The sequence below is a fragment of the Gavia stellata genome, chromosome 7, assembly GCF_030936135.1.
Source record: "Gavia stellata isolate bGavSte3 chromosome 7, bGavSte3.hap2, whole genome shotgun sequence".
NCBI classification, from domain to species: domain Eukaryota; kingdom Metazoa; phylum Chordata; class Aves; order Gaviiformes; family Gaviidae; genus Gavia; species Gavia stellata.
In genome coordinates, this window is record NC_082600.1 from 23,993,616 (window position 1) to 24,281,973 (window position 288,358).

The window sequence follows — 288,358 nt, forward strand, 5'->3', positions numbered from 1 at the left end:
GAACAGATCTTTACACCAAGTAAAAATTCACTCACTGCGAAGTAGATACGCACTAAATGCAGTTAAAAAAAGCACTGAAAATTCAAAAGAGTGATTTTGAAGATCACATGATAAAAGAGAGCAAAATGAAGAGGAGAGTCACATTTTCCACATTATCAGAAAAAATAAAATCCTTTCACCAAAGAAAAAATGGAGAAAATCCTGGACAGGCTGGATCGATGGGCCCAGGCCAATTGTATGAGGGTCAACAAGGCCAAGTGCCGGGTCCTGCACTTGGGTCACAACAACCCCATGCAACGCTACAGGCTTGGGGATGAGTGGCTGGAAAGCTGCCCCACAGAAAAGGACCTGGGGGTGTTGATTGACAACCGGCTGAATATGAGCCAGCAGTGTGCCCAGGTGGCCAAGAAGGCCAACGGCATCCTGGCCTGTATCAGAAATAGTGTGGCCAGCAGGAGCAGGGAGGTGATCATGCCTCTGTACTCGGCGCTGGTGAGGCCGCACCTCGAATATTGTGTTCAGTTTTGGGCCCCTCACTACAAGAAAGACATTGAGGTGCTGGAGCGTGTCCAGAGAAGGGCGATGAAGCTGGTGAGGGGTCTGGAGCACAAGTCTTATGAGGAGCAGCTGAGGGAACTGGGGTTGTTCAGTCTGGAGAAGAGGAGGCTGAGGGGAGACCTTATCGCTCTCTACAACTACCTGAAAGGGGGTTGCAGAGAGGTGGGTGTTGGTCTCTTCTCCCAAGTGACTAGCCACAGGACAAGAGGAAATGGCCTCAAGTTGCGCCAGGGGAGGTTCAGGCTGGATATTAGGAAAAATTTCTTTACTGAGAGAGTGGTGAGACACTGGAACAGGCTGCCCAGGGAGGTGGTGGAGTCGTCATCACTGGAGGTGTTCAAGGAACGTGCGGACGAGGCATTGTGGGACATGGTTTAGTGGGCATGGTGGTGTTGGTTGATGGTTGGACTTGATGATCTTACAGGTCTTTTCCAACCTTAATGATTCTGTGATTCTGTGAAAAAAATCTAACCTTGAGAGAAATAAGGTGGAATTATTGTCACTTGAAGTAACAACCTACTCTGGTCACTGCTAGGGACACAGGTTTACAATGGACATGGCACAGATGTTCCCACACTGAAGCAGTCATATCTGTATCTGACAGACATAACTAAACGCTGAAAAAATCTGGTTAATTCTCATTTAGTTCTGTGTTTCTTCATAAACAAGAGATACTCTTGCTAAAAACAAATATTTAAAAGTAGTGAGAGAAAAAAAGATATTACTGTTTAATTCAATGAGGCAGTAAAGAAAGTTCTTGAATATTTTGCCTCAAGTCCTTTAACTTTTTTTTCCAACTAAATGGCAGTGTTTTCTCCTTCATGCACATTTTGTGCATGTGTAGGTACATGACAAGAAAAATGTCAACAAAATGTCAACAAAAATGTTTGTAACCTTGGGAGGAGGAATCTTGAAAAAGTAACCTACTCACAGCAAAAAATTAGACCACAATCTTCTTGGATAAATAGTTCCCCTCCAGCTAGATCAGAGTTATCCAAAAGTTATGAGTACACCACATCAGATATTATTTTGATATAACTCTTTAAAAGTAATTTTAGTCAGTTCATTAGTATGTGTTTCCTAAATATAATTAATGCCCTCATCATATCTTTTTAAGGTGAGCAAATAATACTATGCCCATAACAAAATACAATAGAAATCCTGACCTTGGAGATATATATTAGTGCTTAGATCTTGTGGAAGTGAGGAATCCCATCAGATACATTTATCCTGTTTAGGATAGGGGTACTCCTAGGGGTGAGGGGACAAGCTGAAGCACCAGCCACAGAGTGCCCTAGACAACTTCACGCTGCATTGCATAGAGTTCCCTTGGGAATGCTGGCTATCCTGTGCCCCACTCAGTCATGTCCTTCTGGCATAGTGCTCATATCTGTAACTCACCCTGCAGCCCTAAGAGCCACCACCCATCACTACCTTTTGGTGTCCGTACCAAACTGACTAAATAAAAATGAAGCCACAGGCAGATCACTGAATTTCAAGGCTGATGAACAAGGGAGCTGCACACTTCACTGAGGCACAGGCAAGGGAAGAGTTGTGACTCAGTGTTGTCAAGTCAGACATGGAACTCTGTAACTGTTCACCACTTTGGTCAGTGCTAAGGAAGACTCTAGTACAGTGTAAGCAAGACCAAGTTGCTGGAGGCTGGTACTTGTGTTCAGGCTTGCCATCTCTCAGTGGTGGGATCATGTTCTTTCCCAGCCGAGGGCTAATGACAAATTTCATTAAAAAGAAAGCCACAAGCTAGTACAGGTTCTGAGGGTGGAAGCAGACCATCCTGTCCTGTGGGCTGCTATCCCATCCTGTCCTGTCCAATCCTATCCTGTCCCCTGTGGATGCTAGCCACACCATACCCTGTGTGGCATAGTAATTCAGGCTCAGCAAGTGCGACATTACCACAGTTGCTACAATCCGCAAAATAGCCTACTGGTTAGTCTACCCCCTCATTGTTGTCATAGAATCATAGAATCATTTAGGTTGGAAAAGACCTTTAAGATCATCAAGTCCAACCGTTAACCTAACACTGCTAAGTCCACCACTAAACCATATCCCTAAGCACCTCATCCACACATCTCTTATATACCTCCAGGGATGGTGACTCAGCCACCTCCCTGGGCAGCCTGTTCCGATGTCTGACAACCCTTTCAGTAAAGAAATTTTTCCTAATATCCAGTCTAAACTTCCCCTGACGCAACTTGAGGCCATTTTCTCTTGTCCTGTCACTTCTCACTTGGGAGAAGAGACCAACACCCACCTCACTACAACCCCCTTTCAGGTAGATGTAGAGAGCGATAATGTCTCCCCTCAGCCTCCTCTTCTCCAGGCTAAACAATCCCAGCTCTCTCAACTGCTCCTCATAAGACTTGTGCTCCAGACCCTTCACCAGCTTTGTCGCCCTTCTCTGGACACACTCCAGCACCTCAATATCCAAGACATCCAGGGTAATATTGCCTGGCATTCATGAGGCATGGCCTGTCTTCCTGTTTTGGGGACCACAAACAAGACACACATTCTCATCCATCCATCATGTCAGCTGTGGGACACAATTGTATCATTTCATAATACTCCAAAATCTAACTAATCTCTGAGGGCAACTCATAAGAATGGGGGCCAAGGTTGTGGTGCAAGCTCAGGGTTCCTTACTGTGTGCTCCGTACAATCCCACTGGTCATTCCCAGATCTGGAAACAACACCTCAGTGCCCACCCATCCTGCAGGGAGGCACTTGCTGGGATCTTCAGGACTTGCCTCCTTATTTCCTCTCATGCTGTTGTGGTTTCCACGATTTATACTGCTGTAGCCACATGGCCATAGTTTTTAAAAATGAAATGCAGGTACATCAGAGACCAAAAAAACTAAAAGCCTAGTAGAGTTAGGCTTGCCTTGGGTCCTCTACTCAGAGGGAGTAATCAGCCACCTAATGAACTTCACCTAATGCGCTACGTGTTACAAAATTCAGACAGTGCTACAGCTGCCTACAGCGTTTTCCCAGGATATCAAAATTCTCTGCTGGTTTTCTTGTTCTTACTGCCAAAGTATCCAGCTTGCTGTGTTAGCAATAGGACATTAAAATCTCAGTTCCTTTTGGCTTTGGCAAAGAAATATTTTGGTTGACACAGGCTGACACAGAAGTGTACAAGGCCATCTAGCAAAACAAATGTATCACCAAAGGAATCTCTGTCTTCTTTGGGATCAAGTCTCTTAGCTGCCATGAGTTAATTCTACACCTGATTTCCAGCCAGTGGGTACAAGCCATAGTTGTTTCGTCCAGCAAACAACATTGCCTGACACTGTCCAGAGGCAGCTTGTCAACTTTGAGCAGCAGCATTAAAATCCTCTTCCAGCTTAATCTCTGTTTTCTCACAACCAGTCTTGATGACCTAATACAGCTTGGAGCACAACAGAGGAGTCCTTATATTTCACGACATGGCCTGGTTAGCAAGAATAGACTAGGGATGTGTATCCCCTCTTTAACGACAGTACTGCTAGGGTGATTCGTTGCAGCCTCTTGCATGTACTCTCTTGCAATCTCCCTCTCCCCCACTTTTATTCCAACTTCCGTGTTACTTTTTAGGTATCACTGTGTGTGGATTAAGCAAAGGAATAATGGTTTTATTGTTGGGCAGATAAGTAGTCCCAAGATTTGAATCATTTCCGTGGGTTTTCATAAACCAAATCATACTCATTCCTTTGGTGTAATAAAGGTATCCTTATGCTACTTACCTTTACTAATAGGCTACTCTGCATTCGCTACTCCATAGTAATTGTGTTTCAGGCTCTTAAACTACAGAAAGGGTAATTAGTTTTATTGTTCTTTCACTGAGGACAAAGTATTTTAAATTACCTTTTATTTAGTAGGAAAAAGCGCATGCATGTAGATATTGGCATTAGAAGCTTTGGCATGTCAACTGCTCTGTGGCAGCAGTAGTAGTCCAGAAAGTGTTAATGGAAGGAATAAATATCTTCCCATCTATTCCTAAGGGATCAAAAATAGCAACTATAAAAGACTGCAGACTGAAGAAATGGCAAGACAGATACTGCCCTGTCTTGCTGACTGGTTTTCCTGGGTAGACTCTGGATCTACGTGGAAGGTAGCATTGTCTCTGGTCTTCTCTCCGGTCCTGTCTCCTTGATAGACCTCGGACCTACATTGTAGACTTGTCTCCAGGTGTCTCGTGCTCTTCCTGTCTGGACCCTGGACTGATTTGATTCCTTGCCTTGCTGGGACTGTCAATATCACCAACCCAATCCTGTTGAGATGCTACAGGACTGTGTCCTGTTGGCAAGGTCACTGTCTGTGCTTGGCTCCCAGCTTGCTGTTCGTCCTAGACCAGTCTCTCAGGGCTGAGGGCACTGGCGGGCCTGACTGCCCCTGCCTGGCCTCCTCTAGGACCTCTCCCCACCCTGCTCACAGCCCAGGACCCCATGTCAGCCCTCAAGGCCACCAGCCCCTGCCTCAGCGCCACCACACTGGGGCTGGTGTCCAGCTCCCCACAGCCTTGCCATGGAGCCTGCTAAGCCAGGTCGGACACCCAGGCTGACATCCTGGCCCAGCCTCAGCCTGTCCCAATCCCCAGGGAGGACCCCAGAGCCCCCCAGCTGCCCAGCTCCCGGCTGGGCTGGTGGGACAGAATGGGCTGCCAGGCCCTGCCTGATGCCGCAGGGGGATCCCCTGTGGCTCCTGGTGCCTGGCCCTGAGGGAGCTGCTAGCCTTGCGGTGCCATGCTCTGGCTTCTCCTAGAAACCTTCTGGTCCTTCTGTTCAACATTTTCCTGAACAGGCAGGCAGATGGTGGAACAAAAAGTACTTTTGTAAAGCTACAGATAACCCCAGGCTAGGGAGGTCTGTGAACTCTAGATCAGAACTCAAATTCAGAAGAGAAAAACACAAGTAGCTACATGCAAAAAGACACACCCTGCACAGCAGAAAAATGGGAATATTTTGCAATTATTCCACTTTACTTTGCATTTATAGAGTTTTCTGGAATACTTTATCTGTCAAGGAAGGAGTGGACAAACTAAGGATTATCCGCAGGACAGTAAGGAAAACAGGAGATTGAGAAACTTGATCTGTATTGAAGGAACGATGGAACACAGTTGCTTAGCTTAGTCAAGATCGCAAGTATTTGGGGTTGTAATAAAGAAAAATAATCAGTAGTGCTGACCACATCAGTTCTGAAAAGTGATGGCATCTAGCAGCTTAGAGTGACTGGCAACTTTCCACCTCGTGTAGAGTATTAATAAATGTTCCTTTTTTATATACCAAAAAATGTTAATGTGTTAAAAGTATCACCAACATGTGTACATCCACAGTTATAAACATAATCCTAAGAACAGACATTCAAAATCCTGTATGCCCTGAGGCTAGAGAAATGAAGCAGTTCTAATCAATTCATATGGCTTATGCTCTGATCCTAATAAGCAAATAGGAAAGAAAAATCACTTCTAAATCTGCAGTATATTGCAGGTTTTTTTTTTTTTTCCTGGTGCTTTTTCAAAGACCCCTGCAGGTTCCTATTAATTTAAACATGGCAAAAATTTACAAGCTTATTGTTCCACTGTTAGAGACACTCCCTCTAGTGACAGCCAAGGTCACTCATTTAGCATCTATTACCTTAAGCACTGCAAGGCTCAGAATTCCATTGTTTTTGAGCTGATTTTTAAAAAAGTAACATTATTCTCATCTGCCGGATTCAATACAGTATCTCGGGTATCTTTGCACTGCTTATATGTTTTACACACAAATCAAATAAACCACAACAGGCTCTAACAAAGAAGCAATTAGCTCTAATTGGTGTTCCACATAAACTCCTCAAGGGATTACTAGCTATCAACAGTTAAATCTTGTAATGTCTGTATGAGGAAGTGTTCAAACTGGGAAAATAATTCAGTAAAGAGCAGAATAAAGACTTGGGGTTTTTTTCTGATTAATCAACATGTTTAGCCATTCTAGACACTTGTGAGATATGCCAGTTCCTACCTGTTTCTATTTCAGTACCTGAAATAATTTCTGGTCTGTCAGAAAAAAATTCATTAGACACACTGCTTTGACACCTCAGACCAAGTGTTCAATTAGCTACATGAAAGAATGTTATTCTAGGTTCTTGAAGATTCATGTCTATATAACCAATTTATTTTAAGACTTCAGGAACAGGTAGTTATGGAATTTTATGGTTATGGGATCTTAAGGAACTCTTGTGCTTCTCCTTTTTCTTTCTTTCATGAAAAAGCCATGAAAAAGCTGTGAAAATTGAAATACTCAGTCGGCTGAAGGCTAAATAGGAGGCACTGCTGCGTAAAGCCTTGTAAAGCCTGAGGTTATCAATTCTAAGAGTGCTCAGAGAGAACAGTAAGATGAAACTATCCCTTGGACTTAAGCAATTAGTTAAGGTAAGAACTATGAAAGCTGTTTTCAGGCAGGTATGTTTGTATCCAGAATGTATTACAGAATCACAGGGTAACAGAATCATTGATATTGGAAGGGACCCCTGGAGGTCATCTGGCCCAAGCCCCTGATCGAGTAAGGTCACCTAGGGCTGGTTGCCCAGGACTGTGTCCAGACAGCTTTTGACTATTTCCAAGGATGGAGACTCCGCAACCTCTTTGTGCAACCTGTGCCAGTGCTTGATCACCCTCACAATTAAAAAGCGTTTCCTTATGTTCAGACAGAAGTTCCTGCTCAGTTTGTGCTCATTGCCTCTTGTCCTGTCACTGGACACCATCTTTTTTACACCCTTCCTTCAGGTATTTATACACATTGGTGAGATCCCCCAAGCCTTCTCTTCTCCAGGCTAGAGAGCCCCAACTGTCTCAGCTTTTCCTCATGGGAGAGATGCGCCAGTCCCTTAATCATCTGGGTGGCCCTCAGCGTGTTAGTAGCTCCGTTAGCATGTGTGGGTGCATCCCACCAGGGCCCACGGACTTACGTATTGAAGCGTTTATTGAAGTATTTTCTAAACTGATCCTCTTCTACCAAGGGTAAGTATTCCTTTCTTCAGACTTTCCCCTGGGTTTTTCTTGCTCCAGACTCTCCCCCTGGTCTCTGAGGCCTTGGATTCCTAAAGGCCACTCTTGCAAGCAAAGACTGAGGAAAAGAAGACATTCAGTACCTCAGCCTTTTGCATGTCCTCTGTCACCCATTTAGCAGTAGGCCCACCTTTTACCCAGTCTTCCTTTTGCTAGTTATGTACTTATAGAAGTCCTTCTCATTGCCATTGACATCCCTTGCCAGACTGGGGCACCGAGTAGAAGATAGCTTCTTTATTTACAATTACAAGACATTTTCTTCCTGTGCACATTTACCCTAAAAAAGCTCTCAGGGTTTTTTTCTCAGGTTTATATTGCCTGTGCCTCTTCATCTAAAGTCAGGTTTCTAGTCATCTTTGTCTGATTTCATTCTGCTCTGCCTGCATCTCTTGCATAGGCATCTATGCTCAGAAATAACACCCAGCAAAAACTTATCTGCCCTGATAATGCAGACTCCAGACAGGTCTTGCACTTTTCTTTGACTTGGGTCATGGCATATACCTGCTTTGATATGGTGACAGCATGTTTAATAGAGGAGCTTGACTGTTTATTACAACAATCATAAACGAAAACTGACTTTTAAGCTCACTGACTTAGGTGACAATTCATTTAGCTCACAGTGTTTCTCCTTCTGCGTCTATGATACCTGTTCATAAAATAACTCATTTTCTGAGCCCAGTAAATGATGAATCTTTAAGCCAGTTACTTACTTATTTAGGGTTGCCTTATCTTTTCTTTTTGATAGCCTTCTGAAAGAAATACCTAAACAATCTCCTGAAAGCCACAAGAATAATGACTTGTCATGGATGACAGTGTAGCATGAAAAGATACCATTAGTGACAAATCCAAGAATGTAAAAATTCCAATTTAAGCCTAAAAAAAAGAAATTATTAAAAATTATTATAGTCCTGGATTTTCCACCCTTAAGGTCTGTGTCCTCAGGCTCCCTATACATTTATTTCTATATATAGTAATGTAATGGCTCATAATAATCTTTTCTTTGTAAAAAAAAATTACCTTTCTTAAGTATATGAGTCAAGGGGCACAACAGCATTAATCAAGCAGCACTAGCCTGAAATAGTAAGACCATGCTGGCCTCTCTAAATGCAAGCAGTGTCAAGTGATTGTCTCAACACAGCAGTTTAGATAACACAATGCTGGGATATATATTTTTGATTTCATATAATAACATGAAAGTGTTCTGTGCTTGTAAAGTTAAACAACTTCTTTAGAAGTATGTCTAGTATAGTAGTTTATTACGCATACTTAAATCATTGATTTCCCATGCATACTCATTCCAAACTGAGGAGATGCTCTGTAGCAATCATATGCACATCCTTATGACAAAAGTAAACAAAACAAAATCATCACAGTACTGTTTAGCTTCAAAAAAGAGCATTACAGAAATATGAAGTTATTTGTTGAAATGCTAAAAGGGGCAGACAAGGGAGTTATCTTGCATGCCTCATGGTGAATCTTTAAGGACACCAAACTGCAAGTGCATACCTAGTAAATAAGGTTTCAGGAAGGGCATAAGAAAGCCAGCATTGTTAACACTAGGATAAGGTCAGTTATTACAAGCAAGAAATCATCCTTCAAAAAGTTAATGTCATGTTTTAGGGTCAAACACAAAGTTTTCTTTCAAATGCTAGCAGACTAAATGTAAAATACAGTAAAACAAGCTTAAAAGCAGTTGAGGAACAACATGTGAAAAACAAAAACTAATAATCCCTTTTCAAGTGTAACAAAACAAGGAATGCTGCCAGAGTCTATAAGATTGGTAGACGAATTAGCATATAAAAGGAGAATGTAGAGGAGATAAAGCCATAACCCAAAACTAAATGATGTTTTGTTTCTATGCTTACTGTAAAAGAGCTCGGAGAGACTCTGAGACTGATATTTCGTTGTGGACAGATAAATTCAACTTGAGAAAAATAACCAGTCAAAATCTTATTTACTTGATGATTGAAATAGCAGAACTACTGACTGTGGTGTACTTCTCAAATAACACCTTTTTGTACCAGACGACTAATTAATATTATGCTAATGTTTAACAGAGATTCTAAGGAAAATAAAGGAATTTCAGATTCAGAGAATACAGATTACAGAATCCAGAGCACAGAATGACAGGATCCAGAATCAAAGAATACAGTTTCAGGTCTGACAACTGTAGTGGGTACATTAGTAGCAACTATAATAAAGAATAAAATTAAGGGATGCATGTACAAATAAGAACTTTGGAGGAAGAGTCGAAACAGCTTTTCTGGAAGACAGATGTTCCTCATATATTTTGGAAGTCTTCTGAAGCCATCAGTAGAACTTTAGATACAGTTTACTTAGATTTTCAATCAGCCTTTAGCACAGCCTTCAGCAAAGGCCCTTAAATTATGAAGCCATAGAGAAGAAAGAAAGCACTTTTCACACATCCAGAAATAAACTTCCAGAAACCATTGCCAGGAGACTGGGGAGGCAAACAGGATTATACCATTTAGGGGCTACAGCCCTGTAAACAGATATAAAAGAAAACAGTCGTCTTACACATGTCCTCTGACATGACAAATGTGGCTGCTGGAGGAAACTACAGAGAGGGTTAGATCAATGAAAGCAGCCAGGTTCATGTGCTCTCTCCAAATAGCACCTCCTGCTGTCACTGTTGAATACAGTATGCTGAGCCAAATGGACCAAGAGGGCATTTTTTATGTTGCTATCTGGACATGGTGACAAATACATGCACACAAATCTTAGCCCTCTCCCCATTCTAAAGACAGGTGCCACAAAAAAACCCTAATGAACCCATCTAGTCTGGAAATCAACATGCACAGGTACCAGGAACAGATTTTACTGAGCTGACAGTTCATCACACTGGTAAATTAGCAACCCTCATCAACAACCCTATCACACTTACCTGTTCCCTCTCTCATTCCTTGAATTTTGAAGGGAAGAGAAGACGCCAGAAGTTTGCACTAAATACGTTGTGCAAAAACCACAGTGAGCTTCAAGCAAGTTGTTACCTTATACTGGTGTTCACTGAATCAGCTGGGTCTGAAAACATCACTGGTCTGCTGCTTTATTCTCTGTTGGGAGTGGTGGGATCTTGATGGTTTGTTATCTTTTTCAGCAAAGATATACACAGTCCAGGAGTCTTGGCATACCTGCCTGCTTACATGTTTTCTGTAACAGTCTTTAGTATTTCACTTTTTATACCCAGCAAGCCTCAGCTTGATGAGGATGGGAAAACTATGCATTAGTCAGTGGCATAAGCCTTATTTCATATGCATATGTGAATGAGTTACAATGTTTGTGGTAATGCTGCAGCTGACAATGTAGCTGTGTGCAAAAATAGCCGAAGCACTGGAGGCATCTGCTTCCTTCTGTTACAACATCAGACCAATATATACATAGATAGCAAGTGCTGTTTGTTGACTAGCTACTTTCACAATTGATATATGCATGGTTAGCATGGTCTTTAGAACCAGTGGTTGTGCCCGGCTTGGCAGTCTCAGGCATTGGCATCAACTTCCACTGGAACACTGTGTTTATAGCAAGCCAGACGCACTCATACTCAGCATAGATGCAAATACACTTCTCATATGTGCACCAGCCACATCCAGGACACACTCTTTACCCCTTCATCCCCTCTGTGATGGCCCAAGACAGGCTACTAGGGCAGGAAAAGGAATCTTCTTATGGATGAATTCTGGGAGTCTATGGAAGAGCAAGCCCACTGCTAGGTTCAAAACTGGGAAGAGAGGAAATTCCTCCGAGAGCTCAGGAAGATTCAGGGCCTGTCTCCCAGAGACCACCATAAGCAGCCTTATGAGATGAGAGACTAAGCAGAAGCCCTGACTCTTACCCTGCATTTAGACCTGCCAGCACAACCTGACCATGCTGCAGTTCACAGAGGAAAGGCCAGGGCAATAGTCATGCATTAGAAGCCAGCAAAGACTTACTTCTTCGCTAATTATTCACTAATGCTTCAGCTCACAGTAAATTGTATCATTACAGTCCCGTTCTGTGTCTCACCTGCCTTCAGCTCAGATGAGGATAATGCCTCTTGAGCATGACCACGAATCAAAGACACAGCAGCAGGGGCCAGCAGCTGTTGCCTGGGCTGTCGGTGGATGCTGTCAGTGTGGGGGCCCTGGCTCTCTCCTGAAGTGTGTTGTAATTATATGGCATGCAGGCTGACCTGTGAGTGCGTAAATGAAACAGTCCTGCAGGACAGGAATGAAGGTAGGCAGTACGGATTGTCAGCCATGCTTTATTACTGTGCTCAAAGGCCAATGGTCACTCCCTGGAGTGGATCCCAGAGACAATACAGACATACCTGTATTAAAAAACCCAACCTACTGCATTTACCTTGGGCTTGAGTGCTCATCTACAGGTGATTTGGAGGCAAATATTCCAGTGATTTTAGGACTATTGCAAGTTCTGCCCAAGTTTGAGCGGCACACGTGATGTTTCCTGTGATCACTCACAGGACTCTACCCTTTTCTCTCTTCAAGGCCAGTCAGCGTTGCAGTCTGTAATACTTGGTCATTTCTACTGCACACAAGGGTAACAGATACAACATTTGTGAATAGGGAGATGCCTGGCTTAAAAAAACCAAGGGAAAGCCAGAAGATAGGAACGACGATGTCTCCCTTGTAAGAAACAACTGTTTTAAGTAGCTCATACGCTCCTTTTCCCAGTGGATCAACCAGGTGCCCACTCTCCTCGTGAGCTGAATATACACACCTGCTTCACCAGCGCAACAGCTTTTGGTTTTGCTCTTCATGTTTATTTAGCTGTAGTGTTTGTAAACACCAATGCGCACTTGGTAAAGGTTTACCTTTTAAAAGCTTCATGAACACCAGTATACGTGAGCGACTTCCCACCCCCGAGCACACCCCACGGCCGCGGCCTCTGAAGGACCACCAGCTTCCCCGCTGGGCGGGGCCTGGCCTCCCGTTACCGCTTCTGCGGGCGCGCGCGACTCGGCTCGCTCGGCGTCGCCGCCGCAAAGTCTCTTGGGAGTTGAAGTCCTCCACTCTTTCTTTCCCATGGCGGTCTTGTCGCTCGTGGACTACCTGTCCCACAGAGCCTTGGGGGGGGGCTGGCGGCCGGAAGGCGGCTCTGGCAGCTGGTGGCAGGGCGGCTAGTTCAAGTTGCCATAGCGGCGAGGTGAGGAGGGAAGGGGGTGTGTGTGTGGGGTTGTTGGGTGTGCCCGGGGAAGGGGTCGGCTTCGCCTCGGGGAGGTGGGGCGTCCTCCCGAAGCTGCTATGCTGTGAGGGCTGGGGGCGCGGGCAGGGCAAAGTCGGGGGCTGCGGCCAGAGCGGCGTGCGGGAAGGGTGTGGAGAGCCGCGGGAGGGCGGGCACTGAAGTGAGCGGCGCCGGGCGGCGCGGTAGCCGGGAGCTGCGGCGGGAGGCGCAGAGTGTGGTGGCCGCAGGGTTACTCGCGAGCCGCGGCGGCAGCCGGGGCAGCCCGCGGGCCTGGCGGAGGCCCGCCCGGCGCCGTTCCCGGGGTGTCCCGCTGCCCCCGGGGCTTTCACGGTCCTGTCCGGGGCAAAAGATCCAGGAGGCCCGGAGGTCCTCAGAGATGGGTCAGGTGTTAGCAAAGTTCGATACGTGCACGGTGGGAGGAGGATTGGCAGAGGGCATTAGTTGAGCTTGCTTGTTGTGAACAGTTTGAAGGAACCGTTTTCTGTGTCGTGGTGCTGAAGAGTGCTGGGAACATGGTGTCACAAGTTGACAATGAAATGTATACTGGTGCATGAAAGCATGATGGTGAGATGGCACCATGTTGTATCACCTTCCTGGCTTTTTGAAAACTTCTGGCTCAATTAGAAGCACTGAAGAAAAGGGCCTTTCAGGTGACATGTTGTCCCTTTCTGGAATGGCTATCAAATTTTTTTGTCATGCTCAGTCTTATCTATAAAGCTTCAAACATGCCTTTAGCACTAAGTTAATTAACTAGTGATAGGTTAGCCTGCGTGGAGCTAAACAAATAAAAACACTTGAAGTAATCAGGTTGTGTATACTGAATTCATCTTCTGCTTACTTGAACTGAAGAACTTGTTGTTGAGACTGTCACCTGTACTTCATGTTTGCTTTACCCTGCAGATCTCTTAACAAGGGAGTCCTCAGTGAAACTGAAATGCCCTGTTTCCTACAGGGAAGGAAAATAGTGAGTATTGATGTATTTCCTCAGTACAAGAAAGGTTATAATCTGTTTGGGTAGACTAAAAACCAGTAGAAGACAAATGATTCTTACTGTCAAGTAGGTTTTATGATCATGCGCTGAAATCAGTCTAGGTTTTTGGAAAGAGTGATAATAGGCTTTTTTGGTTTAAATTAATAGGCAAATGTGCATATGGAATATTTGTACAATTTTCTACTTACGATTTTTTTTTTTAAATCTACAATGAAACTTCTGTAATTCCTTTAAAAATGAGGATGTTGCTTTATATTAAACAAAACTTCTTCAACTTAAAAGTACTTATGGTTCCTCTTAGGTTGCTCATGAGAACAAAGAGGAATGCTACTTAACCATAAATAGAAAGTTTTCTTCAAACAAAAAGTCCTTCGGGGTCTAGCATTTTTCTTTTGTGTTTACCTTGTTTACTAGCCTTTCTTCTGTGCTTTGGCCAGTAAGTATCTTAATGAGCCTATTTTTGGACAGCTGAAAACAAACCCATTAGTCTTTTCTGCTGTAAATCTTCTTTCCCTTTTGTTTTCTCCAGTGTCATAGCTTTTCAGTGGTTGGGGCTCTTATGGTTGAGACACTTCTCAGAAAGATGGTTTCGGCAGATAAGTCAACTGCTGTTTTTCGTTAATTGCTATCAGTGCCTATCTCTTTTCTGACATTACAAGTTGCAATACCTCTCGAACTAGAGGCACGTGTAGGGCCGTGTTCAGAGGCCCACTCGCAAGAGAGTTTGAGAACTTTTTAAGAATTTAGTTCCCATTAGCTGAGATGTGATAACCAACCTTTGGAATTCTGCTGGCTTATGCCATTTCATCTGGAAATGAGTTAAAACACTTTCTATCATTTGAATGTTCTTACATGTCTCGTTGTTCTTAATTTCTCCATCTACTCAGGTATCCTTAAAAAGTTCTCTTTCACTAACGTGAAACTGATAATGTTGTAAGTGATATTATTTTTGGGCTCTCAGCTTCTAGAAAGAAATGTGACGTGGTGGAATTAAGAGTCAAGCCTAATCTTTCACTTGGAGCTGCTTGACTCACAGACAAGCCATATGAATTGCATAATGTAAGGTTAGTTTTCTATCTGTCATGGGATACTTCTGTGCAGTGTTCTACATATGGATTAAATCCAACATATGCTTTTCTGCCCAGTTTGGGAGGAAAGGACAATTTGTTTCCTGTGAAACTGAATAGAGTTCTGAAGAATCTAAGTTGCCAAAACAGCATTTACTATGACTTTGTATTTGAGAAAATATGACAGATACAGACCATCAACCATTTGCTATGATTGTTAAAATTAAATGTGTTGCGACTGTAAGAATGATAAGTCAGGCAAAATATGCTAGTACATAGGTCCATGAGTAGGTGAAGACTAGATTCCTGTGGATTAATGTCTCAGGGTTGAGTTTCTGATCCTTAATAAGGCTGATCTTGTGCTTAATTCTTAATATGGCCATTAATAGGGTCTCCCCTGTATTTGGTGTCTTGAAGATATTTTCACAAAATGCTTTGAAACGGAAAACTTGTGTTAAGCTTGGAGGAAATTGATCACTGAATCAGTTGCTTATTGGGTTTTGAGTGATTGTGCTGCTTGTCATGCTTGGTAAGATCAGAAAGAGATGTTTTACCCCAGAGAACTGACACTGCAGTTATAGAAGGAATTCAAAATTACTCTGGAACAGGTGATGCCAAACTTGTTTGAGAGAAGTCTCATTTCATGCTTATCAGTGATACCTGTGGTCTGTGTGCTGGAATATGGATCTTGCTGATGTCTGTAAGAGGTTCTAGAAAAGATTGAGGGGAAAATACAGCTTGATGTAGTAATGTGCAGGGCAGAGTAAGTTGTTTGGATTTTTTTTTTGTACTGAATTATGGTAAAAATGAATATTACTCCATGTTGTCATTTCTAGCGGTGTTTTATTTCTTTTTTTTTTCTCTGTCTTTGAAAATATCCCATTTTTCCTGTTTCCCAGTGGTCAGTGTTTATGCTTTCTCAGCCTCGTTTAGACTTCATTTCAGCTGACTAGAGTGAGAGGCACTGGAATAGTGAATTCTGATACTGGCAGTAAAAATGTGCTTTAGTGAGATAAGGGGAGGGAAGATGAGAGAAATTCCGTACATTTTCTGAAGTGGTGAATATTGGTGTACTTGAGCACGGACTGAGTACGTTGATTTTACTCTCCTTTCGTGTTTCAAAGGTTTCTATCCAAGTCTGGGGGACACAAATTTACAACCTTTTAAAAATTAAATATAAGGCTCTGGAAAAACATCAAGTCGCCTCTATATAAAATACAATATAAGAATTGAATCCCATCCATGGTTTCTTTGGGAAACTTCAGCTCTAATGACTAGAAGAATGACACCTTTACTGTGTGGGGCTGTTCTATTTCCTCTTCCTCAAAGTAGGCTCAGACTGTCTCTCCCAACATGTGCTGTTAACACAGATCTGGTGATTCTGTGACCTTTAGGCAAACTGCTGCAGTGTGTAATAGTTTAAGAAAAAAATTCTATCTAACCTACCTCTTGAGGATTGTAACTTTAATCAGTTACTATGTGACTTTACTACACTGGTCATAGCTGTCTGTAGCTTTTAATAATTTCTTTTCCTGTGTCTGATGATTGTTATCCTATTTTCCCTCCTCTGCCTTGCCATTCCTAAGACTCAGCAATCCCCATTCTTTCCTCACAAGCTGTATTTCTTCTGTCTCAAGTAATTTTTGAATTCTAGTCAAGTGAGTTGCCCCAGCATCAACGTAGTAATCTGAGTTATGTCAAATTAACATTGGATAAAAGAAATAATATTTCAGAAATTACAAAATTACCCTTTTTTTACATCTTGTATCGTGTTAGCTTTTCCTTTCTAGAACATGACATTGTTGATGCATGTTCAACTTGAAATACTAAAGCTGTTGAATAGCCTTTTTTTCTTCTTTCTCCTATGAACTTCTGTTTTCCTTGGTGTATTTGTCCAGTTGGACAAACAGTGTCAGCTGCACACTTAATAAACATATTATATTACATTATCAGATCATTTAATGAAAATATATAATGGATTCACTCTAGATTCTCACTTGATACCTCTCTCCAATTTGACACTTAATTTCTGTTAACTGCTGTATGAGTTCTGGTACTCACCCAGTTTTGCTTCCGTTTTAGGAAAGCTTAATGTAGTTCGTGTTTCTTCAGCTTACTTTTGTGAATGTCATGTGTGTCCAAGGTTTAAAAAAAACAGTGACCTCTACTGCTTCTTCCCTATTTAAAAAATTTAGTTACTTATTACCAGATTGATTGATTTGATATCAATGGATACATTGCGGGTTTTTTTTTTTTTGAGAACAGATCTTTTGCTGGAAACTTAAAATAGTCTATTTTAATTTTTTCCACACACTTAAATTAAGTTGATTAGTCTATAACTTCTTGGCCACAGTTTTCTTTCCTTTACCTTCTTTTTAAGACACTGCATTTGCCTTCTTCCATAATATCTCCCATTCTCCTTGAGTCATTAAGACCCTGGTTCTCAGACTTGCTTCAGGCAGTTAGTTACTTGGGATATTTATCTTAGTTGGCTCTGGCCAATCTGAATATAGCTTAATAAGTTGCATGAGGCAAAGGGGAATGGTTCTGCAGAGCAGAACAATTGATAAAGCCCTGATGTCTTCACTGTATGTTTTGGGGGGAGAATTTGCCTTGGGCTATGGTCTTATCCTGGGTACTGAACACCTAGTAAGAGTGCATGTTTTGATTTAGTTCTCTCCTAATGGGGTGTGCCTCTTGCATCTTTGCACTGCTTCATGGTGTGAACAAACGTAATAACTGAGGAGCAGTTGGAAGATCTGCTTCAAAAGTACATCCTGCTGACCTGAACCAGAAAGGCTAATGTAAATGTAGTCTGAGTCTATGAAGTTGCTTTGGGAATATTGTGCAAGTCAGAGACTGTTCAGTTACAATCAGTATTTAACATTCATTACTTTTTCTGGTCTTCCTGCCTAGGTTTCAAGATACTGATGGCAGATTCATCCAGTGATTCAGACAACTTTCTTAGGGGTCGAGTAGGAAGGTGGCCACCTTTGAGAGCATCTCACAACAAAGCTTGGAACTACGGTGCTGAAGAAGTTACAGAGAAGATCCATACTTTAGCAAGCACTTTACAGGTTATTTACAAAATATGGTTTTAAAGTATTTATAGAGTCTGCATTTCTGTAACATAGGGTCAAATTTTTGTTTCTGAAGTTGTGGAAAATGCTGTACCGATAGGAAACGTTGCTTTCTGTGCAAGCCAAATTGGTCATATTGCCTTTGAGCTCAGAGTATGTGGCTTGTTACACTTTTATATAGCCATTATTTCAGACAATAATAGAATGTTGTTAGAAACAATGACATGTTTGGTAATACCGTTTATAAAGTTAACAAACTGAATAATGCCAAATAAACTTTCAGATTTTCACAAGAGGCATTAAATTTTGTAGCAGAAAGTTCCAGCCCCATCTTTGTTTTTTTGTACTATGTAGAATTTCCCAGTTCCTAATAACGTAAATATGTAGGCAGTCAATTCCGTCATGATAGAGTTAACAATTCAAATATTTTCTGGATGTGGAACAGCACAGTGAGAAGCAGTATTTGTAAACTTGTAAGAGATACATACCCAAGCAGGAAAAAGTGTTCATCTAATTCCTGCTTCTTCAGTGGAGGCAGCAGAGGAAATCTCTGAATCTGTTTTGCAAGTGGGAGGAGACGTTTAGCTATCTTGACACCATTTATTGCTTGAGAAGTCATTCCTATTCTTCTCTAGCTGACAGTTCTGAATACCTGAATAGAGTGGGTGGGCTTACATATTATCATTTGTGTTGAAGTATTGTTTGGCCAGCAATATTTTTGTTTTCTTTTTAATATGTGAGAAGGGAAAAATGCATATAGAATGCTGCATTTAAACTTCAAAACTTCTTTGCTAGACAATAATTGTCAAGCTAGAAAAGAGATGAGTTAGTAAGAATGTAATCTGACTATTTTTTAAAAGGGACTCTTTGGTATTGTCCTGTCTAACCTCTTTCTAGCTGCTCTCCTGAAATTCTGATTTTAAGCTAATTGCTTTTTGTGGACTGCTTTTCAGCAGATCTGCCATCTGATCCAGCTCTTCATCTGGTCAGAGAATGCTCATGCAGAGACCTTATGCAGAGACCTTACCTAATGTGTTGATCTTCAAAAATTTGTTATTTCTCAGTTAATTTAATTCTGTTTTACAGGCAGGTAATGTTAAGATCATTGAATTAAAAAGGTTTTTCTACAGAGTGGCTGAAACTTGTAGAACTCTTTGTTGGAAGTTGAGGCCTTACTGTTGTACTGTAAATGACAGTGTGTTTTTTTGTTTTCTGGGGTTTTTTTTCCTTCCCTTTAGCTGTGGTGTACATCTTCAGATTCTGGTTACTTGAATAAGATTTTGAATGGTTAGACCCTTTAAAAAAGCACTTGTGTTATCAATTTACTCTTATAAACCAAGAATAATAAAGACAATAGTAATGTTTGATTAGAGGAGGTTTCTGTTTTGACTTTTCTTCCTCAAATTTTTTTTTAAGGATACCAACAGAAATCTAAGACACGTTGACCATTTGCTAGGACAATACAGAGAATACAACAAGGAACAAACCGAAGCAATAGCAACTGTGAGCAACTTTCAGTTTATCTTAACTTCTTAAATATTTTCTGTTAATAGCATTCATAGCTGAAAACTTGGTAGTAATGGACAGAATATATCAAGAGTTAAGTAGATGTAAACAGAAACTGTTCATATTTATTTGAGCAATCTAAATCAAACTATAGTAATATGTCATATAATGAAACACTGGCAGGTTTTGTAGCTTCATTACTTTTCTGGTTTATAAGCACCAAATAGATTGTTATGGTATGATACTATGCCAAGTACAAGGTGCGTAGCTGAAATAGAGTATTAGGGACCATGTTTCTTTTGCATGAATAAGCAATAGGATAAAAGCTGAATTACAGCAGGGAATGAGATTGTGATCATACTGCTATAGGTTTTTTCCTGTCATCCTACAACAGCTTCTGAATCTGTTGACCAGCTTTCTCTAAATTGCAGAAGGGGTGAAATTCTCATAAATATCAAGCTTCTACAAGTTTAAAAACAGTTGTCTAGGCAGAGAAAGTAAAACAAATTAGTGCTGGTAGGGCAAGAGAGGTTTGACTGTTACAAACAAACAGCAGCAGGTGCTGCCTTGAAACAGGTACGTATGAGATGTAGGGATATTTTGCATGTGAGGGTAGAGAGAAAGAGAGAAAAAGCAAATATGTAGAAAAGAAGGCTTCTTTTCTTCAGACAGCTAGCTTTCTAAATCAGTATGCACAAGCTCTGTGTGGAAGTACTTGGGGATATTATATGCCTCATAGTAATTATTTTTCTTCTGTTTGAATGCTGTTTGTGTCTTTATAAGCTCTACTTAGGTATTGAATTTGTGGAATTTCTGGTCGGCATTGGAACCATTTAAGGTTGTCTGTTTTTAACAAATGCTGTTACTAAATGTAGTTCAACATCATTATTCTGGAAAGATTTTCGATTAAGAAATATTAAGGTGAGTGAAACATCACTCAAATTTAGTTTTGACTTAATGTCTATTCTTCTTAGTCATGCTAGGTGACTTTTGATTATGGCTCAAGTGGAGGAGAAATCTAGAGACACTAACCATCTCCTGCTTGAGCTTTAAATAATAGAGTAAAATCAGTCTTAGTAGTAAAGAAAGCATGTTTCTCTGAGTTCCTGTTCCTTTTCTGGAGCAGAAGTTTCCACTTGCATAGAATAGATGTTGTATGTATTTGGTATGTGGGAAGAAGCAGCTGTGATCAGGAAGCAGTGAATCTGTTTTCCTTCTCCAAGAAATATTTAAGAAAAATTTGAATAAATTTTTCATTTGGTTGGTGATGTGTTGGGTTTTTTTCACAATGGTAGTTGGTCAAGTGTTTCTACTGTATTGGACAAGATTGTTTATCTAAGAATATTTTGCTCTGAATGGGATATGTGTTTAGGTTCTGTCAGTTATGCTGAATATTGTAATGTCTGCCTCTTGAATTCTTTATGATCTTTTCCTTAAAGACTTTCTTCAGATCATTGTATAGCATATTTGCATTTATGAATTGGTGACTGTTGGGCTGCTTAGGAGCTTTTTTCCATTCTAATTTATAAATTAGTGTCACTACCCCACTTTGAGGTGCCTGGTGTCTGCCTGTGAATCAATGCAAAACTTGCTATGTAACTTACAGGGTCAGGAAGGTTTGCTGCTCAGAACTTTTATTTCATTGTTGCTATTGTTGAGTCTCTAGTGGTGGGAACATTGTACTCTACATATATGCTCTGTTCTATTGCAATGTTATTCTCCTGCTGACTTCACTGTTATGTCCCTGGAGAGACACAAGAGAAAAGGTTCTGTTCTGCCCTTTGGGGTGGGAAGGAGGGAGAGAGAGGGAGGAGAGAATGTTTTGGGGTGTGGTTTTTTTTTTTTCTCATGTGAGGCTTTGGAGAGGTTTAAAAGTAATTAGCCTTTGAGAGAGATCTGTTGTGTGGTTTTTTTTTTAAATTTTTTTTTTTCTGATGGCACTGATGCTTGTCTCTTTAAAAAAATTATTAAAAAAAAAAAAAGAAATGGGAAAGGACCAAAAGGTTAGGCACTGTTCTGATGGGGTTTAAACAGTTTATCGATGAGATGTTGAGGAATGGAATTTAGAGTATCCTTAATATTCACCAATCTTATAAAATTTGTGGGTTTTAATAACTCTGTTCTACTGTCACTAGCCTCTCTTTGTTCTTTTAATAATTAAGTTGTTTTTTAAGAGAACACAAATACCTTAAAATGTAACAATGTTGATAATGTCAATTACAGCTCAATTTTTTTAAATAATTTTATTGGCCATTTTTCTGTTCTAAAGAAACAGACTGAAGAGTAAGGTTGTTAATTCTGGACACTGTCATGGTTCTTTGTTTAAAAAAAATAATAAAAAACCCCCAACTGTCTGGTTTCACGTAGAAAGGATGAAAATGAGTACTGTAAAGCTAAAGCATGCAAACTGAGCACCTGTAGCTTAATTCAGAGTTTTTATTGCTCTATTAAAGATGCAAGATAAGTTTTTGACAGAGTCAAGTTAGATTTGAAAATTGAGTTATTGCTGTTCTTTCTTTTATCCTCTGGCATTTTCATGAGTATTTTTTAAGGTTTAGGTTTTTGAATACAAAAGTGATCTTGTGTTACATACATGCGTGGTTGTATCTCTTTCCCTCAAGTAGCCTTAGTCTTTTCAGAAAGCATTAGAAAATCCGTAAGGTTTTTGGTTTGAGAGTTTCTTAGTGATAATGAAGTTGCTTTAAAGTATTATGTTTTCATTACACAATATTATTAAAAAGAACCTAAACAAGCATTGAAAGATTCAGAAAAGATTTAAAGTAGTGTTTTATGCTTTGGGGAAAAAAGTGCTGCCCAGAGAGAGATCCAACAGAGTGTGTATAATTCTGCAAGAATAAAGCAGCAATTTAACCATTGTGTACAAGCCTCTGTTAGGGAGAGGAAAGGTGAGCCTTTAGAAATTGATGTTTTGTGAATTGTCAAATAAAGTTGTGAGAAAATCAAGTGGCTAAGAACCAAAGTTAGAAAATGCAATCTTAGAAAAATGAGGAACTTATTTAGGAAAATAGTTAGTTCTGAACTCTTAAGTTGGGAATGACTGCCTTTTTCTGGAAGTGTTACTGCTAAAAGTAGGGCTTGATGTAAAGCTGTTTAGTGAAATTTGATAGCCATATGTCAAATTGATTTCAGGCAGGGCTGGTAGAAAAATTCCAATAAAAATTTTTCTTTGAAGTTGTTTTCTGGATTTTGCAGGGCTGTTATTGAGCATTGCTGGCAAATAGGTCTTATTTTGGTTGTAGGAGACATACTTTTCTTTTGAGTTTTCCTAGTGTTGCACCACTGTTTTAAAAAAACTTGATATTTGAAGCTGCTAATGTTGGAAACATGTTTTGCTATAGTTATGGGAATATGACATACAAGATGTTGAAGAAGAGCTGTTAATAAATCATAGCTATATTTGGCTTAAAAATGGTTTTGATTCTCTTAATGAATTTTTAAAAAATTAATATTTTACGTGCATGGTTTTTTTTAATGTCTGTGTTCGTATTTCAGTAAATTGTGATTTCTCTGCAGTTAAAAGAAACACTGGAGCAGTCTATAGGTCAGTTAAGGAGCCAACGATTAATCCAAAACTCTGGAATGAGAAGTGCTTCTCTCTCAAGCTTGTACCCTAGTGATCTGGATGGAGAAGGAGTGTCAGGTAAAATACTTAATTTAAGTATACTCAAGCACCTTTTATGTCAGCACCTTTTATAGCTGTTGTATGGAAAGAGGAAATTAAGATGAAAAATGTGTAAAGATAGTGGCATGAAAAGTCATCACTGATTACTTCAACGAAATTCAGTTTAGAAATGTGGGACACCTGCATTAAGTTATGCAGTTGTTTTTTTGGTAAATTCTTATAGCTTTCTGTTACGTAGTCTTTTCTGCTGATATCCCGAGAGATCTAAATGAAACATTGATTCTTTCAGTAGAGAAAATTCCTTGTCCACTGCATGAGTTGTAGGTACGTACAAGTTAAAGCTAAATCCAAAAGATACTGCAGCTTCCGAAGCTTGGTTCACAGCAAAAAGGAAAATTAAATTTTAATTGCATAAGATTATGGATGTGTGGATGAAATTATGTAAGGCTCAGTGGAAAAGGAAAAACTGAACCAATGTATAACCTACAGAAAAGTAGTTTTTTCTTGTACGCCTGTCTGAAAATTCATTATGTCTTAGGAAAAGGTGTATTTGGGAGGAGTATTCCTCCCAGAAGTATCATTTAGTATATTTTAGTAGAAAGCTCTAAAATTTTCATTTTTCTAATGTAAAAGGTGTGAAGTACTGTGGTTTGAAGCTATAATAGATCCAGGTGGAGGAAAAGCTGTTGCTTGGGCAAATAAAATTTCAGGAAAAAACCTACCTTTTCCTTGGAGGAACACAGGAAACCTCTTTCTTACCCATCACATACATGTATTCCAGAAATATTTAAATTGAAGAAGAATCCTGGGAAGAGCTAAACAAGAAATATGCCTGTGCATTTTATGTAACTTCAGTAATTGTTTTGTCTGTAATGTGGTCTATAAGGATATTGGCAAGATGAAACACACTTTTTTCATGAAGCAAAATGAAAAATTTCCCGTATGAAATTTTGTCTTCCTACTTATTTTTTTTATCTCTTATCTCATAAAGGGAACCGCCACTTCCTGCCTACTTCTCCTCTCAGGGATTATGGAGACTCACAGGGCAATAAACATCGAAGGTCTAGATCTGCAAGTGTTCGATTTGTCAATGAGGCAGATAATTTGGACCAGGTACAGAGCACTAACGGGAGCTGCTTCTCCGAATAGGCAATATGTGGTCACCAGGCTCTTTGCTTTTACGTCAAATGAGGTTATTCTGTTGATGCAGCTAAGAATGTTTCAGCTATGAAGTGTGCTTTCAATGTTACATGCTATTCTTCATTAGGCAGTCATCTCTTGTATCTGTCAGTGTCATGAAGTTTCATGCAAATCTATCATTGTAGATAAAAAGACGTAGATGGTAATGATATCGAAAGGAATGTATGAAAATAATCTCTGAAACTTTTAGGCCACGCATGACAAATAATCAGAGATGATTTTTCTGTCATTAACATTCACCTACATGCTGAAATTCAGTGGGGATTGTTCTGCTTTAGTTAATGGCATAGGATCTTAGTGCTTTTGCTGTTTACTTCAGTGTAGCCTGGATAGATTTTGAGCCAGCTAGTTTTCCATCGTAATTCTAGGTGTGACCTGTGAGTAGGATAATTTGACCCTGTACTTCAGGCAGATGATGCGAGGAGGAGAGGGTGTTTATGGCACTGGTAATTTTCATACCCCTCAACTTGTGTCTACTTGCAGACTCTTCAGAAAAAATAAATTAATTACTTTAATGGCTAAGACTATAGGCTTTCTATATCCTACAGATAGAGAGGAGATTTCAGTACCTGTTTTCACTCTTTCAGACAGAGTGGCTAGACCTGCTTGAGTGAATCCCTCTGTGTGGACTAATTTGTCCAGGAGAAATCTATTATGACTAATATTAAAGCAGCTGATTGTAAGGTGTTCATGTTGATTTCATTAAATCAGTTTCAACTTCCAAATAATTAATTTTAAACTTAACCAGAACACATTCTCTCAGTTGACTTTTTGGGAAGTCTGAGTGCTATAAAAATTCCTAGACTTCTATTTAACCCTGTTTCATTGTCATTTCAGTCTACTTCTTCCCCCATTCCTTCCTCAGCCAAGGTTAGAATGGAACATAATACTTGGAAGGAAATAATGTTATAGGAGGAAAGGTTTCCATAAGATTCCATAAAGCTTAGGAATATTTTAGACTGCTTCTAAATATTCTATGTATCTTAGAAATTTTATTCAGGGGAGTTCTTGCAATCCATACAAAATTCCTAGTTTATGTTAAGTAACTATGTAAGCAAATAGCTTTTTTCCTGTTTTGATGATAACTGCTGGTTTATTCCTTATTCTTGCTTTTCAGTGAGTGAACATGGCTTTACTCAATCATTAACTATTTTGTAAGAAGAGTATAGCGCTTTGAGGAATGATGAAGTAGAAGTAGTCCTTGATCATGACCAGGTAGAAATTGGTGCAGAGATAAAGCAGTACTACTTAACTAAAGCTGTGGCTTTTTCTTTCTGTAACCACAGTCCCTTTATTCCCATTCGCACTGCTTCTAGCTAAGGTAATTTTCCAGCTGAGTGGGCTTTTAACACATTTGAGTCTCTCTCTTTCTTAGGCTGATACATTCTGAAAATATGCTGTGTTTTTCAAAGTCTCTTGGGTCAGGTTGAAATATCTGGTTAGTCACACAGAGGAGATGGTAGTGCGTGTGTCAGAATGTTGAGGGCAGTCAGCTGGGTTCTGGAAGATCCAGGTTTAAGTCTCGGGCACAGAACAAGGGGGTATTATAAACCAGGGTTTTTCATAATGGTGGTCCCGGCCACTGAGCTGTTGAAAGCAGCAGGATGGATTAACTGTCACTTTGTATTCCATGAAGGATGGATGACCTATTACTTTTTTTATTTCCTCCTTTAATTTTGACCATAAATGGGGGGCCTGGTGAATGGGGGAAATGGGAGGTTTACAGAGGAAAATAGATGTGGATGTTTTGGGGTTTTTTTTCCAAGCTCTGAAAAAAGCATTCTAGTAGAGTATGTAAAGTCTTGGGCAAGGTAAAATACCTCTCCTCAGTGCTTTGGTAGTTCCTGAATACATCATAGCATTCTGCTGGGTCACTTCCAATTTTATATGCCATCTTTTTATAGTAAGGTATGTAGCTGGGCAGAACTTTATTTCACTTATGCTAGCATTTATTAGCAGGAAATGTGTCTCTCCTGACTTCACCTGTTCAGATCTCTCAAGTTGCTTTGCATTAGGTTAAAAAGATGGTGCAGTGTCAGGTAACCGAAATGACCAAACTCTGAACCATATTAAAAAACCATAGTTGGGGAAACTTGGTTTAGTAAATAATATACTGAAAATGAAACTTCAATGAGCAAGTGTTGTGAAGGGTTGATTGAATTAGAAGCGTGCAAGCCTCATCCACTCATCCAGTTTCATGTGCAGTTCATGGAATTTTGTTATTTTGTAGGTTATTTTTATCTGCTTTATTTTAAAAAGTGTGTATATATGTATTTTTTGAGTATCACAGAAAAAAGGGTTCCTAAGCCTTGGCTTAATTTGTGTACTGTAATTTACAGCTGCATTCTTTCCACCAATCTCTTCGAGATCTCAGTAGTGAACAAGTTCGCCTAGGAGATGACATCAGTCGGGAGCTCTCAAGAAGAAATCGGTATAAACAGAATATGACTACATGTGAAGAATAGTGTGGAAAATTGTTGTTATGCTTTTAAATAATTCTTAAAATCCTTTGTTCTTATGTATTTTAAAAAATAATTTTGGGGAGAGTGGGGAATTCCACAACATGTAGATGAAAGCAGTATTATGAACTGCTTGTTCCATGTCATCTTGTGCCGTATTTATAAATGTAATAACACCCATCAGGTCTGATTTGTATAGTATATGTGGCTTTTGCCCCCTTTTTTATATGTGGACAAAACGACAAGGACTTGGGAATTTCTTTTATTACAACTTTGCTCCTTATTTGTTCTTGGTACTGAAGTCTCTTGAGGGCAAGCTCTTGTGCAGGCCATAATGTTTTTTAAAGTACATACTGTCTTAACATATGGTGCTTTGTCTAATAGCAATAACAGGAGTTAGTCCACTAATTCCTAGTAGGAACTAATACTATTCAAAAGGACTGTGTAGACGTATTCATAATTTTGTACTTGTTGACCTGATACCTAGCCTTTCAAACTAGATGCTCCGTTATCTTCACTTGAGGGATGGAAATGCTTTTTATCATGAATTTTCCACTTGAGGATGGTCTCTATGCTAGGAATTTAGAGGCAGTAGAACAAATTGAAGTAGCATAAAAATCCAGGACATTGTTGCTTCTTAAAATTATCATAGTTGATATTTAGTTCTTGCACTGTAGAATATTGTCTTACCTATATTCTTCTATGAAGGACTGATGCTGAATTAAGAAAGACTCTAGAAGAATTGTCTGAAAAGCTCACTGAGTCCCAAAGACAAGAAACGGTGAGTGTGACTAACATGAAAAGATGATTTATATTTAGTATTCTAAGCAGGATATGGGCTTCTAGGTTAATGTGTGTTTTGGTAATCAGTACCACATGTTAGTACATATATCTGAACGTGATCTTATCTAGGGTACTGTAGGTTGTTATATCGTTACCCTACCATAATGAAATCATCAGGACAAGTTTTATATTTCAGGTACTTGTTTAACGTAAAAGTGAGTGCTTTATAAGTGTGTATGTAGTGAATTTTTCTGTTTCAAAATTCATGGTCTTTTTAACTTTGACCATTTTTTATCTGCTTTTTAACTTTGACCATTGGTTTGAATGCTGTCATACTTGTTGAAGATACCTTTTGAAAGATGCAAGTTTTCCCATGTTAATGATGATGAATAATACTGTTTTCTGCTCCTCCCTCCCTGTCCTTTTCAATCCTTATCACATCTGTGCAGCATAATGGGAGGAATCTCTTTGGGCTGCACCCTTCTCTGAAGGCTTTGTGACAAATGTAACAAAGGAGGCAGGACAGCCATGATAGTCTCATCTTTTTTGCTTCCTGTATCTGCTGGAAGCATACTAACTGCAGTCTATATCACTTAAATATGAAAGAGATCTGCTATTGAGATGGAAGTCAGACAGCGTATTGCTGTAGGAACAAAAGAAGTTGAGAATCTCCCCAGTAGTTAGGAGGTGAAAATCCTGTAGGTCATTCTTGACTCATAAGACTTGAGTGTATGCTTTGTGTAAGTATTAATGTGGTATCAGTAGCAATGCTGATTTTTCAGAGCAAGTGTTGTGTGTCCTTATTTTCCCATAGGTGATTCATCTTCCCCTAAAATTGCATGAATTGGTACTAAATGCTCTGTCAAGAGCTTTAGTGATGTGTTTGTCACTGATAACAATATTGTTGGCACAGACCACCTGTTGGCACCTGCAGACTTAATAATTGTACTTGTGTAAGTTCCTGACTCTAGATGAAGTTGGACAGGGATTCAAGAGGTTATAATCTATCAGTAGCAGTTATATGCTTGATATGATAGAATCCATCAGTGGAGGAAGACTTGCCTTGTCAGCCTTCCTAGAAAAATATATCAGGCTGCCTTTATTAGAATGTTAGCTCTGCTTTCTCCTGATAGCCTGGTAGGATAAAATAAGTTTATCTGATAAAGAATTCTTGATACTTGCAAAACTCTGTTTCTTTCTTGTTGTGGCCTACTTCTCGGTAAACTCATTTTTTTCTCTTTCATGTACCAGGAAATTAGCAAACTCAGTAAGTTTTAACTAAGATGGTTCTCAAGAAAATAGCTGCTGCAGCTGGATATGCTACAACTGTTTTATGCCTTTGAATGAGAGAAGCAAACCTTCTTCCTCAATCCTCTGTAATGCTGGCACCCACTGTTTTTTCATTAATGAAAGAAATAACTAGCTCTTTGTGACCTCCTGTAGTAGGATTTCAAGACTTGAAATTGAATGTTATAACTTTTGACCTGAGAGAAGCAAAAATGGGATGTGAAGTACAACAAGGAAGCCTTCTGTAGTTTGTTAATGGTAAGGGGAATACCAGAAGAATAAGTCTCTTAGTTGGGAGAGAACATTGTCATCCAATAAAGCTATGAAAGCTGAAGTGTTTAATGACATTCTTTTAGTGAAGACGCAAACGCTGCAGTAAGCTGCAGTGAGATGGTTTTCATGTGTAGGACTAGTAAGACTTCAGCTGGAATATTCTGCTCATTGCTGCCTGTTATCTTTAGGAAGAACATTGGCCAAATGGAGAGAAGACCAGAAAGAGGAGAGGGAAAAAAGAAAAGGGGGAAAAATAAAAAAGGCCACTCATTCAAAGACTTCCTTAAAAGGTTAAAACAATTGCTGGGGTTCAATTTGCAGAAGAAATATGTAGTTAGGAAGGATCTAGCCATGTACGATGAATGGTCAAAAAGGGAACGTTTAGTGAACAATATCAGAATAGAAAGGCATCTAATGATAATTCTGCACAATACTAGTGTAATCACTTGTGGCTTGGGACCTTCTTGGTCTGGAATTGATCTCTGTACTTTCTGTACTTAGTAATCCCTCCGTGGATGTCTTTTCTGGAACTTGTTCAGTCTTTGTTATAACTTGCATGTCTTTATCGTCTTACTTGTCCTGTAGCAAGGAGTTCTTCAGACAGATTATATTTTGTGAGAGGAGCTGCCACTTTTGTGGTGGTTTGGTTTTTTCAGTTGTTTTGTGTGTATGTGTTTGATATGTTTTGGTTGGTGTGTTTGGTTTGTTTTTTTTGTTGTTGGCTTTTTTTTTGTTATTGTAGTTGTGTTGGTTTTTTAATCTAACTGCTTTTTCATCCCTAATTTTCGTTGGAGGAGGTTGTTCAGTTTCTTCAGAGGCTTTTCAGAGGATTCCTTTTCTCTTCAGGGTGAAGAATTCTGACATGCTTCATCACTCATTGTATCCAGACAATTCCACACCACTGAAAAAGCCAAGCGGTAGCAACATTCTGCACTGCTTCTTTACCTGTGCTCTCTGATACTAGTTGTGGATCCTTTGCCCTTGTTCAAAGCCTAATGATCTACTGTTACACTGATGAGGCTGGCAGAATGGGTGACATGAGGTAAACGCAAAAGAGGGGAATTTAGTATGGATGTTAAGAATAAAAATAACTCTAATGGTGAGCATAGTAAAGCATGAGATTAGAGTGCATGTAGAAACCGTGGTCTGTTACTGTAAATTTTTGAGGTCCTTTAGTATCTGTCTGTGTTTAGGAATTTTTCTAATGAGATTAATTCAGAATTGATTTCTGATTGGTGAAACTGAGTTGGGTTGGAGGAAATACTTTTTTCCTCACAACTTCCTTATGCAAAGTTATGCAGGAACTTTTGTCCTTAGTGCCTTTATCACTTTGCTTTGGAGTGTTTGTTTATCACCTCCAACATTGCTGTCCTTCTATTTATATTCTACTGTATGATTCTTGGCGATAAATTGCCAACTTGAAATCTTGATAATTTGGCAGGATGAGTTAATGGTAGAATCATTCTTTTCAGTTCAGTGTCCTTAAGTCTTCGTTTCTGCAGGGACGTATATCTAAATTCTTACAGCGGTACTGTTCAGTATATTCAGTGCTGTTTGGAAATTGCCTGTATATAGATGTGTGGTGATAAAGGTCTAGTCACTACAGTTGTTCTGAGTCACTAGTTCAGAATTTATTTTTATTACAGGTCATGAGTCTTAGAGCCTTTTTGATGCTGAATCTGAATACTTTAAGAGCCACGCAACACAACCAATGCACATTAGTTTTACCTTTAAAGGGAGCCTTTTCCACCCCAGTATAAAAAATCAGAGGACATCTGAGGTGGTGACACAGGTGTAGTTGGATGCCTGTTTCAAATCAAGCACTCTCCATGGCCTTGTACTTCAGAATCTGTGTCGTTTTGGTATAAAGACTGCAGGTTCTACAACTCTCTCTGTATCAAAATCTCTATCTTATCTAGACATTTTCTGATATTCTTTTTTTCTTGAAAAGAGTTTGGATGTTTGCTAGAGGAATGTCCATACAGACGTATAAATGATTGAAAGAATGTGTACTTACTTTATGGTTATATAATATAGCCCTCTTGGATATTTTGTTGCAATCTCCTGGTATAGAAGCACATCCCAAATAGCACAAGAAGCTGATCCTTATGCATAAAAAGCAACAGCACCGAAGTACAGATTTGTTCAAATTAAGTAGATGCTTAATTGAGATGGTGCAGTTAGAAGGTTAGTGTAGGCTGTGTATGTGGGAATACAGCAATGTCAAGTGAAAGGGGTCTTACGTGGAGTTAATGTGGTTACAATATCTCAGAGCACCAGGATTATTCTCAGATAAGGAACTGTCCTTCAGAAGATCTGATACATAGGGATTTTTGGCACTGCACAGGTGACTTGTAAAATGTGTATCAAACTTTTCCCTCATGGCAAATTATAATGTATAACAATATTTAAAGTGACACCTGTGAAAGAAGTTTGCTATTGTTGTGATTTTAATACTTCTGTTTCAAGCCTGCATTGATGATAAAATAGGTTGTAACAAGAAAGGCGACAAAAATCTGTTGAAATAGATTTCATTTAGCAGGACTTGTGCACTAGAAATAACAGTGGAAAGCTAAAAAACAGGAGAGAAATTCAAGAAGTAGGATGCTGCTTTTTGTAGATTAAGCATCCAGCATCTTCCACAAGATTATATTTAGCTACATGACTTAAATGTCACCCTGGTTTTAAACAGGACATTCTATTCTTTGTGTTTAATTGGTGGTGGTGGAACTTTTTGATAGACTAATCCATTTTCATAGATTTTGCTGCTACCTGAAAGCCTTATGCAGAGACACAACTCTTAGTGAAATGATTATCATTCAGGTAGTCTGTGCTGCTAAAAATGCATCCTTGAAATCACATTCTAATATGTTGTGAATGCAATAATTTAGTGCTACCATTTCATCTCGTTATGTAGAACCTCCATATTCTTTGTACTGTTCTTCAGTGAATCAGTTGTCTATGCTAAGGCTTTTGATAAGATCCAGAGGACAAGATACATAGTCTTACGGTACAATGTTGTCCTGAGTTAGGGTCTTTGGGATAAAGGAAGGGAAGTGAGTTTTAGAGTTTCTTCTGCATGTACTAATTTATGAGTTAACACTTAACTGCTCCTAATTTTTCTTTTTTTTTTAATCCCTATTGTTGTGTGTCAGAGGCTCTGTGACAAACTGAGGAAGGTCAGAGAGGCTACAAAAACAGGGAACATAATTCTTTTGGGAGATAATGTCTACTCCAGTGTAGACTGGGTAAATGTTACATTGGGGGAACTACGTTTTTAGGTGGTGCATTAACTGCTTTGTGGAACAAATAAGGAGAAACGTTCCAGAAGAAAAAAAAAAAAACTAGTTATTTGTTATAAACAAGAGTCTTGTGCATGGCTTTTAATCTGTGAAATATTCTCCTTGTAACAGTGACCAAAACAAACTTACATTTGGCATCCCTACTGGAGCAAAAAAGTTAAATCTCTTAGAATAGTTTTGGTTTCTGAAAGAGAGTTGCACAAAAATAAAGAAACTTCTTAGAAAAATTTTGGGGAATGAAGAGGGTAGAATATTTCCAGACAATGCGGAAGTGATCTTAATACAATACAATAATGACTTTGAATAAATGCATTAAAAGACATGAAGGAAATTAAAAGGTATCTAATGTAACTACACAAGGTAGAAAGGAGTCCTTCCAAAAGTTATAGCCAAATGATGGAGTAGAAAGGTTAGATAAACTTCAGCGGTTAAATATAAAAATGCAGTAAGGCAGGTTTAAAAAAAAAAAAAGTTGTCAAAAACGTTACAAAGTTATATGCACTGATAAACCCTGTTTAATGCCATAGTATCACTAGGTAAAAAGATGATCAAACTAGAAAGAGCGTTCAGGGGAGATAACATCTGTGGAAAGGATGGGAGAAAGAATGTATTAGGGTTTTTTGCATCCATCTTGACCAGGGAGACTGTTCGCAGGTTCCAACATAGAAATACATCAGAAGATTGGCCTCAGATTTGGAGGGACCTGTGTTGGGACTTCTGCTATTCCATAACATAAATGACAAATAATTTGGAAAATGTGGTGATAAGCAACCCACTTTGTGACACTGTGATGATGCTAAATTTTCCAAAATGGAGAAGGTAAGTTTACTGTGTTCCAGGAAGTCTTACTGCTAAACATTGCTAGGATATGACGGTGACATGGCAGCTTTTCCAGAGAATGCAGAGGAAGCCACAAGTGATGGCACTTGGTTCTTTTGCACTGTTGCAAAGTGCAACATAATAAAGCCTAATTTGCTATGGACTTGCGTGCTCTCTGCCTTCTTTTCCCAGTCTCTTGCATTACCACTTGAATGCTTTTGAGTTTGTGTCACCCTACAAAAACTTATATTGTATCCTGGTTGTCTAAATCCTTGTATAGTAACTTCCGTGTTCTTCCCTTATTATGCTTCCTCACCATGATACACCTCCAAAGTCCCATGACACTTTCTGTGCATCATTCTGACTTCATTGCTAGCTTTATTTTATTATACTTCCAACCTGATATTTTTTTAGAATGCTAAATAGGGTGATACGTAATTTGAGACTAAATGCATGTACTTTGCTAACAGCTAACCCCGCACAAAGTCTAAATATATTTGACAGCTCTGTGCCACTGAACGTTTGAATCTGTTGGCCAATTTCAGCTGAATTTGGGGGAGGCTAGGGAATGAGGAGCACAAATGAAAGACCATAATCTCCTAAGTATTGTTACTTATAAAGTAGGCTAAAAGTAGTGTTTATGAGGCTGCCTTTGTTTAGTTCTCTTTTTCAGGATTAATGCTAAATTAATGTTTCATAGTAAGCATTTTGTCTACCAGAAACTACTTTTCCTTCTGAAGAAATGTTAACTAATGTGGTACCTATTCCTTTACCCTAAAACAACTTTCTTTAACTGTCAACCGTTCTGTATGCCAAGCTTTATCTCACAAAAAAAATCATCAAAAAATGATTGCTTTAAGGAATTAACTTGCTCATAGTCTAAGGTTTGTTGTTTGTTTACTATGTCTTTTGTTATTTCGTACATATTTGGAATAGTTTGTGAGGCTGAAAATTTTTTTTATTTATGAAATGACTGATTACATGCAGAAAAAACTTCAGTCTTTGGAGGAAATGAGTTGGGCAAAAATTCTATGCAAATCCTCTTAAAAAAGGAAAAGTTGCAACGAAGTGTAAGAACTATAGCAGTATATCTATTTGGCTGAATTAGAAGCTCTGCATTTACTTCAGACACAAAGAGAAAGCATGCAGAAAGGGGAAACTAAATTAGATTAATGAGAACAGTCATAAAAAACAGTGTGAATGTATGAGAGTGGAAAGGCCACGGTGGTAAGATAACAAGATGCACCAACTAAGACACATCAAGAGCGGTGATGATTCACTTGTAACTACATCACCATTTCTCAGGGAGACCAAAGCAATGGGTCTGTTCCTTGCAAAGCAGCAAAACTGCTTACACAGTGTGCCAAGAGACACCTTTTTAACATTGATGTTTCCCAACAAGTTAAGCTGTAAGCTAGTGACCAACAATGGGGGCGTAAGACCTCAGCTTAAAATACTGGAGGGGGAAGGAAGGCATGTAAAGTATTTTGAAATAACCTGGTGCAAGATCAGCTAAGAAACTTAAATAACTGTCTGAAGTGATCTTAAAACCAGTATCGGCTATTTTGGAGTATTCATGGACAACTGTGGGGGTGAGTTAGAAAAAATGTTCTTCTAATATTGAAAAAGGGCAAATCTTGAAAAAGGAGGAAATAGACTGATTATTTTTCTGGAACTTGATATGTAAACATCCAAGAGTAAACAAACTTAAGTAGCAGACAACACAGCTTTGTCAAGAAAAGTTACACTCATATCATAGAAGGAATTTACAAGGATGAAGCAGTAGTTTTCTATATCTTGATGCAATTTTTTGGAGGTTTTTTAGGCAGAATTTCATACACTGTTCTAATAAGCTTTTCAGTAAAATATGGTAAAACTGAATATAGTCTAGAATAAACGCAACTGTCCAGGTACCTGTGTAGCTAGTAAACTGTTCACTGTTAAAATTAGAGGAGTTAGTGAAGTGAATTTTACATGTTGGTATTCTTGATCTGGTTCTCTCAGAAGTTTTTGTTAATAGTCTAGATGATGCAATATAGAGATGCTTGTTATGTTTGCAGATGGACTTCAGATATGTTGAAAAACAGAACTGAAATCCAGTATCCAGTCTTGGATGTGACTTAGAGGATAGAACAAGGTTAAAAGGTGTAAAATTCAGCAATGAAGACTAGAATTGTATTTTAGGAAAAACAGGTCATTTTAGAGGCAATGGAATGAATTGTCTAGGGAGTCTGTAAAAGCTTTCTGTGAATGTTTTTGAACAGGTAAGATAGACTTGTAGAAAAATGATATAGGTATAAAAGGTCATGTGTTTAGCCAGGCAGTGAGTTTGCTAGCCTTTGAAGTCCCTTCCGGCCTCTTCTTTCTCTGCTCTATGCACAGAGAATATGAGCTAACAATATACTAATAGACTAACTGCAGTTTCTTGATAGAGGTTTTTTCTGATGATTTATAAGTAGCATCAAAATGATTGGTGGTTTGTTTTGGTTGTGTTTTGGGTTTTTTAGAGGATTATGTCTGTAATTCTGAAATTTCTATGCACCTGATAAATATAACGAATGCATCTTTTTCAGTACCTTGTTAGAAATAAGGTAACAGTTGTATTCTGGAGGGAGTTGAAAGAAGTCAGAGGCAAGGCAAATCACTTGGTATCTTGCAGTTAGTAAAAAGTTACTTTCTTACTTATTCTGCATTAGTGATAATTTTCAATGAAATCTGAAGTTTGTAGGAATCTGAAGCTTGCCATGTCACATCATCTGCTGTGCATGTGGTGAACTAGATCCGTGTCAGTGAGGAAGTTACTGACCTCTCCTTTTGAATGTCATCTTTGGGGGTGATGTTACTTTTGGATCTTTTGTCAAGTCTAAATTACACATTTTCTTTCTTAGTAGTTTTAGTGTTCTCTTGTTTAACTTCACTTGAAAAAATGTGTGATAGAGCTGAGAAAGCTTCTGCCTTCAGAAACATATAGCCAAGATTTTTTTTTTTAAATGCAAAAACATGACTTTGTTTCACTTGTGAACTTCAGATATATCTGGAGAAAAGGATGACAGATACTTCCCAGTTTTCAGCAAAGATATAACAAGTTTAATAATGAAGTGTTATTTGCTGTTCCTGCTACATCGTATCATTTCTGTTAGCTGGAGTATTTTCTGAATTATTAGAAGTAACACTAAGTAGTAGTGGTCAAACCAAATACAAATGTTGTGATGTGGTCCTTATTTTTTATACATTAGTTTTTAGTAAGGAATTGTTCTGGATTGTGACTGCAGAGCTTTCATAACTTACATGAAAGAGCGTAGTTTGTTGCAGTATGTTTTTTGAGGATCTCCTGATTGTTTTAAGAGAAAATACAAAATTCCAAATTGTTGACTATTCTTGTGGCTACAAGAAGTGTTTTCAAACTGATGTATTCTGTTGTAAAGAAAAAGACTGTTTCATTCTTTAAACCTGATGTACTCGTGAAGCCCAGAATATAAATGTAACCTTAATTATGTTGCTGTTGCTACACAACATTTTCTGTCCACGCATATGCCTAATGCTAGTAGAAGCATGCTTAATGGTGAAAGTACAGATGAGAATTTCTTCCCCTCTGCGTACATCAGAAACTAGTAGTTGAATGGTGTTTTAAGTCTTTCTCTTTTTATCTAAATACCATTCGATAATAGATATATTCCTTTCTAGTGATTGTTTAAAATAATTAGTTTTAAGGTAGGGGGGAAATGATACTTTCCTTGCTAATCTTCAACTTTAACAATATAGACTTAATTTGCTAGCCACGAGAGGGTGCTGTCTGCTAGCAGCTTGAAATGCAAAATAAAGTAGTTCTGGTATTGTAGTTTAAGGTTGAATTATTGTGTTTATAAACGCAAATTTCTTTAACAAATAACTAGTGTTATTTGTATTAGTTTGTACATGGATTCACAAAATATTGGGAAAAGTCTTAAAGTGATGTCATTATTTTGTGCTATTACAGTCATTCTCATGTACTTGGCTCTTATTTACTACTTTTCACTCACAGATTTCTGAGTATGAAAGAGGCAAACATTGGTCTGGTTTACAGACTGGAGATGTGAAAGAGATGACTCTCTAGAGGTTAATGAGGCCTCTGGCAGAGAAGCTGAGATTTTTGTATTGCAGCTTCAGGTTAGGCTGCACCAGGCTTGATATTGAGATATTTAGCACTTGAGTGGAACCACCACTGTAGAGAAAAATATGCATATACCTAAAGGACCATATTGCTAGCAAGATAGCAGGTCAATTCCCTGCTTGAGTACTTCTGGAGTACTCACTGCTATAACTCTATTTTCTATACCGTTCTAAATTTTATTTAATAAAATAAAAGTTTTGTTCTCTCTTCTTTCTGCCCCATGCTCTTTACCTTTTTTGCCATTGTTATCTTAATCTATGGTAAAAGATGCAGGGTGGTGTTTTTTTTCTTTTGAAGGTATCAGAACGGGTAGAGAGAAGACTTCAGGAGATAGAACAAGAAATGCGTGCTGAAAGACAGCTTGTAGAAAGGCGCCAAGACCAACTGGGACATATGTGTCTACAATTACAAGAGGTATGCAAATGAAAACTTCCAGTGTTTTCAGGATTAAGTTAGGAACATGCTGCATTTGTGAGCCTGTACCTGTCAAACTGGCAAAATTGCTCCGATCTTTGGCCCATTCTTTGAGCTGTATCAGTCCGGCTCCGCTTGTCTTGGTGACCAGATGATAACAAGTACAGTCTCTGTTCTTAGTGATGCTGTGTTGTCTATGTTTAGACCTTTTTGGTAACTAGCGCAAACATTCTTTAAAAGAATCCACCCCCTATAACCTCCCTCAAACCCCAATCAAACACAAGCAAGTTATTAGCTGGGTTGTCTCAAATAAAACATTTTGTTTTCTAAAATATAAACTTTGCTTGCAGTGAGCAGTTTATTTTTAATGTATTTCAACAAGCAATCAAATGCACTGTAGTAGCCAGACAGCTTTTCATTGCTTTTCAAACAGTTTCATTCAACAGAATCTGATGAAGTATAAAATGTTGTTTAGGAGATAAATACAGATGTTTATATTGTGAATTAAAATTGGAGACAGCTAGTAGCTTTTGTCTGCTTGTTTTAGGAAATGTATGCAAAATACATCTGTTTCTGATTTTACTGCTCTTTGGAAAATCTGTATCTTGACATAATGTAACTTTATTTCACTCCCCTTAGAGATAACATTGCAAATCATATCGTAACTATGCAATAGAATACTGTAGTTGAGAATCCCCTGTTTTTCACTTTTAGTATTAGTGACAGTATCCATGGTTTTTTGGAAGGCAGTTGTGTTATACTGTGCAGTGATATTGGGGAACCTTAATTTAGATTGAAGCTTTGTATTTCACATAAGGCTATAGATTCTTCAAAGAGGTCGTATTTAAGAAGATGAGATGCTTTTTTGATATAGATAAAAAGTAATGTTTATCAAAATGCTTGTAGTGCTTCTGCCAATATTTCAGAAAGAGTTACTGTTTCGTTTTTTCCCCCTGTTGATGTCCTAGTCGGTGACAAGAACTAGAGTGCTTTATTACAGTTTTCATTGCTCTTTAATATGCATACATCCATTTCTAGATTCTTCGGTTGTGCCTTCAGTCCAGTAGAGGGATGCTTAATGAAATGAGTTGGTGTCATTTGATACTGTTATCTGCAGATTGGAACAATCTTTTTTATCCTTTTAGAGAGATAATGACTTGTATCTGTAAAGGTATATTGACATTGCCATGGTTTCCTTAGAAGGAGAACTTGAATTCGAGTGAATGAATTCAAGTGTATTTCAAAGACTTTCATGTGACTGGCTATGTGATCATGAGCCCTCAAGCTTGATACCTTTTTTCCTGGTAGCTCATCTTTTGAATTTCATGCAAAATGAATACAAAATACTAAGTACATCCCTGACCTTCCATTCCCCTAAGCTGTCCAGCTGTAGATGAAGACGTTTTAATCTTTTGTCCTGCGAATATTATTTTGTTCTGTGCATATTTTTGTAAATTATTTTTTCTGAGGAGCCCCTTCCTATTTAAAAGATATTTTTTTTTTTTTTTTACGCCACTGTTCAAAACTTCGAGATATATAGTCCTCATTCTCAGTTTACAGGAAAGCTCAACACCTATTAGTTTGCTTGGTAAACTTTTGCTATTAGGAATTTGCCCAAGCCAAGATTCAGAGCCAATCCTAACTGGAACAGGCTTATTCCACATGACATACATTCAGAGCTGCTGCCACTTGAAGGAGAATCATATTCTTGGTGATTATCTTCACTCTCTCAAGCAGGGGCTCATATCTCCAAATTGTCCTTCTGGGTGGCTGATCTCAGTCAGGACTCTGGATTTCTTGGACTGAACTCTTGTCACTGTATTTGGGAATCCTAATAAAATGTAGATTACCCCTGTTGCAATGAGTTATGGATTTTTCAGGACCTTCTAATCTTCAACATACAAAATAGAACCTGGTGGTGTCAGATGACAAGCATAGCAGGGAGCTTCTTTCAGCAGGTATTGGGCAATCTTTGACAGGTTACAGAGGAATATGGAGACAGTATTGCCCTTGAAACACAGACTTCCATTACACTCCCAGTAGCAACAAACAGTATGTCCTCTTCCTGCTGCTGCTACTTTCATAGCTGTCTTAACAGCTTGGAGAACATCTTTGTGGCAGAGTTGCAACTTCCTAATGCCAGATGTCTTTCGACTCCAATATTGCTAAGGTCCTTAGATCTCAGACCCTTATGGCAACCTTCCATCCAGCTGTCCCATCTTCCTTCCCCATTGAACATTTGTCATTCTCTAGGTAAAAATGGTCTCACTTCTGGATTGTGTTTGAATTTATCAGGAATGGTTCAACATCTCTTGAAGAGTTGGCTGAGCTCTTTAGCTCTCACATTGACAAATTGGACCACCTTGTGCCCTACCTTTTGAAAAACGCTTGGTTTTAAGAGCAAAATAGTCTGGATCCTGTACACGTTGACTCTCTGGGTACTCTAGTCCTGAGGTTGCTGTGTGGGAAAGCTTTGTGAAGAAAATTACTTTGTTACGGGATAGAAATTATACAAGAAATAGGAATATGAGAATATCTAAGGAGGCAAAAAGTTTAGAACTGATGTAATCTCAAATTAAAAACAAACAGGAAAAAATGCCAACACCAAAACAGTCTGAGAATAGGGTGTAGCAGGTTTGAGTTTTTGAGCTTCTGGTTTTTGATTTTTCAATTTTTTTCTTTGAATGTGGTGTTACAGGTGAATAGATTCAGTATGGCGAACCAAATAGAATGAATAATGTAACTTATGACTATAAAGTATTTAATACTTATGAATATGAATAGTTTAAAAAGGTTGTTATTTCAACAATGTATTTTCAAGCTGAGTAGTAGTTAGCTTGTTGATTTGTTCATTACTTGTAGCAATGTAATTGTTTGATGTATTTTGCTAAGGTATTTTTTTATTTTTATGTACTATAGACAAAATTTAAATTTGGCTTTAAAGATCTCTGAGCAAAGTTGTTAGAAAAACTCTATATTTACACAATTTTTAATGATTTTTTTAAATATCCTATATTTTAAGTAGGCAATTTCAGCAAAGCCTACAAGGTAATTATTTAAAAAAAAAAAAAAATAAAATTCCTGACAAGACTCATTGGATTTTGTGTAAAATATCTGATGTCATTTAACTTTTTTCTTACTGATCACCCATCACTTGGTGGTAGCATTTGCCACAAAGATTGCTTGATAGGTGAGAGAATTTTCAAGAACAGAGGTTCTCAGACACTCCAGTGTGGAAGCTTACTTATTTCTTGACTGCCTTACAGTTGAAGTGTGACTACATTGTACATTAAGAACAGCAACTTCTTAATACAATATATGACATTGCTGGTGGTTTTCTTCCTTATTGTGAACTATCTTCTTTCATGCCGCTTTGATACTCGGCTATTGCAGATGCTCTTCTCAAGTCTGCAAGAGTCTCATCAGTGCGCTGCTTTGATATCTCATGGGATATACAGAATGATGCTGAGGACCAGCTACTGAAAAAGGTGGATCTCTTCATTCAGTATAACCATACAAATGTGTACTCACTCAGAGATTCTTAGGGGACATTGTAGGTGAAAATTCTCTTAATGAACACAATCAGCATATGGAGAGGCTAGTTGCCTTTTTCTGCAGCTTGGCTTTTTAATCAGCTGTTCCTCTTGTGGTGGCTTATTTGGCCTGAAGTATCAGGAGTATCAGAAGAAGCAGCCAAGTTGCTTTCCAGTAAATGAGATGTCCTCCACTTCTGAAGCATGAACACATTTAGGGGTAAACTCAAGCCAGTAAACTCTAATAAATATTTGTACTGGTTCTCTGCAAGAAGGCTTGGAGATGGCGGTAGCAATTTAGGTTTCATTTTTCTCATGTTCTTTAATGACACTTGTCTGCAATACTAATTCTAACCTGGATAGTGATGGTCTTGGAATTTTTTGGTCCCTACTCTATTTGGTGTGGGGTGCTTGGATTCACCCGTGTAAGTATGCTTGTGGGCAGTCCCTTAAGAACATTGTTCCTTATTACTAACCTGAATTTCTCTGAGGAGCGATAGCCATTTGCCCAGTTGCCCCTTGTCTTCCATTGCCCATCATCTTCTGTTGCCCCTTTCTTTTAATAACTCTGGGGTTGAGGACTGTGAGGACATGGTCCTCCATTTATACAAATACAACACATTGGAGGAGAGGGAAGAGTAGACATGCCTCCTGCAGGTACTGATAAGGAGAGAAAGCTTTGCATCTGAGAGCATAAGTGTGTGTGGACAGTATGAACTGAGCAATATGTCACGAAGTAGTCTTTATAACATATATAAATGTTCCTAAGGCATGGTGTGTATCTCTGTAGCTTAAGTTGCTGTATGTTAGAAAGAATGTACTTGAATTGCGTTGTGTACTTTTGCATACCCTAGTGAGAATAAAGTAAATAACTAAATGTTTTACTGCAATTGTTATTTGGATGAAGCATGTTTCTACATAATTTTTAAGAGCTTTTTATTTTGTTATTCTGTTTCTTGTCCTTTGTAATTTGAATTAGGAGTTAGGTGGACTCTTAGCTCTCTCAGTGGTCTCAGTCTCGTGGTCTTCATTGTGTGGATGTAATGTTCTATTAATGTCTCTTCCTGTGCTCTTTTATTTCTCCAAGATGCTTCCCAAGTAACATTGCTGGAAGGAGGGTAGGGTTTGGACTGCATTCTGAAATCCTGTCATTTAATACAGCCTGAATGATTTACAAAGAAATGCTATTTAAAGCATTTGTGGCTATTTAATGAGTCAATTTTTTCATTAATTTGCCTGTTATACATTTAAAACCAAACAAAATCAAATTTGACTGTTGAATTTGATCAGTAGTTGCTTTAATTAAATCTTGTGAGTTTTAAATGTTAATAGTTTATTATTTTTAAGGAAAGTGCAGTGCCCATAACTGACCACTACTTGTCAGTATTTTACCAACTTAAGAGAATCATCTTCCTAAATCTCAATTACTAAATTATATATTTTCAGGGTCTAACTGAACATGACAATACATTTGTTTGTCTTGTCTGTCTTGTCTTTCTGTCTTTTGTATGATGTGCGAACTTTTTATTTGTATTGCACTATTATGATAATTGGTTATTAACCAAGATGATATCTAGTTGTATACTGACCGTAAAGAAAGTTTGACAAATAAAATTTTTCATCTTCAACGTCTAAATTTGCATTATTATTTTGAATCTGTAGTCTGTATGTGGTCCATGTAGGTAGATAAAAATTATTTTCTCTACATTTTTATGTACCTTTTAACTTAGTGTGTATTGGTGTGTTTAAACACTATCTGTTTAAACAGCAATTACTGCAAATCAAAAATTGCAATGAGCAAACAGAAATTCATGTAAATCATACATTTTCACTTTCTTCTATATTCCTGATACAAATGTGTTTCTGATTAGAAAGGAGAACAAATATGTTGATCTTGCCAATGCTACTGACATATATATGGGTTGCTTTAACAAAACACATTTGTTTGTGTAAACTAAAACTATTTTGAGATTCTTTAGTGCTTTATTTTGAACCTGGAAGACACCATCACCTTGTACTGTTTGTTTGCATTTATGCATCCATTTCCTAAAACAAGATCAAGTACCAGTCTTACAAAAGGGCTTTAAACAGCTTTATATGCATTGGATGTCCTGGATGGCTTTACTAATTCCTGTGCTTGGCTTCCTGGATTTTGGTGAAATGAGTCTGTGTGTTCACACTTTGCATGCTTTGGGTGAACAGAATCATCTTTATACAACATTTTGAACCCACTGACTGTGGTAAGGCAATGACTATAGTTATGTCTTAAGTTAATAACTTGGATAGGCCAGGAAGCATTTTTTTCCTTCGTGCAAGTGGATACTTAGGTTCTGTTTGCCTCCCACTGCACATATTGTGAAGTGCAAGAGGCTGGTGGACTTTCAACAGAGAGTGGGGTAGACTGATGGTCAAAACCATTATTGAAAATTCTCTTTTTGCATGTCTTTGTCTCTGATCTTAGACAAACATAAACTTGATCTCTGCTCTGAGGCATCTGGATGTTTTAGTGCATCGTTGATACTTGCCCCTTGGCTCTGTGCTTTGCCACCTGTGGCTAATGGTTTCTGTTTGGATTGTAGTTTGAATCTGACTCTGTCTTGGAATGTGAGCAAATTTTATACATATCTGTCACTGCAATATCCAGGCAGTCCGTCTTTAAATGCCTGTCTGGTATGTCTAGGTGGCATACTCAGACCCATGCTAGCTGCTAATGTAGCAAGTTAGGGAAAGAATTTTCATTCAGATTAGGATGTGGTACATTTTGGCCTTATTTTAAAATATAGAATGAGGTTGGTCTGCTTGTGTATTTCTGCTAGTATGAATATAATTCACTGATCAGTCTCACTTTGAAAGAGCAAATTTCAGTTTGTGGTCTGCATTACTTTCAAATAATCTGGTTTTATTTAAAAAAACAAAACAAATTCCAAACCCTAAGGAAAGTTGGTAGGCTTAAATGGCAATAAAAGTTATGATTGGCTATTGGAAGATTTTCATAACTTGGAAAGATTAAGAACTGTTGTTACAGAGGCCTTCACCTAGTTTTTCCCATATATAAGAAAAAATACCTGTTTATTGGAGTAAATTATTTTATTTATTTGAAGTTTTGGGGTTAGATATACTGTCTATGGATGAGGTATCCTGAGCTGCGGTATATCAGGTATGTTAATATTCTGATACTGTCTTATGCTAGTGAAGTCTTTAAAAACACTTCTTCTAGGAATTAGGATGTACTACTGATGCAGAGACATTTTTGCCTTCAGTAAGGATATCTTTGAAAGTTTCCTAGTATTTCTAATTCCATCCCAGCTTTACCATTTTCCTTGTGATGCTAACATCTCTAGCAAAATCTGTATGTGAAAACATGCATTTTTGGTCCTATATTAATTATTAATTTAGTGCCAAAGATAAGGTTGGCATACAGTTGACTGTATATAACAGAGCTTCTAATTTTGCTAGTAAAAATGAAGCTCAGTTGCAGTTAGTACACATCATATATCCCTAGCAGACTGTTCTGAACTGGTACTTAACAGTCATTAAAGAAACCCAAACTCATGCAATAATGGCATTAGCTGAAGTGATGATCTTTGATTTTTTTTCATGTAGCTTCTTGGGAGTTCTCCCTAGAGTCTTTTTGAGTGAAATGAGGGTGTGTCACGTCTGTGTGCACTGTTGAGTTTTATAGTTGACTGGAATGATGGATTTGAATTGGTACTGAATACTTAAAGAAACATCCTAAATATGTTACAGTCTTACAGTATCTGATTATGAATCAGTATGATTAAAAGCGTAATTCTTTATGTAACATAATATTTTAAGTGGCATACTTCTGATAAATATCTTCCACAATCTCAGTTTTTAGTGTAAACTGTTCAAGCAGGAGAGTAGTCCAAACCATACTGAAACCCCTATGTTTCCTGAGGTGAGGATGTAAGACTGAGATAATTATATAAATCCATTTATTTTCTCCACAAAGCTCCTTTTAAAAGCAAAACTTCTAAAGCTGAATGCCTGGCATCACTGAGGTTGATTAATATCTTGCATTCTGTTTTCATACAGTGAAATTGTTCCTCAGTATACAGTGAAGAGAAAATGTTCAAAAGCTGAATGAAATTGCACTAGTTATTGGGGCAAATTTCAGGGTTATTTGTTTAAGGAAACGTTCCTTTAAAATGCAAAATAAAGATGCTGCTTGGGAAGAACAGACTGGGAAAAAGACATTTCTTTCAGCGCAGGCTGTTTGTTTCTTTTGTTCTGTTGTAGTTTTAGCAAGTAATGGTGGAAGGAATAGATGTACTTATGCTTCATTATATTGGATGATAGTAACAGGTGTATGCTAAGGTCTCTAATTGATTTGTGGCTAGTGTGAAAACTGCTTGGTCATGTTGTGCAGCAAAGAAACAGATTTATTAACACAGTTACTCAAATTCACAGCAAATGCTATCAGTATGGCTAGTGATATCTCTCAGCTGGTGTTTCTAAGTGGTATTTAAGATGATCCGATGACATTGTTATGGCCTGAGATATCCAAACTTGTGTTGTGTATGTTGCAAATTGCATGTGTCATTAATGTCTGTGATGTCTAATGCATTCCTTTGCCAGTGATTGGCTATGTTCTGCAAATAGTGTTGGCTTGCACAGGGAAAATATTTTGAAATTGATATTCAAGGCAATTTTATTTTTGTAAGATGCTTTAGAAAATGTACGTAATTGTTTTTAGATGCTTCAGTTTTGGGGTGGGGGCGGACAGGAAAAGTCCCCATGGATTTTTTTTTATTTTTTTCAAAGTAGGGCACAATGTTGGTAACTTTTGATCAGGTAAATTTCGGTTAATTCTGTCTTAATACTGGGATCCTAAGCATCTGTCCAGATTCAGATAAAAATAACTTTTTTCCTTTTTGGCTTCCAACACAACCTCATGGTAATATTTTCCTTACTACAGTGCATTGTACTACATATTGTGCATATTTTATATTAGAGAATATATTCTTTTCATCTGATGTGTTCACAGCTTTTCTGGAGGGGATCTCTCAAGCCTCTTGGACCTTCATCTCAAAATGTTTGGGGTCAGCCTTGAGTGTCTGGAGCTCTATATATTGGAAGAATGTTAGTGCTAGTTTTGACCTTGTATTTGACCCTGTTCTTTGAGTGGCTGTGTTTATGTATGTGTGGACTTACATTTTTTTCGTAACGATATACATTGGTTCCACATGAAAATATTAGACATAGAAAGCATTTGTCTAGATCTTCTTTCTTAAATATATCAGCAGATTCTTTCATTTTAACAGACTTACAAAGAAGAGTTCTCTAACTTTTATAATGAAAGTTCGTAATGTATTCTTCACTTTTAAAGGCTTTAAGGAATCAAGATACTAATGCAGATGAAACAGAAGAACTCACAAAAAATAAACTTGTGAAATGTGAAAGTGAAAAGAACCAAGTAAGACTTAATTTTCTCCTTTCTTGTTTGGTTTTAAATAAGTGTATAGTGTCATATGTTACAGTATATGCTTCCTTCTTGGGAGAAACCAGCAGGATAAAACTTACTTTACTCTTTAAGATAACAGGGGTTTTTTTTGCATCAGAGGCACTGTGAATATAGCTATGCTGAACTTCTCTCTTTCCTTCAAAGCTCTTTAGTTATGTATGTTACTTCTAACGACTCTTCCATCCTGCTAGGCGGACAAGTTTATAACTTGGGGGTTATCCTTGATTTCTGTCTCTGATTTGTCTCTGAATTTATACAGAGTCTGCTGTTGCTTATTTGCAGCAGCTCAAAGATGCAGCTTTTCTTCATCCCTGCAACTAACGCATGCTAGTTATTTTGCACCATGGTTGTTATTAATTCCTCTTACTGAACTATCTGTTGCCATATTGTCTCTTCCTGTTCATAGAAAACAAGATTTCTTATATTTCTGTTCTGGCAGGATGCTAGGGCCATATTATACTTTTCTAGCTTTTTTCAATTTCAATTTCTAGCTTTTCATCAATTTCAGACTTTTTGTCAATACTTTCAACGTTATACCCTTTATTCTAAACCATCTATGTAGTGTTTTATGTTATGTTACTCTCTCCATTCCATTAATGCCGGTCCTGTTTACTTTGCCCATTTGCCAGCCTCTCAACATCCTCTTTGAGGTTGCTATCTCTGCAATAACAATTTCAGGTGTCAAAAACTGTATTTCTTTCTATGTAGATCTTTGTGATCTTTGAACTGTTTATGTCAGAGAATATCTAGTAGCTTTTGTTTTCTGTTTTTTTCTAAATGGTCATTGATTTGCTGACTATTTCTGATTAAACGTTTTAAAATTCCCTTAATATTATATTCCTAGGAAAAATTCTAATTGTAAGAAATTCTGTGCACTTCAATTTTTCAGTCCTCTTGTTTCCAAGAGTTGTTGTGTGTTGTTCTTGCACAACACAGACAAAGCACAGAATTTACCAATTACCAGTTCTACCAATGCGTGTTATCTTTAATATTTTTATAAATAAACTATGTAACAAAAGTGACCCAAATGTTAAGTCATTGTTAATTTTAATTAGAGTTTGAAAGTATGTCTCAAATGCAGGGACAATGTTTTTGAAACTTCCTAAAAAAGTTTGTCTTCCTTTCTTTTAACGCAGTAAAAATTTGCTTTAGTGCTTTTTTGTTTTGGATTATATATACCACTTTGTATCTTCATGTGATATAGAATATTTTACAAAATTACAGACTGTAAGTTGAATTATCATTATGTAATTTAAATAAATATAGCAGGGATGTAGTACAACTGAAAGTTTGCTTTAAAATTTTGGACAAATAAGAATATTGTGTATATTATACCTCATTTTTAAATATATGCTTATATCGATTAATTTGTGCCAGAATTAAATAGTTAAAATACACTTTTGTATTATGATGCATACATTGCTCTTTGTTCTTCATCTTCTGTAATGAAAGCTTGAGCGGGAATTGGAGCAGTCCCGGAAAAAGTTGAATGACTCAGAAGGCAGTAGAGAAGCTCTTTTGCATCAGGTAACTGCTTTGGTTGGTGAAAATCCTAAAGTTTTCATATTAGGCTGTGTCTGAGTCTTTTTTTCTTAATCTTCCTATCTCATACTCTGATAACATTGTTTTGGGAAGGGAAGGAGGAGATACAAAAACACAGGTTTAAGAGTCTAAAATATGTTGACTGAGCTTCTCATTATACTTTTTCTGCTTTCCCAACTTTTATGTGTGTATGTTCATATATAATAATTATAGTAGTCGTAGTAGTTATGGTACTGTTTAAGTACATAAACACATTATTTGTAACTGCCTTTCACAGTATGCTTTAGAACAACTTCTGTATTAGTAATTATTGCAATGCAAAGCGCATGCTATAATTGGTGAATTCAGATAAACCAGTGACCTAGAAGTATTTGCTGTATTATATACTAACGTGATAAAAATACATAAAAAACCGAACACCTGAAAACCTATCTAAAGAGTGCTTTAAACAATACCTATTGATGCACATATTAGATCTAGAAGTTGCAGGAACCTGGATTATAGCTTTAGAAAAGTGTCCTTTCTCCTAAACATTTCTAATCCATCCTTCTTTCAGAGGAGCTGGGGAAAAAGATGGAAATAAATAGGGAGGGTGCAATTGGCATACTTATCTGTTAGCATTAGTTGTTTGACTTGTGTATCTAGCAGAAGTTTGGGTTGGCTGTATTACCATTTTGAATTTAATTCACTGTGCATGGAATATAGTACTCTATCACATATGGGTAATATGAATTAGAGCTATTTTCCTTCAACTTTAGCATGTCATTCTTTATTTTCCTGTACACAATGTTATCTTTTAAGTGCTAGACAGTATATGATAGAAAGGAAAAATGTAAAAAGCCCCTATGTTTCCTAAGAATAAGTACATTGCGTTTTTAATGAGTAGAATTTAAATAAAATACTGCTTATTAAATTTGTATTTTCACTAGCAATGTAAAAAGATAATTGCAATATATAAAATGGTAGCATTTTGTTTGGTCTAGAGAAATTAATGCTCAGCCGTGGTCAACATAACAAAATATATCCTTTAATTTTGAATAATCACTTTGTGGCCTATAATTAGGAAATAATTTGTTTACCATCTGCAGTACTCTTGAGATATATTTATAAATATTACTTGTATATAGTCTTTTTTTGTTTTTGTAGTGTTTAATGAAAATACGCTATTTACTCTTTCATTTTTTCCTTGTACATACATTTTAGATTGAGGATCTTCGTTCCCAACTTCTGAGAGCAGAAGACCATGTAGGGTTGCAACATCAAATTTCACATGTTGCTATGCACCACCAGAGCTACCAGAATGTACGAGATGATGACAGGAAAATTAGAACAGGTACAACTCTCAAATTTTGCACTAGAGGTCTGCAAATTAGTTAGCCTGGACATCAGTTCTGTCTTTGAATTTCAGCCTAATTCTTCCACTGTCTCAACAAAAGCAACTGTTTAACTCCTCAGCTTTAAGTTAATAAGTACTGGCACCTGAATATTAACAAATAAATAGCAAGAAGAGTTAAAACTTAGGATAAAATACTATGATTGGCGTGGTTAAAACAAACGAAGATTCATAGAATCAGAGAATCGTTTAGGTTGGAAAAGACCTTTAAGATCATCAGGTCCAGCTGTTAACCTAACACTGCTAAATCCACCACTAAACCATGTCCTTAAGCGCCTCATCCACATGTCTTTTAAATACCTCCAGGGATGGTGACTCAACCACCTTCCTGGGCAGCCTGTTCCAATGCCTGACAACCCTTTCAGTAAAGAAATTTTTCCTAATATCCAATTTAAACCTCCCCTGGCACAACTCAAGGCCATTTCCTCTTGTCCTATTGCTTGTTACTTGGGAGAAGAGACCAACAGCCACCTCTCTGCAATCCCCTTTCAGGTAATTGTAGAGAGCGATGAGGTCTCCCCTCAGCCTCTTCTTCTGCAGACTGAACAACCTCAGTTCCCTCAGCCGCTCCTCATAAGACTTGTGCTCCAGACCCCTCACCAGCTTCATTGCCCTTCTCTGGACACGCTCCAGCACCTCAATGTGCTTCTTGTAGTGAGAGGCCCAAAACTGAACACAGGATTTGAGGTGCGGCCTCACCAGCGCTGAGTATAGGGGCATGATCACCTCCCTACTGCTGCTGGCCACACTATTTCTGATACAGGCCAGGATGCTGTTGGCCTTCTTGGCCACCTGGGCACACTGCTGGCTCATATTAAGCTGGCTGTCAGTCAACACCCCCAGGTCCTTTTCTGCTGAGCAGCTTTCCAGCCACTCGTCCCCAAGCCTGTAGCGTTGCATGGGGTTGTTGTGACCAAAGTGCAGGACCTGGCACTTGGCCTTATTAAAACTCATACAGTTGGCCTCAGCCCATCGATTCAGCCTGTCCAGATCCCTCTGCAGAGCCTTCCTACCCTCAAGCAGATCAACATACTCTCCCAAATTGGTGTCGTCTGCAAACTTGCTGAGGAGTCACTCTATCCCCTCATCCAGACCCTTGATAAAGACATTAAAACAAGACTGGCCCCAGTACTGAGCCCTGGGGAACACCACTCGTGTCCGGTCGCCAACTGGATTTAACTCCATTCACCACAACTCTTTGGACTTGGCCATCCAGCCAGTTTTTTACCCAGCAAAGAGTGTGCCCATCCAAGCCAGTTTCTCCAGCAGCATGCTTTGGGAGATGGTGTCACAGGCTTTACTAAATTCTAGGTAGACTATATCCACAGTCTTTCCCTCATCCACTAAGTGGGTCACTTTGTTGTAGAAGGAGATCAGGTTAGTCAGGCAGGACCTACCTTCATAAACCCACGGTGACTGAGCCTGGTCGCCTGGTTGTCCTGTACAAACCGCGTGATGGCACTCATGATGATCTGCTCCATAATCTTTCCCAGGACCGAGGTCAGGCCTGTAGTTCACCAGATCCTCCTTCCGGCCCTTCTTGAAGATGGGTGTCCCATTTGCTAACCTCCAGTCCACTGGGACCTCCCTGGTTAGCCAGGACTGCTGGTAGATGGTGGAAAGTGGCTTGGTGAACACTTCTTCCAGCACCCTTAGTACCCTGGGGTGGATCCCATCTGGGCCCACAGACTTGTGGGTGTCTTAAGTGGTATAGCAGGTCGCTAACCATTTCCCCTTGTATTGTAGGGGCTTCATTCCGCTCCCCATCCCTACCTTCCAGCTCAGGGGGCTGGGTCCCCGGAGGACAACTGGTCTTACTATTAAAGACTGAGGCAAAGAAAGCATTAAGTACTTCAGCCTTTTCCTCATCCTTTGTCACTATGTTTTCCCCCCATGTCCAGTAAAGAATGAAGATTCTCCTTAGCCCTCCTTTTGTTGCTAATGTATTTATAGAATTATGTATTTATAGAATAGAGATTAAGAAAACTTTCTGGTATGATGCAGTCAGGGCTTCTGTTTGCAGTATGTTAGAATTTTAGAGATGGAACAACTATATTTAAAAGAAAAATATTTTAAACAATTTTAAGATGTAATTGCATATCAAATTACTGCTTTAGCAAGGTTGTCGCTACATTGTTAGTTATCTAGCTGTATTTAAACTTTTCAAACATTATCAAAAAGGCATTAGAGAAAGTCTTTATCTTTCTCATTATTAACATAGAAATGTATTACTCAAGATAATAGAGGAATAGTGACTCCAAGTCCAGTGTCTCTGTGGATGTTTAAATTGGTTTGGTTAATGACTTCTTTTTATATTTTCATACTTCAGCTACTGAATTATCTTAGTTATTAAAATAAGACTTTGACTCCCTGTTTTACAAATCTCCTACAGAGCACTGGAAAATGGCTAGATTTTTTACATGGCTTAGCTTTAGAAATGTAACACAAAATAGTAATTTTAATAGTTTTTCTCCAGTCATGTTAATGTATCTGCTTAAAAGTGAATTTATTTGAAACAATATGCCTTTCATGTTAATGAAAGCATATTTTAATTTTTCCATTTGTTTTATAATTATAAATCAAAACTGTTGTAAAAAAATATGATGAAAATTAAAAAAAAAGTACTGGAGCTGTTAAGATATACACATATATTTATATAATTTATGCAGTTGTGTTTCTCCTTACTGTGTTATTTCTATTTCTTCAAAGATGCATGGGAAGAATAGAAGGGGAGATTTTCTTTGCCTCTAGTAGTTGTTTATGACTAAAGACCTTTGAATTTCTGGTTGAGGAAATTTACAGCTTACTCTCATCAAGAACTTCTATTGTAGTTGTAGGACTGAGGCATAAAATTCACAGATAGTGTGATTTCTAGATCAGGAGTTATTACTCTGGTGGGATAAAATCTTGGACTTGAAGTTTGTGGCCAAGTTGCATTTACACCAGAATTTCCCTATTGTTTCTTCCATCCTATTTGATTTTATTGGGTTTTGCTTTTTTTTTGGGGGGGAGAACCCCCATAAAATGACTGGATAAACAGAAATACTGTCTCATTTAGTAAAAGGTTATGATATGGGTATAGCCATTTTTCACAGATGCTTTGATCAAAATAAGTAGTTGGAGAATAGTCTCAAGTAGAGAAGAAGATTGCCAAAAGAGAAACGAGGAAAAAAATTATTTACTACAAGTCTGTGTTTCTACTGGGCCTATTGTTCTGTTCTCATTATTTTATAGTAGCTGAAAGATATGAGAGAGAGAAGCAAGAACTGGAGAAGTGTATTTTAGAGCTTAAAGCAAAGTTGAGTCATAATGCCGTAATGTCAGAGGTAGAGGAACTGAAGAGATGCATAGAGCATAAGGACAAGGAGAAAGCACAGCTTGTAATGCACATACAGGTAAGCTCTTTTTTTTGCTGGCTTTTTTTTAATAATTTCCCATATGTTTAAGGTAGGTGATGTGCCAGATTAGGGATTAAAACTACAAGTAACTGTTGTGCTATTTGTAGTTTATTCTATAAATAACTTTGAAAGGTGATCCGAGTTTGCAGAGGTTTTTCTCTCCCATCTTGTTAATAAAGCAAAAAAGGTATTTGCTGTTGGCCATGAATTCATGGTTTGGATTACTTCTCTTTCCCATGTGCAAAGAAAAGGTGATCTGATTTTATCAGCAGTTGACATTAATAATGGTTTCTGGAATTACTTTTGTAGGTTAGTATTTACTTCCTTATTCCCCATTCCATCATGCTTCAGAGCTAAAGTTTCACTTTAAATAAACTGGGATACCTTGTTCCATGAGAGTGTACAGTAGAGTAATAAAAATAGATCATAACTGCTTTTTTTAGCAATTAGGTGCAATATAAAAATATAATTATTACATTAGTAAGTATTAGCATTCTTATTTATGGTAAACACATACTATTTAAAGTGATTCTCTGTGAAAAGAGTAACAGCAGTCTCTGACACTGAAGTTTTAGTTAGACTTACCTTAAACACAAAATGAGATATAAGGGCGCAGTAGCCTTTTTATTTAAGATAGGAGATTTCTGTATTTTTGTATCTTGTCTAGATTTGTCATTGGTAGTACAATCCCTGCACAATAACTGTTTTCTGTTGTCTTTCATGACTGTCAGGAGAAATGAGGATATTTTCAAAACCCTATGTGGGATTTCAGTAGTCAAGTACTTAACATTTGTTGTACTTGTATTGGGGCATTCAGTAAGACAGGGGTTTTGTATTTTGTGTTTATTTTTCTAATTTTTCTTTGAAATGGTGTTGTATCACTTTGGAAATTTAAAAGTAGGAATTTTTTTTTTTTGGCCTTTTAATAGATTTACAGGGCTATACTGTTCAGTTTACTACTTCTGCTGTTTTCCCTTGTCAACTTCTGTGCTGATTTAAATCAAACTAATACATCAAATTGCATTTGAAAAAATTGAAGTCTCAGAATAAGTTCTTAGATGCTTTATGAAAATTGGTCATTGAACAGGTTTAAAAAGACCTAGCGTGCTCCCATAGACGATAAGGCAAGCAGAACTCATTTGCTGATGCCCATCAGCATTTGTGTTCTACCTGGTCAATACAACTCCAGACTAACCCGAAACATGCTGTTTTTGTTTTGTGGGGCCTGCGAAATTCCAGTTACTTTGGTGGCAGGAGTTAATGGGATAAAAACCCATAGAGAACCATTTTTTTTAAACTTCTGCTTGTAGAACATGCTTTCTTGAGGGTCAGAATGATGTTCTAACACTAATTTCCTGCTCTGTGAAAATACTGATGGAAGAATGCTCAGCTGGGGTCATTGTCATTGCTCTGAGTTAGAAATCTTTGACTTCCCTGGTTATCCCAACAGAAAATACTTTGTACTTCTTATCTGCTTCCCACTGCTATTCTCCTACAGAGGCAGTAACAGGAAAATAGCTACTGTGTTTTTCTTTTAATGAGACATCAAGGAATGCAAGGACGTAAATTTCTAAACTTATGTACTAACAAAGCATTTTGTCAAGCCTGTTCTAACAGCTGCTATTGTCAGATAGTCTGATTCCCAGTTGGAAGTGACCAGTCATGTTTGACTTGAGTGTAATTTATCTTTGGTTGGTGGGGAGGATGTAACTGCACTTGCCTCTGGTGTACATGTGATATTAGAAATTTCTTTTGATTTATTTAAATGTCATTGTTTTCAACAATGAGTTGTGTGTGTTGTACATTTAGTCCCTGACAGTTGCCATGAACTCACAATATGATGGAAAACGGAGAGGATGGAAAAGATTATAATCACATTCTTGACCTCAGTTCTAAATATGAGTTTAACTTTAAATTAATTTTTAAATTTAATAGAGAAAATCTTTATTTCAGTTGCTGTAGTTTACTTGAGGTTGCTTCTGTAATATCTTGCAAATGTATGCAACTATCTTAAATATATTTTTCTGCATGGAAGTATATAGATACGGGGCTGTTATGGTTGACTATTATGGCTAAGAAATAAACAAAGTATACATATTATAAAGATGCAATAATGTTTTTCCGTAAGCATTTTTAGACTCTCATGCTTGTGAAATTGTTTGGTTTACTAATTATGTCTCATTCTAATTAGGTCAAAGTAATGTTACAGTGTTGTCCAGTAAAGCATAACAGCAGACAGTCAGTTTGTTAAAATATTTCAAATTTTCTGAGGGAAAGTTATTGATTTGTTTATTTAAGATTAGAATTCTTCAGTAATACAAGTCTTTCAGTCTTATGAAGATTGATGTTGTTCTTATCCTCATTAAAATTCATTTTTTGGCTTTTTCATCCTCTAAAGATGAAAATGTTAGCCAATTATTTTCATTATATGAGCCAATTAAGATATCTGAAAATTTATAAGTAACGCTTTTCTAAATTTAAAGAGATATTCTTACAAAATAGAGAAATTCAATACCTTTGCAGACCAAACTGTATCACCATGTCATTGGAGTTCAAATGCTGAAATTGTGCTACAGGTAGATCTAAAATGTACAGATGCTATTCACTTTGATAAAGTTTCTCTCTAAAATCACATATCAATGCGGGGGGAGTGGAAAGGTGTATTAGCTGTAGCTTATATTTACATGAGTAGCAGTTCAAGTTTTGGAAAAATATGGAGAAGGCATCACTTTAAGAAATTGATTTTGTGCAATGTATCTTCTACTGAATGAATATAGTTCTTGACTGACCGAATGCATGCATCTTTGATTATTTAATTCACAGAATTTATGCTTACATGAAAAATCTAAACCTTCTGTGTTAATGGTTCTTGATTGTTAGATACAATGTGATTGGCAAGAGATGCAGATCAGGTTGTGATGAATAAATTAATATTTGAGCTCTGCATTCAGGAAAAAATAGTAAGATAAATAATTAGATGCATGATTTGGATAGCATTGTTGAAAACAGTATCAATGGCAAGCAGTATGATTACATAGCATTAGAATCTGGTGACTGCACTGTTGAGATACAGGGCAGAAACAGGAGAGGAGGGAGAAAAATACATATAGATCTACTTTAGGTGACTAATGTAATTAGTGTGGCGAGATGAAATGTGGCTTTCTGTATTCTTATCAGCATAGAATGTTTGCACGTAACTGTGATACAAGGCATTAGTTCTGTAAATTGTAGCAAATGAGTGATCCTCACTTGCATTTTAAATGTTCATAAAAGTTTTAAGTAATGTTGCACTGAATACACTATGTGTTGTGTTTTCTATACCTAGAATGAATTTTGTTTTGCAGTTTGTGGTGACTTGATTTTTAAATTAGGTGTTGAAAATGCAGGTCAAAAGTATATGTGTAGTCAAGCTAGGGACTAGAAGTCCAAACTACATGAGTTACCAGAATGGTGGCAGAGTTGCATGTTTAGGGCCTGTGGTGAGCAGTTTACACTTCAGATAAATAACTAGGCTCTAACTGTAAAATGTTGGCCTCTTTCTCTGCCTCCAGTTTCTTATGAAAGTTGAAAGCTAGATTGCATATTGGGATGTTGCATATGTAGAAAACTACATGCACAAATGTTTTATTATTTGGGGCAAATGTTGCATCTGGTTTTGAGTTTGTTAATCACCTCTGTTCTGTGTTACCTCTAGGCAGAGCCTGACAATTGAAATGTCTGTGGTGGTGTTGCAGTCTGAGGGTTGATACAAACATTAATCAGTTTTGAAAATAATGCTTGCATTCAGATATCTAGAGCATTAATATGCTGTATGCCAGGATTCAGTAACTAATCTTAATAACGTTTTTAAGTGCTCCACGAACATAATTCTCTTTTTATAAAAATCTTCAGATATTAAAGCCAGGAGGAGAGTATTTGATATTATGTTGGTGGTGAATGAGTTGACATGAGTATTCTAATACCTTCCCCTTGGTTCTATCAGCAGTGGAACTATGAAAATGCAACAATAAAATGAATCGGGTTAGAAAAACTTGGACTCAGAATTGTCTTGTGTAAAGACTGAGAAGAGACAATGTACCACAGTCAGGATTTTCTATAGTAACTGCAATGTAAAACATGCTAACAATTGCTGTACATATATATTATATAAAAAATACATTTTAACAATGAACTGCTCTGAGTATCCTGGGTTGTTTCTGTCAGGAGAACCTCCATACCTTTGTAATGTATGTCACAGAATATTGACATGCATCTATTGCTTCCAGAGCTGCTCACTGAGTTCTCTTGGTGACCGACCTTTGGCCACCAAAGATGCTAGATGCTACTTGGGGTCTGGAGTCTTAATCTGTAAAGGCAGCGTTTCACATCTGCATAGAGGCTTTTTTGAAATCACAGTTGTTTAGTAATTTGCTACTTGGAAGAAACTCAGATGTCGAAGGAAGATGATTTTTTTTCTTTTTTCTAGTAAGTGCAACCTCCTGACGTTGCTTATCGTTTCTCTTATAGAGTGTCTCACTCTTGCTTACTACAGTCACAATTGAGAAGGGGGAAATTGGATGAATATTTAAAAAAAAAACAACAACCCACATCTCTATATTCCTGTCTTGTAGATATCCTTAAAATATTTACATTCTGGATTACCTAGAAGGGTAATTCCAAGATAGGGATGTGAAAATTAGGGTATATTCTGCAAGATCTCAAGTAAGCATTACTCTGCCAAATTCTCCTGCCATAGAAAAAAGAGCAGCCTACAAGGCTCAGGAAACAGCTGTATCTGTTGGAACGCCTGTCAATATGTGCACCGACACCGTTGTGACGTTGAGCTCGTTGTCCAGGCTTCAGTAATGTATTTCTATTGTAGCAGTGTGCTGTATGAGGCTGCTAGGGTAGTACTTAGGCTTCAGTACTGAAGTACAGCCTTCAGTAATACAGAACTGAAGAGGATATCTTCAGGTATGTTCCATTGGACATGGGCCTGCTGACAACTTCAAGCACTAAGTTTAAACATGTTCCCAAAACAAAGATGAAGGCTGACATCTGTGGTAGTTCCAACTTCTCTAGCACTAACAGGGCTGTGGGGACTGTAAATCTAAACAGACCCAAGAGCTGGATTAATTCTCCCTCAACTCTGGAGGCTGACCTTATGTTTGTTGTGTTAGGTTTTTCATTTATTTTTTTTTTAGTAGCACTTTCTTTATCTTTTGTATGCTGTGGCATGCTAATGAAGGGCAACTCCTTTCTCACAGGTGGCACGGTATTTCAGCCTCAATGCTAATGGAAAAAAAAAAAAAACCTCCCAAACAAACCAACAAAAAAATCACAAAAACACTGTGGTGCAACACTTGATTATAATACCAGAATAGGTCCTCACAGGGTCTGATCCAGCCCCTATCTGAGTTTCATCCTGTGCTGAACTTACATTCAGTACTGCTCTGGTCATGGCTGCAGTAGAATGTACGTACAAACAGCTCTGCAAAGGAAACAGTCAAGCTGTGTGCTTTACATTAACGATAACATTTTATGATGTATTGTCTGCACACATATTTAATGCCCTTTGCAACTGAGATTCTGTGGCTAAGAGGAAAATGAGGACTAAAAGGCTGAAAGAAAATTGAGGATTGAGACTCCTACAGATGTCTGTAAACAAACAATATAAAACGTGATGGGGAAATAGGGGTACCTACTTACTCCGGGTGTTACTATTTTAATATTCAAGACTGACCATATGTGCATCCATAGTAGAATGCAGGTATAAACATTCTGTGCAAGATACGTTGTTATTTTAAGAGAAAATAGATGGCTTTCAAGACTGACAAACTTATGAACAATCGGCACATGCTATTTACTTTGTAAAAATTTCTATATTAAATATAATGTTTTTTGAAAATATGCTAAAATTGAAAAATGTGATGCTATGCATCTAGCTTAATAATCAGTTATTTTTAGTTGTAAAGGTTGTTTAGGAAGAAATTAAAAGCTTAAGTTCATAAGGTCGTCATCATGAAATGAAACCACAAGATCATACTTTCAGAGACCACCACTCCCAAGTACAATGTTCTTCCAATGGCAACAGTAATTTGCATAATTATTTCTTACTATCAAAAAAGTCTTCATTCTCATAAAATCAAAATTAGGCATTAAAAATATATAGTAGTGTAACTTGCTTAATGGAGCTTTGTGTTATATAAAATATTTACTATCTGCTGATAGTACGGTTCCACAAAAAAAAGTAATCAGTTATTTTTCTGAGCAGCGTTTGCCTGAAAGGGGTATCATATTTAGCAAGGTTGATAGCTATTTCCAATCATTAAATGAAAACTGTGTCCTTTTAAGATGGTTCTGATGACCTCTAGATGTTCATTGTTGTAAAGGGTTGCTTTAAATCAACCACAATGTTGATGTGTGCAGGCAGGTAATGACAAATGGCAAAGAAATTACTTGCCTGTAAGTGTTCTGTTAGAAATGTTATTTTTAAAATTGCAAACAGTCAATCATCCTACTTTTTTCACAGAATGCCTAGAAATTGGAATTGTGTGTTGGGATTTTCCAAGGAAACAAAAGGCAGGACCATAATCTTTGTTTTTGTAGACACTAAGCTCTGTACGTGGAAAATGAGGTTTGAGGTGTGCTCTTACAGATACTGAAGCAAAAAAAAAACCTGTAACAAATAGTGCTAGTGTATGTCCATTCCCGTTGGGTGAACCTATGTATATGCCATACCTGGAAAGTACCTGGGGAAACCTATCTCTTTGTGTATAAATGATAAATATTGTTTCACACCAGATTTTTTACTTACTTATTTTTATGACAGCCAGTGTCTGAGAAGTAGCTTATTTAATGTTTTAAATACTAGTAGGGCAAGCCCATATAGATCAGACAGAATTTTGACAACTGTATACATGTTAACATACAGATACACGTATGTTTGTCATATGTCAAAATAGGAGTTCAGAAGTACAGGTCAGTGCATTTGGGACCTCTGTTACGATATTATAAAAACAAAGAATATGGAGACCCACTGTTTCTCTGTCCCCTTGCTTTACAGGGAAAGCCTCATTTTCGCAAATTGTAAAAATAAAACATTAAAATTCACATTTATGTTGGTACATCCATGTCAAAGTTCATTTTTCCTCATGCAAATAGTTCGTGTTGACAGATTAGTTGTGCTTCAAGATAAACATCTAAAACAAATGTTCCCATTTCTTTCATTTTACTGTAAATTAATAAATTGGAGATTAAGATTTGCTTCTACACAGTGAAATGAATGTTTGCAATTAATTCAACATTGTTTTCTGTATTTAAGCTTAGACTCATATTTCACTAAAAAGTCTGTGGGAACTGTAGTTGTGTTAATGAAGTGTGTTCTTTGGGGGAATTGTACATAAATAAATATTTTTTAATAATGCAGAGTTGAATAGTACATCAGTTTAGGCTGACATCCTCTATGGTGTCTCCAGAAAGATATGAAATGGGAAGTGATAATAGCATGTATAATCACATGACTCTGAAGAAATGATGACTCATTTTAGAAAATTTGTGGAAGGGTAAATGTAATGTCCAACTGTATTTTATAAGGGTATTTTTAACTTTTGCTACATTCAGAATTTTAATCCTTACCTTTAAAAGAGGTATTGCAATCTCTGTTTTAATTTGAAATTAAGCTTGTTTTGATACAACTTTGCTAGTTGTAGCTTGTGAGGTTTTTTTCCGGTTGGTTCTTTTGTCTTACGAATCAAAACTTTTTACAAGGTTAGGCCTGGTTGTTTTGCCTGATGAGCTTGAAAATGCACGTTTAAATAATAGTGAAGCAGAATATATGTGGGTTTTTTCTAATGTCTAGAACTGTAAATCTAGAAAGACTTTACTGTTTTCATTTTCCCACCTGTGTAAGATTTACTGACTATTCTGTAATGTGTTTACCTATTGTTTTATTGTCTGTATCTTAGTTGTGTCTAGAGCAGGAATATTCATCTTGCGGCTAAGCGACTGATTGTCCAGTGGATAATCCTGCTCCTGTTTTGCATCATAGGTACAAGTAGCAAGCTGGACTGATTGTTCTTGTCTGTAGTGTCAGTCCATTCCTGTCTGTATTTTCTGGCAGTACGATGGTCTGTCACATGCAAGAGTGCACATGCAGTCTTCTTTCAAGGACAGCAAATGCTATCCTGGAAAGACTGGTACAATATATTAACTCTCAGGTTTGGAGGGGGGAAAAACCCAACAAACTCACAAAGAAAAACCCAACCAACAAACCCAAGCCACACACCTCATCCCTCCAACCTTGTGGAAGGACAAAATGGTCATTTTATGTGCATCTGTAAAGTTGCTTATTCTTTCCTAGGCAAAATATTTTTCCCTGTCCCTTCTGAATTGCACCCTGTTTATTTCAGACTACATCTCCAATTTGTTTCAGTTGTTCTGAAATCTAATCCTCTTAAGTATTTCCATCCCTTGAAGCTTGATAATATCTTTGACTGACTATAGAGCAGGCCTATTAAATTAGTCTAAGTTATTAATGAAACTGCTGAATGGTATGAAAGCAGTTCATAGGCCCGAAATACAGAATACTAATGTGAAATTCTACGTGATGTTCTTAATAAAATTCAGTTTTGCTAGTGAAGCTTCAATAACTGGTTTCTGAATATGCCCTTGCAGAAGGTATATGGAAAACATTTTTCCTGACTTGCTTATGAGATTGTCCTGAGAAATGTAATCATATTTGAGATAGGCAGCACTTGTTATTTTTAAAATGTGTGGTTTCAGTTTCATTCAGTATCAAAAGGTCAACCAACGTTGGCTCTAATATGCTTGGTACATTTTCAAACATCTTTGCACTTTGTTCTAGAAACATCTACCAAGCTGGTGTATTCTCTTTGTATTCATCAGTGCTTTCCAAAATACTTTATTCAGCATGTTGCTTCGATAAAGACAACCAGCATATAAAACTGGGTGACAACTAGCTCATATGCTATAGATTACTTTTGTTTTGGTGAATGCTATTCTTTCCTTGCCAGTTTTCTTTATCCTCTTATCTGTTTATGTTCATGTCCTTACATCTTACTATATGCTTTATTCTATATTTGTATAGTGTGTAACATACGAGGATCCCGGTCAATGATTCCTTCTCAAACTTAAAATATAAATAACAAGGACAACCAGAAAAGGAACAAATGCAGAAAGTAAAATACGGGATAGAGTAACCGTGTATTTTATATCTTGTGTTGAAATTCTTTACCATTGCAGAGGGGGAGATTCTGTGGGCAAACAGGGCTTTCCCTGGGAGTCGAGATCTTTTATGCTATTCATGTTTTAGATAGAAATTTAACATCACTGTATGTTGTTTGATAAGGTTTTATATTGTATCTCTTTGAGTTGGAATTTTAATATTTTGCTATGATGATTCCAGGTGTTAACATCTGACCTGGAAAACAGGGAGAAGCAGCAGGAAAAAATGCTGGAGCAGCTAAAGGAGATACAGAGTTGCTACAAGGCTTGTGAGAATGGACGTAGACAAACTGAACTCCAATCTGCTGAGTTAGCTCAACAGGTTGAAGAGAGTAGCAAGGAAGCAGAGCGGTACCTCACTGAATTCAAGCATTCAGAGGCACTCAGGCTGGACATTGAGAAAAGAAGAGAGGATTTGAAGGTGAGAGCACAGGAAACCATCCGGCAGTGGAAGTTGAAATGTAAGAAACTGGGTCATGAGGTGGAAAAACAAAACGAAACTATCAACCAACTGATGGACAAGAACAGTCAGGTAAGATTGACTGGGGGGGGTTGTACCCTTTCCATTTGTTTTAATGAATGAATTTAAAAATGAATGAAATGTTTTTAAAAATGAAGATAAGGAGTTTGTTTATGCAAACTGGACCAAATTTTCTGGTGAACTACAAAATGGCTAATAGGTGGCAATATTTTTTTAGCTATTGTGGAGTTCCACGTTCTCTTCTCCTATCCAGTATTTATTGCAGTCTCTTCACTTAATCAAAGCTTCTTGTAAAGAAGAAGGTTTCTTTATGAATGTTGCTTTTACTTTATCTTTTCAGTTAGCAGTTAACATAACCTAGCTTATTCTTAGTTAATTTCTAAGGAAATAATGTGATGTTATTTTCTGTAAAAAATGTTAATCACATTAAATAATAACACATGTTCACATTATGCATTGTCTCATGTACTGGGCAGTGGTCACATCTTTGAAAGTGGGTGTTTAATTTCACCATGTATGTCAGATAGCTAGCAGACCATAATGCTATACGGACTTTGGCACAACTACCGTATTTTTAATTCCATTCTGTATTTAAGCTTTTCTCAGACGCTAGGCTTAGTAATGACATCTTTTATTGACAGTAAAGACTGCAGGTTCTGAAATATTATAAGGACTGCAACTCAGTTCAGATTTGATGTTTGGAGGCAGAAAAGAAGGTATTCTTTGTTTGAGAATGTGCAGAGATTTTAGCAAAATCTGGAGATTATAGCAAAAAAAGGTTTTCTTACCTGCATTTGGGATGAACGTGCTGCTAACACCTACCATGCAGGTCCTAGGTTTTTCCATTCATCTGGATAGAGAGTCTGTGTTCCTTACGTTTTTCTAACTGCTTTTTTATATGATTTTTATGTATGTTTTGTTTCAGCCTCTTCCTTGTATTTTTCAGAACTTTTTATTTGAAAAAATCAATTTGAAAACTGATCATTTAACATTTCTGGGCTTTTCATTTGCCTTTATTCAGTGTCACAAACCACTTACTCCTCTCTTCCTCCTTCTATAAAGTTTCTCAGGAAAAAAACATTGGGTTTTGGGGGGTTTTTTTTTGACTTAGCAGAATTCCTTGACTTTTTCTAGTCCTGATACTGCTTTAAAGACAAGAACTCACATCAGTGCTTATGCTGATCATCCCATCTTGGAACAGTAGTAGAAACCATCATCCTGTTTGTAATGAGTTTGTGGGTCTTTGTATTTTCCAGTGGCTGGATCAAAAGGTGCTTGCTCCTATAGTGGCTGTTACAGTGCTAAGCTTCATGCTGTGAGCTTTTATCTTAACTTACATGCTGTGCTGGTGCAGTCTATCATTGTATGGCCTACTTTTGTTTTTATAGAGCTTCCCTCACTTATTGTCACTTATTTTCTAGTGACGTGCATATGATTTAGGTTACTAAATCTGATGGGCTTGGGATGGCTTTATGCCATCCTCTAATTTGTCCTGCTCAAAGATTGTAGTTTTCAAGGGGTATGTGGTGTGAATATGGGGTGTCTGTATTCATCCTGTGTTGTTCCTGATCCAGTAATCTGTTTTGAGACTGGTACTTTCATGTATGAGCATGGTCAAAGCACAGGAAAAGCCACAATGGGGCTAATACTGAGTTGAAAGTGATAAACTCTAGCAGATCTAAGCTGTGGTTCCTGGGGTTGCTGTTTCTCTCCTGAACTACCTAGCAGATTCCTTATTATTATTATTATTTGCTCTATCCATGCTCCAACAATTCATTGCATGTAATCTTGTTGTATTGGTTACCCCTAGCAGTTGTCTGAGGAAGTAAGGTGTGGTGGGTTGACCCTGGCTGGACGCCAGGTGCCCACCAAAGCTGCTCTATCACTCCCCTTCCTCAGCTGGACAGGGGAGAGGAAATATAACGCAGGGCTCATGGGTCGAGATAAGGACAGGGAGATCACTCAGCAATTACCATCACAGGCAAAACAGACTCGACTGGGGGAAATTAGTTTAATTTATTACCAATCAAAATCGGAGTGGGATAATGAGAAAGAAAACCAAATCTCAAAAACATCTTCCCCTCACCCCTCCCTTCTTCCCGGGCTCAATTTCACTCCTGATTTCCTCTACCTCCTCCTCCTGAGCAGCACCAGGGGACAGGGAATGGGGGTTGCGGTCAGTTCATCACATGTTGTTTCTGCCACTCCTTCCTCCTCACACTCTTCCCCTGCTCCGCCATGGGGTTCCTCCCACGGGAGACAGTCCTCCATGAACTTCTCCAACATGGGTCTTCCCATGGGCCTACAGTTCTTCACGAACTGCTCCAGCATGGGTCCTTTCCATGGGGTGCAGTCCTTCAGGAACAGACTGCTCCAGCGTGGCCTCCCCCCGCAGGGTCACAAGTCCTGCCAGAAAACCTTCTGCAGTGTGGGCTCCTGTCCATGGGTCCACTGGTCCTGCCAGGAGGCTGCTTCAGCGCAGGCTTCCCACAGGGTCACAGCCTCCTTCAGGCATCCATCTGCTCTAGCATGGGGTCCTCCATGGGCTGCAGGTGGATTATCTGCTCCACCTTGGACCTCCACGGACTGTCTCACCATGGGCTTCAGGGGAATCTCTTCTCCCATGCCTGGAGCACCTCCTTCCCCCTCCTCCTTCACTGACCTGGGTGTCTGCAGAGTTGTTTCACACATTCTCACTCCTCTCTTCTCTGGCTGCCGTTGCGCAGTTGGTTTTCCCCTTTCTTAAATATGTTATCCCAGAGGCACTACCACTGTCACTGATTGGCTCGGCCTTGGCCAGTGGCAGGTCCGGTTTGGAGCTGGCTGGCATTGGCTCTGTTGGATATAGGGGAAGCTTCTAGCAGCTTCTCACAGAAGCCACCCCTGTAGCCCCCCCCGCTACCAAAACCTTGCCATGCAAACCCAATACATTTAAGAAGTTGGTCATCTTTTGCCTAGGTAAATGGAGGTGTTAAAGGAAGAAAACTTGAATCATTTAGAAATCATGTGTGTCTCAGACATATGAGAAGCAAAGAGTAGAGGAGAGAGAGTTGTGAATAACAAGCAGGAGGAGACCCAAAAGACTCAGAAATCACGGTTCATGTAAATGCATGGACAGGTTTTTGTAATGGCAATTGATAGTGCTGTCCACATTGAAATTTTCTTTGTTACATAAGACTCCTTCACATGGATTTTACCTCTTTTTATGTGACACGTGCATCAAAATGCTAAATGCAGTCATTTTGGTTTAAGGTCCGTTTAAGAAATGCTGTCAGTATTCATTCTTATTTTTAAAATCATCAGCATCTTGCCAACGAGTTTGAGTTAAGTGTCACTCCTGAAGGAAAATCTATTTATTGGAGGATGTGTAATATCAAATAAACTGTGTGTCATTGTGGAGGAGAAAAAAATAGCAACAATATTTCATGGTCTCAATACAAAGTTGTAGACAGTTTCCATATGAGGATATAATCAATCTAGATGCAGCATTTGTAATAAGCTTCAAGGAACTAGGTGAACATAATATAACCAGTTTTGAAATGTACAGACAAGTAACATCTGAGACAAAAATCTATGAAAATAAATACTAAAGAAAAAGGAGAAATGGCATTCTGTTGTATTTGCTTTCTGTTACAGGATTTCAAAGGGTTGTTGGCAAATTTTCAAAACTGGATTACAATCATAGCTTACAATTTTGTGAGATGTTCCAAATATTTGGAGACAATGGGTGGGCTATAGAAAAATTGTTTAGGTTTTATTCTTTTGGAGTTATTGGGATAATTTGATTAAAGTCTCGTCTATGTGGTTATCCTTGATATTGGTTGACAGTGGAATATCTAACATCTTGCGTCTTTTGGAATGTATTTTCTTCTGAGTATGGAATGTAGAAAACATACTTACACTCAAAGCAAGTTACTTATGGCGTTTTTCTTAAAATTTTACTGGAGTTTTTTTTTAGACAAATCTTGCAACTAGAATTGCAAGACAGTTTTAAGAAGATTGAAATACTGATATTTTTTCAGAAAAAAAGCATGATGATCGTTACCCCATATCCTTGATTTATTATTTTTGTATTTTGTTTTGCATTGCTTATTCTTGGTGTAATTGCAAATTGTTTTATTATTTTTAAGCTGCACACTGTTAACATTAATTGCCTTTCTGTTCTAGATTATTTCAAGTAATTTTGCTATAAGAAATATGTACTGTTTGTGGAATTAGTGGAAATAGTAGAATTCAGTATAAAATTTATTTAAGCCAGTTTAAAGAATCCAGTAGTTTACGTGATACATCAGGAAAATCTTGTGTTGTCCCTTTATAACTCTTTTTTTCCTGTAGTAGAAGTTGTATGTGACTTATGATAGATGTACTGTAAATTCCTTCTTAGTTTTTTAACATTCTGTTTAAAATAAATTATAACTTGAGATAAGTAAGAATCAGGGATGGTGTGTGTAACATGAGTTGAATGAAATGTAGTATTTAGTGACGCACATGTAGTTGCAGCGCAAACTTTTCCTCTCATTTAGCGCATTTTCTAGGATTTTTTTAACCTGAAATATATCACTGTTAAAAAAAAAACCCAACCCTTGAGCACCTTGGGAAAACAGTGGAATTTTTATTAAATGTGGCTGATTTTTATTTTGAAGATGAAGTCTTCATTTCTTGGCTCTGATGAATGAGTGAAACAGGCTTTTAACTGCTATTCTTTCATCTTCTGTGAGCAGTTTCAAAAATAATTTAAAGTTGATATACTTAATATGTAATATTTTAGAAAATAAGCAAAGCAAGTCAACCTATGAAATGGACCTATAGGTAAGGTGTGTGCAACCAGTAGTCCTCCCTGTATTCTGCTGTGTTACTGTATTGTCTCATTTCCTCCATCTTGCTATTTGGAGGAACCAGTGAAGAAAACCCATCTCAGTCTGCAAAGACGGTGAGAAAAGCAGGGGAACTAAAACTATCCCTACTTAGGAGACTAGATCATTTAAGGACAAGTATACATTTGAGATCACAAATGTACCATGTCTAAATTTAAAGAAACACTGAATAAATTTGAACTGAGTTCATAACAAGCAAAAATTTTGTATTTTCACAGAACAAAGTGTGCTAATTGTTCCTTAGATGTTAGGAATGTCTAAGGACATCCTTCCAACAATTTTCTTTAATTACTTTAGGTCACACTGGATTTCTTTTTCTTCTTTTCTAGGTCCTCAAAGAAAAGGATGACCTCAGAAGTCAGCTTCTCTCTGCTCTACACCAAATAGAAAACCTTCGGAAAGAGCTGAACGATGTGCTTACGAAGAGAGCCCAGCAGGAAGAACTCCTCCACTGCAGAGAGGTAAAACTGAATGAAATGAAATCTCACCAGGTATCTCTTGAAGAAGAGATCAAAGAAGTTCAAGGTACTGTAAATAAATTAGAGAATGAGTTGAAAAAGCAACTCTTTCTACAAAATCAAATGCAAGCTGAAAAGGAACACTTGGAGACAGAACTTGCAACTAGTAACTTGATCCACAAAAAAGACCAAGAAAGGCTCTTAGAAATGCAAGCAGATGTAAAAAACTTAAGCTCTGTACGTGTGGAACTAACAAACAGAATAGCAGAAGAGGAGAAAGTCAAAAAGGAATTACGTAAGAGCCTCTCAGATCTCCAGAAACAGCAGGAATCTAAGCATGAAGAGATGACTTCAGCTAACAGGCAGCTGAAGATGGAAAGAGAAGTTCACCAACAGGAGTTGTCAGATCTTAAATCAGAGTTACAAAATGTTAAAATCAAACATGAACGAAATGTTCAAGAACTCATGAAACTTCTTAAACAAGAAAAGGATGATGCAGAGGATCAAATTAGAATGCTAAAGGTACTTATTCTGAAGAATTCCAATGTCATACTTCCCCCCCCCCCCCGTATTGAGTGATGAAGGTAATAAAGCATGGGCTTTAAAACATTTAACATGCATTTTATTGCAGGTTATCATAAAAGTTTAAACTTCAGGGTAAAAAAAAAAATGTAACAGTAACAGTTTTAGGTCGAAAGCTCTTAGTTCAAAAGTAGCATAATAGGTATGTCTGTAATCAGAAGAGAAGGAGATATATGGGGCTGTAGAGTTTTAATATGATTTGATCCTTTCTTCTACAACTGTTATTTTTATAATTATTGTCACGGCCCTATAAAGAACTTGCAGTATTTCAGGGATGGTGCATTTTTGTAAATGTTTAAATTGCATGATGCAAAATACTGTCATTGTATCTGGAAACACTTTCAGAATGTGAATAGTGAAAATGTATAACACTTGTTAAGGTTAATTTTGATAGTTCTTTCTATTTTGAAGAGTTTTTAGAATTTCTATTTTCTGTACAATTTCTCAGAAAAGTGGCTATGTTCATTTGATGAAATTTGATGAAATACAGCATTTTATTCATGAAGAAACAAGTTAATGTCTTTAGTTTACATCATTTGCTCTTGACTCCAAGCTATTGCATTGGAAAGAAAATGAGCATTTTAGTGGCTTTAAGTGGTCTGAATAAAATTGGAAAGTTAAGTTGAAGTGGTCTAAATGTCACAATTAACTGTCAGCAGTTGTATAAACTATACACTGCACTTTAACTGAAGCAATTTTGATTATATGGTTATATATATGGAAGATAGTATTTCGCATGTCATAACAATAATAATTTGTATATTCATATTAATGAAGGGAGTAGTTTTCCAGATAGGTTGTAAATTACCAACATATTTTGAGTGCACTTCTGAAGCACCATAAATATGCTTTCCACCAGTCCCATCAAATTAAAAATTTGCTTATGTCAAAATTCTACCAATTTAACCATAAAAAGTTATAAAATCCTTAATCAAAGCTTGTGATTCATGATCTACTTCATAAATATAATCATGTTTATTTCCTTTCTCTTCTCACTTTCTCTTCTCACAAATATGCAAATAGTTAAAAAAGCGTGTTTTCCACTTTTTTGCAGTTATGAATTGATGTTACTTAGGAAAGGATGGTTAGTTATTTAACATATCATTTATGACATAATAATTAACAATAACTCTTAAGCACTTGGTAACATAGAAAGCATTTAATGAAGATAGCAATAAAAAAATCTAGATGGTTGTTAGTGGAAGGATCATTAAAATCAAAATATTTTGACAGCAGTGCTTAACATTTGGGACTTAATTTGTGTTGTGTCTGGTGTTATTTAAATGATCTGTCCAAATATGTGTGTTTTCTTTGACAATGACATTGAAATTAAGACTGTACATGTAATATCAAGGGGGAGAAGGAAAGTGTATTCTGGATGGTAGTAATCAAAAAATGAGTTGATTGTGACTATGTGTTCTTATTCTTATGGAAAGGTCAGTCTTACATTAAGGGCCTTGATATTGGTACTGATAGTTGTACCTAAACAGAATATTTAAAAAATTCACTTCCTTCTTTCAGTTGCAGTGCCATGACTTTCCCAGAATCCTTAATCTACATACATTTTTTACAGCTTTGTGTCTCTGAAACAGAGAAGACCAGAGGGCTTAAGGGAGATGAATTTTGTAAGATATTAGGATAGGCAACTTTTTTTAGAAGTACACAAAATTATAATGTACAACATTCTCTTGATTCAAAGACTGTAAATGCAACAAAATATATAATCGTACCCGTCTGTAGGAAGATCTGATGAGAACATGTTAACATGCAGGTGATTTGGTTACTTTTTGTCTGAACTTATCATTACATTGCACTTGGGTTTCACTTTTATGGACATACTTTTCTTCCAAATTAAGGTAAACTTAGCATGCATTTTATCAAATTGTGTTTAAATATTGTGGGTTTAGGGTAGAGTTTAGGGAAATCCAACAGACAGGGTTTTTTTTACCTATTATCCTTTTTTTTCAGGCTGGTGAGTCTTTGTACCCAGTAACCAATTGTCTTTTACTGTTACAGTAATAATCTTGACCTTATTTATGCCTCAGTCTTGTCCAACCTTTGTAACTGCTTTTGGGAAAGAATATACATAACCCTGTCCAAAGGTTGTTAATGTTAAAGCCTTAAAAATAAAGGTCAGTTGGGAGAGACTTGGGGAGTAAAGAGGAATTTAAGATGTTTAAGACCCAAGCCTTAAACTTAACTGGAGGAGGATTTTTGATGAGTTGCTTTCAGGAAATCAAGGGTGCAGAGACGTATGTTTACAGGACTAACTGCTGCATAGATTGTAAAAAGAAGTGACTTTTGATCCTTATTGTTTTTCCCTCTCTGCCTCCTCTGTATGCTACTTTCTACATCACTCTTGTCTGGCTTTCTGTAGTGCAGCACTGGACTGAAAAATTATAAGGACTTTTTGGGGTAGTAGGTGGTAGGTACCATAGGAATATTGTATGTTGCAGTAGAACTGGAGAAGAACATAGAATTTTGTACAAGATGCCAGTGTTGAGAAGGATCTTGCTGTCTCAGTGCTGAGATTCTGGTTAATTAAGCTCTTCATTCTGTTTCTGCTATAACATCCAATGTCTCTATAATTTTTTTTATTATTTAAAATGATAGATAAACTAGGCATATGAAATTAAGTGGTTTGCTTAGTGGTCCCCAATCAGCTATGTGTTCAGAAGTTCTGAATCTGTCCCCTAATTTTACTACGTGCCCTCATTTGATTTAAAAACATCCTTGTTCTCTTAGAATAATGAAATACAAAATGTCCTCATGCCTGACAGCACTTTCAAATATTAATCTTTAAAGTAAGATTTTTAGAGATATGTATCTATACATAAAAAATTGTATATATATGTGTATTTCTTTTTGAATTGTTTTCTATACATACACTAAGTGGGTGTAGTTCTTTTTTTCCTGAAGATTATCAGATGTGTGAAATGGGTTCAATCCAGATCAATTAAATTATGGTCACAGCTGCCTTGTCCAGACTGGAAATTAATAAAAACTGACTTTCTCCATTGTGTCTCAAAGGTAATATAAGTGAGGAATTTGGTTCTTGGATTGTCTCCATCTGCATAGACATTATAATACAACTACCTTTAGTAATAACTTAAAGGTTGATTTTATAAGCATATTCACAGAAAATGTTTTAGGCATTGCAGGCTTTTCTTTGTGTCCATAAGTCTTTGTGGACATAGGACACCAAAGTTCTTTCTCAGAATTGTCCTTCAGAGGAGCATTTGTACTCTCTTAGCTCTGTTGTCTAAATTAACTCATAAAACTTCTCTCCTTACCCTTCTTCCCCATAAAAGTTATATTTATAGTGTAATTGGGAGAATAGAATTTTTGCTTTTCCTCAGGAAGGAATTTACTCTGGAGGCTTATTTTTGTGTGTAACTGCATCCCACAATTTATCTAATATGAAGCTGGTTTTGAGTAATATCTGTGTAATTTCCTTTCTTTCCTTGTTTTGTGTAATTTTTTTTCATTTTCTAGATATTCTAGAGAACTTATCAAATCTGTCAGTTTCAGTCAGTTATCTTTTCTGCTGGAAACCAATATATTTTATTCATTCACCTGTTTAGGGCTTTCAAGGCCCTTAAATGCTTTCTTCATTTTTTTTCTGCAATGTTTCCATGAATAGCATTAAAACCACACAATTCTAGAAATTAAAAATACCAGATCTTTGCAGTTATTTCCTTGCAGATATAAATTTATTATTAGGTCCTGAAATGAAATGATAGTTTTAGACTTTCTGATTCCAAATTATTTCAGTAATGGAAAAGTTACATAAATACTGAGCTTCTTAAGGTGATGTAAGCTGATGAGTGTAGCAGAGTTGAAATGCAGAATCTGAGACTTCTATTTACTGCTTTTAAAACACTATGGTTCTAAAACTCTGTGATACATATTTTCCATGTTCAGATATTATATAAAACTTAAATGTAAAAAATTAAATAGAATTATCCTTCTGTAATAGTGTTCCATGGATTTGAAACTCTACAGTCTGGGAATGTTTTAAAATAACCCATATAGTGACTTGGTAATCTATTTTTCCATTACCATCAGATGGAACTTGTGGAAGAGAAAAACATAGTCAAGACTCAATGTCGACAACTAGAGAAGATAAAAATTGAGTGTGATAAATTGGCAGAAGAATTAACCCAAAATGAAGAAGAAAATATAAAACTCAGGCGGAAATGTGAGTTTGTAAAACAAGAACTGGAGAAAAAGGTAAACTTAACTGGTTTTAACCATGATTCATCAGTCTCTCTGCTGATAAATACCTACAATAAATGATGAATTATAGCAATGTATGGTAAACTTAAAATACAAAAAATACCTGTACATATTAAAGAATATACACGGTCATACTGTAGTACACATTTTCTGTATAAATCAAAGAAGGCAAAAGTACTTTGGCTGAGTCACAAATTGTATCCCTCCAAAGATTTGCTAATACTATTTAGGAGTAGAAATGTAAGTCCTGTTGCTTGCCCTGTTTCTAATATATGTAACGAACAAATGTTTGACCAAATATTTCTGGTTTTCTTCACATTTTCTTAAAGTTGCAGTACAGTTATGAATAATTTAGAGCTAATTTGAAGTAGATAAGCAATGTAAGTATGGTAAAAGAAACTCGATAAAAATTATTCTCTGCTTGAATATTTAAATCATGACAAGTTTTAAAAGAAATTCACATCCCTTTCTTGTACTGGCATGGTATTTCTAGAGATGGATGCTGTCTGCCAGCCATTCTTGTTGCCTAGTATTCTGGTTATTAATATTTACTATCAAATATTAATTTGCACTCTCACAACCTGGAGTTGTCAGCCTTTCTTTTCAAAAATCTAGTGATACAGAGTTGCTGAAGAATTTTATTTTGTAACTCCTCTTTCTGTTTTCTTCAGTTCTACTTTTTTCCATGATTAGTACCACAGTATTGCTTTTGAATGTTTTTCTGTTTTTCCTAACATGAATGTATTTTACATTGTGCTGTTTTTATCTTAAATTTCTCTTCCTGCAACATTGTGATTTCAGATAAGTATTTCTGTACCTGGATGACATTTTATCTTCTCCAATGTAAAGCACATACCTGTCAGTATTTGATTAATTCATATTAAGACAACATTGGAAATGATTGTTTCTAATCTTTGACAAATTTAATTTCCTAGATTAAAATTCAAGAAAACAAACAAAAAAACCTCTTGCGTCCTGCAGGAAATTGCCTATAAATTTTTCATGATATCCTCATTTTTAAAAAATGGATATTTTAGCCTCTGTCAGGAAGGCTCTTGCTCTTCTATGTCAATTTAGTAATTTCTCGTCCTTGTGAAAAGAAATTTTTTGATACAGTCATTTATATTAACATGGTACAAGAGGTTTGTTCATTCATTTCACATGGACCGGTGAATACTTATCAGAATTCTTCATTAGCTCAATAGTTTCAAACTATTTAAATCCGATAAGAGGCCTATGGATATTGTAGGTACTTTGTGGCTTTTCAGGTTTTTCAATTTAATTTTCAACTTGTAGTTTGTTGTTATAAATGAAGTGCGTAACATCACTTAGGCGATGAGCTTAAAATCTAATAAGCTTATTTTGAATGTAGGTAAAGTGAGTTTTTGGAAATGCTATTGGCTCCTTTTGTCATACTGCTTATATTTTCAGCATATGCTGACTGTCCATCAGTCAGTGTGCTGTGACTGCTAGCCCTGAGAGAAAAATGTTGGGGTAGGGTTTTTGGGGGTTTTTTGTTTTCTTTTTTTTGAAAGTATGGAATGAGAGACTCTTAAACCTGGCATTTCTCTTAGCTTGTTAGACTAACAGGAAGTGCTTTAAAAGCTCAACTTGTCAGACTGATAAAAAGTACCTCAAATGAAAATTCAAAATGTGTTTTTTCTAGGTTGGGTTTTTAGCGCTATAATATTTACAAACACATTTCCTTAATAATAGGACTGTACATAGTCTTCAGCAGTCACTTGTAAAGTAGCTCCAACCTTATGTAATATTGGGAAGATACAGTTTTTAGACCAAGATGATCTTTTATCTCTAAGCTGAAAAAGAATGGAGAAGTTTTTAAGCACACAATCCTGTGGTCTCAACCTTTGAAGGTAAAAGCAGATGGAGAGTTCCACTTGATTGTGTTAGTCAGTTAACTTAAGAGAATATTTACTATTGTGGTTTTATTGTGGATTGTCAGAAGGGGTGTTAGAATGGGGGAAATAATATTACCTTTTGAGAAATCTCATACTAGCTGCCACATTGTGGTGTTGCAGAAGTCTATTGTATTACAAAATAATTATCTCTCTTCCTTTTCCACATTTTTTTGTAATTTTAATGTTATTTTGTCCTTAGTGCAAATACAGATTCAAAGAAACTTAGGTATTATAGAGAGCTTGGATTTTAATTTTTTCATGAAAGGTGAAGGGGCAGAGAATAATGGTAAAATTTTCTCTTTTCTTTTCTGTGCACTTCCGAGTTATTAGTGATTTCATTTCTCCTGTGGGCTCTGAAAAGTAGAATGTTGAGGAATGCTGGCACACTCAGAAAATCAAGCAGATGAAAAATAAAGGGAAAAATACTGAGTTATACACTCTCTTTTAGTCATGGTCTTTGGGAGTGAACTTTGCCAGCAGTGTGCCCAGGTGGCCAAGAAGGCCAACAGCATCCTGGCCTGTATCAGGAATAGTGTGGCCAGCAGGAGTAGGGAGGTGATCGTGCCCCTGTACTCGGCACTGGTGAGGCCGCACCTCAAATCCTGTGTTCAGTTTTGGGGCCCCCCGCTACAAGAAGGACATTGAGGTGCTGGAGCGTGTCCAGAGAAGGGTGACGAAGCTGGTGAGGAGTCTGGAGCACAAGTCTTATGAGGAGCAGCTGAGGGAACTGGGGTTGTTCAGTCTGGAGAAGAGGAGGCTGAGGGGAGACCTCATCGCTCTCTACAACTACCTGAAAGGGGGTTGCAGAGTGGTGGGTGTTGGTCTCTTCTCCCAAGTGACTAGCGACAGGACAAGAGGAAATGGCCTCAGGTTGCGCCAGGGGAGGTTCAGGCTGGATATTAGGAAAAATTTCTTTACTGAGAGAGTGGTGAGACACTGGACCAGGCTGCCCAGGGAAGTGGTGGAGTCACCATCACTGGAGGTGTTCAAGGAACGTGTGGACGTGGCATTGTGGGACATGGTTTAGTGGGCATGGTGGTGTTGGTTGATGGTTGGACTTGATGATCTTATAGGTCTTTTCCAACCTTAATGATTCTGTGATGATGGAATGCATTCAGTGAAAAATGAGGTATCATAGAATACTGACACTGGGATCATGTATAATGCAATCTTATTACCTTCAGAATACTGATCTAGATCAGAGCTGCTATTTCAAGTCCCATATGGGTAGTGCAGAAATACTGGAACCTATGCGTATTAAAAATTATTGTGATTCCTTCAGTTTGAAATAGCTACTGTCTAACTCAAGTATTTTTGTATGAATTAAGTGAAAAGATCAGGCTGCTTATCAGGTATGGCTTTTTCACATTTGAAGGTCACCTATATTAAAAAACACTTATTTTGCTAATAGATGTTAACACCTATACCTATATATGTATACAACCTCCTGAAAGGAGGTTGTAGTGAGGTGGGTGTCAGTCTTTTCTCCCAAGTAGCAAGTGATAGGACAAGAGGAAATGGTCTCAAGTTGCACCGGGGGAGGTTTAGATTGGATAATAGGAAAAACCTCTTCATGGAAAGAGTTGTCAGGCATTGGAACAGGCTGTCCAGGCAAGTGGTTGAGTCACCATCCCTGGACGTATTTAAAAGACATGTAAACATGGCACTTGGAGACACAGTTTAGCAGTGGACTTGGCAGTGTTAGGTTTATGGTTAAACTTGATGATCTTAAAGGTCTTTTCCAATATGAATGATTCTATGATTCCATATGTATCTCATTCACAGAACTTGTATGTTAGAAATTACCTAGCTTCATAGTGGTGTCTCATGAGAGCAGTGTATGAAGATTTCCAGTAAATACACTTTAAACAGTTGCATCTTGCCATTGCAGAGGTCCATGACAAATAAATTTTCAAAATTATTATTCTTGCTTTTTTTAAGCATTCTCAGTGCACATGCAGATACTGAAATGTGCCTGTTAAAGTGTTTACCCTTTGCTGCATTACATAGTCTTGATCTCAGTGGCAGACAGGTGTGAACCAATTTCACTTCTTCTCACAAGATAGTTTTTTATATTAATTACAATGCATAATTTAATATATTGTATAACAAAACTGCTGCTTGGTTCAGTTTTATATGGTGTCTCTATAATAGATATAAAGGAAGAGAATCTGAATTTTAAAAAGATACGTAACATATTTAATGATCTTTCTGACACTGGATGATAACATAAAATGCTTTCTTCAGTGCCAGTCACTGTCCAATGAGATATTTTTTTGAATACTTTTCCTTTCAGAACACACTGACTGCCAATACAGGTTTCCTTCAGGGATCTCTCTTTGTGATGACAAAGATTAGATGCCTATAACTGGTTCAGGACAAAAGATAATAAGGGGAGTACTTGTTGCGGACTCTCTTTCTACTCGTGAAAGAGATTTATAATAGAATGTCTGGGTTTGACTCTGAAAATAGGCTCTATGATTCTTGGGTTTGGATTTGGTAGCAGTTTCTTCATAACTGATTTACAGGAGAATAAGGAGAATCAGGAGAGTAACTTATGAGTACTATTAGAAGGTATTGCTTTCCATGGCAAGGAACTAAACTCAGTGCATGAGTGAGTACAGTGTTATTACAAGATTGAAAGATATATTGCTAACGTTGTATGTTATATTATTAATGCAATAATTTATCTTTGTTTTGTTTTTCCTCTTTCACTCCAGGATAAACAGATCAGCAATGAAGAAGATCATTTGAGAAGGATGGATGAGGCCAGACTGCAGTTTAAGGATCAGCTGTGTCACTTAGAAATGGAACAGGAATCCATTCTCACTGTGATAGGAAGTGAAATTGATGCTGCTTGTGAAATTTTTTCTCGGGACTCCATGGAGAAATTCAAAGTAATTCTGATTTTAAGTATGCTACAGATTTTGTTGTTTTCTTAATGAATGTTTGTAGCAGAACTTGTATGCATGGTTGTCACCTATCACTTAACTGGTATAGATAATTTATGGACAATAGGATTATGGATTTTTAGCTGGTACAGATGTACATTGCTAGGTATTAGAATGGGATACTCTTACTGCTTGCTTTTGCCAATTTTTTTTGTGAGAAATAGTTCTCCTTGTGTGAAAGGACCTTACATCAGCCAGAATTTTGAGGCAGGTTTTCCTAGGCCACCTCCTTAGAGGTGGGAGGTCCCCAAGAAAGACCTAAAAGACTTTTAGAATTGGAGAAAAATGAAAGAAAGGTTTTATTAAAAAATCATTTAGATGCTTTGTTTTTTAAGTAGAGAAGTAAATGCTGGAAGTGAAAAGAGTTTATAACCTCCTCTTCTGTGGAGCAGGTCCTTGTATACAGAAAGCTCAGACTCAAAGTTTCGGAAAACTTGTAGTTTGCTGCAACTCTTTTCACTGTTTTACTACTTATTCTGCAACACTAAGACCATCATCATGAAAACACCAAATATTCAAAGCAAGTAATTTGTCTTTTTCATGAAAACACTATGTATAATTTAAAGATTTTGGGAGTTTGTCCTTTTTTACTTTTTGATAAGACATTTGTCATGTTGCACATAGCATTTCTGTAGATATACTGATAACAGTTCAATGACTAACAATTGGTTCTGCTACTTCTGGTTTATGTGCAGCCACTCTTGTTCTGCAGAATGGAGGAAAAAGCAGTTCAATGACTTTGAATTTGGCCTTTTCTTAAGAAATAGTAATTTTAAAGTGAAGTCTGATGGTATTATTTGGAAATATTATGATATTTTCAAAAAAGGACATACATTCAAATGGATAATATACACCTTAATGCAGATGTATGTTCTGGGGATGTTCAAAACACATCATTGTAGTGATTCTTAGGAGAAAACTATACAGATTCAGAATACAACTTACTATCATTGCAACCTGCTGAAGTTGGACCTTCAAACAAAATTTGTATCAGTGAGTTTGCATAATTACCTTTTAAATGTGACTAATTTATGGTTAAATAGTTCTATTAAACCATTTCTAGATATGATTCCCAAGCTGGGTTTTTAGCAAAGAATATTTATTTAATGAATTTCCAGTAAGTGGGAAAGACTTTCTCCTTTCTGTGTCCAATTCCCATCTTTATGCCTATTTCTTTCTCCCCTACTAATCCATAGGCAATATCACTTACACCAACGGTGCTGAATGACCCTCATCGCTGGTTAGCAGAAACAAAGGTAATAGTCAAACTTCCTGAAATTTTACTGAATAAGCTTATATCCAACATCTATAATCATTCAGTTGGAAGTGTGTTTGAAAAGGCACTTAAAGGAAAAATACAAAAACATTCCTTTGGCAATAATTCTGATATTCCCAGACTGTTATTTCAACTGATGGAATAATTTTCCAAATTTTTCTATCAACAAGAAATAGCTGTCTCTATAGCAAAATAAATCGCAATGCTTTTTTTTTTACAAAAAATGCTTTGAAGTAACTGCAGTGATAGCCTTTAGATCTGGTTCAATTATTTTCAGACAAGAAAAACATGAAACATAGTCAGCAGGTTAAGTTTCTCTTATAGGGTTATAACAAGGCAAGAAATTATTTTAAATAAGGCTGTTATTTATTAACTATAAAGGATATTAAACTAGATTCTTGGAAAATGAACTATTTTCCTTCCCCTTTGTTTGAAGCTTTGGAATCCTATAATGTGCGTGCGCACATGGTTGAAAACTTCAAAGTAATGACGGTAACTTATAACCCTTGCCTTTCATTTTGCAGCTTTCCTCCTGCTCCCCCAATTCACACACACAAACAGATTTCTTATCCAATATCTTTTAAAAGGAGTAGGTTTCTCATAATCAAAGTAGATCATGAGAAACTGCAGAAGACATGCTTTTTTTTTGCTTCATCTAAAAAGGTCAAAGCCACAGGAGAATTGACTGAAAGAAAAATTGCAACTGTTTGCATGTGAGAGAATTTAAGGTTGTTAATGATGTATCTATGTAGGACTTGTAGACCAAAAAAGACTGCCACTATAGACAGCAGAGATAAGATCAGAATCAAAGGAGAAATGTTATGCAGGAAGTATTTTCTTCATTTAAAAAAGTGATACTGACATATTATTAAAAAGACCTATCAAAGAGAAGCTAATAATCATTTGCATACATTTCTCACCTAAGTTTCTTTAGCTACTAGCGGGAAGTCTAGAATAAATGTCTACTTAAAATACCCCCTTTTTCATTTCTTTTAAATAGGCACTGTGAAAGTATTCTCTTTTACCGCTTACAGATTTACTATATTGACCATGACCTTGTGAGCTCCCTTTTCTTTTTCCTCTGTGTGAACCTTAAGTATAAATTTTGCTGACCAGAAAGGATTGATGTCACTTGTATTTTAGAATGGATAAATGCTTTAAATTCTGCCAACATAGAATAGAGAGAGAAAGGCATTCTGAAAGGAAGGAGTATCTCTTAATTCAATGTGAATTTCCATACCTCCCCCAGCAAATTCATGCTCCTGATTAAAAAAAAAAAATCTGTATATTGTTTCTTCACATACAATTATAAGCCAAAATATATCTGTCTTTTGAGACTCTTTGAAGGTCAACATATGTCCTCTTAATAGATCTGAATGTCCCTTTTTATTACTATCATCATTCAGCAATAGGTACAAATGAGTAATCTGTGACTCCAAAGATAATTTGATCAGTTAACATTTATGTCCTCTTATTTTCATCAGAATTCTTTACTTTTTATTGTCCCATTTTTTTTTTAACGTAGACTAAGCTTAAGTGGTTGTGCGAGGAGGTAAAGGAGAGAGAAAGCAAGGAAAAAAAGCTGCGATGCTACTTACTGCAGAGCCGAGAACAGCTCAAGCGCTTTACACAGATGAAGGAGGCTGAACATCAGTCTCTCTTTAAACAGATAAAAAAGCAAGAAAAACTTTTGGAAGAAGTTCACAGAGAAAAGAGAGGTATGTTGCTGATTCCATTTTTGTTAATAGAAGGGAGAAATAATTTTAAAATTATACTAATTATAATTCCTATGGCACATTCAGATATATTTTATCAACTAGTTATTACAAACTCTAATTTGGTAATGTGCTAGAGATAACCAACAAAACAGTTTTTTTGTTTTCAGTATAATGGCTGAATAAGACATGAGTTTGCAACATGGGCAGTAGATATAGAAGTTATTTTTCAACTGTACCATCTGAGACATTCCATGACTCAGGCAAAGAGGAATTAGATATAAGTCTGAGGCAGCATTGGCAGTGCTGCTATTATCTGTCAAAAAGAAAGAGCCCAAAGCAGTCCCAAGTCCTGTGCAGTTACTCCCTTTTGCTTAAATTGTATGTGCAAAGAACTTTGGCAAATTTTCTTCTTATCCATTCTTCTGTATTGCAAAATACAGTAAGACAAGCTTTGGTTCTAGTTGAATAACTAAACAGATTTTACTGAGTGGTGTAAAGTTCTGGCAGGGATGGACCTCACTGTCCCCAACCAAGAAGCCATTTTTCAGTCTCAGCTCAGATACTTGTAGTTTAGTATTTTATAGTTTCTTGAAGATTGACTTTGAGCAGAATGCTTCTAGGAGTAGAGAAATCACTTTCATAAGCTTATTATTCTAGAGTCTCAGGAAGACAGGAAGATCTCAGTCTGTCATTCTCTTTTTGTCTGTGTACAAGCTCACTTACACTGTGTTACTTGTAGCTTATTAAACACATTATTTCAATGAAGAGTATTTTTATAGTAAAACCAGAGCATTTGCAGACAACACCAAGCTGGGTGGGAGTGTTGATCTGCTTGAGAGTTGGAAGGCTCTGCAGAGGGATCTGGACAGGCTGGATGGATGGGCCAAGGCCAATTGGATGAGGTTCAACAAGGCCAAGTGCCGGGTCCTGCACTTGGGTCACAACAACCCCATGCAACGCTACAGGCTTGGGGATGAGTGGCTGGAAAGCTGCCCCGCAGAAAAGGACCTGGGGGTGTTGATTGACAACTGGCTGAATATGAGCCAGCAGTGTGCCCAGGTGGCCAAGAAGGCCAATGGCATCCTGGCCTGTATCAGAAATAGTGTGGCCAGCAGGAGTAGGGAGGTGATCGTGCCCCTGTACTTGGCACTGGTGAGGCCACACCTCGAATACTGTGTTCAGTTTTGGGCCCCCCGCTACAAGAAGGACATTGAGGTGCTGGAGTGTGTCCAGAGAAGGGTGACGAAGCTGGTGAGGAGTCTGGAGCACAAGTCTTATGAGGAGCAGCTGAGGGAACTGGGGTTGTTCAGTCTGCAGAAGAGGAGGCTGAGAGGAGACCTCATCGCTCTCTACAACTACCTGAAAGGGGGCTGCAGAGAGGTGGGTGTTGGTCTCTTCTCCCAAGTGACTAGCGACAGGACAAGAGGAAATGGCCTCAGGTTGCGCCAGGGGAGGTTCATGCTGGATATTAGGAAAAATTTCTTTACTGAGAGAGTGGTGAGACACTGGACCAGGCTGCCCAGGGAAGTGGTGGAGTCACCCTCCCTGGAGGTGTTCAAGGAACGTGTGGACGTGGCATTGTGGGACATGGTTTAGTGGGCATGGTGGTGTTGGTTGATGGTTGGACTTGATGATCTTATAGGTCTTTTCCAACCTTAGTGATTCTGTGTGTGATTCTGTGTGTGATTATAGAAAACTTGGAACGCAAACAATTTACAGTACATCTTTATTTTCATCCTTAAAACTAGATTTTTTTTTCTGCTGTCAGAAACCAATACTTTTGTTGTTATAAACAATGTGAGAGTGGATCGTTGTTAAATCCAGACTTAGGTGAAGTGTAAAATTTTGAAGTGTAGGCTTGGTCTTGGTCAGGAAGAATCCATGCATGTTGTTGATTTGAGTCAAGTCACACAAGCTCTTAAAGTCAGTTCATAATTTATTTGAAGTTCTGTCTTCGACGGTGTATCTTATTTACTGTCATTACTGCTTTTGGAAGACAACTCTGCACCTTTACCTTTCTAATGTTTAGAAGCTTTCTTTAATTTCCAGGAGGGTATTTTTATTAAGTGATTGGAAGATTATGCACTGTCTGCTGACCCATACACGATGGATCTGAGCAAAACCAGAATTAACAGTTATCAATGCATGCCTTTGACATAGTCCACCACAACATCCTTCTCTCTAAATTGGAGAGGTACAGATTTGATGGATGGACTATTTGGTGGGTATGAAATTGGCTGGGTAGTTGCATCCAGAGAGTAGTGGTCAATGGCTCGATGTCTGGATGGAGATCAGTGACGAGTGGTGTTGCTCAGGGGTCCGTACTGGGACCAGTACTGTTAAATATCTTCATCAACAACAGAGACAGTGGCATTGAGTGCACCCTCAGCAAGTTTGCAGACGATGCCAAGCTGACTGGTGTGGTTGACATACCTGAGGGACAGGATGCCATTTGGAGGGACCTGGAGGATCTCGAGAAATGGGCCCATGTGAACCTCATGAGGTTCAACAAGGCCAAGTGCAAAGTCCTGTACCTGGGTTGGGGCAACACCTGGTATCAGTACAGGCTGGGGGATGAAGGGATTGAGAGCAGCCCTGCAGAGAAGGACTTGGGGATACTGGTGGATGAAAAGCTGGACATGAGCTGGCAATGTGCACTTGCAGCCTGGAAAGCCAACCGTATCCTGGGCCGCATCAAAAGAAGCGTGGCCAGCAGGTCCGAGGGAGGTGATTCTGCCCCTCTACTCCACGCTGCTGAGACCCCACCTGGACTACTGTCTCCAGCTCTGGAGTTCTTAGTACAAGGAAGACATGGACCTGTTGGAGCGGGTCCAGAGGAGGACCACAAAAATGATCAAAGGGATGGAATACCTCTCCTGTGAGGAAAGGCTGAGAGAGTTGGAGTCGTTTAGCCTGGAGAAGAGAAGGCTCCAGGGAGACCTTATAACAGCCTTCCAATACTTAAAGGGGACTTATAAGAAAGACAGGGACAGACTTTTTAGTAGGGCCTGTACTGACAGGACAAGGGGTAATGGTTTTAAACTAAACGAGGGTAGATTTAGACTAGATATAAGGAAGAATTTTTTTATGATGAGGGTAGTGAAACGCTGGTTGCCCAGAGAGGTGGTAGATGCCCCATCCCTGGAAACATTCAAGGTCAGGCTGGATGGGGCTCTGAGCAACCTGATCTAGTTGAAGATGTCCCTGCTCATTGCAGGGGGGTTGGACTAGATGACCTGTAAAGGTCCCTTCCAATCCAAACTATTCTATGATATTGCCATAATAGTAATAATTGGTGATAACTGTCCATCGCTAGGTATCATTGTCTAAAAGCATAATGGTAGAATAAAAAGCATAATATAGCTAATATTGAGAATTCCATAACCAAAGGAAGTGGAGGCAAAAGTTTTTATATGAAAAGAGAGGAGGGAGGAAATGTTGTATGAGGTTAATTCTTGGTGTTAAGGCTTAACATTATCTCAAGACCTGCACTGATTGTTTTGTGAATATTACTAATATTACTTCTCCAGTGCATGCAGATGGGTGTATGCTTGCTTGCATTCTCCTTCTAAGGCACTGTCTCAGCAGAAGAACAAGTTTCTGAAGACATCAGGAAAATAGTGATAGCTGGGAATCTTACAGGGAGAGCTAAAAGGAATGTGATCAAAGGAAAAAGATGAAGCCAATGCATGAAAATGATCACTGGGAAAACAGGCTAATTGACACAGGGTCCAGGGATCACAATTTCCATATTGAAATAGATTCTTTGGTTCCACCTCCTTCATCTAAAATTTTGTTGGAGGATCTAACTAAGCCTGAAAGAATGGAAGGCTACATGGTGTGTGTAGATTGTGTTTTGACATCTATAAATGGCTGAGACGAACCTGACCTATGGGGGAGAATAAAGTAGTTCTGCTGAAAGCTTGCATGTAGGTAAACCTTAAGAACTATTGGCATACCTTATGGGTTGATATAGTCTATAAATAGGGCTGACTTGTCATCTCATTTGCAGCTTTTTACGTAATATGTTAGACTATTATTTGCGTACCTCACTGTGTCGTGGTATGGCTTTCATTGTATTCTATTACCTCAGTTTCCGAAGGAAGTTGTCACCTCTCAGGGCTTCTTTTTTGTGTTTTCTTTAAAAACTTTGGTCTGGCCTTCATTCAGGACTCAATACTGATAACGATGGGCTAATTTTTTTGTCAGATAGAATAAGTTCTCTCTTTGGTAGTAATTTTGTATTTAGATTTATGTAGACTCAGATTAGATGAGGGTAAACTTTTAAGTGTAGTTATAACTTCTGCTAGCTGACTTAATTATTATTGAAAATGTTTTGTGAAATATTGTAACAAAAATAAAACAATAGCAATAACAAATAAAAGCATTCTTGTAAATATTTTATAGAACAATGCACGTTATTTGCCTAACAAGAATAGTAAGATCCTGTCAAGATTTTCTTCCTCCACTTACAATGAACTTTGAAAGAGAACATGCTTTGATCTTTCAAGCTTGAATGTTTCTATTGTTATCTTTCATTTGTTTAAAATGATAGCATCAAGACCCTGATATAATATTAATAGAGTTTTAGTGTTCTTATATTTGAATAATTATCTGGTAAGATGATCTCCCTGAGGCCTTATTTGCCTTTTTTCATTTAAATGCATAGGAAATAAAGCAAACCTTATTTAGTTTTTAATTCTATTGTACCTAATTTAGTTTAGGCTTTGTGGAAAAATTCACAGCCTGCATTTAAATTTCAAGCTATAGGCAAAGTTATCATGGGAAATTACTTTTTACCACTCTTCAGTTTAATAATGCTATTCACTGAGCACAAAAAATAGTATGTGATCTCATACTGTCTATTTATAAGGGCCATTCCTTTGTTCCCTACAAATAAGCTCAGTTCCATTTGTTACTTGACATATTACAATTTCTGTAATTCAAGTAAATTATGTTCTCTTCTGTTTACTTCTAGAGGCGGATGCTGGTTAAAAGTAGGTAAGAAAAAAGAAATAACAGTTACATAGTTGAAGTTTTCTACGTAACACAAAAAAGTAAACATGCTTTAAAATTCAATGAAATACAGGATGAGAAATAGGACTTAGAAAAAGATGACAGGATGCTGATAATGCAGGGCAGTGTTAAGTTTAAGGCCTGGGGTCAGAATACATGCACATGCTCGGGATCCAGAGCCACATAGGTATGAAGATAGCAGCAGATCAAGATAGGTGACTTTGATTGCTGGTGGATTTTGGTGGATTTTCCCAAAACATCCTCCTTGTTGTCTTCACTCAAAAGTATTCATAAAAGATTAATTTTTTAAAATTTTTATTTCTGATTTAAACAATTAATGGTAATTAAGTTTACTGTTTTATAGGGAAATAGGGAGTTAGGACTGTTTGTAGGTAACTATCAGGCACCTTATTGGCTCTTTCCACTCCACCTTTTTTAATGAGATATAATTTGAAACCTGGTCATGTAAGGTGAAGGCGTTTTTTATTTTGGTTTGTTGTTTTTTTCTTCTTGGTTTTTTTGGACACTGCCGTGAAAACAGTGTTGGAGGTGGGAAGCAGGTACTTGCATTTACAAAGCCAATTAATTATGTATAAAATTAAGAATAGTCTTCATGTATGCAAATTTATGATTCACTTCATCACATTCTAGTTTGATTAGATCTGATAGTCAACAGGTTTTGTGGATATGGATGAAGTTGTTATGATTTGGCCCAGTAACAGTGTATTTATTCAGCTTTAGCTGCTGTGGTGTCACAGCCCTTCCAGCAGTAGGTCCTCTACTCTTAGTAGTATTCAAGACTTTAAAACGAACACTTACTGAATGAATAATTAGAGACTGGGAAATAAAATACAACTGAAATTTACCACAGGTAATCTGAGCGCAACTTCCTGGTATTTCATTCATTTGATAAGATAGCTGGTAGTTACCAAATAACTGATAGATGTAACAGAAGACAAAGTATGGCTGTCATCTGTAGAGCATTCAACATGGGACTATGTAGGAAATTACTAATGTTAACGTGATGATTAAATATAAGAACTATACATTAAAGTAAGGAATGTGCTACTCTGAGTGATAAAGGGGTAGTTATTGAAAGGGATAGTTAGTACTATTTCATAGATGTTGGTCTGTAGACTCACTTTTCTTCATGCGTGAGCTTAGTATGAAGAGTAGGAATATGATAATAAAACTTGGAGCCTTAGAAAATTTGGTGGCATTGTTGGTACACAGAGGAAGTGGAATAGCCTTGGGATCATTTAATTTCATTTACCTGATGCCAAGGAAGGAAATTTTATGTATTATTTACTTATACCACTTTCTATACCAATTTTTAATTTGAAGCAGAAATCAGAAATTTATAGTAATGTTCACAAACATTGAACAGTTTTTTGAGATCTTTTTATTAATGCACTAAGAAATAGGCAGGTTGACTTGGTGTTCAATACCATTTTCTTGTGCCTCTGAATTAAATGACAGTGCATGTGACAGTGTATGCAAGAATAATGGACTTAGTCTACATGTGAATTTAATTGGCTTGTTTCAGTCATGTCAACATAGATTTGGTGTAATGAAGGCCATAGTTTTCAAATTAAAATCCCAATCAGTCACTTTTTGTAAATTGGTAAAAGTAGAGGAATAATTGAACGCATGTCTGTTAATGTGAGTTCTGAATACTCTTATTCATGAAGTGGTTTTTTTTTTTTTGAAAAAAGTTGCAAGGCAAAATATGGCTATTTACATTTCTTGGACAAATACTCTTACATACTGAATGAAAAGCCTGGCTTTAATTATGGTGCAACCAGTAGAATGTAAACATGTAAATAGTTTAATGTATAAATGACTTGGACATGAAAATTGGAAAAGCTACTTTGCCAAACGAAAAAAGAAGACATGGCTAATAGCATAAAAAGGTGTTAAGGAGAAAGCAATGTTATCAAAATTAATGAAAATTTAAATTAAGAAGACAGAATGGTGGTTGGCTTTTGTTACTTCAACATAACAAAATGGAATAAGTACTTACAGAATACTAAGGCGCTCAATAATGAAATTATGGGCAAAACCCAGGTGTAGGAATAAAGCAAATGAAGGCAGAATGAATTTACTCTATTTGATAAAAAGACCCTTCACTCTTTTTTTTGTTTAACACTAAAGTATGCTTGACAGTATTGCTTAATAAAATGGATTTTCAGTCAAATTTCGTGCAAATGGATGAAAATGTTTTCTGCTACATTTGGTATGATGCAGATTTTAGATGGAACATTTTGTCAGAAAGACTGGTTCTGTGAATATCCATGGATATGGTTGACTGTCCCCACCAACACAAGCCGCTTGTCTGAGTACTTAATATAGTCTAAAAATACTCCATTAAGTTTGCATAAATCAGAAATTATAAAAACAAGACAGAATAATTGTATTCTCAAGAAATTAATTTGTTGATTTCCCTTCAATGGATCTGATATTATAGTTTATTCATGTTTTTGGGGGGGGAAAGAATAAAAATAGAGATTTATGGTGGACCTACCAAAAGTAGGTAAGATGAGTATTTAAACTGCTTTATTAACAAACATGTTTCAGCTGTTTTATAAGCTTAAATACGTCTACTAAAACTCTTAACTACGTAGTTTTTTGTCTTTTCCCTTCTTCACCAAAGCATTTGTAAATATCTAGGATATTGTAGGTTTTTGGATCCTCCTTATGAATTTCTGTAGAAGTGTTAACATTATCACAGTCCTACCTGTGGTGGTAAACTGGCTGTCTATCTGGTATAATCCTGAAAAATACAAGTAAGCTAACACGAAGATTCATGAATGAGAAAATAGTGTATGAAGGAAAATACAGTAATGTAGTCTAGAGTTTCAGGATTGTTTACAGAGTAGCAGAAGTTTCATAGCTCTCTGGTGATGTATCAAGACTGGCTGCAGTTGTCTTCCCTTCTTGATAAGCGTACCAACCTGGAGAGTTAAGAAATTCAGAAGTCTAGCAATATTTATAAATACCTAAGAACTGAAGAGGATATGGGTTCTGATTTCAGGTTTGCAGATTTGTACTTTGGATACAGTTCACTACTTAACAATTTATTTATCTAGCATGTCACACAATGGGATATTTCAGTAAGTAACAATTTAGATAAAAATAAAAAAATTCTTGAAGTGATGTTGATCTCCTAGTGAGATTGATTTTAATAGCATTGCACTAAGTATTCAATATTTTAACAAAATTGACAAAGGTCTGAGGAAATAAAAGGCATAAATTCCAGTTTCTTAACTAAGTTTCATTTGCATTCTGGATCACTGAGCATGCCGAGATGTTCTTACGGATCTGTTTCAAAATTAGCTCAGATCACAAGAATATTATTATTATTACAGAGAAATGTTTTAACGTAGGACAAATAAATTCTTCCTGAATTGCATCTAAGACCTGGCCCAAATTTCTTTCATTTATCTAATTTTATATGGTCTAGCCAGATTTGGTAGTCTGAAAAGCTTATCATACAAATCAGTGAAAGTCTGTATTTGATCCTGGGAGCACCCATTGGTCCTACAGACTTAAAATTTGCTTTAGTTGCTGGTTGGTTTAGTCAAAAGAAAGTATCAGCTCTGTCTCTTCATCAAGAGTAGAACATCAGCATTTTTGGAAAACATAGTCAAGATGCTTGCTACAATTTTATTTTTCTTTTCCACAAGGAAAAAATTTCCATTAATACCTTAACTCCTTAAATCGTTTACCGTGCCCATTCCCTCTAAATTTTGTCATCAAACTGTATCTCATGCGTAAATAATTTAGTTTCTCTTCGGTGTATGTCTGAATTCTTAGTTTCTGATCACAAATATTTTCAGCATTCTATTTTGCCAGCCTTAGCTCAGAAGGATAGATTCAACTGCTTGGGAGCTATTTTCTTGGAACATGTCATGTTTATTTCAAAAATATATATTAACTAGGTGAATAGCATTGACTGTTGAGCTCAGGCCCTGATATTATTTACCTGTGTGTTTTCCTTTCTTGATCTTTCCATCTCTGTTTGTGAGACTTCAGTAGCTTTGGCCATGTTTGTCAGTGTGCCAGAGTATTTATAATCTTGAATTTAGTTCTGAAGACAGCTAATCCTGTGTATATATATATAGTGCAGTTAGAGTAGCTGATAAAAAGAAAAAGGAACATTAAGCTGTAGCAATCTTCTTTTGTTTGTTAGTTACTGCTTAAATACCTTTAAAATATTACAGGTATTGTAATTGTGTCATAATTTTTTTAATTGAAGGTGTTAAGAGTATGTGGTTTTAGGTAACAGATATTAAATGCTTTAATATTAACCTTCTATACAAAAGTATATATTTTTCTGTTACATTAAGGCTCACTTATACTCTGGGAATGAGTACAGAGAGGAAGCAGTATAAATAGATTCTGGAACATAGCTCTTCCAAGAAAATCTTTCTTGGAATATATTGAAATGTATAGAAGCTAGACATGGTGTGCTGTAAGAAGTGAGACACGGAATCTGCACAGTTCTTTTGTTTCAGGATAATATACTGCTACTTCAGAGAAGGCATGGATAGTCAACAAAGAAACACTGTTTAGCAAAATAAGACCTGATGTATTTGGCAGGGCCGCATCCATTCTTTTTTTATAAAGAGATGTTAGTGAGGCTATAGTGATGTAAGAAGAGCAGGTGCATTGCTCTATAATCACACTTGAATTATTACATTTTTAGAATTGCTCTGATGTAGATTATACTGCTAAGTAAGGCTTAAGAAGGTAATGATTCTAGTACTGAGTTATGAGAGACTTATGTTAGATGCTTTTGTCACAAGCAGAAACCTGTGCCGGGCAAGTCTGTGGTGTTATGTTTTATGCATTACATTTATCATCCATTCTGCTCTTGTTCTAATTACATTCAGTGTAATCAGGAGTCAGAAGACAATATTTTTTTGTGCCTTGTCTTAGATTTGAGGATAAAAAAATTGAATTTTTGAAGACTTACATTTTTAGCTGATTTTAGTGATGGTGTCATGTCTGTTAATCATACAGTTAGCTACTAGTTTCATCACTTGTGAAGGTAAATCAAGTATATTTTACAAAGATTTTGGTAAGTGATCTCTGAAGCAAGACATCCATTTATTTTAATTCTCGTGGATTTTTTTTTTTGTTAGGTTCAGTCAGGATTATTTGTTATTTAACTGCTGTGGAAAATGTAGATTCAAACAGCCTGTTACATTAAAGTAGATTCAAAATGTAGAAGAAACTTTGCTTTGACAAAATCTTATCTTCCAAATAATATATTCCTTTTTTTTTTAAAGTCAGTAAGTCCAACTTTTGTTTGAGTTAAGAACACTAAAGCAGAAAGTGTAAAAGTTCAAAATACAGAGGCAGTGCAGTGCATTGAGTGCAAATACACTGACACTGAGCAGTGTGTGTTGCTTAAACTGAGGAAAAAAAGTAGAAAATTGGGAGCCAGTGAAAACCAAAATATTGCAAAATCTTTCTATTATTAACTATTATGTTTAATTTAATAATGAAGTACATAAACCGTTTTGAATATAACTTTAAGCCTTGTTCTGCCCTTTCATCTTTGTTTTTTTCCTGTTTGTTTTCTTATTTTTGTATGTTACCTCATATTGTCCTTGTATAATAACACAGTCCTTTCTGTGGCAGCAAGAAACATCAAAAGGTATTTTAAGGTCATCTCTTATTGAACAGTGAACGACAACATCAAGTAGAGAAAATTCTTTTTAAGCATACATAAAGGAAGGAATCTGAAGGGTTTCAGAGAAACTCTCCATAATGCTTGGTTTTTATGAGCTTCAAAATGTGTAAAGTTGAAATATAATTACTATTCAAATAATTAATTTTTTCTTAATAGTGTTCTTGCCCTTTAAATAATGTTTGTGGTTTTTTTAATGTGATGAGGGAAGGAGGAGGGAGGACTTCGAAGTTATTTTAAACTTTGCCAAAATGAACCTGCATTCAGAGTCTTAGAGGAATGGAAATAAGTCCAAATCATTTGGAAATCTTGCCCTGTGTGTTTTTTTGTATTGGAAAACTGGAAATATCAGTCTGGACATGCATTGCTCTAATTGTCTAGTATTTTATGCAACTGTTTTTGTTTGCCATTATCTTTTTATGCACTCATAAAAATATGGCTGTCATTGTGAAAAAGTGAAGGTAAGAGATGGGATCAAACTGTAGCTAAGTTGTTTTTAAGACTTCCTTTTGATTTTTTTCTTTCTTTCTGAATCACATACTTTAAATGTTTTTCTGAAACTTATGTATAGATTTATAGTTTAGAAAGCATGATGTGTCCTTTAAACATTAAATTGCTGAGTTGGTAGTGCACACTAACAGTAAGAGACTAAATTTATTGGTTTTACCTCTTGGTTTACCTACACATACTGGAAACTAAAAATTAACAAAAGTACCCTGGGGGATGGGGATTTAATGTATATTAAACAGTTAGAGTCTATTATTTAATCTTCTTTTCTTCCTGTTGTGAATTATGACTTTTTTCTTTAAACCAAGCTAAAGAGATGGTGTTCTAAGAACTATTGAGTTTTGGGGTTGTTTAACACCTGTTGAAGTGATGGCATAGGAGTGTATATAGTCACAGTTATGCCATAACAGTGCTTTGACACTACATAATAAAGAGAATCTTGTAGCCATCTGTACAACTTTATCAGAACTCTTTGACTTAGCATGGAAGGCATTGTCATGCTTTCAGGTTATATAGTGTTTCCATATAAAATCACTATCACTGATTTACAACTATTTGAAAAAAAAACCAAAACAAAACAAACCCAACAACTAAAAAATCCCACCCTAAACCAAAAAACCAACACAGGCACTTTCAAGCTTTTGTCTTAAATTTAATATTTTCCTGAGAAGTACATAACAGAAACATGCTATCTGTCACTCAGTCTTCATTAGGTAGAAATAACATTCCCAGGAAATTCTTTAATATTTGATAAGATGCCTGTTTTAATTAAATAATATGCTGTCTTACAAGAATGAAACTGAACCACAAGGGCTCTATGGTCCTCCCACCTATTGCCATAGTCAAAGTCAGTTTAGTCTAAAATACAGATGAATCATGTTGGAAATTTGAGCAGAAGTGAAAAGGAACTTAGTATCCAAGATTTTTAATAGAATACAGCTCTTGAAATTAAAAAAGTATTTGAAATCTTACATATCGCTATATTATATATTCAATATATTTTAAAATCAGAGCTAATGTTATGTTTTTGCCTAGGATTTGTCAGGCTGTATTAGAATATGTATTTCAGTGTAGTTCATTGATATGTTAACAGCTTTTATATCCTTTCAGCTGACATGCTATTTAAAACACTTTTTTTCCGCTAAAGTGAGTGCTAATGATACTGTGTATTTGGAGAATTGAAATTTTAGTTCTAGTTCACTACCAAAAAATTTCTCACTTTGAGAAGAGCTTCAGTCACCAGTAAAACCAACTCTTAATGTTGACTGTATACAACAAAATAGTTTCAATTACAGAATAGACATTACAAGTGAATCTTTGAAAAAAGGAAAACAAGCTGTTTTTTTCTGTATAAAAATTACATGAACTAAAAGGTTAGTTAATCTGTTTGCATTGTTTTCCTTCTAGTGGTTTAAATATTAACGATTGCTAGGTTCTAATCAATTCAATGAACATATTACTCTGATTAGCATCTTCAAGGTAACAGCTGGCTGTATCTGACATTCAGCTTTTGTTTCCTTTTGTTTCAGCTTTTGACTGAGTCTCCTTGGTTTTGGTTTTATAAAATAGGAACTGTGATGGGTACTTTTAAATGCTTTACAGATTTTGTAGTAAAAACACTTTTGACGATTTTGCCTTTTGAATCAAGCAAGGCAAGCAAATTAACTATATAATTCATACAGTATCAGTGATTAGAACAATAAGCTATGAAGGTTTTTTCCCAAGTAACAAGTCTCTCACTGTAATTTATTAAAAATCCACTTGTAGTAATGGGCACTTATATTTGAATCTTATTTATTGTGGGCAAATTGTTGCTGTGAAATAATGGTTTTTTGCTGAACAGACACAATATCTGAGTCATAGAGATAATGTGCTTGCTCCTGGTTATGTAAAAAAAAGAAAGAACTAAAAATAAAGCTGGGTCTCCTATTTCTCAGTTCAATTTCTTAATTCTAGACCATCTTTCTACTCTGAGAATTTTTTTTAGACACATTCATATTGCAGTACTTATTTTCCAGTATTTGACCTGCACCTTTGTGTGACATTATATACTGCTAGTATATAAATCTCTGTTTAACAGAAAATACTTAAATCTAAAATCTATTCACCACATTAATTCTTGTTTCACAATTCTAACAAATATGATTTGTTGTGGGTTTTTTGTTTGTTTTTAGTATATCTGGTAAATTGAGATACCTACCAGTAGAGAAAGAAACAAAGTACAAGAAAACACATACATTAAAATATATATATGTACTTCATGCATATGTACATACTGCATCAGTGTATGTTGTACATACTTCAGTTGCCTGGACAAAAAGTTTGGCTTTCTGATTTTAATTACAGCTGATGACTCGGCCATAAAACATTACTTTCTTGATTAGTTTGAAGCTCTAGGAACAGCATTTTCTGAAAAGAATGTTTGAGTGTTGTTTGTATAGGAAACCATTTCCATTTGCAAAGTCAAATGACCAGACAATATGCCATTTCTTGCAAGATACTGTATCAAATGGAAAATCCTAATGAAAGCATTATATTCTAATGCAATGTGCTTAGAATCCATAGAATCCATTTTTATTAAGGAAGAGTTCAAAGGACAGAATTAACTTAGCACAATCTTGAGTATAATGCAAAGATAGTAAAATTGCCAAAATATTGTTTTGTAATTTCAGAATCAGAAACTGAAGAAGTTACTGTTTTAAAGAATATAATAGAAACTTTTTGTCCCTCAGTAGTAATGCATGCTGTGAAGAGCAGCAGCACTTTTTGTAGTTATTGTAGTTATGCCTTTGAAACACATTCTTCAGCACAGTATTTTGGCTCCCACTACCTTGTTAACAAATGCTGTGACTTTCAAGGAGGTTGAGTTTAGAATGTTTCTTTTATCTCCATCTTGAGGTGGGACAATGCCAAGGAGGCAGTATCATGGACAGTCAACCATGTAGTTTGCAAATAACAGAAAAGCTGAATTTTGGTTCACTTCTCGGGGAAGGCCTTGTGGTGGCTTTTAGCTCAAGCAATGACTATTTCCAGCGACTTCAAGTGGAAGCAGCCTCCTGCAAAGTACTCCACTCCTAGGATGTTGTCAGTAAAAGTAATGCTTTATGATTTTTAGCTAATGCTTAGTGGCGAGATGTCTGAAGTAGTATCAAATAAAGGTGAAACCTTAAGATGCAAAGACTGTACTGCTTAGTCTGAATAGAATTCAATAGAATAGAATAATTATTCTGAATTTTGCCATCTTTCTTCTTCTTCTTAGGTTGATTTATCTTTTCCTTTAAACCATGCTGGAAAGTGAGATTATCAATTTAAAGAGTTTGTGCCTGGCTTTTATTACCCCTTCACAATCTCATTCCATGTTAATTTCTTCTGTTAAGAGATTGTTAAGAACTGGAAATAATCCAAAAGAGTAATTATTTTAAAATTTAAAATTTCTGAAGGAAAAAAAATCTAACTTTACTTTTTTGCTTACAGAGTAAAGAAGCAAGCTTAACACTCAGTTTACAGGAAAAAATGTAGGTAATACTTCAGAATATATAGACACCATCAGTCTGATGCTGTCAATCAACACAAGCATTTAATTGCACGAATAACTGTTAAACTGAGTAGTTTCATTCAGACCTCTGTCCTTCTATTTTGAGTTGTTGAACACAGCTAAGGGTACATTAGCAAATGCATATGTAGAATCCAAGGAGAAGTATAGTGGGAATAGCTATACTATTAGTTACTTAAAGGAAGAGATTAGGGATATTTTGAGATAAGTAGGAAAAAATAAAATTTCCTTCAAAAGAAAATCTCATTGCTCTAAAGAAGCTTTTTCATAATTATCAGTGTTCTACAATTTATCAAGAGGAGAAATGTTAAAAAGTCTATATAACTCAAAACTGTCAGAGGCTAAGAAAGTCTTTTGCCTTTCAAGTCCTTGAATACATGCCCAGATCAGGCTAAGGAAGGAAGTGCATTCTCTCATGATCTTACAGCTGTTTCGTGATCCCTAGTTTCCCTATCAAGTTCTTAATGACTATTACAAATTGCTATTTTTACCAGGAGCATATTTAAATTGCCAGAGAACTTAGGTTTTTAGATGCCTTGCTTCTGCCAAGGCACAAGATGTGTGATGGAACTTGGAAGAAGTTTGCATTTTATAGCTTCATATCATCCTTGTTTTTGAGGAAGAGGGGACTTCCTTTTTCAAAGCTGTTGAGCTGATGCTTTTCAAGTGTATTAAAGGGATTATATGTTTGTTGGGTTACGTTTTATTACTAAAGTGGACTCTTAAGTAAGAGTGGAATGTAAGTATTCTACTATATGCATGCTCGTTTTTCTTAAAAGCTGGAGAAATATTAATACTTCATTCTTGGACAGTAAGACTTAAGTACACAGACTGGTTTAATGATGTTGTACTGTGGACTTTTCATGTATTACAGTGAAACACATGCTGCTAGGAAACAAGGAACAGAGTAGGATTAAGATCTGACCTTTAAGGTTGGAATGTTCTAACTTACTGCAAAAATATTTCAAATTTGAAAAGATTAAAATATTCTATCTTTCCCTATTATATACATTTTATGTACAGTATGTATATATCATAGCATCTCCAGGCTGACTTCTGACATTGTGGAAGATTTCATTGTGAGGGGAATAAAAACTGTGGAAGCCTCCTAAGATTTCTTTTTTTGGCTGTTTTTAAAATGACTGCATTTTAAAATCTAATGTATTTACTGCACACTGCAACTGGGAACTCCTGTTTTGATCTGGTCTTAAATCACTTCAGATTCTGATTTCTAAAATAGCTTGATTAAATAAAAATAATTCTTTTGCAGTCTTGCTGTAATCAACAGATTACGCTTGTTATATGGAAGGAAATTTTGATTTCCAAAGAATTATTTACAATAAACACAGTATTATTACTACTAAATGATGAAAATTTTCATCCTTACTGTGATTGAGAATCAGTGGTATGACTGTACAGGTCATTCAGCTATACGATTATGCATTTTTCACGTGCTAACATGTTATTATCGTAAGAATGGGAGTTAACATAAAATATTTGTAGTTAACAAAGTTAGAATTTCTTATTTCCTTAAACAGTACTCTACAGAATAACTATGATTTATTTTGAGCATTTTATTTGTTGCTAGTCATCTTGTACAGTTTTTGAAATTAATTTCTCTTTTTGTTGATTAGGAATTAAATACTGCATGTTGACGATGATTTGCTAGATTGTAATAATCCAACTTACGTGAGTAGTACCATTACAGTATTGGACAGATCCAGGAACCACTCATGCTGCATCTGGGTTTGGAAGAAGTGTTGGTAATCAGTGTCAGTTCACTGATACAGGTACCAGCTGTAATCAGGGCATTTTTACAGAGCTGTATAAGAAGTGTGTGGTCATCAGTAGCTGCTTCGTCCATCTGAATCACCAATATGACTGCACAATTTTATGTCTCCAGATCAAGACAAAGCAGTGTCAGGTCTCTCGTACCTTAAGCTTTGTTGCGTATGTTCTGTTCTCTTCCCATGTAGCGCATGTGTAGACTGGCTGCAAGTTGCACATCTGACATTATTCTTTCCCGAGCCTTGCTCTTAAATCTGGGGCCTGTAAGAGACAACTGTTTTCTTGAATTAAGTAACTTGTTTTAAAGACACTGTTTGCACTGTCTCAGCAGAGCAAACAAGATCCAACAGAAACAGAGTTTATTCCAGAAGTTCTAATACTGTTATCCTTCAACCTAAGTATACCAATTTGCTACTATATAAAATACACATCAAGACAGCAACAGGACAGACATTTACAAGATACAATAGAAGGTCTTACTCAATGGGAAAAAAATCTCAATAATTGATAAAGTTAGTCCTTTGGGAGAAATTAACTTGGAGGATCAAATGTATGTAGGAGAAGCACAATTGTGTTGCACTGTGACATACTATGTGTAAAGAATAGGGCTGGAAAAGATGCTGTCAGAAAGCTTGATATAGTCAGAGACACCTAGCATGATTAATTTCAAAGGTTATTTTGAAACAGAAAGTTTTGTGATTTGTATTTTATTTTCATTGTTAATTCTGTAGATTGTCATACAGAAAAAAAAATCTGGTCCTTATGTAGACTAAAAGACCTTTTGAAGTAAATAGGCTGGCAGCAAAAGTGTAATGTTGTAACAAAGTGAAATTATACTAGATAAGGGGAAAAATTATAGAATCCACAGAAAAGGATACAAACTTTTGGGTAAGAGGCATAAAAAAGTTTCTGAAAAGCAAAACCAACTTTTAATTTAGAACCACATTTTCACAGTGCAAAACATTATTTTAGAGCTAGGGCTTAAACCTTTACTTTTAGTCTCAGGAGCTTTAATTTGCTGTCATTGTGTTTTGTCTTATGCAATATAAAAACACAAGGGATGAGAAATTTAGCCATTTATTAAGATTGCTAAAGAATATAAAAATCTTACATAAATAGTATGAATTTTCAACATTGAGTATACATTCTGAGAGACTACTTTTCTGTAGAGAGTTCTTAAGAAGCATGACCGGATCGATGCATATTTTAACCTATGTCTCATACCCTTCAGGGGCATATCCAGTGAAGCAAATTTACTATTTGCTTGGTACCTCTCCATTCCTGACACTATTCAGAATTCATTCCTAACCTAGGAGATGATGCCCCAGCTATTAAAAGCACTTCCTAGGTTTCTGTTTGTCAATATATTTTATAAAGTCTGCCACAAGAGGGGATTTATCATAAAAATTACATCAAACATTTTATCAGCTTTGCAAACTTCAGTGCTTTCCTAGCGTTTTGTTGAGACTAAACAGACATGCAAATATGATGTAAATAGATACGAGAATTGGGTGTGTAGGATATACAATGTGTTCTCCCATTTACAGTGGCATTTTTGTAGGATTCTGAGAGAGAGTCATTTTGCCACTTATTTGCTAAATGTTAATTGAATGTCTCTACCTGTAGAAATTATGTAGTGTTGGGAGAATGGGATAAGCAATTCTATAATAAACAACTCATTTGCAGCCCTTGTCAACCTCGTAGTAAGATTTACAATGTCTGTGTGTAACAAAATTTTATAATAAGTTTATTATACTGCTCATACTGGATATTAATTTCTCCATGTAGTCTCCATTCTGAGACTAATACCCTCTTACGTTTTTACTTAGTGAAAAGAACAGTGTAAATTTGGTTTTGTTGTGATCAGTCTCTAGGAATTAGATTGATCGGAAATAAAAAGTCATGTGTCAGTTGAAAATGGCATATACTCCACTGCACAAGAGAAAAATAAAGCTCTGGTGTTGCTATTCAGTTTGTTAAATTGGGAAAAAAATTTCAATTTGTTTCTATCCCTTGTGCATGAGAAGCAATGGCTAATTTAAATGTTTCATATCATTCTCCTCTTAATATTATTTTCTCTTTTAAAGTATAGGAGATTTTTTCCCTCAAATCTATATTAAATGTTTTTTCTCTGAAAAATGTACTAGAATTGTTATAATGTAGATTTTTGCACATGGCTACATGGAGGGAATAATAAGTTATTGCATTTAGATACTAGAATTTTCAAAACAGGAATTTAGATATTAAGTGAAATGTTGCCAGTCAGTGAAAGTTAAAATCTTTACCAGCTGAGTTGGTAAGTCCTATTTGTATATCATCAGTTACCATGGGACAGTACAACAACAGGATTGTCTGACCAAGGAAGAAACTCAAAGCCTAACTACAGCTGAGAAAATTAGGAATAAGAGTTCGTGTTATGGCTTTCTTCATAATTGCCAGCATACAGTTTCTTGCCTCTTCCTCCAAAGCACGTGTGGCGAGATGGGGTGTTATATAACTGCTAGTTGCATTATATTGTGGTTTCTAATACCTTTCTAATTACAAAGAAGGAACTGCTGTAAATTTTGGCAATTTTTCTGTTTTGCAACAAGACATGCTGACCTCTGTGTGTGTGTGTGCTTGGTTGAAGTAAATGTTCTCTTAGAAGCTGTTTGGGACTTAGTGATACATAGGGTCACCTAGCAGAATTAAAAGCTTTCTTACAGCATTTATCAAGGACTGAATCCCACAGAGCTATAACTTTTTTGTGTGCTTTACTCTTCTGACAGTTTATTAAAATGCTTAAGCTGCTAAAAGATACCTTTTTTCTGAGATTGGTAGGGAAGCTTAATTTCATGACCAGTATCTTTCAGCTTCCTATGTTATCTGCTGTCCTTTGCTGTGAACGTTGCAAATGGGTTGTATAGCTCTGGTCTTCAAACAGCCCAATTAGGAAATATACTTCTAAGCGCCAAAGAATTACTCATCTCAATTAACAAGTGTCCTCGGCTAAAAAAGCTTTCTGTTTTGCAGCTGATGGCCTCCTTCAGTTTACCTAGTTACTTCAATTCAAATTAGATGTACTAGCTGCTTCAAAACACTCGATACCCTTGATCTTTGACCCTTCCTTAGCTGTTAGGTCCAAGATCAGTTCTGTGTATTTTTGCATTAAGATATGCAGCTGCCTTTCAGATGTAGCCAAAAGGAAATTTGCTGATATGCATAAATATGGTTGGGATGATAAACATCAAAAAAAGAAAAGCCTAGGATATTAAAACAGAGAACTCACTGAAGAAAGTGGCATTCAATTTCCTGTTTTGTCATTTAGATATGCCATACCATAATTTTTATGTAGCCACTATGCCTATAAACATATCAACATAACTTTCTAAAACAAGAAATGACAAATTATCTTTTCAAGCTTGCACTTGGTGAATGAAAACAAATTAAGTTTCAATTTCTTCCTGTCTACTCCTGCAAGATTTTATTCATCATCAGATAGGAAATGTTTCTCCATTCAGGAGAGAATTGTAACAATTATATATCGTATGCAGTGACAGAACAGAATGTTCAATTATATTTTCTGTTTAAAAAGTCAACTATTCTGAAGACCTCACTTTGAGAACATTTCTTACTATACTATGTTTTAGATAATGCTGATCATATTTTTTTTTTTCTTTCCAGGTTATTTAATAGGGTTTCTCGTCAAAATTATGAGAGAATAAGCTATTGGTCAGTTAGCTTGGGTGGATCTGTGCTACACACAGAGGTGTGATTACAGCTCAGACACACGAATCCAAAATAATCATGAGTTAATGGGTCAGACTGCAGTTTCCCATACAACAGAGCCATTTAATGTCACCTCAGACAAAAGGCTAAATTCTGGCTTCTATTTCTCTTACTCACATCTGTGCTACTTGCTCCTTCCTTTGTTTCATGTCTGCTCCTTGCTGGACCCTTCTATAACCATATTTTACTCACTGTTAGCTGTATAGGACTATCTGTAGGTTTTGCCAGTATACTCTGTTCTCATTGTAATGAACTAAATTGACCCTTGTGGAAGTCAACATTTTTGCCAGGACAAAGTAAGAGCAATGCACAACCAGAGGCAGGGAGCAAAGAGACCTCCCTGCCTTTTAGCAAATGCAATCTGCAAATGCAATTTGTGATGTGATCTGACCACATCTGGTGGAACTGGAGCACTTAGTGCTAGCACCATTTCATCTGGGGTTGCACTAGCTTTTGTGGGACATGAAGTAGGAGTAATTACACAGTCATTAGTACCCAAACTAACTTACTTAAAGCTAAATCCTTAAAGAATTTCACTGTAGTATAAATGTACTCTTAGGCTGTTAGGGTAAAAGTTGGTTGGCTTCTCAGCCTCTTGTAAAATTTGAAATGTTTATTCACTAGCATTGTAGGCCAGATTTTTCTAACGAAAAAAAGAAACTTAACATTTATTTATAATAGCAACGTTTTTGCCTGCATTCCGGCATTAGTTGGCAATGTTACTACTGCGTGAGTAATCAACACCTATATACATGATAACAGTTGCATCTCATAGTAGAATCAAGTCATTATTGAAACACTGGCATTTAAGGGCTTAGAAGCATTGGTAACAGTCACAAAATGCTTAGTGGCAATAATTCAGCACGGAAACGGTAGCTGTGCCTGCTTACAATTGAGTAATTCACAGGTCAACAACACATTGCTGAATGGAAAGGCAAAAACTTAACACATGTTTATTCACATTCCCTGGACCTTTATGTGGTGTACGGAAGATCATATGTATCTTGTCACAGATTATAGAATGCTGTACAAACTGTGATTAAATCTATTTAAAAAAGAGTGGCTACACCTACCCAAAGAGAAGCTTGGAATCCTTGTGATTGATGCTCTTGAAGATAGTACCCAACCCAAGTATAAGACATGGACATACTTTGGAGTGCTGTTGTTTATCTTGACTGATATTTTTCATCTAGAGGAGATTCTGCTTCTCACATGCAGTCAAATTCACATTCATGCAAACTTGTAGAAGAAAAAACAGTTATTTATCAAACTATTTTAGAGATGATGTCAGTATGGTTCCTAACAACTATTTGCTAACTGAATTTACAGCATCTTCAGCTAGCACAGTTTTGAAACAATAACAATATCCTTTTTAAACCTTTGCAGGGGCAGAAATCATGAGTGAGATCAGACTTACATGAAGCAAATGTGTGCTGACCCAAAAATGTTATCTTTTAAAAAAGTTGAAAAAGCTACAGAACCCAAAATGACCAGTTACTGCTGGTTACTGTTGCAAGTTACTATTCTTCTTTACTATACTGTAAACCTGATAGACCAGGCTCTTTTTTAGCACAATGTATTCTTTTGGCCTTTTGTTCACTTACTCCAGCCAATGACTTATTTGTGTATTTCAGTTGCTAACTGCAACTAACTGAGTAGGTAGTTGCAAAAAGCCAGTGAAGCAGGTTGTTTCCCATTCACATCAAAATTTTCATTGTGACTTGTTTTTTCAGTTTTTTCTTTGAGTTTCTTGAGTGTCAAAATAACTTCTAAATTCAGTGGATCTCAGTGATCCCCTCAATTTTCTTTACTTTTAGGGTTTTTAATCTCATTTTTTCGTCATAAGAAACTCTGCATAATTATAACTGAAAAGAGACTTCTGTGATTGTAGTCAAGTCGTGCCAATCTAATGATAGTATAAAAGAAGAGTTGGAGTCTTTATATTTTGATAGCTATTTCAGTAAACAGTAGCCAAAAGAAAAGCATTGCAATACACTCCAAATCAAGTGTTTCTTTTCAAATACTAAATGTATGTGTGTTAATGAGTTCTCTTTGGGATATGTATCTTTGATAATAAGTAAGGTGAAGTTTGAAACGCCTTCCTCTGGTACTGAAATTCAGATAATACTTTAATTACTACAGTTAATGGTACTAAGAATTTTGTTTGCCATGAAGAAAGTTCATCTTGCACTTTGAAAGAAATTCTGCCTTTTTACCTGCAAGTAGAAGACATAGCCCAGAAGCTACAATGACTAGAATAATTTCACAGTTATTGTTTGAGGTTTGGATTTTGTGTTGATTGGAAGTGTTGAAGTGCAGTTACAGGGCAATGATAACTCACATAAGAGGAGGGCATAGACAGTAACAACGCTGGGTTTTCCTGCTGTATTCTATTCGTTTTTCATCCTTAACTTGAGCATGTTAAATGGAAAAAAATGTGGTATTGACACTTCAAACAAAGCAGAAGGCTAATCATTGGCATTTTTATTAAGATTGCTATGATGATTGTTGACAGATATAATTTTACACAGAACATAAAGAATGTTACAAGATGGGAGTGGCTCACAATTACTAGGGTTTTTTTGTATTGTTTAAATCATTGATTTGAGGATAGATTCAACCAAGGACTGTATGACTTGCTTTTAGTCTTCACAGCAACCTTCTCATTACTGCAGATTTATGGATGTAGTTTTTATAAGTAGATATTGAATTCGTAATCAGGAAATGACAGCGTCCTGGAATTCCAATCTGTTTTCAAAACAGCGAACCAGGATATTAGTTAAAAAGACTTCAAAAAAATGAAGTTTTGGCAACTGCATTCTTGGTATCTGGTGGGTCCCATTTTAATTTTCATGACAGAAGCCATGCCTTTCAGATGAACTTTTGCTTTACTGGATCAATTTTTCATGTTTTTGTTCAGGTGTTTTTCCTTGTACCATTCTTGACATCTGTAGTTCTTGTTGTCAGACAAAGTTCTTCTTTCTGTTTAAATTATTAATTTATTGTGAAATATATATATAAATATAAAATTTTAAGAAATCATTGAATAGAGGCATAAAGAGAACTTTAGCCCATAGTGGTTTTCTCTGTCAGTAGGATCATGGTTTAGTAAAGGCTTCAAATAAGAAAAGCTGTGGTGGTGTCATCCTACGGCAGATTAAGCAGGTTAAAGTCCATAGTGCAAGGACACACCCTTACATAGGAGGCTTAATACTTCCTGCCAAGGAAAAGTGGCTGCTTAGGATCGAGACAAGTTGGTTGATTAATGAGGCTGCCAAAAACTGAAATACAGGTGGTCTGACTTTATATGCTTTTACATCTCTTTAGGGAAGAGTTGAGGAAATAATGTTTTGCAAACAGGTTTTCTATAGCTCTGCAGTTGTGGCTCACCAATTTCTCAATGCTTCTGTGAGTTAACAGCTATATGCTGCTGTCCCAGCTGTGTTGATTTTGGTGTACCATCTCACTAGATTCTAGAGAAGACCCTTGATTCTGTTCTGGCTGGAATTCAGCTTACTTACTTGGACACTACTTCAGAGAACAAACAATACCTGGGACACCACCTCTGAATTTTTGATAGTGGCAGCTGTTTAGAGAAGACATTCATAGCTCTAGATGACAAATCTCCATAAAGATTTGTATTGCCGTACAGACAGTTCCTTTTCCAGGTACAAAGATGTGTTTGGCACTCCTTATAAAGATTAGTTAATATGCATCACTAATGACTCGAGCCACAGTGATGTCTCTAGATATGATCCACTGCTCCTAGGAGAGCCTCTCTTTGAATAATATGCCACACATACTTGTTCTATCCCCCTACTGTAAATTCATCTAGCCCTTTCTCCTCTTCCTCATTCTTCCCACCCTGTTTCTCTTCTTATAGACTCCTCATTAGACCTTGCTTTTACTTGAACTTTGGTTGGTTTTTTTTGTCTCGATTCATGTGCCATGAAGTATGCAGCTCTACATAAAAGAAGAAAGAATTTTGGAGTAACAGAGGCTAAGAAAACATTTCAGATTTAAGGAAATTCAATGCCTGTATAGAAAAAATTCAAATTCTGAATGCTGACTGTCAGCCATAGTCTGCTCACTCCACAGTGAGATTGTTCTGTGGTTCTTAATACAGCGCACTAGTCTCCAAACTTCTTTGATCCCATAACCCATCAGTAAAAAATTCTTGAGCATGCACCCCTAATATATGTATATTTACTTATTGATAATAAATACACGTATAATAAATATACATATATATAGATAATAAGTATACACACCTTGAGCTAGAAGACCTTTATTTTGTGCCTTGATTGCATTTTCATAATGGAACCATCTTTGATTCATAATAAGACATCATTTTTATTTTCTCACTTCAAGATTAGCCTTCTGATATGTCCGTGTCACTAAGTGTTTCTTACTGAAACTTACTGGAACTTACTAAAGCATCTAGGAAGTGATGCTTCCTTTGCGAAGTTTTTCTTCAGTCATTATTTAACTAGAAACCCTAGGGTACCTCAGGAGCTTTTTGGAATCCTCTACAGCATGTCTGCTGGTACACAAGAGTCATTCAAAGGAAAACAATGGATTGATTACTTGTAGCTGTTCTTCAAGATATGTTAACTACATATGTATTCACAACCCTCCCTCTTACTCCTCCTACAGTAGCTTTCAACTGAGAATCAGTATGGTCCAAAATAAAACGGTAGACATAGTTTAAGATCTCTCTCCCAGCTAAGTTAGGCAGTTGCTAAGACATAATGAAATTTTGTGCTGTTATTACCTTTTGCATTCATAAGAATGTCTTTTGTGTGGATTTCAGTGCACTTTAAGCCTCACATCAGCTCTGTGAAGACAGGGAAGTATTTTCTTCAGCCATTTTTAAATGAAGCACAGAAAATTTCCCAGGAAGATACTAACGTGAGTGGCAGAGCCAGGAATAGAACTAAAAAGTCTTATGTAAGCATTAGGGAAAAAAAAAAAAATCCTCATTCTTTTGATAAAGGCTTCTTAAAAATGCATAAGCAGCACACTGGAACCTAAAATTTTTTGTTTGGTAATTTTGTAGTATAGTTTTCTGAATGTATTTAATCTCATATTCAGACAAACTATTCCAACACAAGCGTATTTGGACTGTAGAAGGGTTTATAACAACTCAGCATAGTTATCTTGTATACTTAAACTGTATATGTGAAATATACATGCATCCACTCTTGTACTTTTGAATTCAGTGTAAGGCAGACACTGTAATAGTTCAAGTAATGGTAGGTACAGAGGGGTTATAGAACTGATGGGGAGAATTTAGGACAGCTTCTTGGGACAAATGAAAAGTTGGAAGAGGTTTTCTAAATGAAGTGTGGAGGAGAGTTCACTTTTGAGTATCAGCATCAAATACAAATAAAAGTGAGAAAGAAATAATAAAGAGAAATAATGGTGTGAAACATAAGGAAGAATTATTGAAGGAAGTAAATTTGAAGCAAGTTTTATACATGTAAAGAAGTCTTTGACAGTTCAGACATCATGTTTAAAACAAAGGCAGCATTTTTTTACACAGTCCATGCTTCAATTATAGAAAGTCATTGTTGCAAAATGTTCTGGCATCCAAAACAACAAATAGGTTCAATGAAGAAATAGTCAAGTTCACGGAAGTCAGATAGATCATGGATGGTCCAGATGCAGTCCTTTTTCTTAGGAGTTCTCTCAGCTGCTCATTGCTGGAACCTGCGATTAGAGTAAATAACATTAGCTTTTTTTATCTTCCGGTCTTTAATATCCACTTGTACTTACTGTCTGAAATGGGATGTAGACTGTGTGATTTTAGGCCTGACCCAGTAAGATACCACTAATTCCTAAAAGTCTCGTAGAAGTCATGAGCACGAGTATGACTTGAACAGAAACTTAAGTTGCACTTCTCTGTTGTCCCTCACACCCCCCAAATGATTACATTTGCCTTCTATATGTTATCCTTTTCTTTTCTCAAAAGCGATTAGCTTCTTTGCAGATAAGGAAATATAGACCAGGCCAGCACTGGAGATGTGAACATTTGAAAGTTGTGCTAAAAAATATCAAACCCGCCTAAGCCTCAGGGAATAGAAAGAAAACACAGAATGTTCTGATTCCTGCATAGCAATAAGTCTCTTAGGGAATCTGAACATGAACTGTTTCCTTCTCTCTTAGCTTCAGATGCCTTTTTTCTATTCTGTTATGATTGTGGGTGCTGCTTCAGGTTGATGCAGACAAACGCACCACTGTAAGTTTAAGGATCTGCTTTGAAGTTCCACAGCAAAAATAAAAGTGTATACTTAAAAGGTATCAAAAGAATGAATTCATTAAAAAAACTTCATAGTTTTGTGTAAAGTATATTCTTTTGAAATATTGACTATGTTTCTAAAGGTTACAGTAGCTAATGAATCGCTAAAATTTATAAAGGCAAAGAATATGGCAAAAGGGAATCCTTTTTTTTAAATAGTATTCCTTTGAGTTTGGAGGTCTTTTTACATGTGGATGAGAAAACTATTGACTTAGATACAAATAAACAGCTGTTTCATTCTTGGTGGTGATGAGCACTGCATTGATTGCAGTGGTGGTAACTGAATTATAATCTTTAAAGATAGTGGAATGTGCTAAATGATAGTATAACAGTTTGCTAACGGACTGGAAAGCTTTAATCAGTATTAAAAAAATCACCTGAGACTTCTTATGTTTAGCAGAAGCTACAAATAAATAAAAAAAATGCAGTGACCATTGAGTTTGGCTGTGAAAACTATTAAATGAAAACTATTAACCATGTGAATACAATTCCAGAAAAACTAATGACTTTTGAGATTTCTCCCTGCTCTATCTTCATTCACTAAACCTATGAATGCAGTGGGGAATGAAACTATCAGATAGAAATATTCTGGATCTTAGAGATGCTGTACATTGTATTCAAGTCAATTGGTATCACCTTTAACTTCAGAGATTTATTTATTTTTAAAATCTTGCTTGGGATTACATAAACACATTCTGAAATGCTCGTAATTTATGGGTCTTGTTCTACACTAGCAAAAATTAAGGTTCTAGGAAATACCTATTTCTCTAGAGCTCTTTTAAGATAACAACATGTTTATGTAGAAATTCCCGTAATGGCTTACATGCATGGCAAGTACTGTTTCAATTAGAGTAGTTTGAAGCATGTCCGGGTACTGTTTTACATCTTAGTTGTTTTAGTGCCAGGGTGATTTGTGGTGTCTGGCCTGACTGTACAAAGGTCCAGCCTCATTGAAACATCTTTTAGTATTGAGTGTTTCTGGACCGTGACTGTTATCACAGTACTGTGAGGCCATTCACCAGAATCGTACTAACAAAGGTACAGGGTGAAATTGCAGTTGTTCTGTCTCTACTAGCCATGAATATATCTATTCTGAAACATTTTGCTTAAACTGGTTCAGTTAGAAACAGCTTAATTCACCCCCCAAAATAGGGCCTTCATGTCACATTCATTGTGTGAAGGGAAAAACTTGTAAGTGGTATAATATGCCTACACAGCAAAGTTTAATCACATATGTGCAAGACAAGTAATTTCTAGCTGAGAGAAACTGATTTATTCAGTTGCTTGAAAATTCCTTCACACTTTATGAAAACTTGCTTGGCTGCCTTGTGCACCTACAGGAATGCTGCAATATCTGTTCAGCAGCTTTGTGAGAAACATATCCAAATGATGATTGAAAGCCATGGGATGTGTATTTGAACTGTGAATGATAGGAAAGACTTGAAATAAATATGCTGCAATATTTGATCAAAGCAAATTTTAAGGTAACATTATCAGGGTGTCTAATTAAGTGATTTCTCAATAGTTTGCCACATGCTTGTGTAACATAAAACCTAAATTTCTAGGGTTGCCAACTCTGGGAAATCAAAAATAATTTTACTAATGTATAACCAAAAGCACCGACTTGTGTTTTGCAGAAGAACTGGTCTTAGCTTGATGATGCAAAAAAGATATTGACACTTTACTCCAAACTGCTATTTTTTTTCTGGTAATAACCTGGATTTCTTGTTGTAATGCCACATAGAAGAAGTATTTTGTGTGCTATATGAGTTGCTATATAGTTTCCTGTGTGCAGTTGTCTCAGAGGGGTGAGAGTGTTGAGTCAGATCTGCTGGCAGCTTGCAGATACCTTGGATAGTTTACAGTATATTAGCTATGTATGCAGAACTGAGTTGAAGTGCAAATGACAACTTGAGAGTAATCTGTATCACATTTTAGTGTTTATGACTATATAAATAGCTATCTGTGACAATAACAACTGATTTTGTGTACAGTTCTGTATTTGTGCATTCCCCTTTGCTAGAACAAGTTGTGAATTAGCAGATACCAAATTTAAATTTTTAGTGGTGAACATACAAATCTGGTATTGATCCAATTTGTTGACTTTTCTCTGGCACTTAATCTTCACAGAGAATGTGAAGCAGAATGTGGTCTATCGCTATCTTCAGTTTTTTAAAATGGAAGGCCATGAAGTGTTTAAAATCCAGTTCCTACTTAATAATGGATGAAAGTTGTTCAGTGTTCTTTCTGAAATAAATCTGTGATTTTTTTAATGCAAGTTCTCAGGAATTTGCTTGCTCCAGTTAATATAAAGTCAATGTACTGTTTCCCAGCTTTTTTACCCCCAGCACAGAGGTAAAGGAATTGAACTGCTTTTTAACATTCTGGAGTTAGTTATTGGCACATTTATGGATCAGCTAGGATAAATAAGATAGTACAGTTGTATTTTACTCATTTCAATCAATAAATATCTGCTCCTAAATCTATTTACTGATACTTTCCACCAGCAATGAAAATCACAACTGGGGAGTGTGTGTGTGAAAAAAGTCTATCTGAATAACTGCATACCTTTTTTCCTCACTTACCTGGGAGTTATGATGGAATAGAAAAGCTTCATTTCCAGGTTAATATTTGCACTATTTTGCAATATACTATGTTGTTTGTGTCATGCAAACTGCAAAAGACAGTGATTCTTATGGAATGTTTTAAATCATAACCTGTATATTTTCTGGAATTTTGATCAGATAACTCTAAGCCACTGTGGTATAACTGCAAGGACACTCTGTGTTCACTGACACGTAGCTAAATGAGGTATAAACCTTAGATGGTTTGGAGTTTAACCACTGTAAATAAATTATTTTTTTTAAACTACACAGAAGTATGATCCCTAATTTTGCAGACAATATCCTGAACTTGATGTTAATTTTGAACAGTATTAAACAACTGAAACATGTTTGATTTTTTGAATAGTTTTAGCTTATCACTCACTACAGGCTTGCGAGCTTCATATTGAGCTAAAAATAAAAAAAGGAAATATGTTAATATCTTTATTTCTAAAAGTAATTTCTCTTGTTGTCTCTTTCCATGTATTATTCATCTTTTGGGAAGAACCACCAATGCCTGAAGGTGCCTTTGTAATGCTTTTTCATTAATGCTGATTCTTCTAGACAATCTATAAATTGATGTGTTCTGCACCCCATGAGAATAATGATAATTGCTTTGAAAAAAAACCAAGAACCCTGTGGTTACATTAGGCCTTGAAAGATGATCATAGCAGGATTGTTCACAAATGTAGAAACTCATGCCACTTTGCAACTTCCTTCAGGAAGGAAAGTTCTAGTTAGAGAAACTCAGAGGCTGTTCACAGGATGAACGAAAGGAGCATCCACTAGGGCTAGTGACCATCTTTGCTATATTACAGACACAGTGCATTCTCTATCTCAAATTTATTGTAACATTATTTTCTGGCACTGAATATATAAAACATGTTTGCACAAGAACTTAAATATGGGAAGTGTTTTACAAATTATAAACCAAACAGAACTTTTCAGATCAAGTAAGCAAAGATATTCTGTCATTATAAATAGCATCTTTAAAAGAATGATACAATATGCTGTATTTTTGTGGGACTTCTTGTGTAGCTGTTTAACATGTATTGCTTTAATATTAATTTTTTTCTTTAGCTTTGGAGAAAAGAAACTGTTAGAAGAAATTAGCTCAATTTACCTTACATTTATAAAAGGCCTTTGAAAAGAAACTTATGATATCATCCTTTTCACTTAGAACAATCATGTCTGTACAATAGAATCTCAAATATTGCATTAGAATGAAAATAAAGCAAAGTGAAGTGTAAGAATCTTTTTTTGGTCAGATGAAGCACGGGGAAGAATCTTTCATTTCCCATCCCTTTATCATAGACTTATTCCTCCCTCCTCATTTTTTTTTTTTAAAGCTAGTGTTACAATACACTTTTTTACCAACTCGGTTACAATACTGGAGTATACCCAAAGAAAACATACAGGGCAGCCACTTTCCAAACCCAAATTCTCCCACTAACTAATGTTGATGGCAGCACATTTAGCTACAGTAATTTATGTGGCAGTTGAGTCACTGTACTGGAAAGCACACCAAAGAATAATCCAGAAGAACATGAATGTGCCAAAAGAAAGTAAAGAAACAGTAATTTTATTAATTTTAAGAAAGGATTTGAAAAAACTGCATAGAAGCTGGGAAGAAAGAACAGCAAGTCAATCTCTCTGCTTGTGAAAGAAATGACTAAAATTTTGTACATTATCTACATTGCTTTTAAAGCACTGGTGCTTGAAAATAAGTCTCAATCTGCATGCAGTCAGAAATGGATAATGAACTATGAGAAAAGAGGTAACAGGTTAGGGTGCTCACAAGGAGGCTTCATAACGAGAGAAAGGAGAAAGAAAAGTAAAAGATTAGAGAAATAAAGGAAAGAATGCAAATTCATGTCAGTAGAATATTTTAAGTAGTTTCTATTGTAAATCATTGAAGCTAATCTTTAGTAATTGAACTATGCATTTATCAGTAATCTTTATTTCTTAAGGAAGTATGCACAGCTACTTTCAGTTAGCTGTTCAGTACTTTGATGCTGAGGGAATTCACAGTCAGAATTCAGTCCTATGAGGTTGTCAAGGAATTTTCATAATCTCATAAATCCTAATTGCTAGCAAACTGGAGCATATCTTGATTCAAAGTCGGTCTCTGGCTTAGTTAAAGCAGTGCTCTTCTCATGCAAAACTCATGAGTGAAGTGATAGTTAAAATAGTAATAAGCCTGCAGCATGCTTTTTGTTTTTCTTGCTCTCCATAAGGTTATAACTTTAAGATTTCCCAGAATTCTAAATATCATCCAATTGATTAAAACCATAATTTTAATCATAAAAATATATGAATGAAGTAAAATAGAAAAGCAACTCCTGACATATCCCACAGAACTCAAACAAATTAATTTCTAACATGAAATTTTACGTATGTGCATGTATATGCCAATGTATATAATTGTCACACAAGTAAATACAAGATATTAGATTTTATGGTGTAAAGACTATAAAAACCTTTTCTAATATGTTTGTTACAGGGAACTCGCTATTTCCAGTATCAAAATGGTTCCATTTTAGTGAGAGAATGCAATTATTGTGATAATAGTCAAAATTGTCTGCACTTGTTTTCCCCAGGGGATGTAACCTAGAGTAACTGTTCATATAGAATTGCATAGATTTGATGATCTACTTCTGTTTCAATCAATTTTCACAGTGAATCTCTTTGATCTTTTTCATTCAGTTCTAAAAATACACCAAAAAATTGATTTAAGCATAGGCAAGTTTTTCTGTGAATTTGAATACTTTTTTCTCCCCAGTCAAATTGTCATCTTGTGGCTGTTTTTTAGTCACCTCAACAACCCATGCTTGGAAACAACCATATCACTGGCACATTTCATCTATTAGTTTAATCAGATGAAAAGGAATGTTGTGAAAGCTGTAAAACAAAAAACTCACTGACTCTTTTACACAGTAGTTTTTCTGTCAGGCCATGAGACAGGAAGTTGAGTTCACAAGTTCCATTTTTCATTTTACAGAGCTACTAGAGAAGACCCTCAGAAGAGAGGAAGAAATGGGAGCTCTCCAGGTATACTTTCTATTTAATTAACTAGCTAAGCTTTTTGGCACCCTTAAAATTACTAAATTGTGTTACAACATTATGATTTTCTGAACTCCCTTGTATCTTAAATTCAGCTTTGGAAATACATGCAGCCAAATATAGACTTGATAGCTAGTAATACTCACTGCTGAGTTTCTGCCCACCAATTAAGTTGTTCATTAGAGAAGATTAAAGTAGTCAGCATTCTCCTATGAGTCAATAAATTTAGTCTATCAGTGAAAAGAATGCTGCTTTGAAGTCACACTACATACTGAAGTTGTTCTGTTATACTGCTGGCTTCACTGAAAGTGTATGTGAATAGGGGCAGTGCAAATCTGCGTTCAGAACTGCAAAAATTCTTTATATTCTACTTCATTGGTTGGGTTAGATTTTCTGGGCTGTCTTGCTTTCTTCTGTATCTCTGAATAAAAGGGAAAGTAAAAGATTTTAAGTAAGTATTTTAAATCTCTGAAACATTAAATGTCCATAATATATGCTAGGACTTGGTACAATACAGTAAATCCTCATTGTATGGCATCTAGCAGTAAAGCTGCTTGTGCTAAGTGCTTTAAATTTGCTCTTAGAAAGTAAGATTTACCCTAGGCTCAGCTTTGGAATAGTATTTAAACATTACAGGCAAAGAAAACATACACCTTTGAAATGAAAATGGCTAGGAAAGCAAAACCAAGTTGGAATGTCTAAATTGTGAGGCTTGGGTGGGTAGTGTATGTGTTCTTCACAATACAGAAGGGAAAAAAAGAAATTTTTAACAACAAATTACAGCAAACAATACCCAACATGAGTATAAAAATGTTTAGATACAATATGAAGAGTGTATCAATGAAGCAGCATTCTGTAAGTGTACTGGAAGCAGGACATTTATGAGGGAATTAATGGAAATAAGGCTGTTAAGGAAAATGAAATTATATATTGACCTGAGTTTTGACTGTAGGATTTTGTTTGAAGATAAGCCTTCTCTTCTCATATAATAAATAGAAGGCATTTCAAGGGCTAGAGGTATCAAAGAGTTGGTGTAGAAACAGTTTGATCCAGTAAGAAGGGACAAGTTGCAAGACCCAGAAGTTACACAACACACCAATCCAGCTGTTTCCTGTTCAAACAAAAATCTTGGCCTAGCTTTCTGGCAGCTCAAGTTCAACAAGGCTGAGAGCTTGTCTGCGCAAGCAGTTTACACAGGTGCATATCTAGTTACATCAACGTAAAAAGATCTCCTTTCATGTGGAACAGCTCTGCATCTGCTTTCATGTGAAGCTCTATAGTTGACAAATTGTTCTAGTGATGTTACTTCTGATTGAATGAGGAGTAATTTTATACCGCAGAAAGTTGCATCATAATAGTGTCTTGTGTGCATCTATGTGCTTGCCTGTATTTCTGATGGTCTGTCAAGTTCCTGATCAAATTGCTTTATGCTCTTCCCTAACTGACAGTTCTGGTTAAGTGTGTGACTTACACTGCTCTGACTACTATTTTTGTATTCAAATACGTGATAGCAGTATTTTACTCCTTCAGATGCCCATGCTTTCACAGTCAAAGTACTCAGCAAAAACATCTATTATTTTTCTAGATAGTATTATGTCCAGCTTAGTCAATATGTTTCAAAATGTTCCCAGTCTGGGATCCTCTGTTCTTGTAATGTTTTATTCTAAACTTGCAGTGGCTGAATATGTACAACTTTGCTAGCAAATATTTTTAAAATCCAGCTCATGTCATCATGACTGAACCTCCTCAAGCTGTTACATCTCAATATATAAAGCATAGGAAGTAAGAGGGAAGTGAGAGTTTCTTTTAAATATGGCATTTCCCGCAGCTGAAACTGGCAGTCTTATCCTTTTGTTAACCAGGTGGTATGGAATATTTGTTTCTTCTGAGCCCCAGTTCAGCAAAGCATGTGTATAGTTGGTTAATGTATGAAAGCCTTCATTAAAGCAGATTGCTAGAAGGTAGTTGTTAGTCAAATTAAAGACCACTAGCAAATAAAATAGTACTCTTTGCCCCCAAGGCCTACAGTCCTTGAATAGTATTTCCCTGGTATTAGGTCTTACTCAGTTAGTCCTTGGTTCAGTAGACGATAGGTCATGTTGATTGTTGTTATTTTTTTGTCTACAATTCCTAGGGTCCTGTTTTGATAAGTATCTTACTACATATAATTCTCTGTATATATAAGTCAATCCTTGATGCATTTTGTTTGCAGTCTAAACAGACCATATGTGTAAAGCATGTTCAGGAAACAGGCAGACAGAAAGATTGTACGTTTTGGCCTATGGACAGACAATTGAAAGCAGTCAGGTTATCATGGCTGAAGGAGTTATTTCTTGTTACTTGAGCCATGAACGCTGACCATACTCTTAGAAAAGCTAGAGACATAAGGAAATCTTCTGTCAGAAATCAGTGTATTGCTGCGGGCAAATGATGACTGGGAATACTGTGAGGTTCTTTGCCATGTCTCTGTATCAAGTAACGAGAATATTCTCCAGAGCTAAGGATGTATGTATATTTTATTATGCTTTTAGTTTGCTCATTTTTTGAAGGGAGACAAAGAGCACCTTTTGTTAAAAATAATTGGAATAAAGTACAGTTAGTGCTTCTACAGCGCCATCAGCTGAAAACCACAAAGGACAGAAAGAAAAAAGCAGCTTTATGACAACTGTTCCTGGAAATATCGTCTAGTAGTTTTCACGTGTTCCTCTAGTGTCATGTTAAAGGGCAAGACAATTTGGCAGAAAATAAACCCCCTTGCATTTCAGCTTGTCCTTGCATATCAGAGGGGCTGAGGGCGGCTAGGCTTAGATTCTGAGTGATGCCCAATTCTCTGTGTCACAAGTCCGGTCATGTTCAATGTATTGAACTCTCACGATTACAGATGCATTTGTAACACCATACACTTTCAGTCTCGTCGCGTTCCATGAACTAGCATGGCCACACTTAAGGGATTTGGTGGCATTCAATGAGAACTCTCACAGCTAGGTTAGTGAATATTGCAGTTTATTGAAGCAACAGATACACAAGTTCTTTTGGATTGCCGGTGATGAAATTACTGCCTGCAAAGCATGTGCAAATACCAAGAATGTGAGTAATACAGCCTGGCCACAAACGCGTTAAGTTATAAAGCAGCTCTATAGAGATTTCTAAGTTTCCCGGGGAAGCACCCGGTATAACCAAGTGTTTGAATTGTACCCAAAGGCGTCCCTGTGAGGGGGAAGAGAGGCTCAGCCCGTCGACTGATCCCAGGTGTCAGAGGTGGTTTGCAATGCTATCTTCCCTGGCATCCCTCCTCTCTTAAGCCATTTTTATACTATTTGTCTTTTCAGGTGGAGCTTGAGTTACTCTAGTCATACATACCTCTATTGTAACTGGTGTAAAAGTTTCTTGTTCTACTTTTAAAGGTATAGACTAAGAAAAATCCAGAGCACAAGCTCAGTGAGGGGTGGTCGCACCTTGGAGGTGGGTAGCTTTGGGATGGAGGTGTGTTTTTTGGTATTATAATGAGATTATAATGAGCAAAGTTCACCCAAAGGATAGTATTTTGCCAAAAAATGACAGACTGTTGGCCCAGGGTGGTAAATATGCAGCTCAGGGTAGTAAATATGCAGCTTGTCAGTTCCATAGTACCTTCCAGTTCCCATCTTATCACAGAGCCTGTCCACGGTGTCTTCACTCTGCTCCACCCTCCGTGCAGTTTCTCTTAGTCAGCACACCAAGCTCCCCTGGTGTTGTCAACATCTAAGGTTGCCTAGGGAACTTGTGCGGGATGGATTCCTTGCATATCCACCACACTCCACCCTGAAGATTTCTTCAATGCTGTACCTTTCCTTAAAATGCGAATATAAATTTAATTCCTAAGTTACCTCCAGCAATTATTCCACATCTAGTCAGGGAATATGTTGGACTGCAACTAGCACGACAAAGACAAAATAATACTTTCTTAAGTAGACAGTGGGAATCTTTATAGCTACATCTTTCTACGTGAACCTGACTCTTGTTTTATATTATGTGTCAAGATGGAAATTATATGTAATATATGTGGTTCTTTGATACAGGGTGTTTTGGGAGCTAGGAGCCTGACGCTTTGGGTGACATCACTGTACTCTTGGTTTTTCATTTTGAACTTGTTGCATACTTTTGACCAGAGTTTCTGTGTTATATATAAATTTATATTTATATATGAGTTTAGATAGTTGTATATGAGAATTTATATATGTTCTGGATAATAGCTATGTTCTCATTACACATATGCTTGCTCTCTGTTGTTACATGTGCACTCATACTCATCATAATACAATTTTTATCTTGTGAGAAGTCTAGATTACTTTCTACATTCTCTCTGATAGGCACTCCAAGAATATAACCTCACTTCTTTTCTTACTTCGTTGGAAGAAAAAAGGCTCTGATTATAAGGTTTTCACCTTCCTTTTTGTGAAAACTGTTCCATGGTACAGAAGATTACATTCATTAAAATAATATGCTATGCATGATAATTGCAATATTCAACTGTATGGATGTTCTCAGGGAAAACATTTGCAAGCGATTTTCATTTGCTTTGGATTTAGTAACATGCTAATATAAATTAAAAAATTAAATAAGAAATACAGAATCTTAATTTGAAAATATAAACATATTGGTAACGTATAAATTTTCCGTGGTAAATTTCCTAATACATTACATGCTAGTCTTCAGAGAATTATCCGCTGAGATTGTAAGAGTTTATTCAGTTTGTAGAATTTGGCAGCTAAATCATGCACCTTATTTAATACATGAGGTATTTTGAAAACACTATTCTACCATTGGAATCGTCCTACTAATACACTCACTTTTTTTCTTTCAAAGTAGTCCTTTTTAACTGAAGAAATTTGTATCTGAATTAGTGTTTACTATCACTACAAATTTGAGATCTGTAAATACCATCTTTTTTTTTATAGTAATGAGTTTGGGTTTTGTTGCAGAATCTTTAGATACAAGTGTTTGTAACAGCCACTGCAATTTTTGTGGCGGAACAAGCATCTTAAATATTATTGAGTTTTTGACATAATATTTTTTGTCATAAGTTTGTTCTGATGTACTGAAATACTCAGTCTGTATCTCAGACCTGCTTCCAAGAAAAAGTCACGACTTCAGTATTTACTACAGTACCTTTTCTGAGAAAAAATTTTAGTGAAATTCAGTAAACTTTTGCTTATGCAACATTGTGGTTGGAATCCCCAACTACCATGCATTGTGATGGGCACTGAGCAAACGTTTCTTAATAGACAAGTCAAAGCTAAGTATTCTAGAACCTCATATTATCCTAGTTTTACTGATAAGAAACTAAAACATAGGTGAAATAAATCTGTAGGAAATCTGAGACATGTATCTCAGTTTTTTGATTCCCAGCTCTTAGGGATAAGATCATCCTCCATTTTGTTTAAAAAACAACTAAAAAAAAAAGTTTACATATTGTCTAATTTTTTTTAAAACCACGACTTTGAAAGAGTCCTGTAACTGAAAGTGATGAGGAGTGCATTTTTTTCCTCTCTGTATGTTTGTTTTATTATTTATCAGTTTATGCACAGGGAGTTTTGAACCACTGTATATGCAGTTTCAACATCAGCCAGTTTAGTGGCATCCACTACTGGCAAAATGTTAGTATTTTTTTTAAACAGTTGTATTTTGATAGTGTACTAGGTTTTCATCAAACTTGTTTATGTGTGCATTCCTGTTTTTCCTTTTAGATATTTCCTTGTACATACTTTTCTGAACAGTCTTGCTTGGTTTTTAGTATCTTCAAAATCAATTAGTCTTTACCAGGTGCTATTTTATTTATTTTTTTTCAACTTCACTTGATGCAGTTATTTTTCCTACAGTATATTGTCTTACTTTCTGCCTATGGCTTAGAATTGTAATCAAATGTGCAACTATTGTAAGGGGCTGCTGAAAACTAACATCATTTACACCCCAAACATCACTCAGTGAACGAGCTTTAAACATTTCCCTAGGATGAACTGTGTCTTTTCTTCAAAAGATTATAAAAGTTAGCCCTTTAGTAATCCAAGGGACACTGGTTTTACAGAAATACGTAAATATACAATATGTAAATACTGATTTTACACAAATACGTACACCTGGTCAGTTAGTAAATATAACTATTATTTTAAAGTTTTTTTAAGACAGTAATAACTCTAGAAGAGTCTTTGTAACTCATTTCCACCTAGTCTTAAAAAAAATAAAAATACTTTCTCATTCTTGCAAATGGCAAGAACTGTTTCTGGCTCCCAAATTCTTCCATTGGTCTAAGAAATTTTTGTTGTAGCTGTTGCATCCAAAATAGTGAAGTCAGTTCAGACTTATCTAACTGTCTTTGGATGGTTCAGGAATAAATCCAGATTATTACAATAATTTTTGCCTATTGGGGGGGATAGAACAAGAAAAAGTCTAAGGATTCTTAGCCTAATCCACCCAGAAAGGAAAAAAAAAATCCTCTCCCATACTTTTTCAAAAGGTAATATTTGAGCAAGGTAAGAGTTCCTGTAATATCTTAATACTCAGGTACTCTAAATGTGGGCTCACCTAAACACTTGAATGTGTGTTTTCTCACATTACTTAAAATATCCTACCTAGTCAGGACATAGTGCCAGAGTACATGATCTTGATTTGACTAGCTTAATATTTTTGTTAAAGATACTTTTAAATGGAAACAGAATGTTAAAATATATACAGTAAACTTATAAACTCTGGGTTCTCTGTATTTTGCGCTGGATTAAAACTGACATAAACTTATTTTATTTGCATTTTATTTTTGTCTGACATTAGACTTTGACTAATGTAATCTTGTTATTAATAAAACATTCTTCAGAGCTATTTCTGTGTAACAGAATAATGATTTGGAATTTACTTCTTAGTTTTCTTAGGAAATGCCTAAAAGAAAACTAAACCAGATGCTAACATGACATGAACTCCAAAACATGCTAGATTTACAGTCACAGATGATCAAAAAAAGAAATAAAACTTTGGGATACATAAGAGTAAAATCAACAGTATTGAAAATCTAATGGTACTATTTGAAAAAAATATAATGGAGTAAATGTTTTCAAATTCTTTCTTACTTTGTTTCTGGGGAGTTTCTTTGGAACAAATTTCTAAATGAAATAGTATGATAAATGGGTCAGAGGTCCAGTTAAGTACAGCAGTTCCTTTGCATGAGATTTTTACAAAATACCATACATATGACCAGCAAAAAACCAAGATGAATCCTTTTCCTCATTGTTCAACTTACGTTGTATTTATATTCTTCACTTTCTAATGGCATCTTGTACTTTATTTTTAGGAACGTATTATGGCCCTAGAAGTGGTAAGTTTCTTAAATTCATTTCCAAACAAATCACAATAACATTTTTGATGATCTTACAGGTCTTTTCCAACCTTAGTGATTCTGTGTGATTCTGTGATTCTGCTGATAATTTTTCTGAATTATTATATTGCTATTTTTGTGTATTTAAAAAAAAGGTTGCGGTTCTGGGTTTTTAACTGTCATTTTACTTTTAAGAGAGGATGCCATAATTTTACACTGCACCTTTCTGCGTAGGTTTTTGCTGCAGTATTTGAGCACTGGTTATATGAAATACAGTATAATGTTGTGTTTTTCTGTACAGTTCTCTCCTTATCCAGTCCCTGGGAAGAGAAATGTCATAGATTTGAGCCATACAAAGGATGTTATTTTTCTGCTGCTAACAATTCTAATGGTCGAGGTCCATGTGATAGATCTAATCATTTCAGTGACTGTTACATGTGCTTTTTACGTGTTTATGCTGGGAGGTGCAGACAGAATCAGTTTATCTGCCCACATCAACACTGCAACTATAGAAGTGTCATGGAATACCATTTTAATGATTAATTAATATCATTTAATAAGATACTAAGCTGGAAGGACAAAAGCATTCATGGCATGTACATGCCATGAATGCAGATGGATTATCCAGATGTCCCAAGCTAGGAAGTCTATCAGGTGGAATAGCTGGGATGGGCCTCGACTTGTCCTAGCATTTCTGAACCATGCTTCTTTCCTCTTATGTAGGAATGTCCAATGAGACCACGCAATAGTATGTATCAGGCCCGTAGTTTCTTTTCATTGGAAATCCAGAAAATTTCATCTAAAGAAACCGATACTGAGACAATATCAAGGCTGCAAATATAAACTTTTTAAATTTGCTTGTGCAAATTATTATTTTATCCTTCCTGATTGTCTGTGCATCTCTGAAAACAGCTTTTGATTTCCAATATATATTTAAAATATATTCAATATGTTAAAAAAAGGTTGCATTCACACATAAAAGGCCCTTTGTAAATCAGAGTGTGGTGTTGGAACTCCTGCCTTGTGGGAGCAGGGAGCTAATGCTCAAATTCAGTGTCCTGGCACTTCACATAGTGTGGTATGAGTGTAATGTGTTGCCGGGACATTAGTTCTGTTCAGGAGCATCCCTTATTCATGGTTTGCTTACATGACATGTTTTGTGACAATGTTTTTTTTCTATTTTTTCTGGAGCCTTTCTACTTTTTACACTTTTAATCTCTTCTACTTTAAGAAGGAAGATTTGTAAGTTATTGTTCAGATAGAAGAGGATTATTATAATCAGTAACATATAATTTTCTTTCTTAATGCAAGTTGGGAGGTAACACCTGAATGCAAATTTGTGATGCTAAATCCAAGAGCTTGAAATCAGTCACCGCTTTCGTTATTGCAGACACCGGAAGATGTGTAATGTGAGATTGCAGGCAAGAAAAGTATGGTCATCACTAAGGCTGTCGAATGCTCCCAAGGCACTAATTTGACTTTTGCCATGAAGTTCCTCTATGATGTCAGGCAAATCACTTAAACTAAATTTTTCACAGACTGTTAATCACTTTGTGTTCCTCATTTTCTGGGTATCTGACTTTGTGACTTTTGAGGCCTGATTTTCAGAAATGCAAAGTTTTAGTAATAGCTAAATTCAGTGGCAACTCCAGCTATATATATTGCTAAGTATACTCAAAAGTCGGATGTTAGATAGCTGATAGTGAATACTTTAAAATAAGTGGTTTTGACCTTTATGTCTCTGTTTCAGTTCTGAGGATGATAGCATTCTCTTTCTCTCTCCTCCCCCCCTTCACTGATCTTAAAAAGAAAATCCACACAGAGTAATACTTACACGGTCTGAATGTGTCAGGATGAGCTACAATAGAAAAGCCCTTGAGCAAAAGAATGAGTAAGGCTTGCCATTTAAGGGATCCTTAAGAATCCTTACATTTATAATGTCTATGTCTACATAGTTGTGTATATCTATGCAGCATTTTTAACAATGAGTACATAATAGTTGTGGTACTCATATATTTGTATAATTTCCTTATCTTCTGTTGTTTGAGTGCTCCGAGCATGACATCGAAAAAGTACAACCAGTCACATATTTTGTGATTTGATTCAGGTTATAGAGAATGGAAATGGAAGAGACATAAGGTATTAAATTCAAATTAAAACAAAATCCTTAGAGGAAAAAAATGTTGTGTAGAAAAAGTATTTTCTTAGGAGAATTTTGACAGAAAGGTGGTAGTTCATGAGACTCATGAAATGCAAGATACAAAAAGGGGCAAGAGAGGGAAAAGCCAGAACATACACATATACAAACTATACAAAATGCATAGGAAAGCATCAGCTCTCTAGAGCTGTTTTTGAACTGAGACCATGGGATGGCTGCATTAGGAATCTCATCTGCATTTTCTTCCACAGCATTCTCATTCTGCCTAATACTGGGAAGAAATTGCTCTGCACAGGAGTAGATGAAGTTTAGTGCAGAACTGTCTGAGATTTACCATAAGTGTGAAGCCTCTTGCAGCCACTTTTTAAATTGTTTGTACCCTGCATTGCATGTACCTTTTAAAGCAACAGAAAAGACATGTACATCTAACAGTAAATGCATTTTTTAGATCTTCAGATTAAGATTTTAACGTAAAAAAACTGTCCGTTTTACACAATGACCTGAAAACTGTGTACGTGTACATATTTTGAGAGGTATATTTGGCAGCCTACTCTCCTCCCTTTCTCTACAATCTACTCATTTCTGCCTCCTGCACTAGCCAGTAAATTGTTGTAGTAGCCATGTGATGAACTTGGCAACTTAGGCCAAAAAAAAATTGGGAAAGAAATGTGACGGGAACCTAGCAGACTCTTTTCAGAGCTCTGGGGGATTAAACCTTCCAGGCCTAGCTTAATCTAACTCAGTGGTTTTGTGAGTTACAGAAAACTAGGAGGGTCCTTTGCATCATCTCTGAGCCCTGTCAGCTTCTTCTCCTCTCAGCAGTCTGTTTGAGCTGGAAGCTCCATCTCCTACCCATGACTCATCCTGTCTGCTGTACCCGACAGTTTCTTGGATCTTCTTTTTCCTTGGGCAACGCACTTGGTTCCCAAGGAAAGTGCTGTATTACCATCCTCCTTCAGGACATGACACCTGACCTGGTCACTCCCTTAAAGAACCTGAGAACAAATAGTAGCCATCACAAGAAGTTTTGGGATTTTTTGGCTCTTTTTCTTCAATCAGATCAGTTCTACAGTATGATTCAGCAGATAGATACACTGCTTCTTGCTCCAGCAGCGTGCACAGGACAAGAGCAGAAGCTGGAAGGTAAGAAGGAAGAACAGGGGTACTTAGACAGACTCACTAGTGTATGTAAAAGGAGCTGAAGAACCAAGGTGTATTCTGGAATAATCCTTCAACTCGTGAGAAGTGCCAGGGGAGTAACAAGTACGGGCAAAACTGAGGTTTTAAGTACGTAGGGATTATGTGGGATTTTGGGGTCTCTTTTTGGTTTAATACTGTTTAATAAAATGAATTTAATTATTACATAGCTATTAACAAGTCATTTTCTTGATTACTTTCGTAATCAATTATGTAGTCTGATGTTTTGCCAGAATGAATACTATTTATCTTTAAAGTGATTTAGTTTATTCTTGAGTGTAGCTTAGTTCTTACATACAGGATTTGGCACTATAATAATATTTATAAACAAAGTTGTATGATTTTCTTGGGGAAAAGTCTGTATTGTATTCTCAGATGTAGCTACAATGTGAAGTGTATCTAACTGTCATAGAGAGGTCAGGGCACATTTTGTAGGTGCACACTGCTACTGTGCCATGCTTGTAACTTTAGTGGGTTTCTGTAAACCATATCGTGCTTTCTGAGCATAAACTGCAAGTCAGATTCCTCTTCTTTAGTAGTACTAGTCTGACATAAGACTGGGAAATTTAATTTGAAATCAGCAATATCCTGAAGCTATTCCAGTGAACATAAATATTCTATATCCTTTGATCAATAAGACAGCTTGCTGCTTTCAGTAGAGAACCCAGAAGTGAGGCTACCACTTGCTTAGAATACTTGGATCAGACTTTTCTGGACATTATTCAAGTTTTTGTTACAGTGTCATAAATCTAGGTTAACTCCAGTAATGCTCTAAGTATTCTGCAAAATTGTTATTTAATATGAATTTCCTTTTCAGTATGAACATTTATGTATTTTGTTGTAACTCATGTTTTATGTTTGTGAAAGTAAGGTTTTGAATACCAGTAAACCAGGTTTCTGTCTGCACACACTCAGCAATGTAACAGCTATTAGATTCTTCTTCTGTAGTAGTATCAAATTCGCATAATTTTTCTGATTTATCACCCATTTTAAAAGAAGAATTAGAAGGGTGACAATGCCCAATGCATTTCACAGATTATGCAACTGTCTGACAGCATCCATTTTTGGGTGCTCTCTACCTCTCCCCATGTCTCTCAATGTGCCTTCCATCAATAAGTAAAACTTGCTGTTAGGTCTTGAGATTATTTCATGTTTGTCATACTTTATATGTATGAATGTTTAGGAAATCTTGAATCTAAGGGTTAATACTTTCTTGTCTCCTTGGTTTGCTTCTGTAGTGTGTTGCCAAAACTACCATTACATCAAAGGCCTTCTGGTCCTCCCAGAACACAGCCATTCTTTGATCTTGTAAAAATGACCGGGAGAGGAGCAGCAGTCTGAGATCCTCTGTCCTGCCTGCCTTGCCCTTTCCTTTCCTTTCATCGGCGAGCCAGTGTGTCACTTCCCTTCGCTGGGGGTGGAGAACTTTCCCAAGGTTCCCCGAGTCCTTCCTCTGCTCACTCCCACCAAGGAACTTCTGCAGCCTGACTGTGCTTGCAGCCAGCTGTTTCTTTTCTCCTGATGCTCACCTTCCTCTTGCCTCCTTCCTTGATGTTGTCTTCTTCCCCTACATATCTGTTGCTCTTATTGAATACCCTGCTACTTATCCATCCTCTGCCTCCTACTATTTGGTGCTTTACTTGTTCTTTTAGTTTTTTGCTAATACAGCCACCTCTAGTTCTCTTCGGCCAACATTTTGATATTTTTTTGCTGTAAAAGGATTTATTTTGCTGGTAACAAGTATGCTTTTCTTTTTTAACAATTGCCTTTCTCTCCCATTCGTACTTATTTCTCACTTTCTGGCTATTTCTGGGATTTAAAGTGGGAACCAAAATGCTGAAATAAAGAGATTTCCAAGATTCTGCACAACTTTTCTAATTTATGGATTTCATTTAAGGCAGTATACTTGCACAAAGTCCACAAACTAAACATATATGTGTATATTTCTAATGTCACCTCTCTAATCTCTCTTCCCTCAACACTGATATATAGCATTATTTTTAAATTACTCTCTATTAAAAATTTTCTTCACTATTTTGTAAAAATGAATTACTAGATTAATGTAAAAATATAATAACGTATTGTTGCAAAAATATATATACTTGCGTCGAGACTTTGAATACTAAATTTGCAGATAAGCGCAATCAAGAATATCTTATTGTGCATTTGTTAAAGAATATTTACAATATTGGCCTAAGAATTTATTGCTAAATTGCCTGTCAGAGCCAGGTTGCAAAATGTAGGTAACTCTGTAAACTTTATTAAACTGCTCTTGTTTGGTGGTTAGGATGACAACTTTATATTTGTTTATTGACAAATAATCATTGTGCATGTCTAACAATTTGGTCTAGTAACTTCATAGTTTCTCCAGTGGTGATATCAGTAATATAATACATTAGAATCACAAAATGGTTGAGGTTGGAAGGGACGTCTACATGTCACCTGGTCCAAGCCCCCTGCTCAAGCAGGGTCACCCAGACTCAGTTGCCCAGGACTGTGTCCGGATGGCTTTTGAATATTTCCAAGGATGGAGATTCCACAACCTCCCTGGGCAACCCGTGCCAGTGCCTAGTCACCCTCACAGTGGAAAAAGTGTTTCCTATGTTCAGATGAAACCTCCTGTATTTCAGTTTGTGCATTGCCTCTTGCCCTGGCACTGGGCACCACTGAAAAGAGCCTGGCTCCCTCTCCTTTACACCCTCCCTTCAGATATTTGTAGGCATTGATGAGATCTCCCTGACCCTTCTCTTCTCCAGGCTAAACAATCCCAGCTCTCTCAGCCTTTTCTCGTGGGAGAGATGCTCCAGTCCCTTAAAGAATGTTAGTTGCCCTTTGCTGGATTGTCTCCAGTATGTCTCTTGTACTGGGGAGCCCAGAATTGGACCCAGCACTCCAGATGTGTCTCACCAGGGCTGACTATAAAAGGATCACCTTCCTTGACCTACTGGCAACACTTCTCCTAATGCAACCCTTACATTCTCTAAGCAGAAAGCTCCTTTCAATATTGTGAAGATGTGTTCCACATGTTGCAAATACTGAACATTTTTGCCAGATTTTAATAAACAAAAATCCTCTCAGTTTTCCGTTAGAGAAAGTAAAAATCTCAGGATAAATCTTTATTACAAAAGACTGTGTAATTCTTTAGCTATCTTAAGTTAGTTCTCTTAGTTTAACTAGTAGTAGTAATATACGGTGGTCTTCACTTTCAGTTTTTCAAACATAGTATGTATAAGTATGTAAATATAATTTTAAAGAGCGATCCTATGTGTTCCATCCACAGGATTCTCTTTAGAAATGTTGGTCTTTCATCTGTGGAATGTGTATCTATGAGTTCTTCCGCAGAATATAGGATGCTTATAACTTGATAAGCAAGACATATATCTATATGGTATAGCATGCTTTTTTTTGTTCGTTTAATATATATCATGAAACAAGTTAAAATTTTGTTTGACAGCAGACTGTTGACTAAAATGTTTCTGCTAGGTTCTTCATTTTAGATTTGAATGTTTTATATTTGATCAAATTATAACCTTAGGAACACAGACATCAGTTACACCTATTGATGCTACCATAGATTTTTTTTTTTTATTCTCTCGTGCATCTTTTGATTAAAATGGGGAAATCTATAAGCCAAATTCCTAATTTTTTTCCTACTCTGACACTGATTTGCTGTGAATCCTTGGTTAAATCACTTCCCTTTGTATTTCAATTTTTCTCAGCTATGAAACTGAATTATATTTCTTCTTTCCCATGAAGGCTGTGTTTAATTGAATTTTTGTAATGCTTTCTGGAAGGCTTGATGAAATACTGTTAGCATACAAAACATTAACATAAATTGCATGTAAAGATTTTTAGCCTGCAAAGCTCCAGAAAGTTGAAGGTAGCATTCACGAATGAATGACAAGGAAGTCTTTATACCTTTTAAGAGTGTGTGCCCACTAACATTGCTTTACTTTACACACTCTGCCTCTTGTGTTATATTTATTTTAATTTCTGGTAATTATGTCTGGATGTCTTTGATCAAAATCTTAATAAATGATAGAGAATAGATTCTCAAAAACTAGTTCTGTGGACCTCCAGTAGTACTTGGAGCACTTGATGATTCACAGAGAGCTGGCTTGCCAAAAGACTGCACTGTCTCCTCCACATTTCCAGCTGCTAGTATGCATCAAACAACTACAAATTCATGAAATACTTTCCTAATATTTTTCCATGTAAACTATTCCTGTAGTTACCAGAGGGATGTTAGTGCTCATGAATGAGAGAAGACATGGTCCATGTCATTGCAAACAGGAAAGGAAGCATCCATGAAGCTCTCTTAATTAAAATGTGGTCCACCCCATGCAAAAACATCTGGAGTCTAAATTAAAAGTTCAGTTCGTTTGACATTTGCAATGCTTTGTTAACAAAGGTCTTTTGTTTTTCATTAGTGTAAGTGTAGTTTTTGCTTAAAAAAAAAAATCTTACTAGTTAAAACTTGGATGAAACAATGTATAGAAAGAAAAAGCCAATTGAACTTGCATGTTGTGTAACTTGATAAATTTATATGTTGCCTGTCTTTGCAAACGTAAATTGATTTTGTGATGTGCTGAAATCATCAAAACAATTGTATAATTGGAGAAATGGTATATGTGGAATATAAAGATACAAAATACATTTTTTGTTTTCTTTTAAAGTTCCCTCTATACATATGATGTACTATGTCACAGAATGTCCCAGCTATCGTGGAATTTGCCTGGCATATGAAAGTCAACAGAGAACCTCAGGCCTCTTAAGTAGAACCACACCCTGTGTAAAAGAAGAATGTATGAGGTATCAGTGTAGTGCTGGAGATAGAAACTGGCAATGCATAGTTTTACAGATGTTAACAGGGGAAAGCAAGGGATACCTTTGTACATGCTGGGTGCATTCTCTTCTTGCTATTTAAGTATTCAACATGCTAAGGCCATTTAAATAAGTCATCGTAGGTCACCGTTAACGTTACATCTTTCATCTGAATTGTGAGTAACTGCCTGCTGATATGCATTGCAGTCAGTTAAAATTACAGTCGCATTTAATCTTTTTATGGGTATTCTTTGGGGATTAGCTAACTGGTACTTAAGTCAGCTCTAATTTTCAAAAATATCTGTGTAATACAGATAGCCATTTGTTTTTACCTACCTCAGAAAAGAAAGGAGCACTGTACTTGAAAGTCAATGAAGTTTGGTTTCTGGTTTATGTGTTTTCAATATATCAACTATAAAGGCAAACATTAGGAGGACTATACACAAACCTGCTTTGATTTATTTGCATTTAGCATTGTAGCTTTGAGACTAAAAATAAAATGTGCATCTGACTTTGATTTAGATCTGTCCCTTGAGACAGAGAGAAACTGTCTATCACCAAGAATACATCAATATAGGGGGATTAACTGTTCACATGCAGTTTAAACATCAAAGTGTTTGTATGAAGTCATGGAAAATGAGTAATTTGTTTTATCATTCTCTGTGAAAACATAGAACGCCCCTTTTCAAAGTAAATAATCTTTATTTTAAAAACAAAAAGATTAATAGCACTCACTTTATGGAAGAGACATCTGTTAAGTAAAATACCATTAATACTGCTCCAGTCAGTACAATTGGTGTTTCTTCCTTTTATCGGTACCATCAGTGCACTGTATCAGTACGTTCTGTTCCCCGTTAAACAATGAGCAGACAGATGTGATGGCTCACTTTAGGATTATTTGTATTCATTACGGCATACAGCTTTCCGATTTCTGGGAAAAAAGTTAACAGTACTTAATTGCCCTCTATGTCAGGTGCTTTTAACATCCTTCTTTGCATTTTATCTGTGTGGCTAAATCCATCTCTTTTAATAGAGTAGACTGTAGTCATTAATGATACAAGTATGGCATTTGATCCACTTTGAGGAGGTTGCTGTGCATTTCATTAAATTATCAGACCAATTCTGTGGGCCAGCTAAAAGCTCTTTCATCACCTTTCCCTTCCAGTCTTCAACATAGTCTTTTGTTGCTGCCTTCTTTATTAAATTTCCCCTAGCAAACGTGGCTTTTCTCTTTTTCTGTTTTTATTTGCACATCACTACCATTCTTTTCATTGATTTTATGAAAAAGGCATGCATTTCTTGCCCTGAACATGTTAGTGTGTGAGTTACCCTATTCAAACCACTTCACAAACTGCTCATGAGACTGTGAGAATTTTAGAATATAAAAGGAACCGTTCTGGTTAAGACCAAAGGTCAATCTAGCCCAGCTATAGATGTCGCAACAATGGCCAAAATAAAATACTCAGAGAAGAGTGTATGAACAGGACTGATGTATATTTTGTTTCCCACTCATTCATTCTGATTCCAGCCATTCAAAGCTCAGACTTCCAGACTTAGATGTAGTTTCTATGAATTTGGAACCCTTCCATGGTCTTTCTCATTCATGAACTTGCCCAGTTTTCTGCTTAAACCCATATAAAATTTTCTATGTTTTCCTGGCTGAAGAGTCCTGTTTTTTCGAGTCATTGTATTTAATAATTTCTCACATGGAAACAGTACTCCATGGCTTTGATCACTCTTGTTGCTCTTCTCTAACCTTTCCCTATTTCTGTTCTGAAATAGAGGTCCACAGCTGCACTCAGCAGTCAAGATGCAAGAACACTGTGGATTCATACTTGGGAATAATTATGTTCTCTGGCATTTTTTTCCTTTCCTGATTATATCCAGTGTTGATTTTGCTTTTCTGATTGATATCGAGCACTGAGTTAGCAAGTTCTTGGAAATATGTATCATTACCCCATGGTCTACTTTCCTAAGCAGTAATGGTTAGCTTAGAGCCCATTATTTTGTGTGTGACGTTAGGTATAAATTTTAGGAATCTGAAAAACTTTTCAAAAATCCAAGTAGCCTATATCATCCTTTATCCACGTGATTCTTCATGTATGCATATAACCCAAAGGCTGGTCTTCTGCTTTCAAGATTACGTTTAATAATGTAAGTAATGAGGACTAGCTGAGGCACAGCTAATTTATTTTTTTTTCCACACAAAAAGTATGTGAAATAGAGGGGATATATTTAGGAGGCACTTGGGGAGAACAGATGATGAGCATCTTCCTTAACTCCATTTACAGACAGTGTTGACATGAGGTCTTGGCATTGGAATTCAGAGAAAGAATTGAAAAATGGGATGGCTTGAGGCATGGGCTTACACTTAGGGCCTGAGTTCCTTTTATGCTGAGAACAGGTCACAGGTCTTTATTAAAACAGCGGGGGAAAAAAAGCAAAAATCTTTCTAGTTGGAAAAAAAAATTGCTGTAAATTGAATATACTTTATAGCATGCTGAGAAGCCACTGCATTAAATGTGTCCGATGTCCCAGGCAACTTTATTTCAACTCTGTGTGGCATCTCAAATGTATATTTTTCTGCAGTTCATGAGTAAAGTGCTTCAGTAAAATGTGTTAGGTAATATATACCATAAGCTGAAAATATTTCTGGTTTAATTTGGTGCTGGACCAAGAAGAGAGATTGAGGGGTGTTACAATTTTGGGGTTATTTCCTGTGAGGAAGGATTTTATTTCTGGAGGGGTAGAGGAGTTGTTGGTGTTCAAACTAAAAACTTTGTGGGCATGTGTCCATCAGATCTCTGTGACACTAGAATGACTGCTGAACATTAGGGTTTAGTATTTTGTTTCACATGTAGTTAAGTTTGGATTGCTTAGGGTCTGTTGTCTCTCATATTTTTTCCAGCCTTAGAAACACACAGGCAGACCAGTACCAGGGGCTACTCTGGGAAGAAGCAGCAAACATTGCATCTCATCATAAATTAATGGAGTGGAAAATCAATGCTTTGATGAACATAAGGCCGTTGTAAATGAAGCATAAAATATGAATGAATACTGCTTTACTGTGGTAAAAGTGAAATGGTTGATTCTTATAGGAGGGAAACATTAGAGATTGATAGATACCTCTAGCCAATTTTACTTTCAAGAGGAGATGTACAGTAGCATTTGAAAAATATTTTATAGCTACATTTTATAGCTGTAAAAACATTTCTGCACTATAATCTGTGAAAAACACTTTAAATGCAATATGTAGGCCTCCTGCCTGATTGCATCCTGAAAATATGAGGAAGAATCCGTTTTACACATTCATTATTAATATAGAACTGCAGGTTCTGTATTTTTTTTTCTGGTAAGGAACCAGATATGTTACAGGAAAAGTAATTGCAAGTAAAAAAACCTGATTGCAAATTAAGTTACACATTAAAATACAAGACTTCTTATGAAGATAATACAATAAATTTTAGTTTTGGTCCAAACATGGCTCACTAAGTGTGAAATCTACTTAACTTCCTTTCTCATGCAGCAGGTGAGAAAGAAGAAAGTACTGTTTTCTTGTTAGAAGAAATAACCTTTAATTCTGACTTTGAGTTTTGCGAAACTGATTTGCCCTACTTTATTCACTGAAAGTCGGCACAAGAATGCACCTTTCTGTCCTTCCAGGCTTTTTCCAGCATGTGCCATGGTCAGTTGTCAACATTGCAATTAAGGACTTTTTCGTACTGGGTGTCCTCATGCTGCCCATTTCAGGAACTGATTTAGCTATCTTTCAGGCATAACTTCATCTATTTAGTCTTGTATTATTCCTGTACATTTTTTTAAAATCTAACAAAATTAATGTGTTAGTATAAAAGAAAAACAAAAATACTAATTTTGGTTTGGGTTCTTACCTAAATTATCTCCACCTTATTTTCCCTGTCTCATTTCTATTTTCTTGTTCTCGCTAAATGACTAAAGAATCTTTGTTTTACTCTTGTTTCACTTTTGACAGTTCTTCTTGTACTTTTTGAAATCTAAAATATCCTTCCTTGCTGGTCAATCCTTTTACCCCATTTTGTAGGCTTCTTACTCTTCCTATTCTTGAAGCAAAAATTCATCCAACCCTCTAGTAAAATTCCTTCCCCTTACCTATGATAATGGAGTTGTTATTGTTCTAGTACCTTTGACCGCAATGTGTTCTTGTTCTACTCTTCACATAATGCAGAAGAAAAATTATCCTGGAAAAAAGGGCCAGATTTGGAAATTCCTGTATACTTTTCTCCTACTGCATCTTGCATTCCTACTGTAGAATGTAACAGTGGGATAAGACGGCCCTTTTTTAGCTAAGCATACAATCTAAGGGTAAAAGTTTATTCCTAGAAGGTGGGAGATATTGTTTGAACCTCATTAGTCTCAGAAGGAAAAAGAATCCAAATATCTGGAAAACTGATTTAACCAGGTGGTTGTTTTATAGGAATAGGTCCTAATATCATTAGCATATTAACTGTCAGTACAATTTTTTCCCAGTTACAGAAAATTAGAGAAATACTTGTACATACATAATATTTTTGCATACATATAATTACAGAAATAGAAAAACCAGTCTCATGTCCACTACCTAATTTAGTTTATTGGGACTGAGTATTGGTTACAAGTTCAGTCCTGTGAGATGCAAATGGATCCCATTGTTCATGAAACTTGACCTTCATTTGTTATGGAAAGCATATTTCTTACAATCTTAAAAACTGAGCATTTGGAACTGTTAGGAAATAAGCAGACAACAAGACAGACATCATTGCTTCTAAATTGATGGTATGCCTGCACTTAGGTTACTCTGTTCAGTTCTGGATCTCCACTCCTCGTTCCCCCTCTCCATCTTAAAAAACACAGAACTAGAGAGGCTATACAAGACAGAAGAACAATGAAAGGCATGAATCTTCTTCCATGTGAGGAACAACTAAGTACACTAGGACTCCTCAACCTGAGAAAGATATGAATGGGAAAGATTGCAAGAGGTCTGTAAAATGAGAAGTTGTGGAGAGAAGATGAACAGATTGATTGTACACTCTCTCTTATAGTATAAGAATGAGAGAGCATGAAATTAAGCTAGCAAGTGGTTGGTTCAAAGCAAAATGTGATGGCTTTTCATATATTATGTTACTGTAATCTTTTCATATGTTATTGTAATTTGCAATATTGCTTATAAATCATAGGAGCAATGGCTTGTTTTGTTCATTGTGCAGGTAACTGCTTGTCTCTATAATTAATAGCAGCATGTAGGAAAAAAGATCTGTGGTTACTAGACAGTTATGGTAGCAGTATAAATAGTAATTTTAATACTGCTATTAAAGTATGATAATATACAAATATATAGTACTTGTATGTTGCTTTATATATGTACAATATATATGGTATCTAATGCTATTTAATATATTACTAAATTATTAATGTACCTATTACATTGATATACAACATATAATATCCATTATACTTGTGATTAAGATTATTAATAAAATATTAACATTATCAATATTTTTACATTATCTAAGCTGCCTGCTCACATAAGTGTTCATTTCATTGCTGTTTCTCCCATTTCAGTTTTTTAATAAATATTTATGTGATTGATTTTTAACTAAAGAAATGTACTTATGAGCTATGCTTTTAAGGAATCACATACTTCTCTAAGTAATTAGCTTACATGGGTATATGCTTTTTTTATAACAATGAAACCTGTAGACAGTTCCTTCAGTATTAATCATCAGTAAAGTATTTTTGTTGTTTGATAATGCTACTGATGTTTCATGTTTTGTTATACCCAGCATAGTACACTATCACAGTCTTGACTCATTGGGTTGCTTTTGAAGATTGTCAGGGAGCTTTATGTGGTAAAAACCACAGCTTTCTGGAGTAGACTGCACTTGTGTTGAGAGGTTCCCACTGATTTTTCTTATCCTGGTGTGATTGAAAGTTTTAGTCTTTTCAGGTCTTAAGTCTGGGATCTAAATGGGATGTTTTTCATATTGGTCAGGTTGAGACTTTTGAAGATTAGCAACAGAGCTTTTGTAGTTAAGGGCAAGTTAAGTCAGTTTGCACAGACATTACAGCATAACAATATTTGACTTCAGGATTGACAAATTTTATTTGTTGTATATATTTTTGCTTTAAAGTGCCGGGGCAGTAATATGGTTCATGAAGCCCATTGTTGGTAGATTGCATACCAGGTTAACAGAACCTTATCCAAAGCAGCGTGACTTACAGAATTGTGGAAGAAATACTAACTGTTGTTCAGAAAGTATAAACAGTATTGTTTCTACTTGCTTTTCAGCAAATAATAGAAGGGCAGCCTTTGAGAAGCTCCAGAGGCATCTGGCTTATGGGGCATGATTACTCTTTATGCATGACCAACCAACTTCACCTGTGCACAAACCCCAAAACATAATACTAATTTTCTTCAGTTCTTTGCATCTTTCTATAGACTAGACTTTTTGTGTCACAGGCGTGGATGTGAAATCATCTTGTTGAGTCCAACCCTGACTCTCCCTAGAGTGGTAATTAATCTTTCAGCGATACATACCTTATGTCTAAACCAAAAATATGAAATTTGATTATTCTATATTTAGCTAAGTGCTACCTACACATAATTGTATTTTGCAAAAAAACCCACCAACCCAGGACGTTTCTACTATGTGTTTAACTACAAAGGTCTAAACATTCTGAGTATAGATTTATATTTTTGTTATATGTACTTTACTCCCTGAAGTGCAATAAAAGAAAATTTCATTCTGAAGGCTACATGAACTCCAAAATTGTAAATAAGTATTGTTCTGCTCAATAAACTGGTAACTACTCATGGAGATTCAAATTAAGGAAATTGTGCTTTGTGTTTTATTTTGTCCTTCTTTTTCCTTAACAGCCTGTTTACTGTTGACCTGTTTAATTTACAGACACATATATACCTATAAACCTGTTTCCATAGATGTAATAGGTTTTTAATGTTTGACGTGGCTGAAAGAATTGATTAATTTTTTATGTTTTATCTTGTGTTCTGTTCTTTAGAGTACTCGAGTAGCTTTAGACCATCTGGAGTCTGTTCCTGAGAAACTGAGCCTGTTAGAAGATTTCAAAGATGTTGGAGTGAGAAATATTTCATTTGACTCTTTCAGTAGTTCTAAAATATTTTGGTTAATTAATGTTCTCTCCATTTGTGTAGTTAAGTTGATTAATAAGATTTAAAATTACATATGTACATATTATTAAGACAAAAACATACAGCAACATATTTTCATGTTTATACAGATTTTTTGGGGTTATAAATGTAGTCCTAATTAATAACACTGCTGAGGTGCTCCATAATGTAAGCAAACGTTGATAACTGGGCATGGTAGGTCAAGTCCTAATTACTGGTTCAGAATATTTGTATTGAATGGTAAGTCCTGATGTTACTTGTTAAAAAATGAAGATTTTGTAATTAAATAAATTATGCCAGTTATTTAAATATTTAAAGTAATGAGTGAAAATAGGTGCGCTTTACAGCTTTTTCTGTTTGTTTGTTTTGACATAATGCCAATAATTGTCACTTATTTTCCCAGTATCACTATCAAATCAAGGTTGGTTTGTTTGGACACAGAGGGACATATTGACAGTAGTGGTGGAGTACTGTCAAGAGTGATAAGCCTCAAATTAGATCTTCAGTGGCTAAGTAGCTATTAATACTTAGTAGTATTATTACTTAGTAGTATTATTACTTTCCATATGTGAAGTTGGTGGTTTACTAAAAAAGAATTTGGAACCTTATTGCACAATATAAATTTTAAATCAGTATTAAGTCACAGATCAACAAATGCATAATGATTTGCATTTTATTTGCTATATAGAATTTCTCATTCTGAAGTAGTCATAAACATTTCAAAACATCCTTGTTTGGAACATTGTTTATTCTCAGTGTTCTTGCATGAGGACATATGTTAATAATTGTACACTATTTATTGCTATCACCATCAACAGAGTTAGGAACACAAATGCTGATTGAAATGTTTGGGGGTTTTTAAGAAAAATATTGTTGAGATGTATAGTTTTAATTTCATGTTCCAGGTATCCCCAAAAAGAGCTTTTTGCTCTGACAGAGGTGGACATTTGCCTTCTGTTTCTGAAAGTTCCGCACTGCTAAAGGAAAAATTCTGCTCTCAGCTAGGCGAAGAGAAGCTTGAATGCGGGTTTTCTACAATCTCCTTCACTCTTGCTTAACATTACTATGAAATTACATTGTCATTTTCTGGTTTGCTGTAGTTATTACTTATCCAGCATTCGTGAGATTGGAAACGAAATTCTTTGGTTTAATTTGCGCTCTATCCTTCTCCCTGACGCTTAGTTTTTTACAGACTGTTTTCTTAAGATGAATCCCTACCAACATCTATGTATTGTTTAATAAATAGTTTATTGCTAAAGAGAGCTAAGCTTTATACCTCAGCTGTGAGAATGATGTCAGTTTGCAGTTTCATTAGTTCTAATACATTGGAATTTTTTTTGTACAATAGCATATTTTTACGCTCAAGTGGTATGCATGAATGAAGTATTTCAAAGCCATTCATTGCTTTCCACTGCTAGGAAGTTCTTCCCTTAATGTTGTCATAGGAAGGCAGAAGGAAAGAGAAAGTAAATCTTTGATAATGCCTCACAAGTTGTCTGGTAGTTGTATTCATTCAAGTGAATCATTAGCTAGTTCAGTGAGAAGCATTAAGTTTTCTTATTTGAAAATACTGTTTAGTCCATATCCTTAGAACGCTTTTTTTCTTCAAGTGCTTGTTTCTACAGTATTGTAATTAATTTTTCACCACTGCAGAATTTCTTCGTTAGAAGGTATGATATTACCGAATTTTGCAAAGAATTACAATAAATCATTTATCAGTTAAGGATGAGACTGTTCACATTTTAACCTGTTTTCATTTTAACATTACTTCTCTGTATAGAACGTTATGGTTTCGTATGGCCCCTGTATTTCAACCTCTGGAAGTTAGTAATTAATTCATTCTTGCTGTATTGAAAATCCTTGGTGATACCTGTGTTTACAATAGTCAGCCAACATTTATTAAATGCTTTTCGCATTAAGAAATCATTTAGATCTTTCAATGCATTTCTAGGAGTCCCATTGCCGAAGGGAGATGATTGAGGAAAGGTATACGAAGTATAAAGAAATAGTGAGTTCTCTGCAGCAACAGCTGGAAGATTCAAAACAAAGAGTTCAACAGTTCAAGGTATGTGTGTGTACTCCACTTTTGTTTCCCAATTACTTTCAATCAGCAGCGTAAGCTTATTTGATGTATATTAACTCCTAGTACAAACACAGACTAAAATCACACGTGAATGTTTCTGGTTTATGTAGCTGCCATGGCTGATGTAAAATTCGATGACAGAAGTGTTGTCTTCATTGTAAAGTGCCATGGATACTTTCCAAAAATATTTAAAATTTCACAGAAAAGTGTCTTACTGTGTCTTACTACTCTGAAGTGTTTACCTGCTTTGTCAAATCGCTGTCTACAGCAATTTTTTGATTGGTTTGTGCAATTTCCCCTTGTCTTTTCATGTAAAAGATAAATATAGAAACCTGATTCCTCCATTAAAAGGATGATTAATTTGTAGATCTTGTATAGTGATTTCTCAGTAGTTGATCTTTGCATTCTTTACAAAATTTGCATTCTTTACAAAAGATACTGTGTGATGTCTATTTCATACCTAAATGAAATCCAGGCAGAGGGGAAGCGATTTGATAAAGGTCACTCAGGGGACTGATAGCAGGGCTAAGCATAATTTCCTAACTCCCTGCAATACAAATCCAGTGCTCTTGTTTAGAAACATTGCCTGGGGTGAGTTCACCTTTCCAATTGTTAACACACTTTCTTTCTCTTCATATTAGCTTGTTCATTGTCATATCACTTCTCAGTGAGCATCTCGCTTTGGCAGAACTACAATTTCTTATGGACGTGGTTGAAATAAGTGATCAAAACTGAAGAATCATGCTAGTATTTCTGCTACTTATCACAATCAAATCAAGATTGTTTGGCAATGAATCTTACCAGTGTCTCTAAGCAGTTGAGCTCAAAATCTAGGATCACATACCATGTATCAAAAAAATTTAAGCTGTTTGTATTCCCCACCTCCTCCATAGCGGTCTTCCTTCTGTAAAATGAGGGCATACTTACCAGTAGGTCTTTTAAAAAGTGGAAAAAGTAAAATAAATACAGAGTATTTTAACTTAGTAAGTTGTTGTTGTAAGAAGGAGGTATTAAGGTACTTGAAAAAGCCATCTTGCTCTTCTGTAAGAAAGAATTGAAAGGAAGAAACAGGACAGATTCACTTTCAGTCTGTTACTAATGATAATCTTCAGTTTCTTGAATTTCTCTTGCGTTCACACAAGAGTTGCTAATTCAGTAGCCATTAAAATTTGGAAAACATTGAAAAGCTAAGTGGAATGCAATCAGCTGACGATAGAATATATTACACTAAGCTGACTGAACTTACTGAGCTCGCATGATTTGAACTCTAAATTCAGAATCCAGTATAAAGCTGATTCCAAAACAATATTTTCTCTTTCTTTAGACAACAGAGAGCATTTAATGGAGAGCTTCCATTTAGTCAGGCCTAATTGGATTTTTGCATGACATGCAGTATTCTTTGCTGTCACGGCTGTTACAAATAGAACAGAATGTTCAAAAACAAGTAACAGACGGGTGCTAATCTGATTTCAGTGATCAGGCTAGCTTAGTCTAAAAAAACCCTTTTTAATGCTTGCCTTTCTTACCCTCCCTTGGAACGAACTCAAATACATTGGGTTTTTTTTTATGTTACTGTTTGTCAATTGAGAGTCTCTAAAATTGATTGGTGGCAGAGTGTAGGCTTGAGGACATCAAAGTTCATTCTTTCTGATAGTTTGATTCATGCTCTGTACACAACGTAGTGCTTCTGCTATACAAAGTAGACAATTGGTAGGTGATAAGAAAATGCATGTTTTAAAAAAGGGAGTCTTGTAAAATTTTAACATTGACCATTTTAGTTACAATTACTTGTAGAATTAATCTTTCTCCTCTGTTATGATCTTCTTTCTAGCCTTTCTTGTAATACACTTCTTTCAGCTTGCTTGCCAACATAAATCTCAGACAGGCATTATCTAGTCCTGTGTCTTAGCCTTTTTTCATTTTAAGGAGCAAAAATGAAACCAAAGTTGAATGTTCCCCTAAAAGCAGTTATTTTTCTTCCTGTCTTATGATTTCATTTGTCCCCACTCAATCTTCCTACTCTGTAGTCTTATCAGATGGCTGTAAAATACCTGTTGCTTAGAAGCCCAGGATAATCATACTTGCTATTTGTGTATATTAAAATGTAAGATTTCGAGTAATAAAGGAGGCCAGAGGCTGGCAGAATACCATCAAGTACAACAATCATGATTTTTCAACCGAGAAAGGGCTGAGTAATAGTAGATAAAGAAGAAATTGGGGAAAAAGAAAGTAAATATAATATATAAAAACAAAAGAAATAATAGAGAATACCAACTGAAGCAAAATAAAAAGAGACAGCTAGCAGAAAACTAAAGATAAATGTTATGATGGATAGATGAAAATATTTTAGGACAGTTTCCCTGCCACAAACAACTGACCATCTAGTCAAACACAGCATACAGATGTAATTGTAAATGAAGCACATGAGAACGGGCACATTCTGTACGTTAAAATTTCTGTAAAGAAAAAGCCATCTTGTATTGCAGATGCTGGCAGAAGCACCTTGCTTGTTTAAAAGCTCTGTTCTAAGATAGCATTTCTGGAAGCAGAATGAAAAGACAAAACCTTTTTTTATTCTTTAAAAGTTGTTATTGTTCTATGTACACTTTAGATATTAAGTCTCTCATCAGCACATAAGGGGATTAATATGTATAATTCCCATTAGCCTTAATAGGAGTAAGTCCCTCTTCAGTGATGGGACAAAAGCTCATTGTATCTCTAAATTAATATTGGATTTTATTTTGTTTTCTGTTTAGTTTTCAAATCTTAATATCAGCATGAATGATAAATTGCAAGATGTTTTAACAAAATTCCCTAAGGCTGTTTATGATAAGAATTCAGTAGCAAAATTGAGTATTATGAACGGATGCATTTGTGCATTATTATCGCTTCTCATTTCAAGAAACTGAGTAATTTGGATACCAAGCCAAGCTTTTAATCTTATTTTGGAAGGTATTGCAACTCGGGACTACTTGCTACAGTGCTAATAAAGATTTACAGAGATTTTTGTTTAAATGGCCTTTTTAAAATTATGATCTTTTTTCAGCTTATAGACCAAATGACTTTACTCACCAAAAAGCTATGCTGTATGGGTCTAGCCATAAATAGTAACATTGTACTTCAGACTTTATTAAATGGTTTCAAAAAAAAATGGAAAAGCATCTTCAGGTATTTTGATTCGAGAAATCAATGAAGTTTGAGTTTCCCCAGTGGCAGGGAAAATTATTATTACTACTTACTTGTGGAACTTCAGTGAGTTAATGTGGACCATTCATTGATGAGGAATTCATCATTCACTGATGTCTGCCCTGCCGCTATGCTTTGTCCTGAACTGTGGATGTGATGTAAACAGGAAAGAGAGCATTGTTACAACTTAGTGTAGTGACAAAAACTTGCAGTGCTCCCAATGCTTTTCTCAAGGCAAAGCATTTTTTTGCAGAGATTTTGTAGTGATGAAATGGACATGAAATTCATAAGCAAATTAATCTGAACCTAACTGCAATACTGAGCATTCTGAGACGTCAAAGCAGTATTGTTCAGCATGTGTGAAATCACAGCATATACCTGTATGTGTGCTACTGTACATTTTTGTTAAAGTTTACAGCTGCTTGATATTAAAAGATAAATATTATTTTTATTTGGCTGCCATAGGATGTGAAAATGGATGCTGAAATTTCTGATATAGAAGTGGCTTCTCCCTCTTCTAGTTGGCGAACTCAAAACAGGTTTTTGTCCAGCTCACTGCTCTCAGATTCAGGTTGTAAGTATTGTTTTACAGAAAAAAAAATCTGCAAGTAATGTATGTTCCTCTTTTAAAGCTGTTTTACTTGAGAGAGTAGGACACTCTACTTTTCGACTAAAAAATTCTAGAACCATCTTAAGAGTCCTCCTGTGTTTTAGCTTCAGGTACTGGATGGATGCCTTTGTCTAGGACATACTTAATTACATCCCACTGATAGCTGTTTGGTTTTTGTAACGGGGACATACAATATATTCTGTCTGTCATCCAAACCTATGCCAAGAAAAAAGGCTACATTTGGATTCTGAATCTTTGCATGAAGAATTGTATCTGTGTAAACTGTGTATCTCTACAGAGACCAGAGAGACATCCTCAGCCAAGGATTCTTTCCCAGATCTTTCATTTGTGGCAGTTTAACAGTGAAAGTTGAATTCACTAATTCTGCTTCTACTTTAATAGCTGTTTTTTAACTATTCTTTCTATCCCCTGGTGCATATACAACTTGTGGTCATGCAAGGTCACAGGATCTGTGATATAGCTAGGAACTGCTCAGTAAAAGATAGGACATATTAGATCTTTATCTGATAAAGGCACACCTTTGCATGAGTGTCAAAACTAACTTTAAAAAATGGTTTTTAAGGTTTTTTTTGAGCATATCAGCACATGGATATCAGAATACTTTTATTCAGAAGGTTATCACCTTCTATTTGTTTTCAATGTAGCCAGTTTGTGTACTGGGAACCTATTCAGTAAGTTGCGTTCTGTGTAATGGGAAGTTCTATTTCAGGCTTCATTGCACTCTCAAACCTTTGCATCTTAGAACAAGTGCTGCAGTACATTACTGCTCACCAGTAAGCCCTGAGTTGATCTGATGAGGTTAAAGGTAATTGCTTTCTTTTCCTTTCAGAATCTGTGGGTTGTGATTAACATCTTTTTGCAGAGCATACGGCATACCAATACTGGGAATAAAGCGTAAGAGCAAATGCCTCCATCTCATCTGTACTTCAGGAACAGTTTCCCCTGACTCAGAGTTGTTTTTCCATTTTTCCTAACCTCATCCCTGTCAAAGTCTTGCAAGTCAAAATACAGCTCAGCCTGGTTGGGGTATAGAAAAGAAATAACCCATACCTTGCGGGCATGTTGGACTAGATAACCTCCAGCAGTCCCTTCCAACCTCAACAACTCTGTGATTCCGTGCAAAAACTTGCTGAAATTTAAAGATGCAGCATAAATGTTCCTAAAATATTACAATATCTTTATATTGCTTAACCTGAATGGAACTTGCTAGCACTTTGTTACTTTATTTAGTCATTTTTAGGCAGTTGTCAGAGAAATAGGATCCATGTGATCTGAATACCAATCTGATGAACCAGTTCTGTGTATTTATTCTCTGATCTAACTGGTTTTTACCAGCACTAAGCTTTCTGGAGGTTAAAAAATAAGTGATGAATGAAAGACAGTAGTGATTCAATGTTGATCATTATGAAATACTTGCAAAGTCTTCAGTAATTGAGGAAGGCTCCTTTTGCAACCATGTTCAGGCATGGCTGAGAGACTTTTTTTTTTTTCCTTGCTTAAAACTTTTAGGAAGGTATTTCCCACATCATAAATGAAGCTGCTCTTCATATTTCATATTTTCCAAATCCCAAAATGGTGCTGAGAGTGTTTTTTGTTTTGTTCTTTTACCCAGATGGTAAAGAGCTATTTTTAAAAATAATTTTTTTTAAAAAAGCAAAAAAGTAAGAAAACAGTGACTGTGTTTCACTTTTTCCCATTTGTTTTTAAGGGAAAGGAACTGCATACAAAAATCTTTAGCATTTTAGTTTCTTACTTGTATTCTATAAAAATCCATTAGTCAAGTTGTATGAGTCTAAAACAGAGAAGTAAGCATAGAATATTTTCCTATCCCTGATTTGATTTGACTCTGATAGAATGAAGGTGGTGTTCTTAATTTCTCACTTTGCTGATACTTTTCTCCTAAGGGTTAGTGCTATTATATGTTCTTTATTCTTATTTTACGTTCTTCATGCTCATATGTAAGTATGAGAGCAAGTTAGGTGCCCATTGAACTGTCATTCCAGGAAGGCATAGGTTTCCCATATGTGACGGAGAGAAAGAGACTTCACTGTAAGGTTCAAATTAACAATTTATTTGAACTTCACTCACAGGTCCAGTACACCACTATTGCAGGTTTTTATGGATACAATGGAGGAATGCACTATTGCCATTAAATACACTATTACAACCTCAAGTGATTTCGAGAATGTACTAACACAAACCACAAGTGCGCTAGATATTAATACCTTAAGAGTGCACTAATCACGATCTTAAAGCATGCCAAATACCATACGTATGTTTCTTAATCACTTACCTGCTCTCTCAGGCAAGGCCTCTTAATCCCTGGGAAGTTACCTTGTACAGCATCCTGGACAAGGGGGAAAGAATCTCCTACAGGCCAGTGTATCCTTGGAAAAAAGACTCCCCACTTTTCTGCCCAAACCTTACAGGTTTTATTCCCTGATTTGATGGGTGGGGGCAGGATTATGCACGAATGTTTATCCCTGGTGCCTTGATGATTCCTTAGTCTGTATGGCTAATTTTGTCATGTCTAGCACACAAAGTTACTGCATAGTGGTGGAACGGCACTGAGGGCGACATTTTGTTTGTCGAGGGATCATTCACAGCTCCATTCATGTTTGGGTTGTTCAGGCAACCCCGGGCTGAGCCCTTTCCACAGCTCCCCCCAAGTCATCTCTGCATAGATAAGGACTTGTCAAGGTGAGACAAAGCTGAGTCGCATCTCAACTCCCTGCATCTCGCCTTTGTGCTCCGAACCGGTTTAGCCACGTGATCCCATACACCATAGGTCCCATCACATCTTTCGCAGCCGTTTGTGGATGGATGTCTGTGGTAGCTTATGGCACTAAGGTATGTGAATTACTCCGTAGACTTTGGTTAGTGACTGAATGTTTTAACTTTATGCCAATCTCCACCAGTCAAATGTGTATTTTGAAGTTGTTGCTATAGTTCTTGAGGACAGTGAAAATTCTGCAGTGGTAGTAACATTAAGGAGCTTTTCTTGTAATTGCCAGTGAGTGGCAAATGATAAAATCAGCTACTTCAGTCATATTAGTTACATAAACACCATGAACTTTTAATTTCAGTAATGATATTATTTAGTTATTATTTGAGACTTTGACAGCGAAATATAATTTGAGGTCTTTTGCTCCCAAACCTCCTGTAGCTTTTAATATGTCTACCTATAAATGTCATCACCTATTTTCTGTGATTAATTTATCTCCTTACTTCTTCAGAAACAGAAGAATGGACGACTACTTTTTTTTTTTCATTTACCTTTTGGAGCAGTTTGCAAACCTTTGTGATTTAATGTTTCCCCACTCCATCTCTCTTAAATTCATGAAACTGTACAGATTATAGAGTCAATAAGTAGTACTAGAAGCTCCCTTCTCAATGTGGGTCTCTTATGACTTGTAGAGGGCATCAGACATGTTTGATATAATTTAATTTATCTGTGAGGGAGATCCTGGTATTTAAGTTTAAAATTGGTTGAAGAAAGAGGGACAAAAAATAAAAAAGGAAAAAATAAATAAGGAAACAACAATCTGCTTCCATATATATATTTCGTAAAAAGTTGCCAATACAGCAGGCAGTTAAAAGGAAAAGTAACACTAACATTCTGTTTTATTTCTAGTCTTCATGTTTCTGGTATAATTTCTACAATTATAACAGCTTTTCTGTAAGAAACTATTTTAAAGATGCTGTGGGAATGAGCTTTTATTTCTATACCCATTTTCTTAGAAAGGAAGAAGTTTAACTGAGAAAATAATTTATACAAGGAAGCATTCATTAGACATGGTTTGCAGTCTGTATGATTATCAGACCAAAATGGTTGATCTAAAAAGTCACTGCTAGTTGTTATCTAAAGAATAATCCTCAGAAATTGTTTTTCATGGTCACTGTATTTTTCTTAAATTTTGTATTATAAAGGTCCCTAGAGTTACACATGCTTTGCGTTAGCTTTCTCTTTGTATAGTTCATCACTTCAAGGTTTTAACCTGGATGGTTTCCCAGAAACCGTATGGCTTTCAGGCTTCCTATTGTTGTTGGGAATTTATGTGCCAGGGCTTCATAAGCTGTGACTTTAGGGAGATGAAAATAGCCACCAGTTCTCCCAACTTCTGTAGCTGGGATCACAGTCTTCTCTGACCCTTTGGCTCGATGATACACAACACTCTTCTGTTGACATGATATATAGTAGAAATGATATTATGGTTGAATAAAAACAAGTTGTCCTGAATGTTGATTTTTATTATCATAAAAATGTAACTCCTGCAGTGTATGCTGATGTCTGTCTTTATCCTTCTATGTATACTTTTTCATAAGTTCTTAAGACTGTTTGTATTAACATTTATAAGTAAGTAACTTAAAAGTAAAAAGACATTGTAACATCATGATGCTGTGGGACACCATTCTAGAACAAAACCTTCTAAGGCTGCTCAAACATAAGAACCTGGAATGATTGGAACCTTGACATCATCACTTTGAAAAATGCGAATTGATTTAGTTTAGCAATGAATTTTCTTTATGATTTTTCACTTTACTTTGAATACTGCCCACAGGAGGTACCACTGAAATAGCATACAGTAGCATAGTTTTGGACCAGTACTGAAAACTTTATACTGAAAAATGATAACTCACTGTTTTACTAATGTCCCAAACACAATTATTTCATTCTCCTTCTGAAGGTGAAAACCTCTCACTCCTCCTAATCAAACTGTGAAGGCTTGCTCCCTATTAAATAACTTTTGGTTACATACTGCTACAATTTTACTGGACTATTAAAAAATTGCACTCTGGGTATTTATTACAAACAATCATGAAGGAGCACTTTTCTTACACGCTTACGATATGAGGAAGGCTGTTAGAAAAAGGGTATGTTGTATAAGCTGATACCCACTTTCTACCCCTTAATTTCTGCCTTTTGTTAAATAATTGCTAGATGTTTGGATATTTGGATTTTTTTTTTCCTCCAGCACTTTATCATAGATGTTCTGTCAATTCATCTTGCCTAGATTTTGATGCAATATAAAGTATTTAGAAATAGGCATTATATATGCACCCCGTTGTGAAGGTATATACGCGGTATGGCATCCTATGAACACCTGTTCAGTGTCAGTTGTTGACTTTAGTCCATGCTATTGATAAAGATACTCCTTTGAGAATTTTCTGAGTGGTTTGCTTTGTCTTATTTAAACAAGAATGCTGGAAAATTAAATGGAAAATAAATGTTAGTGGAATTACCAAATCTTAAAAAAACGCAGTTTACATTTCTTCTGTATAAGAAAGCTCTTGGCCATGCCTGTATTATATAGGATTAAAATCTGTTTCTCTAGAAAAATAAGTCAATTTCTCAATTCATAGCATTACGAATATTGAATATTTATTAACACCATATTACTTGCTGTGTAAGTTATTATCTAATGAAATATATGTTTCATATAAACATTGATGGTCAGTCAGCAAAATGTATGTGTTTCTCTGAAGATGTTTAATTACTTTTTTGTCTGACTTATTTCTAGCACTTACGAAAGGAATGGTTCATTTTGATACAAGTGCCACCAAGGAAGATTCCATCAATGTTGCTGTCAGTGAAATGAAGCTGCAAGCAGAAAGAGGGAAGCAATAGAACATTTTACAAAAACACACCAGCTTTCTCTGTGGTAAATTCCATTCAACTCTCTTTTGATTTTGAACAGCAGTAATTCCATCTGCTATAGGAGTGATGCACCCTTAATGATTCAGCTATTGCCAAACACTTAAATGAAAGAGCACCAAGAGTGAGTTTAATGAACTCCTGTGATAATTTATGTAACTTCTACACCAAAGGTTTTCTGGGATTATGCTAGTCCCTCTTATTTGTTTTTGCAGTCCTCCTAAACTAAATTTATTGTATTCCTGAAATATTATGAAACGAAAGACCTGTGCAATTAATCTTTGCTATGAGCTTATTTACCATTGTACAGGAATTGTTCTGACATTTGGGTTTTTATAACATTTAATAACATTATTAATAATGAAAAAATATTCAGAAATTACCTTTGTCCTAATATTTGTTATGAGAGTCATTATACAGTGTTGTGCAGACACATTTGTGATTTTAGGTTCTTCAGTTTGCAACAATCATCTAAGAAAGAAGTGATAAACGTTAAACAAAACCAAATTTCCTCAAAATTAGTGGAAATTCATATCATTATTTCAGGTTCAGCATATATCTGTTATAAGCTGTTGAGAATTATTCTTCTGACCAGAACAGTTTGATCAGATGACCTCTGGTAAGGCACGAAACGGCACCTGAATCTCAACCATCTGTATGAAGCATGTTGAAGGGCACTGCTATGTGACTGTGAAAATTCTAATAGCAGGGTTTAATGATCATTTACTTATTCTGTTTTGTTCTCTATTAGAAGAGATGTGTCATATTGATTTTGAAATGTTATGGAAATACAATATTGCACGGTTGTCTTTGTTCGGATATCTCTGTTCTAAACAAAATTGGATACAATTCTGCGTTACTGTCGTCTCAAACAGCACATCACAGAAGAATTTTCTGCTGTCAAAAGAAATGCAAGTGTTTCTGATGGTCCTTGTTTTATTCTCCTCTCTAGTGCTTCTGGTTGAATCACTACTAATTTGCCTTAAAAAATTTGCCAAACCTATCAAGAGTACTGTAGCAACATGAACACCATTGAAACCATTTTGTTTTGTAGGCTTCTTTCATATTTAGGAAGCCTACTTCTTCTTAGAAATACTATTGGTTTTTTAGCACCGTAGGTGTCTCAGACATAATTCTCAGGTCACTATGCTTTTTTTTTTTTTAAATTTTCTGAAGAAGTGTTCTGCAGTCCCAGTGGGTTCTCTGGACAGTGCACTTACTTGACAATCCCCTTGTATTCAGCCTGTTTCGAACAGAACTTCTTGCTGAGAACATCTAAATCAGACAAGGAAATGAGAAAAAAATTGAATTAATTTTTCTTTCATTTTCTATACACTTAAATTACTTTAAAAAAATCTAATTTGGTTAAAAATTTTCTTCACCTTTTGTGTGTGTATAATGCTATGCATTGTAGTGCTGGCACTGGCTTTTTGCAGACTTCTGGCACATCTGCTCATTCAGAAGGTCAAGAAAGCAAAACAGGCACATCCATCACTTCTGATCTCAACAGTAATGACAGGGCCAAGACAAAAACATAAACAAATAAACTTCCACTCTGGAGAAGACAGGACAAATAGAAACCTGTTTGTGTCATGGTGTACAAAGAGTGTGGATGGCATGAAGCAGTGTTTAGCTCAAGCCATAGTTACCAAAAACTAAACTTACTTTCCAACATTTGTAATTTATTTTTTTAATTAGATCAGAGCACAGCTGGAAATATGGTGTTTAAAATATTTTAGCTGGTTTGTCTGGTGAAACAAAAATTTGCAAAATAAAATGTCACCAGCTTGCAGACTTTATGGTACCTACAAATTATGGCTAAAAATATAGAAAGGTAATTTTAAAATATATTATAAAACAGTAAATCATGCTCTCAAAACACCTCATGTTTTAATGGCGTCTGATGGGTTGCTGATGGATAAATGTATGCCCAAGCCACTTTACTGAAGTTGAAACGATTTTTGAGGTAAAGCGCCTGTTGGTAAATGAATGGGGCTTTATGAGTCTCAGCTGAGAATTAATACACAGAAAAATAATGTCTTCTCTTTTTCCTAAGGAATTTGTAAAAATCTGGATATTGATTGCTCTTACCATTTTATGTATTTATACATTTTTTCCTCACTTGTAACTCAGAAATCTGAAGTGTGTTTCCTGAAAATAGTATCACTACTGCTTTATAGTGTTAGAAAACTAAGGATAAGCAGTCTGAACTCCCTCATTATTAGATCGAGTATTGAATTGATTTTTGTACAAAGCAGGAGAGAAATGTCTGTTAGGCGAATAATTTCGGCTTTAAGACTTCAAATATACTCAGTGCTTAGTACATATGCCTTTGGCCGTGTGACTGGGTTTTCAGCAGAGGTTTATACCCTTTTTAAAAAATTTCGAAAAGGGCTGGGGAAACAGAAGGGAAGAAGTCAAACCACAAAAAAAGGGAGGAATTTTTAATGAGTAGGCTTACGAACTCCAAAGCCAGGAAATTCTTTCTTAAATTTACCCTCTTGGCATGGCAGTGCAGATAGCATGTAATATTTGTCTCTCTTCCACCTTTGGTAGAGGTTCATATTACAAAGTGAATTTTGTTTCCTTTTTACTGAAGGCTAAAGTTCCATTCATGACATTATGTGAAACTGTCCCTTTGTGGTTTAAGAAATAATATTTTTTCCATATTCGCCTGAAATAATATTCCTCTGACCAGTTTCAGTTTTTAAAGTAGAAAAACAGATAATTTTTAAATAAAACATTTTGTATATTTCAGGTCTTAAAAATTGCTGTCCCTTCTGGTAATCAGATTTTTTTAATACTTTAACCCTTTAATGACCTATTCCTCGATTCTTGCCCAAAACAGCAGTTTCCAATAATCGAAAAATGTGGTATCACACCTAAAAATGGTAGTTTGTTTCTTTGTTCTGTTAAGCATTTGGTAAATCAGGCAACTTTGTATGTATGTACTAAGTACATACAGATTTAACAAGTTAGTATCAGGCATCCATGTTTTTTTAATGCTGTCCTGAAATACAGTTGTTCAATATTGTGCTTTCAGAAATGCACTGGCCCTTTATTTCAGCATCAAATAATTGTCACTTGAATAACCTTTAAATTTTATGCCCTTCAGTTACTTAATGTTTTACAGCAGACTTGAGTACTTATTTGTAATTACTTTTGAGATGGTATTTACTAAATAGTCAAAATAATTTATTTTTATTATGTAATTATGTCATCCTAAGAAGAAATGTCAAAATAAAAATAAAACAGTCCAGGATAAATAATAAAATTTTACAGTGTAAAACAAAGCCATTTTCTTACATTTACTTCTCAAATTTTTGATGGAAGCCAGTCTTCAGTGATGGTGAAAGTACTCCTTGGATATTCAAACCTCAGCCACATTTTTACTAGCTATCCCACCAAAGTTAAATAAAGAAGATATATTAAAATTCCTTAGAACAAAGAAAATACTATTCTAAAATCCAGTTTTGATCTAAGGAATCTGCGTATCAGTTCGTCTCTGGCTTACAAGGCACAGTCTCTGCACTGTGTAGCACTGAACGGATTTTTCATGAATGAAAGTGACAATATTACCCTGAAAGTAAACAAGTAGGTATTTTTGTAACACTGATACCATTTTTATGGCTAAAAATTGGTAGTATGAAACCTGAATACATTCTCATATCTACAACGTACAGAAGAATTTATTAATAAATTTATGTGGCACTACTTGTTACAGTTGAATTTTACCATGGCTCTGTTAAACTTTTCATGTTCAAGGTGTGTTAGTAATATATTTATCTCTCAGTAAGCCCTGTCTTCACCTCACAGGAGTAATTCATAGTGAAGTTAATGTGAGCTGCATCTGGGGATGCAGCCTTGTCAAAAATGGATGTGCAGGAGGATATCACATAAATTCCTGTGTTTTTGATCTAACTGTAGAATTCAGAAGCAGATGCAGAGGAAAACTAGTAGTAGAAGGAATGGAAAGCAGCTCATGATTGAATTAAAATTTCAGAACACTTTCATTTTTGGTGTCTTAATTTTAAAACTGCTTTAGAGCTAGTATTTACATCAAAATAAAAGTGATCCCTAAGTAAGATTCCATCTTGGATAAATTATTTTATTACATACTAAAATATTTTCTACTCTAGCACAACTCATCTCAACTATTTACTCTAAGCACGTCTAGGCTGTTGTGAGTATGAACTGTTTTGCTTTTCTATGTAGAGAAGTGAATTAGATTTTAAACCTGAAGAACATTTTAGTGCTGTATACAGAAGTAGAGCAGAGCAGAATCTGATAGCCTCAGTCTTTCAAAAATCTGTAAACTAACGCCTCTGGGAATGTTGACAACAAAAATGAAAGAGATTGCTGTGGTTAAAATACAGCAACATCCAGCATTTATCATTTGTGCTAACAACAATAGCTCTCATGTTTCTAAAGCTAAAGTTGCACATCTGCCATTTCTCAGGCTGTAAGAATGAGATTTTGTTTTCTTTTGCCTTAATAGTGGCAAAATCTGTAATATCATGAGCATTGAGAAAATATGGAGTGATGATACTTCTAAAATTTCTGGTAATTTTATTTAGGTACCTACTTGGTGCTATTTGGAACTAAATATTTTTGGAATATGATTGTTAACATGTTTTCATTAAAGTATTACATTTAGATACAACAATTGCATAAAGATATTTGTTTAGGATAATTCTGCTATCTTTATATAGGGACATGGCTCCTTAATAGGGGTTTTGCTTGAGTAAGTACAGCAATTGTTCCTGAGTTGTCTGTTATTTTCATCTGTCTTCAGACCAGAGTTGTTTTGATCTTAGACTGCTTTTCTCATCTGCCATCTACAGTGCACTAGTATGTCAGAAGACATACCATCATTTCTTCACTTACCCCACATTAATAATTTTGGTAGTTGATATGCCCAGGGAATGACATTAATTTTGAAGGCAGTTGTTACTTGTAACATAATCTCTTCTCATATGAATTCTGCCACTCTTATTTGTTTGCTAAAATAAAACCTACTTGGTAAACTGACTACCATCAGATCACATGCTGCCTAATTTTAAAGATTATCCCACAGACAAAAGTAAATGTGTCTTACTACGTTTGTCTAGATTTTCTAAATGCTACCATTCATTCTACTGTCAGTTTGTAGGGGAAAATAGTAAAGGATAGACTTTGCTGCAATAATCCTGAAATATTATTGATTCCAGGCATAAAAAGAGGCTACAACTAATTTAGGAGATCTGCCTAAGTGCTTAGTCTAGAACCTAAAAACCCCTCATATTACAAAGTATATTTCTTCAGTGTGTCAATATCAAATTGCCCTCAGAAGAAACAGTTGCTGACATCTAAAATATTTCTGAGAAGTGATACAGAAATTTGCTAAAGATTATCATAGAATCGTAGAATTGTTTAGGTTGGAAAAGAACTTTAGGATCATCAAGTCCAACTGATCACACAGTATCATTCTGTAAATGTGGATTTCTCTGTCACTCACATTGTTAAACAATCAATGAACTGGGAAGCCAGCCCAATTTATGTTCTGGCATTAGGCTCTTCACAGTAACCACCAGTGACCCAGTTTTGTACTTAGTGTGGAAAACGACGAAGATGAACTGTGTTTTACTGCTGGCCAAGAGAACAGTTTGCATCTGTGGCATAAGCTATTTTGTGTACAGAGCTCAATGAGTGCAACCATTTTTAATGAGGCTTTTGCTGCTGGGTTCAGCACTGACAACACAATCTCATCCAAACAGCTGCAACAATGAAGACATCATGTAGCTGGCGGAATTTTTGTTATATGTTTTGACTAACAGAATGTCAATATGTCCATCAGAAACCACAGAGTTGTTTGTTCTGTCTTGACTGGAGAGGTCTCCAGTGCCGTCATAAAGCTAGAAAATGCAGAAACTTTAGTCAGTGTGAGCAATATCAGCGGTGAGGCTCACTAGCCATGCAGTGTGAATCTGTTAGCACGTTGTCCATTGATTGATTAGAGGTCTGTAAATTAACAAAAGACTAATCAACAAAGTTTAAAAAAAGTGGGACAAATTATTCTTGTTTGGTAGATAAAAATCTCTGTGAAAATGGAGAAATCAATTATCAAAGTCATGAAACACTTCATTTTTCCAGAATGTGAGTAAATTCTTAAATTTCACTAGAGTGACAGCCTTTTATATACTATCTTTGAATATATTAATCGACAGACATCAATCCCACTTCATGTCATCTCTTATTGTGAAGAGACTTGCCCACTTTGATTTAGACTTAATTATGTCCCATACTTTGGGAAAGTCTGTTATGCACACTGTGCACTGAATCTCAGACTTGAAATAATTCCATAGGTGATAGCCGATGTGCTATGTATAGTGTGCTGGCTGGTACAATGTATTTTAACAAATAGATCAGATGTTCAATTTTCAGCCTTGGTATTACATTACCAGAAGAAAGTGACAAATAGATCAACATTTAGACTGTAGGTAAGAGTGTCCATTCAGTGCATTACTGTGGTTTTGACTGTGAATCACTTTTGAAGCTGAAATTTCTATATGTGCTTATTAGCAAATGCTGATTTTTTTAAGTTTTTCTTTCCTTGGAGAGTGTGAGGGAAAAAAAATGTTAGTCACTTTTGAGTTCTGGAACATGTTTTGTCATTTTATGCTGCCAGTTTCTATGTAATTTGGGGGTAACTAAAAAAGCAGCTAACTCTGATACCTGATTACAAGCACTCCTAATTAAGTTAGTTGATGCATGAGCTATTTGCCTCCAGATCTTTTGTTTTCCTTTACTTTGAGTAAAATACAGGTTTTTTTACATTTAGTATCCAGAACTGGAACAAAATTAGTCTCGTGATCTAGCATTTAAGTTGGGAAATTCTAAAACTAAGATTGCCCAGGCGTCTTATACGTGCGACACTGAACGTATTACATGACATTTCCCAGTCGACTATTGCCACTGCAGTACACTGTAAAGTCACCTTAAAGAATCCTCAGAATTTCAATGAATTGCACAGATGCGGGATGTCTCTGTACTGATGTGAAGTTAGAAAGGTTGGTTTAATACCATTAAACCTTGTTGTACCTGTTAATATAATGTAGATGATAGGCATAGTGGAATAAAATTCCTCAACACGCCATTATTTCCTGACATAAAGTCCTTGAAAGACCTTTGCCAGTAGTTAAGCAAGAAGTCCAGCTTCTGATTTAATATAAAAGGCTCCCTGACCACGTTCCCATATAAGCTCAACTCTCAGCAGGATACTAGGGACATCTGTGTGAAAAAATGTGTATCTGTCTTTTCTTTGTTAAATTTTCATCTTGTGTATCCTTTCTCATGAGTTTGATTCTGTGTGTATGTATAAACATACTGCTACTTTTCATTCCTGTAAAATGCACCAGAGAAGGCAGCATGTTGAAGCTGACATTGCTGTCATAACCAGAACTACTGCAGTTACCTTCAGATTTTATTTCTGAAATCTGAAGGTGCATTCAGACTTTTAATAGCTATGTAGATGTCATGTACAGTCCTGTTCACAATTACATATCTATCTTATAGACATGCATAAACATGTTCATACACTGTAAAACTTTACTGGTCAAAAAGAAAATTAATGCTTTGTGCTTGGAAATCCCGACTACACTAAAGCTAGCAGAGGCCTTGTCTCTAATATCAGTAGAGTTACGATTTCATGCTGAGTTTGAGAAAAGGGGGGAGAAGTATTTTCTCAGCCTACTTTTTCATTGTGTTTTGGAGGTCTGCAAGTCTACAATATGTGCTGGTCTGGTGAGCAGCAAATATTTACTGAAAAATCCATGATCTTACAAAAAATAATTTCATAGAAAACTGTAAACATTTAGAATAATTTGGTACTATTTCATTTTTCTATTTTAGGTTTTTTTCCAAAATCTGAGAAATGGGATTTTGAGTTCATTTGGGCTCAAGTATAAGTACTTTTATTTTTGAAGTTCATTTGGGCTCTTGTGTAAGCACTTTTATTTTTCAAGAAGAGTAAACCAAATTTAGTTACATAATGAAAACCGCTGTACTTCTAAATGGCATCAATACAAGCTTGTGAAATTTGCAAAATTCAGAAATATTACAGCTCTTTGTTCCACTCTAATGTGGGCTACTACAGCTTTTTCAAAATAATGAAACCTTCTCAAAGGAGAGCTAGTTAATCTGTTAAGGTGTATCAATTGTATTTCACACTCACCAGCTAAATGTTTTGTTTCACATCAGTTTTTCAACAAAACCTAATAATTCATTAAGTACCTAAAATGGGAACTTTCATAGTGTAGGCAGAAGCTAATTAATTATACCTTACATCTAAATACCAACTCTATTGATAGGCTTTTTTTTTTTTGATCAAAAGACTCACAAAATAAAACCAGTTTTGACTATTTGTTAGACATTCTCTAACAAATTTTTTTGTCCTGTGATATTTTTGTTACAAGATAGCTTCCCAAGGTGTTTGCATTCCAGTTTTTTCATTTTCTGCCATCTTCAGGGGGCAAAAAACCCCACTTAGCAGTCTTGAGAATTACATAATGAATAAAAAAAATATAGAATCATAGAATCAATTTAGGTTGTAAAAGACCTTGAGATCATCAAGTCCAACCAAACTACTGCTTGACTATTACTTTCTGTGAATCGCATGGACGCACATAAAACTAAGTCTACAATTTGCATCTTCAGAACATCTCTTGTAGGTTTAGGAGCAAAGCATTGTAGAAGTATAAAAGGAGAAGATTGTTACCATGTTATTCCGAAGCACAGGTCCTTATCAACCTGTGAAGTTTGTGGTACTCAGTTAAACGCATGAGGTCTGTGCTGGTTTTGGCTGGGTAGAGTCAATTTTCTTCATAGTAGCTAGTATGGGGCTGTGTTTTGGATTTGTGCTGAAAACAGTGTTGATAACACAGGGATGTTTCGGTTATTGCTGAGCAGTGCTCACGGAGAGTGAAGCCCTTTTCTGCTTCTCACAGCGCCCCACCAGCGAGTAGGCTGGGGGTGCACAAGAAGTTGGGAGGGGACACAGCCGGGACAGCTGACCCCAACTGATCAAAGGGATATTCCATACCATATGACGTCATGCTCAGCATATAAAGCTGGGGGAAGAAGAAGGAAGGGGGGCACGTATGGAGTTGCAGCATTTTGTCTTCCCAAGTAACCGTTACATGTGATGGAGCCCTGCTTTCCTGGAGGTGGCTGAACACCTGCCTGCCCATGGGAAGTAGTGAATGAATTCCTTGTTTTGCTTTGCTTGCCTGCGCGGCTTTTGCTTTACCTATTAAACTGTCTTTATCTCAACCCACGAGTTTTCTCACTTTTACTCTTCTGAGTCTCTCCCTCATCCCATCTCGGGGGAGTGAGTGAGCGGCTGTGTGGTGCTTAGTTGCCAGCTGGGCTTAAACCACGACAAGGTCTGACTCCTGTGTCACACCAGCACACCAGTTTTATTGTTGTGTGGCTGCAGTGACTTCAGAATGCCTATGGCTGATTTATACCAATATGAAGCCAGAATCAAATCTCATGTATAAAGCATAACTACCAATCAGAATACTAAGTGCTGAGATCATGTCAAGTGATTATAGTACAAAGTACATGAAAGCTGTCTATTGTGCTATGACTAAATTGCTGTAAACTGATAGCTTGACACAGAGTCTGCAAATATGTTTAAGTTTGGGTAAAGCTCTACCTGGAAAGTTCATATGTTAATTTAATGTCAACATTTGTACCTACTTTCTGCAATCAGAATATAAAATATTAGCCAATGAGGCAGTAACAAAAATATCAACCTTCATTACTTTTTACTGACTTGGGACTTACTCCAACCTATTCCTGAAAGCAAGGTCACAAGCGTTTATTACATCTCAGGAGATAGATAGTACCTTTACAGTATTGAAGTTGCAAGCTGTACTCGTAATTTAAAGTGTAACATGAAACGTCGTCATTTTTGTAAGCTAACAAAATAAATTATTTTTCTAAGCAGTGCATAGCATCTGTATTCATTTGCCTAACACCCAAACTTTTGTAAAGACCTGTGTTATGTAATTGATCTTTTTTGTTTTGTGTGAAATATAGATGTGTGATGTGGATTTATGTTGTCTGATTTTGCTTTTTAACTTGTCTCTAAGATCAACAATGTGCTCTTGGATTTTTTTCTTTGTTTTTTTCTTCTACTATAAAATTTGTTTAAAAACGAAGATGGTAGTTTCGAGGTAAGAATCAGTAGTTTTCTTCAAAAGTGTATGTTTAAAACACTTATTTAGGTAAAAGATTTGTTTACCATTATGGACCAAAAAAAAAAAACCTGGCGATGTATTATAGTGTTACAGTAGGGGTGTGTCTTTACATTGGCTATGAATCACTGAGTGTTTCCAGAGGTGTCCTTGAATGGGACAAGGCTGTTTGCCTATAGCCTCCTACAGAGTGTGAACGAGATTGATTTGACTGAACTTGGGGTTGTACAGAACACATGCCTCCATCTAAATGAACCTGCCTTTGTAGTTGAGTACCTGGGATCTATGGCATCATTCATCTCACCCCAAAGTAAACACCCAGGGTTAGACCAAATGAATTGCAGCAAACTCTCTAACTGTATTGACTAGATCTCCATGTAATAAAAAGGGAAAACAGACAGCTACTTTAGATGCATATACCTGCGTGGTAGGTACAAGTCAGGCAGTATTCACCATGTCCACCTGCAGGGTGGGGTCAATCCATGTGTGCTTCATCTGGATTCCAAGGTAAGTTCTTTATTACCTTAAATAAAAGACACCACTGGAGTCAGTGGAACAGGATACAATTAAACATGCAAAGAGATTGAGCCATTGCAGTGTTTAATGGAACAAAAATCATTGTTGCTGGAAAGTTCCACAGAGCTAAATTTCTATGGAAGCATTTCATGGAAAAGCAAAGTCTTGCATTATATTTTAAAATACAAAGTAAAACCAAAAATAAAATAGCATGCATTGCATTGTTCCATATAAAGAAGTTTTCTTATTCTGGTTTCTCATGACAAGGTGGCCAAACTACGGTTTCTTTGTATCCTAAGAAATCACTCATTGAAAGCCTGCAATTATTTTACTAATTCAGTTCTCCTCAATTACATATTCCCTTGCCTTTTGGAGTTAAGAGGTTTTGCATGTCTTTTACATGGTTTTGTGATCCGCAGTTGTTTTATGGCAAACATCTTTTTCCCTTCTTAGACCATTTTTTCATCAACCTTGGTGTCTGCAGAGTTGTTTCTGCTCTCTTCCAGCTGCTGTTACGCAGCAGTTTTTCCCCCTTCTTAAATATGTTATCCCAGAGGCATTACCACCATCACTGATGGGCTCAGCCTTGGCCAGCGGCGGGTCTGTCTTGGAGCCGGCTGGCATTGGCTCTATCGGACATAGGGGAAGCTTCTAGCAGTTTCTCACAGAAGACACCCCTATAGCCCCCCAGCTTCCAAAACCTTGCCACGCAAACCCAATACACATCAGTATGTAGGTTCTAATTTTACCTGTTGAAACTAATGTCAGTAAGGTTGAAAAAGCAGCTGATACTTGATAGTGTCCTGTAGCTATGTCAACAGAAATCATGAACTTACAAGTTTTTGTACACACAAGCAGTACATGGATAGGAGTAGTCACTGATGCTACAGAAACAGCATCAAGGACAAATTTTACTGTCAATGTTTTATATGTTATTGGAGCAGATAGATGCTATTCTACATAAATATATTCTGAATTTTAAAAAGACATTTGAAAGGAACATTTAGTAACTAACATTAACTAATGATATATTTTCATTGAATGTAAAAAAGTTATCTTTGGCTCCAGCTACTGCTAGCCCATGCTAATACCATTTTCTGGGATTTTAGTGGTGGGTTGGCCTAAAATGTATTAAGTTGGAATAACTCTCAACTGAGATTGTTAAAAAAAGCATAAGGATTTTGGCCATCACTTTTCTTGATAGACTTCTTAACAGTTTTTGCCAGCTTCCATGATTTAACCTGGAAGTTCTGGCCAAATTCCAATTTAATTTGTTACATACACTTTTTCTACCCTCTGGCATTTTACTGGGATATGGAATTTATTCTTCATATCAATGTTACATTTTTTGCATTACTGTTCTCTGTGGGAGGAAAGACAGATTAGTCCAAAAGTGATCAGGACAGGGAAATGCAATGGAGAACCTGAGTGATACAAACTTAGAGCTGTCCTACACTCTACCTGACATAGGTATGTAACTTTACTGTGTCTCACAGAACTGATTTCTGAAGCATAGGGCCATTGATTTGGTTATAAATCTACAACTGTAATATAACTGCATAATATACACAATCTATAATAAAATCTATAATTTTATCTGTTGGTCCACATTTTTTAATCACAATGCTTATATATAAATTATATGGTCTTACAGTAGTAACAATGTGGAGAAGGAGTTTGAGGGTAATCAGAGAATGGTTTAGATTGGAAGGGACCTTTACAGGTCATCTAGTCCAACCCCCCTGCAATGAGCAGGGACATCTTCAACTAGATCAGGTTGCTCAGAGCCCCATCCAGCCTGACCTTGAATGTTTCCAGGGATGGGGCATCTACCACCTCTCTGGGCAACCTGTTCCAGTGTTTCACCACCCTCATCATAAAAAAATTCTTCCTTATATCTAGTCTAAATCTACCCTTGTTTAGTTTAAAACCATTACCCCTTGTCCTGTCAGTACAGGCCCTACTAAAAAGTCTGTCCCTGTCTTTCTTATAAGTCCCCTTTAAGTATTGGAAGGCTGTTATAAGGTCTCCCTGGAGCCTTCTCTTCTCCAGGCTAAATGACTCCAACTCTCTCATCCTTTCCTCACAGGAGAGGTATTCCATCCCTCTGATCATTTTTGTGGTCCTCCTCTGGACCCGCTCCAACAGGTCCATGTCTTCCTTGTACTAAGAACTCCAGAGCTGGAGGCAGTAGTCCAGGTGGGGTCTCAGCAGCGTGGAGTAGAGGGGCAGAATCACCTCCCTCGGACCTGCTGGCCACGCTTCTTTTGATGCGGCCCAGGATACGGTTGGCTTTCCGGGCTGCAAGCGCACATTGCCAGCTCATGTCCAGCTTTTCATCCACCAGTATCCCCAAGTCCTTCTCTTCAGGGCTGCTCTCAATCCCTTCATCCCCCAGCCTGTACTGATACCAGGCGTTGCCCCAACCCAGGTACAGGACTTTGCACTTGGCCTTGTTGAACCTCATGAGGTTCACATGGGCCCACTTCTCGAGATCCTCCAGGTCCCTCCAAATGGCATCCTGTCCCTCAGGTATGTCAACCACACCAGTCAGCTTGGCATCGTCTGCAAACTTGCTGAGGGTGCACTCAATGCCACTGTTGTTGATGAAGATATTTAACAGTACTGGTCCCAGTACGGACCCCTGAGCGACACCACTTGTCACTGATCTCCATATGGACATTAAGCTGTTGACCACTACTCTCTGGATGCGACAATCCAGCCAATTTCGTACCCACCAAATAGTCCATCCATCAAATCTATACCTCTCCAATTTAGAGAGAAGGATGTTGTGGGGAACTGTGTCAAAGGCCTTATGGAAGTCCAGATAGACGACATGAGTAGCTCTTCCCTTGTCCACTGATGTAGTCGCTTCATCATAGAAGGCCACTGGGTTGGTCAGACAAGATTTGCTCTTGGTGAAGCCATGCTGGCTGTCTCAAATCACCTCCCTGTCCTCTATGTGCCTTAACATAGCTTCTAGGAGGATCTGTTCCATAATCTTCCCAGGCACAGAGGTGAGGCTGACAGGTTGGTAGTTCCCAGGGTCCTCTTTTCTCTCTGTTTTAAAAATGAGTGTGACCTTTCCCTTTTTCCAGTCACCGGGGACTTTGCCTGACTGCCATGACTTTTCAAATATCATGGAGAGTGGCCTGGCAACTACTTCAGCCAATTCCCTCAGAACTCTGGGATGCATGTCGTCAGGACCCATACACTTATCCATGTTCAGGTTCCTCAGGTGGTCTCAAACTTGATTGTCTCTTACAGTGGGAGGGACTTTGCTCCCCCAGTCCCTGCCTTGAGGTCCATCCACTTGAGACATGTGGGAAGAGAGATTGCTAATGAAGACTGAGGCAAAAAAGTTGCTGAGTACCTCAGCCTTCTCCTTGTCCGTTGTTACCAGTTTGCCAGTTGTGTTCATCGCGGGGGTACACTTCCTTCGTCCTTCCTTTTCTGGCTGACATACCTATAGAAGCCCTTCTTATTATTCTTTGTGTCCCTTGCCAAGTTCAGCTCCAGCCATGCCTTGGCCTTCTCGATCCCATCCCTACACAACCAGGCACTGTCCCTGTACTCTTCCCAGGATACCTGTCCCTGCTTCCACTGCCTGTGCATTTCCTTCTTGCTCTTTAGTTTGACCAGCAGGTCTTGACTCATCCATGCCGGCGTCTTGCCTTCCTTTCCTGATTTCTTACACATGGCGATTGGGAGCGCTTGTGGTCTATGGAAAGTGTCCTTAAAGATCTGCCAGCTCTGTTCTGCTCCCTTGTCCCTAAGGCAGTTTCCCAGGGGGTCCTAACACCCTGGGTTAGGACTAATACCTTAATACCTTGAACAGCTGGAAGTTTGCTTTCCTAAAATTCAGGGTCCTGCGTTTACTCTTTGCCTGACCCATATCCCTCAGGGCTGCGAACTCCACCAGTGCATGATCACTGCAGCCCAGGCTGCCTCCAATCTTGACGTCTCTCATTAGCTCACTTGCGTTGGTGGCCATCAGGTCCAGTATCGCATCCCCTCTGGCAGGGCTGTCTATTACCTGGCTTAACAAGTGATCCTCAGTGCACTCCAGGAGTCTCCTGAGTTGCCTACAGCTTGCTGTGCTACTTTTCCAGCAGATTTCAGGGCGGCTGAAGTCCCCCAGCGGGATGAGAGCCTGCGAGCGCAGTGCCTCCTGTAGCTGGAGTAAGAAGGCTTCGTCAATAGGCTCGCCTTGATTGGGTGGCCTGTAGTAAACATCAATCACAATGTTCCCTTTGTTGGCTCAGTCTATTTCTTACCCATAAGCTTTCAACCTGCTTGTGGCTATTCTTCAGAGACAGCTCTTCACAATCTATAAATTTCTGACGTAGACAGCAACCTCTCTGCACCTTCTTCCTCTCCTGTCCCTTCTGAACAGCTTGTAGCCATCAATAGCCACACTCCAGTCATGGGATTCATCCCACCAAGTTTCAGTAATGGCATCTAGGACATAGCTTTCTAGCAGCACAGTGGTTTCCAATTCTTCCTGTTTGTTGTCCATGCTGCATGCATTGGTGTAGAGGCCCTTCAGCTGGGCTGTCGGTCATGTCACCTTTTTAGAGGAACACCTTATTTCCTTTGAGGTATTTAACTGGTGTTTCCCTGTTGGCTCCGATTACCTTAGGAGTCCCTGGCTCATCTCTGGGAGACTTCAAGTGGGCTCCAGTGTACCCAGCATGTCTCAGAGCAACAGGCTGAGGGCCCTTGCTAGCATCCCATCCCTCAAACCTTGACGTGTCATCCCATGGCTTGTCACAGACGAGCCTGATATTATCCCCTTCCCCCTTCAAGTTTGGTTTAAAGCTCTGTCAATGAGCCTTGCTAGTTTGTGAGCAAAGACCGTCTTTCCCCTTTGAGAAAGATGAGTCCCATCTGATGCCAGCAGGCCTGGTGCCATGTAGACCATCCCATTATCGAAAACCCCAAAATTCTGGTTGTGACACCAGTCACAGAGTACTGCAGTTCCACTGTAAAGCACAGAGACATAGGAAACCTGGCTTCATTAATTCCAGAACTGCTTGGATTTCTTACACCAGTTTCCCTAAGGTGAATTTGGAGTTGGTAATGTGTGAGTATGAACATGTTTTCAGGTGGTTCTAAAGAGAGGGAAAAAGCTACTACCCAAAAAAGCTATTATTTTCAAAATTTTCCTGCTGCTTCTGAAGGTCAAATTTCAAGTACCCATTCATTTTGTTTTGTTTTGGGTTTTTTTTGTTTTACGTAATGTATGTTGGCTAGTATTTTTACCTTACAGCAGAACAAAGAGCAGCTTCAACTCTAAGATAATGGGTTTTGCCAGACTTTTTTTTAAAGAAGTAAAAGTAATAATAAAAAAAAGTTATAGGTGTCCCCTATATACACTGTAACTTCTAAAATATTGTACATTTACCTTGCATTTATCAATTTCTTAGTGATGTTTATTTCCAGCGTTTCTTATTTCCATATGCAGCTTCCAATGAACATGATGAAAACAAAGCAGTCACGTTACATTTTAAAGTGTTTTTTAAGGTCAGTGCTTAGCTGAAGTCACAGGTACTCCAGAGAGAACATGATGGAATTACAAAAAGAATAATAAATAGTCTTAGGAATCCACAATGAACAAAAAATATGCAGGGAACACCCTATCATATGGGGTTTGCATTACTAAACCACTTAGTTAGGAACTGGGATCCCATTACATTAAATACCACAAAAAGAAGAAAACTTACTGCAGGTTTTAAAAGTAGAAATGTATATGCAAATTTTGTATTAGTTTGTTTCAACTCATCTTTCATAAAGAATGGGTTATAGAATTCTCCCAGGAGTCAACAGGTATGGAAGACAGGTATTTCAGAACTATCAGAAATTTTGAATGGGGATCAGTATTAATTGGGACAGCCTTGTGTTGGTGGCCTGTAGCACGGTGTTATGGCCTAGTGTACTGTCCCAAAGTAATGAGGCTTCTCTTCATTGCTTTTGAAGGAGGTACCAGTCTACAGCTGCTAATGGAGACTTCAGCTGGAGATGCACCCCCTGACAATAGACCTCTCATGATGGCGGACAAATACTCTACAGGCTGCTTTACAAGTGAAAACAAGAAGTTTATTCTAGTCTTTTTTGGATACCTTAAGAACATGTGATCCTTACGTAGAATTGAAAAAGTGGCAAATACTGTCTGGAAAAGGCTGCCTGAAAACCACGGCTGGAAGCAGCAATGGTTCTCCAGTAGACCGGATGACTATGAGGACAAGTCAATCAACATCTCTGATGCACTTGGCTATGCACCCCATTACAGCTCAAACAAGATTTTTCAAAGAGTAAGGAGGGTAGGTTGATAAAAAGAGTGGGCCAACTGGTTTCACAGGAATTTTAGTGGTAGTGTCAGGAAAATGCATTTGTTGTGTCCTCAGATCGAAGCTCCAGCTGGCCCTAGGTCAGTAGTGTGGGCCTCACCTTATGCTTGTTTTATAAGCCAGGAACCCACTGAACTATAAGGTGGTTTTTCTTCCTGGCCTGGCCCTGTGTACCTCCTGGTGCCTCAAATTCAGATAGGAATTAAACCAGAGTATAAACTTGGGTCTACAAAAGATTCCTGAGAACAGTGGAATAGGAACAATAGGCAATTCTGAAAATTAAAATTTGGATTTTATCTTAGGAGCTGAGAATTCTGAAACAGTCTGTCTACAGCAATGTGCAAGACAGTTAACAGTCAATTTTGTGATAACTTCCAAACAGGCAATGATACATATATAACACTGAATCTAGCATAGACTGCTGCAGCCAACAACAGTGATAGATATGAGTGGTGCTTATGATTTCCTTACAGTCCCTTGGAACAAACTATACTATGACTTTACTAAGAGTTGGTTCCAAAAATTCTCCCCACATCTACTCTGTCTAGAAAAGCAGTGTTATTTCTCTTAGTTTGTTGTAAGCTCCATTTTGTGGTAGAAATAGAATAAACTCAACCTTTAGGACATCCACCAAATACAGACATAACAAAATTTACCAGCATAAATCAAGTTAGGAGAATAGCTTTTCAGACTTTATGGCCAGGTTTTTGGCCATTTTTTCAGAGTTCCTGAGAGTTACTTTCTTGGCATCTCATCTGTTGATCTTGCCCTCAGGGCACATGCAACTTTCCATTTCGCATATCCTTTTGTCTTGTAATCCCCATGCAATGTGCCACATTTGCTTTATTTCTTTGCGTTTATATGTCATGTTTCTTTAAAAAGAGACTGATGGGGTCAGGAACCTTTGGAGAAAAGCAGGAAGATGATTTGTCCCCAAGGAGTAACTACATGTGCTTAGGCAGACAAGTTTTCAGCATGTGGGGTGGGGTGCTCAGAGAGGGAGAGCTCAGCAAGAGGCGATAGTAGGACATTGCAGAGAGAAGGAGGGAACAGACACACAGCCAAGACTGAGAGGTGATGGAAATAAACATTCCGGGGGACTTAGGAGGGACTGTGCACCATTTGCTGTATCTCAGAAAACCACCGTGTTGCTGGTCTGAGACCAGGCCTGGAAGAAAGGACTCATTTGTGGGCAGGAGGAAATTTGTTTAGAGATGCTTTTAATCTTACTTGGTTTTACTTAAACATTTTAAGATTTCTCTTTTTTTAGAAAGGGTAATTATTCTAACCTATGTTCTGACAACACCTCTTTTTTCCTGCTTACAATCTATGTAGTCTTGGAGGGGGGATTTGCTTTAGGTTGATTGTTTACGATGATCCACCTTCCATCCCTGGTTGACTCAAGACCCCATCATGCCGTGTCTTCAAGCTCTTTCTTTTTCAGAATTCCATCTCTTTTCAGAGCAGGCCAAATCCTGGAGCTGTACTGCTTGTTACCCTTTATCTCAAGGTCTCAGTACACAAGCCTCCTGCTCAGCAGGATTATTTAGATGCACCTGTCCATTTTCATTCGCTTGTTCCTGTTCATTCTCTGCCAGCCATTCTAAATCTGTCCCCTAATTCTCCTTCCTGCCTCCTGTTCTCAGCTCCAGACTCTGTCCTTGGAGGATCCAGCTACTCTTCTTCCACCAGAAGGCAATTAACTAGTCACAAGTTGATTAGAGATTTTTTTTCTTCTTGATATCACATCATTACTTAACATGCACATAATCCCTCAGGTAAGGAAGCTTCTTGATAATCCAGGGAATGTTATATATTCCAGCTCCTTTGGGATCTTTCTGGTTAGATTCATGAAGGAAACCTTTCTTGCTCAGTTCCAGCTATTCCACATGTTCCATCACTGCCAGCTTGAAGTATCTTGATGCTATGGCTACAGCTGGCACTGGCTGGCAGTAAGCCCTGATTCAGCCACCTTTCATCATACATTTATTGGCAAGAACTGAGCTCAGAGCAAACTGCCCAAGGTTCAATTGCTCCATTATAAAGAAAAAGTACCTGAATGCAAAGTAAGGCAATACTCTTTTGGGAATCTAAACCCCAAGAACAGTGGTACCATTTCAAACAAAAGTTTCATCTAATCTAGAATCCTGCCTCCAGATATCAAGGAGCAATACTGAGAACTTCGCAAATATATCATGTGGGTTTTTAAGGGTATTTTCCTAGCATCTAACCATTTTTGTTTCATGGAGTTCCTGAACCTGTGGTGACAGTCTTATATTTAATAATAGCCTCGGGATTTCTTTTTGCTTCCATGAATTTGTGCTGACACTTTTTGAACCTGTATGAACTTCTAGCCTCCATAAACCCTTCAGCAAAGAGTTCTGCTACTTAACCACGCAGTGTGGGTGTAGTCACCTTTTGAATATGCCTCCTGCAAGTTTCTAATACAAGTGACCTAATTCTTACTGCAGTAAAGAAGAATTTGTCTCCTGAAGACCTTTCTTTTATCATAAAATGTGCTCTTCTAAAATGTATGTAGAAAATAAAAGATTCAAGTTGTTTCTTTCCTGGTCAGTCTCTGCTGTGGCTGCCTGATACGTTGCAAGTGCTTCAGCAGCAGGGATCCCATCTGGATGGGAATTTTTTAACAATGAAGAAAGGTTTATTGGAGTTGTTAGTTTCTGGAGAGAGGTTGGACCCTTCTGGCTTTGTTCTGTGGCACTTGGAAGACAATGTATGAAGCAGAGATCTCACGACCTCTGATGGAGGATCTGTCTCCTAGACACATCCTAGTCTCAAGAGAACACCTTTTTTTCTGAGGAACCGGGGCTGTCCTGCTGAACAGATAAGATCTGTTACTAAAATAAATGAGACTGGCTCATTTAGATGCTCAAAGGGAATGAATGAACAGAAGACACCTGGGGCCTAGCAAAACTGCTTTCTTCAAAGTGGAGTTTCTGAATGAAGTTGGGGAGGAATGATGCTCCCTGTTCCCTCAAGTAGCCTAGACTAATCAGATATGTAACTGCAACTGCATCTTTTTATCAAACAGTAGAAGATTGCTGTTTCATATTGGATTGTTGTTTTATACTGGAATTCAAAGCCCATGTAATCTTTGTTGGATCTCAGCAGACTGCTCTAACATGGAAGGAATTACCCTTTGTGAGATACTACAGTGTGCAGGCAAAGCTACAATACATCTACAATTTCATTCAAGCATACACAAAATTTAATCTGCAGAATATCAGCCGCTGCTGCACACGACTGGGCTCTTAAATCAGCTCTCATCTCTGCCTGTCTGGAAGTGTTTTTGTCCTTGTCTGTCCTGAAGACTCCAAGTTTTTTCGAACTTATCAATTCTGGGGGAAGTCCATTGTTTTGTGGAATATAGGAGTGGTTTTCCTTAACAATTCCTATGACCACTGGAGTCTTGGCCTACTGCTAGCAGTGACTATGCTACAGGCAGTAGAGAGGGTATTGCAGGGAGGGGCTGTTCTTCACTAAAGTCAGCGCTGACAGCAGTATCCCTCCATGGTGCCAGAAGGACTGATGCGGGTGACTCAAGAGGAGTTGTTCTTCCATCTGTTTCAGTATTGAAACAATGTCCCAGCGGGATGCTGGAAGCTATACAGGGGATGAGATGTAAAAGCCTACTTTTCAATGCTCCATTACTCTGTTTAGTGTTTGCTTGTCTTTTCTATTGTGTATTTGATGAAGTTTTAATGATTATCTACTATATTTTTAATGCTACATGCCAAATACTGTGGATGCAATGAAGACAGTTGATAAATAAAATAATCAGTATTAAGCGTGAGAATAATTTTGTAAAAATTGGCCCCTCACATCGTGAGTAACCTCAGTGAGTTGATACTTCTGCAAAACATTTTACTATTCACACTGTTTCTGTAGCTTTCCTTCCTACATGCCAATCCTGTACTTAAATCTGCCTTCTTGTTTCTCGTGGTAGATAAGGAGTGATATCTGGTTTTAATTTTCGTCTTAATTCCCAGGGATGTAAAGTGCCTTGGCCAAAGCAAAGCTGCAAGCTTGTGGCTAAACCAGGAAGAGTCCTGATCCCAAGTCTCCTTGCTTTAACTGTAAGACTCTGCAGTAATCTACTTAAGGTATTTATGGGTAAAGTTCTTTATCTGCACTAAAAATGACATTAAACAGTCTAACAAGTTGCCTTTGTTAGTAGGCTAAGCAGAAAGAAAGAGTGCAGTTGCACTTTTTCCATCAGAAAATGTAAGATATCTTTCTAGTGTTCAATTCTGAATTGTTAAAAGAGAACTGGCAAGAAGCTTGAATTACTTCTGTAGATTTTGCATTGCTAATTTTAAGTCCATGTAAGTGAGCAATGGGGGGGGCACAGCCATGGTAAACACAGAGGCGAATTAGATATCAGTTAGGGGAATTGGGAGTAAATCAACACAGGAAGACCTTGAAAGAAAATGCACAAGTCATGGAAGGAAAAAAAATACTTCAAAAGGCAGGAGTCTGTGACTGGTTACAGCTGTCAGGAAACATCAGTCCTGCTCCCAATCTTCTTCGCTATTTAAGGAAAGAAAAGAAATCTGAAGAATTTAATTTTAATTATATAAAATAACATGCTGGGAAGTTGAGCATGCCAGGGCCTACTCTGTATCTAATGTTTCACATAATTTGCCTGCTGCCCTGGCTGGGAGCTCCTATACATGCCTCTCATGCGAACTGCAGTTCCCCAAGGCTTTGGGATTATTCTGGTTTTGTGCCATAACCCTCTGTTCCTGTTGCTTTAAACCTGACTAATGAATCGGAAGTTGGGTTGATTTAGTACTTCAGGTACCAGCATAAAATTAATGGTTGTAATAACTTTCTCAGATCCTATTGCCTTATTCTCCCTGTTATCTTTGAAGAAAGGCAAAAGAGGGGGGTGGAAATCAGGTGTATGTTATCCCTCCCAGTAAAATCTCCAGGCAGTGTTAGAGCAGGTACATTAGCTGCAAAGACATGCAAAATTGTTTCTAAGTTTTGTTCACCTTCCGGCTAGGAAAATGTTCTCTCCCCCCTTAACAACAGCAACAACAAGAAAACTAAACAAACAGAAAAAAAATTGAGGGAACAACCAAGGTCTGCCCAAGTAAGAGCAAATACCTTTCTTACCCTCCTTGGTGCTGCCTTGACATGACAGTAGTCGGGTGTCCTGCTACCCTGGAGGGAGTTCAGAGCATAATCCACAGTACAGCCTGGGAAGAGGAAGGGGACCTGGGGCGGCAGCACGCCCCTGCTGCTATGCCAAAGCGCCACAGAGCCCTACTGTGTTCGCCGTGCCCCCAGCTCAAAGAGAAAGTTTTGTTTCATCTGTTCTGGCAACTTCACAATTCCCCTTCTAAGCCCTGAAACTGAGCCGTGGTTGTGTCACATGAGATGCACAGTGCAAGAACAACTGAGTTGGAATCAACGGCACAAAAATCCCCAAGCATAAGTGAAGCTAAAGCACTACTGAGCGCTTAAATGCTGCCCTTTGCAGCAGATAAAATCAATGATAAGGGAAGAAAAGCTGCTCCAAGAGCACCAAAAATGTGCCTTTGGGATAGATTACCAAGAAGCTTATCTGCCTCCTCTTGGGAGAGCTGTCCATGCCTAAATTTACCCTATGACAATGGATGCAAGGACAAGAAAGTACCAGGCTACTTCCTCTGGAAATCAAACACACTTCTCTAGCCCTTTCCACTCTTGACACTCCCTGCTGATAACAGGAAAAGGTAACAGAGTGTAAAGTTCATTGTGGTGCAAACTGATAAACTGGCTATATATATATTAAGGGGTCAGACTCTATTTTGAATTTTCAGGAATAGTACTATGGATTTTAGAGTCTCAGGTTACTGACAGCACAGTATTAATATGTTCTAAATCCTGGGTTTGTCATACAGATTTAGTACATCTACTGAACGGAAATCACACTAACAACTAAACAAACCCAAATAATCCCAGGGGTTTATGTAGGACGCTGTCTCAGCTTCAGATGTTTCGAACTTTGGGTGTTCATTTCCTCTAATGCTAGTCTCCAAAGGTCTGCAGTTCAAAGGGGAAAAAAAGCTGCGCATTTGTGCTTAAATAACACTGTGTACTGTTTATTCTATTAGTGACGGTGATCCAGGCGCTTGTATCGTTCTTTGTATCAGACTTTGACACTTGGATGTCTATCATTGGATTGGCTGTTAGTTACAAAAGGCTGTTGCTTCAGTCATTGCTTGAAACACTGGAACAAAGCCTGGGCCTCTTGGACATTTTAAGTAGCTGGTTTATTTGTCTTTCCAAAGCAGTTTATCTAAATAGGCCAACACAATCAAATTACATGGGATTCTAAATACATTCCACTGCCCAGTCTGACATCTTCATTAGAATTTTTAAAAAATAACGATTACCTTTCGGCTCCCAAAATTTCACAAACCTTTCTTAAAAATTGGCCAGTGAATATCACTAACAGCCGCACAAAGCTATTTGTTTTTTAAAGTTGATCAGACTTTCCATTGGTACATATCCTGGCAAAAAAAAAGCTGTGAGGAGGAATATAATTTATGCTGGTTCAAAAACACAAAAGCAGAGAATCATTGATACTTCCAGTTATGATCTTTATCTTGCATGCAACCTTTCTTTTCCACCTTTGTCTAAAATAGTGCCTTACAAAAATATTCCTTTTCCAATATAATGTAACCTAATTGGGTTACACAATATTGTGAGTAATTTAAAATACCATGACGATTGCATTGCCTTTTCCACACTGCTTCCAACAGAACTTTGTTTCGCAGGGACTGTGTAAGTGGAGCTATTGCTGTTAAGTGTCACTTTGACTTTTTGTGTATTCATATATAAATTGCCTCATGTGCCTCAAAGTGGATGATCATCTGTGAATGAGTGAGGATAACTATTCCATGCTACTCAGAAACAGAAGACTTTGGAGTGTGTGAAAGACAAACAGCATCAGAGCTAAGGGATGAGGATTTAAGAAGATGCTAACTAGCATTACTACTTCCCCTGGTTTTCTGTGGGTCATTACAGTGAAATAAGTTTTAGACACTTTAAAAACCTCTCAGATGCACACAGCCAGCTGATTTGCACCAATCTTTAAAAATAAGAAAAACAGAATTTTAGTATGGTTGTCAGAATTGCAAACAGTTGTTTTAGTATTTTGTTCCAGATGTGCTTGTTTGAGGGTCTAGATACTGATCTTGAAAGTTGGACATTTTCTTTTAAGATAGTTGTATCTGACCACAACTTATATCAAAACTCTATTGCTCAAGGTAAAGTGAGTACAATTTGCTAGAGACTAAAATTTATTAACTGTTGGTTCAGTCAGCAGTTTTGGTGCAAAAGAAGAAGGTTCCATTCAGTGGAAATTCAATTCGAAGTTTCACTCCCGCATGCCAAATGCACAGCAGCCCCTAAGAGACACCAGCACCAACAACTGGGCCTTCAGAGAGCTTCGACCCCTATTCATGACTGCTTTCATTCTAGGTGACCAAAATGAACCTAGTGTGGCATAAAATCCCCTGAAATGCAGACAGCTGAGGTGTAGGCGTCTCAGAACCAACTGCTTTGATCTACAGATCCTCTTGTGTTGCTTGCTAATCTAGACATAGCCTTTGTGACTTTGGGAAGTTTCAGCTGCTCTGTCTGTGAGCAGTTCTTCATTTAAAGTAGTTGGCAATATTTGCCTTTTTCTTGAATACCACTTTCACCTTCACAGATATGTGGTACTGTTTGATTACAGACTATCCGAATGAAAATAATGAGCATCAGAAGTTTGATGCTGTGTGTGTAGAGACCATAATACAAACCAGCTCCTATAGTCTTTATCTGCTTGTTGCAATTCTGTGGTCATGCTTCTTTTATTGCACCGAAGATTCATATTTCATTTCTATTATCACAGCTAGAATTATGCCCAGTATTTTCCATTAAAGTTTCAGAATATTTTATAGCATAAGATGGTATCATTTGGATCTTACGACAAATTAAACAATACGCAGAAGAAAAAAGTTCAGTACCATACATTTCTGGGATTTCTGCCTTGTAGTTTAGCTGACCCTAAAAAAAGGTTAAGAGACAGCTTCTTAAGCATAGCTGTCACTGATTTTGGGTGGAACATATTCTCATCCTGCCTTATTCACCACAGTCAGTCTCATCTGCTTTTCTGTCTCTGTATGGAGAGAGTAGAGGGCTGCTGCCAAAACCAAGGGTATCTGCCATCCTCAAGGCATTGCTGGTAAAGTATGAGCAAAAATTGACGATGGGAAGGATGGATGGATGGATGGATGGATGGATGGATGGATGGGTAGAAGTCCAGCAGACAGGATAAAGCCATCAAACACTGAGGAATGCATATAGGAACCTGTATGAAACAGAACAGAATAAATGAGGAGAGTCAGAGACTTGTGAGCAGAAGTGTTGGAGAGATGACAGCAAAAGACTCTTTGAGGAGACTATGAAATCAGAATTCATCAAATGCAGAGTGGAAAATGATGCTAAATGAGAGAAGACAGAGAATGTGGGAGGATAGAGCTGCCATTGCAGAAATTCAGCTTGGTTATCTAAGAACCATGTCTGCTCTGCATATGTACATCATCTTGTATTTGTGCGGTAGATCTAGTAGCTGTGCTGATTGCTAAGGAAATAATAGCAGTTGGCAGCTCTAGGAGAGAAATTTAGACATGGAAACAATTATATCAACGTGAGAAGTCCTTGCTAATGCCAAGAATAAATATGCGAGACAACAGGTAGGAAAAATCTCACAGTATCAGTGATGGAAGAAGGGAGTAAGAACATCAGAGCTAAGAAAAATACCAGTAAAAAATAGAGTTGAATAAGATGCAGAGAAAAGAGAAGGAAGAGGTTTCAGATATAATATAATATATGATCCAAGACAACATTATCTCAAAGACCAAACAGAGCATGCTGAAAACACTGAGATGACTTAAGGAAGAAATACTGATTTTATTAGAAAGAGGAAAAAGAACAATTAGATTCTTATTTGCCTTCCTAAAAGGGTGAAAGAACAAATAGGTTGAGATATAAAGAAACACTGCAAACATAATTTTGTTTACTGGCAAACAGGTAAACGATAACGCAAGTTTATGGCTAATAAGTCAAAACAGTTTGCAGGCTGTTCATGGAAAGCTTTGTGATAAACAACCAAAGTTGTCCCTGGAAATTAAAACTTCACTGTTGTGCATATTAAAATACCTTCTCTCATGCTCCTGAAACAAGCCAGCCTTCTTCAGTTATACTCTAAATAAAAGAAAAAGACATTGCTTTGCTAGCCTGCATCACATGACTTTCAATTTATCCAGGATATATAGCCTATCTAGATCTGTACTTCCACAGCAGGACTGCCTCCCAAGCAAGCTAACTTAAAGCTTGTCTGAGTTTCCTTTGTGAGTAGGATAGCCTTGCCCACAGCTATTGAGCTGCTGGTAAAAGAAGTGCAACTTTGATGAACTGAATTGTTAATCTTAAATGGCACACATTGAAGAAAAAATGAGACTGGATCAAAACCTCACTGACAATAGAAGCATACCAATTTCCACAGATGAGAATCTGAAACAGAAGGAAACAGGATTCTTCCAAGCATTAAACATTTTTTTTTTTAACATTTTCTTTGGGAATGCCAAATACCTTTGGAAGTTTGTCAGCTTAATCTAACCAAGCAGTGGATGCTTGCACAGGTACTGAACAAACACTGTGCTGGAGAGATCTGTACATTACGTTCAGACACCAGTAAACACAAAGAGTTGCCAAGCTGAGCAAATGTTAGTTTTCCGGTTGAGTGAACAAAACCTGAAGTGCTTAATTCAAACTGATTAGGCAGTGCTTGAGCTTGTACTTTCATGTAACTTCTTTATTAAGGTGTTTCTGTTGGCAAATATTTTAAATACCCACTAGTTTTTTTTCTGAGATGCTAGAAGATAATAGACATTTGAAAAGAAGGGAGAGAAGTCTAACAAAGCTAGGTAAGAAGCAGAGCTTCCACTCTTCAGCAAAATTAGTTAGAAATGAGACATCACCTAACTTAACCCTCTGCAATCAAAAGGAAGGCAAGACATCAAGGCATCAAACTTCAGTTTCTGGATGCCTTATATAGACTATAGGTGAAATCTTGTAACAGTCAAGTACATTGCAAAATTACCATCGATTTCAGGAAGGACAATCAACTAGGATTCTCTTTCTTTATCTTGACTATATCCCCTTTTGTGCCTTTGAGCAGCCTTTCAATCTCCAGTCTTTTGATTATTTTAAGTCAATAGGAATGGAACCCTGACAGTGCTCACGTGCAGGATCTAGTGCATAGGGTTCCGTCTTTGATCACGCAGACAGGATTTTGGAAGTCCAACAACAGTAACATCATATTCAATATTTCATGCTACAACCTAGAAGGTATAGTAAAACTACAAGACTTTCAGCTCCCTTGAAATTATGGCCACCTTAAAAACTTCACAATGCTTGAACTTGATATCTTCTTCAATTCAGACATATCACAGTTCCAATTCTTGCAAGTTGCTCTATAATATTAATATACATATTGAGTTTATGCTTCTATAAAATAAAGCCGTGTAAAAATTCACAGCTCTAAGGAGCTAATATCTATAGAGGAGTGGATAATTCATTAGGATGAGTGACTCAGTGTGCAGAATTGGTATAGTTGACTTTAGATGCCTTCACATAAAAGTAGCAAAACTTTAATTTGTTATTTATAGCTTGAGGTATTCTGAATATTGTTATCAATTCTGTTTTACATTTGTACTATAGTGTAAATGGCAGGTTTTGTTTGCATTATGAAGTGGTTAGTTTTGAGGGGGAACCTGAAGGTGGTTGAAAAAATGGTTACATATGGTTTAAATCAGAAACAGCCATCTGAAGGGAGACGTAATAAGCAAATCAGCCAGCCAGCTAAACAACAGAATACAATTCCTCCTAAGTCTTTGGCACAGAAGTGCCCTCCCAGTGCCCCAAAGCATCTGGGAAATGAGTATGACATTCAAAGCCTGACAGATGGTGAGAGCATCCTGCCTGTACTCAGACCATGCCAACTGAGGATACCTGGTCTTTAATGGTCAGAATTGCACTTGAATGCAAAAACTTTTCAATCATCTTAAAATTGAGACCATGCAGATGAATACAATGTCTGGTAAATCTAGTTTTTCTGGTTTTGATGAGAAACAGAACTATGGTTTTGGTATTAGAGCAGAATACCAGAGCTTTCAGAGTGAAAACCAAAAACCTCTCTCTGTGAAGCTGGATTGTTTTCGGATCTATACTCTTCCTTAAATGATCTCAGGTTAGAAACTGTGTGTTAGTTTCTTAACTCTTTCCCAGACAGATTTTTAATGGAGGTTTCTGCCAGTCCTATTCCTTGCGGAAAGCAAACCAGAGCTCCTTTGGGGCAGGCAACATTTAAGTGGCATTCCAAGAAGTTTGGCTCCACAGAACACAGTCGAATAGGGTAAAGAATACATGTCTGCACTGAGCAGCCAAGCAGCCTTTCAGACTGCTGGATTTTGCACAAGGTGGGTAGTTTAAGAGGCATGTACTAGCCCTAGGGCTTGATCTGTAATAGGCAGGATACCCAAACAGTGTCAGTTCAGCTTAGCTCCACCCTTTGTTAGAAGTTCAAGGCAAAATTAAGTTAATATGTTTCTAAAATATGTCTGTCAAAGTGAGTTTTTGTTTTGCAGGAATGTTTTCTGAATTATGCAGAGAACTCATATGGCTCTCCATTTACTCCTATGAATAAAATATGTTGCATTTACAAATGCTTGCTAAGAGGGGAAAGGATTAGAAAGTTGAGGAATTGAGGTGGGTGGGGTTATGACTACCAGCTGGTGAATGGGCAAAGTAAAAATATTCTGGGATATTGGAGGCAAGGTAAGAGAATATGCCCATCTAACAACTACTCTTCTGTAAGTAGCAGGAGCTGGGAAGTCCTGCCTCTTTGAGGGGTACATTTGGTATGCTCTTTTGTCATTCTATGCGTCATCTGAGAGGGAGGAATCCTGAGACTTCTGAATGTATCTGAACCTTAGCATGTGATTCAGGAATAGCAGCTTTACATTTATTGCCATGGAAATACCTGACATATTCTGTTTGTCTTTGTGAGCCAAAATTTGGTGAAGGGAATGGAACCTAACACCAAACTTAACATCTATAAATGATAAAATACAGGGTTAAACTGTGGCAACTGGGAAACTGTCTCAAGAGAGTCTCTAAAAGGCTGGAGAACTGTCTAGATGACCCAGGGAAAGCAGCAACAACAGCAGGACATGGCCAGATAATCTAGTTTGAATCTGTCTAACAAAGGTCACCTACTCCATACTGATGATTAGGGCCTGGCCCAGTGTACAGCCTCAGTAGAGAAATCCCACGTGTTCTCGCTGTGCCTGTTTGTCTCTATGTGCACCTAGAATTTCAATGAACAAACATGCTCTCTCCAACCTGTCTTTAACACCAGTGATTTGACAAATCACGCATATCTTCCTTCCTCCACCACCCCAGCTGTCATTTTCCAAACTGAAGAGTCAAGAAGAGTCCAACTGAAGAGTCAAGAAGACCCTACTTGTATGGATGCTCTGTGGATCACTACTGTTGTCCTTCTCTGAAAACATTGCTAGTATATGCTTTTTTGAGATGGGGAAACCAGAACCACATCATCAATTCATATAATAGTTAAAGACACTTTCTGTTTTGTTCTTTATTCCTTTCTTAATTTTCCTTTCCTTTCCTAATCTAATAATTCTTCATCTATCAACTGCTCTTTAGCCACTACTAAATTTTAAGAAGACATTCTCTTGGAAGTAATGGGAGATTACAAGGTCTGTTCTGGATGGCAATATCTAGTTCAGGTCACATAATTTTATATGTGAAGTTGGAATTAATCTTTTTTTCCACCTGTGGCACTTTACATTTACATAGATTACATATCATCTTCTGTTTCTCTAATATATGAAAATTACAAAGTCCTTCTGCAAGTCCTCTTCAGTACTTGACTAATTTAATGAACAAACTTTGTAAATTAATTATTTTACTTTTCCAGGTAATTTATGAATATGTTGACCAGCATAGATCTCTGTGTAGCTTGACAAGTGATCTTCCTTTGTAATGAAAATATCGTATTTACTCATACCTCTGCTTCCTATCTTCCAAACCTTTTATTTCTCAAAAAAAGCATCTTCTTCTGTGATGGCTACTTATTTTCCTTAAGAGTTTTTGGTGCAGAACCTTGCTGAAAATCTTTTGGAAATCCAAACAGATTCCAGTCATATCTCTTCCACCCACATGCTTATTGATTTCCTCAAAGAACTCCAGCACGGTTGTGAGCCATGAATTCCTTTACCTAAGTCATCCTAACGTTTCCCCAGGACATCATATTTATCCATGTGTTTATCAGTTCTATTCTCCATTACAGACCCTGTCAACTTGTCCTTTACTGATCCCTAGTTCTCCAGTTCTCCACTGGAATACTAGTTAACAATTGGCATTAAAATTAAACATGTCACTTTCCCATTCTTAGGTATCAAAATCATATTAAGCAAGAGGCTACACAACAGTGTGTACCTCTTTTACTCCAAGTTTTTTGAAAGTTGTTTCCAATGTTTATGTCTGCAGCATGGTGGTTTTGCATGGTATTTTTAAAGTTAACTCACACAAGTTAATGATTTTTTTTTTTGTTGATTGTATGTCAAAATATAGGAACAGTGTCAGAACCCAGTGTGATATCTATTCTATATACATGGAGAGTGTTGAAATCTACAGTCAGCCCTTCCAAACACAATCAGTTGTTACTGTTGAGGCAGCAGCTGACACTTTTACTTCTTTCAAAGAGCTGAACTGTCATTTACAGCTCATAAGAATGATGCAACTTTATGTTTATAGAAAACATAAAAAGCTTTACTTTGTAGCTATAGATACAGAAAAGAAAGACTTCCACTATTTCTTTAACCCTGAACAATTTCTTCATTCAACATGAATTAAAAATCCGTTCTAACTTCACTGCCGATGTCTAGTATCAAGCATGATTTAGTTTGTAGTGTTTGTGAATACTTTGCCCAATATACAGTTAATGAAAACTGGAAAAAGGATACTTTTTGTTTAGATCCTCAGTGAGTTAGCTTTTTTGCCAGGGAAAAAGAGAACTTGACAGAGATGTCATGAGTTGGAGATTTTTTAACTGGAATTCAAGAAAGCTGTTCAACAACTTGTAGTTGAGAAAAAATATGAAAACACTAGTGTTTTTGGTGAGCACTTTTGTTTTTTATTTCCAACCCACCTTTGGAAGCTTGAGTGCTCTACCAGCTTTGCTATTAAAATCATTGCTGTGGGTTGCTGTTGAAATCAGGCCGCTTTCTGAAGATTACCAAGATAACGCTGAATACAAAAAGTTTGTAAGTTATGATCATAATTTTTTATTGGTTAAAATATGTAAATAAGGTACATTTCACTTCTAGTATGTGTACCTTTTTCCTTAATTGCCTTTTCTTTCTTTACTAGAAGGCCACCATAAGTTTATGGAACTGTTACAGTTTCTAACTAGCACTGGTTAAAGGCACATTTCCTCTGTTCATATGTACATTTCAGCACAAATTTGGGAACTAGAGCTGTAGTCGTGGCCAATGGCCATGCCTGAGCAAGGTATACTCAAAGACCCCAAGTTTGTATCAATAGAGCTACTAATAAATTCGAGATTTTGCTGACTCTCCCACAATCAAGACTGTAGGCTGAATAGGACAATGAAATAAAACTTTTTTTCATAGAATGAAAAATCATAGCTGATACCTCTAAATTAAGATGGAGAGTTATTGGTAGGGTGCAAAGATATTTGTTGTTTTATATCCCATGCAGGACTTGTCCTAAGTACTTTAGGCAGTATTACAACAATACAATCTACTTTAAGATAGGAAAAAAATTACTTCAGTAACTTTGTAACAGCAAAACTGAAAAATCAGAGACTTAAGGAGACTAACATCAGTGTAGCAGAATCTGGATACATTTCTTTGTAGTCTATAGAAGAAACTGGTATTACAGCTTTTGGTCTCCAGCTAGATTATTTTTAAACTGCAAGAATCTGAAGTCCAGTCTTTCCTCTTCCTTTTCTTTGTGTGGAGAAGCTTTAAGTGAAATTACAGTTTGGTTTCTGTACCCTGTAGGCCAACCTCCTTTACCTTATATACTACCTAAGTTCACAGCTGAAACAATAGTTGAAATGAAACTCTGAAGCTGAAAATAGCTTTTACTACGTAGCTGGTAGAACACATCCTGCTTATGAGCATTGTGTTTAATTTGCATTGTTTTACACCCTGTAATGGAAAGGAGTCCATAAGATCCTGGAATCTGGACCACAGTGTCTGCTTCCATTGTTGCAGAATTCAGTCCTGCAGAGGCAAATGCAGTTGTCATCTTTGCTTTAGTATTACCCAGTGCTCCATAATGACATTTTAGAGCTGCAGGCAGAGTTTTGAGCTCTGACTGCAAATTGTTACTTGGCTGGTAAAAATCACTAGGGAGGTGTTACAGCCATTGTCTGAAGTTTATTTTTGAATGCCTTGCATCTGAAAGGCAAGACGCCAATTTCCTTTGGGTTCTTTTCTCTGGGTTTCCTTTGGCTTCCCTAATGGAGAACCATCTTCTGATGCTGACAAAAATCTTCAGCACGTCCCTGTTTTGAAGTTTTCACTCTCATTTAAGACATGGTGTAGGGTCTCCAGTGACATGTGGGTTTCACATATACAATTATGTATTCTGTGGGGAGGGATCTGATTGTGCTCACTGATTAACTCCTGTTAAGGGAAGAAGAACGTATGCTGAATATCTCAAATTTAGCACAGGCCTTTAATATCACTTACCTAAGGTGCTATTGATGTTTATCCAGACGTTGACAGGACTGATCGGAGTCCATTCTTGAATATCACTATTCATTTCTTCCTGAATATTCACAGGGAGCAATAGTGCACAGCGGCCTAGTGGGAGTAATTGACTGTTTGAATATGAAGTTCACAAAAATATTTTGTCTGGCTGCTTCTCTGTCTTCTCATCTTCTGTACACTACGTGCCTTCCTAGGCTGTAACCTTTGTAGTGCAGTACTGTCCTTGCAAAGATCTGTGTCATGTTGTGAATGCAGTAAGTCCTGGTCCTGGCAAAGACCTCAGGAGAGTATTGCAGTCCATATGCTAAATACTAATATAATAATATATTAATAGCTATTAATTATTTTTCCTAATATTTAGCCAAAGGAAAAAAAAGGCTAGTGTGATTTTTAACATTAGGAGAAGAAGTACAGATAATGTGTCCCTATTTGGAACTTTTAGGTCTTTTAACTAGGAAACAGCTTTACTTATTAATGCAGTCAGGTTGGTTGCTAAAGTAATCTTAGCTTCCTTGCTTTCACCTTCACCGTGCAGATATTACTAGTTTCAGTATGAATCTCAGCTTAGCTGCTCTGTGTGCTAGGAGTGCCCAGTCTAATCAAACATTAATGACTGACATTTATAAAGGCATCCAAGAATTTCAAACTGTGTTCTACCAAAGGTTACTTTACTAGCCAATCCATCCTTCATCTCCTTTCCTCACTGACAAGGAGTTAAAGACATCAATCAATTACAGGAATGCTAGTGTAAGAACACGTGAACAGCCATTCCTTGTCTGACCAGTGATCCGTGTAGCTTACCAGCCTGCCTGTGATACTGTCCAGTAGAAGATTCTTAGAGAGGAATATGTTGGTTGAACTCTGTATTCAGTTTTCCTCAAGTGGTGGTTTAGAAACTGCATCCAGAGCACTTTTAGCCATGATAGTAGACCTACTTTCCATTAGTCTATTTCCTGAACCCTTTTTGTTTATTTAGTGCTCACATCATGTAGCAATGAATTCCCCACTTTAATAATGTGTTGAGTGAAAAATTCTTCCTTATTTTTGCCTTAAACCTGCTGCCAGATCACTCATTTTACTTCCCCAGCCTGGAATGTTATAAAGAACAGCAGAACAGGATCTGAAGGATCCTACCCAGACCCAGTTAGTAGAAGGACAAAAGGTCAAGTCTGAGAATGGCCATGACTACCAGACTTCATTTCTATTGCAACAACACTTGCAAGTGTCAAGGCCCCTTTGTGCTAGCAGTGGTACAGACCTCTGGGAGAGTATGATGCAAAGAATTGATAGTCTAAACAGAAGAAGCTGTCAAAGTGGAATAATGAAAAACCAGGAGTCTGATCCTTTCCATCCCTTTGGAAAGAGATAGAAAGCCACAATTACTGCCGCTGCTGCCCAGACAGTAAGGTGGGAAATGTCCTTGTGCACTGTGTCCTCCCACGTCTACTCACAATCTTCTTCAGTTTCTTTTAGCCATTCCTGCTTGCAGAGGCATTGGCAATTAGAGTGTGGCAAGCACAGCAGCAACTCTAGGAGGCAGTGAGGAGTAGAGTATAGGGGAAGAATGTGAGCAGGAGGCTGGAGTTAGAGAAGCAGATAGTGATGAATGTAAGAAAAGTCATGCCAAGTCAGACCAAAGATCCATCTAACCCGGTGTCCTAACTCCAGCAGGTCTCGTATCAGGAAAAGAAGCAGAAGTTATGTATTGGAGTCATAAGGTGAAGGGTCAGTGGAGCAGTGGTTCCCTCACATGGCCTGAGCCTCATTGCAGCAGGATCTTTGAGGCAGGGATGTTCATGAAATCAGCTGCTGCTCCCTGCACAGGGCCACAATAGTGAAGAACATAGACACCAAGGTGACAAGTATTGATTGCTACCCATGGAAGCAAGCAGCTGCAATGGGCAGGAGAAGGTAGAAAAGATGTTCCAGATCAAGTATTCTGTTAAGATTTGTAACTACAACTACCTGATGCCCACAGCTATTCTGTTGATATTCATTTGTACAAAACTGCTGTCAATAAGGGTGCATTCAGGCATCAAGCACTAACATGAAGCTGAGTTAAATTTGAGGAAAGATTCAGGACCGTGAGAATTAGCAGTTCTTCCAGAATCTGCAGTTCTAAATTTGTAGCATGGCTGCATCAATGAATGTCTCAAAACCAAATCAGAAATAGTGGCCTGTAGAAGGTGGCAAGAGAAGATGGTAAGTACAGGCAAGTGCATACTGATGCTTCCCCAGAATACTCTCCCAGCAGCCAGGAATCTACACATCCCTTTAAGACTTTGATGGATTTTCCTCCTGTGAGTTTGTCCATTCCCTTTTTGAATCTGCATGACCTCTAACATCCACGACTTTATACAGCCAGGAGTTCCATAGCTTAAACAGCACAGTGGTCAAGAAGTGTTTCCTTCTTCTACTTTTGAATGTAGCCCCGATCATCTTGCTTGCTGTTCTCTAGTTATTATATTGAAAGAGACACTGAACAATCTTTTATATTCCACTCTTTATCTTTTAAACCACTAATATATTTCAGATTAAATGATCTCTGTTCCAGATTGAAGAATCTTAGTTAGTTTTTCTGGTTTGCACTCTCTACCTCCAGTAATATTACTTGTCCTTTTTGGACATCTTTTCCAATTCTACCTTATTTCTTTTGGGAAAGAGGGATCCAACCCACTCGCAATTTTCATGATACCAATGTGGCAGGGAGTTATACAATAGAATAATCCTGTCCTCATGATTCCTAATACTCTATAGTCTTTTTTTTGACTGTTACAAAGTATTGAGATTATGTTTTCGTCAAACTATTTACTAAATCTTCAAGATTTTCATCCTGCCTGGTAGTAGTCAGCCCAGAGCAACAGTTTATATGTAAGGTTCAGGTTGTTTTTCCCCATGTGCATTTATCTAAGCTGAATTTCATCTGCCATTTCTTTGCCAAGTCACTCATTATTGTGAGGCTTTTCTGAAACTGTCTTTCTTCTTTATTGCCTTGAATAGTTTAGTGTCATCACCATTCTTTGTCACCTCAGTGTTCTCTCCCCTTTAATTAATTTATGAATACACTGAGGACCTCAGGTCCCAGCACAGAACCCTATGGGACTCCACTGGCTTTTTATTCTTAGGATCTGTTTCTGATCTTCTAAACAGTTCTTTATCCATCCAAGGACATTCCCATGTTGTTTAGTTTTTTAAGAGTCTTTGGGTGAGGAACATTACTGAATGCCTTTTGGAAATACAAGTAGACCATATCAAAGGGATACTCTTTATCCACATTCTTAATTGCTTCTTCAGAGAAATTAAATAAATTTGTGAGACACAATTTTTCTTTAATAAAAAGCCCCAAGAAACAAATCGTGTTGACTTTTCCCTATTCATATTTACCCATATGTCCATTAATTTATTATGTAGAATAACTTCCACTAACTTGCCCAGAGGGTTGTGTGGCTCATTGGTTAGGTCTTTCTTGGGTCTCTCTGGAACTTCTGAAAAAACATGAGCGTCTTGTTGGCCATCTTCTAGTACCAAAGCAATTTTAGGCGAGAAGCAGTGTTCCACAATTAGTGCTTCCCTATTTCATCTTGAGTTCCCTTAAAACTTTGGGGTGAACAGAAGTTGCTGATGGCTTATTATTAGTTTCTTATGTCTTTTGCAAGTTTCTTCCCATGCTTTCTTTTTTTTTTCTTCTTTTTGGCTTGCTTTACTGTGCTTTTTTCACTTAACATGACAGCACTTGAGTTTTCTGAAGAGTGCTTTCTCGCTTCAGAAGCTGACTTTATCCTGCTTTTTAGTCATGCTGGCTTTCGTCTGGTCCTTCTTAAGTCTTTCTTTATGTGTGGTACTAGTTTGTCCTGAAAATCCAATAAATGGTGGCCATTCCAAGCTGTGGGAGGAAGCTGCTGATAGGGAGGGTGGCTGTGAAGAGAACAAAGTAAAAAGAAAGAGGGGGTGCAGAGGAAGGGAGTGTACTTCTAGTGACCAAGCCACTTGATGTGGCTCTATAGGAGCGCAAGAAAATGTTAGCTATACTTCACCAATGCAGTTTGGGTGGATTAAGGGTCATGATATTTTGCTAAAAGGCATACGGGATGTTTGCTGTAGAGCAGAAAATTGAACTCAGATCTTTAGAATTCAGGACTGTCACACAGCCAAAGCACCAGATGGATCTCTCTTATAATAAGTGCCATTGCTAGGATGATCATAGTCCTATTAGCAAGTCAGCATTTTCACTAGCACAGTGGCTTAAATAATATTACAAATGAACTATAAAGAAAGGAAAATAAAAAGAGAGATCAGTGCCAATGGCTTTCAAGGAGTGTGCTTCCTTCTCAAACTGTTGACTGGTTGCTTCAAGAGGCAGTTGTGGGAAAAGAGGATTAAATATGGGAAATAAAAGAGATGCAACTGGGATGTGTGCGGCTTCTCTTGAGAAAGAAAACAGTAAAATGTGTGGAAGTATATGGGGAAGAAACAGTACTTTATTCTGCTAGCTTAATACTTTAAAGAAGGAAGACCCATGTCAATCTTTCTCTTTATTCTGAGGATTCCATTTTGCTAGATGCAAATAGTAGAAAGACAGACATAGAATGAAGGGAAGAAAATATCAGCATGCTCACCTAATGAATGACACTACTTTTATATGTTAAATTATGATGCATTACAAAAAGTCAGCCAATCAAAAATATTTATTGGGAGATGTATTTGTACAGACCTGGTTCTTAAATATGGTTATGCTGTCTACTGATTAAAAAGAGGGGCACAGAATTGAATACTTTGCTTCTGCTCTTAGCTCAGGCACTGATTTGTTTGTAACCTCTGGCATGTTACTTCACATGTCCCAGCTTTATAAATAATTGGAAATGATAATACAACATAAAATATTTTTACAGTAAGTGCTTATAACAAGCTGACCTTTAGATTATCGGTGTCATAAGTCCTCAGCATATTCAGCTTTCAGTATATATTGTTTCTTTTTACTTTTAGTTTCCTCCTTTTTAGTAGTAATTCTTTATAAGCGAAAAAGCTGTTTGGACCCACTTTGACTTTCATGGTCTATTTCTCCAGGAAGTGGAAACCACCAGTTTTTTTTTTTTTGATTCAGAGTGGTTTCTTGTGTACCTTTCTGTTCATTCTGTCATAAATACTATGGGATATATATCTACTTTTAAAAATATTTCATTAAAAATAAATAAAGGGATTTAGAGTTGTGTGTTATTATAGATTTTATGAAGTTAAATACATTAAACTTTTAGTTTTAATATAGAACATTTAAAAATGCCTTGGATCCATTGCTCAGTTTTAGATCTACAGGTCTTTGAATTGAGCTCCACTGAAGATTAGAGAGCACAGAGTACAGTATAGGAATGAAGAGCAAGCTTTGATACAACTCTCTGATATGCAGAATTATCTTTCAACCCTTGCTGCTTGTGCCATCTGTGCCTCTGCACAGGACTCTGTAGTGGAGAAAGGAAGACGGAAGAGAAAAACAGAAGGTACTTCAGGTAGTATGAAACATATTGAAGATTTATTTCTTATTTCCAATTTTAGAACTAAAATATATGGCACTTTTGAACTACACTTCTGAATATTGATTTTCAATTGATACGGTAATTTTAAAATGATTAGTCAGTTGTGAAACACCATTTATTTGTAATGAACCAGCTGAGCTAGTTCTGTTTTTTTGTTTGCAACTTTGAATACAGATCTCAGGAGCTCTTTATTATGTTCTTATTAGTTTATTCCTGATTTTGTAGACTTACTACATCATTTTATGTGCTACCAGCTTTAGTGGTATGAATTAGTAGTTGTAATACCCTTTAAAATTTGCCCATCTTCAAGCCATCAGAAGCACAGAAAATAATTTTACAGTACCCAGCAATATAACATTACATATTAATTTTAGTTTGCATAATTTCCTTGCCCTGAACCTTGCAAGTATCTTTCTCTACTGCTTGCTCTATGATGATTTCATACCCATCCCCACGTTTGTTAAATTCAGCCCTGGCCTCATGGAAGTGATAAGTGAGTACTGTGAAATGTTGGGACGTTCCAGCTTTTCCCAGATAAAATATAAGACCTTCACCTCTTTCAGTGTTCAGAATATAAGTCTCTTGAATCTATTCCAGTAATGTAAAAATAAATAGAAAAATCAATACTTCCTGGAACCTAGTACAAAGTTTGGAAGAGTTGTGGAGATAAGATAAGCTTCCCGTGTGTGAAATCCTTTCACCCTTGTAAAGGCTTTCCTGTGTCATGAATTTCCAGTGAAAAGATTAGCAGGAACTGATACAATGTTCTGAATGAAATGGAGTAGATCCCCTTCCCTAGCCTCATTTCACATGCCACACTTACAGACTGTGCTGTTCTGCGTACTGAAGACCATTGATAATATGGGGGTTGGTGGCAGGGGAAGGACAGTTGTGTATGCTTAAAACTCTGGGAGAGTACCTGCTGCTTCTGACAGGCAGAACACACGAGGGTGTATTTTTTCTCCAAAGCTTCTGACACAAGTCTCTTGGATTAGATAGACGGTGGACATATTATGATATAGAAACTCTTAAATGGAAGAAAAGGGATGCTGTTGAAACAAATGAAGACATAGAATAAAACATCTAACATAATGACCATGACTTGAAAGGGATTTTGCTGCTTGCTTTTTGGATGAGCTCCCAACAGAACAAACTAATATTTAGTCTTGTCTCTGGCTATCTATCAGGGAAATGTGTTGCATCATTTGTCTGCTGTGTCCAGGTGCTTAAAAAAGCTCAGTGGAGGCTCCCACTGAAACTTGAGTGTTGTCCAAATGTTAAAATAAGTTTCTAAAAAGCTCGGTTCATTCTAGAAGGCCATGTCCTATGGGACAAGAACCAAAGCACCCACTGCCCTACTTTGTCGCTATCATTGGCACTACCCTCTCAGTTTTGCTGGCACAAGTCTTTGTGGGACCATGTAGTAAACTGGATCAAGGGATGAAAAACATCCTTCTTTTCTGCTGGGTTGTTTTGAAACACGATCATTTCCCTAATTCAGTTTAAAATGTGATACCACAAATAGTTGTGCCAACAGTGGTGAAGGGATACTACACCACTGTCTAGAAATGAGTGGTAGAGATGGAAATATCTCAAGCTGTATTATTTCTGAATGGAAAACTTTATCTGATCTAGTCCACCTGATCCGCTGGTTAGATAAAGCTGTTGTACTACCAAAAAAGCCCAGAGAGCATATAGGCACCAATATCCCACATGCATTGAAGTTCATAGCCTAGAAAATTTCCACAGGGAAAGGACACACTATGAAATCTTTAGAAAAGCTGTGCATGTTTGTGAATAGTTTGTGTTTGATTTTATTCCATTCCTTACAGGTTTTATTCTTCTCCCACACAAAGAGTCTTGTTATCTAATCCCACTTAATCAGTAAATTTGTTTCTTTTATTACACAAATAAGACAATTTGATAAAATGCTGAAAAAAAATTGTAAAAATATGTGTTCTAAACATGACAAACTGCAAATACTCTACAGACATGTAAACATTGGTCCCTACTCTAAAGACTTTACAATACAATATGGAAGAAGGCAAAACGAATGCAATAATTAGAAAGAAAAGCACAAAGAAAAGATAGTTTTGTGATCAGATTCTGCTAAACTGTATCAGGTCACCAGATGCATAATCTGTCAAAGAAGTAATTCCAAATGAAAGAGTAGCTTGGAGCTACATACCATGTAAGTGACTGTGAACTTGTTAACGAGTCATTCATTTCTGTGTGTTGTTTGGGAGTGGCCACAAGTTCAACCATTATCTGACACTGCTGGGAAATGAACTGGTGACTATAATGGATTCCTGGTCAGTGGCAATCCATCTTTCAAGATCACAGTACAGAAGGACCAGACCCCTGTTCCATCTAATGCAGTATCTTGCCTTAAAGAGAGGAAAGAATACCAGTGCTCTGAAAAGAAGGTGCAAACACCAATCCAGGCCGTACAATGACGATTCTTTCTCAGAGTTGAGAGCTGGTGGTGAAGATATATGCTGGAAGTCTGTATATCCCTTATATTTCTAATTGTGGTTGTTCTTATTTCTCAAAATATCCAGCATTCTTCCAGGGCAGGGAGCAGGCCTGCTAGCGAAAGACTGTGGAGGAAGCTTTCCGTTCAGCTCCCTATGCTGTACGTGTTCTTTGACTAAATAAGACTTTGCTCCTTTAGGCTGACAACTTTTGCTGAGTGAATTTATTTGAGACTGCTCCTAGTGTTGGTTTTTTTGTTTTTAAAAGATCTGTAAAGCAGACGATATTGGAGGCAGGTATTATGAAACAGGACCTGGACTCATGTTGTGAGGGCTGGTCTTTCCCACCTTATCCTCACTTCAATTAGCACAGCTGGGGTGTGGCACTAAGCAGATAATCCCCCCTCTGGCAGTACAGCTGAATGCTGTTAATCTTTCAAGTTGTCTTTATTTTATCACCCTCATTGCTTAGCTTTGCATATGCTTCATTAGAAAATTGAGTACATCACTAGTGGAAGGAAAGAGTGTTTTTCTTTTCTCAGCTAAGAGAATTGATCCTGGAGAAAAATGTGAAGGTGTGATGACATTGATTCATGTACCAGCTGAGGTATGAAATGCAAGAAACTTGTTGGAACGGTTTTTTTCTTCCTTAGTAACCTTTTAAAAAATATTAGGAGCTAATTCAAATTACTAGTGGTTTAAGAATACTGAATGTGGTAAAATTTTAATCTATCTACGTCTCATTTATGGTTTGGCTGTTGCTACATGTATAGCAGCAGGAGGAACCAGTCTGGTGTACCCATGTGTACCAGAAAAGTCCCTCTTGTGTGCAGGCATATGTGCATCTGTAGCAGGGAAATGGCTCTGAACAATAAGTGTAGAGTAAGTGTAGTGAAGTACAAACTGCTTCACAGTATTTTTTCCTTCACATTCACCTTTGTCCTTTTCTTCTTTCCCCTTTTCATATGTTGTATAGCATTTGAGCCAAATCTGAAGTTCAGTAAGTACTCTGATATATCTCAGTGTTGATAATATGTTAAGAATTATGTCTGTAAATTGTAAATGCATTCTGCTCGTGCAATGTGTAAGCCAGTGATGTTCAGTTCTGACAGGTTTCTGGATGTACTATAAGGACTAGTTATTTTTGTAGAATAGTTCATTACATTCTGATTTTCCTCAGGGTTTTTTATTTGTTTTCTTTATTGTGCTCAAGTTCATCTATGCTGAGGTTGGCTCAAAGAGGCAGACTTGTCCAATGTTAAAAATGGACTTCTAAGATGAAAGGCTCTTAGTCAGAAATTTCCCAGATCTGAGGTATTTACCACCGCCATTCTGCAAAAGTTGGGTCCGATTTCCTTGTACAATAAACCATTTTTGTATCCCTTTAGTTTTTTTAAGAGATTCTAAATGTGAACAAACAAAATTCCTCTCCATGGTCTCTTACTTGCTTGAATGGCATAATTACCCTTAAACTCGATGAAAGCTTAAAGCCTTTATTTTTTATATAGTATAGACTAAGAGACTAGGATAATACTAAAATTTTCATGAAAATGGAAGCAAGAACAGAAAATAATACAGATGCAACTGTAACTAACCTTTCCATTGGAATTTCCTGATTTTGAAAGTGGTTTACCAGACTTGGATCAGATTTTGAAACACTTATGCCTCTGTATAACTTTATCTAATGACTGTTATCCATGTGTATACAAATGTCTGCAGGAGTATAAGAGTGCATTTGCTTTATTTTTCATTTAATTTTCTAGATTCTTTTTTTTTTCCTTAAGAAGAAAGAAGTGCTCTAAGCTTCTCATAAAAATACTTTAAGTAGTATTGCCAAATGTGAGGGAGGTCAGTCGATGGGAGCTTCCCTGGGACCCATTAATTATTAGGAGCTCAAAAAATACCATGGACTGATGGCACTTGACTGGCCTGCTCTTCCCTTGCCCCTCACTCAGGATTTCTTGCCAAGCACTGAGTAGTGGGATATGGGAGACTAAGAGCCCACAGAAAGAATGCTATGAGGGGAGGGGAGGACTTGGGGCATTAACACGGGGAGATGAAAAGCTCATTCTAGTGTAACTGGGAGACCTGGATTTCTTGGGAAAAGGATACTCTTTGCTCCTTTTCTGACTACAACAAAATTCAAGTATCTGTTCTCAAATGGGCTTATCAATTTCATATAAATTAAAAATAAAGTAAACCCTTTCATCTTTTTTGCTAAGAATAAGCTTTGGGAAAAAGTTAGTCCCTCTCCTATCTCCACAAAGGAATCCCTCGGGCAAAGACAGGATCATTTGAAGAAGCTGACTAAAACTGAAAGGTTTTACAATTATTTTCATTATGTGCAGCAAAATATATCATAGGCCTGACTTTTCCAGTATTGCAAAATGTATTTTGTGATATTGCTTTTCTGCAAAACTTCCTTTAACTAAGTTCTTCCATATATTGGAAGATCTCTCTCCCCTCACAGCAAGAATGGTGTAGGAAAGTCCAGTCCCCCTTCCTTTACAACTGCTGAAGCAAGAAAAAGCACCTTGGTTTTTTTTGCTTTGGGATCCTCAGATGTCAGAATGATCCTTTGGAACCATTAGTAGCAGGTGTTAATTAGAACAACCTTTTCGCTGCCCTGATGCATTCTAGGGGCAAGCCGGCATTTTAAAGCCATATGTACGTATGCACTCCAGTCCCCTGTTCTGAGCAGTACAAAATGCTGCTTGGCCACATCCCGCAGTCTGGATCTGAATAATTAAAGCAGAAAGTATGACGTTTCACATTTCAGGCTTTATCGTGCTTTCCCCTTGCACTGATTTTTAAATGTATGAATGGAGCTTGTGTTAACAGTTAAGGATCCTGGCCAGGAGTCATGGTGTTCGTTTGCTTCAGGGTATTGCTGATAAGGAACAAGGAATGGTTTATTTTTCTCCTTTAACTAAGTTTCTTTAAAGAGCTACTCAAAAAATAAAGCCATCCTCATAGATTAATAATCAATCTGTATTTGTGTCTTTTCAGCATAGTTTGGATAAAATGAGATTCACTTGAGAACTTATTTTTTTCAAAGGTGTGACTTATTCTTTGCTCATTTTGGTTGTCTTGGTAGTTAGTAGAAAGCTGTTTGGAAAAATTTAATCCAAACTTCAGTATATTTTGTCATTTTCTCAGTACCTCCCTACTTGATTCCACTCTCTGACCTAATCAGAACTTAGTACCTCTATTTGGCCATCCAGCATTTTTTGCTTTCTCATAGAGATACAAAGGGATATGTCTTGTACTCCATACTGTAAAGATTGGTGTTTGACTTATTTTTGGACTCTGGCAGCAGGTCTTCTGATAGAATGAACAATGTTTAAATATGAAAGTCTGGGCTTGCCTCTTGTACTTCTAAGCTGAACCACTTAAAAGAAATGTTGCTGTGGAGCCTAACCTTTGAGGTGGACCACAATATGACCAGTGTTGGAGACTCTTACTCCCATAGGATTTCTAAATATCAGCCTAGGAATCTGATAAGAATCTGTTATTGTTCTAAGGAACAACTGCACACACAGAGTAGTAGTGGCTTCATTCCCTTTGTGACCAAACCCAGAAAATGCCCTAAAATAGTTGCTCAGTGACAGTACATTACACTTCTAATCTTAAAAAACTAAAGCCATGTATTAAACGCAGTGAGAGAGTTTTCAAGTTCTGTGCCAGTTTTTTCGGGGAAAGCCAAGTAGTAGTTTTTCAGCTACTATCTCATATTTTATCCTGCGTGTAATGGAACTTAAAGTGCTTCTGTGTCATTCAAAACCATCTGGTGGAGAGTCTGTAGACATAATTCCAGGAATGCTGCTGCACCTTGTAGGCAAGGCACTGGGAATAAAATACCACTGACAAGTATTTAGGTGAGGTTATGTTCACGATGCTCTAATAACAAAGCAAAATATATCTTAATGCTATATATCAAACACGCCAGAAATGTGGTAATGAAAATGCCATGGGATGCTGGGCAGCCGGGTGGCTGCTGTGTTCTCCTGGTGCAGAGTTCTGACCCAGGAATGGGTGTGGGGAAGTTCTTGCGCTGTTCCTCTGTTTGCCCAGCACATTTTCCGACATCACCGAACACACAAACCCCATTGACACACTGTTTGGCTAGCAAAACCGTGGAACAGTTTGTAAATTTATTTTAAAACAGAGATTTTGCTTAAATGCTGCTCCTATTGTAGAGTAAGGGTCACAGAAGAAAAAATGAGCTAAAGAGACTGGAATGTAAGATATCCATAAATACATGTAGTTAAGGTGCAGAATTGGTGTTTAAGCACCAAAGCTTCCCCATGCACTACCCTAAGTGAGAAGGGGTGATGAGGGAAGCAACACTGGGCATAGGGGTTCCCATCTTAACTTTGCTACAAATTTAACACATGGCAATGCTGTAAGTTATTAAATTTCCCTGTGTTTCCATTTCTCACTCTGTAAAGGAAGGCGGGGGGGGGGGGGGGGGGAAGACTATTTGCACTTAAAGGAATTTATAAACACACTAATTCCATAATAATAATAATTTTAGAAGATGCTATTTTTTCATTTTCTACGAAAATACTTTTAATGACAAAAATACAGAAACTTTAAAATTCAAGCTATACTTTTTCAAGCATTTTGCCAAGTCTTTAAAGGTTTGATAATGAACAATTTTTCACCAGAAAGCTTTATGAAAATTTTTAGGTTTGTACGTTTTGGTTTTTTACTTATTTTTTTTTTAGCGAAACACAGAAAATACTAACACAAAAGACTACTTCTTGTGAAAATGTAATTTTGGTGAAAAAGATATTTTTTTCATTAAGAATGTTGCCATTTCTCTTTTAATCGGGGATTGCTGTAAGCATAAATTCACTACTTTGGACAGATTTTTTTTTTCCCACAGATGAAAACAGTTCTTGCCCTTATTTAATAGTTTGTTTCTAGCATACAGCATTTGAGACTTTCTTGCTTTTTAAAAAAACCAACATTCTTCCATTGCATAGTTCAGTAAAAGGATATCAGGCTGTACTGGAGACCAACAGCCTATCCAGTACGGCAGCAGACAGCAAAAAGCAGTAAATCTCCACAGCTGTTCAATGACCTTAACCCTCCCCCACCTTTTTTTTTTTTTTTCCCCCCTTTGCTCATCTACCATGAATGCCAACTTTTGTGGTGGATTTTATATGGTTGAGTACTCTAAAGAAGAAGATCTCACAATGAACCACAAGCCTTTTTCTAAGCCCTTGTAATGTCCACAACTTTTGATCACTTCTTAGAAGAAACAAGTTGTGACCATTTGCATGCCATTAAGTGATTTATCATCAAGGGTCCACTGTGTCTTGCTCCCTCTCATGGTGTCTTTCATCTTCAGAAACTTTCTGCACAGAAATATTTCTTTCTGACAAAAAGTTCAGTGCCTTTGGTGGCTTTTTTTTTTTCTTTTCTTTTTCTTGTAACAAGTATGCTGCTGAGCTGATGTTGTAGATTGCAAGGACAGTGAAATACAAATCCTGAATGCTATGTGGATTTGCAGGCTCTGATCTGTAAGCAGGTAACAATGGCTTTACTGTCACTGGGCTTACAAAATTTTGGTACCTGGCTACCAGAGAAAGGCTTTGCCCATCCCTCCCTGACCCCACCTCTGAGGTGATCTTTAGTTTGCAGAGTTGGAGTACCTCATAGCTGCAGTCCAAAACCAGCTTTGAAATACATTCAACCATTTACGTTTGTTAAGTTATGCTAAGTTGGCACAGGAATTTTTGAAATTTTAAGTCATACTCTGAACTCCTGACTGTCATAAATCCTGAGATCCTTACCAACTAAAATCCCTAGAGGACAGTGGTGTCTTAAGTTTTATGATAACTTTTCATGGGACATGTTCTTGTTAACCCTGAGGGGGGCATGTCTGCAAACTTCTGAGGAAAAACACTGAGCTGGAGCCGTGGGTAACAATAAATACATCTGATATGCACAGAGACTCGGGACTGGTCTCCCTTTCATTCCCTTTTCACTGCTGCGGTGTTAAGAGGAGGATGGGAAGTGGCCAGGTTTCCCTGGCAGAACGATCCTTTCTGTGCACAGCTCCCTGTTACATGTCATCTTCCTACATCATGCGCTCTTGCAGCCTTACGCGTGGAGATTATGGCAGAGGAGAGAGAGAGAGAGAGAAGGGAACCTGGCTGGGTTGTGCTGCAGCAATTCGTGACCGACATCGGGCTTTGGCGAACCAGCTGGTATAGATTAGAGCAGCTCTTGGATTGCTTTCATGTATGGAAGGGCTGGGCTGGCGAAGAACTGGCCCCAGGATAACAGAAATGCATTGGTTTTTTATGGACATCATCCTCAGCCTCCTCCTTAGTTACATCTAATGAACAATGGCACAGCTGAGAATGAGGCCACACACAGTCTGAAGAGTTTCTTTTCGTAACTAGATCTTGGGAAAGATTTCCCTCCAATACAGAATTTTATGGATTTCCTTTGTGAGAGTTGTGAAAATAAACAAATAAACCTAGTCCTGCAGCTGGAACGTTTCTGACACCGTGAAATGAATTTGATTTCCCTGTGTGGTGGTATCCCAGAGGCACTGCTCCTTTCAGAGGACCTTGTAACAGATACCCTTACAGAATCTGAGCACATTTAGGTGTGGTTCTTCTAGTCAAGTGTCAACTATCTGGAACGAAAGTATACACTGAAGATGAGATTTTTTTTTTTAATTGTTTTATTTTTGTTGGAGTAATAGGAATTTGGCCACCAGAGCTAAGTTAATGCTTCATGGAGTCTGTCTTTAGGAGACTACCAGCTGTGTACCACGTATTGTCCACAATAACTGCAACTGCTCAGGCCTCAGCATGTTTCCCACAACTTCCCTGAGCTGGCTGAGCCAGTTATGCAATATTGAAGTGACACTGCCAAATGTTATTACTTGATTATTACACCTTATTTAGGCATAGCAGGTTTTCATATTTGTATTGGTTTTCAGTATTAGCAAGAATTTATTTATGATAACTTCATTTGGTGTTCATCCCTCAATTTTCTCTATTAAGTATTACTTTGCCAGTTGGTCTGGCAACAAAAATGTAGTATTTTCTTTAGTATGTGTAGTATAGAATTGCATGCCCCCACTTTTAGGAGTGACAAAATACTTATCTCCAGAGAAGATGCACAAAAGAACAAATACAATGTTTTGAATATTTACTAAACATGAATAGTGCCAAACATAACTCCATCTTTTGTAGTCATGAAGGTTATTCTAGTCCAATAAAATGCCATTAGTAAATAAGAGGGGGAAAAAGAGGAAGACAGAGATTTGGGTATAAAATGTGTAGGGAGGTTAAGCATCGGAATCTATGGGGTTGGCTCTCAGCTTTGCTTTATGTGTTACAGTTTTCTCTCTGTCAGACTGGCACACAATGGTTTTATGCAACCTGTCTATAACCAGCAGTAGGGTTATGGAGCAGAAAGTGTTAAGGAAAATCACAGGATGGATGTATTTGAAAGATGGACACAAAAAGAGTGAGGCTTCATGAGAAGGACCCCAAGCAAATGGGGGGGGAAAGTGAACACACACTCACACACACACTTATTTTTGAAGTCCACAGAATGGACCATCTCTGCAAAACATCAGACAAGCTCCAGAGAAGAGATAAGGGAATGTGTGGTACCATGCAGGTGGCTGTAGGGAGTAAAAGATAGGAGTGCTTCTTTTCAGCATCAGTGCTCCATTAGATCTGCTTAAATATCTAGTGCAATCTCAAGTAAGAGCATGTGAACATATCACAGGCAACTGAATGCCAGTGCAGAGCTATATTCCTTTTCCTGTCCATGTATACCCAGGTCTGGTCACATCTCTTTCCAGAGTGAAAAAACAGCCAGAAACCACAACATTTAATCATGTAATGCCTTTGCAGGATGTCTGAAAGAATTTCCAGCTATGATAGCTGTGATTTGACATTCATCTGTTTTCCATGGCTTGGTGAAAAGCATGATTTTCCAATACTTTCTCATTTTTATTTGTGGTCAAGCCAGCAAAAAGATTGCACCTTCAACTTCCTGTTTTAAAATTATTATTTTTAAATATTTGGAAGGTGATGTAATGTGGAGAACTGAAGCGGAGAACTTTTCTCAAGAACTTGAAAACCATACTGGATACCGAGAATACAACGTGTAAATGAAATACTGGTTTCAGGACCCACTAGGGAGTACCAGACAATAAAAAAGGATTAGGTTGTTCATTTGCAAACATGTGCATATACACTAGCACAAAGCATGAACTTCAGTGAAGCAAGTCATTTTAGACCCTAATTTACTTCTACTGCAGTTTGTTGCTATCTAGTCTTAAAGCTGTTGCTGGGAAAATTGAGTCACCACTGTGGTTTAAAAGTCTTATACACATGGTAAAAATTAATCCCATATCAATACATAGCCACAAAGAAATCATATATGCTGTAATTCATTCTGTTGCTGACATACTAGTTGCCTGACTGGTTTTGGATGGCTGAGGGGGTCCCTCTAATATTTTGAGATTATATGATAGGAGTGGCAGCCTCTCCCTGACAATTTAACCATTGCTTATGACTGTGTTAGAGCTGTTTTAAAGTTGCTGGTCAGCAAAAAGGTGTTCTGATGCCCATACTGTTGCCTTCAATAAAGGCTAACTGTGACTGCATTGCTGTTTTAGCAGTTAATGTCACACCTGAGTGAAAAGCTGAAAGGGGAAGACCCTCATGAAGCTTTATTCTTCTCTTGCTGTTCTTATTACTCATCAGTGCCATCCTTTTGAGCCCCACGAAATGCATCATCAGTATAAGTGAATAAAGCCTTTCAACAGCTCCGTGAAGTACCCAGTACTGCTGCCTCCACATGTCTGATGGAGACTGAAACACCGAGAAGCAAATGGCTTCCTAAACAATGTTTGAGATGCGGACACTCTCCTCTTTTCTCCTCCTGTGATTTAACCTTGTGGCCTGCATCTACTTTTCCAGTGTGATAGTCGTTGAAGGTTTGAGGCAAATCCCATTAAAATCAGCATGAGTCGTTCTGCTGGCTCTTATCAGGCTCTCTGTTCTTTGGTGTTATGGTAACGGTATGACCCACGGTTGACTTGTTATTATACACTTGAGGAGCAAAGAGAGTGATAGAATGAAGCTGATGTTTTATTCCAGTAATAAGCTGACTGAATAGGGCAGGATTTACAGCAGCTGGCCAGGACTAACGGCTGTGAGCATTGTGGCGGCTGTGAGCTTGCTCTCTCTTGTCTGAGTGGAAATTCTGAGGGAAAAACTGACTCCACCAAGACCGAAACATACTTACTAGTGGGAATAAAAGGGACCACGTGATACAGGGATGTCTGTCTCCAGGCTGGGAATGCTTCCAGGCAAGAGATGAGGAGCCAGCTTATTGGAAGTTTGGGTCAGGACACACAAGCTGCTGCTGAAAGGGCCTGTCTACAGTCCTCTTCTGCACATCCAAACAGGGAATCTCCTCTAAGGCAGAGAGGGGTTTTTTTCCCCCATTCTCTTTTCCCATTGCTCGTCTTCCAATTCTTTGATTAAGTGAGCAAAATGTGAGCCTACTTACATGCAATGGTGGCTCTAATCCTTTTTAGGTGGTGGGGATCTCCACTGAAAGCTCCCTACAGTGCGGGTGCTGTGTCCTTCCTCTCGCAGCACACTGTGCTGCAGGGGTGGCTGCTAGTGTGTGCACCATCTGCACTTAGCACAGGGAGGAAATTAAATACAAAGATTTTTACCAAGAGTCATGAAGTCCTGGTGTGGATAGATCCCACTTTCCTCAACGTAAAAAATGCCTTTGCCTAAATGCTGGGTGAAGTTCCTTTATATAGAAGGCTAGAGTAACTTAAAAGCTGCCATGAAACTTAAAACATCATTAAATGCATAAGACTCAGGTCTTTGCCTTCGTCCACTGTACGTCCTCTATAACCAACAGTGATTATACAGTAATGTCTGGATTTCTAGCACTGTTTTTTCCCTACAGGTGAAAATGTTAACTATGCTAAGGCTGAAAACTTTCTTTGTAGATTTTTCAGGTAAATTAGTGTGTTTGACATGTCTATCCACTTCTGTTTATATTACAGTATCACCTGGTAGTGCCAGGTCTTGTTGTCTGAGGTACTGAACCAACACAGAAGAGAAAGTCTGAGTGCTTACACATTTACAAGCCTATAAGTATTTATACGTTTATAGTAGTTTTGCTTGTATTCTGTCGCAGATCAAAAAGTAGCCTCACATTAAAATAGAAGCATCTTTTGAGAGTGGAGGAGTAAAAGACAAAAAAGCACGTGTGTGCACATGCATACACATATGGGGGTAAAAATCCATGTACCTTGATAGACCAATACTTTGGAAGTGTAACGTGTAATGGAACCAAATAATCTAGAAAACATTTCTGTTCTTCATGCAGTACTGTATCTAAGAGGCACATGAATACTTGGACTATAGAAATCTCCTCTAGGTGACTTGTTGCTCCTGTGGTACTTTTACATAAATGAATAGCCCAAGGGTTGTGTATGTATGCATTTGCAACATCATGAAAAAGAAGTAAATTCCTTCTACTGCCTGAACCCAACAAAATGAACGTTTGGATGAGGACAGCTTGTATGATTCAGATAATATTCTGAACTCCCATTTTGATTTTTTGAATGATGTTAGCTTTCATTGAAAATGGTACTGTGTCACGGTTCCTTCCCATCATCTGAATTCCCCATAAATAAGAATCCTGCTTAAAGCCAAATTCAACACTCATGAAACTCCAGAGATTAATTTGGCTCATCATACTATAAGCAATTATTGTTATATGGTTTTTTAATCCGGTTTCTTCCTCTACATTTCTTTTTCAGGGTGGACTTTGTTCTTGGACACACTCTGCTTTATTATTCTATTGTTATAACTCAGCTCCAGTTACCCTCTTAGAACTGCTTTTGTTTCTGATTCTCATGGATTTAATTCAGAAAAAAATGCACTTGGTATATTATGATGACTTTTGTCACTACACCTAGCTCATACATGTCAGTAATGTTGTGATAGAATTTTAAAAAATTGTTATATGACTTCACAACCAAGTAAAAAACAATCTCTATAGTCATATAACTCCAGATACTTTTTCATTTAGAAAGCTCAGTAAGAAATCTGGCTTTAATTTTCACTTGTGGCTCTTGTTAGGGCTTGTTAACTTTATTAATTTTTCTTCTTACCCATGCAGTGCTTCCTCATTTTTTGTATTTATTATTAATACTTTAATTGCCAATAGCTGAACGACAAATAGCTACTGCAGTATGAGTATTCCAGTTAGGGTTTCTCTTCTGTCTGGTAATCTATTAATTTTTAACCTGAAAGAAAGAAAACAAAAATACTGTAGGGGACTAGCACACTTCTTTCTCGCATTCCAGTGAGGTAATTCCTTTCTTTTTAAAGAAAATCTTCTGACTGATAGAGCTACCAAAGAAGAAACAAATGCCTCTTTCAAAGCCATCCTTAGGATGCTCTGCCTTCCTCAGTCGTTGCCATCAGTTGTGAGGAAAAGTCATTTAGACAGATATGGATAGTGCTCATTTTATCAGGGTAGAATCTGCTTTTTAATTTGGAACAAGGACCCTCAGTTGGAGAAACAATTACAGTAAACATTTTATCATCCCAGTGGACTGTCTTTCACATTGTCTAATCTAATGGTGTTACTTCAGTTTTCCATGAAATACACTTGGAAATTCCAAGGAATTATGTCATTTTGTTTCCCATTTTGCTGTTAATGGCTGCAGAATTGACACACACTGTGCTTTCTCACAGAAACTTTTCTTTTGTCATTGACCTAATTAAAAAAATAATATTTTTTTTTACTCTGAGAGTGAATGGAAAGTTTAACAGCTTAGAAAAAACAGCATCTTGTTTTCTGTTTGATACTTCTTGCTTAGTCCATTTCTGTGTAATTTCCATTCCCCACAACCTCGGCAAATACACAGCACATCCTTCAACACTAGAGATTTTCCTTGGGACTTGTCTTGCGCATATTTTTAACTTCCTTTTTATGTTTTATGATAGACACTTCCCACTGAGCAGGGACGTCTATGGCACAGAGGTAACTTGTACAGGAGAGCAATGTGTTCCTCCTGAGATATCAATAATCTCTGGAATAGCACGGTCTAAATATATTTTTATGCCTTCCACCTTCCTCCAAAGGTAGAACACTTTCTCTAATCAGCTAGGAGAGGCTGATTAGCTGCATCTGCTCCTAATCATGCAGGTGGTAATGGCCCTGCAGTTGCATAGTAGTTTCTCCTCCTCTTTCCTTTCATTTAGCAATGGTGCTTGCCACTGTTTGAAAAAAAAGGTCTTTAAAAATGTGATGTAACTTGAGGTAGGCAAGGGACACACCTGTGTGCAGTTTGATGTCCTTGCAGTACTTCATAACAGAAGTGATGAACAGTTCGTAACAGCATCTAAATTAACGGTTTATCTGGAAATGTGTATAAAGCTGAACAAGGAACTGGTAATTTTGAAGTAATACCCTCTAAAGTCTTCTGACCTCTTCTTTGGATTCCCTTAATGCTACATGAGTGCCATTAATTGCAGATCAGTAAGTGGATTGCACTCTATATATCTACACTTGTGAGCTTGTATCGATAAGAGGTCAGTCTGTTGATACTCCTGGGCACGCAGGGGCTATGTTACCGTGTCGCTGAACTCAATCTCTACTCAGGGCTTTGTTTGGTTTGGAAATGCTAGGTCAGAAATGTACACCTATTTAGGGGATGTATGACTTTGTACTGGATACACTGAGGGGAAGAAAAGGAAAAGTGTACATCAATTTACATCTGACTAGAATCACTTGGAAATGCTTCCGGACCTGAGCTGTGGCACTAAATACGTGAAGGCAAATTCAGTTTTCCAGTGCATACTCCATGTAACTACACTGAAGCCAATTGCACTAGACTTGCAAGAATTTCTTAAGGAGAAAGCTGTGTTGTTATGATTTGAAAATGTTCTGAGGGTGGGTCTATAATGTCGCTTACCTACCATGCTCCTCAAACAGTAGCAGTAAAAACTATATTATTTTAATGGTGAAACATCATCATTCTTTACATTATGTTCTCTGGGCCTGACTCATTGTGTTTGCACCTAGTACACTTTTGCAGTGCAATACAGAAAGTGAAACTTGTCCTAAAGTGTTTACAGAAGACTAAAAGGTGAAAATAAACAACAGAGATGGTATTTTTGTAGTTCTTTGTACTTAGCCTTTTTCAGACTAGCATAAGCACTGGAGTTCAGAATCACTGGCTGTTAAATGCAATCTAAGACTTTTAAATTCAGTATTTGTCTAAGGTCAATGGAATTGTTGCATAATTTCACTTTTTCATAACTCAAATAAGTTGATTCTGAAACTTTTTACCATCAAGTAAAATTCTACTGTTTATCCTCCCTCACTTATGTCCTGGAGATACAAGCACCAGTGCTAAAAGTCATCCTATAGCAAATAGAGTTGCTGTTATCTTTTCAGGGAACACCCTAAGGAGGTGGATAAGTTTTCAGCAGTGAGGATTATGTGGCAGGAAGGTTTGCCTAAAACAATCGGTGAAAATACCTGGAGTCAGTTAAAGCTGGGAAACTTCTGGGAAATGTCTCACTTGTTAAGGCACCTGGTCTGCCCTGGTTTTCTGTCTACCTCTGGAGAAACCTGTCTCACAGGTACATCTCCCACTAATCCTGGACGAGATTGTGGTACCTGCTGTCTCTGATCAGTTTAGGCTTTTCGATGTTCCTGCATAGAGAGGGTCTACTCAGTTTCCTCAGTAGTGCTATACGCCTGAAAAAACTCTAGCAAGCATGGGGAAAGGCTTAACATGAAAACAAAAAAATCCCAAACAGCCATTTGCTTCTCTTAAGTCTCCACAAAAAAGAAGATGAGAGTTTCGGGTCCCACCCTTAAACAAGATCCAGGCCTCACTAGCAGAGCCAGGCGTCGTTTTAAAGATGATTTGGCAAAAGAAACACAGACAGGAAAGTTTCCTGCAGCTAGTTTGCTTGAGCGGTGACCTTTATCTTTCTCCAAATGAAAATGAAAACTCTTCCTGTGCTGCATGACCTCTGGTGAGGTTTAGTCAGTTGCATCATTATGAGACGATGTTATGTATCAACATCTGTTTCTACTGTGTCCGTTTCCCATATGTCTTTCCATGTTATGAACTTTTCCTCACTTTGTCTTTCTCTCTACCACTTTTGCTCCTTCTTAATCCTTTTTTTTTAATTACAGCTCATCTGTCCTTCTCCCACTCAGTAGTGTGACAGTGAGAAGGAAGCTGTATGCACGAGAGAGGAATAAGACACTTGCTTTTGCTTTTTGCCCAGTTTCACAGTCTTTTGAAGTTTAACTACTTACCTCTGCTGGAAGGGACCTCTGCGATGACTTTGCCAGACTGCAAGTGTTATAATGGACTCCAAATTAAATGAATTTCAACGTTGGCACACAAAGCATAGCTTTACATGTGTTCTTGATAGGAATGGGTCAGGGAAGGAATTCTTAGATGCAGTTGGTAAGAATGTTGGCTAGGAAAACATTAACTCTCCATTGAGAATGAATAAACTTTTAGTACAAAGTAGCATGCCAAATTCAAGTCAGAAATTTGATCTTTTTCCTGCATTCTCTCTCTTAATCTAGTTCTTCAGTTAATTCTTCTTTCCAGTAGCTGTTTCCCTTGGAAAACATTGTGCTTGCAAAGACTCTCTGTGTAAAGATCTCTGATTTCAGCTATTATTTCTCTGATAGCTCACAAGGATATAAAATCCTCAAAGTTAAACATACCATGCAGAATACAAGCACAGCATGTATAATTTGAAACAAAGTCTTAAAGATACAACTCATGGTAAATACTGAAACTGATGCTTAATGGTAATATCATTGTCACTTACCCTTTCTGATGTTCTAAAAGCTACATCTTTAAGAAGTATCTTAAGAGTATAAGGACCTTTACTGCACTATGGCTCTTCTTTATCTACAAAACTGTTTTCTGTGCAGGTGATTTTTTTTTTTTTTTCTTAATTGTCATTTTGATACCCTTTTCTTGCACATGAGGTCCTTTTTTCTTGTCATGTGGAGGCCCGTATAGCCTCTGCCTTTGCAACAACAGCTGTTGTTCTAGAACCTGCCCTCCAGTCATGACAAATTTCTGAATTTGTTTCTGGGAAGGCAGGGGAGAGAGATTACTTATCTGAACCAGCAGTGCTTTTCACTATTATTGACAGAAGAAAGACAAGGGCAGTACTTGAGCACACTGATTGTTCCCAGACAAGGGCCGTCCATCTGCTTGCATGGTGCACAGCACAGCAAAGCCCCAATTCTGAGAGAGACTTTTTGGCACTAATATGCGTGGTTAATAGTAAATCTGCCATTGAGCATGACTCAGCCTTGGTAGTAACAAACAGATGGAACAAAATGGGTCTCTTCGGTCTCAGGTTTATATGTAATGCAGATTCTAAGCTGAATTCAGCCCTGAAGCATGACATCCAAGCAAGAACATTTCACCAGATCAAAAGATTTGTGAATCACAAGCAAGCCATGTGAAACTGAACTTAGTATCTAGAAAATTTACTTCCTAAGGGTCAGAAGAATCCTGTGAAGCACTGAGGTACATGGACAGATGTAACTTATAGATAAGGTAGCAGTAAAAAAAAAAATGCTTTTATGGTTCCTTGAGTTAGGAAATTTGGTTGTGGTAAGGGTCTCTCAATATGTCTGACAGCCAAGAGCACAGACAATACTACATGTGATGATGAGATTTACAGGAAACAGGCATATGGGAAATGGGATCCCACTGCAGGTACCAGCTGGAAAAACCTAGAGAGCTCTGCAGAACTGCCACTGCAAGTACACTTAAAATGCAAGGTGAACCCATTAACTAGTGGCTTCTGGTAGCCTTTAGATTGGCTCTTCCTGGTGCTGTAAGAATTGGTTATAGCCATTTTAGAAACAAAGGTGTATAAAAGCAGCTTTGCCTGTGGAAATGTTTGCTCACTTCCAAGGCTATGCAGCAGGTAGCACAAATAGGTGTGAGGGGTAAGCCCCCTCTCTCTGCAATAGTATGTTGGCAGAAGAGGAGAAATGTGACACAGACTGGTTTCATCTTACATCTTTCTTGTACCTCAGGAACATGTCTATGTGCAGTGAGAAGAATTGAGCACAGAGCTTTAACAGGACACACATTTGTTTCAAGATATATAATGATCAGGAAGCCCAAATAAGGGGATCTATTTTGCCCTTTTTCACACCCATTTCCAAGACTGCATCTATCCAGATGAGCAGTGGTGTTAAAGTTTCTTAAGCTACTTTGTTTTTTCCCCAGGAGATGCTCTTATCTACAGTACGAGTACCTGTGGTTGAGCAGCTGCAAAGAGGTAGCAGTCTCAGCATGATGCAGCTTTATTTTCAGAAATGCAGAAATGCCGAGTCTTGCTATTCAAAAGGCTGTAAAAGGAAAACTGCTTAATGTAGAAGTAGCAGTGCTAGCAACCTTAGCTGTGCTTTTGTTAATATACGTGCACCTACTTTTGGCAGAGACTACACTGCATTTAAAAACTGCTTGAAGATGCTTTTTGGGGGATCTGAAGTTGTCCATTTGGGTGGTTTGTTGTTGGTTTTTGGGTTTTTTTAACAGTAGCAGGAGATTTTAATCATGCTGCAGCTTTCATACTTGAAAGCATTCACAAAATGTCCCATCCTCAGTCTGCTGAAGAGCTAGAAAAAGTTAGGCTTAACTGGTCTCGTGTTGGGGAATGTATAAAAGGATTTCCATCCAGCAAGCAAACAAAGGTACATCAGAATGAAAAGAAAATTCACACCTAAGGAAGAATTTGAAAAAATTTTAGTTTTCATCTCATCTTTTTAAATTAGGCCTTGGGTGAGAGCCTGAAAATTGAGTTTCTAGAAGAATTAGGAAGTAAACATCTTCACTGTTCCATCTCCCTGTTACAAAATTGTATCAGAGTTCACGATGAGTTGTTAGGGTGATGAAATACCCAAAGTTCAAGGCACCAAACTTCTACTGATGGCTATATTTGGTAGTTGTTAATCTAGCTTCTTACAGTGGACTTAGAAAAATGAACTGTTCTGACTTAATCCTTTCTCCTTGGAATGACCAGCAATTCAGTGATTTATATGGTACATGTTTACATCTCTCATTAGCTCAGTATCATCTTTCTGTCTTTTCTTTCCATACGTTCACTTGTCTGTGACAAAGGCATGAATAAAGAATTAGTTGTCTCTCTTCTCCCACCCCACTCAGTACACTTTTGCATCTTACTCAATACCAACGATTGTGAAATTTCAAACAATGATCCATCAAGTTTGTTCTGAATGCCTGAGGCTTCAGAGAAAGGCAGCACCCATGTCACATCTCCATGCCTTTGGTCCACAGTTCAGTATTGTGGCTTCTTTGGAACACAGAACTGGATTTCATCCCTCATCTTTGGTGATCTGATGAAACAACAATGCATGAGATGTTATTAACCCTCTCTTGATGTGTAGAATTATAGAGGCTGATGGCATAAGTGTTTTCTTCCTAATCCTCACAGTAATCCATCTCAGGTACTTTCCAATATGTGCCTGAAACAACATATTGAAAAACTGGGTATGTTATCTCTTGGGGAAAGTTTCTCCTTTGCCTCCCTCAGTTAGTATTTCACACATGCTTTTCAGAAAGGAAATTTATAAGTGAATAGTTTCACAGAGAGAAAGGAGTAAGAGATGCTGAGAGGTGAGAGCCATTCTCATGTAGATTTCTTAATAGACAACTTGCAAAACTCATGTTCCTAGTGCAATACTACTGCTCCTGTCCAATTCATCCCCATGTGCCTCAGATTTGGGGTAGGAGGAGACAAAGATGGGCCATAACAAGGCTTTGCAAACACCAGTGGCTGCAATGCATGGGCAGAGGTGTGGGTGGGAGATAGGGCATGACAAAATGACCTTCAGTTCTCTCCATCTGAACACTTGCTTTGAAGACTTGTTCCGTCAGGGATCCAATCAGAGGGCCAACCTTGTGACTTCCTTAGACTGCCTAAGGAGGGTCCAGTAGACCTCTTAACCCTCTTTCACATGAGGGCTGTTCCAGTTTTATGCCCCTTCTGTAATATTTTTGTTTCTATTTTATGTAAATCAGGATGTCCTCTTTAGTCATATGTGCATTTCACCCAGTTCTAAATCCTAGAAATGTCATGATATGTTATAGCCCTGAGCTCCATAGATGTTATCTAAGTTGAGACAACTCATCACAAAATTCTTTTCCTACTCTTTGCCAAGACATGAAATTGCACACTCCAGGGACATGCTGATGAGGGAAGTATCTTCTTCACTTTGTGTTAAATTTCTTGAATTCTACTCCCTTAGTGCAACTATTTCTGATGCAAAACAGTGCAGAAATGAGAATTAATAAACTTTCTCTTTATCCTTAGTGATCTTAAGGGTACTAGAGTTACATGTTTGAAAGGTTTTCTGGAAAATTCTGTCCCTCAGATATTTTATCTCTCTGCCAGTTTGCCAAACATGGCCACAACATAAAAAGTGTAACTGGAGAAAATACAGTTTTCCTTTTGGCTTTTTATTTGGCCATATGACTCAGCAAGAGTTGTTAACTTGAACTCCAGATAAACAGTGTTAATACACATTTAGAAATGTGCAGGGGTAGCCCAAACAGAATCAGCATTTTGGGCACTTTCTGTGACTCCTGATTTTCTGTTGATTGCAAGAAAGCACTATGGGAGGAAAAAAAAGCCAGTGAGAAGGTGGTAATAAAAGAGTTGTGATACCTATTTCATAGTGGAATCAATGGCAATAGCATGTTTTATGAAACTGCTTCATCTTCCTCATCTTTTTCCTTTGTCACATTTGTACTTTTCTTCACGTTGTCCTATCCCAGAACACACTTCTTCTTTTGCAGGGAAGTTTGCTTTGTTTCTCTTTTCCAATCCTTTCATTAAATGTATTTAGGGAAGCTGTTCATATGAGGCATTCTCTGTTGGCATCTTCTTTATGTGTCCGGCCAGATGTGAGATAGGATTAGCCTTCATGGGTTGTAAAGCATTTTTAGAGCTAAAGTTGGGGCTGGGAAGAAGTGCGGTCTTTATTCAATGTAAACAAGCAATAGAAGTCAGCAAGGCAGAAAGGATGATTGGGAAATTGGTCACAGAAGTCTAAACTGGAAGCCTAAGAGAGCATTTATCAGCTCCTAAATCCAGTCACATTTAGGGCAAGAGAGAAGTATGCAACAGCTGCCAGTTGTGGCAAAGGAAACTTGGATGTATATAGCTTATAGCCCCTGTGAGGGGTACACTCAAAAACCAGCTTAGATCTAGCCAGAGACAACAACCTCGTATAACAAAAGTGTAGTTACATTGTTATTACAATTTTATCATGAGGTCTGTCCTCAGATGTGAGGTTTATTTCTGTTAGACCAAGCCACCTGATCTACCTATGCCTCAGGCTACTTTTCCATGAAGGAGGTGGTGGTTTATGTTTTTTTCACTTTAAAAATGCTTTGAAATTACCATGGTGGGGCAAAAATTGCTAGTGATAATTTCAATAGAGATTTGTTGAACTGCTGTGAATAACAAAGTATTTTCAAAGTATCTGAAGAAATGGAGCACCATGTTCTCACATGGTGTGAACTGGAAAGGCTCCAGCTGATGTCAGTGGATCTGTGCTGATCTACGCATCAGCTGAGAGTCTGGCCTACTCTTTATGAAGACCATTTCGTAAACGGGTGGAAAAGTAACATACAAGACCTCTGCCTCTGGCTGTCCTCTTATTGTTGGCCATTGGCTCAGTCCTTTCAGCATAAGCTCTCCCTGCTAGAAGCACCCAGTGCTACAAGCGACAAATGCGATGCTGAAATCAAGAAAAAACGGCGCAATCAGAAGTCTGGCATCTGAGAAGCTGTACTTCTGCAGAATTTTCAGCCAATTTGTAACAGTGTTTCAGGACTGGCACACTAACAGGTTTAAATGTGCTTTAATCTGCTTATGCAATTTAAGCACTTCTGGGAGTGGTGGGCATTCATTAAACTATTTGTTATGGTGGGAGTTCTATCATATTGAGCCAGATGCTGTTTTCCATGAGATATGCTATTTCGCCTGGCCCAAACTAAGCTGAACAACTCCATCAAATTCGATTAGGCTATGAAATAGGTCTCTACTATGTATTAAAATGCATCAGAGCACATTCTTGGCTCTTCTAAGCACCTGAAAAGGTTTCCTGAATGTAACTTTATCAGCCATGCTACAGCTGACAGTTTTCCCCTTCCTTCAATATTACTTTTGACTTTTTCTACATCATTACCCATCCTACAGCAAAATGCTCATAACGGCTGATTTAGTTGAGAAGGTGAAATAAATTGGTGTGAAATGGCTCAGAGGTCTCTGTTATTGCTGTATATTGCAGAAAGGTATCCAAATTAGAGCAAACTTGATTTTGAAGGGAACAAAGAAAAATTATTCAAGACCATGTTCTGCATTATTTACTCTCACACCATTTGGTGAATTAATACACTTGATAGCAACATAGCCCTGCATATTTTGCAAACATAGATCCAGTCCTGTGTTTCTCCCATGCCCAGATTGCCCTTGATCTCAACAGGAGTTTTGATTTTGCTAGGAATGTGAGGGCAAACAGTCACGTAAGGCATGTGCTCTCTTGACATGAGCTACAACTGAGATAAGACCAGACTAGAAACCTCACACGTGTGAATAATGTACGTAACTGCAGTATAATTTTTTTCAGTTCCTTTCCGGAACACTTTCTCTAAGACCTCTACTTCATTTATTTATAGATGAAATTGTTAACATCTACTGGATAGGCCTGAACTATGTTTTCTCTCTTAATTTCTCTCTTGGCTCCCACGGAAGGATAGTTGTGTCTATTTGCAGAGCACCAAGCACTGTTCCTTTGTGGCTTTGTGCTCTGTAATCTGTGCTTGAACCAGTTCAGTTTGATTTTCTTGAACTGACTGTTTAGATTTCAGCCAGTTCCCAAAGCCTCTGTTATAACCCCGTCTCCAGTGTATCCTTTTCATTACCTTTTGCTGCTCTGTCTTCCAGAACCAGCTTGGCATTCTGCTTCCTGCCACATTGCCCAAGTGCTGTATCACCTCTTACAGTCTCTGGGCAGGCAGGACTTCATCTGTCACACTCTGCCCACCCAGACTGAGACACTCTGTCCCCCAGTTCTTGAAGGTTCTGGGTCCTATTCACATCCCTAGTGCTGCTTCCCCTACTCCCTACACTTTCATTTATTTAAAATTTACAAAGGACAGTATGCCAAGTCAGAAATCATAAAATCACTGTTAAATAATGTGCCCTACAAGAGGTATGTGCAGGTTTCTGTAGGTGTCAGCAGCTGCAAAAAGTATTGGGTTCAAGTCCTATAAATCCTTTCTTAAGAGAAGCATTTATGGTTTGAGCACAGGCCAGAGTTATATTCTTTTTCCTGAGTCAAAGAAATAAAAGTATACATTCTTATGTCATGTTTCAAAGATTACTCTTCTCAACTTGCAAACATTCAGGCATCTTTTGGAACATGAAATAATAAAATATTTTTATGAAGTGGGGAGGAAAACAAAAACCCACAAGAAACATGATAACCATCTATATCATCTGTGCAATAAACTGAAAACTAACAAATGGTTTCACTGGAAATTTGGCCAGCTTCAGAGTTCCCAGCTGCAACTGTCTGAAATGGAGCTGAAAACTGTCACAAAGCATCCCTGAGCCTCTTAAAATCCACCTGTAAGTCCAGACAGGTTTTAGCAGGTTTAGCTTTCCAAGCCCTGCAGCCGGGCTTTGTTTGATGAGGAGCTCCAGGGTCCAGGCCTGGCACAGGCACTGGTGGGTCCCACTGACCATGAAGTTTAGTTCTGTGCTGTCATCCTCTGGTTGGGCATGGTGAAATCAGCTCTGGCCACTCCAGTTCTGTTAGGTTAAATTTTCAATTAATTGGGTGCTGCCTGCTCAGCAACGCTTTGCTAGTCTAGCCTGGACCACTTCTGAGCAATCTCTGAGCATGGAACACGGTGGGGGAAACCCACCCCTGGAAGGATCCCAAGCTCCCTGGCACAGTGTCCTAGGTCCTGAGAGAGAGAGAGAGAGAGAGAGAGCCAGCACGAGCACTCTGCCTTCCCTTTTGGACCTGTTTTCTAACTGCAGACTGAGCACAGGAACACGTGCTTAGTTCAGCACCTATCTTGGGCAGCCCCTGTGCCTTTTCCTTGACTGTAGGCACAGCAGCACTCTCTTTATACTGCTGGAATACAGACAAATGTAAAAAGAGCAGCAAATATGGTGCGTAGAATATATGTATAAGGAACATATGGCTGACCAGGCATTAGACTTCAATGGGTCCCTAAACGTAGTGGCTTCATCTATTCTTCGAAAACTGAAAAAATTCACACTGCTGGTGAAGTGAGAGAGTCCGATGCCACCCCATGGCCTGTGAATGACAATTTAAGCACCACTCATCTAAGGTAACTACTGTGTTGAAATCATTCTCTTGGAGCCAAACTTTTTAAACTTGCAGAAGTTAAATAAAAATGTTTATATACACACAGAGTTTTATCACATGTATCTGGAGCCAATCAAACGCTTCCCTAATGAAACGTGTAATGGCAATCCAAGGATAAGTTTTAAAAATACAGACATATTTTAGGAAACATCTTTGGAAAGCCAGTTTTCCAACGCTGGAAAGCGACAAACATTACCTTGTTATCCTCAAACGTGGCACATGATTTAGTAAGCAATTTTAAATGGAGTTCATCTGCTCTGAAGGAAATGTTATCAACAGTACTACCAAATTTAACGAGGGTGGAAGGGAAGGATGTTACTGAAATGCCTAACTCATTTAGGACAAAGAACAGTTAATGAGCTCCTGACATGGGAGGTCTTATTCCAAGTAATTTCTCAGAATTCCTGGAGTATATTAGCTCTGGTCTGTTCCCACTGGAGTCGAGGGAAATGCCACCACTACTCTGTGTGGGAGCAAGGCTGACCCATTATTTACTACCTTATGGTAGCCAAAGAAGACATAGTATTTTGGGTTTCTTGTGTTTATTTTGAGATTGCAGATGGAAAGTTATATGTTTTGTTTCTATTTTGCTGTTGTTTCTTATGTCTGAGCAAAATACAAACATGGGCAAAATGTAATATTCAAGATTTTATTTCTTAAATCTAAAGGCAAATAACTCATCGCTGATGCTTTTGGCCCACCTAAAAGGAGAAGAAATGTTGTTTTGGCTTTCCTTAACTGTTTTGATGCTGAAAACTGTTGCAATTTCTAAACAATGCTTTACTATTAATAGATTAATCAAATGGAAGATATTCCATTGCAATGTCAGAAATAGTAGTTACATATTACCAGCTGGAGTCTGTATTTTGTCCCATGTATTGGGTTCCTTGGGTAACCTTGAAGAAATGTGATTATATCAATATAAAGGGAAGCAACAACAGGACTATGAAGAGAATATAACAGGCCTCAGGGTAAATCTTGTTTTCTTGAAAGGTGTTTTCTTCTGTTAGTGCTTCTCACAGTGAATTTCATGGTAGTTACCAGCCCAAATTTGATCTCTCCTGAACAGAAATTCTCTGCAGCTAAAAAGCTATGGCATGGTAGTAGTAGAGGTAGATTTGTGCTTCTTTGCTAGAGCTTCCCTGTTCTCCTCCATGTGTTCAGGTGTTGAATGAAGCACCAGTTTCCACAATGCTGTCACTATTTATTGCATCTGTGGAGTTCCTGTCTCGAGACATCTTGAAAGGACACATTATTCCAATGTAAATGTCTCTTTTGAGGAACACCAAAATACTCTCACTCACATCTGCAGATCAGTTCATCCCCAGAGGTTAGGTAACTCACTCTGATAAAGCAGGTAATAGACAGAAAAATCAAAAGAAACCAATTATAAAGACTACTCTGCTACTCAGCAGCGAACAATCTTTCCCATCGTAGTTTTGGTGGTTCAATTTGTGTTATTACAAAGCAGTGCATATGTTAAAAAAATTAAGTGATTACATAAAACAATACAGAATAGAATTATAACATAAGAGCCCTAATGCAAATTCTGCTGTGTGGCTAAGTAGCAGAACAGGTAGGTAGATGCTGAGAAAGTGATGGCTGAGAAAGCCATTACAGAGCCTGAAAGGAAAAATACTAATTCCTTGCTAAAGCACATACGTGGTAGGAAAACATTCTTATGAAGAAATATCAAAACTATTTACAGAGTTTATAACTCAAGAAAGGCACAGTTGTAATGACAGAATTAAAGAGTACAAATTACCTGAGACAACACAGTTCTAGTGTAGAACACAAATGGGGTCATTTAGGAGTGGTCCTAACTTCAAAACTACTCCCAGCATAGGAAGAACAGCTCTAATAGACCAAAACAGTCATGGATGATGAGGTCTGAATGGCAGACACGCCTGTTGACATTTTTCTATCTGCCAATTTTTCATAACCTTATAAGCAATCAGCAGGTGGGGCAAACACCATAATTTCTACTTTCACCACCCACAGAAAAAGTTGTTCTGTAGGAAGCTCTGAGAGCTAAGAAGCTCTGAGATTCTGGTGAGCTTGGAATGAAATACAAAACTAGAGTTCTGACCGCTTGTGGTTACCGATGTTTTCATGGCACTTCTTGTATGAGTAGGAGTGTTGGCACCAGCAGGCTGGCTGGTGCCAGCTGGGGGTCAGCACATTCTGCTGACCTGAAAAGACTCAGTGCTTATTTCAGTTCTGTGCAACATGCTCACAGATCAGAAACCCTTAGCTTGTGCTGTGTGCAACTAAACAGCTGTAAAGTTCCACCTTCATGGTGAGTAAAGCAGGGACTGATGTGATTTGAATTTGTTAGGTGCCTACCAAGAAGATACACATCAATGAGATATATAGAAAAAACACAATGTGGATGTGAAGAACCTCAGAACTATATTGTGCCCACAACTTACACAGTCTGCGTAGCTCTCTGGATCCCTTTCAACATGAAAAAGTCCAGTACACCTCTAGAAGGATATTCTGATGCAGATGCTTGCTTTAAGGGGATGGAAGAGGAAAAATGCAATGGAAAGTTGGACTGGCAATCCCAGCCCCATTCATGTTAATGGCAAAGAGCCCTCCCTATGATTTAAATAATTTAGGATATTGCCTTTAATTGGTTCTGGTTACACAATCTTCTCTTAATGTCTTTCCTCCCACAGTTTCTCTGAAGGAATGTGCCCTAATGAGAACATGTTCTGTCCATTTTATTAAGGACAGAGTGCTAGCCATGAAGACAGTTCCCATAAAAATCACCATGCAGAGGTGGATAAAATTGCAAACACCAGAGCCAAGGGCCCCAGCTGCTGGAGTCATGTGATTTTCACAGAATTCAAGCTTCTGTCTTTTGTTTGGGGGGAAAAAAAAAAAAAGACTTTAAAAACACAACTACTGCATAACTGAGGAAACAGCATTTGAAAACACAATCAGCCCTGAGAGGTACGAACTATATCTTAATACAAAACCAATTCCATATTCCTTGGCTAAGTCAATGCAACAACCCTCTTCACCTCAAAAAGTGCCTTAAAGTGTTTTGCATGCACACATTCCCCCCGCCCCCCAAATCTCAGAATGTAACTGAGGTGCTTCAGCTCAGGTCATCTATGAATACTGGCCCAGAGGTCAGGACCAAAGCCTTCAAACTCCATTCTGTTCTGTGGACACAAGAAGTAGCCAAAATTTTACTCCTGACCACGTGTACCTCCTGATCATGCTTTGTACACCTGAAAGTCAGGCAGGCATGTGGCAGCTGTCACTGCTTGTCCCAGGCAATTAGGCTGCCTGCAGAAATCCCTTCCAGTGAGCTCTCTTCCCTCCACACCCCAGTTCTAGAGCCTTGGCTCAGCGTGGACTGCGAGTGAAAGTAATTGCAGCCAGCAGTTTTGCAGGAACTGCATCCAAGAAGCTTTTTTTTTTTTTTAGGGACTTGTTACTTTAGGATATTTTGTTTTTATTTAATGTCTTCTACTTGCAAAAGGAAGTCTTGTCAGCAATTCACTGTAAAGAGAGATGGGAGAGTCAAATAGATGGTTACGCTAGGTTGTCACTGGTGGCCCATATGGGCTTAAGACACAATAAAATAGGATTAACTAAAAGTATGTTTTGCTTCATGTCAGAACCTTGTTACATCATTTAAGGACTCATCTATGGGAAGAGCTTGACTTGAGCTCTGGTAGGAAAGGCAAAATGACAGTAAGTAATTTTGGGATGAGGGAAAAGATAGGAACAGCCCCATTGTCACTCTAGGGAGGGTGGGGGACTGGAAAAGTGGCTTTTGCTATTACACCTCACTAGGAAAAGAAGACCGTGCTGGCCTGGGAGGGACAGTGACCCTTTGCCAATATGATTGCAGAAGAGAGAACAGAGCCTTCTTTTGTGGCTGCCCTAAGACACCAGGCTGTCCTCTTCTAGCCCTGCTGGGCACTCTCAATGAGCAGTTCTCTTTTCCTCCCCACAGCAAAAGGCTGAAGCATAAGCATGCTCATTTCCCCAATAGAAGGGTGAATCGGTGTACCGAGTTCTTGGATGGGAAGTTTGTTTGTGTGGTCACATCTGTGTACACATGTGTTTTTGTGTTTATATAGCATGGTTGATGTTTTACTGCAAAGATTAAAAAGTTAAATACCTGTAGAGAATTTTAGGGTACCTATTTTTATCCAGGCACCTCTGCCTTTTGTGCAAACACTGCATATAGTAGATTATTGTTAGGTGAACTTTCAGCATGAATAGTAATTTCAGCAGCTTTCTTCAGCAAGCTGTAGCTACTGCATCTGCTTAATGGATATAAGGATCCTCAAGATCTCTCTGCACCCTCCACCTGGTGCATTTTGGGTTACGTCCTCCATGGTCCTTAATGTCAGTCTATTGGCATATATACCCTTGACATGTTATGTATGTAAACGGATATGTTTTTAAGTCGCTCATCTGCATTTCCTCATGTACATAATAACCCTACCAAGGGCTATAAAGGCACAGATGGCTTTGTGTTGTTTCAACTTCAGAGCAACAGGATTATTCTTTTGAACATTTCATCAAATGAACATTGTTCTCTAATACTGTTTCTTGAAAATTAGATGTCAGATCAAATATTTGTATGTGAAACTCAGAAATCTTAGCTGACACCTGAGTTCCTGAAAACATGCATTGCAATTTTCCTTTGCATGGCTTAAAAATCTGAATCCACTTAGTTTCCAGTGAAGTGTGATTCTGATTTAAGTTTTCTAATTTCCTGATGTATAGGTCAGGAGAGCTGTTACTTTGGAACATACCCTTGTGAGAAGACAGAACAAGTTCTGTTCCCCAGCATTACCTGTGTTTAAAGATCAGTGTATCGGGTCTGCAGCACTGCAGTGATTTTCATTTGGAATGGCTTTGTTTGAGATGACCGTGTGAAATGAGTTGTGGTACTGCACCAAAGAGGTGCCCTGTAGGATCCTTTGCTAGGGGTATGCAAATGCTTTCCTCTGGCTCAGCCTTTCTGTGGTAGAATTTTTTGCATAAACATAGTGAAAGAATGAATGGTCAGTGGCACAGAACACCACTTCAATATTGATTGTTGTTACTGTTGCATAACATTTAGGGACTCTGTGAGAAGCAGGGTCAAAACAATCTACATATGTTTAAATACTCAGAAATAAGACAGTGGAAAAATTTCAGGAAAAAACTATCAGATCTTACCAGAACATGATGTTTGTTAAGCACTGAGCCAGACCAAACTCCCCTTGTCTTCAGCAAAGCCATGATTTTACCAGCTATTTTAGTTCTGAAGCAGTGACAACAGACAATGAGTATTGAAATCAGTGGAAATTCAAGGCAGTCTACATATCAACATATACTTTGCAGATTTAGATCTTCATCCATAGACCAAAATTAATAATGGGGCCATTAAAAACCCACATGGTCATGGAATTTTAATGTAAAAATATGTGGAATCCCAGCATTTAGATCAATGTGGAAGTTCTCAGTTCCTTAAAAAGCAGATAAATTTCTGTCATGGTGTTGAATATACACATGGGAATATGAGGCACAGAGACCATAAATGCTTTGCCTACAGAACCTAGAAAATTGATTAGGAAAGTGAGCTACAATCAACCTGCCTTTATTCCCCATCCCAAGAAACTAGGAGCAGCCACTGTGGGCAGTAGGCAGAGAGCAGGACATGAGGCCCTCCTGCCTCACCGTTGCATAAGACTTTTATTGCTACATAACCGTCCCTTCAACTTTGAAAGCTGTGGCCCCTTTATTTTCACCTAAAAATGCTCTGTCTCACCCTGGCAGATAACCTGCTTGATACATACTTTGTTTTTGAAGCTGGTTTTACATGTGAAAGTATAGATTCCCCCGAGACTATTCTGGAGTGACAGCAACTAAAGCTTATATGTGTACTGGCAATATATATGTTACAGGCAGGTAGATCAATAAATTAACTGGAGCAGGAGCAGTTTTAAAGATTGTTTAGTTTAGATTCACATGGAAATAAGACCACAACATAGGTTCTAGTTCTGTATCTAAATGTCCTCAATATTGAACTAGATTTAGACATAACATTGTGGCCTCTGAGCTGTCTCCCCAAATTTTTCAAGATACTTGCATCTGTTCTTCATGGCTTTTTTAATGAGTATGCTTTTTAATCATGCCTATTGGCACATGAAACACTACGTTTCCTGAGAGAAAGAATGTATTTCTTAAATAGCTGAAGTTATGCTGTTTTAAAATCAGCTTTGAGTCTGGAAAAAGCTGTTTTGTGAGGTTTCCAGAGGTTCCTGCCAAAATGCCATGAGACTATTATTTCACATTTGCTTCCAGATTTATCTGGAACCTAGAAGTGCAGACACAACACAGAAGAGCTGGAAGAAACAAGAGTTCACCAACCATTTCTGAACTTTCAAAATTAATTATTTCTCTTTCAGTATGAGAAAAACAGAGAACTTTGGGGAGGGAGGAAGTTGACTTTATTTCCTAACACTTCTCCATTCTAAAGCAAATCCTCTTCAGATTAAAGATCAGTTTGATTAATTAGAAGATAATTATCCATTTGCTAACTAAACAATAGTTTCTACTGTTGAAACCAAACAATAGCTTCTTCTGTTGAAGTCTATGCTTAAAACATGGTCTTAGTCAGAGAAATGACAGAATAATTGCAATTGCCTATATTTATTTCTCACAGTATCAGAAAAATATGCTCCATTTTAGAGAAAACAAGAATAGGACACAATACTCATAAAGTAACTAGTATCCCAGTGAGCAGAACAAACAGGTGGATATGTCAGGGTGAGGTTCAAGTGTTTGACTGGAGTCAGACAGAAAAGCAACTGAATCCAAATCTTTCTTATGCTGTCTAAAAGCATTGCCCATCAGCCTATTTTGGGCTTATTCTCTCTCTGGTTTTGATCTAAGTTTCCATCCTGGAGGGAAGCTTTTGTTAAAGCTGTTCTACTTTTAAGAAGAGTTTCAGTTTCAACAAGTTAGACATTTTTAAGACAAAACACTGCTTAACTGGGAATTTCATAACAAGTTTTACTTGCTTAAAGATTTGCTTTTAGGGAGTAGGATTTTTTTTCCTTCCTTTGCATCATCCTTCATTAAAAATAAAAAAGAGTGGTGTTCCTTGGGCCAAAGCCTACACAGAATTAAACCTATTCATACTTCAACCGGTCAAATTTTAGCTTAGTCTAACATCCTGGGGTATGTAAGCCACATTATCCAATGGAGGCACACATAGCTAAGTGAAGCACAGCACAAATTACAGGACTGGCTGAAATGCAAGGGATCATTTTGAAGATAAGTACAAAGTTTTTGTACTGACTATGACAATTGTTTGAGATCTACTAAAGGGATCCTGAAAAAATGTTGCAATTAATCTGCTGAAATTCCTCTTCAGTATGTACATACATATACGTATGTATATACGAGTACGTGATATATAAATAGGATTTTCTGCCAGTAACTTGATCATCATCTCTCATGTATTGGCAGCAGATCTTATGTACACACTGAGGAAAAAGGTTTGGTCCCCATGGGAATGTGTGCATGTGGAGGAAAAAAACACACTCGAGTCTTACTGGAGAAGGGTGATTATAATGCTGTGCACATTACTTCAGGTATGTGCAAGTCAAATACCTACTGACCTGAAGCAGTCATGGTTCAGACAGCCCAGCGTGGCTTCCTGCCTGCTGTGACCTGGCATAGCCTAGGACAGCACAGGGTTCCTCCGTGCATGGCTGGCAGCCACTGCTTCCCTAGGAGTGGAAACCCAAAGGCTGGTGATAAAAGGAAAGAAAATTCTGCATTCAGAGTTAGCTTTCTGAAATCATGAAATAGGTAGGTTCATGTCTTCAAATTAATGCTTTCGGGTAGTGGTCATTCTTCCTTCCCTTCTGCAGGTGAGTGGGGGGAGCACTTTCCTAAGTTGAGGTCCAGATCTCAGTGCTTCTCTAAATGCTGGGCAAAGACCACCCCTACTGTGATGCTAATGCAATGGAGATACCAGAATGACACGAAAGAGATGTCTGCTTCTGCCCACCTCCTTTAGACCTGCTCTGAACCTTGTTCAGGGAGGTTTATTATAAGAAAGTTTATTTGTGTAAGATAAAATACATTTTAATTTCTGGAAGGGAAGCCAGTTCGGACATACCTTCTTTTTTTTCCCCATGTAAATTAACTTTTTGTTAGTACCATAGCAGCAGACAAATCTCAAGGAAATTCAAGCTCATTTTTGGTGAAGCAGAACACAATATCTTGCCTGCTTTTCCAAAGAGCTTGATGCTCCTAGAATTAAGTTTTCAGTGTATGCCCAAATATACCACAAAGAACGTGTTTCCTGCAGTATTTTGGTGCTCCTGTTTGGCTCCAGCTGGAACCAAGAAATGTAGAAGCCATTACAGACATGAAGAATACTTGTAATAGTTTGCATTTGTAAAGTGGTCCAGATACTAACAATAATGGGCTGTGGTTGGAGTGAGCATGGTAAAATGGCTCTGTTACAAGCACAGTGCTTCAAATGAAGTGGCAAAAAGGAGATAAAGACATTAATTATGTTAGGGCTGGTGTACTTTGACCAGAGGTGTAGCTGTCTATGAAACTGAAAAGGCTGTTGATTCAATCACTGATATATTTTAGCAAAAAATAATGAAAGTATGGCAGTTTTAAAATAAAGCTAAGAGACTTTAGTTACCTAGAGCTTAGACTTGCTTGGGACTGCAGAAAAGAGGGATGGGTGGTACATCATGTCTTATCCTGTCTCATTGTATTTTACACATAGAGATAGTAAAAGACAAGTAAAGAATTTAGACAGGTTCCTTTAACTCATGTAGTGACTTCCTCTTGACAGTTTAACAACTCCTACTGCACTTAGACATAGTTCACCCTCAACTACAAAATGGTCTATATTTTCTTTAGTAAGTAAACATGACCACTTTTGTCACTTACTTACAAATAGAAACGGAGCAGGGGAGGCCTGGAGATGCTGGCATGATTTACTCTGTTTGGAAAATGAACTTTCACTTTTATTGAGGATTCTTGACAGCACTTACTGAATTTGATAGTATCTTGGTCCATACATATTCTTGGGCTGTACACTCAGTTGGATACAATGCATGTCAGTTTGCTGTGCCGAACTCACAGTGGTCACTACCCATTCAAAACACATGGTAATCAGACAATTACTGGGGTGATTCCATTGATAGTATCAAAAATAAATACAAATTTCTGATAAAAGCAAGTGGGGAACACTCTTTGCAGTAATGTCTATTGCACAAGCACCTAATTAAGACATCCAGGCATGGGTGCTATTGTGTTAGATGCTAAAGAATACCCAGAGATACAGTTTGTCCCTTAAAAACTCTTGTAGGTTCAGAAAGGAAAGTATAAGTTAGCGTTGACTTTTTTAACAGTAATATTATCCTTGCATCCCAGGAAAATCAAACAACAAATCACATTCACGCAGTACTCATAAATCAGTAAAACACAAAGCTGAGCTGAACAACATTTACACGACATGAATCACAAACTGTAAAATGCCCAATAAAATTTCACAACATACCTGTGGAACAAGTTTTGCAATGTGCAAACAACACAGATTGCCCATTACCAGGAAGAAAAAAAAAAGTCTTTTAATGTACACAATATGAATTCTACAGTGTACATGAAAAACAAGTTCCACCATTATGTATGAGGGTTTGAAGAATAAACAAAATATCTTAATATTCACTTAAACCTGAAGTGACCCATTATCTCACGTTGTATCTGTATTTTTTTTTTTGTGGACTTCTGTGGCCTCGGGGTTTCATTTATGAAGGTGAATTAATGTGAGAACTGGTCTTCTAAATGAATTGTCATATCCGTGACCTGAAATGCCATGAAAAGTCTAGAGCTTGCCTTTATTGGCCCCATAAATTGGCCCCTGACAGATTCATGAAAGCTTCTGAAAAGCAGAAATGCAAACGGAAAGGAATATAACCACACGAAGCATAGATACAAATACTCTCTGCTAAGTGTGCAACATACACAGTGCAAACTCGTGGCTGAACTCCAAGGCAACCGGAGGAACGAGCTTCCAACAAGAGAGTCAAAACTCACCGTAAATGTTTACAAAACAAATGATGCAGTGAATACCACATATGGGCTTACCCCGCATAATTTTAGGCACCTATATAAGACAAGTCAGGGTCTTTTTAGCCTTTGCTCCTTACATAGCAGACTCTATGAAGACTCTAGCCAGCAGTATGACCACCTGATTGATAGTCAGCTCCTGCAGTACCTCGAGTTTTCCCCTTCTCTCCCAACCTGCATCTGCCAAGTGATCACACACTCCCCTCACTGTAGGCTGGGGAGGAGACAGCATCACCTGAGGCTGCTTTGGAGATACGCATGTATGGGTCAGCTAGGTGTATGGGTTGGTGCGGGATGGATTGGTGCACCATCCTGGCACACCAAACAGAACTGATAGCTATGATGCACACAGGGTAACGTTTCCTTCAGGTAGACTTTAACTTGTGTCTTCCATGTCTCTGGCTGTTGGGTTTTCACAAAATGCATGCAGATCTCCTGTTTCAGAGAGCTGTAATCTGTGGTTGGTTTTGGCTGTAAAAATGGATTACAGAAGTTAACAGGGAGAGGGAGGGCAGACAGGCAGGCAGTAGTATGGTATTGGAAGGTGTTTCTTCTTAGGAGACCAGATAAAATAACACTAGAGCATTGAACAGGAGATAAAGATAGGGGTAAACATTCCTAAATGTAGTGACCTAGGCCAAACTAAAAAAAAAAAAAAAAATATTTAAACACAGCTATAGCTAATAATAGAAATATCCACAATTTTACGATACTGTCTAAAAAACAGAGGATATTTAAAGGAATTGACACTGCTAGTATCAGTCTATAAGCTAACGACCATTGCCCTTAAGTCAGAAAGATACATCTCCTCTTTGTTAGTTATTCCTTGTCAAATTTCTTTGAAGTACTTGGCCTTGCAGCTGTGGAGCCACATGAATGTTGCTTTAGCTATAGGATTCTCTGGTCGCAGAGAAGTGTAATGACACAGTCCTAATAACAGCAGAAGTGTGCAAGAGCTCAACTTGAAGAAAGGAGACATGAATATTTCTTTGTTTTTAACTGAAGCAAAAAGGAGTGCTGGAAAAGAAGAGTAGAAAGAGAAGAAAAGGCTGGAAATGGTGAAAGAAACAGAAAAGAAAGCGATAGGAATAAAGATGTGGAGACAGCAGAAACAAGTAAGTCTTATCACTCTCAAGCGGTCCCTCAGGGGGAGTGTTACACCACCAAGAACTTGATTCTTGCTTAGGAACAAGTGTACAGTGGAGAAATATCCAGTTTCTCTACAGCTGTTAGAAGGGGCATCTATATTTTTTCATCTCAAGCAGTTTCCACGTGACACATTACTTGGCCACATATTGGGTAATGGTGCAGTGCACAAGCCCATGTGGTATCCAGATGAGCAGTACTGTACGTTAAGCTATAGCAGCTCAGTACCCCAGTAATATTACCACTGATGTGCTGCTGTCACTGTTGATTACAATAATGACAATAACCTTGTGCCTACTGGAAATCCTCAAGATAAGGCCAGAGAAAATTAAATCCCTATTCTCCATACAAACTACAGCTTCTATTTGGAAAAAGGTGAGAAATCATTAAAGAATGACAGGCTTTGTTCTTCTCAGGTTTCTGTGAGGTCTAGTCCATCTACATCCAAGAGCCAATAGAAAATTATTATGTATACATTATCTTTTCAGTGCTTCTTATTAGTGAAGTAATTTGAGAAACTGGTAGTGGATGAATATTCCTAACACGCAATTAGGAATGAGAATCTTGTACCTTATTCCTCCCTCGTCTTTCAGTTTTCCTGTATGGCCTTAAAGTATACTCTCAGATGTATTTCTTTGTTCCACTCAACAAAGGAGACTCATAAGTTTAAAGTAGGGCACCTACTTACATGTTTAGTGGGATTAGGGTCCTTCAGAGGATTTCCTAATCTCTGGAAAAAAACTGATTAATTGTTTAAGCATTAGGCTTTCAATGCCTAGTCTTGCAAGAAATTCAACTCTGAATCCTGGGCTGGGCTCACTGAATCCTTTTATGATGGCCAGACCTAGGACTGTGCTGGCTATTGGCTTCTGAGCGCCAGTGAGAGGGTGAAAACAGGAGGAGGTGAGTGCTGAGTGAGTAAAATGGGATTTAGAAACCAAAAGAAACAGTGGAAGAGAAAGCATACTACAGTTACAGTTTAAAACTTTCTTGGGACATAGTCATGGAAGAGAAGATATTGTCTGCTTCTGTCCTCTTACTCGGTTTTGTCAGACCAACTTTCAAGATGAGAAAAATCAAAGCTGTGTGATGACACTAGATTTTGAGATGCTGCAGTTGACCATGAAACCTTGATCACATTAGTGATGATGATGCAGTTTCCCAAAAGTTCTGTGCCTTGTAAGGTAAAACAGAAAGTTAACTTCACAAAAATAAAGATTGGGGGAAGAGTCAATGGAATGGTTAATTGGCAAATGCCCATTTTCTTCACCCATCTGAAAAGCATCCATGTTTAATGTGATGACATTTCTGTAATGTGATTAGAAGTCTTGAAAACTATCAAACATTCCCATAGTTGCTCTGTCCTTGAAGACCTTTTTGCTCTTCTTATATGTTGCATAAAAGCTAAAATTACTTTCCTGCTGGCTTGCACATACTTTGGATAATTTTAGCCAGTGATTGGATTTCTCATAACCTAGTCCCTCGAAGTGTCTTCTTTTCAGAGTTTGCCAATGGGTTTACTAGAAAAGTTATTTCTTACAAATCTTACCTCACTTTGTTCTGACTAAACTGTCCTGAAATGCTATCTGTTCTGCAGAGCATTCCTTCTGCAGCTGTCACATGCCGCTGTGTTTGCTCTGTACTTACTGAACTGCGTTGTACTCGCATATGCTTCTTAACAGTTTTTTCAAGGGAGAGTTTCTATTCTTTCCTGTATTTTTTTCCTTGGTTGTTAATAACTTATGGTACTCTATAAATGACAGAAAAGCTCATAACAATTTTGAGTAGAATAGGAAATCAGCCAAGGAAAAAAGTGAATAATATAGCACTTCTCCAAGTGTTGATATAAACTGAAATGATGGTATGAAATAAGTCAATAAATCATCTTGCAGTGCATTTCAAACACTTTTGTTTGCCACCGTGAGTAAGCACACTTACTGAGAGAGGTCAGACCTGGGATAACACGGGATTTTTCTAAGAACTGAAAGTTTCCCTGATACGTACAAGTATTTTGTAAGTTTAACCTGCTATATCCTCCTTCACCCTTACCACCCGTTTCCCCCACCTCACCACCTTTTACTTGCCTCCTAGCACTGTGTTCATGGAAATACTAGAACAAAGATTACAGAGCTCTGAAATTTCAGCCAAGGGGAAACTCTGCCAACAATTTTTACCTGGAAAAAAATGCTTTTCAAAAAGAAAAGATAAGGAATAGTTTTTGTTTTAATCTAGAATTGCACAAATTAATTGGCTACTCTGAGGCATAGTTATTTGGCATAACATGTTGCTTTGGGAGCTGTTTCCAGGTACAGTGTGGAGCAAATCAAGCCCTTTCTTGTTTCTGGGAGTTCCCTGTCCTTGCCATGGAATTGCATTAAGCAGTCAGAATGCTGTGGTCAGTGGCATAATTGGGTCCGGTCCCGGAAATGATGGGAATTCAGCCAAAGTCTCTGAGGGAGAGAGAAAGGGCTCTGTAAACAGTTGTAATTGGGTCTGACTGAAAAAAAATCATTAATGGTGCTGTGTCCTTTAAACTGCTAAAGGTACTCTTACACCCTAACCCACCCTCTAAATGTCTGTGTTGTGTGCCTATTCTTACCTCTATTTCTATATGGAAGACATAGGTCCCTTTAATTCCATGTTGAAGAGACAGGTTGGATCCTTACTTTCTTCCCATACTTTATCTCCTCCCTCTAGTAGGAGAGACAGAAATACTGCCAGAAGGCAGAAGTGTTAAAGATTTCTACTACCCAGTGGGGCAGCCCCCAAAATGTAACAGGAGAACCATTGCAGCTCCCCATTCCTACCATCACCATTGCGGTTGTATGTAACTCTGCTGATAACCATGTTCCCCATTGGCTGCCTCAACATTCTGCAAATACCTGAATTGTTCTCTGCAGAACCTAAAGGACAGAGATAGCTGTAGAGAGGCAAGATACCCAGAGGAAATCAGTCATGTGAGATAATTCTGTTGTGAAAGAAATAAGTGGGAGACAGGAAGAAGAGCTGAGTGGGTGGGAAAACAGCTAACTGTTGGGAAAAGAATTGCAGCTTTGGTGTCTCTTTTGGTAAGATGGGAAAAAATGTTTTGTGTATATCCTCATGCCTTAAAGAAATTCTTGGTGTATGAGAAAACAGGATTAGCAAGGCTCGTAGTCTTTCACATGAGGAATTTCTTGCTCAAGACAGTGAAAAATAGTGCTTAGAGCAAGGATGCTGCTACCCCATTCTACAGCTTAGTTTGTGCAGCATTAGACAGGTTGGCCCACTTGCATCTCTGTGTTTCTCCAGTTCTAACATAGGGAAGTGATGTTTGCCACATTTTCATCTTTTTGGCCCAGTAGATGGCAGCTGCAGCAACAGGGAATGACTTTCTTGAAATGTCTTTTTTGCCTGTAAGAAATGACTGTCAGATGAAGTCTGCAGTGTGAGGGAGTGAAAAAAGAGGCTTGAAGAACGAGTTGTGTGCCTGAAAGCTTGCCTGCTGGTTAGTCTGATAAAATATATTGACTCTGTCTACAGACTTGTTCTAGATAGAAATAAATGAGAGTCATGTAAAATCTAATGTCAAGACAGAGTTTTCTTCATATGAAAAACATTGGCAAAACTGAAGTGTGAGAACCAGAGGGTAGCCCTACCCTGTCTGTGCTGGCTTGCACCCAGCACGGAAGGTACTCCAGAAAGGGGCTCTACTGATGCGATTTAACTAAAAGGCTTGTGTTAGACTTGGTGTATAATATATCTAACAATCTGGAAAGAGTAAATTGGATATTCTCCCTGTGGGCATGGACCTGGGCACAGAAAGACAGCCGTATTTTTCAAAAGTCAAGATCATTGCTCAGCTTTCACACAATCTGTACTCATTAAAACTGACACTGTTTTCTAACTATTGAAGAATGGCAAAAATCAATGGAGCCGGGGAATTACTGAAATAATGTAATAATTTTAAAGCCAGACCCATCCATATTTAGGAGAAAAAATGCAGCAGAAGCAATGCAATCTGAGAATTATTTTCTGTATAACCTCAACTTGAGTTTTCATCCCAAAGTTCAGGGATGGACTTGTCTATCTTTCTACATACCTTTTTGGCCTCAGCATCATCTGAATGTTTAAAGGTGCTTGGGAATCTTCATGATGCCTGTGAGGCAGGAAAAGTATTCTTGTTTTCCTTTTGTTTTAAGGAGGAAAATAAAGATATGTGAAGTGAATTGCCAAAGGGCATGCAAATATCTGTGCCAGAGCCAGGAATCAGGTGCAAGTTTTCAGTGTACCAGCCCAATGCCTGAACCAGCAGATTTTTTTTCGGTCGTATCTATTTATGCACCACATATATAGGTAGACATGTCATGTAAAGTTTTCATACCATGTGTTTGTTCAAAGCATGGGTGTTTTACGTAATTGCTGTGACACCATTGGAGCATTCCTTGGTCAAACACACACCAAAGTCACTTCCTTGAAAGACCGTTTCAGTGCTGTAATACGCAAGGAGAAGTGGCTCTATTATCTTCCACCTTCTTGGCCCTGGTTCAGGGTAAAGGGGATATTCCCAACGGTTGCCTTTTTCAACAAAGAATGTTCTGAAACCCTAGGCTGTGTGAACTGAGTAAGTGCTCAGAGCACACACTTCTATAAGAAGCTTGCTTGCCTACTAAGCAATTCCCAGCAATGTCTTTGGCTGCTAGCTATTGTTATTTGTTTGTACTGTGGCAATGCCTAGAGGCTCCAGTCATGGATCAGGGCCCCATTGTGCTAGGTATTGTAGAGACACAACAAAAAGGTCTTTGTCATACTCTTAAGGCAAATCTGAGGTGGGTCTGGGAAAAGAACTTTCCTGAATCCAAAGTCCTAGGGCCAACTTCTAAGCAGTTTACTGCACTCCAGACTTTGGGTTTATCCTTGGTTTTCTCATCTGTATTGTTTACTGAACACAGATAATAAGTGAACTCTGAAAACACAACAAAAAATTCAGAAAATTGGTGTAGGAACTTATATTTCTCACTGCCCTTTAAAATAGCCAGACAGTGATTGACAGAGGTGCTTTGGGGACTCTGTTGCCATCTTTGGTTTGCTCCATCCCACAAAGTGTTTTGTTGTGGTGACTAAAGTGTATCCTGAGGCAGAAATGACACTTGCCAGAAAACAATCTTTTTCTGTGCGTATTTCAGATGTGTGTGTTTCATTTACCTCATACATATGCCATTGCAGGGGGTATCTGCATGACAACAGGATTTTTGCTCCTCAGTCATTCATCAGCTGCTGGCACTTGAAGTCACATTCCTTTCTGTATCACATCACATTTAGTTGCTGTGGATACTGTTGTGATGCCACAAACAGAGGATTAGGGCTTGCTGTAGCCCTTCCTCTCCTAGAACAAAAGGTTCTGCTTCTGAATGTCCTATCTGCAGTACAGGCAAGCGGAGCAGTGACGGTCCCTGAGGAGGGATGGTACTGAAGCTCCATAAAATACTCCACCCTGCACATGTGGCAACGACGTGCTTATCTCCCCAGAGGGCCCTGGGTGAACAGAATAAGGAATTAAACTTGTACTGAAACTACTAAAGTGCAAGTACCTACAAAGTCATCTTAGACCCCCCCATCTCTGCATCTTACTAGGAAATACTCTAGCATTGCTTCAACACTTTGGCTTTTTTTTCTTTTCTGGAAGTCGTCTTTACCTCTATTCTCAAACTAAGAATGAGAATAAGTTTTTCCAGGTTTTGGAGATAACTGTTTATCTGGCATATGGGATAACTGAAGCCACAATCACAGAAAATGGGTCTGGAAAGTCCCTTGGGGAGACTCTTCATCCGCTGGGGAAATATTGTGTAATGCAAGGAAAGAGAAGATGGTCTGAGAATGTAGTTTATATTTTTCTGACCCTCAAAAGCAGCTCTGAAGGAAGTGATCCTATTTCAAAATCCACATTCAGCTAACAGAAATTTAAAAACTTCTATTTCTGGCAAAATCATATTATTAAGAATCATGTTAATTCTCAGAATAATTCAGCATTTAACACTCATAAATCTTATCTATTTTCATTTATATGCTGATTAAATAAACACTTTTATACCTCATTTTTGGATTAATTTTTTAAATATTCTTATGCCTAAAATAAAAATGGAGCTAATAGATTCAGCCACTGGTGACGGGCTTGTTTCATTATCCCTCTCTGACATGGATTAACACTTGAGAGAACAAACATTTATCAACTGGAATAAAGACTTTTTTTGGTTTCCTTTTTGTCTTCTGAGATGCATTCCAGACTTACAAAGAAGCCACAATAAAGCTTTTATTTTCTATTTATATGTTCATACATTATTTTCATTCATGTATCTATAACCAGATAAACATTCTGTAAATTCACATGGAAATATAATCACTTTGTTCTTCTTTTGGGACAGTGACTCATAATTAAATACACGCAGCTGAAAGACAAAAACAGACGTACTGCTGCACTAAGGGGAAAAAGGATGGAAACAGAGGTTCTAAGGTCAGCATAGCCAATATGAGTGGAGACTCCAGAAATCAGGGTCATGTTCTGGTGCATCCACCAACATCCTATACCAACCATTTAAGTTATGGCTAGTGTTTTATCCTTTGGCTTCAAAATGGGGATAATTATTTTCCCACGTCAGAGGCTTTTGTGGGGAATAGTATCTACTAATGACTGTAAAAAAAATTTTAGGTAATGTAATAACACTCACATAAGTATCAAGAGAAAGAAGAAGCTTAATTAACACCACACTGGAGACATATTCTGGTTAGAAAGAGAAAGACTAGAGTTACTGAAAGCAGCCAAATTCAACCCTTTGCTGTTTACATAATGAGCTAACTCACAGTTAGTATTTGTTGTGAATTGCACAGTGAAAGAATTTAATTTAAAAATGCCTTTTTGTTGAGTCTTGGATGTCTTGTCCAAAATGTCTCAGATTTAACAAACTTTCAGAGAATTTGAACCTGACCTGGATTCTGAACCTGGCCAGATGTAACCTTGCCAAACAGCATCTGCAGCTCTGGGTTAGGTAGCTGCAGGAACCTTTCCAGGGTAGGTCTGCAGCCTGACTGGACTTTGCCACCCTGCTGCAAGGGGTCTCAGGCTCCTACCATGGATCCAAGACTTACAGCACTGGATGTTTTGGAAAAGGCTTTTTGGATCTGCAGCACAGGCCTGTGCCACCACTCAAGCACAAACTGTAGGCATGGACTCCCTTGTCCCATGGCAGAGTCCCTTCATGACTTCTTGTTGTGGAGCCAGGGGTGGGGGAACAGAAAAAAAGATGTTAGTTTTGCTATTTTATAAGTCCTTACCTTAATGCAAAAAATTTCCTTCTTGGGGACAAATTGTCCATTAAATAAAAATGTTGTATTTCTTACAAATTCTGTCAATGGTGCTGAAATGTCAGAGATAATGTTTGTAATCAGTGCTTTTAAGGTGTCAACAATGTGTATGGTCATATTAAAACAAAGTATAGTCTACTTAAAACTGATCACGTGTAGCAAGTGACTACAACAGTGTCTAAAATATTTTAAGTGTCTAAAGTTTTTAGGGATTTCTTTGTTTACAAATAGGATTTACCCATGCATTTTTAAGCAATTTAAAATCATTACAAATTGGGCCATAAGAAAATACATTTGTATTATTTTGCGTTTAGTAACTTGTCTTCAGGAATAGGATAGGCAAATTCCCTGAGTTCTCTGAAATCTTTCTATTAAGCTCTAAGCTCTCATTTGCTCATGCGATAATTTTCCATTCAAGCTTCAATTTTATTAGAAAGGAAAATTTCTATAACTTCACTTGCCCAGTCCCTGTTGCACGCTACACTGCAAAAGAAAAGCAGCTGTTTTTACAACACATATCTCAAGCAAGGTGATCTGTCTTTTCATGTAACTCTTGCAAACACAGTGCTGCCACTTTTATAAAAATGGTATCTTGAAATAGATATATCCTTGAGATATATTGTAGGATGTTAGGAAATTAAAGCCTTAGCCGAACTGAAGCTGGATTCTTAAAATAACTTGTAGCATTTATGGCTTCTGTAACATTTTTGATATGGAAGATCTGCTAAGAGTATAGTAAATGACCTATCAAGGACAAAACATATTTTGTCTGAAATTGAAATTCACATAATTTTTCATACATTTCCCTTTCCTTAATCTTAAAATTTGCTTGCACTACAGGGAATTTTCATTAAAATTGACCATAATAGGTTTGAAAGTCCTTGATTTCAGATAGTCAGAGGACCTTGGGACTACTGTCTTTAGCAGGATTCCCATGACTTCCAGATTCCCTCTCATGGGGCATCCCTGAAAGAGGTTTCTGGACTATTAGACTTCAGAGCAACCCATCCATCTGGATCAGCCTATGCCAGCTGATGGCACTGCTTGGAGTGTCAATTTAACTCAGCAGTGGCAAGCTCAGGGAAGATGCTTTTAGAGGCAGCACAGAAAATGTGTTTTCCAAACACATTTGTTTGGACTCTTGAGCTTGTGAGAAACCTAAGAAGGCATTGGTTTCAGTGTGGCGCAGGCAAATATTATATTTGAAAAATATGAGATTTTCAATAATCCAAAGTCCTTCATTCTGGGTAGATCTTTGTGAGTTTGCACACATCATTGCCCATGTCATTGTTATAGTGTAATGTGATATCTTTAGATAAAATGGTAATGCTAAAAAAAACATAAAACAGGTTGCTATTTGGGTAGAGAGGATGGAGATCTTCATTAGTACATCCACCAATTATTGTTCTCCAGCCATTGTTGCTGCACTTTCAGCAGGTAAACTGCCATTTTTGTGTTTCATTTCTGCTGCTGCTCTGTGTATCTTCAATGAGTGAGGACAAGACCCACACCTTCTGCCCTTGGCTTACCTTGCAGACTGTCCGCCCAGGACAGCTGGTGCACGGGGTGCTGCAGGCAGCCGCTGAGTTCCCAGGCCATGTGCGCAGAGGGGACCATGCACATCCCACTGCTCACCATAAGGAGACCATGGACTGCACCCGAGAGGACAAGGGCTGCAATAAACAATTAGAAGTAAAAAGTTCACCGTCTTATTTCCTGAACTTCTAGAAATTAAGAGACCATTTTTGAGCAACTTACAGTGGTAAACTGTTCTCTCTTGTGAGCAGTCTTGCTGGCTTCACTCAAGGAGGAGTTTCATATTCTGGCCCTAGTTTGCACAGTTAAAGAAATCTGGACATTTCCTAGAAGTATAAAGATTTTTGGCTACTAGAAACACTAGCAATCCCCATCCTAAGAAAAACCACAGGCTTCTCCAGTTACAAATATCATTGAAATTCACAGTTAGAAGTTACAATAAAATAACATTTCCTGAAGATCACTGTTCCCAAAGACCAGTTTAAACTTGCAGTCATTATTTACAGGGGAGGGGAGATGGGACTGAATTGTGACTAGTACCATTTCTGTGGATTATACATTGCCGTAAGTGAAAGAAATATTATGCCCAAATTGGGCACACTCTTAAAATGCAAAGTGAAGTATTTGGAATAGGAAAGGCATTTCTCAAATGGCTTTTTCATCTTCTCCATCATTCAGTCCTGAAGTGTTCAAGACACATTGTCATCTGTCAGACTAAACAGAGAAAGGAAAGCATTATTCAATTCTTGAAATACTTCAGTGCCCACACATCTTCAGTTCTCATGACTTTTTTTTGTTCAGCCATTTGTGTCAATGATATTATCTATTCAGAGAAGTATGAGGCAATAGTATAGAATGTTAAGTTCTGTAATGTCTTTCATTCCATGCACTGCCCCCAAAAAACGCTTTACCAAGTTAAAAAACATAACTACAGAATTAAAATATTCCAGAGGGAGAGAGAGGCAAGGAAAAAGCCAGTGTTTTCTAATGAAAGTGGAAAAATGATGGCAGCTTCTGAGGGCTGTTCTAGCACGCAAAAGAGGATGTTCTTGTAACCTCAGTTTCTGTATTTCAGGGACTTTGTTAAGGGCAGGATGCTCAAGCAGAATTTGGAAGAGGGTATTTCTAAGGCAGCAGAATGGCATTTCAGTTCCATTTAATCAGTTCAAATCCAACCTGCTTTCATGTTTGTTTCTGATTGAATCCAAAACTTAAGGGGATACAGTTTTCCAGACTAATGTACATTGATGTTACTCACTAATTTTACAGTGTGATGCTGGTTTATAAGAATTAGAGGTGTGATAGATCAAGAAAGTGAAAATATTAGGAGTTTGTGAGGTTTTTGTGGTTGTGAGCTGAAAATTTACTAAGACAGCCTGTGAGATTTTTGGTACTTTTGGATAAGATATTACACTCTACTCAGAGCTTAGCTTCCAGCACAAATCTGAACTTCAGTTCCAGCCTGAAGCTTAATGTTAACCCTGGTCTGAATTCTACCGCTTTCGTGCATTTCTCTCTCTTTTATCCTGCCCCTACTGTATGGATACAATATACAAATATTGTCTTACTGATGAATCACTGTTACTGATGAATCACTGACTTGATAGAAATGTATATGAGAGTAAATACAAAACCAGAATACAGCATAATTCCATCAAAGTGAAATCTTTGGCAGCTGGCTAATGAAAATAGTCATTAAAATAATTTTTAAGTCTGCTCTGTGCTACCACAAATATCACTAGTAAGTGCTATTGTTTTGTGCTTTCCACAGAAAGTTATACGTAATCAAAGTAGTAGACTCCTTACAAATATCAGATTAGTTACATACAGTGATTTATGGAAGTAGATTTGTCATCCTCATGAAAGCCATTGGCTGCACCTTTTATCTTTGACATTTGATAGTCATTAAAAAGGTTATGTACGTTTGACTTTGACACTAACATGGAATTATACTGGGAAATGCCCTGAAGTATTGTTGCCTAAAGAAAGAAAAATGTATTTTTATAGTTATCTGGACATTATGAAGTAGCACTGATGAGATGAACAGGGTGTAAACTCTCCCTTCCTTGTATATTGGAATGTATTTTCAGTTTTATACTACTAGCGTCATTCTGTGAGTGAAGAATATAGAAGATACACGTAAAATAGAAGAGTTCCATTTGCAAGAGGCAGGCTGTTCTTTAATAGAATTTTTAAAACTGAAGAGACAGTATAGATGAATATAATTATTTACATTTAGACATGAAATAAATCTTCACATAATCCCAGTAGTAAACATTATGCTCCTTAACAATGTCTTCCAGGAATTTAACAAGTATGGAACAGCAGTGTTGGCAATAGTATTTAAAAGTTCTTAGCTATTGCTTGGTGTTTGAAGTTCTGCAATTCTACCTCTGAATTTATGAATGTATTTGTTGAACTATTCTATACCTTAATCAAAATAAAGTATTTTTGAATTAACAGTTCTTGTTTTGGAAGCAGAATTGCAATGACTGCAAAAAAGTAATGACAGCAGCAGCTGGCATGAATCTAAATGATACTTTTTAAAAGACACTTGATGTGGGAATGCCAGCTGGTCAGCAGATTGCATGACCTCACTTGAGCTGGCTGCTAGGAATATGCAACAGGAGGGTGAAACAAGAGTATTTCCTGCTGCTTTACACTGTAGTATTTGCCACAAGTACCATTATCACAAGCCTTTTTTGTGTTATTTATTCATCCCTGCAAATATTCTTGAAAGAAAGCTCAATGAGCTATAGAGCTAAGCTTAATACTGTTATTGAAATGGACTATGAAGTGCCAGCAGACCAGAATCCAACACGTGAGATGGTCTGATAATCTCCACTTATATAAAGAGAAACGACTATGATAACTAGCGACTCAAATTAGGTCCAGCTGGACAGCTGGAATCCTTAGGTGAATTGATAACTTTCTAAGGTACAGAACAGAAAGCTATTTTTCTGTTTTCTGAAATAAGTTGCGAATGCCCCAAGGAACTGGAAATAACTGATAATCCTCCTCATGAATAACCTCATTTTTTTTTCCTTTTAACATTCTCAGAAAATCAAAATCTGACACAGCTGTAACCATTCTCAAAACGTGAGCTAAATACTCTGCACTATACTGCTCAAGTGGAGAAGTGCAAAGGAAGCCATTCACCCTCCTACATATTATGGTGTAAAGACATACAATGACAGCATTCTTTAACTAAAAAAGAATTTTAATTCTGTAGATCTAAGTTCTTCTGGTGTTTTGCTCTACTGGTGTATCCATGTAGTAACAATCATACTTTTGCACTGAGCATCCTAAAAGCAGTTCCTGTAAGGGCTAGATTAGTTTCAATGCTTACTGTATGACGTAATTTTTGCAACCAGATTCATTCCTGAGAACTTTTCTTCTACAGAAAATGTAATTTTATTTAAGGATATAACAATGAAAATATTTGATAAAATCAAAAGTCCAATTAGCTTAGTGACATGCCTTTAAAAATGGCTGGCCAATGACAGCTGCAAAAAGAATTTCAGAATAGGACCCAACGTACAGATATTCCTACATCGTACTTTCCCAACATTCTGGGATTTCCTAATGCAACAATAGTATTTCTCCATTAGAAATAGAAATTAAGTACCCATTACTTAGTACATGGGTATGTGTCTTAATAGAAAATAAATATATCCAGATAAGCATGTGCCCACATACATAGTTGGTTGTTGTCAGAATTTTAATATGTATGTAGATACTTCCCGTTCTAATGCCAAAGTGCATTCTTGGTCTACTTGGGCCATGGCAGTATGGACGCCTACTACACATCAGTGCATATGTAGAACTTTTACTCATTGTCTATTGAGCATACCCTTGCCAGCTCAAAACATCCAGCCTTCGTGCATAAGTCCTCAAAAACTGTGGTCACTTGGAAAAACACATGACTTCATTATAAAAAATAATAGAAAAAAATGGAAGGGAGATTTTCATTGTCTTCTGAGCCTTAAATGTTCATTTGGGGGAATGTTTTTTGACCTTTTTTCCCAGAAGATTTAAAATAAAAATTAGTTTCCAGTTCTTGAGGTGTCATGTAGCCACATCTTCAGATAACCTGGGCCGTAAAGAAAGTACCAAATATAGCTAGCATTGACACAACAAGTCATTTTTAGGTAAAAAGCTGCAGTCAACTTTCACAGCCACTACTACATTCCTTCTTTACGATGCTTTAGAAGTTCCAGACAGAAGAGGAAGTGCTGAAATACTTAGAGAAAGGCACTTCTCTGCCCCAGGATGGAGTCCTGGCTGGAACTCCGTGTGAGACACTCTACCACGAAAGGGAGACCGACCTTGGGTGAGGCTGATTCTGGCTTCTGCAAACCTATGGCAGCTGAAGACTTGAGCTAAGATACAGGGCAATAGACTCTGACCTTTTGTGTGCATTCTTCCTATAATAATACAATAAAAGTGCAGACTGTTCTTTCTATCTTGCTAAATATCAACTGTGAGTTTGAAACTGTCCAAGATCCAAACCAACACACTTTCCCTAACCTAAAAGCTAAAAGTTTAAAAAGCAGGCAAACCCCACAAGCTGGAGATCAGGGATAGCAGTATGTGCTACAAAAAGAGGCATCTTATGACAATACTGATGGGAATTTGTATTTGTGAGTTGCACAGGAAAAGGCAGTATGGAGTGCTTTTGGGATGTCAGAAAACTTTAACAGCCCTCAGGTGGGGATAGCCTTTAGGAAGGTCAGAGACTGGGTTGAGGGAAGGATCCAAAGAAGAAGTTGTCATTGCTGACTTTGCAGAAAGTGTGAGATAAGAGAGGTTAAGAAATAATGGTAGAGGAATAAAAGTCTTTTTACTTATTGAAATTACATTTGCCAAATGAAGCATTGCTATTCAGTGAGAACAGTTGACAACAATTCCTGAGGAGACATCATCAGTCTCCTGAACATTTAATCCTTGTTCACCTGTGTACTTACAAAATCAGAGTGGGAGGAGAGCTCCAAGGTCAGTTCAGCAATTCTTTGTGGCATGAACCTGTGCTTGTCTTCCAGATCATCAGAGAAACTTACTGAGCAGTGTCTAGTATTCAGTGGTAGTGCAGAAGATATCATAAGATATCATAGTTCTTTCTGATATTTGGTTGGCTCTGTGCCTGCACCAAACCACAGCTGCTGCTACTGAGGTAGATATACAAAGCTCTACATCATGCTGACCAAGCTTTTCCTATCCAATAAGAAACATCTGCATAAAGTTAACCCAGAGGAGATTACCTACCTTGCAGATATCTGGAGCTTCAGAAGGGCCTGGAGCATTTCAGTAGCTAGTTGGTTTGTGGGGTTCGTGGTCACCATGCTCCTTGTAAGCCAGAACTGTAGTCTCTTCCCCTCCACCTGGAGCATGCTCTGAAACACTTGTGCACCATCTACCTTTCATGCCACTTCATTCATTTGCTCTGTTTGCTTTTCAAAATATCTTGTACTTTTAAAAGGTTGTTTCTAAAAAGGCTGAATGGTGAACTTTGTCTCATGGTCAATAGTAACCCAGATAAGAATTAACAGGCATGACAGACTTAAATGAGTTGGATTAAAGTCAAGTCTGTCAACTCAGCCTATTGGCATACGAAAAAGATGAAGATGTGAGTTATGATGGATCTCCTGTGTGTTGTAGTTTTTGGAAGCTGGAATACTCAAGGAGAAATATTAATGGTGGCTTCACTGTATTTCATTCTTATGCATTATCTAGAAATCTTCTACATTTTTGAAAAGTAAATAAATGGAGATGTTTTGCTCTCTGATGAAGACATAACTTGAGAAATTCATTTGTTGTAATCAAAGCCTTTTGCAGACCTTTGCTACTTTCAGTTATGATTTTGTTAGGAAGGTGTGGTAGATCCAGAATGGAGTTTCTAGTGAAGAGGAAATGCAGTTACAGAGCAGATGATAGCCCAGCGTGCAGAGCCATCTGCCTAATTCCAATGAGAAACCTAAACTTAAATCTCCAACATCCTAGAAGCTGTTAGCGCTCTCTCTTTTCCTCTCTCTCTCTTTTTTATGACCAAGCATCAGTGGTTCCTTTGAGGATTTATTTTTCTATAGAATCTAGTAATATATAAATATATTATGGCCTAGAATAAATATGCACAAAAATGAGATATGATTTTTCAAGGTTTTTTTTAAGACAATAAGAACTTAAACCATAAATTTGGGAAGTCACAGCTGTGCATTGTGCCAAGCATGACAAAATTAATGGAAAGCAGTTTTCTTATTTTTCTTCTTGGTGATCCATCTTAAATGCAAATGCTCTTATTTGTGCTAATGTTGACACTGAAAATAAAGTAATCAGGATTTTAATAGGATTTTACTGTGGTGAGAATCAAATCCAGTATTGTCCAATGACTTTGTGAAGGAAGTGATTAACTCTGCAGAGAGTATGAAGTGACTACAGACAGACTTGGAGAGAACCAACAGAACTATAAGCAAAATTTTTGTCTATACATAACATTGATTTTGGCACAAAGGGAAATGACTGAGCAAGTGCAAGAATAGGAAATAGTTGAACTTTGTCAGCTATTTTTTAGTGTTCTGAAGAGGCCTATGAATAAATCAGCTAGAGAGAGAAAACTCCCTGGTGTGTCCACAAAATTACCTCTCATTAGACAAAGGATGGTGAACAGTGGCACTTCAGGGGAGTGAAGGCTACAGCTGAAGCAGACCATGCTTTAGGAAGGACCAGAGTGCATTTTGGAAGTCGATCTGAGTGTGAAAAATAGGGACATGGTAGGGAGTAGGGGTAGTAACAGCAAAACGGGGAACAGTATTATTGATGCATTGAATACATTACTCCCTCTCTCCTGTGGTGAATGAACATGCAAGGCACAAGGGCACATGCTCTGGGACTGTGACTTGGTTACTTTTCAGGCTAGAAATAGATCTCCTCAGTTTATTTGGTGTTGTCCTTGGATTTGGCAATATTGTATCTTGCCAAGGAAGGGGCTTCTTTTCTTTGCTCCTGCCACCTTTTCCACATCCACCTGTGGTGACAGGCTGAAAGGGCTGATACAGTCAAGCAGAAATGTTCCTTATGTTCTTGTTCTGGTCTTTAGCTTTAAGCTTGCTCCGACTTTGTACCCTAAAGGAAGCAGCCAATAAAGAAGTCTGTAAACAGCCTCTGGACTGCCAGCTAACAGAATTCCCTCATAATGAGAGGATGGGCACTCAGGTGAGCTCAGCTGCGGCTCTGTAAATGTTTTTTTTCCATGTGTGTCAGTTTTTGCAGGTGTACCAAGATACCTCAAAATGTACAGATTTTTGCTTTGTTTCTTGCATTCACTATTTTAGCATTCTTCTTTTCTTATTAGCAAGGACCCATTATGATTTGGAAATTTTGATTTTAGAGCAAATATTTCAACACTTGTTTATTATCTGGTAAACACAGGCCTGGAAAGGCATGTGTTTAAAAAGCAGTTTTGGGGTGGGGTGGAGAGTTTTGGCAACAAGAAAATCTAGAATCTTTTTAGAGGTAAGAAAAGACACTAGTACCTTCTGTGAAAATCACATCTGTGAGAAAAAAAATCTCAAATGTTTTCCAGTTTCCTCCAGGTATAATGTGAAATAACAGCTTCCTTCTGCAAAATAGCTATGCTTCCTTTCATAATAAAGTGTATAGAATAACTTTGATTTTGGCAAAATAGAAAGGGGACACTGGTGCTTGCCGTGAAGTGTGTATCCTGTAATACAGAAGTAAGAGCTGCAAACAGAGCCTTTTTCTCTACACAGAGATACTCACTTGGGCTCAGTTCTTGCAAACACGATTCTGCATGTGTTTAACTTCCGACACATGAATAATTCAGCTGAAGTCAAGCTCACATGTAAGTCCACAAACCTTTCTTGGGAAACTAGTCATTACTGCTGGGAATATTCCATGCAGCTACGTGTATAAGGGCTACCTATGTCGCGAACAAATGTAGACAGTGTGGCCAGGGAACCCCAGGAGTTTTGAGAGCGCCCGACAGCAAGAACAGACTGAAAGGGTCTGTCCTGTACTGCTTACACTGCAAAACTACATGCTGTGGATTATAATCAGCCCCTTGAGGGCTGCCAGCTTACCCTGCCTGCATTTCACTGCAAATCATTCTTCTCTGCTGGGTGTATAGCTGCCGTAACACCGCTGAGGTCATTTTACCTGAGCAAAGATGGCAATCATTACAACTAACGATCTCTTTGGCAAAACATTGACGGCTTTATGGGGAAAGTAATTTCTGAGCACCCGGAGTCCAGCACGTCCTTATTTGTTTTGGTCTCAGATGTTTTTAAAGACTTGGCTACACGATTTGAACTTGCCTATCAGGTCGATCACGTTAACCAGCTATCTTTCTTCTCTCTGCCACTGTACTCACAAAACCATCCTTGCATAAGGGTCAGAATATTGCTATTTATGTCTTTATCTCCTGTTGCTTTTGGACCATGTCATCACTTGTTTTCTTCTTTTCTCACAGCTTCTTAAAAATCAAGATTCTTGTCTTCACCCTCAGGGCATTACTTGGTTTAACTCTCCTACAGAGGAGGACAGCTGTAGCTGCTATTTAGGAAGATGACCACAGAGCTCAAAGATTAGCACTGCAAACTATCTACTCTTTGCACATTATCTTACTGCCATGGTGTCACCTCTGCCTGACCTGTCTGTGCATTTCTCTCACCGTTTTTTCACCTGCTTCTACACTAAAATGTGGGATGTGCTCTCTGAATGAGCCAAAAGACCACAATACTGACTATTCTGTATTTTGCTTTTGCTGTGTACAAGGCTTTAGTCAATGGATACAGTAAAAGGTAACTGTATACATAAGGATTTGTGAACACAGTATAAGTGTGTGCTGGCAACAGCATTGCTCAGCTTTTGACTGTTGCGTGTTTAGCTCTCTGGGCAGACTTGTGCTTTCCTTTGTATGTGGATTCTTTAGAAAATACAATACAAATTAAAAAAAAAAGGAGGCAGGAGCATGAATTCACACAGCTTTGGTCTCTTGCCTCTGAAAGTTATGGGTACAGTCGTCTTAACAGCAAAGACAAAAACAAATAATTGATGTGGGCGAAGAAAACAGAACATCTCCTGTTTTGGTCACTGATTTAAGGGCAGGAGGTGGAAGTGAGGAGGAACTAGGAGTGCTTTAATAGCGTCCTGCCATACCATCAAGGGTTGGAGCTTCAATTCCTCTGTGCCAATCTTCACCTTCTGTAACAAGACAGTACTGCTTCACAGCAGTAGTATAGAAATTAATTATTTGGCCATTGTTTGTGGAATTAGTTTCTAACTGCTAATGAAGAACAATACAATTTTCTCAAATTTGGCTGAGATGAGTTTTATACCACGTTTTGATTCCATTTCAGTAAACGTCATAATTTTCTATTTTGGCCTGGCTGCTTGGTGAAAGGGAATTAGGTGTGCAAAGGAATTTATTGAAAATGCTTGGTAGGGAGAATTCATGGAAGAGACTGCTACGAAAACTAGCCACGTGTTTCAAATTCTACAATAAAAACTGGTCTGGTCAGTGAAAGTAGAGACCGCAATCACCTTTAATAGAGGGGACCTGCCCTTAGGCAGCAAATAAACTCTATTTGACCTGTACTGTTTAGAAGGAAGGAGAGAAGATAGAAAGACATGTTTTAATTTATTTTTTCCATCAAGTTTGTTATTTAAGCCTTTTCTCAAAAAGAATAAACAGTTTTATTTTATTTAAATTAATGTCTTAATTAAATTAAAAGCAGAACTGCCTTGCAAACATTTTTTTGTTTTTGTTTTTTCCTTCCCCTGAGATAAGATACGAGCGTAAAGTTATATATACAGAAAAGCATGGATGTTCAGTAAATAGGGGGTGTACCTCATCTTTATTTCAGAAACTTCAGCAGTGGACTCCCTCAATAGGCAGTAATCTGCAATAGCAGATATGCCCAGATATACCCTGGAGAGTTCAGATAAGTGTAACAATATTTTTAAATGATACTGAATATAGGGGATCAGATCTTACTATTTTTCTCAGAGGTCCATTCTTTCACATAATGGTACAGAAATTAATTTTGAATGAGTTCTTATAGGCCTTGAAATTTTACTCAACCACACAGTGTTTTTCCAACTTTAAATGCCACAGGAAGCTTCCAATATATGAAGGGCTGACAACTGAAGAGTGTGTTTGCATAGTATGTTACAAAGATCTTGGGGAGTATGAGGAGGACAAGGAAGGTGCATGCCTGCACTGACTGTTTTTCATTACATTCCCAAGTTTATTTGGTTTTTGTGCTCTGGTGTCTGAACTACTGTTTTATTTTCTGTGTGTAGAACTTTAAATTTGTAAAAATACTGCCACTGGAGAGCTTTTCCAGGTGCTAGTATTGTCCCTATTTTCGTAGCAACTGTGTGTCTCAAAAATGCAGAGATTTCCAGTACCTCAGTGACACACAGAAGTATTACCATCCCCATTTTAAGGACTGAACTTGTGCAACTTTCCAACGTAACATAGTCTCTCTGTGGCAGGATCAAAATTAAGTCCTCAGGTGCTGGATTCAAGTTCAGCTCTGGCATGATCTTCCACTGCATTAGAAAGGGAGAAATTGTACTTTTCCTAACCCAGAATTAAATTTCTTCTCTAGCCTAGAAGTGCTGGTTAGCTTTTAACATATGAGCAACAAATGCATGAGCACAGTGCAGGACAGATCCTCGGCTGATGTATGTTGGCCTGACTCCACCAAAGTCATATGAAACTATGACAATTGACAGCAACTGTGGATCTGCCACATCGCATCTGCTCATATTCATTGCAAGAAATCATTCTCCTTAGCTCTATGAACGATGAGCCAGCTCTTAGAAAAAACTTATTAATTCTAAAGGCTGAATCCTTGGTTAAATTTCTTCAAGTATTGAGCCCTGTGGCCTTCTCTTCAGCTCTTTGAGTTCACACAGCATCATACCTTAACCCTTCTCTCCTTTTTAACTTTCTTCGTTCTCTTGAATAGTGTCACCGTCAGAGCACTTGAATGGGCCTCCAGAAATCTGGGCTTAGTTCCTGGTCTTGCCACAGGCCTCCTTCAGCCAATACTTTAGATTTCCTAGTTTCAGTGGGTTATGGGTTAAGGACTGTGGGCCTGGTGAATGTGGGTGAAGAGACTTTAATTTATCTGTAGCTCCAGTACTACTATGAATAATCCTATTAATGACGTGTATGTGTACATATACACACACTGAGTCTCTCTCACTCAAAGTTCTGTCATAATTTGAGCACATGAAAAGAAAATAAATAACTATAAAGTGTAATAATTTAGGACTTGGCAGGCTGAGGGGTGCTATGTCTTTGCGCAATCTCACGAAATCATGATGAAGTGCCTAGACAGGGAAGGGACAATGCCCTGGAGCTTGTTTCCCACATGTGTTGGGGTGTTTTGTTCTCCCCCCCCCCCCCCCCCCCATTTTTCTGTTCTTCTTTCTACCACTGCAAAAATTGTCTTAACCTTCCTGCCATTAATCAGTGCATATGTAAGTGATTTAATTAAAATAACTTCAATTATGCTGAAAACAAGAAATTAATAATATCCATTAAAACGATCATTGTTGTTTGCATCAGAAAGATTTTAGCAGTAGACAGGATACATAGATGAGAACCACAGAGGCAGCAGAACGTAGTGTATATACACTGACAATTAAAAAAGTTCAAAATGCCTTTAATCTCACAATGTAATTATCCTGACTGTCAGTCAAATCATTGCTTAAGCACTTCTTCTATTGAATCTGAAGAAAGAAATTCAGTGAAAATTACTAAAATCCAAACTATACAAGTGCTTGCTAAGTCACATGGGGATACACTGTTGTTGCTGTTGTGGTGGTGGTGACTGTGGTGGTGGTATTGTACTAGATGAGGTCTCCTTTTGTGTTAGGTGCTACACTAACATTGGGTTCAGTAGTGAAGAGAAATCAGGCTTTAAGATCTCCACTGTGAAACAAAGGCAGAAGAATCTCCATGTAAGTGGTGAAAAGCAATGGTAATTCCTTCCTGCAGCTCCAGAGGTGAGGGAAGAATAGGGGGCAGAGTTATGGCAAAAGTCTTAGCAGTGATTTTTTAAAAAAAATTAAATAATCCAGTAGTTCATGAAAACTAATCTTCCATTTTTACACATGGGAAAACTTAGATAAATGGATGGAGAGGCCACAAAAAGAAACCAGTAAGACACATAAACTGAAGCCTGTCAAGGCTAGGATTAGACCTTATCTCTTGACTCCCAGTTCCTTGTGGTAACTAGATCACACTGCATCCATCACTACCAGTCATTTTGTGTTTTAGTCGTCCATTCTCTGAGTGATTAATGTTGGGGAATGAAGCATCAACATAGATTATCTTGAGTCAGTAGAAACAAAATACTCAGTCTACAGGATTCCCTTTCCCCTAAAAGTCTGCTGTTCCTAATTCCCAGATAAACTGGAAGACCTGTAAACATGATCATTATATGCTTTTCCATATTTAAGTCGTAGAAGGAAATCCCTTAGGCTGTATGATCAATGTCTGGCTTGCCCAACCTTTGTAGCAGCCTGAGTATTCAAAGAAAAGCCAGTGCTTCTGCACAATACAAGTAAACAGACATTGCCTATGGATGGCAATTACCCCAAATATTTTTTGTGGAGTTCAGTGGCCCTGCTCTTTTAGAGAAGTTGGCGTCAGCTGCAGGTTGTTTCACCATGGCTTTTCCTTTTTTTTTTTTTCCTCTAAAAACCATTCATTTTATCATTAATGTCTCAGCCACTTTTGCCAAAAAGCCTTTTCAGTTTTTTATTCCTCACAATGGGACATAGAATAGTGTTGAAAGGTATTGTAGCTGGCATAGCCTGCAGGCACTGTGAAGCTGGATAGAATACTTCGGCTCTTTCTCACTGTTTAGTCTTGGCTTGCAGTCATACTGACTTATTAAAAACAAAACAAAATGGAAAAAACCCAACCCACCCAAATATTCCAGCTTGATTTTTATCATGAAAGGGCTTCTGTGCCAAGAAGACACCTGGTTGGTTTTGAAGCGCTGTTTTCCAACATATTTTTTTTCTTTTTAAGGACCATGGCAGAATTTTGAGCTCTGAGCATCATGTACCTCTCCACAAACAAAGCAAATATATAGAAAGGCTTTTACTAATTGCCCCATCCTGAGATTGCAAGGTGCTGACAAGAGGGCACCGTTGTATTAGCCAGCTGAAGATTTGGAATCTTCCTGAGCTGTTATGACTTTACGTTTTCATCCACATACTCCAGGATCTTTACTTTCTTCATATTTCCAGTGTGGTTTCGGACTTCTGCCTAGTGTTTATCAGATCTCTCTTAGTTTATGACCTTGAACATTTGGAGATGAACTCCTGAACCTGCCAGTTCCAAACCCTACGATTATGGCAATGATGCAAGAAGCCAGGAGCCAACTGGAAATTCAGTTGCAAAAGTGAAATTCAGAATTACAAGCATATCATGAGTCCAAAGAGGCATTTCCAGCAAAAAAGCTTGGAAGCTGCTATCCTAGTCTCTTAAGAAATTAAGCTGTGGCTGTCAGTTGCTGTTATTATTGACTAAATAATGACAATGGGCTGAACACTGGAGAGTATGCAGCACACATGAGGTCCTTGTGTGATCTTGCAACAGGATGTTTTAGCTGCAACTCGCTGGAGTAAAATGGGTACCAAATCTGTACTGAGAGGTCTCTATGGCAGAATGAGACTGAAATAACTGCCCTTCAGTATTATGTTCCTGCAATAATGCCACTGAGGCCGGCTGTAGGCTCCTTACCTGGTATTCCCAGTGGACTGTGGATGTATATCATATTTAGAGCAGCCCTAGGGGCATATCTACTTGCCTAGGCAACCTCCAGCTTTCCAGTCTTATCTCTTTTGATAGCTTTGGCCCAAAAGTAAGGCCCCAGAATCTCTCCTACCATGATTCTGATGTTGCTTACCATAGATGCATATGGGATTTGTAGTCTGATTTCAAACAGACTGAGAGCAGGCTTTTGGATATCTGTCTCAGTTATGGGATTATCCTGGAATACAGAAGGCTCCTCAAGTGCTCTGTCACATACTGTAGTTATAATCTCTGTAAACAAGGATTATGTTTGTATAATATGCATTGTAAATAAGGACCTCAGAGTATAAGGTTCTTTGTAGCCTTTTGTTAACTTATTCTTTCCATACCATACAAACATTTTCCTTAGTTCTCCATGAAATTCATCCTGACCAGGATCTGGTATGTATTGGCTCTGAGCCATTTCATCATATCATTACAATGTATTTTTTCATTATGCCATGCTAGATAATATGTTGTTTGATCTCAAAAACTAAGCAAAGTTGAGTCTGGGTGGTATCTGGATGAATGCCTTCTAAGAAAATGTCAATATTGCACAGGAAATAGAGCTAGTGATTCATGACAAAATTATGACTCTTTGATTTGAAGTACTTCAGAAATAATAGATCTAATCTTTTGTATTTTGAAGAGGTGAAAAAGTTGAGTCATTCTCTTCAGCATGAACTCTGAGGGTTTTGGTTTTATGGTGTGGTTTGTTTTTTTTTTTTTTTTTGTGGGAAGCTTCTCTATCTTGTATGAATCATACTGTGATGCTTTACTGTTGCCCCTTAGTAGCCCCAAGTCTAGTCCGTAGTGGCTCCACCTGAGACTCTCTCGGTTATTTGTCATGTAGGATGTATTTGGTCATAAATCCCTCGGCCTACCACTACTATCCTTACTGCCAATATGGCAACACATTACACTTCCTCCAGGACACAGTGGGTGCGGAAGACTACTACATGTATAACTAACTTGCTACTTAGGTGAGTTGAGTAGTAAAGGCAGATGGCTTCTTTAATATGAATCACCTGTGTTGAAGAAAATGTTGCCGCCGAAAAAAAAAAGGCATTCACTTTTGAGAAAATTACTTGACTACTAGTAGGGGAAGTGGAGGATATGGATCAGGATGGGTGGGATGCTCAGGGAATGAGATTTTAAATCTAAATTTGAATCAACTCTGCACTGTCTGTTTTCCATTAAGATTACTGTTTCTCATCAGCTTTCATATTTGCGTCAAATGGGAGACATGAAGATGAAAGGCTTATCCACAGCCACAAAGTGAGCCAATGATCAGTGCACATTATTTTCCTAGTTCCCCGATTTTGCTGTACTTTTTAAAAACAGTTCATTTTTTTACCCTTTCTGTGCAATTTTAGGAGAGTTTGTTATTCTGAATTAAATAATAAATAAAAGGGTACTTATCCCTTTATAAGTGTAAGATGCATCTACACCAGCAGGGCCCCTCTCCTCATCACAGGTTTTGCAAGGCCTAGCACAGTTGTCAAAAACCTTACCATGATCTTTTCGTGCCAGTGGAGCAAAATAAATTGGCCCAAGCCAAGACTGATCTCAGATGTAATTCAACCAAATTTGGATTGCAGACTTGCATGGTCCAACGCATACTCTTTGCCCAAAGGAAGATTCACAGGGGATGATACATCAGGTGGTTGTGCTACCATTCAGAGGGACATCAACAGGCTACAGAAACGGGCCTGCAGGAATCTCACGAAGTTTGACAATGGGAAGTGCCAAGTCCTGCACCTGGGGAAGAACAGTTCCATGCACCAGTAGATGCTGGAGCTGACTGTCTGGGAAGCAGCTTTACAGAAAAGGACCTGGTGGTCCTGGTGGTCTCCAAGTTGAACATGAGCCAATAATGAACTCTTGCAGCACAGAAGACTAACAGCCTCCTGATCTGCATGAGGGAGAGCATTGCCAGCAGGCCAAGGGAGGGGATCTTCCCCTCTACTCAGCACTGGTGACGCCTTGTCTGGAGTGCTGTGTCCAGCACTAGGCTCTCCAATACAAGAGGGGCATGGACATGCTGGAGCAAGTCCAGCAAGGATTATAGGGGTTGGAGCATCTGTCATCCAAGGAGAGTCTGAAAGAGTTGGAACTGTTCAGCCTGGAGAAGAGAAGGCTGGGGGGCGGGGAGTGTGTGTCATATTGTCACCCATATCCATATGTTAAATACCTGATGTGGGGGGAGTAAGTAAGATGAAGCCAGACTCTTCTCAGTGTTGCCCAGTGACAAGACAAGAGGCAATGGACACAAACTGAAACACAGGGAAGTCCACTTTAGCAGAGGAAAAAAACTTTTTATTGTGAAAGTAGTCAAATACTGGAACAGGTTGCCAGGAGAGGTTGTGGAGTCTCCATCATGGAGATATTCAAAACCTGGCTGGATAAGGCCCTGAGCAGCCTGCTCTAGCTGACCCTGCTTTGAGCAAGGGGGTTGGACTAAATGATCTCTGAGGGTCCCTTTTAACCTACACCACTCTGTGATTCTGAGTAGCTGTCTACAGGTAACTGAACTGTATAAACAGTGGGGAAAACTAGCTGCCATATTTTGCATTCCTCAGCAAAACTAAGGTCAGTGGAGTGACCTTTTGAGAAGAAAATATACAGGTTAAAAGCCTTTTGAACTCTAGAAATTGTTGATTTGTCAAATTGTCTGAGAGAAGTGGCAGAAGTCACATGCCTTGAAACTTCTACCAGTTGAGACAATCCTTTCAGAATAATTGTAGAGAACAAGCCTATTTTGGCATAGAGGTGGACTACACAGGTCTCTGCCTGTGCAGGCAAATTGCTGTGATTCAGATATTGCGACACAAAGGGATACATGTTACTAAAGCAGTATATTATTTGTGTTACGCGGATCTACTTGTACATGACAGCAACTTGAAACTGCAGTTTAAATGAACTAGTGGAAAAAAAAACGTCATTATCAAGAGGAGGTGACTCGCTTTGTACTGTTGTTAGCCCGAACAGTTTGAGCTGGTCCTTTTATATCCTGAACCATTTGAGGGATTTGTCTGGATAATGCAAGGGAGCCATAGGAAAGCAGTATGTGTGAAGCCAGGTTTGCTAGCCTAGCTGTGCTCTTCCAGGTGCCTAGAATGCTTATCCATTCCTTCCATATTTTGCCTATCTGTAGGACCTGAAATTGGAGGTTTTGTTGGTTTTGTTGCTGTTCATACCTTAAAATATGCCTAAAACTTTTAGACAAAGCTGGATAGCCATGCCTTCCCAGCACACTGTGCGAGTTCACTCAGCTATGCAGGGGAAAAGGCAAAAGGCCTCGGATTTTAGCAGCAAAGGAGTATTTCTGCTTGCCTGCTGCAGCATAATTACTTTTTACTGCATGGCCCCTCATTAATTTTTCATTAGTTGCTAGTCAACTCCTTAACTCAATTCACTCTAATTAATTAACGTGATGAGATACAATACCCTAATACACCTATTAATACAAATGAGTGGAATCAACTCTGCTGCACACCTGTTCTCAGTAATCTGCACAAACACTAGTGAATTATCATTGCCTCTCAGAAATAACATCCACAGTGACATCTTGTTATTCCTTGTTGCTGGCTGATAGAAACTCATGTTATCACATTGCACAGGATGCTTTGGAAAATACAATCACTGTGAACTATGGCTGAACTTCATACATCTTGAAGAGACAGCTCTAACTTTCTTGTGACCCCAACAGATCTGTCTGAATTTATGGCCTGAAATGCTATAATACAAAAGTGTCTCAGAAATATCAATGTATTATATATCACTAAGGTCCAAAGGGCAAAATCACAAGAAACAAAGCAGAAGTGGACTTCAGTCTGATGGCTGTGGGTTGATACTCTGTGCAAAGAATAATTCCCCTGAGGTCTGCTCTGGCTCACTCAAGGTCATACAGGTCATCCATGACAGAGGGGATCCATAGCCAGATGCCAGCTGTTTTTAACCAAAAGATGCCTGCAGGAGAGGTGCTAAACTTGCAACATACCTGACCTTCATCAGAGATTGTGGAAGAGGAAGAATATGCAGCTAACGTAAACTTTATCCAGTGAAATATGTTAAACATAGCTGCCTAATATATGTAATCTCTTCTCAAAACTGTTATGCAGATTTGATTCTTTTTCTCCAATTCACGATAAAAAAAATTAATTGCAATGCCTGTATTTTCATTTAGCTCTGATGTGAGTCAGTCATTGCTCACACTGTAAGATGGGGACGGTGAGGCATACAGGCTTCTTAGAAGTAGCATGTCCACTGCAGATCATGGACTGGAAAAAAAGGATTCATGTTTCCCATTGGGAGCATAAAGTACAAGAATATCTCCCATTTTGCCCCTTTCTTATTCCCATTCTCTTGTAAAAATCCTCGGCTTGTTTAAAATTTGTATTCCAGAACTTAAGCTTTGGTCCTCTAAAAATACCGGGTTAATGCTCAAGCCCAGAGCCCTGGCATTTTGCATGTGCTGGAATAGGCAGAACTGAAATCCTGAAGAGTAGTTTCTTATTCAGGCTATGGTCACATGAAAGCTACTCCTAAATGTGTATCAGGACTTCACTGCTCTTGCACACTTACAGAATGCCTGCTGTAGATACGGTATGCTCCCAGAGATCTGTGTATCACCAGTGACTTCTGAGAGCACAATATGAAGAAACTAATATACCTCTGAAAACCAGAAAGGATGTTTTATATAAATTTAGTTAAAATATCTTTGGAAGAGATTGCTGAAAATGGTTAGGAAGACTGATGGAGTTCGACAGCCAGAGGGATATTTTCCTTCTCAGGAGAGATAGCAATGACTGTTAGGACTGGATCAGTTAGGTACATGGATCAGTTAGGTACATGGATCAGTTAGGTACAAAATTGGTTTTGCACTAGAAAAATTGCCTGTGAGAGTTTAATGCTGTATGGATTAAAATTTAGTATGCTTGAAAATTAAAAGCAAGATTGAGAGATGCATCCCAAGTCCATGCAGATCTGTTATGAAAGGGAAAAGTGATTCAGAAAAGGGAAGGATGGAAAGTCATGTGGGGGGAAGAGACTGAAAATTTCTACATCAGGTGGTATAGCCTTTAGTTGTGAGATGCAGCTGAAGCATACTCTTGCTTGCTTGCTGCATGCAGCCCTGACATTTTGGCCAGTATGACAGGGAGAATGGCAGCTGGTATGCAACTGTCACCCTAGAGGAGCGGCTCCTAACAAAGTGTAAAAAAGCAAGTAAACTGAGGCTGTGAAAGTCAGTTGGTGCAGTGTATTGCCCTTTTACTCACAACCTCCCTCCTACAAGGAACAAAAGGGAGGTCTCCGATAGGAAGTGCAGCATTTTGCTTGATGGCAGGTGGCAGAAGTGCCGAGAACAAGCCCTGTTCTTAGAAATAGAAAGGTGTGGTTTTGCACAAAAGAAAAAAAAGCTGCTTCATTTTATAGCTATGAGCACCACAGCTGACGTGAAACAGAACAATTCAGGAAAGACAAACACCTTCTTAGAAAGCACATAAAAATTGCTAGGGGACTGCTTCTGGCGAAGTCACTGGGACTTTTTGCCTGGTATGTTGAAAGGCTGAAATCTCTGGAACAAAGAAAAAGAGGAAAAAAGGAAAAAGCCGTGACGTACAATTTAAGGTTTGATCTCACAGCTTTTACTTGTGCAAGTAGCTTCGCTGATTTCTAAAGGCTTATTCCATGTGATTAAGCATTATTTTTCCTTAAGCTTAGGTTGCAGTGTTAGTTTCTTAATAATTTTCAAACATAAAGGTATTTGGGGGCGGATCTTTCTCTTGTTGAAGTAATGAGCCACACTTCTCACTTATTTCAAGGTCCCTTTTTTCCAAGGTCTTTTTAATTAAAATGAATTATTTAGTATTTGAAAGCTCTTTGAAAGTACAAAGAGCTACGTAAGTGCTAAGTGTTGTTATTATTCAACTCATTATTATTATCTTTTACGTTTGCCATAAAACTAGCTGTGACTTAGCTGCTGTTAAGCTCCTTAGTTCTCAAGGAAAATTAACATTAGAAAATGTTTTGACTTTTTTTTTTTTAAACCACGGCAAATTACTACTGCTGCTGATTACAGCAGTGATAATATTCTATGAGCACTAACTGAAACAATGCAGAGACCAATTGTAGCTACACTTCTTTAAGTGTACTGTACTCTTATGAGTTGCCATGCTGAACTTGATCGTGATGCTCCTATTTGCAAGCATGGACACATAAAAATAATTTGTCATTGCTCTGTTCTTTTTACAGTCATGAACATTGATGCACACCAAGCATATAAACAGATACAGCCTTGGAAAATGATAACGAGACACCTAACTTGTACTGGTGTCAGTGATCACAAGAGGTACAGGGCAGTGGAAAGTCAAAAGTGGAAGGTCCTTCCTACAAGGCACTTGCATTATGCCAGTGCATACACGTTTCAAGGATGGAACACTTCATCTAACGCTGTCATAAGAAATTGGTTTATGTACAAGTGCAAGATGCCAGTTGCATTTGAAAATCCATGCTTTTGAAGTTTCTATACTGGACAGAATAATTCTTGCTTAAAGTTAGGTGTGTATATTCAGTATTTTGGAAGACATTTTAAGGGGGTTTTAGGAAAATGATCCGATTTTGTTAGGAAGAGGTGCAAATTTAACTTCTTTCTTGTGGAATTAGAACCTTGCTAGGGTCCTAAAACAGCTGCTCTGTCAAGTTTCCCCTTGAATAGGTATAGTAATAAATATAAAAGTATACCACTAAATATGTCAATAAAGCTATCTTTTTTTTGTGAATGTATATATACCTTATTCACATACTCTCTCAAAGTTTTGATGTAAAAAAACAATTTTACTATAAGCAAATATTTTGAATTAATAGAAGTGGGATCAGATGATATTGTGGATACCTCTAAGGTAAATGCTGCATAGCATTATGTAGGCTACAAAAAATACTTTTCTCACTCTTAGGTGTCTTTTGGTTTGGTTGTAACAGAAGGACCAGAAGAATACTTTAGCTCTTGGAGTTTTTAAAAGAAATATATGGCAACAGATTGAATATAGACTATGTTTTTTATTTCTTAAATTAATAGTGTTAATCCTACCTGTACACTGTGAAGATGAGGGCCCTTCATTCACTTGCAATGAGACTTCATAAAGAAAATCACATAAAATCTTGATAAGGTTCTTTGTACTTTGAGTGTAAGGGAATAATAGTTTACTGCCTAGATAACTCACAGGAAACAGCCCAAGACATAATTAACCTTACAGGTCAATGGCATTAATTTGTGTCTCTGCTGTATTATTCTTACTACTGCTGTTAGTAATATCTGACACTTGCACATCTTTCCTCTGAAGATGTAAAAAGGGCTTTAAAAAGTTCATTTAGGTAAGTTTCATAAAAAACTGTGTGTGATATCACTCTTTAGGTAAAAATAGATATATAGGGAAACCATGGCAGAGGTTTTCAGTGGCTTATTTAAATGCACATAGTGAGTTGCTTGCTGATTGGGGAGGGGACAGGTTTTTTGACTCTTAATCTCCTGTTCCATCTAAAACATTTATTTCCACCACCACCAGGATTCTTCTGATGTAAAGGGGATTATATTTTTCTTTCTGAATCACTACATTTCCTTTCAAATGCCTGTTCAAATATTGTTAGGAGAAAATTAAGACTAATGTTCTTGGGTACATGTTCACTGCAGTTATTGAAATGGTCTGTCACGCTGAACCTTGGAACAAGCAGCTTTCATCGTCCATAATGACTTTACCTTTCCCAAGAGGAGGCTAGCTGCTTGGAAATTTTTTTCTTCTTTAGGTTAGGAAGGTGGCATAACAGACCCCACAACAGATATTTAGGCAACTATAAACAGCAAAACATACTCAGAGCAAAGGACGTGGTGAGGGGATAAAAAGCAAAAGACCTAAACTGTGTACCTGTGCTAAATTTCCCTTTAAGAAAGTTTTGAAAATATTTTCTTTTTTTTTTTTTTTTTTTAACGTTATGTTCACTGCATTGCCCCATTTTATAAACTTGCTTTTCTGGGGTACTCTAACATTAAATCATGAAGATCTTCTTTACTTTATCCTTTGTCATTGACCAACACTGATTGTAGCAGCATCAAGTGAATAAAGACCTGAGAATGAAACCTGCTATTTTCTGTTTGTTTCTGGCTGGAAGGATTCTTTGTCTTGATAAGAGGGGTAGAGAGATTTGTTGAAATAAAAGAATTACAGGACCCTGGAACTCAAGTCCTGGCTTGTGACTGTGCAAATTGCTGAATTTCTCTGGGACTCCACCCCTTTCTCCACTTTTTTCTTTCAATCTTTTCTCTTTAAATTGAAGCTCTTCAAGGCAGGGATTGTTTATAATATATACTAATACAAGGCTTAACATAGTTGATTATTTAACCTAAACATCATATCTACTACTGTAATGCACAGACCATAAAGAAATGAGCATGAATCACGACCCTAATGTGGGGAACTGTGGTAGGAGACAGATGGAACAAGCCATGGGATTGTACAAGTGTCACACAATTCTGACCACCTAGAAACTTAAGACTGAAAGAACACACTTTCACAAGGCTTCCTAGGCCTAAATAATTTCTAAACAAAACAAGGTAATGGGATTAATATGAATTTAAAAACCACCCCAAAGTGGGAATGAGGAAGTTAAATTTCACTAGAATCAAAAGAGAATTTTCAATAAAGCTACACTCTGAATAAACCTGAAGTCAGCAGAATAGAAGACAGAAAGTATTATTTCTTACAGTACATAGTTCTTGAGTACTTTCTACTGCTCACATTATTGAGTTAGTATCCTGCCTAGTATCCCTATTATCTGTGGAAATACAGCTCAGAAATGTGAGGAGTGCTGTTTTCCATGTAAAAATGAAACATTCTTGAAAAGAGTGGGATATTTTTTTGGAGAGGTGACTGACTTCAGATATTTTCCTCCATTTCGTGTGTCACCAGAGGTCTGGAAAATACCCTCATGTGGGGAAAAAAGCACATAAATTTATGCATATTTAACATCCCACTATAGGAAGCACAGTGGACACTTCCTGCATTATCATTTAGATTGTTTTAGGATGACAGAATTAACTTCTAATGTAGCAAAAAAAATGTTCTGTATGGACAATTTTTCAAACTGAAGGAAATACAGTGAAAAAACCAAAGAGCCCTGGGGCTGAGGCAGACTTTGAGAAATATTGTGCATGTGTCCCATGTACATTTAACAGTTTTAACAGTTTTTAATGAAGAAACTGGGAAACTGAGGGAGTTAATTAAGGAAATGCCAGTCATTAAATGGCCTGAAAGCAAATGTAAAAACCCAAGTTGTTTACAAGGAGTTTTGGACCATTACAATATGGTTTCATCCAAAGATCTGTAGTTTCTGTCATGAATATTGAAAATATTGAAATGAAAAAAGAAGCCATGGCTTTCAGTCTTTGATATAAGAAGTTCTCCGTCCTTACTTAGGCAAGTAAACCACCCATGAACTCCTTACTGCCTGAGCCAAGAAGGCCTATGTATTTTCCTTGTTTCCAAGGATGAAAAGATTAATATTTTGGCTGCAAACTCATGATTTATAAATGACATACATACAAATGATGACAACAGAGTATCTGACAAAACTATGAGAAGCAAGGTTAGGTTGGAAATTTGAATCCTACTGAAAAAAACCCAGAATTGTCTGATCTGAGACTCAGTGTGAATGGTATTTAGATGAGCTTCCACTGAGAACAAAGCCCTAGTAAAACTGCTCATAGCTGTCAGCTGGGGTGGTCATTCCACCACATTCTTGCCTGGCAAGATGGAGGAGGGTTGAACTGAACAGAGTAGTGTGTAAGGGCACTAGGATGGCAGTTTGTAAGATATTAAATGTGTAACAGGATTAAAGGATATGATTTATAGATTAAGAAACCTAGGAGACAGGTTGTTGATACTGACTTTGGATTGGCAATGGCATTAAGGAGTATATGGAAGTTTATTGCTTACACTTATAGTACAGACCAGTTCAACCTGAGAATAAGACAGCTTGTTTATATGTTTCTAAACCACCATTTTTTGCTAATTGTTACTGGTACATTAAGCTGAAAAAAAAGATGGGGAATGCAGCACCACTTTAATATCAAATGTGAGCAGGATGATGATAAAATAATAGATTTCTAATGGCTTCCACTTCAGCACCCACAACTTCCTAGACTTTGATTACTACTTAGAGTATACAGTTTCTAATCTCATGCATCTAAGAGGCTCCTGTTGAGAAGAAGCCCTCCACTCAGAAAGGCAAACTGCTGCATAACTTACTGTCACTGTAAGATGTTCAATTTTTTTTTGTGTTCCAGTCTCCAGATTGGAAGGGAATTGAATATTTGAGGCAAAGCACACCAATTTTTGTACTAGACCTTCTATAAGGAGGTACTGTGACTGCCTTTTTTTCTTCTAGCTGGATATCTTTTGATAAAGACTGGAAACCTCAGTTCTCGATCCACATAAGATCTGAACTATCTCATTGCCTTGGTTTGGGAAGAAAGGGTCGGAGAATAGGATTCAAGTTCAAAGAAACAGGATTCTTGGCAATTTCTGTTTCTAACTTAACTAGAAAAATAATGATAAGAATTTGTATTATGGTATTGCAGCATTTCTGCTTCCACTTCTGCACAGAAAATTATCCACAGAAGGTGGAACTCTAAAATGCGTCAGGATGTGAAGGAGGGACATTGAAACCTTGGGTCATATATAGCTATCGTCAGCAACTGAAATTCATGTACAAACGTGACAAGAATGACAAGGACACACACCTCGTAATTCCACTGAAACACGCTGGATTAGGAGCTCTCCAGAGCAATACATTGAAGAAAAAGGGCAGTGGTTTGCTGGGAAAAAGGAAATGGCCCCTTCTCAGCTGGGAAAGCTGGGGTTGGAGGGCTTTTCTAGAACTTTGAGTGAACTTACTTAGAAACACCTATAGATATATTACTGAAATTGTACACCCCCCCCCATTTCTCTGGTGTTTTAGATGGGTAGGAATACATTAACATCATAACTTACTGACAGCTATATGATACTCCCGTACACATATCCTTCATCTGGATACTCACATGAGTGAAAGACTTTACATTCTAGTCCCAGCTTCTCTTGGGAGTTTCAGAGGTAATTTACAGAATCTACAAGCAGATGAAATTGTTCTCATGTTCAATACATTTAAGTATTTTTTCCTCTTCTTGTGCAATATTCAGAGTATTTGGGCTGACTGATTTTTCTTCTGATGAAGTCTTCTGATTGTCCTTATTTATAGATCTGCTTTCCTGTTTTTCTTGAGAGAAACTACGTTATCTTTTAGGGTGGGTAGGGTGTTTTGTTTTGTTCCAAAATTAAGTCTGACTCAGCCAGGTGTGTTTTAGCATCAGGTTTGTTCACTGTAGTTTATTGAAACAGGGAGATTATTTTTGTTTTGCATAGAAATTTGGGGATCGTTAGCCAAGGGATGTGGGGAATTCTTCTAGCCTCAAATTTGTCAGTATTACACACCCACGAGTCAATTATTTCACTTTGCTGTCATACAATGAATGCAGGCTCTTAGAAGGTGCCAGACTGACAGCTTTGAAGTCTACAGAACAGGTTTTGCAGAGGCATCAGCAGTCCCAGTTCTCCTCGTGCACTTCGATCTTTCTGAACCACTGTGGCTTGACTATAAGACAGCCTCAGTTATACCCAGAATTTAGGTATAACTTGACATCTCTCAGGATATTCTGTTCTTTCCCTGTCCAGAAGTGTCCCAGTTATATGGCCTTTTTCTTCCTTAGTTCATTTGAGTACTGGCTCAGTTTGGCATCTATTGGATGAAACGACCTCTAATTGTAGTGCTGCCTTGTGGACTGAGTGGGCAGTGAGGCTGGCTTCCTTTTCCTGCTCTGGGGACTCCCCTCAAAATTGCCGTGGAGAGCTGCTCCAGTGGGCAGTTTGCATTCTCACTACCTGTACTCAGCCCCACTGCAAATAAACTGGAGGAATCAGGTCTTCTGGGCTATTAAATCAGCACCTCTCCCAGCTGCCAGTTTCACAGAATAATCAACTTTCAGTTATGCAGCATAATGGCAGTGGTAGAATAACCCAAATAAAACAAAACTGAGGCTGATACAAAAGGTAAATAAATTAGGCAGTAAGGATATATTTAGCGTGCTCACCTTTGAAAGGCTGGTAAGCGGATTCCTGTAGAGAACAGAGGCAGCTTTAAGCAGGCAGAATGGGGCTGGGTGCCAGCGGATGAACGTTGCTCCATTCAGATGCGGTGCTGCGGCCAGGAGTGACGGAGGAAGGCAGGGCCTGGTGAATCCACGCCGTGGGTAATCCATCCAGGTATCACTGAGACTTGCCTGAAAAATTTTATTTTTCATTGAAGATATTATTTCTTTAAGAAAATATGCTACTGATCCTAATCAAAAAGTGGAAATAGAAAGTCAGTCAACACTCCATGGCATTTTAAGTGAGGGAATTGTTGCTGAGAGAAGGGGGAGATTTTTCTCTTTTGGCAAAGAGAAAAAAATGCAGTTTTATGAAAGGTACAAATTCTTGTTTGGTTGCAATAAACAAATTTTGCCCAGGGCCAGGGAGGCAAAGCTAAGCTAAACTTTCTCGTTCCCATCTCTAGCCATATCACTCTGCAGCTGCGCAATTCTCCAGGGATAAGCTCATGGACACACTAACTAGCTCTCAAACAAAAAGCTTCATTCTTTGTTTTTGGCAGTGAAAGCAGTGAGAAGCAGCAAGGCAGGCACACAGGTTGTGCTGAATCCTTTGGGATGATCTCTCCCATGAACCTCCTGGGGGTAGGACAGGAGCAGCAGCCTTGCTTGCCTGTCACTGTGAGGTACCCTTTCCCAGCTGTGTTGCAAAGAGTAACTGCATTCAAAATGGTCTTGCTTAGTCTGAGAAAATAAGGCTGAGTAACCAAAATATCAATCAGTCTGCTTGTTTTGGGCTTTAAGGTCTTGCATTTAGGTACCTAGATACAGTGCGACTGAGTACCATGACAGCTTAACAGGTAGTTCAGCCACAAAGAAGTACAGACCTACACAACCAGCTGAAGGCTGTAAAATACACTATCTGACATGCAGAAAGCTAGTATGGATCCACTATAAATTGAGATCAGAGAAAGTGGCCTGAGCAGTAGTAACTCCACCTCAAATTTCCTGTGTCTAGGCACAGTTATCAAGAGAGTTGCAGTAAACAAACTTACTAGCTTCCCGTGTCCTAATCTTCATGCTACTGTGGTTGAAACTGGGAAGAAACACGAAGCTATGCATGGATACAGTTTTGATGGCACTGATTTCTATAAACATTACAGAATATGAACATCTATACCGATACTGTTGACTTTAGCCACATACAAGGTCTAGTAACAGTGAATGCTTTAATGTTGTTGGCTTTGCTCATTCCACCTTGACAAATTATGGATGATATGTTTAATTTCCCATTACTGAACCTGACTGCTCCTTAGATTACGGGAGGACTTTTATTTTCTTTTGCTGATGGAGAACTGAGGTACATTGTAGGGCTGTGCCCAAATTATATAGGAAGGTATGGCAGAGCAGATAACTGAAATGAGCTTTAGCTGAACCCTATCTCAGTTCTTTCACGTGTATCTTCAACCCTGCCTAATTCTTCCTCACTTATCAAATTCACCCAGTTTTCCTTCAAGAGAGTAAACGCTCTCTTAATGCCTCAAGGTATAAAAGATCTAGCCTTTCTTCCTTGCTTCTTGAAGGTCTGCAGGGAAATAAGAGACTGTTGGCTTCAACACTGAGATTATGCTGCAGATACCCGCCTTGCACAAAAGATGCAAATAGTGGTTTCCCTTGTGTTTTTGATGTCTGAGAGAAATAAACACAGGGATGAATTGTTTCAGCCAAGAAGGAGAGAAGCCATTTCAACAAGAAGAAGCAGGGATTATGCTTTCCTTCTCTGTTGAAGACTGCTGTACCCTGACTGTCAAGCTGAGAACCAGTGCTTGTGCCCTGCAGGGACAGACTGCTTCTGAAGACAGCCATGGCAAAAAATGTCTTTTTACATTTCTATTTAGTCAAAAGACTTTTGTCTTTATGGTTGGATTAGGTAGCTATCAGGATCTCTTGACTGAAGCTCTCAAACACACAATCTGAGGTAGTCCTGTTTAACTCAACACACACACTCTGCTTTATAGGCAAGGAAGACGATGTAGTAAATATGAAAGACCATCTCACACTAGTGCTCCATGGGCTTCCTGCTCAGCTCTGATGCACTTCAAAGCTCCATAGCTGTCTGGTCTCCAGCTGTCTTACAAACAACCTCTTCACCCGTGAAGCATGCTGTGGGTAGGGGCAGTTGTTTCACAGGAACCCAGAATACATTGTGTTCCCAGCCTAGGTTCTCGCCTGACTTTACCTCTGGGGAACAGGAAGAGCCTGAGCTGGACTGTCCTCAGAGCTGTTTGCAAACTGTTCTCAGAAACAATGGCTGATGATTCATCTGGCATCATCATCAACAATCTCCAGGCCTGCCTTTTAACAAACCTTCCCAAAATAAAGAAAGGGGACCTACCCAGACAGAATCATGTATGTTTTAGTGATGGATCTACAGAAGAGTAATCTAGGTTTAAGAGTGCTTGTAATCAAGTGATTACATATGCTTGCCTGAGGTCAGACAGTAAGCTAGTTTAGCAGCTCTGGGGACCCTTGTTCCTGTGTTGTGCTCACATGACATGAGCATGCTGACTCATCCATGTGTGGGGATATATAAATGCCTGCTTATAACGTGTTTTTGCAAGTTTTAGTAATAAAGCCAGATCTGTGAGGTTGCAATCCTTTCTATGGCAACAGAACACTGTCATCACCAACATTTTGACTTAAAAATTGTTATAGTTTGAAAAAGAAACTCAGTTCTTTTTTTTGTTTATGCTAGTAACACAGAAGGTCACTGGTTTAATGTGCGTAACCTTTTAAAGTTATTTCTTTGAGTAAACATTTGCTGGAAGATATCCTGTCTGGGTGATATCTTTGGCAGATGCCTGATATTATGCTACCTAAACAAACTTTTCTTTGGTGAGCCCAAGGCAAGACATGAGGTGGCCTTTCTAGAGGTATGCATCCTAGTATAATGACAGCCCAAGTGGTGTTACAATATTTGAAAATGAAAGACCCCAGAGCAGGGAAGATTGATGGTGTTTACTTTCTACAGTTGCTAGCAGTGAAAGGATAGTGACGACTGATGAAGACTAAGATATATTAATGAAGGAAGCTTGTACTACTCATCAAGGATGTGAGTTGACAGAGCTTAGGATATCATGCTGGCATCTCTGGGAATGAAATATATATGCTGAGGAGAGCCTACATAAGCACATAGGGAAGACATCCACTCAAAACCAAAATTATGGATGTCCGCAACATGAAATATTTACCTAAGGAAGTTAGAACCATGCTAAAAAAAACCCAAACAAAATGTGTCTACTGTACCAAAAAAAAAAAAAAAACCTTGTGGAAAGAGGACTAAATGTCGGACTAAAAAGGTGAAACAAAGAGAAGTGCAAATGAACAAAGCAAACCTTCATCATAGGGCTGCGGGGGATGCTTGTGGTTGTTAAAGTACATATGTCTCTGCCAGAGGAAACTTCTTTCTTTTTTAATAAGCTTTTAACCAAAAGTTAGTTATCCTTATTAGACTAGTGGATGTAAATAGTTATCATAGGGGAATATGAAAGTCCTTGAAGCTCAGTTGATTAACAGCATTTAAGGCTGTTAAAATAATATTATTTTTAAGCAGGGAACTTTAGCTTAAAACCCCCAAACCTTCAAAAACTTTTTCTCTCTTTCCTATCTTCTTCTCTTACACATCAATAGATGAAGTCAGTGCTAGGTGTTCACTTATGTTTCCTTAAATACCAAGAAGACAACAGAAGATATTTAAACACTATACATGTTGTACTTCACGGAGGTGGGAGGAGAATGTACAGAAATGTGCCCTTTCTTGGGATGCATCAACACACACACCTTCCTGGAAGAAACAAAAAAGCAAAGTTAAAAAAACAGCCATGAGAAAAAAACCATTGACAACAGAAGCCTGCGTTGCTGTGTCACCTTCCATGTCATATGAAAATACTTTTTCCGAAATTTGAAAGCATTTTGTAAGAGCAGTCAGAAGCATTGTTTTTTTTCTTTTTCCTTTTCAAAGCAAAGCAAAGTTCCACCCTTGCTGTCTGTCTCTCTTTTTTCTCCTCTCTCTTAAAAAAAAAAAAAAGTTTTGAGAATTTCATTTTTCTATTCACTGCAGTCCTGGCCAAAGTAAAGCCCTCTTTTACATTGACGTCAAGATCTTTACTAAGATTAGGGTTTCATTTCTCTATTGCAGCAATTAGCTAGGGAATGTATAAAAGGCTTCAGGGAAGCAAGCTGGGACTCCAGAGGGGAAAGCACTTTGCACCACAGGCAGATAGCAAAAGAGAGGGCGAGAGGAGGAAGGCAGGAATACAGAGAGGCGGGGGGGGCGGGGGGAGGGAGGGAGGGAGAGAGAGAGGGAAAGAGAGAAAGAGAGAGAGGGAGGGAGGGAGGGAGGAAGGAACAGAAAGTTTGTGTACCTAAACCTTTTTCAAAAAAAGTATTGTTGCACCTGGTAGCCAGCTTTACTGACACAGACATGAGGGGTCTGTTCAGTGCTTAAATAGCTGAGAAACAATGGGATAGTGCAGGAAAGTTAAAAATTAACAGCCTCAGCTTAAATTTTGTAACTGCTGGGAACTGGAAACACAGCTGCCTCTCTCTTCAACAAAATCAGGTCTCCTGGTTAAGGGAAGAATTTTTGTTAACGTCTTAGTTTCTGAAAAATAAGCAGCTCTGAGTTGAATGAGTATCACGCAGTTATGGTTTTACCCAGCCTGCTCATATTCAACTATCTCTGCTCATTTTAAAGAGAGCGGCTGAGAGAGGGGTAAGGAGGCTTTTGAAATGCTTTTTACTTTACTTTTTAAATGAGGGTACAGAGCAAAAAAAGGAGCTGAAGGTATCCGGCTGAAGAGAAGCAGCAAGGAAGATGGGTCTGCTAAGTGTGGATTTGCTGATCACGCTTCAGATCTTGCCGGTCTTTTTCTCCAATTGCCTCTTCCTTGCGCTGTATGACTCTGTGATCCTCCTGAAGCACATGGTGCTATTTCTGAGCCGGTCTAAATCTGGGCGCGGTGAGTGGCGGAGGATGCTGACCTCGGAGGGGCTGCGCTGCGTCTGGAACAGCTTCCTCCTGGACGCCTATAAGCAGGTGGGTACACGGCGATGGGGATGGGGACGGGCAGGTCGGGGTGGGTAAACTGTGATGAACATCCCTGTTGTCAACGGAGTAGGGAAGGGAATGACTCTGTGCGGTGCAGACTATCTCCTATTCGATGTTGTGTGTGATGGGAGAGGTATAAACTGAAAGGAGCGGTACTTTTAAGTCAGGGCTAAGGGTTCACGAGATTCAGGAGCTGCTCTGCCACTAACTCGCTGTGCAGCCATGGCCATGTCACTTAGTTTAGCTGTACCTCAGTTTCCCCACCAGTACGAATAATAATCTTCATGTTTATAAAGTATTTCAAGATCTTTGTGTGATAGTAATTGTAAAATACTCTAGATGTTTTCACAGCTGTTGTTTAATTGTTTGCCATGTGAGATCCTCAGAGATTATACGAAGACTGCATCTTCAAATAGAGCTCTACATTGATGGACATCATCTATGTAACATAGAACTGTTTTAATTAGAGTAAAAGATAGAAATGAACCTTTGTCATTACACTGGCATTTTCTATTACTTATATGTTAGTTTTTATATTGGAGGAAGCATCCAGGTAATAGTAAAACTGTGCACAGAGTAAACCAGCCTTTTTTCTTCATGAAATCAGTGACAGAGGGACATGTCAGAGGTTAAAAATGAACTTGACTAGCTGAGCGACAGCTGCCTGGTGATTTAAGTTAATAAAGCCAATAGCAGTTATGCAACATGTACTTTTTTTTCCTTTTAAGTTTTGTACAAACATTACCCAGTGGTACTGCCCAGGTCTCATGAGGTAGTTATAGTTCCCTTTTATAGATTGAAAAGGTGGACCCAAAAAGATTAAATTTCTTGCACAGGCCACCCAGTTAGTAAGTAGAAGAACTGGATTCAGAGCTCTGTGGCTTCCAAAACAGTGCTTAGTCTGTTAATGTGTTGTCTTATTTAGACCATCTAATTTAACATATGCCATGTGATGTCATGAGGTCATAGGGGTCCTATCCAAATGATATCTCTGCATCTTCTGAAATATTTCTTTTTGTACCACCTTCCCCCCAGTCCCCTTTTGCTCCCCCACAATGGCTTTTGTATTTGCTCTTACCTAGAGATGTGAAAAGTTGGTGGTGCTGGTGTTTGCTGGCTTTGTGATACGGGATACAAGCTGCTTAGCCTGAAACCCAAGCCACAGGGACATTAATTTTCAGTGCAAGACAAATATAAATAACATCAGCTTTTGCCAAATGGGTCAACCTCTTACTGCCACCCTAGGAATCAGCCAGCTGGCTACTCAAATAAAGTAATGCTGAATGAAGCTCACTATTCTCCTAGCCCTTCTAGTTTCTGGTTTTAGTCTCTTCACATACATTAAGTAAGTAAATTTTACAGTGGTCTTGTTAAATGGGCTGGTGAACACAATTGTTCCCATTTTACAGCCAAGGTAAGGCAGGACAGTTAACACATGACTTGGTCAAGGCTCCGGTGGAAGTTGGTAGCATGGCTCTGAAACAGCCAAGTTTCCAGTTCCCACATTTGCAACCTCTATGTGGCCCAGTGTCCAGAGAAGGTGTGGAGGAACCTTATATCCATGAGATATTTTCAATCTCATTTTGCTTAAATAACACAAAGTGATTTAAAATAAAGATGTCGCATGCCTTTCTGTACTTTCCCAAGTCATACTTTGCCTTTTCCTTAGTACTGTTGATGTCAACCATGGAAGATACAGGGAGGATGACTCTGTGCTATTTTTGGTGTTGGCAATGAAACTCACACCCTGAACTTTGGTAATTAAAAACTCTCCCTTATCACCATTAAATGACCTCGGTTGTTCAGGCCAATCAGCCTTTAAGGTCTCTAGAATGAATCCTGGGCCTCAATGAACTCAGCAAAAAAATGCATATAAACTTAAGCAAATTTTATCACCTTGTTCTAAAAAGGGGAGAAAATCCATTCATGCCAGCTATCCTTAAGATGAAACTAATTGACCAACAATTCATGGAAGGACTCTATTTTCCTTAGTAGAATTATGGGACATAAGGACAGAAGATTATCAGAAACCTTGATTGTCACAGAAAGGTAGATAAGTGTAGAAATCAAATTGTAGAGGGGACACAATAAACTGAGGAGCAATATTAGGAGAAGAAGAGTCATCACCTCCACAACAGAGGAGAAACTTCTGCTGCTTCTGTAAGGAAGAGAAAGAAACAAAAGTTTCAGCTGGAAAGCTGTACTGGTAGAGTTGAAAAAAATTGAAATATACCCTGCTTTGTGGCATGTTTAAAAAGCATCAGAAATAGTGAAATATATTAAAGACTGTCCCATAAAGCATCTTTTTCCTTAAATTATCTTCTAAATCCTGAATAGGACTGCCCAGTTGTGATATCTTAATCTTAGCCAATTAGTAAGGGTAGGAAATGAAAATGTTATTGAATCAGGGTACTAAACAGCATGGCAAAATGCAGTTGATATCATAACAGTGATTTTTTTATTGCTCGCACTTGCTAGCTGAAGTCAGGTATTAGCAAAGTACTTAAGCAGGTGCTTAAGCTCATTCTATTGAGGACTATTTATGAGATAATCACCATTTTCCAGCTAGCATAGGAGAATTGCAGATGTCTGAGATATACCAAAGCTAGACTGCCAGTTAGCAGAAGACTGGATTAAAGCAGTAACTATGCTTGGTTTTACTATGTTTTGTGTCACTTATGCAGAACTCTTCCTGCGTACATTTCATAACATTTTTCACAAAAGTACTTGATGTAAAATTTCTATTCACAGAAAAATTTACTGGATGCCATTCCAGAAAAACTGTGGGTAGTTACTAGATTTGGGATTAAAGTAAATTTATTACAAGAAAGGAGCTCTGCCTTGAAAGCGCACAGACTGTCCCAGAATTAAGTGACTTTGTTTCCAGACTAGTGTGTACAAGATATGATCTTGGAATAGTTAAAGTAGAGTATATTTGAAAATAGCTATTCTGATGCATTTTCCCTTCTAGAAAAGCTTTTGAATGTCTTACTCAAATTTCAAGTTTCTTTTGTTCTGCTTTTTGTTGTTATTAAGTATTATTGCACATGACTTTTGGGTTAGGGCAATTATTTCATAGGCAAGATTACCTTATTGATATTTTGTTTATTTTTATTTACTTATGTAAATTTTATCAATGATTAATATATTTCTTTTTACTTCCTTAGCTCCGAGTTCAGTATCTGTCACACTCAGTGTTGATATTGCCTACACTGCACAAGCTTCGTGATTTACAGAACATCCTCTCCCTATTCTTTTCTGAGAGGCAAGCTTGTCTTACATTACAACAAGGGAGTCTTTAGGACCAGATTAATTGTCATAACAGAGATAAATAGAACTAGTAGTCAAGTTAGATTAACTTTATATAATTGAAAAAGTGCAGCTATTTTATTTAAATGTTATTTTTCTAATTTACTGTTGTGCTCTATTTATCTACAGAAATGAGTGGCTTGATTCCTGAAGAGCAAATCATGTATGTATGTGTGTGTAGGTATTTACACTTTTGTATGTGTTTGTATGGATACCGATATACCTAAGTGTGTGTATCTGTCTCTATATATGTACATACATATACGTGTATGTGTGTAAAGGCAAATACACACACATAGGCATACATAATCTGCTCTTTCAGGAGTCAGTCCTCTCTCATTTCTCTGTATATGTATACACATATATATGTGTATGTATACATATGTATAGATATGAATGCAACCACACCTACTGATAAGAGAGAAAAAACAAAAGAGATTTTTGGGAGGGTGTTAGTGTGCCTTCTGCATGATTTATATAGGCCATCTGTACAAATGCCAGTGAGGCATTTGTTTTAGCCCACAGCATGAATACTGAATGTGTCACATATCTTACAGAAATCCAGAGAAAGACCTAGAGAGTTTTGAAAAAACATTGTACTTACTTTTAAAAGCTTTTTTTACTTGCTAAGTTCCATGCTTTATTTAGCACTGGGATGAATCTGCTTTCTAAGATTCCAAAGATGAGAAATTGTTATCTTAAAATGCTTTTAAAATGGGTAAAAAAAAGGTTGCACCCATTAGCAGTGCCCAGTGGTAAGGCCTCGTGCTGGGGGCTTTTCCAGTGCCAGATATGAGCTTTGTGTTTCAGCAATGCAAAGCTACCATTCCTGGTCTCTAGCAGAGAGCTGTAAGGTTATCCTCTTCTCCACCTCAGTGCAGGGTAGTTAGGGAGAAGACCTTCAGGCATCTCCCTGAAGCAGCCAAATGCTTAGGAATGCCGTAGTACACCTATGGGGATAACATGCACGTGTGCATGTATGCACATGTGTGTAAATGTACGCTACAGCCCTCAAAAGGATGCAGCTATCTCAAGCGATGGATGATGATGGGTGTGTGTATGTACTTGTACAGCTTTTTACTGTCTTAGAACAGGCCAGCAGCAAGCTCTGGCATGACAGACCCAGCACGGAGGGAACGGTTGGCACAGGATCCCAACTTCACAGCATAGGCCCAGCTCTGGATGTAGCAGCAAGTAGACTGGTTCAGTAAACACCCAGTGGGGTTTTCCTGAGATTTCAGGGAGGCACAATTAAATTATCTTTGGCTACTTCTGCCTGCCTGATAGGCACATTATTTATTCTTAAAATGAATCAGTATGCAAAGCAGGACAGCCTGAAAACTGTCATGTTGAGTGCATGTTGCACAGCATTATCACAAAGCTATATGTGAGAGTAATAGAATGGCGTGATCCTTTACCTGCTGTTTGGCTGTCCAGTAACTCTTTACTTTTTGGGGAAATCTTTTAAAGGTTGGAACAAAGACATAACCTCTATACTTATTATTTGTATTTATTGTGTCTGGCAAGGTCTCTCTCTGCATTTGAGAGAGATAAAGGGAATTTGTGAAATAGAGCGTGTTGTATAGTTTCAAGGTTTAGAACTAGACATTGTGTGGTATTAAAAATATTTTATTGGTTTTACAAAGTTCAGCCTTAGCAGAATTGTTTTCATTGACATTTGCAAATGAAAACAATCTTGAAAGAAGTGAGAAAAACAAAACAAAACCACAATTTAAACCTTTCCTGCAGTGTTTGGAACATAAATTCAACAGGATTTGGGCTTGTCATTGTCATTATTATTAAAACATTGTCATTATTATTAATATATAATTATGTTTGTTACAGTAGTGTCTGAGGACCAACCTAGACCAGGGACCCATTGTACCAAGCAGTGTCCTAAACAAGAGGAGCAGACAGTTTGTCCCACGGAGCTTACAGTTCAAACACTCAAGACAGACAAAGGGTAGGAAAAGGAATATGACAACTCCTCTCCCACATGGGGTCTCATCCTATCCGTTTCATTTTGCAGATCTAACTTCACTTCTTTCACACCACCTCTTTGCAGTCTTCCTTTTTCACCCTTACGTGCGAAAAACTGACTGAAAGGACTGCTTGACTTTTTGTCAAACCCTTGTGAAAACCCTCTTCAGCTGTGGTAGACACGGAAAATAAGTTAATGGGCACCACCCAAGGAAAAGGACCGTACCCTGTCCTTGTGTCCCAGCTCTGCCTCTCCAATAAAACCACTACTGTGCATTCATACAGTGCTAAAGCTGAGAAAAAAAAACAAACAAAAAATCATCTAAATTAACTTCAAATGTCCTCCAGGTGCTGACTAACAAAGACTGGTGAAGGCCTCTGTCACCTGTGTCCGCAAGGGCAGCCGGTGGCCCAGAGGCCATGATGTTGTAGGCCATGCTCCCATCTTGAGGGAAACATAAGCCCTTAAGAAGCTTGCTGTAGGCTCCCTGATTAAGAGGAACTAAAATTATCCATTTTCTTTTATAAGAGTGCAAGGCAAAACTCTCCTCTATGCTTTCCTCTGCCGTGCATGCTCATTTGTGGGAGTGGCAGTTTTTAAAGAGAGCAGCATTAGACTGGTTATTTTTATCTGGACTCTGCCCTTTTAATTTGTCTCTCACTTCCCACCCTCAGCTTCACACACCTGATCCTAAGTAAAAGACACTGGACTCTGGGAGAACTTGAGTCAATTCCAAATTCCAGGCTCTGCTCTCCAATTTGAGTCACTGAGTCTCTTAAAGCAAGCTGCCGCCTCCCCATGACAAATGAAGCTCCCACTCCTGTATGCCACTCCAGACAAGGGCCTCCTATAATTTTTATCCACTGCAGAACTCTGGGTCATGTAAATAAAGAAAACAAAAATAATAATTTGTATAATTCTCCTGCCAGAGTCTGATTATGATTTGGATGAAGCACTGAGAAATATCAGGCTGTGCAGAGTCTATATTTAGCTGAACGGGATCAAATCAAATCAAAGTAGAGAATTTGAAAAGGAGCAAAAAGCTCCAGGGATTCAGTTCATTACCAATCGCTGGACTCCAGTCCCGAACACAGCATGTCCATATTTCAGTGGCTAATATCACAGACTGCTAATTGTCTGGCAACACCTATTTTCTTTAGGGGGTTGACACAGCCTGATGAGTCTGCCAAACTGTTTGAAAATCCCTCATGCAGGGAGTGAAAGCTGTATTCCAGTGCAAAGGATCCCAGGAGGGTTGTGCTAAAGCTGATAAAAGCAAAATGAGAAAAAAGAAGAGGTAAATGAGAAGGAGATGTTTTGTCCATGGGGCTTTTCCTAGTCCTTATGGAGAATGTACAACAAAGTTAGCAGTATGTTCTATTTCTAGCCTGTAGTTTATGAATAGGGCTTTATTTCCCGCTCCTAAGTCTCCTTCATTTTGCAGTCTGCGTGCTAAAGCATCAGCAACCTTGTTCCCTTTTCACTCTGTGTGCAGACTTGGAGAAGGAGATGCAGTACCAAGGCTGTCAAGCAAACACAAAATTCACACAAATGATGCAAGTCACTGCTTTGGTGTTGGGCTGGTGCTTGCTCTTGCTGATGGCCGGGCTGGCTCTCAGATTTGGTTGGCCTACCTTGTGTGTCCCAGGCAGGCTGCATGGGAGGGGGTGCCTGTGCGCTGCCCGGTTTCCACCTCATCCAGAAGACTGGCGCAGAATGCCCAAATATTCACGCACATGAGTACGTGATTATAGAAATGCTGGATCGCGTGTGAGGGGAATTCTGCTAGTTTGTTTCTCAGAATTTATATTTTGCCTGCCTTTGTGTAAGATTTCAAAAGCGGTTTGGCTGAATACATGGGGTTTTTTGTTTGTTTTCTCATTGCGTTGATTTTCTTTTCCAAGAGCTATTTTTTCTTTCAATAAATAACAACAAAGAAGACAGCCAAGGCCTACAATGCAGATGATCAGCAAGGATGATATTGTCATCCTGTGTCAATCGGTTCCCGAGCCTGGTGAAATAAAGAGTCCCTTTGGGAACGTCAGCGCTTCATCAAGACCAATTAGTGGAGATGCCGCTGCTTATGTTTAAACATTAACGACTGGGCAGGGCTGCTTTTTGGAGTGCCTGACACTGGCATGGAACAAGGCACCGACCTAATTACTCCTCTACAAGAGCAGAAAACGCCTAGTGAATGCCTGCTTGGCAAGGATGTCTCATTAAGGGGAAAAAAACCCAACACAAGCACTCCTAGAAACAAAAATTAAAATGATAGGTAACCTGCGGCCGTGAGACTTACTTCATGGCTGTGGGAAATGAAAAGAAACTGCTATAAGGTTATGTGGGGCATATTTGTACCTATTTTTTGGTCAATAAGGTATATGAGAGACAGAATGCAAACTTGCATTGTTGGAGAACAGTGAAATACGTTGCCACCCTTGGTATCAATGTTAAATAGTACTTGAAGGGCACTCCCATGCTGGTGTTTGATGGGCATTGTTGTGTTGGTCTGTTCCTTCAGGGTTTGCAAACTTGCCTAGGAAAAGAAGCATTTGGTAGACCTGAGTGAAGAGTTGGTAATGAGGAGCTTACAATATGTAGCCTCTCTTTCCGCTTAAATATGATCAAGAAGCAAACTGTGGTTTCCCAGTTCAAGAGTGTTGGTTAGAGTATTTTCAGTCATAATAGTTTTGTTAAAACAAAACCAGAAGAGTGAGGGGAAACAGCTGCTCAGATGTTTCTTGTCTCCTGAGCAGCTCTGTTCATTGCTGAGTTTTAGTTTCTATCCTTTTAACCTTTATTTGTCTTCTCCTCTGAAGAGTGCCAGCAAATATTAGAAATCGAAGTGTGTTGCTTTTATTACTTCTATTATTACTATTATTACTTCTTTTCTATGACTGGATGAGCGCACACTCCAAAATACTGAGGTCCATTATTCATCCAGGGAGTGGGTGCAGCACAGATACTTACATGTCAGGCTTTGCCCAAAAGGCACATTTTGGGCAAGCTAGCTCTGAAATAGCATTTGCTTGGTAGTGCAAGAACAGTTAAGCTTTCTAGGTAAAGAGGGATCTAGTGTTTGTGCAGATGTGCAGATGTTGTGTTTCTTGAGATGTGCCCTTTTTTGGTAGTTACCAACTTACCACAAAATGCTGAGTTGTCTGGCTGGCTTAGGGATTGAATGCAGCCCTCAGGATGATTATAAGGCCGCCACGTGATCTTGACCTGTGTATTTCTTTGCTCAAGTCTGGCCCTTTACCTTACTCAGTCCTGCTTTGCCTATCTTACTGCACAGAATGGCAGAGAGAAATGAGATGTGCAACAGCTGCACAGAAGAGTACCTACTACCTGCTAAGTTATAGGTGGTCTGTAGCACTTCTTAAACACTGCAAGATGCTTAATGCTACTTCTTAAATGCTACAGCCTGTGTCTCTGGGCTTGCCTCTCTCCAGATAGATACTTTTCTCTCAAAAACTGGGATACAGCTCTTCTCCTTCCTTGAGTTCAATGGACAGGCCACTCACACAGCAGGTCCTAAACTCAGCTATTTCAAACCTCGCTTGCTTTCAAAGGCAAATGAGCACAAGGCTTGTTTTTTTAACTGTTACCAGGGCTGTAGCAGATAGCAATGCTACAGATGCAGGTTTACGGGATGGGGTGCCACAAGGGGCTGTGCTTTCCTGGGGCATCACTTGCTTCCCTTGCCTGTGATGCAGCTGCAGCTGCACATGCCCTACTCCCAGTGGTGTGATCACTATGTGCTTGGCCTGGAGAGATTTGTGAGTCTCGGGCAGTCTTTCTGTGGCTCTCTTCTTTGCTGATCTCCGAGTGAATGGCAGCACAGTTGTGTCTCTATTTGCCCCATAGAAAATAGTCAAAATTATGTTTATATTGTGTGCCAACATGCTGTGAGACCATCTCATGTAGCTGTGAAACCATCTCATGTAGCTGTGAAGTCTGGCAGCTTTAAGGACAGTGTCTTAGAAACTTTGCTTTGGTTAGAATCTTGCTTCTGTTGCTATTCTGATGAAATAATGCCGAGTCATAAATAACTGTAGATTTGTTCAAGGTAGTCAGGTTTCTCAGGGAGAAATGGAGGATCCCGTACCTACAATATACTTGCCTCTGGATCTGTGTGTAGCAGCAATTGCATCAGTTGAGTATTCAGCTGTTAACTCAGCTTCTTACTGTATCTGACTCGCCAGGATACCTTGTAATGTAGAATAGAAGTGCACCAAAAATCAGTTATTTATTATTTATTCAGTTTTTACACAGTTCTCATTCAGCATTAACTTCTATTGACTTCAATTGGAGTGTAGCTTCAGAGAGAAATATATAAAATATGACATAAAGACTTCAGAATTTGGCCCTGTACATTTCCTTCAAAGCAACACTTCTGAACATGATCAAATATGCAGGAGACAGAGAGAGATAGAAAGTGTCAGGAAAATACAAAAGGATAATTGCATTGTTGTACTGGAGCTTGATGTTAAAGGCAGATACATAAGAATTGCTGTGGCAGAGCTCTTTGAAAACTGTCTTATGTAATAGTATTTTGTGGTTCTATAGCAGTTATCAGCTAAGGATCTTGGAGCCCTCTGCAGGCTCCACCTTATTCTGGCAGTCCCTTCTGTGAGATGCTTATATTCTGTCTTTTTTCTATAGGCAGGGAAATAGAAATGGTCAGGCAAAATGACTTTTCCACAATTGCCTGTTGGGTCTGAGTTAGATCTGGGGTTAGAGCTGAGAACAGTTTGTTTTCACTTCATCCTACTTCGACCATCATATAAACTTTCCCCTTTTCCTGCTGCTTTTCCCCCAATCATCTTCTAGAGAAACATTGCAGTAGAAGGAAATGTGTCACTCAATTACTGATAAAATTACTGCAAAGTGGCTAGAAAACCCTTTGGAGAGCGCAGTCTTGGATGGTCCACTGTCAAAACAGAATGATATATTGAGTGGGCATCTGCAGAGATCTTTCTTGTGTTTGCCATTCTGAGTATTTTCATTCTTGGACTGCAGGATGAAAAAGAATATACATGTATGAAATCTGCAAACCTCTCAAAACTGAGAGGCACTGCATGTGTTGTGAAGATCGGGAATACAATGCGGAATGATTTTGGAGAATTGGAAAAATGGCTTGAAATGTAAGATGCAGCTCAATGGGGCCAAGTGCAGAGCACCCAATTCAGACTGGACTGATGAAATACCCAAATCCATGATGGGGAGCAACTAGAAAGGCAGAAAAAGGGACCTAGTCATTATAACTTCTCACTAGCTAACCCCTAGTCAACAGTCTACTGTTTTTCCAAAACAGTCATGATGTTTCATGAAAAGCAAACATCTGGAATGTATAAACAGGTGTAGCCTGTGAGATACATGAAGTAATTGTCTGATTATTCTGAGAATTAGTAAAAACTCTTTTGAGGATTTGAACACTGCACTTCAAGGAAGATGTGAACCAAGTGGAGAGAACTCAGAGGATGGCAGTGAAAAAAAAGTCTGGAAAATTTGGCTCACAGAGAAAAGTTAGAAGAAATTAGAGGTAGGCTGTCTGAAAGCAAATTAGAGTCTGCAAATACATAAGGGTGGACAGGACTATGTGTGTAGTAGACAGGACAAGACAGATCTCAGATCAAATTTTCTAACAATAATGAAGTAGTATACCTGTCAGGAATGTCACATTTCCCTGCATTGTGAGTGGGCATGGTCTAGACGAACTTTTGAAGCTGCTGCTTTTGATGATTTGCTGTATCTCCATGCTATTGTCCATGCGGGTAATTAGGAACTTTTTTGAACAGGTGACTCTATTTATTTGAAGAGAGTAGTCATGAGGATACTGGACAAGCAAGTCACACTAACTTGCTATGTTTTAATTTGTTTTGCCATCAGGTCAAACTGGGAGGAGAAGCCCCAAACTCCAGTGTAATTCACATAGCCAAGGGCAGTGATGGCAGCAGTAGCAACTGGAAGAGTGTTGGTGGCAAGTGTGGAACCAAATGCCACCTTCTGGATTTTGCCAATCCCGAGCGGCCACTGGTGGTCAATTTTGGTTCAGCTACCTGACCACCGTTCACAAGCCAGCTGTCAGCCTTCAGCAAGCTGGTGGAGGAGTTCTCTGGTGTGGCTGACTTTCTGTTGGTCTACATTGATGAGGCTCACCCGTCAGATGGCTGGGCTGCCCCTGGAATCTCTCCCTCTTCATTTGAAGTTAAGAAACACAGGAACCAGGAAGACCGATGTGCAGCTGCTCACCAGCTCCTAGAGCGCTTTTCCTTGCCACCCCAGTGCCAAGTGGTGGCTGACTGCATGGACAACAATGCCAATGTGGCCTATGGGGTTTCATTTGAGCGAGTATGCATTGTGCAGAGACAAAAAATTGCCTACCTGGGAGGCAAAGGCCCCTTTTTCTACAATCTGCAGGAGGTTCGGCTTTGGCTGGAACAAAACTTCAGCAAAAGATGAAATCCATTCTCTACAGAAGCTATATCAACAGATGTGTCCCTTTAAGGTGATGTAAAAGGGAAAAAAAGAAAACATATGCTGGTTTGAATAAGGCCTTTCAGATGATTGCAGGAGAACACATTTGATAACAAGGTTAAATGAACATTAACTAGGAAAAGAAAAGAAAACAAAAAACTAACTCCACAGAAACATTATTGTGTGAAAAAATCCCACTCCTGCACTTGCTATGGGACAGAAGAGGTGAAGAGGCTTCTACGAAAAGGTGCTGCTGGAGAGCAGGAAGAGTGGTGAGATAAGACCTGTCTCCCAGGAATCTGCCTCATGAGCGTCAGCCCTGGGGTGAGCCAGAAGCGGTTGCCCCAGAAGTAGTTGCTGCTTGGAACACAATCCATGGAAAGGCAATGCTGTACATTTCATCAGAAATGCTTCTTTACTCTCCTGTGGCCAATGCAAGTGACCTGGGAGGAGCCAGGGGGCTTGCAATTACTTTGCATAGAAATGCAGTGGAGTGTGGCAATTGTCCTCTCTCTTTATTGTTCAGAGACTACAGGAACTACCATGCAATGCATCCTGCAGGCAGACTGGCTGCTCAGATCAAGATGAAACATCGTATGCTGGTATTTGTACTCTCTGTGGATGCCTCTACACAGCATATTAACCATGTAATTCTATCTAGATGTTTGTATCCAGTATGCAGGCCTGTGCCTGCTGGGAAAGATGTTAAAATCTATGAAGTTGGACCAAAAAGGCAAAGGTGAACAAATAAGCCCATTACAATTTGAAAACTAAAAAACCTGGACTATTTGTAATAAAACAGCGAGAATCATCTACAGCGTGCATCATGCAACAAAACTCAGCTGATGCCAGCCAACTTGGTTCTCTGAGCTGACAACACACATTTATCAATATTCTCTGATTCTCTTCTCTGTTTCTTTACCAGCCTCTCTTTCTGTCTAGCAATAAGCTTAAAGGTATTTTCATTTTTAGCTTTTTAAAAAAATAACTTATTTCTCTCTTTTATTTTTATTTTATATAATGACCTTACAGATGTATTTTGGGGATGGGGGAACTTATACACAACTTTACCTCATTGAAATGGAAACCTATCCTGTCAGTTACTCTGTTAAATGTAGTCATGCTGATTTTTGCTATCTTAGATACCTGCAACTAGTTTATAGCTGCATTAGTTTGTCTGGACGTTAAGTGGTTTGCAGCCTCAGAAGTGATTAACAGCAGTTCTGCTATCAGATGAGCTGAGAGTCTGTTTCACTCGTGTTCTGAAAAGCCTTCCCAGAGAAACAGGGAGGACAAAGAGTGTGAATTAATGTGAATAAGTGTAAAAGATGGCAGAATTTTCATATTAATGGGTCTGAGGAATTATTGATTATGTTTAAAGAGATACTGTCAACTTAGATTATACGTTAGGTTTAGGTATTTCTAAAACTAAAATGACTTAATCAAGCCTGATGAAAATGCAAGTTTACAGTGAGCTAACCCATTAGAGCTAATAAATGAAAACCCATAAGGAGATGGACTATCCAAGTTTTCTCTCAACTTTGTCAGAAACATGAAACAGATAAATGGGGTAAGTGGCAAAAATCCAATTAGTTCTTTTAATTTCTCATCCTGCCAGTTGTCAGGAATATGTATTAATACTAACACAAGAAAGAACAGAAAATACATACATAAATATTTTCATTTTCACAATGTCCCTTTAATATTGTGTATTTCTTTTTGCTTGGATGTTGGTCAACTTAGCCAATGTACAAGGCATTTGGAAATGTGTTTTCAAGCACAGATCTGAAGTAATGACAGTAACATGAGTGAATTCTCCCATATTCAGGTTCATGCTTCCCTTCTCACATTTTCCTCCACACACTGTTAAACATATACACACACTTACACAGTTTGGTAACGTGTATCAGAGAAGGGTGTAAAGAATGGTCTTCAGACCTTCTGGTGAGCCCCACTTCTCAGAGGGCATGTGTGTGTGTGTATACGTATGTATGCATATATATGTATATCATATTTTTATGTATGTATATTCATATGCATGCACACATAAGTGGTGTCTAAGACCAATAATAGTAATTATTCTGTCCTCCCATTCATTAAAGTTACTGTAACTCATTGCTCAGTGTGGAAGATTGTTATACATTTTCAGGACTAACTGGGATATATAACTGAAATTTTTAAACCTAGTATCATAGAAACAGTAACATAGACAAACTAAGTGGTTTATTTAATCCAGTGTCCTACCTCTGACTGTATCAGATGCTTCAGGGGAAGGTGCAATAATTTCTTCTGGATTTTTCATTAGCTTCAGCCCTTATTATTTTTGTCTTGTCTGTGATTGTTGTCTCATCATCCCTATGAGAGACTGATCCTGAGTTTTGAGATCTAAATGTTTCTTGAGGCGGAGAATACTAACATAAAAAAATATCACATTTAGGAACAAAGAAAAACAAATGAAAACAGATTTTTTTTTCAGATTTAAACTGGCTGCTTTTCAATGTCATTCTCATCTCTCGCTCTTGTATGCTAAAAGAGTATAAACAGAAGTGATCCCAATTTTTCTTCTGTATGTCAGTGATTATATACTCTATATAGAAATCTACACACCTTTTGTTTGTTTCTTAAGCCAAACAGTAATTCACATTCTTATACAGGTCCATATTCTTTGCCTGTCTCTGAATCTCTTCTGGTTTTGCTACACTGTCCTTTTACTCAGGTGAGTAAAGCTGTAGACATTACTCCAAGTGAAAATATGTATTGATATACCCAGCACAACATCTTTTCCTTATTATATCCTATTCTTTGGTCATCTGAAACTTTATTAATCCATAGCAACCCCATAGCCTTTGTAAAACTTAAACTAATAACTCTTTTCTTCCCTCTTCTTTTCCCCATCATGCAGTTGAAGTCTGAACTGTTTATCCAGGAAATGCTAGCCAAATGTTTAGCACAGCTGTTGAAACATACCTTTAGCTCGGAGGAGAGAGTCTGAGTTACTAATTCAGTTAGTTAATACCCCTTTGCCTATCTAAAGTTACAGTTATTTTTCAAGTCCATTTTCTCCTTTTGCATTTACATTATTTTGTCTTGTTATTCTTAGATGCCTGTTCATCACATAGTATAAAGGAATTATAAAATTGGCTCCTGTAAATGGGAAATCCACAAGGATTTTCCACAAGAAAAAATACACAATAACTTCAGTTCTTTCTTGGCAACATGAATGCATTAGCCTGCCCCAAACTTAAAGATAGTTCAGCCTCGCTGATTATCAAGACAGAAATACATTTTGCAAATACTTAATTTTCCCCAGAAAATTTGTGGTCAGAAAGCAGGGGAAGTATTTCAGAGAGAAATGGGCTTAGAGGAAAAAAAAATCTTTTGTAAGTGGCTGATAGAAATACAAGCTCTTCATTTTTTTGTTGAAAAAATTAGAACATTTTATAGCACTAACAGTTTTAAATCAAACTTCATGCATTGTCCTTGTTTAATGATAGAAGTGGCCATATGTCAGATACGCAAAATTATTGTAACAGTGGGTTTTTCTGGGTCCAGGTAGAAATTTTGCTGTCTTGCTAGCATCATACTTCACAATTGGTCTAGTCTGCTGTGAGGCTGGATTTGCTTTGGTCTCTTATTCTCACTCTTTGAGGGCACTAAACCATATTACTTGAGGTGCTTCAGTGTGACATACATATTGAGCAATAGCTCACAAAATAGGTGCCCAAAAGTATTCTGGAAGGCTACTGTATATAAGAAAGACCCCAATACTGTGTCTCAACATTAGTATGGGAAACTTCCAGTACTTTTTGATTTTGAGCAAGCTATTCTGGGCTGTCATTCTACACTGTTCTGTGTTTAGCATCATTATTTAGCACTGTGTAAAATGAATGTAAAACATTTTGTACAGATGAAAACGATAGCATTTTGCTCTTGCTTGTGTAGACCATGACATAAATTTAAGGCAGCAGGAAAACATGCCCTGTCTATTAAAAAGAAAGAAATATATTATGAAATACGTTGTTGAACAACTCTCTGAACACTTTGAAAAACAAAATGCAATCATTTTTATGAAGGTGATCTTGGTGGGAAACCCACAAAGCTTCTCAAAAAGGTATCAGTGCTATGCGTTCAGGTGTGTGTGGGGAGGAAGGTTATGTTTCTGTGTGTGCGAAAGTGACTTTTCTGTGATGTGGTGTATAGGTTTAAGAGTTTTTAAGACTTTCCTTCAGTACTATAACCAAAGCAATAAGATGTATCAGGCAGGGAATATTGGCCAGTTTTGTTCAACTCTACACCATGTCTGTGCTGGATCTGTATTCAGTGACCTTTGGGCCCAATTTGGAGGCTTCAGAGAAGAGAGACTGGGGTGAGACAGTGAAGGCTTGTGTGCTTATGAAGATCGCTAACAAAAGAGCAATTAACTCAGTTGGCGTTCAGATGCCCTCACACTGGCATTCCTACGTGCACCTTAGTGTTTCTGTATTTGAAAGAGGGGTCTCTTTCGGGCCATTAATAAGATCGCCGGGGTGTAGATGCCTGTGTGTACTGACTATGTGTGTGTCATTGTTTAAATGTCAAAAATACACTTTGTAGGAGAGTCAGCAAAATTTTGTTACAATATGGTGCTCCATGAAATGTGCTTTCTAGGTTTGTTTTTCTTGTATTATAATAAACAATAAAGGAAAATATACGTCTTTTGTGTCTTCTTATTCTAATATTGGTTATTAATATGCAGCAGAATCTTGACATTACACCAAGAAAACTTAAAACTGTATTTAATACAATATTCTACGCCACCCTGACTAGATCTTAAGCAATATAAGAAAACCCCTTTATAAATGGTAGGACTACTCCTCAACTTTTAAGAAAGGTAAGGGGGAGAGAAACTGAGAGCTACAAGGACAGCAGTTGACTCCACACAGAATTGCCCAGTTCAAAAAAAGTATGTGCTTGAAGAAAGCATGCTGAGCTGTACGTAGCACATGAAACCTGGATGAATTCCTTATGAATGCATCAGCTATGCATGCAGCTCCCATTTCAATGAACACGCAAAAGGCAAAAAGTGAAAAATAAAATTAAAAGCACAAGTGAATAGCTGTTACAGGAAAAAGAAAAATTCAAATGGAAGAATGTTGGGCAACTTCTGAAACAAACTCACTTTGTGATTTAGTTGTATTTTAGAAATTTACTCCTCTTTGTCATCTTTTGTTACAGTAAGTTTTATAGGACCCTACATCTGAAAACTGCTTGTGAATATAGGTAAGAAAGAACAAAACAAATCGCCATAAGGAAAGCAATGGAAAAGGTTACATCTAAGTGTCCCAAGCAGAAATGTTCATTACAGTATGCCTGACAGGCCCTTGGAACAACCAAACAAATAACTCTCTCTAGATTATCCAGTTCAAGTCACAAAAATAACCCCCAAAAGTACTGAAAGGAGACTTGAGTTGTGTGCATATTCCTGTAGTATGGATGTTAGTGATTATGACCTTTATATCAGTTGTTGCAATAAGGAGCTACTCAATATTGTGGAAGAAATAAAAACACCTTTCAGGACTTGCTTCTTATTTCACAGCTGTATAAATCAGGTGAAGGCAGATGTGATGAAATAACAGTTTTTTTAGAAAGTAGGAACATTAATAAATAACTTGTTACCAAAAATTAGACTCTGACTACTCCCAAATATTTGTAAGAGTATTTTTTCTGGAATGGACGGTGTCCATGGTACAAGGGAAAAAAAAGAAGAAAATGGATTATTTATAGAGCAGTATCTCAAGAGGATTGACCACTGCTCAAGATCCTTCTGACAAAGGAGAGAATTCCTGAGGCATAATAAACCTTTCCCAAATATAAACTTCAAACAAAGCACCTAAATGTTGGTTAAAGACTTCGATCACAGACAAATCAACTTCAGCTAAAGTGAATATCGCTTCTATGGTTTGATGCATTACTTGAGTCACTGTATATGCCTGTGTGCTTCTAACGTTCATGTTAATGAATCCACTGGCTTAAATCTGTCTTACAGAGCTAATGTGAAGTGGAAACATGTTGAGTGAGCATCCTGTTCAAATCTTTAAGGCCTTAAAGATTTGCAAGCCTCACTATGTCACTTGACTAGAGAAGGGTCATCCATTTTAGGTCATATGTATGAAACATGAATACCTCCAGTGTTTTAGTTCTTTCTAAGATAGTGCCTATTACATAAAATTAAAAAAGAAGGAGCAAGCAGGAAAAAACACTCTTTGTAAATCAGTATTTCTCATATTTTCATATGTATATTTGTGTTATTCAGACAAAAGCTACTGTGACTTAGCTGTTGGTTAGGTGTGCAGGTAATAGGAGGGGAAATTTTCTCCAAAGCCTTATCTTCTTTAAGAATTAATCGGCCTTTGATTTCCTTTAACCCTGTTCTTTTTCCTTTATACCCTTCCTGCACCTGATTTCCCATCTCTTGCTCTTTCCAACCCGTAATACCCTTGGTGATGATTCCCCCATCTCAGCCTTTGGTTTTGTAGAGTTTGCTTAAGGCTACAGATTAGCTGAGGACTTCATTTCAAGTATGAGTACTCTTAAAAGGATGTCAGTTGTTAGAAAGTCAAGTGAGATATGGGAGAATACAGCATTTTGTTCTGTTTATCTGTGTATCCTCAGTGCACATCATCTGCATGCAGATTTGTTCTCAAACATCATTTTCCATGTGCCAACCTGCAGAACTAAACACTGGCTTTCTGGGCAGATTATAATAGCACAAAGAAGTGTTTAGCTTCCTGCAGTCTGGAAGAGAATGAACATACAGATTTTAATCTCAGTCCTAGCAACCAGAGTTCATACCTCCCCATGTCTGCCAACAGTTTGTCAAAACTCATAAAGCCAACGCTCCAGCCTTACACAGGGTGAAGGTCTGAGCACTAGGAGTGCCATACAGTAGACCTGGCCAGATGTCTTATGAGACAAATCTTTCTCAGTTTCTTTCAGAGACTCACAGGAAATTAGACCAATCCTTCCAAACTAGAAATTGGTGGACTATGGTTGTAAATGAAAAGCACTTGCTTCCTGAGAAAAGGAAGTCTTGCAGCTGATGCTGCTATGGAAGGAGCAGCAGATTTTTACTAGCTGCAGAAGTTCTCTCTCAGTCATCCTTACAAATCTTTACAGATGAACCGAATGGCACTAGGGGGGGCTCAGGATATCACAGTGCTAAAACTGTCCGCAGCAGTTCACCTAAACACTGAACACACCTAATGGAAAATAGCACAACTTTGCCACTTGTGCTTCCAGGGCATCTCAAAGTACTTGAAAACCAGAAGTACATCTCTACTATAGACTAATTTGACAACAGCTGGTCTGGATGCCTTGACTGAAAGTGCATATAAACATCATAGCTATTCTCTCAGGATATTTCTCTTGCCTGTCACCAGCACCTGTGTACCTCAGTATAATGTTGCTTCTCTGCTGTCCAGTACCATGGCAAACTGTCCAGCATCACACCTAGTTGCTCTTGAGCAGATTGCAATCGCCTCTTAATTTATACTGTGTGACACTGGTGCTGAGCTGATTTGAAGTCAGGTCATCCTGTTTATTATTGGGATGGATATTTCTGAGACAGTAGATCAACAAATTTCCCAGCACTGTTTTCAGCAGTGGAAGTAGTGGAAGGCTGGGAGAGAAAGTTCAACAGACCTTTTCTGTTCCAGTGGGACTTACTATATAATGTTAATTGCAAGAGTTTTCTCATTATATGTTTAGGTATGTATTAAAATCTCCATGAGGCTTTGTATTTATTTAGATCATCAAACTGTACCTTCAATGGGACTTTCAATATCTGAAATGGAATTTTAGAGGACACAAGTATGTTTTTCAGGTTTCAGAAACTGTGTAACTGTGTAACTGAGATAGTCCTTGCAGTTTATGATGGCTGTTTGGAGTTGTTTCTGTCAGTTGTAGAGGGAAGCAGAAAAACAGTCATTATAAGCCCTGTATCACGATCCATGTCAATGTGAGGCAAAAGGAAGATTTTCAGGGCACACAACAGTTCTTCCTGACTCCTAAAGCTTTCCTTACTCTCATTGCCCCTGTTCTGGAAGCAGATCACCACTCCTTGAGAAGAAACATGCTGGAGTGGCCCAGCGGTGCTATGCAGTCTTTTTCCTTTAAAGGACAGAATTTCCTCTGAACTGACACTTAAGAGCAACAACAGAAAAAAAAACAAAAACAGGACCATGAGAACTAGGTAAGTTTCCATTCCCAAACTGGCTGTGGAGGAGGAAGATTTTCCTGTTGCATTTATGCTGTTTTAATCAATTTCATGTTTTCTTCCGCTATAGAAGGGAATGGGCTGCTTCAGTGATTTAAAAATTTACAGTACCAGAGCAGCCTAGGCTAGTTGAATCATTTTAGCTCCCCCCCCCCCCCCCCCCCCCCCTTTGTTTAAGTCCAGGTAAATAGAATAAGTAAGTCATTACTGAGATCATTGCAGTCTGGATCATTACCCAGAATACTGTCTGCCAGTATTTTGTCAAGCTTCCTTCTATTAAAAAGCCATTAGATTACATCTGATGTTCATTTATGGACAGCAAATAAATCAGTTCACTTGGCAAATAAATAGAAACCCAAGTAACTATTTTTTAATTGTGTCTACTGCCATACGGTGTCACTCATGTTGTATTTAATAATTGATAATATTTTAATTAATTCTATTTTAAATCTGTTTGTCTTGTCAATGGAAGAAAAAAAGAGATGGCATCCCTTGATAGGGCTTTGAGTTTACTGTAGGCTTATTTTTTCATTGACATGCAATAAAGAATTCAATTTTTAAATATATACATGTTATTAAAATGTAGCATTCATGCAGGTTTACTTCTGGTATTTAAAGAACAAGAACTGTTGTGTGAAGTTGGTGATACTTGAATTTGGAAGTGAAATTAAGAAGTAACAGTAGTATATCAATGAAAAGGACTTTCACATACTGTTTGAAAGGTTTTTGTGTGTATTTGTTGGAATAACTATTTTGAATATAGTAGGCAACTAAAATACAGGATATTCCTGTTTAAGTGTGTATGTATACTGAGACTGCATAATTTTCAGTTTTAACAGAATGAAAGAAAACAATGCTAAATTTCAAACTTAAAGACTGCTTTATATCACCCTCTTTTTAGTTTTCATATCTTAGTATGTTAAAAAATGCTATGGAGTGTCCTGAGGATAAGTCTACTGGAAATTTAATCACAGTTCATACAAGATCATACTACTCAGTTTGCTTTCTCAGTCCTGGCAGCCTGAACCAGAGATGCTCATGAGTCACCACAGAATGCAACAATCAATGTCTCCTTCAGGGCAGTATGTAAATTTACAAATAAGTCCATCATGTCATTAACATTTCTTAAGGCTTTATGAGCTTAAAAAAACTAAATGTGGTTAACCTAAATACAACTGATATAATAGAACTTCACAGTTCATACTTTCCATTATTCATCACTCTCTTTTGAAATATAATCTGCTGTGATTTTTTTATTTTTTTCAGAAACATTCCAGGCATGAACTCATCCCAAAGTTGTCAGGTTTTTTGTAACTGCTTTTTTTTTTGTGGAAAATGTCAAGACGTTTTACATTGTTATTTCAGAATGTGCTAAAGAATAGAGATACATCCACACAGAGACACACATATTTTTCCCATAGAGAAAAAAAAAGACATGATCACACTTAAACAAAAGGAGACAGCCATATCAAGCATGACTGGTATGTTGCACATAAAAAGTCTTATGCAGGAATCTTCAGGAAAAATAATACTCATGTAAGCTGTTGAAAACTTGCAGATGAGCGTTTTCCTGAGGAAGGCAACCACATAATACAAACTGTGATAGTACTTGCCACAGACTAGGACTTTATCAGTTTTCTAATCATAAAGATGAAGGCCTGCATGAACATGGAGGATGACTTCTTTAAAACAAATTTTCCAAAAGAAGCCAGGGCATGTTAAAGGAATACTACTGGAAAATACGTGCCATCCAGCGTGTCTGTTTTCAGAAGATCTTTCTTTCCATGGGTAAAATCAGGCCCTTGGCCAGCCAAACTCTCGTTATGACTATCTAGCTATGTCTGTAGAGCCTTGCTGAAACTAACTTTTTTTTCTTTATTCTGTGGCCCCCCTGCATCTCTAAATAGGCAAATGTAATTGCATTGCTCTGACAAAGCACCTTCTTTCATGAGCCTTTGGAGACACATGTACTTCCTTTCCCATCAGCCTTATTCTGCATGGCTGCCCTACAGGTAATCTGTTTAGTGTGAAAGCCTATGCATGTAGTTCTGGGCACATGCCAACACACCCAGTGTACACAGGGTCTGCATACTCTGAAGAGCACGTTCTGGCTGTGCCTGCAGTTGTGCTTGTTGGGGCACGTGCAGAAAGTACACAGATCTGGGCCGCAGTGTGGATATGGTCTTTTCTGTCCAGAATGCCACATGTAACTATTTCTTGCAGAAATATGTGAATAACTTGCTTAGTTTTCTTTCTTCTTCTACATCAGTGTCAAGATGTCATGTCCTAGCTATTCCTTTGCTGCCATTGGCCATACCAAGCTAAGTATTAATAAGGCATAGCATACATACAGATCAAAGATCCAAAGACACAAAAAATAAACAAATTTCTTAGTCCAGATAAAATCTTCTCCTTCATCCAATGGATTGGATGGGAAGAAAGACAGGTCTCGAACACCAGGACTTTCCAGGGCTGTTGAACAAAGGGACAGATGAGCTCTCAGCACCACCCCATCCCCCACACCCCCCATTCCTGCACACGTACCTGAGGACATGAGCTGCTCAACTCATCTGTTTTCATCTGGTTTTATTTCTTATGCATTAGAAAATTACAACTCATGTAACCTTAGAAAACAATGTCAGAGAAATTGAAATGTTGCCAGAATATGAAGGAACAAGCAAAAGAAAAGGAAAATCCCACAGCTGAAAGTCTCCTTCAAGGCATTGAGAAGGGTTCATGGTGGGAATCCATGAACGCTGTCTGCAGTGGTGTACAGTAACCCTATGACATACGTTGGCATTTTAATCAAGAAAGAATTCAGATAATTATGACAAAGTTAAGACAGGTAAGCTGTAAAAGATAAAATTTTCAGAAGAAGCTAATCTGACATTCCCTTCTCATAAGGATAATGATATCTCAAAAGAAAGTCTCAAGTTTAAGCAATAATACTTAAGCAACAATATTTTAGTGATTAATCAACAATTCTCACAAATCTGATCAGTAAGCTGGCATTAAATGGTTGAATTTCAGCGTGACGTAAACAACTCGATTATTTTTATTGTTACGGTTTGCTGCAAGAAAGTTTGGCTGAACCTTTCAAAAACTTTTACATTTAATTTAAAGGCTTGAATTTACTGTGTGAAAATACCTGGAACTTAGGCACTAGGTGAATCAGATTTAAGTTAAGCACCTGGTACCAGTTTGTGTCCAGAGCCAGCACTCTCACCTCTAAGACCAAGACCTGCCTCTATATCCTGAACCATGAGAGACCCAAAATTAAGCGCTGTTTGGCCACTGATTTTCGCAGTGCTGCAATGCTAGCATAGTTTCTGCAGATGTCAAGTAGACCCAGTAATATTTTCCACATAGTGAAGTTGTGTGATTGACCTTCATAGTTCTCAGGTAAAAAGGGCTTACTGTGATATAAAATTATGACTATTGACTAAAACCAAAAGTTTCTCAAGCAAGGAGCAATAACTTCTTGATGTCTTCATTCCTAAGGTTGTAAATAAAGCCAGATAGGTATCTGGTAATCTAGTCTCAAGGAAAACAAGTATAACTGAAGACTGGCCCACTTCTACATGCTTAATTATGCAAACTGACAAACTTACAGTTTTCTGGTTTGTTTTTTTTAACTGGGAAGTTATTACAAAAATATAAGCACAGGACTAATATTCAGAAAAAAGGTAAGAAAAAGGCAGAAAACAGATGCATTCTATCTGCAGCACTCATCACAAGGTCAGAGTTTCACTTGCCTTCTTCTTGCCTACAGCCCCTTGGAGCTTGTGTTGATCTGCAGTTTAGGAGGGAGGTGAGTATCAGAGAAGATCAAAGAAGAGAGACAGCCTTGGAATCAGCAGTGGAACAGTAAAATATCTCTCTAATTAGTCCTTTCTTCACCTCAAATAATTGGATGTCTTATTCCTGTGGACTTACTTATGAGTCTTTGGAGTGTCTCCTTTAAAAAAAAATCATTGCCTTTAACTAACCTCTTGGGCAGCTCTCCAAGTTTTCTTCAAAAGACCAGACCTTTGCGCGTGCACACACGCACACAAAACAATATCTGAACTTGCCTACGTAGGATAACAATTACAAGATATATTAGACCTCATATGCCTTTAGGCCCTATCTCACACGGAAGAGCAGGTTTGGGAAAGCAGCTAAAGAATGGTTTTGACTGTTTCCATAATACGTTACAGGGATTTTGTTCAGCTTTTTCTGAATCACTGGTTGGTATCAGTGAGGGGACAGGAACGCTCAGCTGATCACTGGTTGGTTCTTGTTCATGGTGTCCCAACACTTCTGCAGTCACAGGTCCAAACCTTTTAGATGTCCTGTTGCAAACTGGCACAGGATTGTCCCTTGCAGTACATTAGCCAGGGCTTTCTCCATTCCAATTTTAAGTGCTAAGACACTTAACTACTTTCCATTACTATTTACAAGTTCAGTTACCTTCATATGAAGGTTTTTGTTTTTTTTTTTTAACTGGCAGGGTAAAGCTTTATTTCCCTTTTCTGGATTTTCTGAGACACCCGATCTCCCTTGTTATTAACTGAAAATCATGCAAACAAACCACATGCATTTATCCAGGCTGTCATCCAACCCAATTCTCCCAAGTTTCCTGTTTCTCAGCCCTTTGCTTTAAACCTTAGACCACACTGCCTAGTCCAAAATCTATTTAAAAAAAATCACTTATGTCTAAATAAGGTTTAGAGTAGTCGTAGGATTTTGAAAATCCCAGGTATGAAAACGAATAGCCAACATTCTGTCTTGGTCTTTTGTAAATCCAGGAGCCATTTGCAAACATAATCCAGGTTTTGCTCATCCAAATTTTGCTTGGGATACATACAGACAGGCACTTTGTGCTAGCCTATCCTCTGTTTAAAGTAAGAAAAACCAAGATGTGTTAAAGTTGCCACTGTAGGTTTTTGGAGGAAACTGGTAATTCAGATAGAATATTGTATAGTAAATACTTGCTGAATACCTTGTTATACTCTGGAAGTTACTTATAGGGTGTTGGTTGATATTGGTAACATTTACAATAAGAATTCAGGTTTTTTGCCTTATTTCCATAAAAGATGAGAATTTTTCCTTTCCACCACCACTTTAATATTATTCAGGGAAGCAAGAAAAACATATCTGCCTCTTTGGATGACTTAGTTATTTAAAAATAAATTTTTATTTCTTGCAACACTAGGTACTTTCTGTTTCAGTACTAATTCTTCCAGGCCTGCCATTATTCCTGGACGATTCATTATGCATTTATATCATTAGGGTTCACCTTTCATGTAACAGGCATGTGTAGACTTTGTTGTTTAAGTAGCATTCATATCTGTGGGCATTTTTCTAGGAGTTTTTTTTTTTTTCCGAAAAACTGGGCAGCTGCAAGAAGTCATATGATCAGTGGCCCAACAGTTAGAGCAGTGCTTGCTGAATTGGTATTGCACTAGAAATCCTCTAACGCAAGTCTGGAGGCTGCGGCCAGACAGGCCTCGATGACCCTGGGCACTACTGAATTTCTGTTAAGCTTGCACAAGAGTAGTGGTATTTCCCCACTCTCTTTCAAAATATTAGTTTGCGCAAGCCCCTTTTCCTTCCTTGCATTTGACTAGCTCTCGCCAGGCAGGGGATTCAGTCCTGCTTATTACAAGTTCAGTTCTGTTACTCTGGGCTTTCACGTGAAGCTCGGGCACGGGCCAGCTCTCGCTGCATTTCTGTAGCAGGTGGTTAGAGGACAACTGCTGATAAGTTGGTTCTGAGTACGCGTTTGATAATGCTGTGCTGAGTGCTGCCTGGGTGTCATGCACACTGCTGAGCTGTATGTGGAGGAAAGGTCAGAGCAAGTGGAATTGGCATAACCCTGACACAAACCTGGGTAAATAGTGCATCAAAAAGCATTGCCAACCTAGAGAAGTCGTACCAAGTATGTAGTCCATGGCATAAAAACAAACAGTACTGCCAGGACCTGTGATCACATATACTGACCGAAGTACTGCTGTTTGTCTTGTGGGTCCTCTATTTGTAAGAACTACAGATTTTGTTATTTTTAACTGACTCTTGTGAAACTGCCTGACAATGCTGCTTTTTTCTTTTTTTTTTTTTTAAAATTCTGGGCACAACATATT

The 288,358-nt window shown here is 37.8% G+C and overlaps 2 protein-coding genes across 3 annotated transcripts; both read left to right on the forward strand.

Moving 5' to 3' along the window:
- The first annotated feature begins 17,776 nt into the window (after positions 1-17,776).
- Positions 17,777-147,362, forward strand: CEP128 (centrosomal protein 128). The gene is made up of 23 exons (XM_059819872.1): positions 17,777-17,937; positions 19,357-19,443; positions 22,981-23,107; positions 24,081-24,202; positions 26,629-26,720; positions 27,457-27,529; positions 37,660-37,776; positions 46,660-46,746; positions 48,247-48,321; positions 49,540-49,669; positions 52,964-53,124; positions 62,534-62,884; positions 68,037-68,687; positions 72,816-72,980; positions 77,626-77,802; positions 79,053-79,112; positions 80,658-80,850; positions 113,086-113,135; positions 120,466-120,489; positions 135,704-135,781; positions 137,785-137,898; positions 141,568-141,676; positions 147,256-147,362. Exons 1-23 carry the CDS (start codon positions 17,791-17,793, stop codon positions 147,360-147,362), a joined length of 3,297 nt encoding a protein of 1,098 aa, XP_059675855.1. The 5' UTR covers positions 17,777-17,790.
- Positions 147,363-261,975: 114,613 nt separating this feature from the next.
- Positions 261,976-274,009, forward strand: DIO2 (iodothyronine deiodinase 2). 2 transcript variants are annotated; one of them, XM_009808336.2, is made up of 2 exons: positions 261,976-262,197; positions 273,392-274,009. In XM_009808336.2, the coding sequence occupies exons 1-2, from the start codon at positions 261,976-261,978 to the stop codon at positions 274,007-274,009; spliced, it is 840 nt and encodes a 279-aa protein (XP_009806638.2). The 2 variants fall into 2 exon arrangements, with proteins under 2 accessions (XP_009806638.2, XP_059675773.1); XM_059819790.1 differs by having other exon boundaries at positions 273,392-273,964.
- Positions 274,010-288,358: the final 14,349 nt, after the last annotated feature.

Bases quoted from the DNA above. Each gene is read 5' to 3' on its own strand.
- CEP128 (XM_059819872.1), top strand. From the start codon at position 17,791: ATGGCAGATTCATCCAGTGATTCAGACAACTTTCTTAGGGGTCGAGTA. The intron at 113,136-120,465 runs GTATACTTTCTA...CTTTATTTTTAG, and splicing joins AAGAAATGGGAGCTCTCCAG to GAACGTATTATGGCCCTAGA. The intron at 137,899-141,567 runs GTATGTGTGTGT...TGGCTGCCATAG, and splicing joins AAAGAGTTCAACAGTTCAAG to GATGTGAAAATGGATGCTGA.